The sequence below is a fragment of the Amblyraja radiata genome, chromosome 2 (genome assembly GCF_010909765.2).
Source record: "Amblyraja radiata isolate CabotCenter1 chromosome 2, sAmbRad1.1.pri, whole genome shotgun sequence".
Classification (NCBI taxonomy): Eukaryota; Metazoa; Chordata; class Chondrichthyes; order Rajiformes; family Rajidae; genus Amblyraja; species Amblyraja radiata.
This window is the reverse complement of record NC_045957.1, coordinates 56809817-57052799: the sequence shown is the minus strand read 5'-3', so window position 1 is coordinate 57052799 and position 242983 is coordinate 56809817. Positions and strand designations below refer to the sequence as shown.

At 43.2% G+C, this 242983-nt stretch overlaps 1 protein-coding gene across 1 annotated transcript; it reads left to right on the top strand.

The window, feature by feature from the left end:
• Positions 1-5245: 5245 nt before the first annotated feature.
• Positions 5246-177459, top strand: nek10 (NIMA related kinase 10). The gene is made up of 38 exons (XM_033047147.1): positions 5246-5492; positions 28004-28110; positions 34137-34197; positions 37590-37735; positions 43918-44016; positions 48239-48323; positions 54125-54166; positions 54267-54345; positions 72126-72193; positions 78012-78091; positions 78172-78258; positions 79163-79387; positions 81005-81144; positions 82271-82332; positions 86567-86644; positions 88328-88392; positions 92104-92206; positions 92297-92425; positions 92515-92652; positions 99948-99993; positions 103572-103693; positions 112996-113098; positions 123116-123191; positions 125551-125680; positions 127242-127312; positions 130401-130614; positions 136254-136434; positions 136732-136806; positions 138736-138867; positions 140449-140503; positions 145625-145668; positions 145768-145908; positions 150586-150686; positions 159205-159315; positions 160559-160667; positions 168665-168717; positions 168864-168925; positions 177012-177459. Exons 2-38 carry the CDS (start codon positions 28037-28039, stop codon positions 177061-177063), a joined length of 3639 nt encoding a protein of 1212 aa, XP_032903038.1. The 5' UTR covers positions 5246-5492; positions 28004-28036; the 3' UTR covers positions 177064-177459.
• Positions 177460-242983: the final 65524 nt, after the last annotated feature.

Here is a 242983-nt window from a genome sequence, read left to right as displayed (position 1 = left end):
TTTTAATCTTGACCAAGGTTTCTGCAGTACAGAGTTTATACATTCTCCCTGAGCGTGTGGAATTTCTCCTGGTGTTCCAAAGACGTGCAGGTTTGTAGGTTAATTAGCTTTTGTATATTTTCCCTAGTGTGTAAGATAGAACTAATGTACGGGTGGTTATTGGACGGTGCGGACACGGTGGATCAAAGGGCCTGTTTCCATGCTTTATCACAAAAATAAATTAAGATTGATTTATTGCCTTTCAAAGCCCTTGTGGACAGTTTCCCATAATCAAAGTCAATGTCACATAATACGTTCCAATGTTATTCATCGCTATACAGTACAACAATACTGGCACCGCAGAACAAACTCTGAGAGTCAAGTTATGGCGCACATTAAATCCAGGCAACAAAGCAACCTTGATCCACAACAGTTCACCTACTGCCACAACAGGTCCATGGCTGATGCCATTTCCCTTGCCCTACACTTATCCATGGAACGGCTGGATAAGAAGGAAGCCTACGTCAGACTTCATAGACTACGGCAATACAATTATACCATCCAAGCTTGTCTTCCAACTCGTGGAACTTGGAGTCAGCACTCCCCTCTGCAACTGGATCCTTGACTTCCTGACCAACAGATCACAATCTGTGAGGATAGATGACAAATCAACCGATGATAATCCTCAATACAGGATGTGTTCTCAGCTGCATACTATATTCCTACACTCATGACTGCAGTCAAATACCAATCCAACTCAAATTACAAATTGTGTAGGAAAGAACTGCAGATGCTGGTTTAAGTCAAAGGTAGACACAAAATGCTGATGTAACTCGGGCAGCATCTCTGGAGAGAAGGAATGTGTGTTGTTCACGTCGAGACCCTTCTTCAGACTGATGTTAGGGGAGTGGGAGGTACAGAGATAAAATGGAGTCGGAGACAGTATGACTGGTAGGAGAACTGGGAAGGAGGGGGGGGGGTTGAAGAGAGGGGAAAAGCAGGGGCTACTTTGAAGTTAGGGCAGTCAATGTTCATGCTGCTTTGGTGCAAGCTCCCCAAACGAAATATGAGGTGCTGTTCCTCTAATTAGTGCTGGGCTCCACTGACAATGGAGGAGGCCCAGGACAGAAATGTCAGTATGGGAGGGGGAGTTAAAGTGTTGAATAACCAGGAGATCAGGTAGGTGAACCGAACGGAAGTGTTCAGCGAAACGATCGCCGAGCCTGTGTTCGGTCTCACCGATATACAGGAGTCGACACCTGGAACAGTAGATGAGGTTGGAGGAGGTGCAAGTGAACCTAAAAAGACTGTCTGGGTACTTGGACCGAATTGACGGGGGGGGGGGGGGAGGTATAGGGACAGGTGTTGCATCTCCTGCGATAGCAAGGGAAATTACCTAGGGATGGGGTGGGTGGTTTAGGTGGGAAGGGACGAGTTGACCAGGGAGTTGCGGAGGGAACGTTCTCTGCGGAAAGCAGAAAGTGGTGGAGATGGGAATATGTGGTTTGTAGTGGGATCCCTTTGGTGGTGGCGAAAATGTCGGAGGATTATGTGCCATATGCGACAGCTGATGGGGTGGAAGGTGAGGACAAGGGGGACTCTGTCTTTGTTATGAAAGAGGGGAGGGGGAGCCAGAGCGGAGCTGCGCGATATCGAAGAGACCCTAGTGAGAGCCTCATACATAACGGAAGAGGTAAACCCCCGTTCCCTAAAGAATGGGGACATCTCCGATGACCTGGTATGTGTCTACCTTCAATTTACAAATTTGCAGATACCACCGTAGTGGGCCGGATATCAAATTGTGACAGTGCAACCTCTCCCTCAACGTCAGAAAGACAAAGCAGATTGTGAGTGACTTCAGGAAGTGAAACAGTACAGAAATATGTATGCATTGATGGCGTTGAAGTTGCGATGGTTGAAAGCTTCAAGTTCTTAGGAATAAATAACACCAATTTGTTCTGGACCAGCTACATCGAAGCAATGGCTTCTGTTGTGCTGCTGCAAGTAAGGATTTCATTGTTGTAACTGGGACGTGAGAGAATAAAACACTCTTGACTCTTGACATACGTCGCTAATGTGTGCGATAGAACTAGTGTACGTGTGATCAGTGGTCGGCGTGGACTCAGTGGGCTGAAGGGCCCGTTTCCACGCTGTATCTTTAAATTAAACTAAAACCACTAAAACCAGAGGTAGTCTAAAGAAGGGTCTCTACCCAAACGTCACCCAATTTATTCTATCCAGAGATGCCAGCAGCCAGCTCCATGGAGTTCCCCACACAATTAAAGCATGGAATAGTCTTCACCCTATCATAGTTACCCAAACAGATGCAACTAAATTTAAGGTAGCTCTTTTTCCCCAAGAACCCTTTTTTTGCTTAAGTCCAAGTCAAGAGTCAAGAGTTTTATTGTCATGTGTCCCAGATAGGACAATGAAATTCTTGCTTTCTGCAGCACAACAGAATATGTAAACATAATACAGAACGAGATAAAAGTTCAGTGTGTCTATAATCAATCAATCAATCAATCAGTTTTATTCGTCACATTGCACATAAGTGCAAGTGAAATGAATTTGTCAGCAGCGGTACAATGATAAAGAGCACACAAACACAATAAAAAATTAACACAAACATCCACCACTATATACCATATATATACATAATAAATAAACAGATAAAGTGCAATAGGCTGTTATTGTTCAGAGTTTGGAGTTTGGTGGTGGACCCTCCAACACCTCCAGTTTAAATTCCATTTGGAAAATTTTTGGAGGACCACGAAACCAAGAAGCAAGAGTTACTCCACGGAGTCACTCCAGCTCCAGGAAGTGATTCTGCGTTGGTTTTCAGCGGTTGCGGCGAGGTGGCGACTGGACAGCAATGGCGGCCAAATCTCCCACAATGCAAAGTGGGGGAGAAAGTGCCCAGCGCCGACCAGTTGCCGTGGCAGTGCACATATGCAGGGCGGCCGATGATGTGCTGGCCATGATTGTGCTCATATGCAGGGGGAGGATGTGCAAGCCGGCAGGCCGTGCCAGCGGATGAGGAGCGGGCTGAGAGCGGAGACCCGGTGGCCCGGACACGGATGGCGGGCGGAGACGGAGAGTGACAGAGAGAGAGATTGAGAGGGGGGTCCGCTCAGAGTTGAACGGCAGGTGTCCCGGGTGCTTACCAAGCCAGGCAAAATGGCACGGCTTTTAGGTTGCCCGGAGGGACTTTAGGTTGCCATTGCCACCCGGGCAACCGTTAATTTCGAGCCCTGATCTATCTCTAAATGGAATCTAACCATGTCCCACTTTGACATTTCATGGGATTATTATTGCATTAATTTCTCACCATCAACCACCATTGTTTACAAAAAATGGGCAGGCCACATACATGTGGCTACAAATATGTCACAGCTTTGAAAACCAGTGGCAAGTGTTTCAGCTAATTTCTCAGTGTGTTTACATCTTGCATAAAACACGTTAAGATTGAGAGGGAATCGTCTCCATTTACTCAGAAGATCAGTTTCAAAAACTTTAAAACTTTAACTCATCTAGCATAGACAATCCTGCACGGTTGATATTCCATTCACCCTTAGCACTTGGTGTCTCTGCCACCAATGCACTGTGAATGTTATGTGGACTACTTATTTAATGATTTATTGACCACTGCACCACCTTGTCACCCAGAGTGGCGAGTACCAGGACAACACTTCCTAAGTAATGGAAGTGGGGTTGCTGACAGCATTTGAGAAGTCTCCTTCATGAGTACCTGAATTGTTTCAGCATAAAATGATATAGGCCATGTGCTGAAAGAAGAATCTCCATGACAATAACCTCAAAAAGGCAGATAAATCTGAATGCAACTTTTGGGGAAATTTTGTATGTCATAAGGTCGCAAGTGTTAGGAGCAAAATTAGGCTATTCGGCCCATCAAGTCTACACCATTTAATCATGGCTAATCGATCTCTCCTAACCCAATTCTCCTGCCTTCTCCTCATAAACTCCTGTCACCCTTACTAATCAAAAATCTATCTATCTCTGCCTTAAAAATATCCACAGATCCACCACCCTCTGACTAAAGAAATTCCTCCTCATCTCCTTCCTAAAGGGATGTCCTTTAATTCTGAGGCTATGACCTCTTGTCCTATACTCTCCCACGAGTGGAAACATCCTCTCCACATCCATTCTACCCAAGTCATTCCCTATTCATTACGTTTTAATGAGGTCCCCCCTCATTCTTCTAAACTCCAGCGAGTACAGGCCCTGTGCTGTTAAATGTTCATCATATGTTAACCCACTCATCCCTGGGATCATTCTTGTAAACCTCCTCTGGACCATTGGATATGGTGTCCAAAATTGCTCGCAATACTCCAAATGCAGCCTGACCGGCACCTGAAAGAGCCTCAGCACTACATTCCTGTTTTTGTATTCTAGCCCTCTTAAAATAAATGTTAAATGCATGTGGTCGGGGGAAGGGAGGTTGCAAGAGAGCAGCAGATGTGGCACTTAAAGATTTTATATGACTCAAACTAATTTTGATATTTGGCCTCGCATCCTCTTCTAATAAAGCCCCCAAATAAAATACAATAAAAAATAGTACCTGAGTAGGCACATTACAGATCTCTGGACATCAGCAAATTCAACAATTTCAGATAACCAGCCTTTCCAATTTTTATTGGAGGTAGCCAATTAATCAGATCATCAACCTGTTTTTGTTAACATTTTTTCTCTTTCCAGATGCCACCTGACCTGTTAAGTATTCTGTTTTGTTGTAGGTGTTCAGCATTGCTTTCACTTCTCTTCTCTGCAGATCAGTTGCCACTGTGAAATTTTAATAGCCCTCGCCGCGTGACCACCGCAGGTTTTCTTTGATCTCCACTTTATTCTCTTCGTCCTTAGCTCTATTGTTAGAAATTTGACAAGTTTTATCGGGTGTGATGAAAGAACGTCGACCTTACGTGCTATTCCCTTCCTTTCGCTGTGGCACTGGAATAGCCGGTCCAACGGAACGGAGTGGTTGGGAGGGGATATTGTGCTGCCATATTGTCCTGGCCCAAAGATTATAGAGGAGCTATAAGATCTTTGCCCTGGCCTGCAGTGCCCGGTGCTGCCATACCCCGGCCTGCAGTGCCCGGTGCTGCCATACCCCGGCCTGCAGTGCCCGGTGCTGCCCCCTTCCCTCGCCGCCTGCAGTGCCCGGTGCTGCCCCCTTCCCTTGCCGCCTGCAGTGCCCGGTGCTGCCCCCTTCCCTCGCCGCCCACACCCCGGCCCAGCCTGGCCGCCGCTCTGGCTCCAAGCCCGGACACTGTGGACGGTTCAAAGCCGCTCCCATGGCAACGAGCGCAGCGTCAGTTCTCGCCATGGAGCCGGCAAAGTCGCAGCATCGGCGACGCTGATTGCGACAGGCAGCTCCCTGCCGCAGTATCGGCTATTGTGATTGGTGGAGGAGCCACTGCTTCTGGTGTCCATGGACCGATGAAAACTAAACGGAGCTGCACAGAGGGAGCTGCGCCAGGGGAGAACATGAGAAGCCGGTAAGTGAGTGAGTGAGGGCGCTGGAAGCATTCCAGCTGGTCAGGGCGGAGAAAGGGGCTGCTCTCCACTAAAGAAGGTCGTCACGGATGGTCACAACTTTAAGGAGGGGAGAGACTGAACACGGTGGGGCCTTGACCTGCAGCCCCCCCAAAAAAACATCACGCGTGTAAAAGATTAATTGGCACAATTTGAGGATGAGCAGAGAAGAAACAAATTTAATTAATTCATCCATGTCACATGTTAAAATTGATCATTATCAAGTTCTGACAAAGTGTCATTGACCCACCCGCCCACTAGATTCCACCCATCCCACAGCCAACAGTGGCCTGTTGATTGCCCCACGTTTACTCAATTATCGTTGCTTTTTGCATTAATTTATCCTAAGTATATCGTCTTATTTCCCTTTCCCCTGACTCAGTCTGAAGAAAGATATTGAAACATCACCTATTCCTTTTCTCCAGAGATGCTGCCTCATCGGTTAGTTACTCCAGCGTTTTGTGTCTGTCCCCCTTAAACCTCTCACCCTGAACCTGTACCCTCTAGTTTGTGTATGCTGCTAGTGATTTTATCAGCATCTATCAGCAACAATAATAAAACTAGTTTGACGACCAGGGTGGGGCAAGGACAGAAAGCGAGGGGATGCAAGGGTTAGTTGGTTAGACCAATCAATATTCATACCGTTGAGTTGTAAGCTACCTAGGCAAAATATGAAGTGCTGTTCCTCCAATTTACATTTGACCAAGCGCAGACTCGGCGATCATTTCGCTGAACACCTTCGCTCAGTCCGCTTCGGCCAATGTGGTATCCCCGTTGCCAAACACTTCAACTCCACCTTCCCATTTCCTTACTGACCTGGGTCTCCTCCATTATCAGAAGTGCTCAACTCTGTCCAGGGACCCCGACATTCCTTTCAAATGAGGCAGAGGCTCACTTGCACCTCCTCTAACCTCATCTACTGTATCCACTGTTCCAGATGGGGCCTCCTATATATCGGCGAGACCAAGCGCAGACTTGGCAATCGTTTCACTGAACACTTTCACTCAGTCCGCCTCGGCCTACATGATTGCCCCGAAACTGGCCCGGCGGAGGGGAGCTTCCAGCGCCCTCTGTGAGTCCCAAACGCACCGCCATCGCAACGCCCTGCAGTTCCAGCCCTTCCCCTCTGGTCCCCCTAGCTGGTTCCTGCCCCCTCCCCACATGGCTCTTCTCCCGTCTTTTCTCCGAGCTCTCCCTCCACCCTCCCGCTCACATGCCGGCGCTGCTGGTGCTTCTGGGCCGATCTGAGCCCTGGCTCTGAGGCCGCCGACGGCTGATGCTCCTCTGGGGCATGTAAGAAGGAAGAGGAGTGGCAACCTCGAGATCCTGGGGAGGGAGAGGGGATAGAGGAGGGGGGGGGGGTAGGGTTATGGAGGGAGAGAGGGAGTGACGGAGGGTAGGGGAAAGGGGAGGTGAGGGAGGGATTGGGGAGGGTAGGAGAGGGAAAAGAAGAGAGAGGAGGTTAGGAGAGAGTGGGGAGGAGGGGAATAGAGGGAGAGGAGTGGGGGAAGTAGGGAGTGGGGAATAGAGGGATAGGAGGGCAGTGGGAGAGGTGAGGAGAGATAGGGGAGTGGGGGAGATGGGAGATAGAGGGATAGGAGGGGGTAGGGAGGGTAGTTATGGAGAGAGGGAGGGTGACTGAGGGTAGGGGAAATGAGGGAAAGAGATGAGGGAGGGTTTGGGGGAGGGGAGGAGGAGAGGGGAAAGAAGAGGGAGGGGGAGAGAGTGCTGGGGATGAGGGGAAATGAGCTGCGCCTGTGCAGTTGGGGGCTATTAGTGAGTGGTGGAATATTGTGTTGGGGGACCAAGCCTCCTGTGTGACAGGGACCCAATGGGTCCCACTTAGTCTATCTGCTTTTAAACTTTTCTCCCTTCACCTTAAATCTATGCCCTTGACTCGTTGACATTCCTATCTTGGGAAAAAGGTTATACCTACCCTATCTATGCCTCTCGAATTTTATATTCTTCACACAAGTCTCCCTTCAACCTCTGACCTTCCAGAGAAAACAATCCAAGTGTGCAACATTTTCTTTGTAGCTAACACCCTCTAACCCCTGCAGCATTCGGGTAAATTTCTCAAAAGGTTCCACATCCTTCCTGTAATGAGACAACTAGAACTGCACACAATACTCTGGGTGGGACAGTGGTAGAGTTGCCGCCTTACTGCGCCTGAGACCCAGGTTTGATCCCGACTATGGATGCTCTCTATGTGGAGTTTGTATCTTCTCCCTTTGACTGCGTGAGTTTTCTCTGAGTGGTCCTGTATCCTACCACATTCCAAAGACGTGCAGTTTTGTAGATTACTTGGCTTCTGCAAATTCTCCCTAGTGTGTAGGATAGAACTGGTGTATGGATGATCATTGGTCGGTGCAGACACAGTGGGCCGAAATACTTGTTTCCACGCACTAAACTTCAGATGTGGCCTTACCAAAGTCCTATAAAACTGCAACATGCCTTCCTCGCTTATATTGATTGCCCCACTCAATGAAGGCAAGCAAAGCATATCTCTTGTTTACCACTATAGCTACTTATGTTGTTATTTTCACAGAACCATGGTCTTGGACCCCAAGATTCCTCTTTTTTTCAATCCTGTTAAGAGTTTTGTCTTTAACTGTATACTTTCTCCTTACATTCAACCTCCCAAAGTGCAACACCTTACACTTGGATTTTACTTTGGAGTCACGTGAGTGACTACGTGAAGACCCCGCCAGCACACATGCGCGTCATATCGTCTATCACATTGCTGCTCCACCAGCTCAAACCTGAAGGTAAGTTTTTAAACTTTTCCAGGTCTCTTTTCGATTGCAGGAAGCTTTGCAGAGCTCCTGCTGGAAGCGTTCTGGGGTTGGAATCCCGGCGCCGCCCAGCTCCCTTCTACAGGGACCGCCGGGGGGGGGGGTAATCCCGGCTGCGAATATCGGGGGGATATCCGAAGCCCGACCACAGACATCGCGGGGAAGCCCTTCTTCAGGGACCGCGGGGAAACCCCGTCTGCAAAGCCACGCCGGCTTGGGGGAAGCCCAACCACAAGGGAAGCACCTCATCAGCTACAGGGGGGAAATCCCGGCTCCCGACATCGCAAGGATCCCTTCTACAAGGACCGCGGGGGAATGCCGAACCACGGGGAGAAGCCTGGCTGCGGGGACTGCGGAACCCGACTTCGGTGACCGTGGGAAGACCGCGGGTAAACCCGGCTCGGGGGAAACCTCAGCTATGGGGACCGTGTGGAAGACCGCGGGTAGAACCGTGCTTCGGGGAAACCTCAGCTACGGGGACCGTGTGGAAGACATGGCTACGAACCGCAGAAGTACGGGTAACCGGCGGTGACTTCAGACTCCGGCTGCCGAGGAGGGTAAGAGCTAAAACAGGAGTCTGAAAGGCCTAGACTGAAGTCAGGCCAGGAGGGTTCCCCTCCGACATGGGTACGTCCTCGGACGTTTTTACCCATCCTGATATGGCAAATGGAGGAGCCATATCAGCGCAGGTCTCCTCGAGGGCCTGCGGCAGCACCTTTTTCAGGGCTGCCTACAAAACTCCCTCTCTGTGAAGGCGAGTGCGAGGGGTCAGTTGGTAACTGACTCTGAACTTGGAAGTATGTCCGGGGAACAGGTGCCAGCTGGGAGATACCATGCACCTGAAAATTGTTCCTGAAAGTGCTGGCAGTGAACAGCGCCATCTGGGCTGAGATTGGAGGTGATATGAAAACCCAGGAGATGAAAATCTTCTCTTCACGGGAAAACTGTCCAAACACCGAGATGAGGAAACGAAGCTGTCGGACTAGTCAAGGTGTCTACGACAAAACATCCCACGCATCCATTGGCAGGAAGCGGTTCACTGAAGCTGGTGGCAGCTTGAAAGCTGGGCGCAGGTCTTTTAGGCCAAGGCCCAAAACCGGTCCTCAGGAAAATATGGGGTCCACATACACCAGCAGCCCTACTCTCCAATCAAGGATGGAAATCGAACCCGCATCGGGGGCCTTTGGGCTTACCATAAAACCACCGACAACCATGAAGGAAGGTAGGTCTGGTTCTTTTCCGAAATATAGGGTTGTGGGTAACTCTTGTGGGTAATATTTACACTTTGTTTTTGTACGGATGAGATTAGTTTATACTGCACAGTATACAAGCGAGACAGTCTCGGAAATATGGCTGGAGTTGCCTCTCAAGGCAGGCTCGCTATTATGGCAGATGTGGCCTGTTCATTGTCAACAAGCTCAACTCGCATGTGCAGTATAGACATTTCTGAAAAGGAAACTTTGTGACTATTTAACTTCCATGAGGTCAGTTTTCATTCACAGGGCACCGGAGATATCTGAAATTTAGCTGGATGGGGCAATGATACAGTTAAAAACATTGCAAAACGGGCTAACTTCATGATATTTTAAACGCTGTATTTTGCTAAATTAGCTGTATCAACCACAAAAACTTATTTGAGAAATTGGGGTTCTCATCCGTCCAGTTGGTAACTCTTTAATCCGTCCAGTTAAATTTAAGTTGATACCAATTGAAATGATTGATTATTGGGATTTACCTTTAACTCTATTAATTTGGCAAGAGATGGAATTAATTGAAGCCTGTAACAACCTTGTTATTATCAAGCAGCCTTCTGTTCATCAAGTGTAATTGACAGTATATTGGCTTTCAGCTGTGCTATTTGGCCTTTGCACAGTCAGCACTATACAGCATGCAAATAAATAAGCTCTCAAATACCATGTGGTCATTGTTACCAGCCCTATGCTATTCCCAGCTGAAACTATCATAATCACCAGGGTGGACGAACAGTATTCAGCATTTTTTCACTAATTTTCATCAGTAAATCTTCAGTTAATTACAAACTGAAGCTATTGCTCAAGGATGGGAAATTGCTTATGCCATCTCTAGTTATGGAGGTGGATGGAAGAGTTACCAATTCTTCAGTTATATGGTATCAACTACCTATAGACACTAGGTGCATTCTGTGGATTAAAGACTCTGAGAAGACCGTTCCTGCGGCTCGGGTTGTTAAACCAACCATGAACGTGCTCATTGCAGATCGCAGGGATAGCACCAAAATAACAGTATTTCCTCATAAGGAGATGGGAGGTATTTGTTTTATGCTTATATTACATATAATTCGGCACGGATGACTGACGTCTTGAAGTTCAGCCTCATATGGGGGCTTGACAATCATTAAGTTAAAAGTGCCATCTACTATGCCTAAAGTGCCTTCTCATCATATTGGCTGGGGGGAGAAGAATCCACTCTCTCGGGTCTCACCCTCTGAGATCTAGATTATGAAGGATATCTTCAACTCAAAACCTCCCAGGCCTAGGGACGCAGAGATATGGGGTGTTAATATTGTGCTACGTCGCTTTGCCGGTGGGCTCCAGCTACATCCCTGTCCTTGGTCAAACTCACTTACAAGTGGTTATGCTCATAGCGCTGAGTGCAGCGCAACGGGTCCAGTCATTGCATAAACGGTGATTGGACAGGATGATTATATCTGCAGGCTGAATAACACTTATGTTTATGACTTAGTCAAGCAGAATAGACCAGGGGCACCAGGTCTCAAACTAGATTTGTTCACATATCCCATGGACCTTCGATTGTGTGTGGTCACACATCTACACCAGAATGTTAGGTCACTAAGAGCCTTAGAGACTGAACCAGCAATGTTGTTAGTTACATATAGCCTCATAAGAAGGTATCACTACAGACCATCTCCAGGTGGTTATACGGGTCTGGCTTATACAGGAGTAAACACTGACATTTCAAGTCTCACTCCACCAAGGCTGCAACAACCTCAGCAGCAGGATTATGGAAGTTAGCGGGACCACATCCTAGTGGCTGCAGGATGGTCAAACTAGCGATCTTTCCAAACATTTAGTACTAACCCATTGCCAGATCGAGGGTATTTGCCAACTCTATGTTAGGTTCTGTTCATAGTTCCTCCCGGTTGAGGGAGGTTACTATTATCATTATTTGTTCATTAATAGCATCAACATGTCTATATTGCAAAGATTTGCAAAGGCTACTGGGGAGACTTTAAACTAGTATGGTTGGGGGGAGGGACTCAAATTGGGAAAGCTAGCAGTCAGTGTGTGAGGCAGGAGGCAGAGAATGGTAGCACTCTGACCCAAAATGTTGGGGAGAGAGAAGAAAAAGACAATAAACAGCTAATAAGAGAGGGTGGGTTTCTTAAATGTGTATATTTTAATGCTAGGAGCATTGTAAGAAAAGTGGATGAACTTAGAGCCTGGATTGACACCTGGAAGTATGATGTTGTGGCGATCAGTGAAACATGGTTGCAGGGGGGCTGTGATTGGAAACTAAATATTCCAGGATTTCGTTGCTTCAGGTGTGATAGAATTGATGGGGCAAGAGGTGGAGGTGTTGCATTGCTTATCAGGGAAGATATTACAGCAGTGCTTTTGGCAGGATAGATTAGAGGGCTCGTCTAGGGAGGCTATTTGGGTGGAACTGAGAAATGGGAAAGGGGTAGCAACACTTATAGGGGTGTATTATAGACCGCCAAATGGGGAGCGAGAATTGGAAGAGCAAATATGTAAGGAGATTGCAGATATTAGTAGTAAGCACAAGGTAGTGATTGTGGGAGATTTCAATTTTAGACATAGACTGGGAAACACATTCTGTAAATGGGCTGGATGGGTTGGAGTTTGTAAAATGTGTGCAGGATAGTTTTTTGCAGCAACACATAGAAGTACCTACTAGAGAAGGGGCGGTGCTGGACCTCCTGTTAGGAAATGAGACGGGTCAGGTGGCAGAGGTATGCGTTGGGGAACAGTTCGGGACCAGTGATCACATTACCATTAGTTTCAATATAATTATGGAGAGGGTCAGAACTGGACCTAGGGTTGAGATTTTTGATTGGAGAAAGGCTAACTTTGAGGAGATGCAAAAGGATTTAAAAGGAGTAAATTGGGACAGTTTGTTTTATGGGAAAGATGTGGAAGAGAAATGGAGGACATTTAAAGGTGAAATTTTAAGAGTACAGAATCTTTATGTCCCTGTTCGGTTGAAAGGAAATAGTAAAAATTGGAAAGAGCCATGGTTTTCAACGGAAATTGGACACTTGGTTCGGAAAAAGAGAGAGATCTACAATAATTATAGGCAGAATGGAGTAAGGTGCTTGAGGAGTATAAAGAATGTAAAAAGAATCTTAAGAAATAAATTAGAAAAGCTAAAAGAAGATATGAGGTTGCTTTGGCAAGTAAGGTGAAAGTAAATCCAAAGGGTTTCTACAGCTATATTAATAGAAAAAGGATAACGAGGGATAAAATTGGTCCATTAGAGAGTCAGAGTGGACAGCTATCTGCAGAGCCAAAAGAGATTGGGGAGATATTGAACAATTTCTTTTCTTCGGTATTCACCAAGGAGAAGGATATTGAATTATGTGAGGTAAGGGAAACAAGTAGAGTAGCTATGGAAACTATGAGATTCAAGGAAGAGGAAGTACTGACACTTTTGAGAAATATAAAAGTGGATAAGTCTCCAGGACCGGACAGGATATTCCCTAGGGCATTGAGGGAAGTTAGTGTAGAAATAGCAGGGGCTATGACAGAAATATTTCAAATGTCATTAGAAACGGGAATAGTGCCGGAGGATTGGCGTACTGCGCATGTTGTTCCATTGTTTAAAAAGGGGTCTAAGAGTAAACCTAGCAATTATATACCTGTTAGTTTGATGTCAGTGGTGGGCAAATTAATGGAAAGGATACTTAGAGATAATATATATAAGCATCTGGATAAACAGTGTCTGATTAGGAACAGTCAACATGGATTTGTGCCTGGAAGGTCATGTTTGACTAATCTTCTTGAATTTTTTGAAGAGGTTACTCGGGAAATTGATGAGGGTAAAGCAGTGGATGTTGTATATATGGACTTCAGTAAGGCCTTTGACAAGGTTCCTCACGGAAGGTTGGTTAAGAAGGTTCAATGGTTGGGTATTAATGGTGGAGTAGCAAGATGGATTCAACAGTGGCTGAATGGGAGATGCCAGAGAGTAATGGTGGATGGTTGTTTGTCAGGTTGGAGGCCAGTGACTAGTGGGGTGCCACAGGGATCTGTGTTGGGTCCACTGTTGTTTGTCATGTACATCAATGATCTGGATGATGGTGTGGTAAATTGGATTAGTAAGTATGCAGATGATACTAAGATAGGTGGGGTTGTGGATAATGAAGTAGATTTTCAAAGTCTACAGAAAGATTTATGCCAGTTGGAAGAGTGGGCTGAAAGATGGCAGATGGAGTTTAATGCTGATAAGTGTGAGGTGCATCTTGGCAGGACAAATCAAAATAGGATGTACATGGTAAATGGTAGGGAATTGAAGAATGCAGGTGAACAGAGGGATCTGGGAATAACTGTGCACAGTTTCCTGAAAGTGGAATCTCATGTAGATAGGGTGGTAAAGAAAGCTTTTGGTGTGCTGGCCTTTATAAATCAGAGCATTGAGTATAGAAGTTGGGATGTAATGTTAAAATTGTACAAGGCATTGGTGAGGCCAATTCTGGAGTATGGTGTACAATTTTGGTCGCCTAATTATAGGAAGGATGTCAACAAAATAGAGAGAGTACAGAGGAGATTTATTAGAATGTTGCCTGGGTTTCAGCAACTAAGTTACAGAGAAAGGTTGAACAAGTTTGGGCTTTATTATTTGGAGCGCAGAAGGTTAAGGGGGGACTTAAAGAGGTCTTTAAATTGATGAGAGGGATAGACAGAGTTGACGTGGATAAGCTTTTCCCACTGAGAGTAGGGAAGATTCAAACAAGGGGACATGACTTGACAATTAAGGGACAGAAGTTTAGGGGTAACATGAGGGGGAACTTCTTTACTCAGAGAGTGGTGGCTGTGTGGAATGAGCTTCCAGTGAAGGTGGTGGAGGCAGGTTCGTTTTTATCATTTTAATATAAATTGGATAGTTATATGGACGGGAAAGTAATGGAGGGTTATGGTCTGAGCGCAGGTATATGGGACATGGGGAGAGTACGTGTTCGGCACGGACTAGAAGGGTCGAGATGGCCTGTTTCCGTGCTGTAATTGTTATATGGTTATATCTATGTCATGTCTGAATGCATTATTAATGTTCACTCATCATTGGTCACTGATGCAATGTGTGATGCATGGACTCGATTCCAGGGCATGAAATCACAGAGCTTTGAAATCTTCACGTAGTCACTCGCGTGACTCCGAAGTAAAATAGTAAGATTAAACGAGAACTTACCAGTTTGAAGTTTGATCTTTATTTTATGAGGAGTAACGTTGAGGGATTACGTGCCCTCCACGCCCAACCCTCTATCATAAAGGTCAACTGGTATTCTAGTTCTGTTATCTTACTATGTTTAGTTCAACTGTTATCTGTGATTTCACACCGCTGCTTTGAAGATTGACGCGCATGCTTGCTGGCGGGGTCTTCACGTAATCCCTCAACGTTACTCCTCCTAAAATAAAGATCAAACTGGTAAATTCTCGTTTAATCTTACTATTAAACTCCATCTATCATTTCTCTGCCTATTCTGTATCCATCTGTGTCATGTGTTCTTTGTCAACTTTTCTCACTTTCCACAATTTCACCAATTTTGGTGTCAAGTGCAAACTTACTAACCAACTCATCTACATTTACATTCAAGTTGTTTATATATATCATAAACAACAGTCCCACCACAAATGTACTTTGAAATATAGGAAAACAAACAAAAAGTCTAACTAAACATTCTTTGAATGACGTTCTTTTAGTTTTATTCTATCCCCAACTTCTCTTGTCAGCTACGGTTGCCTCCTACTCCCCTTAGAATCTTTCTTCCTTTTTGGAATGAAATGATCCTGCGTCTCCCGGATAATGCCCAGAAATTCCTGCCATTGCTGTTCCACCGTCATTCCTGCTAGGATCCCTTTTCAGTCTACCTTGGCCAGCTCCTCTCTCATGCCTTCATAGTCCCCTTTGTTCAACTGCTTCACTGACACTTCCGATTTAACCTTCTCCTTCTCAAATTGCAGATTAAAACTAATCATATTATGATCACTACCTCCAAGCGGTTCCTTTACCTCGAGTTCTCTTATCAAATCTGGTTCATTAGACAACACTAAATCCAGAATTGCCTTTTCTCTAGTCGGCTCTATTACAAGCTGCTCTAAGAATCCATCTCGGAGGCATTCTTCAACTCTCTTTCTTGGGGTCCTGAACCAACCTGATTTTCCCAGTCTACCAACATATTTAAAATCCCCCATCACCACAGTGACATTACCTTTGTTACATGCCAGTTTTAACTCCTGCTGCATCTTACACCCTACATCCGTGCTACTATTTGGAGGTCTGTAGATAACACCAATTAGTGTCTTCTTGCCTTTAGAATTCCTCAACTCAATCCACAGTGACTCTACCTCGTCAGTCCCTATGTCTTCCTTCGCAAGGGACTGAATTCCATCCCTCACCAGCAGAGCTACCCCCCCCCCCCTCCTCTGCCCACCTGTCTGTCCTTTTTATAGGATGTATAACCCTGAATATTAAGTTCCCAGGCCCAATCCTCCTGCAGCCACGCCTCAGTAATCCCCACAATGTCATATCTACCATCCTCTAACTGAACCTCATCTACTTTACTTCTTATACTTCGCGCATTCATATACAATACTTCTAATTCCTTACGCATCTCACCTTTCACATCAATCCCTATTACATTTGGCCATACTCTCCTATCCCTTTGTGAGCTTTCTTTCCCGTTAATTCTGGGGTCATTAACTATCCCTTTACCCTCTTTCCTTTTAACTCCGTCCTTGACTATTCCATTTGACACCCCCCCCCCCCCCCCCCCCCCCCATTTAGTTTAAAACCACCCGTGTAGCAGTGGCAAACCTGCCTGCCAGAATGCTGGTCCCCCACCTGTTAAGGTGCAATCCGTCCCTTTTGTACAGTTCCCCCTTACTCCAAAACAGATCCCAGTGGTCTAAGAATCTAAATCCCTTCCCTCTGCACCAGTTCCTCAGCCACACATTCAGGTCCTGTATCTCCCTGTTCCTGATCTCGCCAGCACGAGGAACTGGAAGCAAACCGGAGATAACCACCCTGGAGGTTCTGCTTTTCTGCATTTTTCTGAGCTCTCTAAAGTCACGCTGCAGAATATTCATCCCCTTCTTTCCGACATGGTTTGTGCCGACTTCCGGTTGTTCAACTTCGCCCTTGAGGATTTTCTGCACTCTGTCCGTGACATCCTGGATCCTGGCACCAGGGAGGCAGCACACCATCCTCGAATCCCATCTTTAGCCGCAGAATCCCCTGTCCTTACCTCTCACAATGGAGTCTCCAACTACCGTGGCGTTGCCATGGTAGTGTCCACGGTCACAGTGGACAAACGCATCCGGGTCTACCCCAACCAGAAGCCCTGGATGACCCGGGAGGTCCAGCGGCTGTTAAAAGAGAGGAACATCGCTTTTAGGTCTGGCGATAGGGCTTTATACAGCACGGCCCGAGCTAACCTGAAGAGAGGCATCAGAGAGGCCAAATCAGACTACAGGAGGAAGATAGAGGACCACCTGGACAGTAACAACAGCAGGCAGGTGTGGCAGGGGATCCAGTATCTCACCAACTACAAGACCAACCTTGGAGCTGCTGAAGGTGACGCCTCGTTGGCAGAGGAGCTGAACCTCTTCTTTGCTCGCTTTGAAGTGGAGCCACATGAGTCAGCCACATCACACCACATGGCCCACAGCAGCCTAACCCTCAAGATAGAGGAGCATGAGGTGAGGCGCACGCTGCGGGCCATCAATCCAAGGAAGGCTACTGGACCTGACGGCGTCTCTGGACGCGTGTTGAAGGACTGCGCAGACCAGCTGGCTGGAGTCTGTACGAGGATTTTCAACCAGTCTCTGGCCCAGTCCACTGTTCCACCCTGTCTGAAGTCCTCCACCGTAGTCCCTTTGCCCAAAAAACCCCACATCTCCAGCCTCAACGACTACCGGCCAGTCGCACTCACACCAGTGGTGATGAAGTGTTTTGAAAAACTGGTCCAGGGTCATATCACATCACTCCTGCCCCGAAGCTTTGACCCCCACCAGTTTGCGTACAGAGCGAATAGATCTACAGAGGACGCTGTAGCCACAGCTCTCCATGCTGCACTGTCCCACCTGGAGCAGCGGGGGAGCTACGTGCGGATGCTCTTTGTGGACTACAGCTCTGCTTTTAATACCATCCTTCCCCACAAACTGGGGGACTTGGGACTTCCACACTCCACCTGCATGTGGATAAATAGCTTGTGTCGGGTCGCAGCCAGAGAGTCAGAGTGGGCCATCACACATCCACGGCCCTCAGCCTCAGTACCGGCTCTCCACAGGGCTGCGTACTGAGCCCCCTGCTCTACACCATCTACACACATGACTGCAACCCCACCCACCACAGCAACACCATTGTCAAATTTGCGGATGACACTACGGTGGTGGGACTCATCTCCGGGGGGGACGAGTACGCCTACCGGGATGAGGCGGAGCAGCTGACAGTGTGGTGTGGAGAAAATAACCTGCTCCTCAACACCTTAAAGACAAAGGAAATAACAATAGACTTCAGGAAGAATAAAACGGACATGGTACCATTAATTATCAGAGGGGACTGTGTGGAGAGGGTGGCGGATTTCCGCTTCCTGGGAATCCATATTGAGGAGGACCTGACGTGGAGCGTGAACACCTCTGCGCTGTTGAAAAAGGTCCAGCAGAGACTGCACTTCCTGAGGGTGCTCAGGAAGAATAACATCAATCAGAGACTGCTGCTGTCCTTTTATCGGTGCTCCATTGAGAGCATCCTAACATACTGTGTATGCGTATGGTACACCAGCTGCACAGCGGCTCAGAGGAAAGTGTTGCAGAGGGCCATTGACAACGCCCAGAGGATTGTCGGCTGCCCTCTCCTTACCTTGGAGGACTTACACAGTTCCCGCTGCATCAAAAAATCCCAGAGTATTATAAAGGACATTTCCCACCCCGGACACTCCCTGTTTGAACTGTTGCCGTCAGGCAGACGGTACAGATCTACAAGGACAAGGACAAACAGACATAAAAACAGTTTTTACCCCACTGCTATAAAGGCACTAAATGTAGCCGCCAAGGAATGCAGGGGCGATACATACTAAGGGACTGTGGTACACTGTGAAATCGACAGAAGGATGTAGGGTTTGGTGTTTATGCGTGCTATTTTCATGATATTTATTTTAGTTGTTTATCTTTTTTAACATTTTACCTTGTATGTATCGTTAGCTTTTAGAAATGTTTGAATGGTGCACTGACTGGCTGACATTTTTAAATTTCGTTGTACATGGTTCATGTTACAATGACAATAAAGAAACTATTCTATTCTATTCTATTCTGACGTCGGCCTCTTTGGTTTTGGATCAACAGCACATAATTCGCAAGCCAGTCCGCCGCTCAGGGTGTTAACATCTTCTGTCCCGACAGCTTCTAAGTGGGTGAACCTGTTCTCAAGAGGTACAACACCCGGGGACCTTTGCATTCCATGTTTCCTTTCCTTTCTCACCGTCACCCACCTTCTTTTTTCCAGTACCTTAGGTGTAACAATCTTGCTGTAGGACTTGTCGAGGAACGACTCAGTTTCTCGGACGAACCTGAGGTCATCCACTTGCTTCACCAGTTCCCCAACACGGTCCTTCAGGAGCTGTACCTGGATGCACTTCTCACATTTGTACAGCCAGAGGCACCAGCGGTGTCCTTGACCTCCCTCTTCCTGCAACCATCACACTGAATCAGCTTGCTTGACATTTCCTTCTTTCGTCTCTCCCTCTCCACCATTTGGTGGCGTCCTCCCTCACCCCTCTCGCCGAAGACTCTCAGCCAAAGACTCGCACTTTTCTCACAGCCAAAGACTCGCACTTTTCTCACAGGGGCACTTCCCTCGACAGAGCAAGTCTTGAGCAAGTCTTGCTTATATCAGATGCTAAATTGCCTAATTGTCCAATTTACCAATCTTCCAATCTTATTGTTCAGCCAATCCGCACACTCACTCCTAACCTTCCTTCCTCTGATGAGCTTGGAAGTATGTGCTTTGTCCGACCTGCACTCAAAGACTGCTAAAGTGCTGTTTCCCCTCTTTTTAAACCTGCACTCAAGACTCACCAAGTCCAGGCAACGGTCGTTCTCACTGCTGCTTTGTCCGACCTGCTCTCAATGACTGCTGCTTTGTCTGACCTGCTCTCAAAGTAGGTGAATCGTTGACCAGAGGATATAGGTTTAAGGTGAAGGGGAAAAGATTTCATAGGAATCTGAGGGGACACTTTTTCACACAAAGGGTGGTGAGTGTATGGAACAAGCTGTCTGAGGAGGTAGTTGAGGCTGGGACTATCCCAACATTTATGAAACTGTTGGAAAGGTACATGGATATGACAGGTTTGGAGGGATATGAACCAAACGCAGGCAGTTGAGACTAGTGTAGCTTGGACTGTGTAAAGAGCTGCAATAACGCACTGTTGTCTTTACTACATTTATTGGTAATACACAAACATTACTGCACTAGCTGTACGTGGTCTGTCACAGGAGCTAGAGAGAGATCAATGGGTGGGGAGGTTACATTTATACTTCTGATATGGGGAGTGGTTAGTAGTGGTGAGGTCACTATGTTAAAGGCACATGCATATGTCATCTACAGACTGGTATGTGCAAGTTGGGCCAAAGGGCTTGTTTCCACATTGTGTCACTCTATGACTCAAATAAATATTACCAGCAATTTACCCTGGACCAGCCACATCAAACCTATAGCCAAGAACGCATGCCAATGCCTCTACTTCCTTAGAAGGCTTAGGAAGTTTGGCATGTTCCCAACAACGCTCACTAACTTCTATAGATAGCATTTTATCGGGAGCATCACAGCCTATTTGGGAACAGCTCCATCCAAGACCTCAAGAAATTGCAGAGTTGTGGACGTATCCCAGACCATCACGCATACCAAACTCCCTTCCACTGACTCCATCTACTTTTCGTGCTAAAGGGTCTCAACCTGAAATGTCACCTATTCCTTCTCTCCATAGATGCTGCATCACCCGCTGAGTTCCTCCAGCATTTTTGTTTACTTTCGTGCTGCCTCGGTAAGGCCGCCAGCATAATCAAGGACCATCTCATCCCGGTCATCCCTCTTCCGGACTGTCGTGAGGGGGGAAGGGGAAGAACAATGGAGGTCCCGGCATGAGGGGACCACCATGAGGGAGGTTGGGGGGGAACAATAAACAATAGGGGAGTGTGGGAGAACAAAGGACAATGGGGACCCGGCATGGGGGAACAGCTGTGGGGGGAGTGGGTGGAGAACAAAAGGAGGAGCTGCCGTGCTTAGTAGCTATGTCAGTGCCGTGGGTGGCTGCTATTTGTATACATTTGGTATGCAAGCAAATAATTTTACTGTGCCTATTCACGTGACAATTAAGTATTCCATTCCATTCCCATCCTGCAAGAGGTACAGAAGTTTGAAAACTCATACCTTCAGATTCAGTGACAGTTTCTGTAGTTTGGTTACTCCACACTAACTAATGTGGTGCTATAGTATTAGAAGCACCGCCTACTACACTGTTCATATTATCGTAACCCAGCTTGTGCTGTTAATTTGCCGCTACACAGCTGAAGCAACATGCTGTAGTGTACTGTAAGTGTCTTTTAATAAATTCTGTTGTACCATTTTTGTGAGAATGACTGGGTCATTTACATGGTTTCAATAAGTGGTTAGTAACCTACTCCGTGTTTAAGTATATCGGTTTTTATTTTGTCCGCTGAGTTTTGCTTTGTGTATTCACTATCGCTGCCATGGCCAGCTCACTTGGCTGTCCAGACCCTCTGATCTTTGACTTGGACATCGTTGAACGTTGGCGCATTTTTGAGCGTGACTACAACCATTACATTCGTGCTGCGCATCGCAACGATGCACCAGACATGCGTGCATCTATACTACTCAATGTCGCTAGCCCTGAAGCAATGAAGCGCGCTGAGCATTTCGACTACACGCCTGCAGTTCTGGATCACAACAACCAGATTGTGGTACCTGCTGAAATTATTGATGACCCTGCAGTCCTACTTGCTAAGTTCTGACAGCTGTGTGACTTTCGTGCCAACTCCATACTTGAACGTACTAAGTTTTTTGCTCGCTACCAACGCAACCTGTTGATATTTTTATTAGTGATCTGAAACACATGGCTGCACACTGCCGTTTTGGGGTGCTGTGTGGGGATCTCATCACGACAAACTGGTAGGCGGTCTGCTTAGTGATAAGGTACGAGACGAACTGCTCCGCGATACTGAACTGACCTTGGCCCGGGCTCAGCATGCTTACAGGATTGCTGAACTAACTGTTTTTCACACAAAGTCTTTGGGCTCTGGGCCACATTCCTCGTACAGTGTCAATGCTACCCACACCTATCGTAACCGGCGTTCACAACCCCTCACACCACCTCCACAGCCTCAGAGATCTATCGAACGGTGCTTTAACTGTGACAGCTCCCACGCTCCAGGTCGCGAATTCTGCATTGCTTTTGGAAAAAATTGCCACCACTGTATGAAGATGAATCACTTCATGAAATGCTGTCATTCACGCATAGCTCGTTCGTTCCCAAGGAAGTCTGTGCACCTGTTAAAACATGAACCTACTGATAAAGAATACCAGGAGCTGCAAGCTCCATCTTCTGTTCGGCTACCAGAGCATGAAGATAACAGTCCTAACATCAACTCGCTGATTGCTTCCACGAACAAGCAACTTAACCCTGAAGTTTCCCTGCTCGTTAACAGCAACATCACCGTTGCAAAGATCAACACTGGTGCCAAGTGCAATGTCATGTCTTTATCTGAATTTAAACAAATCCGTAATGCCGAACGTATTGCAAACACCTCGGCCACTTTGCAAGCCCACGAGGGAGGGGAACTGCTCCCACTTGGAAAAACTGAACAGAATTGCTACCTGGAGTCACAAGCTCACAAACTGAAGTTTTTCATTGTCCGTGGGAATTCTGCAACTCTGCTTGGCATTAACACATGCCAGGATCTAGGACTGGTTGCCTTTGGGCCTGCTGTCCATCAAATTTCTCCCACTGAGGGCTCCGCTCAGCAGATACTTTCACAATACAAAGAACTATTTGACGACAAGCTTGGAAAGCTGCCCATCAAGTACAACATCGCCGCTGATCCAAATGTCCTACCTGTGGTCCGAGCACCACAACGTATTCCGCATGCTATGCGCGACAGAGTTTACAATGAGCTCCAGCGGATGGTGTCCCTGGGTGTCATTACTATGGTCACCAACCCATCTGACTGGGTTTCCACCATGGTGGTTGCAACAAAGAAGAACAAGGTAGAATTCCGAATCTGCATCAACCCCAGACACCTAAACACAGTGATCAAACGCCCACACTACCCGATGCGTACAGTAGAGGAAGTTGCTGCTCAGATAGGCAGTGCATCCGTGTTCTCTGTTCTGGATGCCAAAAGTTAGTTTTGGCAAATCCCGCTGGAACCTGACTCGTCCAATCTCACCACGTTCGGCAGCCCCTTTGGCCGCTATAAATTTCTGCGGATGCCCTTTGGCATCAACTTTGCTAGTGCGGTTTTCCAACGCACAATGGAAGAATTATTTGCGGGGTACCCGTGCGCCATCATTGTCGATGATATTCTCGTTGCTGGACGCAACATGACTGAACATGATGCCAATTGGATATAAGTACTAGACTGTGCTAAAGACATCTATCTCAAGCTCAACCCACTAAAATGCAAATTTTGTGTCACCGAGGTCAACTATGTCGGACACGTATTCACCAGTGATGTCCTCAGACTGGACCCCTCCAAGACCACTGCCATCAACGAGATGCCAGCTCCCACTGACATTACGAATTTACAGAGATTCCTGGGAACGGTCAACTGCTTGGGGAAATTCATTTCCAACCTCAGCGATATAGGTGCCCCCCTGCGGGAACAGACTCACAAGGACACTGCCTAGTCTTGGTACCCACACATCAGAGAGATTTTGAAATCCTTAAGTTGCAACTCGTCAGTGTGCCAACACTCACCTACTTTGATTTGGAGTTGCCGGTGACGCCAAAAGAGATGCGTCCCTATATGGACTTGGCGCTGCTTGCCTACAGAATTCCACCAAAGGTGACCTCAGACCTGTTGCTTGGGCCTCCCGCACTCTGTCTGAGACTGAACAACGGTATGCCCAGATCGAAAAGGAATTGCTTGCTGTGGTTTTTGCCTGCACGAAATTCAAAGACTTTATTTTTGGCAAGTCCGTGATTGTGGAAACAGACCACTAGCCGCTGGTCACCATTCTGAACAAACCCATTTATGCCGCTCCGGCTCGCCTGCAATGGATGATGATCAGCTACAGTGTTTCGATTTCACTATAGTCTACAAAAAGGGCAAGGACATACACATAACTGACGCGCTATCAAGAGCCCCACGCAAAACCTGAGAACAACAGCCCTCAGAACAAGACCAGTTCACAGTAATGATGGTGTCGTACGTACCTACTGAATGCCTAAGCAGACTGGCAGAGCACACGGCTGCAGATAAAACTCTACAACTACTGTCCTCAGTCATCCGGCGTGGCTGGCTGGATAAACAACACAGTACACCACTTGCGATTCGCTCATACTACCTGGTTCGCGACGAACTGGTGCTACAGGACGGGGTCATAATCAAGGGTCATAAAGCAGTGCTCCCAGCTGTTCTTCAGGACAAGTTCTTTGATGCAGTCCACAGGGGCCACCCAGGTGTGGAAGCGACCTTACAACGGGCAAAGAGCATGTTTTACTGCCCCGGTATGACTGAGTATATATGCGAAGGAGTCGAAGCCTGCACTGTCTGCAACAGCGTAACGCCACACCAGCAGAAGCAGCCCTTGCTTTCAAACCCTGTTCCTCTGCCATGGTCCAGGGTCGCTACCAACATATTCGAGTGGCGTGGAAAACACTATCTGGTACTCGTTGACTCGTATTCGAGCTGATTTGAAATTGACCTACTCCAACACATCATATCCGACACAGTCATCCAAAAGCTGTCACACCACTTCTCCGTGCACGGCGCCCCTGCATGTCTCCTGTGAGATAATGGCAGTCAGTTCACCAGTCAGTGTATCAAAAACATTACTCAATGGTGGGATTTTTGCCATGTCACCAGCAGTCCCGAATTTCCACAGTCCAATGGACTCGCTGAACGTGCGATCCGTAGCGCCAAACAATTAATGGAGTGCTCACATCTTGCTAAATCTGATGTATTCTTGGAACTGCTAAACTTAAGGAACGTCGCCCGTGACCCAATACTGGGGTCCCCAGCCCAACGCCTGATGTCACGGCAGACCCGAGCTGCCCTGCCCGTGCCCCAGCAGCTGCTGCAGCCGCAGGTCCGTTCACCTCCTGTTGTCCAGAAACAACTCCAACTGAAATGCGATGCACAGAAGCGATCGTTCGACAAGTCCAGCAAACTACTTAAACCTCTCGCTAGTGGACAAGTTTTTCGCCTTCAGACCGACAAGGGCCATGGCCGGTTGGGTCACATCCACAGCCCTGCCAAGGAGCCACGCTCATACCTGGTGAGCGCCGAGGGAGGAATTTCTACGCAACCATCAACATCTCCTTCCAGTGAAGGAACCACGTCCTGCAGTCTCGTATCCAGAAGCCACGTGTCCGATGTACCCTTCTACTGTCATGATCAGCCATAATCATATTTGATGGCGGTGCAGGCTCGAAGGGCCGAATGGCCTACTCCTGCACCTATTTTCTATGTTTCTATGTTTCTGCTGTCGGACTGTCTCTTCCCTCGTGCTCTGCTGCTGCAGATCAGCCACTGGCCATGCCCCCTACGCCCTCACCACAACGTTCGGCGCCCGCTCGCCGGCTTCGCTGTGTTCACCCCCCGGGTCTTCAGTGCTATCCCAGCATGTCCCCGTTACTTCCCTGGTGAAGGGAGGAGACGGGGATCTATACCGTACGCGTGCAGGATGGGTTTGTAGGTTACACCTTAGGTATGGGGATTTTGTTTAAACCATCTATATGTTCCTATATCCGCTATTAGCGTTTCGGGCATTGTATTACTCAGCCATCACATATTAGTGTGTTTATTCTTATAGGCCACCTGCATTTAGATGTGCTTCACTTTTATTTCAACACGGAAAGATGTAGATTGGATACTCCACACTAACCAATGTAGTGCTTTAGTATTAGAAGTTCTGCCTGCTACACTGATCATATTATCGTAACCCGGCTTGTGCTGTTAGTCTGTTTGCCGCTACACAGCTGAAGCAACATGCTGTAGTGTATTGCAAGTGTCTTTAATAAATTCTGTTGTACCATGTTTGTGAGAATGACTGGGTCATTTACAGTTTCTTCCCAGCTGTTATCAGGCAACTAAACGTTCCTTTCATCAGCTAGAATGCAGTCCTGACCTCCCATCTACCTCATTGGAGATCTTTCAACTATCTTTAATTTTACTTTATACAGGTGCACAACCTTTTATCCGAAAGCCTTGGGACCAGACACTTTTCGTAATTCAGAATTTGTCGGTCTTCGGAATGGATTTTTTTTAGCGTAGATTTTAATGGCTGGCTCAGTGGTAGAGTGCTCGGCTCATATCCGCAAGGTTGCGAGTTTGCGCCTTGATCCCGGCAGTAAACTCGGTCGCGAGTTTGAGTCTTCAATGTCGGGTTTCTTGCAGAATAAATGTCTGTATGAAATGCAGTGTAGGAGAGGTGTACTGACTGTGTGGGCAGAACTTTGGAAGTGATTGCCCACCAGTCTAAAAAGCCGCTGTGTCTCCCTGTCCCTGGGATAGCAGGGGGCGATCAAACAACACAATACCCCCCTCCCCCTCCAACTCCAGAGGAATCCGCTCCCCGATGGGTCGCTACGGCGACAAGTGGCAGTTTGCCCACAGCCCGAGCTGCGCCCCCTCATCCGCCACCCCAAGAACAAGACGTACCTTGCACACCATCAGCTTCTGCCCCGACGTGTTCCTCTGGAGTTGGAGCGGGGCTGGGCTGGAGTTGCTAGCTGGCTGTGGGTCTCTGGGATCTCCGTGCTTGCAGTGGGCCTGGGGGTCGGTGTCCCGTTGGTCCTGACGTCTCCGGCCACCCCCCTGGACTGGAGCTGAGACTGGGAACTGTACCGCCCTTGCCCCCTCCCTCTGCAACTGCAAACAACCCCACTCTCCTGCAAGGGCGGTACAATTCCTGGAGGATGGCAGGTGGCCGGAGACGTCAGGACCAACAGGAAACCGCTCCCCGATGGGCCCCTACGACGCCCCGTCATCCGCAACCCAGGTCCCTCTGTAGTTGGAGCGGGTCTGGGCTGGGCTGCTGTTGGCTGTGGGTCTCTGGGATCTCCGTGCTTGCAGTGGGCCTGGGGGTCGGTGTCCCGATGAGGGGGCGCAGCTCGGGGAACGGCTTCTGGTGGTCCGGACGTCTCCGGCCAGTTTGCAGTTTTCCTCTGGAGTTGGAACGGGGCTGGGCTGCTGCTGGCTGTGGGTCTCTGTGCTTGCAGTGGGCCTGGGGGTCGGTGTCCCGTTGGTCCTGACGTCTCCGGTGACTGGCACGTCCGTGCTGCAATCGCCGACTTGAAGACAGTGCAAAGCCCCCGCGCCGGTGCAATGGGCGGGGAGCTGGAGAGGGGAGGGAAGGGGTCACACACATGGCCGGGAAGCAGAGGGGTGTAGGTGGGGTGAAACTGAAGCGAGCCACAATCTGCTGCTGCCTGCCCCGCTGAGTTAAAAAGTTCCCACGCAAGACTCACGAAACACTGTGTATCGTGAGTCTACCGTGGGAACTTTTTAACCCAGCGGGCAGGCAGCAGCAGATTGTCAATTATTAACCCTCCCGCGCAATATACCCTCACCTTCTCTTTTATGAATGGGGATTTAGTTCCCCTTTCTTCGAGGACCGACCGGAGGTTCCGCTGTCACCTCTGCGGGCCGCCCTCGGTGAACGTTTTCAAGGACCTTTCTTCAAGGACCGAAAAAATGGCCGCTATTCGGAGGTTTTCGTTATTTGGATCTTCGGATAAAAGGTTGTGCACCTGTATTACTTTATCTTGCACTAAACATTGTTCCCTTTATCCTTTATTTGTGCACTGTAGATGGTTTGATTGTAATCATGTATAGTATTTTCTTCGACTGGATGGCACACAAACAAAAGCTTTTCATTGAACGTTGGTTCACGTGACAATAATAAACTAAACTAAACTAAACTGATGTAAAAATTGTACCTGGCTCCCCCAAAATTAAAGGTTATAAAGATACGGACAAAGCAGATGCGCAATTTATAAAACCAATAATTTTTCTGCTGTTGTGATCAAGCAAATGTCAATTGTGGGAATTCATTCATTTTGAACCAAACCTAATAATATCCTGAACAATAAGATTGCTCAGAATTCAGCTCTAATACTATGATGTTTCTGTAAAGTTTCTAAACCAGAGTTAAAACAAAATATATTTATATTTAAAAACTTTAATCTATTTTTTTTTCTACAGGAATATTTTTAACTGACTAAGTGAAGCGTCACAATGCTTGAGCAGGATAAAAAGATTAAAGTTGCAGTAAAAACATCAGACACCAAGCTCCAAAGAAATGAAGACAAGTATGCTATTTTGTTACTGACACGATTGATACCTTTTCATGATAAAATATATATCCAGATGAAACTGTAATATTACCTTTTTGCGAATCTGGTTACTGCTATTATTTTTACATTAACAAAGCTCATTAATGTACTGCTCATAGCACTTAGCGAAGGCATATTTATAAAGTAGCATTCAATTTAAAATATATATTTTTAATTACCTCGGAACATTTGCACATAAGCAGCCCAATCTACATAATTGGCTGTTGAGAGACTACATCATCCAAATGTAGAGAATTATGGCTTAGTAATCATGATATGGTTCAATGTTGAGTGCTATTTATGTTGTCTTTCAAATTAATTTACATTTTATAACAATAATAGTTTATGATATTAACAAAACATGACTGTGGAGGGCATTGTCATGATTAAATAGCAAACTATGCTTTGTTATTTATTATTATTATTATTATTTTTTTAATAATATTTTTATTAGAAGCATATACATATCATAATCAAAACACATTTTGTTTATCAATTACATATGGTTAATAGATAGGATTCCAGCTATCAAAGTAATAGGGGTCCTCATTTATCAATTGCATATTAACTCAGCTTCTATTTGTTTATTTATTTTTTATAGATAGGAAGAAAGAAGAAGAAAAAAAACAATAAAAAAGAATAGAATAAATTACCAATAATACAACTTTGGAGATAGGTCCGTAGATTATAAAACATAACTATTCATCTAATCCTAATTCAAGCTTCTGTCAGGCTTCTGTGCTGGACCAATTTACCCTTTCAGAAAATCAATAAATGGAGACCATATTCTAGAAAATAATTCTTGTTTGTCAATTAAGACAAGTCTAGTTCTTTCCAAATGTAAGGTCTCCGACATCTCCATAATCCACATTTTAATTGTGGGGAATGTTGGATTTTTCCAAAATTTTAATATTCATTTTTTCCCAGTTATTATACTATAATGAAGGAAGTTTCTTTGGCTTGTTGTAAGTTTTAGGCTTTGTTCTGATATTCCTAATATTATTAGTTTTGAGTCGGGATCCAATTGGGTATTAACAACTTCAGAAATTATTCTAAAAATATCCATCCAGAAATTTTTGATTTTTATACAATTTACAAAAGTATGAGTTAAATTAGCCTCTGAGTATTGACATTTATCACAGATAGGAGAGATATGTGGGAAAATTATATTTAATTTTGTTTTAGAGTAATGCAGCCTATGTAGCACTTTAAATTGTATTAAAGAATGTCTGGCATTTAACGAGCATTGATTTATATGTTGTAGACTTTCGTCCCAAATATCTTTCATTATAAGTTGGTCTAATTCATTTTCCCGTGCTTGTCTATATAATTCCGTCGACGGGACCTCACCATCTAAAAGAGTATTATAAATGTGAGATATTAATTTATCTGTGTTAGGGTTTTATTCAAACATTCATCAAGAGTCTCTGGCTCTCTAGCTCTATAATCTTGTGTATGTGATTTAACATAATCTCTAAGTTGTAGTTATCTAAAAAAGTTATTTGAGTGTAGTCCATAATTCTGTTGTAACTCCTGAAATGAAAGAAAAATACCTTTCCTATAAAGATGTCCCACCTTTTTAATTCCATAGTTTTTCCATTGTATAAAACCTTTATCCAACACAGAGGGTTTAAATGAAGGGTTATTTACAATGGAAAGATAGAGTGATAAATTATCCAATTTTAAAGTCTTTTTTAATTGTTTTCAAATTCATATACCACTAATAGGGTTTTCAATAAAGGTTTTTTATTTCAGTTTTGTGGGAGCTAACAGAATCGAGCCAATTTCAAAAGGCAAACTCTCTTCCTTTTCCATCTTTAACCAGTCTGGTTGCTGATCCATATCTTCCAACCAAAAGTTCATATTTTTAATATTAACTGCCCTGAAGTAAAACAAAAAATTTGGTAAAGCTAATCCTCCATTCGTCTTGGATTTACATAAATGTTTTTTACTTATTCTATGGCTCTTATAATCCCAAATAAAACTTGTGACAATGGAATCAACTTAAAAAAAAAATTTTGGAAGATATATCTGGATTGATTGAAAGAGGTACAATAATTGCGAGAGAAAGATTATTTTTACAGCATTCATTCTACCAAACATTAAGATAGGAAGTGTTTTCCAGTACTGAATATTTTTATGTAGTTTATTCAGTAAATGTGGGAAATTTAATTTAAATAAAGAAATATATTTCTTAGTCACATAAATTCCTAGATATTTAAATTTTTCGTTGACTATTTTAAAGGGGGATTGTTGCAATGTATGTAAATTGAGTTCCGTTATTGGCATAATTTCACTTTTGTTCCAATTAATTCTGTATCCCGAAAATTAGCCAAATTGAGTTATAAGATTTAACAGGTTTGGGATGCTAGTTTCTGGGTTTGTGATGTATATTAATACATCATCTGCATATAAATAAATTTTATCAACTGTATCTTTAGTATTATACCCATATATTTCTGGGTGGGCTCTAACATTTTCTGCCAATGGTTCATTAGCAAGGGCGAATAATAACGGGGATAGCGGGCATCCTTGTCTGCAACCTCTAAATAAATTAAATTTAGGTGTTAACATTTGGTTTGTCAGTATTCTAGCTGTTGGGTTAAGATATAAAAGCTTAACCCATGTGCAGTGTTTCTCGCCCAGTTGAAAATTTTCCATCACCGAAAATAAATAGGGCCATTCCACCTGATCAAATGCTTTTTCAGTGTCTAGCAAAATTATTGCTAGATCTACATTAGCTATTCTATTTGAATATATAATATTAAATAATCGTCTCAGATTATAAGATGAGTAACGTTTTGGAATAAATCTTGTTTCATCAGGGTGTATTATTTTATGAATCACTAAACTTAATCTATGGGCTAAAATTTTAGTTAATATTTTCTGATCAGTGTTTAAGAGAGCAATTGCTCTATATGAACCTGGATCTTCAAGGTCCTTATCTGTTTTTGGTATAAGTGTTATTGTTGATTCGTTTAAAGTTTCTGGCAGTTTCTGTTGAGTAAAAGCATAATTATACAATGTCTGTAGACGTGGAGAAATCAGATCATAAATTTTTAAATAAAATTCAGAGCTTAGGCCATCTAGGCTGTGGGCCGGGGAGCTTTATTCTGCAATTTTGTGACCCAAGTCACCAAACTACATGAAATTTTCACATATTGTGTAAAGAAAATTATATAAATCACCCCTGAAACTCGATATGAAGAAGACTTGCACATTTTTATTAAATTAGAGAAAAACTGGAAAAATTTAGGGAATTTTTTAGTCCAATCAAAGCACGTTTAACATTGAGTTGTCTGCCAATTGGCCAATCACGCGCTTTGTTTCAGGCTAGCACACAAAATGGTTAGGGGGCTTCACAGATGCCTGTTTTACTGGAGATTCCGATTTGTTGTTCTGTGGAATAAATGTCGTGGAAACTTGCAGCAGGTAATTGTAGATGATTCGCGGCTCGAATCGGCCGCTTATTAATTGAGACCGCGGCTTCACTTTACCGCGAGTACCTAGGCCCCGCGATCGGAGCACTTTTTCCTGGTAAGTTTTCGCAGGCAGCTCTGAGATTAGCTGTTAAAGACTTATTACTCTACTACAAGCTGGCATTAGTGACAATGTTTAATTGACTATGTTATAGTTTAGGCCCTCAATTTCATGAATGAATGAATGAGTAAGTGAGTGAGTGAATGAATGAATAAGGAATGAATGAATTAATTAATGCATTTATTCACATTATAAAAGGGTGCAATTAAATTAATTAAACTCCATACAGATAGATTTTCATAAATTCAGACTTTAGTCTTACCTTTTAGTTAGAGTTCCAGCACATCAGCAGGAACTTTGAAGGCTTTCTTGCACTTTAATCCACTTCGCAGCACTTTCTTCAGCCTTTTTAATGCTTTTCTTACTAAATACAATTAACCTGCTGCAAGTTTCCACGACATTTATTCCACAGAACAACAAATCGGATTCTCCAGTAAAACAGGCATCTGTGAAGCCCCCTTAGCCATTTTGTGTGCTAGCCTGAAACAAAGCGCGTGATTGGCCAACTGGCAGACAACTCAATGTTAAACGTGCTTTGATTGGACTAAAAAATTCCCTAAATTTTTCCGTTTTTTCTCTAATTTAATAAAAATATGCAAGTCTTCTTGATATCACGTTTCAGGGGTGATTTATATAATTTTTTTTACACAATATGTGAAAATTTCATATATCAGATTTTGTGTGTCTTCTTTCAAGTATTGGATCCAGTATCTTATGCTGTTCCAGGGTTTGGTAAGGAGACAATCCTTTTTCCAGGACCCACCTCCCCACATTGCCTTTTACCACTTAATCAATATGTGGAGTCCTAGTTATTGGTACTGAATCAATTGGGTACCAAAGAACCATGGAATTAATGGCTCCCACATACATACAAGGGCAATAGGGAGGTTGCACGGCAGTCAAGGTCACGAGACCCGTACTGTTGCCACGCAACGCCGTCTGGAGTAAATGTGGTGAATGGCAGGTAAGTAACAGCCGGCGTTTCTGTCCCAGCATCCGGACTCCACACTCTGGTTCCACACTAACGGACCCCAGGCCCTCCGTCCCCGCGGTCGGGGGGGGGGGGGGGTTGGATGGTCAGGGGGGTCGTTTCGGGGAGAGGGGTAGGGCCTTGGGGGGGTAAAAAGTCGGGGGGGAGGTAGGGTCGGGGGGGTAGGGTCGGGGGGGTCGTGTGGGGTGCAGGTGGGGGGGGGGGGGGGAGAAATGCCGGTTACAGCACAGTCAGTGACTCTGGGTGGGCGGAGAGACCAGACTGTCCCAAACTCTGCTGCATGCTGACGCGGACGTTGTTGGGTTTTCGTCCTCATGTGTCTGCAGCCCCGCACAACCCAGCCGCGTGGTCCCGCTACACCCAGACCTGCGGCCCCGCACCACCCGGCCGCGTGACCCAGCTCCACCCGGCCCCGCACCACCTGGCCGCGTGCCTAGCTCCACCCGGCCCCGTGTGTGGGCGTTGCCGGCCCCCAGCCCACGACAGTGTGACCGCACAGAGGGAGACGGGGCGGAGGGCGGCCGTGGCCGGACAGCGCTGACCCCCGGGGTGCTGTCCCGAGGGATGCGCTCCTTTGGCCGCTTACACCTTGCTCGGGTTCAGAGCAAAGATGCTAGAGTGCTCAGTCACCCTCCACAATTATGTACATTTCGAGTATTAACAGTGTATGCCGGAAGCTGCCATGTCTTCCAGACGGATTGAGCTGCTCCGTGCGTCATGCCCGTTGACCCGATGACCTTACGTGCAACCCCCCTACACAGGTCCCATCACTTAGGCATTTCATTTTCTTCACCTGTTATCTTTATTTCTATATCTTTGACTGGCATTGAGTACACAAACTGGCAATTTTTCTCTCCTTTGAAATGTTTACAGCAACATGAATTGGCTACTCAACCGCGATATATACTAAAAGTGAGCAAATACATGAGGATTTGTACTTTGAGGAGTAAATGAGATTTTAATGGAAACTGATAATTATTGGTGAATAAGCTCTCACTGAAAAAAATTACGTGTGATATTTCATTCTTTTGGAGGACAATTAGTATTGCCTTATTCATAAAACTTTTTTTTGCATCTGCCTTTTCAATGCATTTCCTTTTATCCAGTTCATAAACTTTATTTCATTTCTTCTATTTCACTTAAATCTAATCCATACTCAAGTCAAGAGTGGTTAATTGTCATTTGTACAGGCAATGAAATTATTAACAGCTGCAATAACACAATGACACACAAATAAATATACAGTGTTCAATAACATAATAAATTAATAATCAGTAATACTTAATTGTCACAACATTGCAAAATCGAAGTTCATAGTGCAACCAAAAATGACGTCCATGGTAGATCATAGTTGCTGATGTGATTAATGTTGTGCAGTGTTCAAGAGCCTGATGATTGCTGGGAAGAAGCTGTTCTTGAACCTCATTGTCATCTTATTCATTTATTTAAATTTAAAATATTTCTATTTTAGAGAACACACAGATCTGAAGCGGCTACTTAATCTCTTGAATGTACCAGCAAGCAAGCAACAGGTACGTTCACGGGTGGGATAAAGGCAACTGTAGGAAGAGGAACTAGAGGAAATGCTGCATTTTATGTATGACAATAGACAATAGGTGCAGGAGTAGGCCATTCGGCCCTTCGAGCCAGCACCGCCATTCGATGTGATCATGGCTGATCGTCCACAATCAGTTCCCCGTTCCTGCCTTCTCCCCATATCCCCTGACTCTGCTATCTTTAAGAGCCCTATCTAGCTCTCTCTTGAAAGTATCCAGAGAACCAGCCTCCACCGCCCTCTGAGCCAGTGAATTCCACAGACTCACCACTCTTTCAAAACTGCCTTTCCTTTCAATAGCCCTTGAAAAGGTAATTTTAAGTCAACTTATGCCTTACCTTCACCAAAATACTATCTTGGAAACTTTCCAATCAGGTTTCAGGGCCCACCACAGCACAGAGTCCGCCTTGTTGAAGGCACATAATGACCTACTGCTCACCGTTGACATCGGCGACTGTGCAATCCTGCTCCTTCTCGACCTCAGCGCAGCATTTGATACTGTCGACCACACCATCCTAATTGATCCGGTATGGGGTTGGTATTGATGGCACAGCCATGAGCTGGTTCATCTCCTACCTCAAATGTAGGAGTTTCTCTACTAACATAGGCAACTTTTTCTCCTCCCCAGCTAGCCTCTGCTGCGGGGTTCCACAAGGTTCCATCCTTGGCCCCATTCTCTTCTTGCTGTATATGCTCCCCTTAGGTCAAGTCATTCAAAGGCACGGCATTTCCTTCCATTACTATGCAGACAATACATAACTCTATCTCCCCCTGAAACCCAAAAACCGATCAAATCTACTTAACCTTATCTACTGCCTCGAGGATTTAAAATGTTGGATGGCCCAGAACTACCTCCAACTAAACGAGAGTAAGTCTGAGGTTATCCTTCTCGGCCCCTCGGACTCAATCAAAATGATAGCAGGCAGCCTTGGAAGCCATACCCCATTACTCAAACCTCACGTCAAAAACCTGCGTGATATTTGACTCAGCATTGAAATTTGACAAACAAGTCAATGCCGTGGTAAAAACTAGCTTCTTCCAGCTTCGGACGATAGCTAAAATAAAACAATTCCTCCAGTTTGATGACCTCGAAAAGATCATCCACATATTTATCTCCTCCTGCCTCGATTACTGCAACTCCCTTTACACTGGCATCAGCCAATCTTCCCTGTCCCGCCTGCAACTGGTCCAAAACGCCGCAGCGAGACTCCTGAAGGGCATCCGAAAAAGGGACCACATCACCCCGATTCTGGCCTCTCTCCACTGGCTCCCTGTGTGGTTCCGAATAAATTTCAAGATCCTTCTTTATGTTTACAAAGCCCTTAACGGGCTTGCCCCCACCTAGTCTGCTTACCCACCACACCACCTCCAGGTCCCTCAGATCGGCCGACTTGGGGTTACTGAACATCCTAGGCGGTCTAGGCATAAGCTCAGGGGTGACCGCGCCTTTGCGGTTGCAGCTCCTAGACTGTGGAACAGCATCCCTCTTCCCATCAGAACTGCCCCCTCCATCGACTCAAAAGAGACTTAAAACTCATCTTTACTCTCAAGCCTTTCTTGGCATCCTCTGAGGGAGGGCTATATGTATGTATTTATGTATGTACTTAATCTATGAACCAATGTTGTATAACGTTAGTACCTCCACCAATGTAAAGCACTTTGGTCAACGAGAGTTGTTTTTTAAATGTGCTATATAAATAAAAGTGACTTGACTTGACGACTCTGAGGAAAAAGTGTTTATTCGTCTTCGTTCTAAATGGCTTACCACTTATTCTTAAATTGTGGCCCCTGGTTCTGGTCTCCCCCAACATCGGGAACATGTTTCCTGCCTCTAGCATGTCCAAACCCTGAATAATCTTATATGTTTTAATCCCTCTCATCCTTCTAAACTCCAGAGTACACAAGCCCAGCCGCTCCATATTCTCAGCATATGACAGTCCCGCCATCCCGGGAATTAACCTTGTAAACCTACGCTGCATTCCCTCAATAGCAAGAATGTCCTTCCTCAAATTGGGGGACCAAAACTGCACACAATACTCCAGGTGTGGTCTCACTAGGGCCCTGTACAACTGCAGAAGGATGGGATTTATGTTACTTCAAATAAAAACATCAATTTACAGTTGAATGGGGTCCTTTGCAGTATCTGTTCATATTCTATATAAGAATATTTTAAAGTACTATATTTCAGCCTCTTAATATTTTAAACCTAGAAATTATTGTTCACAAATATTAGCAGATAAAATCTTATACTTGTTCACTACTTTAAAGCAGATTATTTATTTTACTTAGATTAACAACACTTTTAAGGCTGGTTTTGTGGATCCTTGGCCTTTCTCTTCTAGTCAACAATCAATTCCTTGTTTTTACTGAGGGTGAAAGCAAGATTATTGTTCTGGCAACATTCACTCAATCGATCATTCTCCCTCCTATACTCAATCTTCTATTTTACCTTTATCAGTTTCTCTGTGTAATATAAGCAATCACTGAAAATTCCACCTTTGTTCCAGAATTTGCAGTTGTAATAATATCTGTTGTATATACATAGAAGTATAAATTACTTGATATAGAACATTCTAATGCTGAACACTATTGTATAACCACGATAACAGGGCTTAGCTCAAGGCACCCTAGTCTCTGAACAAGTTTCTTTGCTGAGACCAGAGTGCACAATTTCAGACTGAATCCCCAGAGGAAAAATAAGGAAGTGCTGTTCTGTTGGGGTTGATTAAGTGGTGTGGGAGGAAAGTTGGGCAGCTGGATTACTCAAGATATGCCTTTATTTAGAAAAGATGTTAAACCATGAGCCTCACCTCTCAGAGATTATAATATATTATAATATTATATTATTCTAAAGAAGAATGATCAGTTACGTCCTGTATTCTGGTCGATATTTATCTTTCCAATTATATCACACAAAACCTTACCTAGCCATTATTCATCATTTTAGTGGAAGCTAATCAAGTATAAATTGGCTCCTGCATTTAAACAGCATGCACATTTCAAAATGTACTTCTTTGCTATTCTCCATCTGTGAAAAATGTTGCACAAGTAGAAATCTTTTTTACACAATATGAACATTTTTGTAAATTTTCAGTATATATCCTGTATTTTATTAAATCTAATTATAAATATTGATGTAGAAACAAGGAACTGTTGGTGTTGATTTATAGAATAAGACACAAAGTGCTGGAAGTAACTCAGTGGGTCTGGCAGCATTCCTGGAGAACATGGATAGGTGACCTTTTGGGTTGGGACCCTTCTTTAGATTGATTAAAAATTGGTGGGTTGATTAAAAAGAAAGTATCTAGTAACAGTGTTATAAAATAAATTTACATAATTGATCAAGCTTTGTTTGTGATTTTGTTTTAGTTGCCAGCTCTGAGTTTTGATAAAGGCCGTGGAATTCTAACTAAATCACAACAACAGTCCATTCAGGGAAAGCAAAATGCTGGAAACCGATGTGCGGAGCAGCAGCAGCAGCAGTCAACTGAGGCTGTGGAACTTGAAGCTTTTAGGTGAATAATGTTGTTTGGTCAGAATTGTGCATTTTACTTGTTTACATCACAAATCTACCTCATCTACATTATAAAGGTATGTCCTTTTATTCTGAGGTTGTGTCCTCTGGTCCTAGACTCTCCCACTACTGGAAAAATCCATTCCACATTCACTCTGTCTATGTCTTTCATAATTTGGTAAGTTTCAATGAGATCTCCCCTCATCCTTCTAAACTCCAGTGAGTACAGGGCCAGAGCCTCAAATGCGAGTACAGGGCAGAGCCTCAAATGCTACTCATACATTAACCCAATTATCCCCAGGATCATTCTTGTAAACCTTCTCTGGACCCTCTCCAACACCAGCATATCCTTTCTCGGATATGGATCCCAAAACTGTACACAATACTTCAAATGTGGCCTGGCCAATGGCTCAGAAGGCGTTGTAGGCCAGTTCTCTGGATACTTTCAAGAAAGAGCTAGATAGGGCTCTTAAAGATAGCGGAGTCAGGGGATATGGGGAGAAGGCAGTAACGGGGTACTGATTGTGGATGATCAGCCATGATCACATTGAATGGTTGGCTCGAGGAGCCTGCACCTATTGTCTATTGTCTATTATCAAGCCTTAGCATTCCATCCTTCTAGTCCTCTGCAAATTAACCTTTTGTGGATCCTGCATCACCATACCCAAGTCTCTTTCTACCGATCCCGAATCGTTTTGCCATTTAGAAAATAGTCCACGCCTTTATTCCTTCTACCAAAGTGCATGATCGTACACTTAGCTATGCTGTATTCCATTCGCCACTTTTTTTCCACTCTCCCATCTGTCCCAAGTCCTTCTGCAGACTCCCTGCTTGCTCAACACTACTTGACTGACCTTGTATCACTGATTCTCCTACAATAGAACCTCATTCATTATTGATATTTATTTAATTATAGCAAAAATATTCTCCTAAATCAATCCAAGAATAAAACAAGATTGAACATTTTCATTTCAACAGAGAAGTCTAGGCAGAGATTTTGGAGAAGAGGGGAAAGAATTTGAAGGAATGGGATTTAAGAAAAAACATAATTCTGGAAAAAGAGTAAAAGAAGAATATATAGAAGTAATATATAGAAGAATATATAGAATGTAAAAAGAATCTTAAGAAAGAAATTAGGAAAGCTAAAAGAAGATATGAGGTTGCTTTGGCAAGTAAGGTGAAAGTAAATCCAAAGGGTTTCTACAGCTATATTAATAGCAAAAGGATAACGAGGGATAAAATTGGTCCATTGGAGAGTCAGAGTGGACAGCTATCTGCCAAAAGAGATGGGGGAGATATTGAACAATTTATTTTCTTCGGTATTCACCAAGGAGAAGGATATTGAATTATGTGAGGTAAGGGAAACTAGTAGAGTAGCTATGGATACTATGAGTTTCAAAGTAAAAGAAGTACTGACACTTTTGAAAAATATAAAAGTGGATAAGTCTCCAGGTCCTGACAGGATATTCCCTAGGACATTGAGGGAAGTTAGTGTAGAAATAGCCGGGGCTATGACAGAAATATTTCAAATGTCATTAGAAACGGGAATAGTCCCCGAGGATTGGCGTACTGCGCATGTTGTTCCATTGTTTAAAAAGGGTTCAAAGAGTAAACCTAGCAATTATAGACCTGTTAGTTTGACTTCAGTGGTGGGCAAATTAATGGAAAAGATACTTAGAGATAATATATATAAGCATCTGGATAAACAGGGTCTGATTAGGAACAGTCAACATGGATTTGTGCCTGGAAGGTCATGTTTGACTAATCTTCTTGAATTTTTTGAAGAGGTTACTAGGGAAATTGACGAGGGTAAAGCAGTGGATGTTGTCTATATGGACTTTAGTAAGGCCTTTGACAAGGTTCCTCAAGGAAGGATGGTTAAGAAGGTTCAACTGTTGGGTATAAATGCAGGAGTAGCAAGATGGATTCAACAGTGGCTGAATGGGAGATGCCAGAGGGTAATGGTGGATGGCTGTTTGTCGGGTTGGAGGCAGGTGACTAGTGGGGTGCCTCAGGGATCTGTGTTGGGTCCTTTGTTGTTTGTCATGTACATCAATGATCTGGATGAAGGTGTGGTAAATTGGATTAGTAAGTATGCAGATGATACCAAGATAGGGGGTGTTGTGGATAATGAAGAGGATTCCCAAAGTCTACAGAGTGATTTAGGCCATTTGGAAGAATGGCAGATGGAGTTTAATGCTGATAAATGTGAGGTGCTACACCTTGGCAGGACAAATCAAAATAGGACGTACATGGTAAATGGTAAGGAATTGAAGAATGCAGTTGAACAGAGGGATCTTGGAATAACCGTGCATAGTTCCTTGAAGGTGGAATCTCATATAGATAGGATGGTAAAGAAAGCTTTTGGTATGCTAGCCTTTATAAATCAGAGCATCGAGTATAGAAGCTGGGATGTAATGTTAAAATTGTACAAGGCATTGGTGAGACCAAATCTGGAGTATGGTGTACAATTTTGGTCGCCCAATTATAGGAAGGATGTCAACAAAATAGAGAGAGTACAGAGGAGATTTACTAGAATGTTGCCTGGGTTTCAACAACTAAGTTACAGAGAAAGGTTGAATAAGTTAGGTCTTTATTCTCTGGAGCGCAGAAGGTTAAGGGGGGACTTGATAGAGGTCTTTAAAATGATGAGAGGGATAGACAGAGTTGATGTGGACAAGCTTTTCCCTTTGAGAATAGGGAAGATTCAAACAAGAGGACATGACTTCAGAATTAAGGGACAGAAGTTTAGGGGTAACATGAGGGGGAACTTCTTTACTCAGAGAGTGGTAGCGGTGTGGAATGAGCTTCCAGTGGAAGTGGTGGAGGCAGGTTCGATGGTATCATTTAAAAATAAATTGGATAGGTATATGGATGAGAAGGGAATGGAGGGTTATGGTATGAGTGCAGGCAGGTGGGACTAAGGGAAAATAATTGTTCGGCACGGACTTGTAGGGCTGAGATGGCTTGTTTCCGTGCTGTAATTGTTATATGGTTATATGGTTATAAGTACTTAAAATTAAGAAGAGGAAGAGAAATTGGGTCTTGGAAAGATTTTCTGTGATGTATGGAATTTGAGCACAGTTTGCAAATTAGGAAAGATGAAAAGAAACAGGATAGGTGGAAGTATTTTCTTTACTAAAAGATAGTCACACATCAGTAGTAGTAGTGAAAAATATCTTAATTCATTTCAAAAAGGAAATAGCCAGATTTTTGGTCAATGATCCAAAATCATGATTATTAGAAATATAGTGCACCAAAATACAGACACAAAATGCTGCCATAACTCAGCAGGTTAGCAGCGACATTGGAGAACGTGGATAGATGGTGTTTTGGGTCGGGATCCTTCTTCAGACTAGTGGATCAGTAGGGTAGTGAGACAAACAATCTTTAGCAAAATACTATTCATATCTTTCGAATAACTTTTAAGTAGATCTGTAATTATACTTCATTTCAAGATGAATCCATGCTTTATTCTCTCAATGGTTTTGTTTTCCTCTCTATAGACACATTAACTCTGATCTAACCAATTACTTTTAATTTTGTTTAATGGCATTTCTGACCTCAACTCATACGTTTTGGGAATCATGAATTGAAGTTCTCAATTCCATATCTGTACAAAATAGTTCGTGGATTTGAATGTATCATTTCATTTTCTCTCATCTATCAAAATATATCATCTCACAGTTAATCGTTTTAACATGTTTACTCATTTCATTGAGCTGCCCATGTCTACCTGGTATCGTTTGTCCTCCTCCCCACTTTATTAAGTATTGCCCAAAGTCCAAATCATCTGTAAATACAATATTTCATGCTTAGCCGATAAGAGGCAATACTGGTATATTCTGAATTGATTGAACTGTGACCCAATTTTGTTGCACATTCGTGTACAATGTATAATCCCCACCATTTAACTTGTCCACCATTTAATAATCTGTCTTTCATACTCATCTACTTTTTGCTTCCTTTTCTGCTTGTTGATCTTGTTTCATTTCTCCCTGTTTCCTGTTATTAATTGTCCTTCCAGACCACTTAGCCTTTCCACAAGTTACTGGGCTAGAACTGTGCTTGCCGTGGATTCATTTGGTAAGTACGAAGTTTTGTGATTTCCCCGATTATCAACACGTTTCCTCACGGTGAAGCCCTCTACGGCAGCAACACTTCACAGAAAGTAAGGGAGGCCAGAACAAGCCCCATCAATGAAACAGCTGAAAAACAGTGCCAGAGACATTTCAAATTAATTAATTTATTAAAGAATATATTAATTTTCATACATTAAAATAAACCTGAACACATGGCAATTCAAATAGATAATTAGAAAAATCTAACTGGACTCAATTAATTTAAAAACGTGTATATTACCTTCTCTCTTTGCTGTTCCTCTGCCTTCAAACTGACTACAATTACAACGTTTAAAATATACTTAAACAGATGCATGGACAACAAAGGTTTGTAATGTAATGAATCAGGGGCAGGCAAGTGGCACTAGCTCAGTAAGGCAACTTGGTCAGCATGAATCAGTTGGGCCGGCGGGCCTGTTTCTGTGGTGTATTGTTCTACGACCCTGACTGTATAACGGGATTGCTATCTATCCAGCGATTCTGTTAGATGATTCCCAGAATAAGTGATGGGAAATTCCCATAGTCATGATGTGGAGTCTAACATGACAGTGCAGCGAAAAAAATGGCAATGAAGAACATCCATTGAGTTTGGGACGTGCATCTGTACATGGATTCTGTACTTATCCAGAGACATGATGTAAATTTCACAAGTTGCTGTGGGATTTTTCGGCATAATCTGGTCCACAGATTTATTGTTCTTTATGTCACCACTGATTCATTATTATTGCTATGCCTTCCTTTCCTTTCTTTCATTTTGTAATAGATATTTTGTGCTATTCTTTGGTTTCCCTCTCCCTGCCTCTCTTATTCTGCTCCTTTAATTATATCTTATGTCTAAGATCTGTATCTATTCCAGTTCCTAAATACTATTGTTATTGTCTATTTAACAGCAATATGGGTAAATGTAATTTAACAGAAAGTTTGTTAAGGTTTGACATTTTTTCTCATTTACTTTGCATCACTGAGGGGATTTTGAGCTTGAATTATGTTTTACTGTGTTTTAACATGAAGCAAATCCACACAAGCTGCAGCTTTTTGAGATGTATGCAGAGCTATGTGGGGCAGGCAAGTGGCATAGCAGAGCTATGTGGCCCTGTTTACAAAATACCACTGCTTAGAGTTTCTAATAGACTGATGCAATGGTGGTCAAAGACTTGTCTGGGTATCACAAACTCACTTTTAAATGCTTACAAACTTTAAAAGATACTGAAAAATTCCAGAGCATTCTTGCACTATATAAAAGAGTATCAGGGAAGCAGTTTCATTTGCTATAGTTTAGGATTAGTATTAGCTTGGAAAGATGTGAAGTAAAAATCATCTGGCTGTGTTAGCATGAAAGCTCCCCGACACTTGAATTCCAGTGGGTTACTTCGCAGGTGGTTGGCTAAATGAGGTACCGATGTGACATGACAAAATTATGGAAGAAAATGAAGATGAGGAATTTTGAACATAACAAAATAAAGAATTGGAAGGTAGACAAAAAATGCTGGAGGGTCTCGACCCGAAAAGTCACCCATTCCTTCTCTCCAGGGATGCTGCCTGCCCCGCTGAGTTACTCCAGCATTTTGTGTCTACCTTTCATTTAAACCAGCATCTTCTTACACATTGGAAGGTTGGAGTTGTGCATGATTATTGGTTAGTTCTATTTGGGATCATGCTTTTGATTAATTGAAAAAATAAAACATCTTAAAGTGAACAACAAAAGATAAAATTAAAATTGGGCATCTTGTCAGCCATTGTACTTCGAGGTTATGATTTATATTCAACAAATTTGTATCATAGACAAAAGTAGATTTTAAGGCTGCAATATTACTACAATGAAACAGTGAGCATATTTAACTTTTTAGCAACTCAAATGAAGAAGTTGATGGATTTGCCCAAACCATCATTATCTAATAAACAGAAAAGGATGGTTTTCATGCTACTCCCTCTTTATAACATGCATTAAAAGTGGTAATAGCAAATTAAAGTACAAAAATAGCATATTTATAAGAGCTGGAAAAATGTTGTATATCATAGCATGTTCTTTATCCAACATTTTCCTTTTTCTATTCATTTACAGTGTAAATTATAAGAATGAAAGAAAATTTAGTTGTCATCCCCACCACAAACTGTTTCTGGAAATTTTCACTGCACTGGTGAAGCAGAGACTCACATGCAGGTAAGAATGAATCCGGTGAAATGTTACCTACTATCAAACAAAACCACAGCCAAAGTAAAAGGCTTGGCAATATCAGCAAAAGAAAACTGTTGAGCTTGACTTTAGGCTGGCACTGTGAAGAGACATGATGGGTGTAGAATAAGTGGAGGTCCTCTGGAGCTGCCGGTGAAATACCACTACTCTGATCATTTTTTTTCACTTATCCGGAGAGGCCACCCTGCGTGTGTGGAAACCACGTGGCACTTCATATGCCAGGCAAAATCTAGCATAATCTGACACAGCATTGCAAAGCTTTTTCTTTAAAACAGAATGAGATGTAATCAGCAGTTGAAGGAAGAGTTTTCTTAGCATATACTTAGGCAATGGCCAATACAAGTTGAAGTAAGGTGTCAGAGGAGGTACATTATCCCAAGCAATTGTAGGATGACTTTGAGAAGGACATCTGGCAAAATCTATTCTGGCAAAATATGAATATGGCACATTATGGTTAAAAAAATAATAATTGTAACAATTTATTTACTGATTAATTAAGAGAGCAAGCGTGAATTTTAACTGGTTCTACTCTCACAATTTGATGATTTCAATAGAAAATTACACTATTTAAGTTGTGAGGAGAGGGTTCATAATTTGGCTTCAATCCTGTTGACTAACGATTAATGTTATTATTCCTATTTAACATGTTTAGGTTGATTAAAAGATTTGAATGATCAGATGGGAGGGTCTTCATTTTCTAAATGTGATACCTACTGTGTCATAATGGTCTTTTAATGAATAAGAATCTACTCACTGACTTCTGCTAATTAGCTTTTAAGTGCTACTAGTTCCAACTTCTCTCATGTTATTCATTCACCTATTTTGTTCCAGACATATGAAACAGAAATAATGCTCATGCTCCTATTTTTTTTACTGAAGTGGCTACCTTCATTATTTCCTTATTTCTATCATATGTGAATTGTTCTGTCCATTTCTATTAACTATCTAGTAGCTCACAGTAAAGTCTCCCACAGTGAATTTTGAAAGGTGAATTTTGAAACTTTTCTAATTACAATTATTAAAAAGTTTGCAAAGCACCTGCCCTTTCTTCCCATTATATTTGTTAGCAATTTTTTCAAAATTTAGTTTAACAAAACCTTCAACTCTTCAATATGAAGATAATGTTGGAAATTTGTAGTACATTTGTAAAGCAAAAATGCTTAAAACCTTAAAATCTATTCTTGAAACCTGTGCAGACCAACTGGCTGGAGTTTTTGCAGACATCTTCAACCTCTCATTATGGAAATCTGAGGTGCCCACCTACTTTAAAAGGACATCAATAATACACTTTATTTAGGCCCAAGAAGAGTAAGGTGATGTGCCTCAAGATTACTGACCAGTGGCACTAACGTCCATGGTGATGAAGTGCTTTGACAGTTTAGTTATGGCACATGTCAACTCTTACCTCAACAAGAACCTGGACCTGCTACAATTTGCCTACTGTCACCACAGGTCAAGGGAGGATGAGATAGAACTGGCTCTATTCTACGCTGGACCACTTGGACAATCAAAACATATACGCCAGGCTGTTGTTCACCATCATCCTCTCCGAGTAAGTTACCAAGCTCACAGAACTAGGTCTCTGCCCATCCCTCTGTAACTAGATTCTTTACTTCCTCATCAACAGACCACAATATGTATGAAACATAGAAACATAGAAAATAGGTGCAGGAGTAGGCCATTCGGCCCTTCGAGCCTGCACCGCCATTCAATATGATCAGGGCTGATCATCCAACTCAGTATCCTGCACCTGCCTTCTCTCCATACCCCCTGATCCCTTTAGCCACAAGGGCCACATCTAACTCCCTCTTAAATATAGCCAATGAACTGGCCTCAACTACCTTCTGTGGCAGTGAATTCCAGAGATTCACCACTCTCTGTGTGAAAGATGTTTTCCTCATCTCGGTCCTAAAAGATTTCCCCCTTATTCTTAAACTGTGACCCCTTGTTCTGGACTTCCCCAACATCGGGAACAATCTTCCTGCATCTAGCCTGTCCAACCCCTTAAGAATTTTGTAAGTTTCTATAAGATCCCCCCTCAATCTTCTAAATTCTAGCGAGTACAAGCCGAGTCTATCCAATCTTTCTTCATATGAAAGTCCTGACATCCCAGGAATCAGTCTGGTGAACCTTCTCTGTACTCCCTCTATGGCAAGAATGTCTTTCCTCAGATTAGGAGATCAAAACTGTACGCAATACTCCAGGTGTGGTCTCACCAAGACCCTGTACAACTGCAGTAGAACCTCCCTGCTCCTATACTCAAATCCTTTTGCTATGAATGCTAACATACCATTCGCTTTCTTCACTGCCTGCTACACCTGCATACCTACTTTCAATGACTGGTGTACCATGACACCCAGGTCTCGTTGCATCTCCCCCTTTCCTAATTGGCCACCATTCAGATAATAGTCTACTTTCCTGTTTTTGCCACCAAAGTGGATAACCTCACATTTATCCACATTATACTGCATCTGCCATGCATTTGCCCACTCACCCAGCCTATCCAAGTCACCTTGCAGCCTCCTAGCATCCCCCTCACAGCTAACACTGTTTTTACAAAATGTTAAATGGTCAGCTCAACATAGACTACAAGACCTACACCAAAGCCAAACCAATTAGGAGCAAGCGAGGGCATTCGATCCAATTTGTGATCTCAGCTACAAAGACAGATGTGTACAGCAATTCGTTCTTCCTCCGCACAATTAAAGCATGGAATAATCTCCACCCAACTATAGTTACCCAACCAGATGCAACTAAATTTAAAGTAGCTCTTTCTTCCCAATAACCCTTTCTGGCTTAAGCCCCTTCGCCACCTCCAGTTTAAATTCCATTTGGAATATTTTGGAGGGCCAAGAAACCAAGAACCAAGAACTGCCCCCCAGCTTCGTGTCATCCGCAAACTTGGAGATGTTGCATTCAATTCCCTCGTCCAAATCATTAATATATATTGTAAATAGCTGGGGTCCCAGCACTGAGCCTTGCGGTACCCCACTAGTCACTACCTGCCATTGTGAAAAGGACCCGTTTACTCCTACTCTTTGCTTCCTGTTTGCCAGCCAGTTCTCTATCCACATCAATACTGAACCCCCAATACCGTGTGCTTTAAGTTTGTATACTAATCTCTTATGTGGGACCTTGTCGAAAGCCTTCTGAAATAAGAGATTGGCAGCAACACTACTCCCTCGATAACCATCAGCACAGGAGCACCTCAAGGCTGCAAGCTCAGCCCCCTGCTGAGCTCACTCTATACTCACGATTGTGTAACCGGGCATCGTTCCAACTCCATCTTCACGCTTGCCGACGACACCACTGTTGTTGGACGAATTGTAAATGACGATGAATCGGGGTATAGGCGGCAGATCAATCAACTGACCAAATGGTGTCAGAACAACAAATTGCTCTCGTCAGTAAGAACAAGGAACTAATTGTTTAAGAGGAAGGATGAGGATCCACAAACCTGTCGTCATCAACGGGAAGGTGGTGGGGAAGTTAAAAGCTTCAAATTCCTCGGCATGCATATCTCTGAAGATCTGTCCTGGACCAGCATATTGAAGCAATCATAAAGAAAGCTCAACAATGCCACTACTTCTTGAGAAGATTGAGGAGATTAGGTATGTCAATGAATACTGTCTTGAACTTCTATAGGTGCACAGTAGAGAGCATATTGACTGGTTGCATTACGGCCTGGTTCAGCAACTCGAACGCCCAGGAATGAAGAACATGGCAAAAAGTGGTGAACCACAGGTCAATCACAGGTATTGACCTCCCCGCATTCAAAGGGATCTGCAAGAGTTGCTGCCTCAAAAAGGTAGCCAGCATCATCAGAGACACACACCACCCTGGCCACGCTCTCATTTCACTCTTGCCATTGAGAAGAAGGTATAGGAGCCTGAAACTGTAGTGTCTGGGTTCAGGAGCAGCTTCTTCCCTACAACCAGCAAGTAAGAATTTCATTGTTCTGTTTTGGGACATATGACAATAAAACACTCTTAACTCTAAACTGTGAGAATCTGTTTTGGAATTCCATGTTAGAAATGCCCTTACCAATTCATTGGCAATATTTGGATGCATGCAGACAGATGTATGTTACATTTTCTGAGAAATATATAAATTGACATTGCTTTCAGGGCTATGTTAATGTAAAACCTACAATTGTATTTAAATAAACCATAGTATCTTTTCATTACAGAGAATGGGTAGATCGAGTTCCACCTGCTAATTTTCTCCGTGTGTTAATTTGTCTACGCTTAATAATGAGGGATCCATTTTACCAGGTGTGTAAATAAGTAATGTTACCTTTTGCTAAATCTGAGTATTGTGTAGATAATTTATGTAACTAATAAATATTTTTCATGATCTGTTCCCATTATGTAAGATCATATATAATTTGATGGAAATCATATTTGTTACCTACTCTGTCTGTGGAATGTATTGTTTATTGGGCACTTAATGGCCAATTATTTCATTGACAGGATACCTGTACAATGCTGTATCATGATTTGGCTGCTTGCTTTTTATTGAAAACTGTCCTGTGAATAGATCTTTGCTCTGATTACATTTATTTGATTTATTTCATTCTTAGTGAATATTTAATATTTACTAAATGAGAACTTGCCTATTTTTTTAATGGAAAAGAATCAGAACAGACTCCTTGATAAATCTATATAATTGATGGCAAGCTCAATAAAATATCCTGAGGAAAATTAGTAGAGATGAATTGACTAACTTGTATTGTCTTATGCTGATCCATTGCATTCTGCAAACTAGTCCATTGAATTTCCATATCCGTTTTCAAAGTCTGACCCATTCATAAACTTTTTATTAGGCAATCTGTTGGGATCAAAGATGATTTTTAGGCTGTTTTTGAGGGTTTTGAGATGGCTAATGAGGCCACTGTGCGAGCTGTAGTCTCTTCTATAGAAGGAATAGGAAGGGGGTGCCTGACAGGGCAGATGGCTGGATAGTTTGTGGGGTGGTTCTCTCCTTGCTTTGCTTACAAAGCATTTATTTGTGCTCTATTGCACATACTTTGGTTCCCAATGTGAGATCCAAAATCAATCACAAACTCTTCAGAGACAAAATCAAAGAAACAAGTTTTCCTTTATTACATTTCTGCGCAGAAAAGGGTGTCCCTCCTCTATCATCCTCTAGAGACACACAAAAATGGAGGTTGTATCTATCTTTTTATACCTTTCTTCACTATGGTCACTACCTCATGTCTCCCCATCGAGCTTCGTCCAATCATAACATAAAGCCCACATTCCCACGAGAACGTCCAGAAACGTCTCGGAACATCTCCTGACGTCAAAGGCTTCTGCTGGAGTTTTTATCTGTTACTTCTTTATCTAGAAGTTCCCTCTGTCCTGTATATTGTTACTTTCTTCGACCAGCAGTCTGGCTTCTGCTGACACCTTATTTCTTTCTAAGTTATAATTTTCAGAGTTCTAGTATAAATCAACCATCCCTATTAACCCTTCTCTCACACCAATACCATCTCATGCTCCCTATCCACTTTAAGCAATTTTAGACAATAGGTGCAGGAGTAGGTCATTTGGCCCTTTGAGCCAGCACCGCCATTCAATGTGATCATGGCTGATCATACCCAATCAGTACCCCATTCCTGCCTTCTCCCCATATCACCTGACTGCTATTTTTAAGAGCCCTATCTAGCTCTCTCTTGAAAGCATCCAGAGAACCTGCCTCCACCGCCCTCTGAGGCAGAGAATTCCACAGACTCACCACTGTGAGAAAAAGTGTTTTCTCATCTCCGTTCTAAATGGCTTATTCCTCATTCTTAAACTGTGGCCCATGGTTCTGGACTCCCCCAACATCGGGAATATGTTTCCTGCCTCTAGTGTGTCCAAGCCCTTAACAATCTTATATGTTTCAATGAGATATCCTCTCATCCTTCTAAACTCCAGAGTGTACAAGCCCAGCTGCTCCATTCTCTCAGCATATGACAGTCCCGCCATCCCGGGAATTAACCTTGTAAACCTACGCTGCACTCCCTCAATAGCAAGAATGTCCTTCCTCAAATTAGGGGACCAAAACTGCACACAATACTCCAGGTGTGGTCCAGGCGTGGTCTCTGTACAACTGCAGAATGACCTCTTTGCTCCTATATTCGATTCCTCTTGTTATAAAGGCCAATATGCCATACGCTTTCTTCACTGCCTGCTGTACCTGCATGCTTACTTTCATAGACTGATGTACAAGGACCCCCAGATCCCGTTATACTTCCCCTTTTCCCAACTTGATGCCATTTAGATAGTAATCTGCCTTCATGTTTTTGCTACCAAAGTGGATAACCTCATATTTATCCGCATTAAACTTAATCTGCCATGCATCTGCCCACTCCCCCAACCTGTCCAAGTCACCCTGCATTCTCATAGCATCCTCCTCACAGTTCACACTGCCACCCAGCTTTGTGTCATCTACAAATTTGCTAATGTTACTTTGAATCCCTTTATCCAAATCATTGATGTATATTGTAAATAGCTGCAGTCCCAGCACCGAGCCTTGCGGTACCCCACTAGTCACTGCCTGCCATTCTGAAAGGGACTCGTTAATCCCTACTCTTTGTTTCCTGTCTGCTAACCACTTCTCTATCCATGTCAGCACTCTAACCCCAATACCATGTGCCCTAATTTTGCCCACTAATCTCCTATGTGGGACCTTATCAAATGCTTTCTGAAAGTCCAGGTACACTACATCCACTGACTCTCCCTTGTCCATTTTCCTAGTTACATCTTCAAAAAATGCCAGAAGATTAGTCAAGCATGATTTCCCCTTCGTAAATCCATGCTGACTCGGACCGATCCTGTTACTGCTATCCAAATGTGCGGCTATCTCATCTTTTATAATTGACTCCAGCATCTTCCCCACCACCAATGTCAGGCTAACTGGTCTATAATTCCCTGTTTTCTCTCTCCCGCCTTTCTTAAAAAGTGGGATAACATTAGCTATCCTCCAATCCACAGGAACTGATCCTGAGTCTATAGAACATTGGAAAATTATCACCAATGCATCCACAATATCTATAGCCACTTCCTTAAGTATCCTGGGATGCAGGCCATCAAGCCCTGGTGATTTATCAGCCTTCAGTCCCATCGGTCTATCCAACACCATTTCCTGCCTCATGTGGATTTCCTTCAGTTCCTCTGTCACCCCAGATCCTCTGGCCACTACTATATCAGGAAGATTGTTTGTGTCCTCCTTAGTGAAGACAGATCCAAAGTACCTGTTCAACTCATCTGCTATTTCCTTGTTCCCCATACTTCTCCGGAAGTGGCGGGGCTGTTGAACAGCTGCGGCTCGCCTGCAGTCCGTCTGTTTTTACTTTTTTTTTGTCTTGTTTTAGTTAAATTTTAGTTTATTAGGTTGTGTTATGTGTGGGGGGGTAAAACATGTTTTTTTGTCTCTTCCTTTGGGGGAATGCGACTCTTTTTGTCGTATCCTCCTTCTCTGCCTCCGTCTGCGCTGAGGCCTAATGGCGGAGCTGGCAGCCTCCAACTGACCTCGAGGCTCCGGAAGCAGAGCCAGCCAGGACTTACCAACGCGAGGCTGTGGCGGCGTTCCGGCGGCTACGGCCCGACTCGGGGCTGAGGCGGTGCTCCGGTGGCTGCGGCCTGACTCGGGGCTGAGGCGGTGCTCCGGTGGCTTCGGCCCGACTCGGGGCTGAGGTGGTGCTCCGGTGGCTGCGGCCCGACTCGGGGCTGAAGCGGTGCTCCGGTGGCGGTGGCCCGACTCGGGGCTGAGGCGGTGCTCCGGTGGCGGCGGCCCGACTCGAGGCTGAGGCGGTGCTTCGGTGGCTGCAGCCTGACTCGGAGCTGAGGCGGTGCTCCGGTGGCTGCGGCCCGACTCGGGGCTGAGGCGGCGTTCCGGTGGCTGAGGCGGCGTTCCGGCGGCGGCGATCTGAATCCAGGGCTCGGCCGCGGGCCAGTGGACGACATCGTCGGGAGCTCGCAGGTCACAGGTTGGTGACCTGTTTTTACGGAGCTCTCGCGGCAACAGCTGCGTCCGCTGGACTGGAGGACGGCAGCTTCGACCACCCCGGGCCGCGGAGCTTGAACCGGCCCGTTCGCTGAGCTCGGTTGAGCCGCGGGACTGACTTACCATCGCCCGGTGGGGTAACAACATCGGAGGCCTGGATCGCCTCAGCGCAGAGGGAGAATAAGGAGGGAAGAGACAGAGACTTTAAGACTTTTGCCTCCATCACAGTGAGGAGGTGCCTGGTGAACTCACTATGGTGGATGTTAATTTGTGTTTATTGTGTGTTTTGTTATTATTATTATATGTGTGTATATATTGTGTATATATTATTATAGGTAGTGTCCACATTGTATTCTATGTATTTTCTGTCTGCGTTCATTTTTAATCTGTGGGTTTGTTGGTTGGGGGCTTCTGGTCATCTGAATTTCCCTGAGGGGATCAATAAAGTATTATTATTATTATTATTATTATTATTATTATATTATTATTATTATTATATTATTATTATTATTATTATTATTATTATTATTATTATTATTATTATTATTATGTATGACTGCAGGCAACGAAATTTCGTTCAGACCGAAAGGTCTGAATGACAAATAAAGGAATCTAATCTAATCTAATCTAATAAATTCACCTTTTTCAGTCTTCAAGGGTCCAACTGGTTTTAACTAATTTTTTCCTCTTCACATACCTAAAGAAATGTTACTGTCCTGCTTTATGTTCTTGGCTAGCTTACCTTCGTACCTCATCTTTTCACCCCGTATTGTCTTTTTGGTTATCTTCTGTTGTTCTTTAAACATTACCCAATCCTCTTGCTTCCCGCTCATCTTTGCTACATTGTACTTCTTCGCTTTAATTTGTATACTGTCCTGGTCGTCCCTTTTTCCCCTTGGGCTAGAGATTCCTAGGAATAATTAGAGAAGCTGCACTTCTTCAAGGAGGTTTTGGGTACAGCCTCAAACCTTTTCCACTGTCAACCTTGTAAACCCTTATCACGACAGAGATGGAATAGAGTGTCTGAATTGGGAGTTTGATGTCGGGCATCTGAATGACATGATTGGCCTAACGGCTAACTGAAAGTAAATAAGGCTTCCAGATTGTCGATGTTGGCCTTGGAGAGGATACCGATACATCCATCTCCCACATGTGGACAACGTAGTGGTTTGTGGCTGAAGCTGTTCACTGTTAAGTTTTAGGATTTCAGTGAGAGTACCATCTGTTCCTGAGACCTAGTTCTTTTTAGATTGAATTTGGACTTAATGTCAGTCAGAAGTGGCAGTTACTGTGGGATGGAATCAAAGGTACTCACATCAACATCAGAATCATGGTTGAGGAGGTCTTCAAAGTTTTCCTTCCAGTAGGTGATGGCTATCTCTCTGTTCCTGAAGGGTTCACCCAGGCCTTACAACTCAATGGGATGGGTTCTTTGGCGTTTGAACAGTGTTCAAAAACCAATGCATGTCATGTCTGTCTGAGAGTTTCTGAGTTTCATGTGGCTATCGGTTTTCTGTTGGATTTCTTCCGTCAGGTGGCTGTAAAGCAGTTTATTTTCCCATTAAAAGGTCGAGTTCCAATCTGGGAATGCCTTACCTTTGCAATTAATTAGCTCTTTGAGTTCCTTGTCATTCTCATCAAACCTGCTTCTTGGCTTAAAAATTTATAGTCCCTTTTAATCTCTGGCACCAATTATGACAGATGATACTTTTTGGACCCTGTAAATGAGGAGTGAACAGATTGTCTTTGAGACACTATCTGAGAAGATCTTCCTTTGTGTGGGTCTAAAGAACTTCAGCGTTGATCTTGCAGCAATGTGTTATTGACAATCTTTGTTGACACTGATGTTTTGGGGTCAGGTTTATGGAAATCATATTTCAGATGAGATAGTAGTCAATCCAACAAACTGGATGATATGGCTATGTTTACAATCCAGTACTTAAACTATAACATAATCTAACAGCTATTACTGTTTGGCCAAGGGATGTCATTGTTACACCATGCATGGCATGATTAATCATTGTGTGTTCTGTATCTTTGGTATAATCGCATAAACTTGCAAACTTTGATATTTTTCTTTCAGAAAATTTTCATTGAACTTGGAGGGGTTGAGAGCTTGGCACAGGTATGTCTTCAAAATAAGTGACATTATATTTGAAATTTATGCATGCATTGGTGTTTCTCAAATGTTTTAAATCATTCAATCTCTTTTGGTTTATGTGCAGTACATGGAAACTGTGGCACAAGGCTACCTTGGATATGGAGGTCAACAGTTTGTCATTGACAGATTAGTCTCTGTGACTTGTAAGTTCTATTTAACTATACCTAAATAATAGAACAGTCAATGCCTTAATTAGTCAATTTGTGTGTTTCTTTAACCTGTGTATTCAGAGCATTACTTGGTTTTTGGTGAACTCTCAGGAAAAAAAACTTACCATCTTCAATGAAAAGTGGGGAATTCTCCAAATCTCATGTCTAATCATTATTAACCAAACATAACCAGCACAGGGACATGAAATGCAAAGATCATAGAGCGGAGCAAGATGCTCCAATCCGATGTAAACCAATGCACTGAGGTGTAGTACGTAACGGAACGTCACGGCCCCCTCCTTGCGTAGTTTCCCTTGCATTGTATTGTGCAGTTTCCCATGTATTGCTTTAACACATACTGTGCACAAAATTAAATTTAACTTATATATATATTTATATGAATGTGTGTTTGTGTGTGCCTGTGTGTGAGAGGTAAGTTAGAGATAAATACATTTCCTTCTCATGGATCAGAAGCAACTGATTTAAAGCATCACTATTACTCTCTATCTTATTTGTCAGATGATGTACATAAACCATAAAGGTAATTATATATATAATTATAAACATATAAATATATGCATATATATATATAAATATATATATATTTACAAAGCTGCATACAAAAATATGACATATGGGGTCAAATTTCAAATTCCTTGACAAGAACTTATTTATTGGGTTCATAACTGACATAATATCAACAACAAATATAAGAAAAGATAGCACATTGATGACAAGTTTCCAAAAATGGCATCAGAATGCACAAATACATTTTGTGTAACGGTTGTCGCGTGGTGTCCACCAGTGACCTGGCTGGCACAGTAAGTGCACGTATTTCCTATTCCTATCTATGTTGAATACCACATGGAACAATAAAATTACAAACACCACTTCCACTTCATTCACCTGATCATGTAATAGAATACTGCATCCATCTGAGTCGACACCACATTTGATCTAAACGGTACATTACCTTGTGGATCTGAGTGACATAGATGGCCGATGAGACAGTGTGTTGCCAAATTGAAGTTTGGCTCCGTTTTAGTTTTGATGACCAATTCATGTAACGCACACACAAACGCATATATTTCTCTAGCTTCTTTCGTGTGATTTCCTCTAATTTGTTTAGCAACCTTTTTATTTCAATCTGTGTGTGTGTGTGTGTGTGTGTATATATATATATAGCGCTCCAGAAAGCCCCCCCCCCCCCCAACTGGCCACCAATATTAGAATTGGTGGAGAGGTGGAATATTGCGTTGGATGACCAGCCCTCCTGTGTGATGCTGGGACCCAACGGGTCCCACTTAGTCTAGTTTTATATATATATATATATATATATATATATAAAAAACTAGACTAAGTGGGACCCGTTGGGTCCCAGCATCACACAGGAGGGCTGGTCACCCAACGCAATATTCCACCTCTCCACCAATTCTAATATTGGTGGCCAGTTGGGGGGGGGGGGGGGGGCTTTCTGGAGCGCTAGTATGGGTGTTGTGGGCTGAAGGGACTGGTTTCCAGAGGGCTAGTATGCAAATTGTGCGCCAAATGGATTCTTGGGCTGGCGTCTCAGTCAATCAAGCCTGTTGTGCTGGCAACTCACTCACTCACGGTTGGTAGGCTGGTAGTTGACTCACGGCTAATCCTTGAAATTCTATTTCAAGCAGGGTATAAGGCCACCAAATTCAAGTGCAGTTTCTTACCACTTCTAGCAGGGTGCAAGGCCACCAAATTCAAGTGCAGTTTCATACCATTTGAAGTAGGGTGCAAAGCCACTAAAGACAGCGAGTCTTGACATCTCCCTCCTCCATCTTGCAGAGACTGACCCACACCCACATTTCTGGGTTTTATAACCCCTCTCCCCCCCCCCCCCCCCCCCCCCCACCGGAAAAGGTGTGGCTTTCATGGAGTGATTGACAGGAGAGAGATTCTCAACATTAAAAAAAAACCTAATAACACTTTTATTTTTCATTGATGGGAAGAATTCTCTGCACCTGCTCAGCGGAGGGGGACTGAGTAAGATGGCCAAAATCACAGCCGTAAGTGGTAGCGTTTTATCTAAAATCAATATACAGTGCAAACAGGAAGTAAATGCATTTACAGTAGTGCCTTTTAACTTCAAGCCAAAGCACCCAAGCCACCATTTGCAGTAAGTAGTGCCTTACAACTTCATGCCACCATTTGCAGTAAGTAGTACCTTTCAACTTCATGCCACCATTTGCAGTAAGTGGTGCCTTTCAACTTCAAGCCAATGCACCCAAGCCACCATTTGCAGTAGGTAGTGCCTTTTAACTTCAAGCCATTGCATCCAAGCCACCATTTGCAGTGAGTAGTGGCTATCAACTTCAAACCCCACCCAAGCCACCATTAGCAGTAAGAGGCGCCTTTCAACTTCAAGTCAAAGCTCCCAAGCCACCATTTGCAGTAAGTAGTGCCTGTCAACCTCATGCCACAATTTGCAGTAAGTAGTGCCTTTCAACTTCAAGCCAAAGCTCCCAAGCCACCATTTGCAGTTAGTGCCTTTCAACTTCAAACCAATGCACCCAAGCAACCACTTGCAGTAAGTAGTGACTTCAACTTCATGCCACCATTTGCAGTGCCTTTCAACTTAATGCCAGAGCACCCAAGCTACACTTTGCAGTAAGTAGTGTCTTTCAACTTCAAGCCAAAGCAACCTAGCCACCATTTGCAGTAAGTAGTGCCTTTCAACTTGAAGCCAAAGCACCCAAGCCACCATCTGCAGTAAGTAGTGCCTTTCAACTTCAAGCCACACCCAAGCCACCATTTGCAGTAAGTAGTGCCTTTCAACTTCAAACCAATGCACCCAAGCCATCATTTGCAGTAAGTAGTGCCGTTCAACTTCAAGCCACAATTTGCAGTAAGTAGTGCCTTTCAACTTCAAGCCAATGCACCCACGCCCCCCATTTGCAGTAAGTAGTGCCTTTCAACTTCAAGCCACACCCAAGCCACCATTTGCAGTAAGTAGTGCCTTTCAACTTCAAGTCAAAGCTCCCAAGCCACCATTTGCAGTAAGTAGTGACTTTCAACTTCAAGCCAAAGCAACCAATCCACCATTTGCAGTAAGTAGTGCCTTTCAACTTCATGCCACCATTTGCAATAAGTGGTGTCTTTCAACTTCAAGCCACACCCAAGCCACCATTTGCAGTAAAAAGTGCCTTTCAACTTCAAGCCAAAGCAACCAAGCCACCATTTGTTGTAAGTAGTGCCTTTCAACTTCAAGCCAAAGCAACCAAGCCACGATTTTGCAGTAATAGTGCCTTTCAACTTCAAGCCAAAGTAACCAAGCCACCATTTGCAGTAAGTAGTGCCTTTCAACTTCAAGACAAAGCAACCAATCCACCATTTGCAGTAAGTAGTGCCTTTCAACTGCATGCCACCATTTGCAGTAAGTGGTGTCTTTCAACTTCAAGCCACACCCAAGCCACCATTTGCAGTAAAAGGTGCCTTTCAACTTCAAGCCAAAGCAACCAAGCCACCATTTGTTGTAAGTAGTGCCTTTCAACTTCAAGCCAAAGCAACCAAGCCACGATTTTGCAGTAATAGTGCCTTTCAACTTCAAGCCAAAGCAACCAAGCCACCATTTGCAGTAAGTAGTGCCTTTCAACTTCAAGCCAAAGCAACCAAGCCACCATTTTCAGTAAGTAGTGCCTTTCAACTTCATGCCACCATTTGCAGTAAGTGGTGTCTTTCAACTTCAAGCCACACCCAAGCCATCATTTGCAGGGTAGTGCCTTTCAACTTCAAGCCACAATTTGCAGTAAGTAGTGCCTTTCAATTTCAAGCCAATGCACCCACACCCCCATTTGCAGTAAGTAGTGCCTTTCAACTTCAAGCCACACCCAAGCTACCATTTGCAGTAATAATGCCTTTCAACTTCAAGTCAAAACTCCCAAGCCACCATTTGCAGTGTAGTGACTTTCAACTTCAAGCCAAAGCAACCAATCCACCATTTGCAGTAAGTAGTGCCTTTCAACTTCATGCCACCATTTGCAGTAAGTGGTGTCTTTTAACTTCAAGCCACACCCAAGCCACCATTTGCAGTAAGAAGTGCCTTTCAACTTCAAGCCAAAGCAACCAAGCCACCATTTGCAGTAAGTAGTGCCTTTCAACTTCATGCCACCATTTGCAGTGCCTTTCAACTTAATGCCAAAGCACCCAAGCTACAATTTGCAGTAAGTAGTGTCTTTCAACTTCAAGCCAAAGCAACCAAGCCACCATTTGCAGTAAGTAGTGCCTTTCAACTTCAAGCCACACCCAAGCAACCATTTGCAGTAAGTAGTGCCTTTCAACTTCAAGCCAAAGCTCCCAAGCCACCATTTGCAGTAAGTAGTGCCTTTCAACTTCATGCCACCATTTGCAGTAAGTGGTGCCTTTCAACTTCAAGCCACACCCAAGCCACCATTTGCAGTAAGTAGTGCCTTTCAACTTCAAGTCAAAGCTCCCAAGCCACCATTTGCAGTAATAATGCCTTTCAACTTCAAGTCAAAGCTCCCAAGCCACCATTTGCAGTAAGTAGTGACTTTCAACTTCAAGCCAAAGCAACCAATCCACCATTTGCAGTAAGCAGTGCCTTTCAACTTCATGCCACCATTTGCAGTAAGTGGTGTCTTTCAACTTCAAGCCACACCCAAGCCACCATTTGCAGTAAGAAGTGCCTTTCAACCTCAAGCCAAAGCAACTAAGCCACCATTTGCAGTAAGTAGTGCCTTTCAACTTCAACCAAAGCAACCAAGCCACGGTTTTGCAGTAATAGTGCCTTTCAACTTCAAGCCAAAGCTCCCAAGCCACCATTTGCAGTAAGTAGTGCCTTTCAACTTCAAGCCAAAGCAACCAATCCACCATTTGCAGTAAGTAGTGCCTTTCAACTTCATGCCACCATTTGCAGTAAGTAGTGCCTTTCAATTTCAAGACACACCCATGCCAAGCCAACCAGGGGAGGGGGGGGGTGGCGCTTTCTTGAGCGCTAGTATGAACTATTTTAGAACCAATAGACATTTGCACGTTTTAGAACCAATAGAGACACTTTTTGCAAGCTTTAGAACCAATAGAGACACTTTTTGCTAGCTTTAGAACCAATAGACATTTTTTGCAAGGTTTAGAACCAATAGAAACACATTCTACAAGCATTTTAGAACCACTAAGGGCACTTACATTTGAGTAGACATGTGTTCAGTGTTATTCACAGCTCAGAGAAACGTGACCCTCTGCCTTCCTCCATCTTGAAGAGACTGTGTGGCACACCACTTCCTGGTTTCATAGTCCCGCCCCCCTGCCGCCAGCGGGGGCAGCAGAGAGAATGGGGAATTTTATAAAATCATTAATATCTCTGTCATTTTTAATCGACGGGAAAAATCCTCGGCACACATGCGGCGGAGCGGTGCTCTGAGCAAGGTGGCCAAAAATAACAGCCGTAGTTGGCGGCGTTCTCTCGGAAATCGCAGCACAGATGGCCAAAACCGGTCAAGAACAGACTTTTAGTAATATAGATATTATAATATATATATATATGTGTGTGTGTGTGTGTGTGTGTGTGTGTGTGTGTATGTATATACATATATACACACACACACACACACACATATATATATATACACACACATATATATATATATATATATATACACATACACACACACATATATATATATATACATACACACACACACATATATATAAATATATAATATATATATATATATATATATATATATATATATATGAAATCCTAATATTAATAATATCCATGAACACAATGTCAAAATATTTTTCCATTCTTTCATTCTATATTAGCTTAATACAATGTAGTGCATACATATCTACATTTAAATTCAGTCGTTGGTCAAATAACATGCGGCCCTTCTTGCTTTTTTTTTTAGATGGATTTTAAAAATGTGAATGTCTCATAACGACACATTTGTAGGTCAGCAGCATATTGCACCAACCCCCACAATTTCAATTAACTACAAATTGAACTTCATAAACAAAGAAAACACTTGTTATTTCCGTCATTTATGGTAATATTTACATAATTTACATAATTTTGTGCGCAACATATACAGGGGGTTGCAGTGTTTCGAAAGTTGAATTGATGTAAAATTCAACATATTTCTGACAATGATAGCCCCACCCCTTGCTTACCCCCAAAGGACAAAATTTCCAACATATACAATAATGAAGAAATCGTCATTTGCACAATTTTGTGTGGGTAACGGGTGGTTCTCATTCTTCCTCTTAAGTTACCTGCGTTGGGAAAACAGACGTTTCGGCGTGTTCGGGATGCCAAATCGCGTTGGAACTGCATTCCAATTTAGCCTGTTATTGGTCTGCTTGTTGAAAAACTGGCCAAGTTCAGTGTTCAGAACAAAGACGGCAGTTGGTTAGATAGATAGATAGATAGCCTTTATTGTCATTCAGACCGAAGTCTGAACGAAATTGCAGCAGTCATACATATAATACAATAAAAACAACAATAAACACATATTAACATCCACCACAGTGAGTCCACCCAGCATCTCCTCACTGTGATGGAGGCAAAAGTCTTAGGTCTGCAGTCTCTTCCCTCCTCTTCTCCCTCAAGTACACCGGAGTTCGGTGTAGGAGATCTTGTCGACGAGTATTCTGGACCCACTGTCGACATTTGAAATTACAGAAAATCTCATATAGGATTAACTAAGAAGAAAAAAAATGATTATAACTACATATCTGCAAAATGGATGATATATCACAAGTGCAATTGTTTTCAGTTGTGGGGAGAGACCTGTATATTGAAGATGCATTTTGCCTCTAATATGTCAATTTACCAATTTCTACAATTTATGTAGAAGAATTTAAGTATTTTCTTTCTATCCTCTTTTGGACCTTGGACACTAGCAGGGCTGCCAACTCTCAGGCAGAGAGAGAGAGAGAGGGGAGGAAGAGAGAGAGAGGCAGATGGGGCAGAGAGAGAGAAAGGCACATAGGGCAGAGACAGAGAGAGAGAGAGAGGCAGATATGACAGAGAGAGAGAGAGAGAGAGAGAGAGAGAGAGGCAGATAGGGCAGACAGAGAGAGAGAGAGAGAGGCAGATAGGGTAGAGACGTAGACAGAGACAGGGAGAGAGAGAGAGAGAGATGGGGAGAGTGAGAGAAGGGAGAGAGGAACGATGGCACGTTCTAACGCAAAGCCGTCCCATTCTGACCGCCGCCGAACCACGCACCGCACCATTGCACCCTTGTTCACGGTGGCCCAGTGATGTCTCGGCTCTGACAATTCGAAGGATCTAACTGGTAACAACACTAAGAGCAGCCCTATGCCACTGCGCTCCCCGACTCGAATCTGAGCTTAAAATCTCGTGATGGGCCTGATGTGTCCTACGGACCATATTTTGGAGAGTCTTGCCTTACAAGAACAAAAACAAAAATGTACAGAAGAACAAAAATTGATGACTTTATTATTGTGTTAAGTATAGATCTATTTAAAAAAATCTAGTAACTTTCTAATGTACCAACAAACCTAGTTTCCCAATGAGTGTTGATAGGGGAACAGAAAATAACATTTTCAGGGCAGAATAATATAGACAGAAAACAATAATATTTCCTCACCTTTCTTTGTTGTTGGGGAACTTGAAGAAAGACAGGTCAGTCGACCACATCGGCGATTAGCGCAATTTATACCGAACAGTGAGCTGTAGATGTGGACGCCATGACAGCGTGGGGGCAGCCCGATAAAATGGCGTCAACAATCATACATGTAATTCTACGTTTTTTTCGCTGTGTGGCGCATCTTGCTCCGCTCTATAATCTTTAATGAAATGTGCATTCATCACATTGGTATTTGGGAATTTGCTGCAGTCACTGACTATTCCATTTCCAATTGTAACAAGTGATTGCAATTCAAAATAATATGTTGGTTATGAGCCTGTTGCCGTTCCATGCTTTTTGTACCAAGAAACTCAGATCTCTGATCACCAATGTCAATTAGCCTTACACCACTTCAATATGGCTTTCTATTCTTTCTAACCAAGTGGAATACCTCATCTGTTTGAACACATTTTGTGCTCTTCTCAGAATGTATTTTTCCACTGTCTTTGTACCATCAAACATGAATAATTTATAGTTAGTTCCTTTATTTGTCACTAATATAAATTATAAATAGCTGTATAATTTATTTTGAGGCAGCAAGGAAGATTTAATAAACTAGATTTGGGAGGTTGTTGACTGTCAGGAAAACATTCAATAATGCTTCTTTATAAAAGAAAAGTGGAAGAGATGATGTCATGATCTAAGTCTAGACAAGGTGGATGAGTTGAATGTGCAGATAGTTATTAATGAATATGATATAGTTGGGATCACGGAGACATGGCTCCAGGGTGACCATGGCTGGGAGCTGAACATCCAGGAATATTCAATATTCAGGAGGGATAGACAGAAAGGAAAAGGAGGTGGGGTAGCGTTGCTGGTTAGAGAGGAGATTAACGCAATAGAAAGGAAGGACATTAGCTTGGAGGATGTGGAATCGATATGGGTTGAGCTGAAAACACTAAGGGGCAGAAAACGCTAGTGGGAGCGGTGTACCGGCCACCTAACAGTAGTAGTGGAGTTGGGGATGGCATCAAACAGGAAATTAGAAACGCGTGCAACAAAGGTAAAACAATTATAATGGGTGACTTCAATCTACATATAGATTGGGTGAATCAAATTGGCAGGGGTGCTGCGGAAGCGGATTTCTTGGAATATATGCGGGATAGTTTTCTAAACCAACATGTAGAAGAACCAACGAGAGAGCAGGCTATTCTAGACTGGGTATTGAGTAATGAGGAAGGGTTAGTTAGCAGTCTTGTTGTGCGTGGCCCCTTGGGCAAGAGTGACCATAATATGGTTGAGTTCTTCATTAGGATGGAGAGTGACATTGTTAATTCAGAAATAAGGGTCCTGAACTTAAAGAAAGGTGACTTTGAGGGTATGAGACGTGAATTGGCCAAGATAGACATGGCAAATGATTCTTAAAGGGTTGACGGTGGATATGCAATGGAAGGCATTTAAAAACTGCATGGATGAACTACAACAAGTGTTCATCCCAGTTTGGCAAAAGAATAAATCAGGGAAGGTAGTGCATCCGTGGATAACAAGGGAAATCAGGGATAGTATCAAAACAAAAGATGAAGCGTACAAATTAGCTAGAACAAGCAGCCTACCAGAGGACTGGGAGAAATTCAGAGTCCAGCAGAGGAGGACAAAAGGCTTAATTAGGAAAGGGAAAATAGATTATGAAAGAAAACTGGCAGGGAACATAAAAACTGACTGCAAAAGTTTTTATAGATATGTGAAGAGGAAAAGATTAGTTAAAACAAATGTAGGTCCCTTGCAGTCAGAAACAGGCGAATTGATCATGGGGAACAAGGACATGGCAGACCAATTGAACAACTACTTTGGTTCTGTCTTCACTAAGGAAGACATAAATAATCTGCCGGAAATAGCAAGGGACCGGGGGTTAAATGAGATGGAGGAACTGAGTGAAATCCAGGTTAGCCGGGAAGTGGTGTTAGGTAAATTGAATGGATTAAAGGCCGATAAATCCCCAGGGCCAGATAAATTGCATCCCAGAGTACTTAAGGAAGTAGCCGCAGAAATAGTGGATGCATTAGTGATAATTTTTCAAAACTCTTTAGATTCTGGAGTAGTTCCTGAGGACTGGAGGGTAGCTAACGTAACCCCACTTTTTAAAAAGGGAGGGAGAGAGAAAACGGGGAATTACAGACCAGTTAGTCTAACATCGGTGGTGGGGGAAATTCTGGAGTCAGTTATTAAAGATGGGATAGCAGCACATTTGGAAAGTGGTGAATTCATTGGACAAATTCAGCATGGATTTATGAAAGGTAAATCATGTCTTACGAATCTTATAGAATTTTTCTAGGATGTAACTAGTAGAGTGTATAAGGGAGAACCAGTGGATGTGTTATATCTGGACTTTCAGAAGGCTTTCGACAAGGTCCCACATAAGAGATTAGTATACAATCTTAAAGCACATGGTACTGGGGGTTCAGTATTGATGTGGATAGAGAACTGGCTGGCAGACAGGAAGCAAAGAGTAGGAGTAAACGGGTCCTTTTCAGAATGGCAAGCAGTGACTAGTGGGGTACTGCAAGGCTCAGTGCTGGGACCCCAGCTATTTACAATATATATTAATGAACTGGATGAGGGAATTGAATGCAACATCTCCAAGTTTGCGGATGACACGAAGCTGGGGGGCAGTGTTAGCTGTGAGGAGGATGCTAGGAGGCTGCAAGGTGACTTGGGTAGGTTGGGTGAGTGGGGCAAATGCATGGCAGATGCAGTATAATGTGGATAAATGTGAGGTTATCCACTTTGGTGGCAAAAACAGGAAAGTAGACTATTATCTGAATGGTGGCCGATTAGGAAAAGGGGAGATGCAACGAGACCTGGGTGTCATGGTACACCAGTCATTGAAAGTAGGCATGCAGGTACTGCAGGCAGTGAAGGAAGCAAATGGTATGTCAGCATTCATAGCAAAAGGATTTGAGTATAAGAGCAGGGAGGTTCTACTGCAGTTGTACAGGGTCTTGGTGAGACCACACCTGGAGTATTGCGTACAGTTTTTGTAAAGGAGTGAAGTCTAACACACTGTAACCTTTACTGAGTCTTTTATTATAGCACATGGTACACACGTCCCAGCACTGACTGCATCTAGTCTTCAGGCGTGCTGGAACCAACAGGGGGGAACAAGGGGAGGATATCACAGTTATACTGATATGGGTAGGCGTGGTTAGTGGTATTGAGGTAGCTACGTTATAGGTTGCATGCATAAACCATCTACATCCTTCCCCTTAGAAAATTAAGAAATCAAAGATATAATAGTGGCAGGGAGATTATACAAAACCTGCAAATTTAAACGAAATCACCGTAACGGTCAGGAGGTCTGACAATCTGACCTGAGCGGGTGCGCATGGCACCCTCACCCTCCCCACCCGAAAGAAGAGGAGGAGGAGCAGGAACAGCTGGGAAGGAGAACGCCGGCGGGGACGCAGCCCGGAATGCGGAAGGGGAGCCGACCGGCACAGGAGAGCCGGGGAAGGGGACTGTGCAGGAGAGACCGGAGCAGGCGGTGAGAGAGGAGAGCGTGAAGGGGAGGAGCGGACAGGGGTTGAGAAACCCGGAGGAGCAGGGTGAGGGGACCTCGGCGAACGGGCAGATGGGGGCACACAGCGAGTCGAGGGGTAGTTAGTGGTTGGAGGCTCGAATCGCAACCGAGGAGCATGCGTGGCCGCAGGGGGAGGCTTAGGCTCATTGACAGCCAGCAGGTGCTGGCGGCTGCGGCGATAGATAGTCCCCTCAAAGTCCACCAAGTAGGACCGTGGCGAATTGTCCACCCCGACCACGGTTGCGAGTCGGGAGAAACCGGTGGAAGTCTGCAAGCGAACGACCTGGCCAGGCAGTAGTGGTGAGAGAGGGCGGCAGGACTTGTCGTGGCAGCGGCGCTGAACTTCATGCCGTTGAGCAATCCGTTGCTGGACAGCAGCAGGCTGAAGGACCTTTGGCACCAAGGATTGTTGTGCGATTGGCATCGGTGGGCGAAGAACGTGTGACATCAGACGTTGAGCAGGGGATCGCATGGTATTGTCCCTGGAAATGTTACGGAGGTTTAACAAACCCTGGTAGAAATCACTATTGGAGAGACGAGACTGCTCGAACAAGGTCTTGGCGCTGCGGACAGCACGTACATCCAGGCCATTGCTCTGCGGGTATTCTGGGCTGCTGGTGAAATGAGTGAAGTTCCACTTCGCAGCAAAAGCTTTGAATTCTGCGCTGGTGAACTGACGGCCGTTGTCGGTCTGTAAACGGACCGGGGACCCAAAGGTGGCGAAGTGTTGGCGCAGCTTACTGATGACCATCTCAGAGGTGATGGCAGGGAGAAGGTCCACACGAGGTATCAACCAACACGAGGTATTGCTTACCACGCCAATCAAAAATGTCTGCAGCCAGCGATGACCAGGGCATGTCAGGGGCCGGCTGTTGCAGAAGCGGCTGGCGCTGCTGGTGAGGGGCAAGAGAGTTGCAATCAGGACAGGAGGCTACACGGGCCTTAATGTACTTTGCCATGCCAGGCCAATAGTATTGTTCTTGGGCATGTGAGACTGTGGCATCGGCTCCTGGATGCCCCATGTGGGCAGCGGTGTAGTACGAGTCATACAGGGAAGCAGGGATGACCACCTTGTGACCCTTGATGATGATCCCGTCCTGGAGCACTAGTTCATCGCGAACCAGAAAGAAGGGATGCACACCCGCAGGCAACGAGGTGCGCTTGTCTGGCCACCCGCGCCTGATGACAGCAGCAAGCTGTTGCAGATCGGGGTCGTTGGCAGTGTGCTCAACCAGGCACGGCAGCTGTTTGGAGGGAACGAAATTGACATTGAGAACCTGCAAATCCTCCTGTTCGTAGGGATGTCTGTCACAGGAGGACCGGGGGGCTCTGGACAGCGCGTCAGCCACGTGCATCTCAGTGCCCTTCTTGTACACGATCTTGAAGTCGAACCGCTGGAGCTGCAGCATCATCCGCTGCAGTCTGGCCGGGGCGATGTGGATTGGCTTGTTGAGGATAGTCACCAAGGGTTGATGATCCGTCTCGACAGTGAACCTGGCACCGAAAAGGAAGTCCTTGAATTTGGAGCAGGCAAACACAACCGCCAGAAGCTCCTTCTCTATTTGAGCATAGCGCTGCTCGGTGTCCGTCATAGTCCGCGAGGCATAGGAAATGGGCTGCAGCGAGCCGTCATCATAGAGCTGCAGGCAGGCAGCACCGAGTCCGAAACGGGAAGCGTCGCACGTCACCACAATTGGACGCTGCAGATTGAAGAACCGAAGAGTTGGTGTGCTGATCAGCTTCGTTTTGAGGAGATCGAAAGTCTGCTGGTGTTGGGGAAACCAGGACCAGGCGATGTCCTTCTTCGTCAGTTGCCTCAGAGGCGCGCTCAACTCGCTGAGGTTTGGGATAAACTTGCCCAGATAATTGACCATACCCAGGAAACGCTGCAGGCTGGTAACATCAGTCGGGGCAGGCAGCTCGGAGATAGCGTTTGTCTTCTACGGATCAGGTTTCAGCCCGCGGGACGTGAAAATGTGGCCAACATATGGCACCTCAGCTACACGAAACCTGCATTTGGATGGGTTAAGCTTTAGGTTGATCTGGCGAGCGCGGTCAAGAATCCGTCAGAGGTTGCCATCATGCTCAGCAGCATCTCTCCCATAAACAAGAATGTCATCCACAATAATGGCACACGGCAGACCGGCAAACAGTTACTCCATGGAGCGCTGAAAAACCTCGCTAGCAGAGTTGATGCCGAACGGCATTCGTAAAAACTTGAATCTTCCGAAGGGTGTGCTAAAAGTTGTTAAGTCTGAGGAGCGTTTGTCCAGAGGTATTTGCCAGAACGAGCTCCTGGCATCGAGGACCGAAAACACTGGCCTGACCGACCTGGGCAGCAACATCTTCTACAGTCCGCATAGGGTAGTGGGGACGTTTTATAGCCATATTCAAATCCTTGGGGTTGATGCACACCCGTATTTCGTTCTTACCCTTCTTCATGGTGGCGACCATGGTGGAGACCCACTCGGTGGGATCGCTGACGGCTTCCAACACCCCCATTTTAACCATGTTGTTCAGCATGGCTTCCACCTTGTCCTTCATAGCAAATCATACCCTGTGTGGGGCACGGATCACAGGCGTGACAGAGGGGTCAGTAGCAATCTTGTACACAAGAGGCAGCTTCCCCAATTTGTCATCGAAGAGGTCGGGGAACTCGGAGAGTGGATTCAGCATCACCCGTGCGGTCGAAAGACACTAGACCAAGGTCCTGGCAGGCTTGATTACTCAAAAGAGTCACACAGTCGCAGTCCAGAATGAAGAACGACAGGTCACGGGATGCTTTCTGCAGCACACAATGGAAGGTGGCCCTCCCCACAGGTGTTAGCTCTTCTCCCCCATAAGCACGTAGTATAGAGCGATCAGCAGTCAACAGCTCATTATTCCTTATCTTGTTGAACAGTGATGTTGACATAACATTCACTTTCGCCCCCGTATCTAGCTTCGCAGAGAAGGACTTGTTGTTCACAGTAACGAGCAGAGAAGGATCGGGGAGGCGAGATCGATTATGGAGGAGAGTGTAAATACTGGTGTCTCCCATGGAAACGCTGAGTTCAGAGTCGGGGGCAGTGTCGACAGAAGACTGAGAATCGAGGTCATTATCAACCTGCTGAAGATTGTTTAAGAATTGTCTGGAAGGTTGGGGAGCTTTCCCACGGGAGCGGCATACAGCTGCAAAATGGTTCATTTTCCCACAGAAGTTACAGGCCTTTCCAAATGCCGGGCACTGGGACTGCATGGAGTGGACATAACTGCAGTTGGGGCACTTCTTGGTATTCGGGACCCGAGATGTGCGAGCGGAACGCGGCGGAGGGCGAAAATTGTCCTGCCTGCGACGGGGCACAGCGAAGCCAGTTAGATTTATGGCATGGTTTTCAGACCCCCTCAGCCCATGTGGCGGGACAACCACTTCAGCGATACGGCAGGCATGCATTGCCTGAGTTAGAGTGAGGTCTGGCTTCTGCAGCAGATCTGCACGTAGTTTCTGATCTAGCATGCCGGGGACCAGGATATCCCTGGTGAGTTGATCACGCATGGTATCGAAACGGCAACACTGAGCAAGGTAGCGCAGGTCAGCGATAAAACACTCAACAGGCTCATCAGGCTGCTGCTTACGAGTAAAGAATCTAGCCCGCTCCAATATGCGGTTGGAGGGCAAGTCACAAATCTCCGCAAACTTGCGCAAGAGACATACCGGGTCATTGGCAGATTCCGCCGGCTCGACGACCTGGTCGTTGTCATCCAGGACCGCTGGAGTGTAGACGAAAGCTTGAGCCCGTTTCATGGCGTCTGGACCGGCAAGGTTCAACAGAATGGAGGCTTTGACCGCATCTGGGTCATTTCGGTGCACAATATTAACGAAGTGATTGAAGTCCATCACGAAAGTAGCCCATCGTTCCGCAATGTCAGCGTCAAAGACAAGGGGAGATGGCTTTCGGCATGAAGATGCCATGACAAAATGAAATTAAACACAAGGGAGAAATAAAAAACGATAAACAGGAGGCGCTAGGCTTACTTGCTGACACCATGTAAAGGAACGAAGTCTAACACACTGTAATCTTTACTGAATCTTTTATTATAGCACATGGTACACACGTCCCAGCACTGACTGCATCTAGTCTTCAGGCATGCTGGAACCAACAGGGGGGAACAAGGGGAGGATATCACAGTTATACTGATATGGGTAGGCGTGGTTAGTGGTATTGAGGTAGCGACGTTATAGGTTGCATGCATAAACCATCTACAGTTTTGATCTCCTAATCTGAGGAAAGACATTCTTGCCATAGAGGGAGTACAGAGACGGTTCACCAGACTGATTCCTGGGATGGCAGGACTTTCATATGAAGAAAGACTGGATAGACTCGGCTTGTACACGCTGGAATTCAGAAGATTGAGGGGGGATCTTATAGAAACTTACAAAATTCTTAAGGGGTTGGACAGGCTAGATGCAGGAAGATTATTCCCGATGTTGGGGAAGTCCAGAACTAGGGGTCACAGTTTAAGGATAAGAGGGAAGTCTTTTAGGACCGAGATGAGAAAATCATTTTTTACACAGTAAATCTGTGGAATTCTCTGCCACAGAAGGTAGTTGAGGCCAGTTCATTGGCTATATTTAAGAGGGAGTTAGATTTGGCCCTTGTGGCTTAATGGATCAGGGGGTATGGAGAGAAGGCAGGTACAGAATACTGAGTTGGATGATCAGCCATGATCATATTGAATGGCGGTGCAGGCTCGAAGGGCCGAATGGTCTACTCCTGCACCTATTTTCTATGTTTCTATGTTTCTAAAAACCCAGAAGTATTTGTAGGGCAGTTAACAGGAAAATATTTCCATGTAGGGAGACCTGAGCTTCAATAAGAGATATTATTGAGGTTGGATGTGGCAAAATTGTGTTGAGAAAAGTTTAAATGGCCATTTTCTATGCTATAAATATATTATGATAATGCAATAAACGTTTCAAGGAATTCAACAATTGAAAGGGTTTTAAAAATGCAAGATTTATTTTATTTTCTGGCACTGTATGTCACTAGCAATGGCAGAACTTTGATTCCAAAACTGATTGCTTTGAGACACTGTGATCAGTTGTCAACTACTGCACTCAATGTGATACAGGTAATTTTTTTAGTTTAGTTTAGAGATACAGTACGGAAACAGTCCCTTCGACTCACTGGGTCCGCGCCGACCATCGATCCCTGCATTAACACTATCTTACACCCACTAGGGGTCATTTTTATATTTACCAAGTCAATTAACCTACAAACCTGTACGTCTTTGGAGTGTGGGAGTAACCGAAGATCTCGGAGAAAACCCACGCTGGTCACGGGGGGGAACACACAAACTCCGTACAGACAGCACACGCAGTTGGGATCGAACCCGGATCTCTGGCGCTGCATTTGCTGTAAGCAGCAACTTTACCGCTGCGCCATCGTGCGTGGCCGCCTAACTGATATTTATGCGGGCATGGTGATAGGGTAGGGTATTGATAAGGTATCAGGGATAGGGATAGGGAACTTTGATAGGTTATTTCAAAATTGTAGCCAAAGAATAATAAAGGATCGTGAATATATTTCTAAGTAGGTTTCTTGAAATTAATGATGTCTTTATGTGCTTCTTGCTTTTTTCCTTACAGTGATAAAGACCTCAGGTCTGAGAGATTTGTGAACTTGTGGCTGCTGTGCATGATTTAAAAGGTTCACTCTATACTCCGGCTGTACTAGATGTGCCAGTCAAATGGGCTATTTTGTACTGAATAATATTACAGTTCGTGAAGTACTGTTGGAACTGGACTTAAAAAGTCAAATCATATTCTTGATGCGTACCTTCTAAATGGCAGTAGCGATTGTAACAAATTAGTTGAATCATGCCGAACGGTATCCTAAATTTGATTTGCTCATGTAGCCACATTTATATGGGTAGTCCAGTTGATTTTGTAGTCACTGATGATCCCAGGTTTTTGATTTTGGGGATCTAGTTATTGGAATTCCATTGAAAGTCAAGGGGAGATGATTATACTGCATAGCTATCCCATGTCATATCACAAAGTGGTTAATGAAAATTCATAAATTCAAATGCAGAAAGTATAATTGAAAAAAACCTTGCGAGGAGAAGTTATTTTGCAAGCAAAACACGTACCAGTTGTCCATTTTGTGGTAGAAATTAGTATAAGATGATTTTCATCAGATTACCTTCCAAATTAAATGCTGTTTGGAAAGGGGAGGTTGAGGAAAAACCATCATTGTATCTATTCTAGCAATTTCAAAAACATTGAATGCAATTGCCATCCTGCTAAATCACATCAAATGTTGGTGAATGTATTCCTCACATAGATATTATTTCCCAGTTATTACTATGACCTTTTCCCAGTTATGAATATGTTTTGTATTTTATATCTGTGCATTCGACCATTAAGACGCTTACTTTATCATGACACTTACTGTTTCATGATAAGAGAATTTCACTTATGTATTTGAAATTCACCGTTTTATAACAAATTGTCCTTCTTTGAACCTACAAAACATATTTTGCTTATTATTAAATTATCATTGTAGTACAGAATTTCATCATTATTTCAGTATATATGGATTTTGACATTTTATTTTATTTGACTTTTATTTCAGATATTTTTCAAAAACTGGCAGCTGTTGTGGAACAAAGAGAAAGGATAATATCAAGTGGAGCATACAAGGTATCTGATTTACATTGTTCCTGCAAACTTTATTCAGTAATTTACTGGCCTAAACAATATTTGTGATATGCAACACTAAAATGTATAGTTTTCCTTAATCTGATTTAGTTTAGTTTAGAGATTCAGCATGGAAACAGGTCCTTCGGCCCACCAGGCCCACGCCAACCAGCGATTCACGACGCTAACACTATCCTACGGACAATTTCCAATCTTTACCCAAGCCAATTAACCTACAAACCTGCATGTCTTTAGAGTGTGGGAGTAAACTGGAGCATCGAGTGAAAACCACACAATCACAGGGAGAACGTCTAAACTCCATATAGATAGCACCTGTAGTCAGTATTGAACCTGGGTCTCTGGAGCTGTAAAGCAGCAACTTTCCACTGCGCCACCATGCTGCCCTGTACTGTACCGATTACCAAAGATGATAGAGCAAGATACTCCACTCCTACGTAATCCAATAAACTGAAGTGCAGTAATGGCCGCCATCTTTGAATGCAAAACGCGACTTCTGTTATGCCTCTCGCAGTGTAATCAGCGTTGTAGGGGAACAGTGTGTGATATAACTCATCTATCACTTATTTTTAAATGTTTTCCCCCTGCTTAATCTATCTGGTTCTGCCTATTCCTTCCTCCCTGGCCCCCTCCTTTGTACAGTTTCCCTTGTATTGTATTGTGCAGATTCTCTTGTATTGCTTTAACACACACTGCGCACAAAATTAAATTTAACATATATATATAAATATATATATGAATGCGTGTTTGTGTGTGAGAGGCAAGTTAGAGATAAATAGATCTCAATGTTCCTTCTCATGGATCAGAAGCAACTTTGATTTAAAGCAACACTATTTCTCTCTTTATCTTATTTGTCAGATGATGTACATAAACCATAAAGGCAACTATATTTATAAATATATACTTATAAATATAATCATATATATGAATCCACACAAAAATATGACATATGGGGTTAAATTTCAAATTCCTTAAATAAAGTTGACAAGCACTTTATTGGGTTCATGACTAACATAGTATCAACAACAAATATAAGAAAAGATAACACATTGATGGCAAGTTTCTGAAAATGGCATCAGAATACACCAATACATTTTGTGTAACGGTTGTCGCGTGGTGTCCACCAGTGACCTGGTTGGCACAGTAAGTGCACGTATTTCTTATTCCTTTCTATATTTATGAATACCACATGGAACAATAAAATTGCAAACACCATTTCCACTTCATTCACATGATCATGTAGTAGAATACTGCATCCATCCAAAATATGTGATATAGAAATGTGTATACACACACACATACATATATATTTCTTTAGTTTATTTCTTGTTATTTCCTCTAAATTGTTTCTCCCTCTCTCTCCCTCTCCCTTTCCCTCTTCCCCTCACCCTCACCCTCCCTCTCTCTCCCTCTCTCTCTCTCTCTTTTTTAAATGTGAATGTCTCATAACGACACATTTGTGGGTCAGCAGTATATTGCACCAATCCCCACAATTTCAAATTATTCTAAATTGAACTTCATAAACACGGAATACACTTTATATATCTGTCATTCATGGTAATATTTACACAATTTACATCATTTTTGTGCTCGAGAGATATACAATAATAAATAAATTGTCATTTGCACAATTTTGTGTGGGTAACGGTTCTCATTCTTCCTCTTGAGTAACCTGCGTTGGGAAAACAGACGTTTCGGCGGGTTAGGGATGTCAAAGAGCATTGGAACCGCATTCCAATTTAGCCTGTTATTGGTATGCTTGTTGGAAAACTGGTCAAGTTCAGTGTTCAGAACAAAGACGGTAGTTGGTTGACAAGTACTCCGGAGTTTGGTGGAGGAGCTCTTGTCGACGAGTATTCTGGACCTGTTGTTGACATCTGAAATTACAGAAAATATCATATAGGATTAACTAAGAAGAAAAAAATTGATTATAACTACATACCTGCAGAATGGATGATATATGACGTGCAATTGTTTTCAGTTGTGGGGAGAGACCTTTATATTGAAGATGCATTTTGCCTCTAATGTGTCAATTGACCTTAAATGTACCCTTGTTCACGGCGGCCCGGTTTTGTCTCGGCTTTGACAATTCGAGGGATCTAACCGGTAACTATGCCAAGGGCAGCCCCGGGCCGCCACGCTCCCCGACTCGAATCTGAGCTTGAAAAATCTGGTGGTGGGCCTGATATAACCATATAACAATTACAGCACGGAAACAGGCCATATCGGCCCTTCTAGTCCGTGCCGAACACTTACTCTCACCTAGTCCCATCAATCTGCACTCAGACCGTAACCCTCCATTCCTTTCCCATCCATTAGATTAGATTAGATAGCCTTTATTGTCATTCAGACCGAAGTCTGAACGAAATTGAAGCAGTCATACATACAATACAATACAATAAAAAACAACAATAAACACATATTAACATCCACCACAGTGAGTCCACCCAACATCTCCTCACTGTGATGGAGGCAAAAGTCTTAGGTCTCCAGTCTCCTCCCTCCTCTTCTCCTTCTGCGCTGAGGCGATACCCCCCGGGCGATGTTACAACTGTCCCGCGGCTCAAACACCGCGGCCCGGGGTGGTCGAAGCTGCCGCTCACCAGTCCTGCTGACGCAGCCGCTGGCCCGCGGCCGAACCCCGGACTCAGGCCACCGCCGCCAGAACACCGTGCAAGCCACCGGAGCATCGTTCCAGCCCCGAGCCGGATCGCCCTCACGTGAGTGCCGTTACCGTCTCAGCCTCGGGCTGGGCCGCCCCGACTGGGCGCCGCTCCTCCCTCGGACTGGGCCGCCCCGACTGGGCGCCGCACCTCCCTCGGGCTGCCGCCCCGACCGGGCACCGCTCCTCCCTCGGCTGGGCCGCCCCGACCGGGTCGCCGGCTCCTCCCTCGGGCTGGGCCGCCCCGACTGGGCGCCGCTCCTCCCTCGGCTGGGCCGCCCCGACCGGGCGCCGCTCCTCCCTCTGGCTGGGAACCGCCGTACCTCCCCGAGCTCGGCCACTCCGACGGGAGCACCGTTCCTTCCTCAGGCCGGCCGTCCTCACGGTAGCGTCACAGCCCCTCACGGAAGCCCTGTTCCAGCCCCGAGCCGGGCCGTCCTCACGGGAGCGAGCTCAGTGCGAGTCCTGGCGGGCTCTGCCTCCTGAGCCTCGAGGTCGCCAGCTCCGCCATTAGGCCTCAGCGCAGACGGAGGCAGAGAAGGGGAATACGACATAAAAGTCGCATTCCCCCGCAGGGAGAGACAGCAAGCCCCGTTTCAACCCCCCCCCCCCAAACAGAAACTAAAAACCAAAACTAGACTAACCAAAACGAAAATAAACAACCCAAAAAACACAAAACAAACAGGACTGCCGGAGAGCCGCTGCAGCCAGAGCCGCGCCGCCACTAGTAATCCATATACCTATCCAATTTATTTTTAAATGATAAAATCGAACCTGCCTCCACCACTTCCACTGGAAGCTCATTCCACACCGCTACCACTCTCTGAGTAAAGAAGTTCCCCCTCATGTTACCCCTAAACTTTTGTCCCTTAATTCTCAAATCATGTTCTCTTGTTTGAATCTTCCCTACTCTCAATGGAAAAAGCTTATTCACGTCAACTCTGTCTATCCCTCTCATAATTTTAAAGACCTCTATCAAGTCCCCCCTTAACCTTCTGTGCTCTAAAGAATAAAGACCTATCTTGTTCAACCTTTCTCTGTAACTTAGGTGCTGAAACCCAGGCAACATTCTAGTAAATCTCCTCTGTACTCTCTCTATTTTGTTGACATCTTTCCTATAATTTGGCGACCAGAATTGTACACCATATTCCAGAATTGGCCTCACCAATGCCTTATACAATTTTAACATTATATCCCAACTTCTATACTCAATGCTCTGATTTATAAAGGCCAGCACACCAAAAGCTTTCTTTACCACCCTATCAACATGAGATTCCACCTTCAGGGAACTATGCAGAGTTATTCCTAGATCCCTCTGTTCTACTGCATTCCTCAATTCGCTACCATTTGCCATGTACGTCCTATTTTGATTTGTCCTACCAAGATGTAGCACCTCACACTTATCAGCATTAAACTCCATCTGCCATCTTTCAGCCCACTCTTCCGAATGGCCTAAATCTCTCTGTAGACTTTGAAAATCTACTTCATTATCCACAACACCACCTATCTTAGTATCACCTGCATACTTACTAATCCAATTTACCACACCATCATCCAGATCATTGATGTATATGACAAACAACAGTGGATATGTCCCGCGGGCCATATTTTGGAGACCCCTGCCTTACAAGAACAAAAACAAAAATGTACAGAAGTACAAAAATTGATGACTTTATTATTGTGTAAGTATAGATCTATTAAAAAAAATCTAATAACTTTCTAATGTACCAACAAACCTAGTTTCCCAATGACCGCTGATGGGAGAACAGAAAATAACATTTTCAGGACAGTATAATATCGACAGAAAACAATAATATTTCCTCATCTATCTTTGTTATTGGGGAACCTGAAGAAAGACAGATAGGGTCGTCTACATTGTCGATTACAGCAATTTATAGTAGAACAGTGAGCTGTAGATGTAGATGTGGATGCCATGGCGGTATCGAGGCAGCCCTTCAAAATGGCGCGAACAATCACCCATGACGTACTACGCTTTTTTCTTCGAGTGGCGTATCTTGCTCCGCTCTATCATCTTTGCCGATTACAGTAGAAATATTTCATGCCACAAAATGAATCTTAATCATTACTGTGTTTCAGATTTTTCATATTCTAATTATTATTAGTATTATTGGTTTATTATTATCATGCGTTCTGAGAAACAGTGAAAACTTTGTTTTGCATGCTATGCATGCAAATCAAATCATATCATATATGAGTATGTCGCAAGATGCAAAAGAGAAAATAAACAAAATGCAGAATATTGTGTTACAGCTGCAGAGAAAGGACAGAGAATAAAAATGGGCAAGATAGATTGGAGGTAGATTGGAAGATTGAGAATTTATCCCTAGCATCAAGAGGTCCATTCTTGAGACCTAACACCAGGAAGTAGCTGTTCTTGAATCTGGTGAGACGTGCTTTCAAGCTTTTGTATCTTTTGCCCATCAGGAGAGGAGAGAAGAGAGAATGACGAGAATGTGAGTGGTCCTTGATTATAGTGGCTGCTTTCCTGAAGCAGTGTGACATAAATGTTGATAGGAGGAAGATTATTTGCATAATGGACTGGGCTGCATTCACAACTCTGCAATTTCTTGTGATCTTGGGCAGAGCAGTTGCTGTGTAAAGCTGTGAAAACTGAAAAGTATTGAAGTAATATGCAGAGAAGATTTACAAAGATATTATCAGGACTTGAGATACTGAGCTATCGGGTGAGGTTAGGCAGACTAATACTTTATTCCTGGAGCGCAGGAGGATGAGGGGTAATTTTATAAAGGTGCATATGATCATGAGGGGAATAGATAGGGTAAATGCACAAAGGGCCAATTTCCATGCTGTTTGACTCCAAAGCTTCTGAGATTAAAATCTGATTTTCCAATTAAGATAAAAGAGAGGAAAGACCTGATCACTCGTTAAATATTTGATGGAACTTTTTTCCCCTGACACTGTGACTAATTAACCTGTTGATACCAGTGAAAAAAAACGTGTTTTATGTAATTGTTGAAACGAGGGGGAAAAAGCATCAAATAGCAGTCAGTTTTCAGGCAAATGCACCACAGATTAAGTTGTGATACATGAAATGAAATAAAATGCTTTTATTATGTCAGACACATACACTGACATTTTAATTTGTGATGTTTTCTTCAGACTCTAGTAAAGTTACTGGCTGCCAAGGACAATAATGTATTGTTGGGTGCTCTTCTTGCTCTGACCAGCTTAGCGGAAAGGTAGGTAATTTCAGCAAAAAGTATAGCATTATGTTGTGATTTGTAACTGAACAAGATGCTAAAATTTGCCATTTTCTAAGTCCTGAGTGCAGAGTGAAGATAGGGGAACTTACGATTGTAGAAAACCTTTTGGCAATTTTACAAGAATATGACTTGTTATCCAAAAGGTGAGTTGAGTTTTTATCTAATTCAAACTTAATGGTGATATGAGAAGCAGTTACGTTTTGAAGTACTAAATTACTTACATGCAGGACAAAGCATTGTTTGAATTTTTAACCATGTTCTTGCGAAGTGTCTTTTATCTGAGACATTATTTCTGTTTCTCTTTTCACAGACGACCTGTTGAGTGCTTCCAGCATGTTTTATATTTTATTTCAGATTAGTATTTATTTGGAAATATGCCACTAACATATTAACTATGTTTTAAGTGAGGAAAGTGCAAGCTTACAATAATTACTTTAGAATGTATTAAAACATATTATTATTTTATGATTAAGAAGGAACTGCAGATGCTGGAAAATCGAGGGTAGACAAAAATGCTGGAGAAACTCAGCGGGTGAGGCAGCATCTATGGAGCGAAGGAAATAGGCAAAGTTTTGGGTTGAAACCCTTCTTCAGACTGAAGAAGGGTTTCCTTCGCTCCATAGATGCTGCCTCACCCGCTGAGTTTCTCCAGCATTTTTGTCTACCCTTATTATTTTATGACATAATTTTATAATTTATCATGTTATGTAATTTTCTTATATCAGACTGAATGTGTTATATTAATAACCCAACAACAATTAAAAATTGTAATGCATGATAAAGAATACCAAATTTAATTTGAAACTGTTGCAAACTCATGTCATTCTGGTGATTCGATGGGGAAAAGACTCTGTGTGCTTTCTATTTACAAAATCCAATATTTTCAAATTTGTGATGAAAACAGGATGTGATTTTTGTTTTAGGTATTGAGATTGTCTTTGTGAATACTAAAAAAAAAAGGGATGGTATCAGCTACAGTGGACAGTTTTGCCTCTGTCCTGCTTGTTTTTGATCGATTGCTTTCTTTAACACTAATGGTATTTACAGAATGACTGCTGAGCTGCTTCGTCTACTCTGTGCAGACTCTCAAGTGAGAGAACAGATTAAGATTTACGAAGGAATTCCTATTATGCTCAGCCTGTTGCATTCTGACCACCTCAAATTGCTGTGGAGTGTTGTTTGGATTTTGGTTCAGCTCTGTGAGGATCCAGATACCAGCACTGAGATTCGTTTGTGGGGGGGCATCCAGCAACTCCTGCACATTCTCCAAGGGTGAGCTTAAAATATTGAAAAGCACCATTAATTGTATCTTTTTGCATTGGTTACTTGTCATGAAGACTCGCATATGTTATAATATAAGAATGAATCACCATATTTTAGTAGTAGTTGAAAGAGAAAAGTTTTGTGATCTTTATGCAGGAAAAAAATCTAGCAGTCAAAAATACTTAAAGTATGATATTGGATTTTAATAAAGACGTGCGAGGATATTTAAAAAATATGTAGATTTCAAACTTTAATTTTCATTTTAACTTTTGAAATTAATAGTACATTTCCTGAACTGAAAATACTTATGCAATTAGCTCTCGGGAATTCAAAGAGTTTAATTTGGAATAAATTACCTTCTTCATGTAAAATGGTTGTTGCAAAGTATTTTGTCATTTTAAAGAATGACATGAAAGTCCATTGTGCTACCAGTTTATTAAGATGATTATGATAAGAATGGGATTGGAGGAAATTATTAACTTGACAACTACCATTCAAATGAGGATACAACATGTTCCATTTTGATTTTTATGTAATCTCATTTAAATGGGATTGACCTAGATCGACAAAAAGGTTGGCATGGGCATGGTGGCCGAAGGCCCCGTTTCTGTGCTGTACAATTCCATGACTCTGTAAGGTAAACAATGTGACAGTTATCTAAGCATTCATAGATATAAACACTATGCTATTGCTAAATATGAAACTATTTAATTACTACAATTATATAATTAACTATGATCTTTCCTTTCTTTAAAAATCTTTCTGTACTGTTAAATTGCTCATTTCACCAGTGTCCACTGCAACATCCAAAGTAGCAAATCCTGTATCCATCAATAATCCTTTAATAATGATTAGATTAAGTTATATATACATAGATGTTGTACTGAATTTGCCTATCTGTTTATGAAATACCGTACATATACATTATGGTAGTAACAATTTACAGGCGCTCCAGTGCTCTGTAGTTAATCCAAAGTAATAATTCAGTCTTTTGTGTAGAATTTATTTCTCTGAGATTATCTAAAGACATTTAAAAGTTCCATTGTGTTAAGATGTGTAGTATAATATGCTTTATTCTTTTAAGTTTGAATACTTAAATAAAACAAACAAAATGATAATTATGTTACTTTAAACATGCCACATATCAACATTTCAGAAAATGAAATAAGTTTGGAACAGATTAATGTGTGAGATGATAAGAGTGTAATTTGTGTGTACTGCTGGTTGGTATGTAATATTAAATTAGTTGCAGGCCATCTATTAAAGAAATTCATATATGTTTTATCTTTATTACAAGCTGTTTGTTCAGTCCTATGAAAGTAGAGAAAATAGTATTTGGTAAAACGAAATATGGATTTACTGTAGATCACGGAGTCGATGAGTTGTACGACATAGAAACAGGCCCTTTGGCCCATCACAATAATGATGACCACCATGCCGATCTATTCTAATCCCACAAACCTGCAGAATAATTCCATATTCCTCTATAATTGCTCGGTTCAAATACCTGTACATATATCTAGCATTAATTTAGTAAATTAGATAGATAGAACTGTTTCTGTCAGATTGCATTTGAGCTGCTTTATACAATGCATTTGTAAATGTATTTCTATTTGTGTGCCTTAGAGACAGAAACTTTGTGTCAGATCGTTCTTCAATTGGAAGTTTGTCTAGTGCTAATGCTTCAGGGAGAATTCGGCAGCTTTATTTGTCTGAAAAGCTGAGTACTCATGAAATTCAGGAAAATACACTGTCATTGCAAGAAGGTATTTTATTTTCCATTAAGTGAAATTTACATTTACATTGATGTAAAAATTATGTTTTGGCATACTCTTTGGTAAATAAAGTGATTATACCAATGCATTCTTTGTTAATAATTGTATTAATGTAATTAAATTGACAGAATTACATTGTTAATTATTATTTTTCAATAATATAAACAATGAAATTTATTGAAGAATGGGGTACATTAGTATACCAACCAGGTCACAGTCGAACTAATATATCTTTTTACAGCGCATCCATGAGAATTCTTCCAAATTTCAATGATTCATTAATGATAATAAAATCACATAATTTCTTCAGTTGTTTTATAAAGACCAAGCTAATGATATTTGTAGGTTTAACTTCAGGGGTTGGCCATACATTGCTATGGACCGATACACTTCAGTTAACAAAATGAAAGAGATCATAAATGTGATAAAGAGTTGTAAACAAAATTAATTTGTTTTAAATTATAATTAGCAGCCTGAATTATATTCTAACCTACCTGATGCTTTGATCCTATTTAAATAATTTGTTATCCCAGCAAGATAAAACATTTTATCAGGATGTATCACAGCATGATTTGGAAACAGTTCCTACCAAGACCTCAAGAAATTACCGAGAGTTGTGGATGTAGCCCAGACCATCACACAGACCAACCTCCCTTCCATTGACTTAATCTAAGCCATGCTGCCTTGGCAAGACCACCAGCATAATCAAGAACCAGTCTCACCCTGGTCACTCACTGACTTCCCCTTTCCCATCAGGCAAACGGTACATACATCTGAAAATGCATACCTCCATATTCAGGGACAGTTTCCTCCCAAATGTTATCAGGCAACTGAACCATCCGCTCACCAGCTAGAATGTGGTCCTGACCTCCCATCTACCTCATTGGCGACCATTGAACTATTTTTAATCGGACTTTATCAGACTCTATCTTGAACTAACTGTTGCACCCTTGATGACTTGATTGTAATCATGTATAGTCTTTTCTTTGACTAAATGTATGCAACAAATGTGTTTTCATTGTACCTTGGTACATGTAACAATAATAAACTATACTAAACAAAATTGTGCTATCTTTACAGAGCAATATATTGATTATTGATTAATTTGTTATTTCAGCATGTTGTGCTGCTCTTACTGAGCTGGTGCTTAATGATACAAATGCTCAACAGGTTGTACAGGTGAGTCCATTCAAAGTTACTTGCAAAACATTTTGTTAGAATACATCCACAATTTATGCTTGAGTTAAGAATTCATATTGCCATTAATGTACCCGACCTTGATTTGCAATGCTTTTTTCACCCTAACAAGGAAAATGTAATCTCTGCCCATGACACATTTCATACTTCCTCCAAAGTCATGCTATCTTTGTTGAGGTTGCAGAGCTCTACTTGTTATCAGGATTCATCACAATTTATTCTGCACAGCCATCAAAATGGCTTCATAATCCCTCAGGGGGTTTGAGGATCACATCAACTCTCGTAAATCTAGATACTAGATACAATCTAGTACTAAGGTGCACCTAATTAATAGAAGAGGAGAAGGTAACTGTTTGGTAGATATTGGCCAACAATATTATACCATCAATGGTGCAAACAACCCGTAACAATACAGACAAAATAAATGATAGTTCCCAAAATTTTGACCATTACATTTTATGAAGGCAAAGATGTTAAAATTGAGGGAATAGCATAACAGTCAAATATGAAATAAGGAAAAATGAATTATTGGCATCTGCCACTGAGTTTGTAGGACCTGAAAGAACATGAGCCAGGGAGTAAATATTCTATGAATAGCTTTATGTTCAAAACCAGGCCTGCTGGTTTAAATATTCAATGAAACCATGTGGAAATCTTGATGGCCAAAAAATATTCCAAGAAGATGAAATTAATTGATGAGGAAGATGGTTCCTTTACACAAATTTAATGTAGAAGAGGACATCCTTGCACACATTCATCTCAATAGATGAAAATGACCCAGATTTCATGTAGCGAAAAACCATTCCCTGAGAGACAATGCTGATCTTGACATTTAGGTCTCTCTTAATCTACTAATCAGAAAATATAAGGGCTCTAAATGGAAACTCAAAGGTCAATGATGTGGCAATCGATGTGGCAATCGATTAAAGAAACTAGATACAGATGTTGTTTTTCCGAAATTATATTCTGTCATTTTAACCTCCATTCACCGATGGGTGTTGCGGAAGACATTTCCTGGACAACAAAGCTTTATCATAAACCATGGTAGACAAAAATGCTGGAGAAACTCAGCTGGTGCAGCAGCATCTATGGAGCGAAGGAAATAGGCAACGTTTCGGGCCGAAACCCTTCTTCAGGCTCTGGTTATCTGGATATGGTCAGAACATCAAGGACATGTGTTTTTATCCACATGTTCTGCTTCATTGTTACCACTCGCAGATCAGACTTTTGTTCTTGGGTTGAAAGCTTACTACCTGCTGGGAGTAATGAAGCATGTCATAATATAAGAATTACATATCAGCATTTGCAAATTGGGTTATGTTGATCCTGTTAACAATATGCTAATCACGCAAGATTGAATCTGGCATTAAGTAAGAAAAAAACCTGCGTATATGTTTAACATAGATTTGCTGGTGATTGATGTACTGTGGAATTTGCTGACAAGATTAACTTGAGGGTTTAATTGTGATTGGAGAAAATAAATGAATATATTGCCTGTGAAGAAGTTATGTCCTTTGAGGAGGGGGAAGAGATGACACAAAGAGGGTTGCCAGTCGAAAATAATTAGAGTACACAAAAAAAAAGATTAGCCACTTGTCCCCTTAAGCACTGTCCATCATTCAATAAGATTATAACTAATCCTGTGCCTGAAATCTGCTTAGCCCAGATCACCACATCTTCCCATTCCTTTGATACCCCAAAAAAAAATGATCTCATCTTTGAATGTACTAAATGCTTGAGAATCCTCAGTGTTCGAAAGCAAAGGGCGAGAATATCACATTTATATAGACTGAAATCAAAGCTGCACACATTTCCCATTTCTGTACAATCTTAGGTGAATTTACTTATTTTGAATTCTAAACCCTCACAATAAAAATTGTATACTTTCCAAAATTCTTGGCGACTTTTATTTTATTTTTGTGTGAATCAACACACTAATCCCTTTGCATGCAGCTCATAATCATTTAAAAACCTTTTATTAAAAAAAAAACATGATAGCACGATTTTATGAGGAAGATTTTTGCCTGACCAGTTGAATTAATTTTTTCAGAGGTAATAAAATATGTTGATGAGGGAAGTTTGACTTATGTAGTCTATTTGAACTTCAGTGACACCATTGACATTTTCCTAAAAGGACAGAGCCCATGAGATTCATAGCAGGTTGGCAATTCAGAACCAAAATTAGCTTGGTAATAGGATGCAGAGGGCGATGCAGAGCCTGTGGCAGGTGGTATACGATAGAGATTCATGCCGGGACCCTTACCTATGGTTATATACATAAACAACTTTATACAAATGTAGGAGGTATGATTAATAAGTTTGCAGATGACATGCTAATTGGTGGTGTGTTGATAGTGAAAAGGATAGTTGCAAGCTACAGGATGATATTGATCACTTGGGATTTTCTTCAAGAACTCAAATAAATTGGTCGTGTTCAATATATTGATTCTTAAAATTATTTTATTTATCCATGTGTGGGTTTACAAGCCTGTTGAGAGGACAATTAATTCATTTGTGACATGTGATTTTCCTTTCAAAGAAAGCCATTGACTTTGCCTTTTATCTTGTAATCTTGAGTTTCATATACCTTATTGTAACATCTTTAAATAATTGCTTCTATGATTTCCCCTATGTCAGATGTTAAGCTAACTTGTCTATAGTTTCCTAATTTCCCTATTACATTCAATGTTTTACATATTTACAAGTTTGAAATATTTACCATTGGGGAAAGTTCATTCTGAACATTTGAACAATGACTTAGATAAAAGGACTTGGATAAAGGGACCAAGTTTATTGTGACCCCATTTTCATATAATACAAGTTGTCAGGAGGATACAAAGAGCTTGCAGAGAGATATAGGTAGGTTAAGCGAATTGGCAAAAGTAGCTTATGTATAAAATGGGAAAATGTGAGGTCATCCTCTGGAAGGAAGAAAACCAATTACACGTAGGTAGTGGTAAAGAAGGCCAATGGTATGGTTGCCTTTATCAATCGGGGCAATGAGAATAAGAGTCAGGAAATCATGTTGCAGCTTTATAAAACTTTGGTTAAGCCACATTTGGAATAATGTGTGCATTTCTGAGTGCCCCATTACAGGAAGGAAATAGAGGCTTTGGAGAGGGTGCAAGAGATTTACCAGAATGCTACTTGGATTAGAGGGTATTAGCTAAAAGGTTGGACAAGCTTGGATTGTTTTCTCTGGAACGTCGTTGGCTAAGGAAAGGACCTGTTAGAAGTATGTAACATTATGAGAAGCATAGATAGTGTAGACATCCTCATGGTGGAAATGTCAAAGACTAGAGGGGTATATTTAAGGTGAGAGAGGCAAATTTTAAAAGAGATGTGTGGGGCATGTTTTTTACACTGAGAGGAACGCTCTGCCAGGATGGCTGGTGGATGCAGATACGATAGTGGCAATTAAGAGTCTTTTAGATTGGCACATGCATTTGCAGAGACAGGAGTGATTATGTATCATGCACAGGCAAGAAGATTTGTTAAACCTGACATCATGTTTGCCATGACCATTGTAAACCAAGTAGTCACCTCCTGTGCTGTACTGTTCTATTTTCTATGTACTGAAATTGAGTGTTTCTATAAAATGTACAAAGGGATATGAGGTTCCGGTGCATGAAGCACAAAAGGTTGCCATGTTGCCAGCAAGTAATTAAAAAGACTAATAGATTGTTTTCTTATTGCAAAAGGCATGGAGCATAAAAGTCGGAAACGTTTGATGCAACTTTACAGGAAACTGGCTGAATATCACCAAGAGATTGATTTTGGTCTCTGTGTTTGAGGAGGGATGTACTTGTATTGGGATGGTGGCAGATAAGTTAATCACAGTGATGATAGGGCAGATGTATGAAGAGAAGAGGGTGAGGGTGAGTGTGGTTGACAGGATGGATGCTGGGAGGATGTTTCTCTTAGTAGAGATCTAGAACAGGGTAGTTTCAGATAAGAGGTCACGCATTTAAGATGGACACAAAGGAATGTCATGACTTTTAGGAACACTTTATCCAGAGTGTTGTGGAGGTAGGGGTCATGGGATACATTAATAGACATTTGAATTACAGGGTAGTCAAAGGATAGGTGGAGGCAGTCATGATCTTAGTCAGTGGTGGAACAGGCTTAAGGTGTCATTTGCCCTAATAGCTCAGGAATATACTGTGGAATGTCTGAAGAGAATGTCACACTTTTTTTTAATAAATTGTTTGTGCAGGGGAATGGCATTTATGTGATTGGGAAATTAATTCTACCAAACAAACAAAGAAATGCACCAAAAGCAGATATTTTTCAGGTAATTTTGATTTTTCTTCTTATGTTTATTAGGAAAGCTATTCACAGTAGGGTGACTTTAAACAAGTCATTTAAACAAACATTTCAGATACGTGTGAGGCTGCTAGACAAGATAGGACACCATAGTTTTAGAGGCAAGGTACTAGCATGGATAGAAGATTGGCTGACTGGCAGATGGCAAAGAGTGAGAATAAAGGGGGCCTTTCATTGTTGGCTGCTGGTGCCTAGTGGTGTTCCGCAGAGGTGGGTGTTGGATCCGCTATATCACGTTATATATTAATGGATGAGGAAATTGATGGCATCGTGGCCTAGTTTGTGGACGATACAAAGATAGGTGGAGGTGCAGTTAGTGTTGAGGAAGTGGGGAGGCAGCAGAAGGACTTGGTGAGAGTGAGCAAAGAAATGGCAAATGGAATACAGCGTAGCAAAGTATACAATCTTGCACTTTGGTAGAATAAAAGCGAAGACTACTTTTTAAATGGGGAGCGGATTCAGAAATCGTAGGTGCAAATGGACTTGGGAGTGCTAGTGCAGGATTCCCAAAAAGTTAATTTACCGGTTGAGTCAGCGGTAAGGAAGGCAAACCCAATGCTAGTATTCATTTTGAGGGGACCAGAATAAGAAAGCATGGATATGATACTGAGGCTTTATCAGGCACTGGTGAGGTCACATTGTAATATTGAGTGGAGTTATGGATCAATCCCTGAGGAAGTGGTTGCTCAGAAGAGGGTCCAGAGGTGATTTACGAGAATAATCCCAGGGATGATTGGGTTAACATATGAGGAGCATTTGAAGGCTCTGGGCGTTCTTGCTGGAGTTTAGAAGGATGAGGGGGAATCTTCTTGAAACCTCCTGGATAATAAAAGATGTAGATAGAGTGGACGTGGAAAGGATGTTTTCAGTAATAGGAGAGTCTAGAACCAGAGAGCACAGCCTCAAAATAAAGGGACGAATCTTAAAAATGGAGATGAAGAAGAATTTATTCAGCCAGAGGGTGGTAAAGTTGTGAAATTCTTTGCTGCAGATGGCTGTGGAGGCCAAGTCATTGGGTATTTTTCAAGCAGAGATTGATAGATTCTTGATTTGTAATGGTGTCAAAGGTTTTGGGGAGAAGGAAGGAGAATGAGATTGAGAAGGAAAAATAGATCAGCCATATTTGAATGGTAGAGTAGACCCAATGGGCTGAATGGCCTGATTCTGCTTCTATTTCTTATGGCCTTGTATTGGTAGAGTACTACTTTATGTAATCAGTTTGTTCATTCCATTTACTGGGTATTAAAAGAGTAATTAATTTCTCACAATTACCCAAGGTTTTTGAGCCTCATAGTATCAGTAGGATGATCGCACTTTTGTGATCTGTGTGCTTCACATGTATAAAATTAATTTACCAGATTAACAGAAAAATAAGTTGCTGCAAAACATTCCTAATTACTTTCAATGTTTTAACACATTTGTACGATACATCAGGAATTGGTTTAATTGTGGCTTTAGTAACGTGTAATGACATTTCTTGGAATTTTATTTTAATTTTTCTCCGCATTCAAAATGTTATTCGTTTTTGTTGACTTGTTACAGCAATTTGTATTACATTTAAGTGTGGACCAATGCCATGCACTTCATGAATTATGTCTGATTTTCAATAGTGCATGTATGCTTAACATTTTTAATAACATCTTCATTACAGTGTTATGCATTTAGAGCTTTGCGTTTTCTCTTCAGCATGGAAAGGAATAGACAACTATTTAAAAGGTAGTAATTTAGAATATAATACATTTGTGTACTTTACCTTTTCTTAATAGTAAAAAAAGGTATCTAATATCAATGTAGATAAAATGCCATTTAGATTTAATGTCTAATTTTCAGTTCTGCAACAAAGTTTGCTGTATCTGCTTGATACTTCACTATAATAGTAGAATTCAGACCATAAGCTTGGTAATTATGATAACATTATAAAAAATGTTTAAATCTGTCAATTAAATTAATAAAACAAGATAAGTAAATTGTTATGATTCTTTCTGTCAATCCTATTTTGGGTAATCTGTGAGATCTGCACCAACAGTCCTGTGGGTGATTGTCCCCAATTGAAAAATTAAATCCACTAAAAAATGGTTTTAAAATTATAATTTCTTTTTGAAAATGTGTGGCATCATTATCTGCTGAAGAAATTCAAGATATATATATATTTTTTTTTTTTTTTTTACTTTTTGGGAAAAGAAAGCCCCTTAGAAAAGAAGTTAGAGAAGGAAGTAAAGAAAGGAAATAGACCCTAGAAAAGAAAGAAAAAAAAGGAGAAACAATCGCTCTATTATAACACAAAACTCCGCAAAAAAGGATATACCAACCGTGTTTTTTTTGCCCCCCGTTACCAGATCCTGGTACCATTTATTTTATAAATTACTATTGCACCTTATGCTTGTAATAGTTCCATAAATGCAGACCACGTCTTTTGGAAGTGGTCTGCTTTGCCTGCTAGGAGGAGTCTCATCTCTTCCGGGTGTAATGTTTCGAACATGTTTGAAATCCACATTTTTATTGTTGGTATTGGAGCGTTTTTCCAGAATTTGAGTATAAGCTTTTTTCCCATTATTAGCCCGTAATTAAGTAAGTTCCTTTGAAACACGTTTAGTTCGGGGTTACCTTCCGATATTCCAAAAATGATCTATTCTGCTTTTGGTACCAGTTTTATTTTAATTAATTTTGTGAAGATTTCAAATATTTAGTTCCAGAATTTTTGGATTTTTATACAAAAAACAAAAGAGTGCGCTATGCTAGCTTCTTGAGACTGACATTTATCACAAGTGGGTGAGACATTGGGGAAAAGTTTATTTATTTTGGTTTTTGAATAATATAGTCTATGTAATGTTTTAAATTGAATTGGAGTATGTCGTACATTGATCGAGCATTTATGCACATATAGTAAGTTTATCCCAGCTCTCTTTTGAAATTTTTATAGCTAGTTCTTGTTCCCAGTCTCTTCTAATACCATCAGTTGTAGGTATTTCTATATTTAAAATAATGTTGTATAAGTATGATATTAGATTTGCTGATTCAGCTTTGTCTTCATTGCTTCATCCAGTAAGTCTGGAGGCATGTTATGATGGTCTTTTGTGTATTTTTTCAGATAGTCACGGATTTGAAGATATTTAAAATATTGATTATTTTTCAAATTATATTTCAGTTGTAATTGTTGAAATTATAATAATTTTCCCAATTCATACAAGTCCGAGCGTTTTGATTTCCATTCTTTCCCATTGTGTAAATGATTTATCTATAATTGAAGGTTTAAACGACGGATTATTGACTATTGGCATTAAAAGAGATAGATTTCTTAATTTTAGATTCTGCTTTATTTGTTTCCAAGTTCTAATTGTGCTATGTATCATTGGATTTTTATTGTAATTTTTGTTATTCAGATTCATTGGTGAGAGGAGAGTCGCTCCTGTATTACACGGAGAGCAGTCCTCTCTCTCTATTACAATCCAGTCCACCTGCTGGGCAGAGTTGTCCAGCAGGTGAATCATATTTTTAATATTTACTGCCCAATTATAGTACATAAAGTTAGGGAGCGCTAGACCACCCATCTCTTTTGGTTTACTAAGGTGTGCTCTTTGTATTCTGTGGGATTTATAATCCCATATAAAATTTGTGATGTCTGAGTCCAATTTTTTGAAAAACTTTTTTGGATGATATATAGGTATTGATTGAATTAAATATAGGATTTGTGGTAAAAAGATCATTTTTATAGCATTTATTCGACCTATTAAAGACATCGGGAGCGTTTTCCAGAATTTGATTAGATTAATTCAAGATATTTACATGCACATAATTCATGTTAAATCTTTGGGATATTTTAACACAAATTGATCATTGATCAAAATAAAATCCAAAATACACAGTCCAACCAGTGCTTTTATTGAGTGGCAGGACTGAATTATTCTCAATTCTGTCCCACAACCTCTGCACCATCTCTTGCACCCTTCCTCCAACTCATAAATATGTTTCTTTTTGAAGCTTACTCTTGCAAAGTGGTCATCACTAGCAAGGTAAACATTAATTTCCAATTCCTGATTTCCCTTGGGAAGAATTCTCAATTTGCAAAAGAGGAAATAGTTTTTTTTCTGTGTGTACAATCCTTCTCTTTTGTTGTACACATGGCAGCCGACATTAATTTAGCAAATTTTGAAAAATGTATTAGAAATTTGGGCAGAATTTTTATCAGGGCAGGAGTGGGGTTAATTAGAACAGGAACGTGTAGTTAATGGCAAGACCCTCAGATGCATTGATGCATGGAGGGATCTTGGGTACAAGTCTATGGTTCCATCAAAGTAACAACAGAAGTGGATAGGTGGTAATGAAGATGTACGGCATGCTTGCCTTCAGTGGTGGAGGCATTGAGTATAAAAATTGGTAAATCGCTGGTTAGGCCTCGTTAGTAATATTGTGTGTAGTTTTGATTGCAATGTAACATGAAGGATAGGGAGGCTTTGGAGAGGTTGCAAGAGATTTTCCAGCCTGTTACCTGTATTAGAGAGTTTGAGGTGTGAGGAAATGGAAATGCCAAATACATAGGTTTAAGGTGAGAAGTAGAAAGTCAATCCTTACAAGCCAATTATCGAGACAGGCTGCAAAATACATAGAATGACAACTCTTTGGCCCAATCATACAATAGCACATAACATCGTTTCAACACATAGCACTTAGGGGGAAACACTTCCAATAAGTAAAGAAACATTATCACTAGATAAAGAAACATCTTGGTGAGGCCACCTTCCTGGACCAATCACAATTAATGGTGGGAAGGCACTGCAACATAATTGAAACCCAACATTTCCCCAACCAACCCCAAGCATGCTTTTGCATAGAAACATAGAAAATAGATGCAGGAGTAGGCCATTCGGTCCTTCGAGCCTGCACCGCCATTCAATATGATCATGGCTGATCATCCAACTCAGTATCCTGTACCTGCCTTCTCTCCATACCCCCTGATCCCTTTAGCCACAAGGGCCACATCTAACTCCCTCTTAAATATAGCCAATGAACTGGCCTCAACTACCTTCTAGGGCAGAGAATTCCAGACATTCACCACTCTCTGTGTGAAAAATGTTTTTCTCATCTCGGTCCTAAAAGATTTCCCCCTTATCCTTAAACTGTGACCCCTTGCTCTGGACTTCGCCAACAGCAGCAGTGCAACGCTCCTTTTGCAAAATCCCATACATATTAACAACTTGCAGGCCATCTGGACTGAAACCTCTGTGCAACCCTTTCCCAGGCTTCAGACTCCCTAGAGCCATCTATGTCACATGGTTCTGCAACTTCCTGCAAATGATGCCAAGCAGGTTTCACAGATCTTTTCCCAGACATCTTCCATTTTCCTAAGTACCCACATTTCTAATATTTACATATTGATTGCTGAAACTCTCAAGATTGGTCATTGTTAATGTGATATTCTTTTTATTGCAGATTATTTCCTTCAGATATGTTTGAGATGTTCATTGATGTTGGACATTATGCACGTGATATATGTGCATATGAGAACCTAGTAAATAAGCTGAACTCTTTGCCTGTAAGTGAAGGACTCAAATTACATTTGTGTATTTTCTGAATTGCGTTTGGATTTTATCAAAGTTCCATAAAAATGCTATTTTGTACCTAGGCCAATGAACTAAATCAAATCACTGAGAATATTGAAGGAATTAACCAAAATAAAGCTCCAACAAAATTTATTGGTAATTATGCAATTTTAGATTACCTTGGAAGTGGAGCATTTGGGAATGTTTTTAAGGTAAGTTACACCTTTTATTGTAATATTTTATTAACTTTCTGTAAGAGAAACGTGAACTGTATATTTTAGAGCTCTTGTTTAATTTACAGGTACGGAAATACAGTGGGCAGAACCTGCTCGCTATGAAAGAAGTTAATTTACACAATCCAGCCTTTGGAAAGGACAAAAAAGACCGTGACAGCAGTGTGGAAATAATTGTGTCTGAGTTAACAATAATTAGAGAACAGGTATGTTTGCTTTGTCTACGCCTCAAAAAAATTAAAAACCCTTAAAAACTATTAACTGGAATCATTTTGAAAGAACTGCATTTGCATTAGTTTGAGAAGGAGTGTTAAAGATGCCTTATGAAAGCATGATGTACAGGTAGAATGAGAAAATGTTAGAAATATGGATCAAGATACCAGTCACAAACACTGCTTTGTTCTGGATGTTGTTGAGCCTTACATGTCACAAATATGTTAAATAAGTGGAAAGTTTTCCATTGCATCTCTGAATTACGTTTGTTAGGTGTTCGGAGGCCTTCAAAAAGTCAGAATATCAATCTGTTGCTATAGATTGCCAGAGAATAACATTCTTGGTATTTATATAACCCCTGGAGTTGAACTAATGGCCAGGGTGGCCCCCCATATCATTGGGTGGAGTATCACAGAAGTGCCTCTGCACAATATGGCATAGTCACAATATGTTATGCCTAAAACAAGTATTCCAATATGGTCTTTATTTTTAAAGTATAGTATTGGCAGCTCTAATTTAGGTGCTGATTTGTGGCAGTTTTGACAAATTATTGTCAATTTAAAAATATTTTACTGAGAGCAGAAGCTGTTTCCGAGATGTTGCTGTAGTTGATAAATATACATTTACATTTATGGCTTCAAAATCAAGAGGATAAGAATTAGGAGCAGTGGCAGCAGTGAATATCTGAATAAGCTATAAGAAGAAAATAAGGCAAAGCACAGAAGACTGATGTGACGCCAGAATATATTACAAAGGACCCCCTAGAAGAGCAATGTATAAGAACGAAACATATTAACAAGAGAAGCTTCTGCCTTCTGTTGGCAGCAAGAATTAGAATGTAGTCTTGGGACAAGTATTGAATGGCAGTGAAGATCTTTGCGTCTCTCTCGCTCTTGAGGCCTCTGATTTTTTCTAAGCCATTTCCTTAATACTAGTCAACTAGCTCTGCATGTGTTTAATCAACAAACCATTGATTCCTTTTTTTTAAGGCAATAATAATAGCCTTAAAAAAGTCCTCCAATAATGGATAGAACCCTTGACTGTATCTTATCCACTTCCTGCACCGCTACCCTTATCCTTTCTTCTGGCTAGACCAAGAATTGAGTTCCCCCGGGCCTCATCTTCCACTCTACCAGCCTTCACATTCAACAGATCAGCTTTTGCAGTTTCTGCCAGAGTTACCAGGTTTCTATTAGCAAGCACATACTTCCTTTGAAAACAGGTGAGGGTTTTTTTGATTGGAAGATGGTTGTGCAAAAGCCAGAGATGAAAAAGCAAAGTGGTGAGAGAAGGAGAGAAGAGGTGTGAAATGTGCCACCAGTGGAAGAAAAATAGGTGGAAGGGCACGGGGAGGAAGGGGAAAGAGAGAAATGGGGCACAGGGAAGAGAGGGGGGAAAAAGTTGGGAGAGGAGGATATTGGTAGTTAGATACCTAAAATTGGAGAATTCAATGTTCATACCATTAGGTTGTAAACTACCCAAGCAAATATGAGGTGCTGTTACTCCAGTTAGCGTGATCTCACTCTCATAATAGCTGAGGCCCAGGACAGAAATTTCAGCATGGGAAGGGGAGTTAAAAAGGGGGATGAAAAAGGTTAGCAACCATTCCTTCACCTTTTTTGCATTTTAAAAATATTTCACCTTTCATTGTCTGCTCATCCACTCCACCATCATACAAGACTATCCCATACAACTTATAGAGGTGCAACACCTGTCCTTTCAGTTCTTCACTTCCCACCATCCAGAGATCCAGCCTTTCCAGCTAAAGCATTGATTCACTTACACTTCTTCCAAAGCAGTGTACTGCATTCAGTGTTTACAGTGTGCCTCTTTTGCAATGGAGAAAATCAAATACAGCCTGGGTGATTGCTTGCAGAGTACCTATGCTCAGTCTGCAGTAGTGAGCCCGTTTCCTATTGACAGACATTTTAGTTTACAGGTCTCCTTCTCTGTGGCCTCCTATTCTGAACAATGAGGCCCAAAGTAAGAACAATACCTGATTTTTTTTGTCCATGAACATTGCAGCCAGCAGGTTTAATGTTGACAAAGGAGTTTAACGCTCTATTTCATGGCTACTTTATGTCAGCCAATTACCGATATTCCCTTTGTTCCACCTGTTCTTCCCCCCCCCCCCCTCACACACACACAGACACCACATATTCTTTGCTACCTAGACTAATTTACTTTTTCTCCTCAGTTCTGATGAAGGTTCTTCAAACTGAAATGTTAAGTATGTTTATTCATACAGATACTGCCTGATCTGCTGGAATTTTGTCTAACATTTTGTGTTTGATCTGAAACAACGCCTATCCATGTTTTCTAGGTTTGCTGCTTTACCCGTTGAGTTGCTTCAATGCTTTGTCTTTTTTTTGTAAACCAGAATCTGCAGTTACTCACAAAGGACTCAGAACTGCTGTAGCTTTGGGAGCAACAACAGCAGCAGCAGGAGGAGATTAGCAAGAGATACGACTGATTGGCTCTAGCCCAAGTGGGAGGAGAGAAGTGAAAACAGTTTAAGTACAGGTCAAGGACAGGCAGACTTGACTCAGAACTGCTGTAGGTTTGGGAGCAACAACAGCAGCAGCAGGAGGAGTTTAGCAAGAGATACGACTGATTGGCTCTAGCCCAAGTGGGAGGAGAGAAGTGAGTCAGTGCAGGGAAAACAGCTGAAAACTGAGGAATTTGGTTGTAAATTGGTAAATCAGGCAATTTATCAGTCAATTTAAGTAAGACTGCTCTTAGGGAGCGGCAGTGAGTGAAGTGCCCTGTGAGAAAAGTGTGAGTCTTTGGCTCGAGTGCCCTGTGAGAAAAGTGTGAGTCTTTGGCTCGAGAGTCTTCGGAGAGGAGGCTGAGGAGAGGAGACTACGCAAAACACTGCAGAGGGAGAGACGAAAGAAGGAGATGTCAGGCAAGCTGATTCAGTGTGATGCTTGCAGTATGTGGGAGGTCAAGGACACCGCTGGTGCCTCTGGCTGCTACAAATGCGAGAAGTGCATCCAGGTAGAGCTCCTGAAGTGCCGTGTTGGGGAACTGGAGAAGCAAGTGGATGACCTCCGGTTCGTCCGAGAAACGGAGTCGTTCCTCGACAAGTCCTACAGTACGATTGTTACACCTAAGGTACTGGAAGAGAGAAGGTGGGAGACAGTGAGAACGGGAGGGAAGCATGGAATGCCAACGTCCCTGGGTGTTGTACCTCTTGTGAACAGGTTCACCCACTTAGAAGCTGTCGGGACAGAAGAGGTGTTTACACTGGGCGGCGGACTGGCTTGTGATGCGAATAGGGCTGTTGAGCCAAAACCAAAAAGGCCTAAGGCAGGCAACGCCATTGTAGTGGGAGACTCCATTGTGAGAGGTACGGACAGGGGTTTCTGCGGCAACAGACGGGATGCGAGGATGGTGTGCTGCCTTCCTGGTGCCAGGATCCAGGATGTCACGGACAGAGTGCAGAAAATCCTCAAGGGCGAAGGTGAACATCCGGAAGTGGTAGTGCATGTCGGCACAAACGATGTCGGAAAGAAGGGGATGAATATTCTGCAGCGTGACTTTAGAGAGCTCGGAAAAATGCTGAAAAGCAGGACCTCCAGGGTTGTTATCTCCGGTTTGCTTCCAGTTCCTCGTGCTGGCGAGAGCAGGAACAGGGAGATACGGGACCTGAACGTGTGGCTGAGGAACTGGTGCACGGGGCAGGGATTTAGATTCTTAGATCACTGGGATCTGTTTTGGGGTAAGGGGGAACTGTACAAAAGGGACGGATTGCATCTTAACAGGTGTGGGACCAGCATTCTGGCAGGCAGGTTTGCCACTGCTACACGGGTGGATTTAAACTGAATAAGGGGGGTGGGGTGTCGAATGGGCTAGTGGAGGATGGAGTTGAAGGGAAAGGGTTTCTTAAATGTGTGAGCGTAGAGACAGAGGGGTGTAAAATGAGGGTAGAAGCAATAGGTAGCAAGGTGAAAAGTAAAAGTGGCAGGCCGGAAAATCCAGGGCAAAAATCAAAAAGGGCCACTTTTCAACAAAATTGTATAAGGGGTAAGAGTGTTGTAAAAACAAGCCTGAAGGCTTTGTGTCTCAATGCAAAGAGCATTCGTAATAAGGTGGATGAGTTGAATGTGCAGATAGCTATTAATGACTATGATATAGTTGGGATCACGGAGACATGGCTCCAGGGTGACCAAGGCTGGGAGCTGAACATCCAGGGATATTCAATATTCAGGAGGGATAGAGAGAAAGGAAAAGGAGGTGGGGTAGCGTTGCTGATTAGAGAGGAGATTAACGCAATGGAAAGGAAGGACATTAGTTTGCAGGATGTGGAATCGGTATGGGTAGAGCTGCGAAACACTAAGGGGCAGTAAACGCTGGTGGGTGTTGTGTACAGGCCACCTAACAGTAGTAGTGAAGTTGGAGATGGTATCAAACAGGAAATTAGAAATGCGTGCGACAAAGGCAAAACTGTTATAATGGGTGACTTCAATCTACATATAGATTGGGTGAATCAAATTGGCAGGGGTGCTGAGGAAGAGGATTTTTTGGAATGTATGCGGGATAGTTATCTAAATCAACATGTAGAGGAACCAACGAGAGAGCAGGCTATTTTAGACTGGGTATTGAGTAATGAGGAAGGGTTAGTTAGCAGTCTTGTTGTACGTGCCCCCTTGGGCAAGAGTGACCATAATATGGTTGAGTTCTTCATTAGGATGGAGAGTGACATTGTTAATTCAGAAACAATGGTTCTGAACTTAAAGAAAGGTAACTTTGAGGGTATGAGACGTGAATTGGCCAAGATTGACTGGCAATTAATTCTAAAAGGGTTGACGGTGGATATGCAATGGAAGACATTTAAAGACTGCATGGATGAACTACAAAAATTGTTCATCCCAGTTTGGCAAAAGAATAAATCAGGGAAGGTAGTGCATCCGTGGATAACAAGGGAAATCAGGGATAGTATCAAAGCGAAGGATGATGCGTACAAATTAGCCAGAAAAAGCAGCATACCGGAGGACTGGGAGAAATTCAGAGACCAGCAGAGGAGGACAAAGGGCTTAATTAGGAAAGGAAAAATAGATTATGAAAGAAAACTGGCAGGGAACATAAAAACTGACTGCAAAGGTTTTTATAGATATGTGAAAAGAAAGAGATTAGTTAAAACAAATGTAGGTCCCTTGCAGTCAGAAACGGGTGAGTTGATCATGGGGAACAAGGATATGGCGGACCAATTGAATAACTACTTTGGTTCCGTCTTCACTAAGGAAGACATAAATAATCTACCGGAAATAGCAGGGGACCGTGGGTCAAAGGAGTTGGAGGAATTGAGTGAAATCCAGGTTAGCCGGGAAGTGGTGTTGGGTAAATTAAATGGATTAAAGGCCGATAAATCCCCAGGGCCAGATAGGCTGCATCCCAGAGTACTTAAGGAAGTAGCTCCAGAAATAGTGGATGCATTAGTAATAATCTTTCAAAACTCTTTAGATTCTGGAGTAGTTCCTGAGGATTGGCGGGTAGCAAACGTAACCCCACTTTTTAAGAAGGGAGGGAGAGAGAAAACGGGGAATTACAGACCAGTTAGTCTAACATCGGTAGTGGGGAAACTGCTAGAGTCAGTTATTAAAGATGGGATAGCAGCACATTTGGAAAGTGGTGAAATCATTGGACAAAGTCAGCATGGATTTACAAAAGGTAAATCATGTCTGACGAATCTTATAGAATTTTTCGAGGATGTAACTAGTAGCGTGGATAGGGGAGAACCAGTGGATGTGGTGTATCTGGACTTCCAGAAGGCTTTCGACAAGGTCCCACATAAGAGATTAGTTTACAAACTTAAAGCACACGGCATTGGGGGTTCAGTATTGATGTGGATAGAGAACTGGCTGGCAAACAGGAAGCAAAGAGTAGGAGTAAACGGGTCCTTTTCACAATGGCAGGCAGTGACTAGTGGGGTACCGCAAGGCTCAGTGCTGGGACCCCAGCTATTTACAATATATATTAATGATCTGGATGAGGGAATTGAAGGCAATATCTCCAAGTTTGCGGATGACACTAAGCTGGGGGGCAGTGTTAGCTGTGAGGAGGATGCTAGGAGACTGCAAGGTGACTTGGATAGGCTGGGTGAGTGGGCAAATGTTTGGCAGATGCAGTATAATGTGGATAAATGTGAGGTTATCCATTTTCTTGGCAAAAACATGAAAGCAGACTATTATCTAAATGGTGGCCGACTAGGAAAAGGGGAGATGCAGCGAGACCTGGGTGTCATGGTACACCAGTCATTGAAAGTGGGCATGCAGGTGCAGCAGGCAGTGAAGAAAGCGAATGGTATGTTAGCTTTCATAGCAAAAGGATTTGAGTATAGGAGCAGGGAGGTTCTACTGCAGTTGTACAGGGTCTTGGTGAGACCACACCTGGAGTATTGCGTACAGTTTTGGTCTCCAAATCTGAGGAAGGACATTATTGCCATAGAGGGAGTGCAGAGAAGGTTCACCAGACTGATCCCTGGGATGTCAGGACTGTCTTATGAAGAAAGACTGGATAGACTTGGTTTATACTCTCTAGAATTTAGGAGATTGAGAGGGGATCTTATTGAAACTTACAAAATTCTTAAGGGGTTGGACAGGCTAGATGCAGGAAGATTGCTCCCGATGTTGGGGAAGTCCAGGACAAGGGGTCACAGCTTAAGGATAAGGGGGAAATCCTTTAAAACCGAGATGAGAAGAACTTTTTTCACACAGAGAGTGGTGAATCTCTGGAACTCCCTGCCACAGAGGGTAGTCGAGGCCAGTTCATTGGCTATATTTAAGAGGGAGTTAGATGTGGCCCTTGTGGCTAAGGGGATCAGAGGGTATGGAGAGAAGGCAGGTACGGGATACTGAGTTGGATGATCAGCCATGATCATATTGAATGGCGGTGCAGGCTCGAAGGGCCGAATGGCCTACTCCTGCACCTAATTTCTATGTTTCTATGTTTCTATGTTACTTGTGTTTTCTATTTCTTATGTTCTTTTTTGTGAAAAAGAGGTTTTTGTAACAAAAAATGTTAAGAATGCCCAATAACACAATCAAATCATTGCAAAAAAACAATTTCATAGTAATAAACATTTATTGTCTTTGCACTCAAAAAAAAAAGTTTTTCATTGTACCTTGGTACAGGTGACAATAAAATAAACTAAACTAAACATATTGAAGAGAATAAAATCTTTGCATTGTTTTACAGTAACTGACTGAACAATAATGTACAGCAATGATCATAAATGACTTTTAGAGTGATTTTTTGTCATGAGTAATTTTCTCTCTTTTTGCAGCTTCATCATCCAAATGTAGTTAGATATTACAAGACTTTTGTGGAAAGTAAGTATAATTTTGTGCATAAAAATAAAAAGCAACATTAGAATTTACATAGTTAAAGAAATTGTATATTTATCATAGTTGTTGTTAATGTATATGAATCCCATAAATTCAAGTTTGCATCAACATCTACAATGATAAGTAAATTGTCTTTCATATAGTTCACATTTCTAAAGCTATGATTTTTCACCCATAATGATTGATCTGTAAAACTAAAAAATAACTCAGTGTGATGCCTATTTTGTGCTGTGATGAAACAGCTCTATGACAATGTTACAACGTATTTTTGATTGATCGTTCAGATGATGTAGAAACATAGAAACATAGAAATTAGGTGCAGGAGTAGGCCATTCGGCCCTTCGAGCCTGCACCGCCATTCAATATGATCATGGCTGATCATCCAACTCAGTATCCCGTACCTGCCTTCTCTCCATACCCTCTGATCCCCTTAGCCACAAGGGCCACATCTAACTCCCTCTTAAATATAGCCAATGAACTGGCCTCGACTACCCTCTGTGGCAGAGAGTTCCAGAGATTCACCACTCTCTGTGTGAAAAAAGTTCTTCTCATCTCGGTTTTAAAGGATTTCCCCCTTATCCTTAAGCTGTGACCCCTTGTCCTGGACTTCCCCAACATCGGGAGCAATCTTCCTGCATCTAGCCTGTCCAACCCCTTAAGAATTTTATAAGTTTCTATAAGATCCCCTCTCAATCTCCTAAATTCTAGAGAGTATAAACCAAGTCTATCCAGTCTTTCTTCATAAGACAGTCCTGACATCCCAGGAATCAGTCTGGTGAACCTTCTCTGCACTCCCTCTATGGCAATAATGTCCTTCCTCAGATTTGGAGACCAAAACTGTACGCAATACTCCAGGTGTGGTCTCACCAAGACCCTGTACAACTGCAGTAGAACCTCCCTGCTCCTATACTCAAATCCTTTTGCTATGAAAGCTAACATACCATTCGCTTTCTTCACTGCCTGCTGCACCTGCATGCCTACTTTCAATGACTGATGTACCATGACACCCAGGTCTCGCTGCATCTCCCCTTTTCCTAGTCGGCCACCATTTAGATAATAGTCTGCTTTCCTGTTTTTGCCACCAAAATGGATAACCTCACATTTATCCACATTATACTGCATCTGCCAAACATTTGCCCACTCACCCAGCCTATCCAAGTCACCTTGCAGTCTCCTAGCATCCTCCTCACAGCTAACACTGCCCCCCACCTTAGTGTCATCCGCAAACTTGGAGATATTGCCTTCAATTCCCTCATCCAGATCATTAATATATATTGTAAATAGCTGGGGTCCCAGCACTGAGCCTTGCGGTACCCCACTAGTCACTGCCTGCCATTGTGAAAAGGACCCGTTTACTCCTACTCTTTGCTTCCTGTTTGCCAGCCAGTTCTCTATCCACATCAATACTGAACCCCCAATGCCGTGTGCTTTAAGTTTGTATACTAATCTCTTATGTGGGACCTTGTCGAAAGCCTTCTGGAAGTCCAGATACACCACATCCACTGGTTCTCCCCTATCCACGCTACTAGTTACATCCTCGAAAAATTCTATAAGATTCGTCAGACATGATTTACCTTTCGTAAATCCATGCTGACTTTGTCCAATGATTTCACCACTTTCCAAATGTGCTGCTATCCCATCTTTAATAACTGACTCTAGTAGTTTCCCCACTACCGATGTTAGACTAACTGGTCTGTAATTCCCCGTTTTCTCTCTCCCTCCCTTCTTAAAAAGTGGGGTTACGTTTGCTACCCGCCAATCCTCAGGAACTACTCCAGAATCTAAAGAGTTTTGAAAGATTATTACTAATGCATCCACTATTTCTGGAGCTACTTCCTTAAGTACTCTGGGATGCAGCCTATCTGGCCCTGGGGATTTATCGGCCTTTAATCCATTCAATTTACCCAACACCACTTCCCGGCTAACCTGGATTTCACTCAATTCCTCCAACTCCTTTGACCCGCGGTCCCCTGCTGTTTCCGGCAGATTATTTATGTCTTCCTTAGTGAAGACGGAACCAAAGTAGTTATTCAATTGGTCCGCCATATCCTTGTTCCCCATGATCAACTCACCTGTTTCTGACTGCAAGGGAGCTACATTTGTTTTAACTAATCTCTTTCTTTTCACATATCTATAAAAACTTTTGCAGTCAGTTTTTACGTTCCCTGCCAGTTTTCTTTCATAATCTATTTTTCCTTTCCTAATTAAGCCCTTTGTCCTCTTCTGCTAGTCTCTGAATTTCTCTCAGTCCTCCGGTATGCTGCTTTTTCTGGCTAATTTGTACGCATCATCCTTCGCTTTGATACTATCCCTGATTTCCCTTGTTATCTACGGATGTACTACCTTCCCTGATTTATTCTTTTGCCAAACTGGGATGAACAATTGTTGTAGTTCATCCATGCAGTCTTTAAATGTCTTCCATTGCATATCCACCGTCAACCCTTTTAGAATTAATTGCCAGTCAATCTTGGCCAATTCACGTCTCATACCCTCAAAGTTACCTTTCTTTAAATTCAGAACCATTGTTTCTGAATTAACAATGTCACTCTCCATCCTAATGAAGAACTCAACCATATTATGGTCACTCTTGCCCAAGGGGGCACGTACAACAAGACTGCTAACTAACCCTTCCTCATTACTCAATACCCAGTCTAAAATAGCCTGCTCTCTCGTTGGTTCCTCTACATGTTGATTTAGATAACTATCCTGCATACATTCCAAGAAATCCTCTTCCTCAGCACCCCTGCCAATTTGATTCACCCAATCTATATGTAGATTGGTCACCCATTATAACGGTTTTGCCTTTGTTGCACGCATTTCTAATTTCCTGTTTGATACCATCTCCAACTTCACTACTACTGTTAGGTGGCCTGTACACAACACCCACCAGCGTTTTCTGCCCCTTAGTGTTTCGCAGCTCTACCCATACCGATTCCACATCCTCCAAACTAATGTCCTTCCTTTCCATTACGTTAATCTCCTCTCTAATCAGCAACGCTACCCCACCTCCTTTTCCTTTCTCTCTATCCCTCCTGAATATTGAATATCCCTGGATGTTCAGCTCCCAGCCTTGGTCACCCTGGAACCATGTCTCCGTGATCCCAACTGTAAGCACCATGATGTACGTTTTCACACCAGCATTAAAATAGTTTTTATAACAATGAGCACCAAATATTATCGTGAAATATTACATGCCTCAGGAGAGAATGTGCATGCATTCTGTAGTAGATGACAAGTAGTAGATTAGATTTTATTACTTACTATGCTATTTATGCTGCCAGATCAGTACCTTACAAATGCTGAGGTATATTATGACTATTTATTGACTGCCTTATATATTTCTATCTGGCAAATATATATTAGATAATTTATCATAGGTATAATAACATTATCTTAGGTGGAATTTTTTTAATTACTTTTCTGTTTTGCTAATTTTCTCACTATGCAGAACTATGCAGAAATATTTGATACAAAAATTAAGATATATTTCCAGTCTATGGATGTAGAATAAATAAGGATAGTTGTGTCCTTGTGTTTTATATATACATTGCCCTTCTTTGCAGATGACAGATTGTATATAGTAATGGAATTGATTGAAGGTGCACCCCTAGGTGAGCACTTTAATTCCCTCAAGGAAAAGCAACAGAAGTTTACAGAAGAACGAATATGGAATATATTTATACAAGTAAGAACATTTTATGGTCTTTATAGATTGTAGAAATCTTGAGGGCAGACACAAAATGCTGGAGTAACTCAGCAGGTTAGGCAGCATCTCTGGAGAGAAGGAGTAGGATCTGGAGAGAAGGAGTAGGATCTGGAGAGAAGGAATCTTGACATTGAAATAGAAGATACATTGGAAACTTACTGAGGGAAAGCTGTTTTGTTAATCTGACATGATTGAATTTAATGTATTGTTTCTAATATGCTAATATTTTCAGTATTGGCTACTAGAGATAATGATGGTATGACATTTTGAACATTGAACAGAAAAATACAGCACAAGAGGAACAGGCCCTTCAACCCACAATGTCTGTGCTGAACTTGATACCAAACTAACCTCCTCTGCCTGCATGTGATAAATATTCCTCTATTTCCTCCGTGTCCATGTGCCGATCTAAAAATCTCTTAAATGCCTTTATTGTATTTGCTTCTATCACCAACTCTGGCAGTGCGTTCCAGCCAACCACCACTCTCCATGTAAAGAACTTGCCCCAGACATTCCTTTTAAACGTTGTTACTCTCACCTTAAGCATGCCCTTTAATTTTAGACATTTTTACCCTGAGTAAAAGTCTTTGACTGTCTTTCCTATCTATGCCTATCATAATTTCACATACTTCTATCAGGTATCTCTTCAACCTCTGACGTTCCACAGAAAACAGTTTATGTCTAACCTCTTCTTACAACTCTCTCATCCAGGCAGCATTCTGGTAAACCTATTCTGCACCCTTTCCAAAGCCTCCACACTCTGTAATTGGGTGAATAGAACTGCACATACTAATCCAAATGTGGTCTAGCCAAAGTTTTACAAACTGGAAAATGATTTCCTGACTTAAAACTTTACTGTTTTGTATGTCAATCATATTCATATCACATCAAAATGGAGCTGTTAGTTTCTCAGATTTAAAACATTATATTGTAGGCACCGTTTATTCATCCCAAGATCTGCATTATGTGCTAGTGAATAAAGAAAGGCTAGAAATGCTCAGCAAATCATGTAGCATCTGAGGGAAAAGAAACAGAATCAGATCTGTCATTTTTGACCAAAGTTTATCAACCTTGATGTTAACTCAGAAATTCTGACATTTTTTGGATAGAAGGCATGATGATGGTTTGGTGGAGGTGTTGGTAGTGAAAAAAGTAGGCAGTTTTACTGTATGATATTAGATTTAATGTAAATGTTGTAAATTAGTCTCCTAGTTTGATGAAAATTGTACAGTTTGAGGATCTGCATGACAAAATCTCTTATCGTAGTAATTAAAGGGTCAGTTTAAATCTGCAAAGCCTGGGTTTGGAAGCAACAAAAGATCCACAACTAAGGATGTTTCACTACATGTGCTTCTGCAGTTTGATAAGAAATATTCTTTCCCAGCAAAAGAAGAAATAAATATTTTGCTGACACTCAAACAGCATGGTTGAAAGAAACACAGGAACAGAGAGAATAGGAATAGGCCATTTGACCCTTTGAGCGTGCTCTGCATTTAATATATCATAATCTCAGATGCCTTTTGTGCGTAAAAATCTATCAATCTTCTAAATACAAAATGAAAATCAAAAGCTGCAGTTGGAAACATAAACTGAATAGAGATAAAATGTTTCAGCAGATCAAACAGCATCAATGGAAACAGATTTTGATATTAGTTTTCGCTTATTACTTTTGTGTGTACCAAGATACAGTGAGAAACGTTATTTTGCATTCTACCTAGGAAAATCATATATGAATACAATCAAACCATACACAAGTACAACAGAAAATAAACAAAGAGCAGAAGTTTTATGACTACTGAGACAGTGCAGATATTTTTGTTTAGGTGCAAGATCCACAACAAGTAGCTTGGGAGATTAAGACTACACTTTGGCTTCAGAGGTCCGTTCAATAGTCTGATAACAGCTAGGAAGAAACCATAGCTTCAATGCCATCTATAAATTCCAATGACACCAGGGTGGTTGGCTAAACCACTGATGCCTCGGATGAGTCAGCATACATGAGAGGGGTAGAACACCTGGTTAAGTGGTGCCTCAACAATAAACTCTCCCACTTAAAGCGAAGGAACTAATTATTGACTTCAGAAAGGGGAAGTTGGGTGACACAGCACCAGTTTTCATCAGTGGGTCAGTGGAGAGAGTTAGCAATTTCAAATTCCTGGGTGTTAACAGCTCAGATGACCGGTCCTGAGCCCAAAACATAGATGCACTTGCAAAGAAGGCTCGCCACTGCCTATACTGAATGAGAAGTTTAAAGAGATTCAGTATGTCCCCGAATACTCTGTCAAACTTTTACAAATGTACTTGAAAGTATTCTGATTGGTTGCATCATGGCCTAGTGCAGCCATTCCAATCCATAGGAACGCAAGTGGCTACAGGGAGTAATTGACTCAGGGCATCATGTGCAAAGTTGTACACCACTTAGTTCAGAGACAGCTACTTCCCTATAACTTGCCTTGACTACAGCATCTTGCACCTCTTGCACTACCATGGACTTTTATTAAAATTTAGTTTTTGCCTTAATATCTTGTTTTTGCAGTCTTTTCTTTAGAAATGTTGTGTATATTTTATGCATATTGAGAATAAATTTGTTTTTGTGTGATTGAGTTTTAAGCCTGTTTTGTTGCTGCAATCACGATTTTTCATTGTACCTGTACCTCGCTGTATAACCATATAACCATTACAGCACGGAAACAGGCCATCTCGACCCTTCTAGTCCGTGCCGAACACGTGTTCTCCCCTAGTCCCATATACCTGTGCTCAGACCATAACCCTCCATTCCTTTCCCGTCCATATAACTATCCAATTTATTTTTAAATGATAAAAACGAACCTGCCTCCACCACCTTCACTGGAAGCTCATTCCATACAGCCACCACTCTCTGAGTAAAGAAGTTCCCCCTCATATTACCCCTAAACTTCTGTCCCTTAATTGTCAAGTCATGTCCCCTTGTTTGAATCTTCCGTACTCTCAGTGGGAAAAGCTTATCCACGTCAACTCTGTCTATCCCTCTCATCATTTTAAACACCTCTATCAAGTCCCCCCTTAACCTTCTGCGCTCCAAAGAATAAAGCCCTAACTTGTTCAACCTTTCTCTGTAACTTAGTTGCTGAAACCCAGGCAACATTCTAGTAAATCTCCTCTGTACTCTCTCTATTTTGTTGACATCCTTCCTATAATTAGGCGACCAAAATTGTACACCATACTCCAGAATTGGCCTCACCAATGCCTTGTACAATTTTAACATTACATCCCAACTTCTATACTCAATGCTCTGATTTATAAAGGCCAGCACACCAAAAGCTTTCTTTACCACCCTATCTACATGAGATTCCACTTTCAGGGAACTGTACACAGTTATTCCCAGATCCCTCTGTTCACCTGCATTCTTCAATTCCCTACCATTTACCATGTACGTCCTATTTTGATTTGTCCTGCCAAGATGTAGCACCTCACACTTATCAGCATTAAACTCCATCTGCCATCTTTCAGCCCACTCTTCCAACTGGCATAAATCTCTCTGTAGACTTTGAAAATCTACTTCATTATCCACAACCCCACCTATCTTAGTATCATCTGCATACTTACTAATCCAATTTACCACACCATCATCCAGATCATTGATGTACATGACAAACAACAGTGGACCCAACACAGATCCCTGTGGCACCCCACTAGTCACTGGCCTCCAACCTGACAAACAACCATCCACCATTACTCTCTGGCATCTCCCATTCAGCCACTGTTGAATCCATCTTGCTACTCCACCATTAATACCCAACAATTGAACCTTCTTAACCAACCTTCCGTGAGGAACCTTGTCAAAGGCCTTACTGAAGTCCATATATACAACATCCACTGCTTTACCCTCAACAATTTCCCGAGTAACCTCTTCAAAAAATTCAAGAAGTTTAGTCAAACATGACCTTCCAGGCACAAATCCATGTTGACTGTTCCTAATCAGACCCTGTTTATCCAGATGCTTATATATATTATCTCTAAGTATCCTTTCCATTAATTTGCCCACCACTGACGTCAAACTAACAGGTCTATAATTGCTAGGTTTACTCTTAGACCCCTTTTTAAACAATGGAACAACATGCGCAGTACGCCAATCCTCCGGCACTATTCCCGTTTCTAATGACATTTGAAATATTTCTGTCATAGCCCCTGCTATTTCTACACTAACTTCCCTCAATGTCCTAGGGAATATCCTGTCCGGACCTGGAGACTTATCCACTTTTATATTTCTCAAAAGTGTCAGTACTTCCTCTTCCTTGAATCTCATAGTTTCCATAGCTACTCTACTTGTTTCCCTTACCTCACATAATTCAATATCCTTCTCCTTGGTGAATACCGAAGAAAAGAAATTGTTCAATATCTCCCCCATCTCTTTTGGCTCTGCAGATAGCTGTCCACTCTGACTCTCCAATGGACCAATTTTATCCCTCGTTATCCTTTTGCTATTAATATAGCTGTAGAAACCCTTTGGATTTACTTGCACCTTACTTGCCAAAGCAACCTCATATCTTCTTTTAGTTTTTCTAATTTCTTTCTTAAGATTCTTTTTACATTCTTTATACTCCTCAAGCGCCTCATTTACTCCATGCTGCCTATAATTATTGTAGATCTCTCTCTTTTTCCGAACCAAGTGTCCAATTTCCGTTGAAAACCATGGCTCTTTCCAATTTTTACTATTTCCTTTCAACCGAACAGTGACATAAAGATTCTGTACTTAAAATTTCACCTTTAAATGTCCTCCATTTCTCTTCCACATCTTTCCCATAAAACAAACTGTCCCAATTTACTCCTTTTAAATCCTTTTGCATCTCCTCAAAGTTAGCCTTTCTCCAATCAAAAACCTCAACCCTAGGTCCAGTTCTGACCCTCTCCATAATTATATTGAAACTAATGGTATTGTGATCACTGGTCCCGAACTGTTCCCCAACGCATACCTCTGCCACCTGACCCGTCACATTTCCTAACAGGAGGTCCAGCACCGCCCCTTCTCTAGTAGGTACTTCTATATATTGCTGCAAAAAACTATCCTGCACACATTTTACAAACTCCAACCCATCCAGCCCATTTACAGAATGTTTCCCAGTCTATGTGTGGAAAATTGAAATCTCCCACAATCACTACCTTGTGCTTACTACTAATATCTGCAATCTCCTTACATATTTGCTCTTCCAATTCTCGCTCCCCATTTGGCGGTCTATAATACACCTCTAAGTGTTGCTACCCCTTTCCCATTTCTCAGTTCCACCCAAATAGCCTCCCTAGATGAGCCCTCTAATCTATCCTGCCAAAGCACTGCTGTAATATCTTCCCTGATAAGCAATGCAACACCTCCACCTCTTGCCCCTCCAATTCTATCACACCGGAAGCAACGAAATCCTGGAATATTTAGTTTCCAATCACAGCCCTCCTGCAACCATGTTTCACTGATCGCCACAACATCATACTTCCAGGTGTCAATCCAGGCTCTAAGTTCATCCACCTTTCTTACAATGCTCCTAGCATTAAAATATACACATTTAAGAAACCCACTCTCTCTTATTCTCTGTTTATTGTCTTTTTCTTCTCTCTCCCCTACATTTTGGGTCAGAGTGCTACCATTCTCTGCCTCCTGCCTCACACACTGACTGCTAGCTTTCCCAATTTGAGTCCCTCCCCCCAGCCATACTAGTTTAAAGTCTCCCCAGTAGCCTTTGCAAATCTCCCCGCCAGGATATTGTTCCCCCTCGAGTTCAAGTGCAACCCGTCCTTTCTGTACAGGTCGCACCTTCCCCAAAAGAGGTCCCAATAATCTAGAAACGTGAATCCATACCCACTGCACCAGTCCCTCATCCACTCATTTATCCTCCACCTCGCTCCATTCCTACTCTCACTGTCGCATGGCACAGGCAGTAATCCTGAGATTGTTACCTTTGCAGTCCTTCTCCTTAACTCTCTACCTAACTCCCTAAATTCTTCTTTCAGGACCTCTTCTCTTTTTTTACCTATGTCGTTGGTACCTATATGTACCACAACCTCAGGCTCCTCTCCCTCCCATTTCAGGATTTCTTGGACACGTTCGGACACATCCCTGACCCTGGCACCAGGGAGGCAAACTACCATCCGGGTCTCCTGTCTGCGTCCACAGAATCGCCTATCCGACCCCCTGACTATAGAGTCCCCTATTACAATTGCCCTCCTCTTCTTTTCCTTACCCTTCTGAGCAACAGGACCGGTCTTTGTGCCAGAGGCCCGGCCGCTGTCGCTGCCCCCAGGTAGGCTGTCTCCCCCACCTGTTCTCAAACATGAGTATTTATTTTCAAGGTGTACAGCCACCAATCCCTGCCTCTGCCCATTGCCCTTCCTAACTGTGACCCAGTTTTCTGTCTCCCGTGGTCTTGGAGTGACCACCTCCCTGTAACTCCTTTCTATGACCTCCTCGCTCTCCCTGAGCAGACAGAGGTCATCGAGTTGCTGCTCCAGGTTCCTAACACGGTCCCTTAGGAGCCCCATCTCGACGCACCTGGCGCAGATGTGGACGTCTGGAGAGCACTCAGACTCCATGACCTCCCACATCTGACATCCAGAACAGTAAACTGCCCTGGCCCTCATTCTCCCCCTTATCCGAATACAATAAAGCCTTACCCGGGATACAAGCCAATCAGCTGTTTCCTCTAGTCCGTTCGACCAATCAGAGGCTTCCACCAGCCCCCTTAATTTGAAGTGTGATCTGCGAATGGAACGTTGCAGAATTTGGCTCCTCCATCTGTAACGGCTCCTGGGCCTCTGTTGAAACAAGCCCCGCGATGGGTTTTACACTCAACACACGGACGTCGCTCCTCCCTCACCAACGGCTCCTGGGCCTTAACTCCCAGAATCCTTAACTCCCAGAATCCTTAACCTGAAAGCAGAAATGTAAACCCGGGGTTGCACCCAATCAGCTGCTTCCTCTGGTCCTCTTCCACCAATCAGAGGCTTCCACCAGCCTCCTTCTTTGGAAGTTAGATGGAAAGTTGCAGATTTGGGTAACTCCTCCTCTCACCAACGGCTCCCCGGGCCTCTGTAGAAGCAAGCCCCGCGCTGGATTTTATACTCACAGCTCCAGGTAACTCCTCCTCTCACCAACGGCTCCCCGGGCCTCTGTAGAGGCAAGCCCCGCGCTGTTTTTATACTCACAGCTCCAGGTAACTCCTCCTCGCACCAATGGCTCCCCGGGCCTGACCTGTACTTCTGCATATGACAATAAATTTGACTTGACATGTACTGTGCTTCATACCTGCTGTTTTTGCTGCTGCACTCTCTGCTGTTTAGATTCAGGCCTTTTACCGCACGTTGCTGGTGACACTAATCATATTGTCACGTTTGCAATCTAAACCATCTCAATCTCCACACATGCTTATTTAATTCAAATAATTTCCAGAGTAGAATGTAAATGTACATAAACATATCTATTCATATGGTTAAAGAAAAGAGCAAGTTTGAGTATTAAATGTTTATTGCATTAGTTCTATGAGTTTAAATAATTCTCTCAATGTCCTTGTATTTTTGTCTTTCCTTGCAGGTGAGTTTCAGAAAATCAATGAAACTCATGATGTGTTGTTAAATATAAAAGTCAATATATTAATTAAAATAAAATAGTTACTCAAAAGTTTAAAAACATTTAAAAGCATCTAAGTATGTGAGCAACATAATTTCCTCAAACTCAACAGCGATAAGACAGAATTCCCCCTCATAGGCTCCAAAGCCACACTCAGCAAAATCAAAACACACTCTCACCATCAACGGCACCACTGTCTCCCCATCTCCCCAGGCCCACAACCTTGGCGTGATCTTTGATTCCACCCTCTCCCTTGAGCCTCACATCCGCCATGTAATTAAAACCTCCTTCTTTCATCTCCGCAACATCGCCAAACTCAGACCCTCTCTCACACCTCCCGCTGCTGAAAGACTCATCCATGCCTTCATCTCCTCCCGACTGGACTATTGCAACTCACTTCTCCTTGGCATCAGCTCCACCTACATCAACCGACTCCAACTGGTCCAGAACGCAGCCGCCCGACTCATCACCCACACCAAATCCTGGCATCACATCACTCCAGTCCTCAAACAACTTCACTGGCTTCCCATCTCCCACCGGATCACCTATAAAATCCTTATCCTCGCCTACAAAGCCCTCCACTATCTGGCCCCCCCATATCTCACTGACCTCCTCTCCCCTACCAACCCTCACGGTCCCTCAGATCCACATCAGCCGGTCTCCTCTTCATCCACAAGTCCAACCTCCGCAGTTTTGGGGACAGAGCCTTCTCCAGGGCAGCTCCCAGGCTCTGGAACTCCCTCCCCCAACTGATCCGCAATACCGTGTCCCTCACCATCTTCCAGTCCCGCCTCAAGACCCATCTCTTCACCTCTGCCTATCCTTAGCCCCACGTCCCCCTCCCTTTTCATCTGTGCATTAATTGCCTCATATTGTGTTTTGAATTGAATTCTGTCTTTACTTTGTGTACTAGTCATGTCTCTACTATTTATTTCATTCCCCTTACTTGTTTTTCCTCTAACTGCTAAATTTTTGTAAGGTGTCCTTGAGACTCTTGAAAGGCGCCCATAAATAAAATGTATTATTATTATTAAGTAACTCAGAGTACTGGCCAATGTCCCTAGCAGCCATCCACTCTATTGAAATGAACAGTCTCAATACTTCTGCATTAGATCTAACCTAGTGCATATCCCCCAGCAATTCATAACTGAACTGTAGTGTAAACCACATCAGAAGTCCAATAATAGAATGCAGTTGGGAAACCACCATCAAAGAATAACCAAAATGGGACTTAAATATTTGCATAGGAATTTCAAACTTGAAGACAGAGAAGTACCAATAGTTCCATTTGAAACTCCTGAGAGATCCCAACAAGTACCAACCCGATAAATCTGATAATTACAGATCATGCGTATGCCTTGATAATAATATAATTTTAAATAGTATGTGTTCCAATTCTTTCATTACACACAACTTGCATTATCCCGTTTTGATTAATTGTGCAACAATGTTTCCCAGTTTATGGTATGTCTATTTTTTTTATTTGATTGATAAAACAACATGGTGAAATAAGTGTTGCATTATCATGATGTCCTTTTCTTTACTCACTGTCCAATCAATCATTTTATGTATTTCTAAATCAAGGCCTGTTTAATAATAACATATTCTCGTTATATTGACTTAGGTTTGTATTAAATTTTTTAAATACAATTTTCTGACAAAGTTTTATTCTTATCGCTTTTATATTTAGATATGCCTTGCACTGCGTTATTTGCACAAAGAAAAAAGAATTGTTCACAGAGATCTTACGCCCAACAATATCATGCTGGGTGAGCAAGACAAGGTAACATTAAGTAAGTATGTAATGTAAATGCATTTGTGCAAACCAGGCTTTCAATTGCTCCTTGTGTGTTTTGTGCAGTCAGTGCACTTCAAAGTAATCGTTATAAATGAATGTACCCGCTACCTTTTAAGGCCTACTAAAATAAATAATAACCAATGCAATGATGGCAGATTCTAAGGATTTTACAGCAATTTTTTGTAACTCTGAAAACCTGGTTGCTCGTCACTAATTCTTTCTCATACTCCCTCTTTGGCCTTTTATATTATTCTTAAAAAGCAAAATTATACAACCGCAATTCATTAGTTCACTTGGTACTTTGTAGCTGTCTTGTTATTTTTCCCCATGATATCTGTTTAAGATGGGTATACCATGACCACCGAGAGTATATAAGCTATAGCTTGGGATGTTCTGTTCACGGTTAGTGTGGTGATCAAACCCTGTTGACATTTCCTTCCCTAACCACTAGAACTTGATTAGTTTGTCAAGTCAAGTTTATTGTCATGTGCTCAAATGCAGTGAGGTACAGGTGGAATAAATATTTTCCTTGCAGCAGCATCGCAAGCACAGTGACAAAGACAACACATAAATCATAAATTGTACATACATTACACATACTGTAGCTCTACATCTTGGCTTTCCTTTTCTTGGCTTCCCATCCTGAAATATTCACCCATCTTCTAGGTCATATAAATCTTTAATATTTGATAATACTGTATCTCATGTTATTTTCCGCCAATAGTCTCTTGTTTTATTCCTTTCGTGTTTAATACAATAATTTATTCTTCATCTTGTTTATACTGCTCCATTCTTTCCAACATGCATATCTTTAAGTTCTGATTCTGGTGCAGTATCATATGTATGAATTATTAACCTTTCTCTTATTTCCATGGGTACTAATTTCCCTACTGATAATTCACAGCATTTCTTCATATTTCCAGCCTGCATTATATTTTGCTTTCTGGATTTCTTGATCCTGCCACTAGATGGCACTGTAGTTCTGTATAAAATATAGTGTCTTGCAGTATAGAAATAGGCCCTTCAGTCAAACAATCCATGCCAATCACTATTCCCATCTATTCTAATCTTATTCACAAGCATTTGGTCCATAGTCCACTACATCTTGATAATTCAAGTGCTCATTCTGATATTGATTAATGATGTGAGAGGCTCCTCAAGAAGTGTGTTCCAGTCTGCAAAATTCTCTGGACAAAATAAAAATTCTGTAACTCCAACTCCTCACTGTAAATCTGTCCTCTACTTTATGACAGCTCTGTTGCAGAAAATGGCTTCCTAATTTTTATCCCATGTCCCTATAATTTTGTATACTCTATAAAATCTTACAAGAAGATAGACATAAAAATCTTGTGTCTGCTTTTTCTGCTCTATGGAAAAGAAACCCAGTCTAGTCTCTTAAACTGAAACACTCCACTGTAATGAAATATAAGCAGGATTCAAGAATTTTGATCAATGAATGGAGAAAGCAGTGCAGCGAAGGTTCACAAGGTTAATCCCTGGGATGGCGGGACTGTCATATGAGGAAAGATTGGAAAGACTGGGCTTGTATTCATTGGAATTTAGAAGGATGAGAGCGGATCTTATAGAAACGTTAAAAAATTTATAAAAGGACTGGACAAGCTAGATGCAGGAAAAAGTTTCCCAATGTTGGGGGAGTCCAGAACCAGAGGTCACAGTCTAAGAATAAAGGGGAGGCTATTTAAAAGTGAGATGAGAACAAACGTTTTCACCCAGAGAGTTGTGAATTTGTGGAATTCTCTGCGACAGAAGGCAGTGGAGACCAATTCACTGGATGAATTTAAACGAGAGATAGATGGAGCTCTAGGGGCTAGCGGAATCAAGGGATATGGGGGGAAGGCAGACACAGGTTACTGATTGTGAATGATCAGCCATGATCACAATGAATGGTGGTGCTAGTTCGAATGGCCGCCTCCTGCATCTATTTTCTATGTTTCTATGTTTCCATATCAATGAATACAAATAACTATTTATTAAAGCAAAGTATATGTAAAATACATAAAATTATCAATAAAATAACAATACAAAGTAACAGGTCTCGCTCCCTTCTGCGTATGGAGAGAAGGAATGGGTGACGTTTCGGGTCAAGACCCTTCTTCAGGGTCTCAACCCGAAACATCACCCATTCCTTCTCTCCAGAGATTCTGCCGGTCCCGCTGAGTTACTCCAGCATTTTGTGTCTATCTTCAGTTTAAACCAGCATCTGCAGTTCCACATGTGCTGGTCTAAAACAAGTGCCACGGTCTGATATCCACAGAAGCTGAAAGACAAAGTAATACCTGCTCTTATTTCAAGTAAAATATCTTATTTGAGCTCTGTAGATTTTCCCGAATCTAAACAAACTGGCATTCACTGTCCCTGTGTTATGTTCCAAAATGTATTACCTTGTCCATCCGCAATAATTTTCACCTTTTGCGGAGGGTTATTTAGGTAGTGTACCTTTCCACCCTTTGACATTTTGGAAGCTAGAGCATGAGTCGTAGTAGGCATGAAGTTATTGTTATTAGAATTCATCATCAGGACCTTCTGTCCTGAAAAGTGGGATCCATGTAGTAAAATATAAGCTGCTAAAGGCCACGGAGGGTATTATCCTGATCAGCCATGACGGAAGGAATTACAGGTGCACAACCTTTTATCCGAAGATCCAAATAACGAAAACCTCCGAATAGCGGCCATTTTTTCGGTCCTTGAAGAAAGGTCCTTGAAAACGTTCACCGAGGGCGGCCCGCAGAGGTGACAGCGGAACCTCCGGTCGGTCCTCGAAGAAAGGGGAACTAAATCCCCATTCATAAAAGAGAAGGTGAGGGTATATTGCGCAGGAGGTTTAATAATTGACAATATGCTGCTGCCTGCCCGCTGAGTTAAAAAGTTCCCACGGTAGACTCACGATCAAAGCCCCCGGCGGGCGCTAGCAAGTCCGCGGCAATTTACAGCTGCGCCGGGCGTTGTAAGGCCCCCCTCCAGGTCATTCTCAACCCCGTAATTCGGGCGGGAGAAGTCGCTGCTGCCGGTGCCCCGCAAAGCAGTCTCCCACCGGGGACCCGCGAGCTCCCGGTGTCACCATCCACCGGAGTCGGGTCGCAGCTGCTCGCCCCCGCAGCTCTCCACGCTCCGAAGCTGGCTAGCTCCACGGAGGTAGGTCCGTAGGTCCACAGCTCCCACTGCCGCCCACCGACCCCCAGGCCCACTGCAAGCACGGAGATCCCAGAGACCCACAGCCAGCAGCAACTCCAGCCCAGCCCAGCCCCGCTCCAACTCCAGAGGAACACGTAGGGGCAGAAGCTGATGGTGTGCAAGGTACGTCTTGTTCTTGGGGTGGCGGATGAGGGAGCGCAGCTCGGGCTGTGGGCAAACTGCCACTTGTCGCCGTAGCGGCCCATCGGGGAGCGGATTCCTCTGGAGTTGGAGGGGGAGGGGGGTATTGTGCTGTTTGATCGCCCCCTGCTATCCCAGGGACAGGGAGACACAGCGGCTTTTTAGACTGGTGGGCAATCACTTCCAAAGTTCTGCCCACACAGTCAGTACACCTCTCCTACACTGCATTTCATACAAACATTTATTCTGCAAGAAAAAACGACATTGAAGACTCAAACTCGCGATCGAGTAACTGCCAGGATCAAGGCGCAAACTCGCGACCTTGCGGATATGAGCCGAGCACTCTACCACTGAGCCAGCCATTAAAATCTACGCTAAAAAATTTCCATTCCGAAGACCGACTAATTCTGAATTACGAAAAGTGTCTGGTCCCAAGGCTTTCGGATAAAAGGTTGTGCACCTGTACCATCAAAAGGCCAGAGAAGGTGTGACCATTGTTAAAAGTTATTGGTATTTTTGTTGCAGAGGAAGTGGGCCAACATAGTCGATCTACCAAACCTGCACAGGGCTGCTCCCTCACTTAATGTGTGCCATTGGTTTTTTAAATAATGAGTGTTTTTTCACTCTTTGACAACTTCGCACTGAGACACACTCTCTAACTTTTTTAAAGGAGAGTGACAGACCTCTCTGTTCAGCCCACTATACAGGACAGAAGGTACTAGGAAGGGTGTCCGATAATGGTGTGCATTACCAGGCAATAACGTGGTCACTCCCCTCTGCACCCTCTCAAATGCAGCCATGGGCCTTCTATGGAAAAGTGATCTGAACACCAACCTGTCAAAGTTTTGTAAAATTGTTCTATAATCTCTATTCACTATCATATGCCTTATTCACTATCTTACCTATTGGTGCTGCCACATTTGGGGATCTACAGAATGAACGTACACCAAGATCCCCCTTTTCCTCAATTCTACAGTTCATGGTGGATCTCCTACCTTTGTTGGACCTTCTGAAATGCATCGTCTTTACTAATCAGGATTAAATTTCAAATTATATTGCTCTTCCCAAGTTACATAAAACTAGTTTTCCTTGTTATCAACGTCACTGCCAATCTTCTTGTAATCTGCAAATTTGCCAATAATTCTTCCTATATTTGTATCCAAATTGTTAATATATATGACAAACAGTACCCTTTCCTTTGGTACACTGTTGATCATAAGCTTTAATCACAAAAACAACTCTCCATCATCACTCTCTCCCTCCTGTTACCAAGTCAAATTAGATCCAATTCGCCAACTTGCCTTGGATCCCATAGACGCTAACATTTTGCATCAGCCTTCCATGTGGGAACTTATCAAAGATCTTACCAAAGTCTATCTAGGTTGCATCAACCCAACTGCCCTCCCCCTGCATATTGTTACTTCTTCAGAAACTCAGATCAAATTGGTTCGACTGATCTCTCCCTATTATAACATGAGTAAACATTTTTGCTTATCCCATCCTTTCCTAATGTAGATTAATTCTGAACCTCTGTATTTTTATTCAATAACTTCCCTACTACTCACAACTGGATGGTGAAGTCAATTTTTTAAAAGAAACAAAGAATTTCTCTTAATGCAGCAAATTATCAAATATTTTTTTAGAACAAAAGAGCTCTAGATACATAATGGGAAATGGAAAGAAGGATAAGTTATGAGGGAAGTTTTGAAGAAGTATCAGAAAGGGCAAACACCTCAGTAAAAAAGTATGCCATTCTTTGTTATTAAGTGGCTGCATGAGATTTAGCAGCTCAATCTTTATTAAAGGGAAGGTGATGCTGAAGCACCAGCCAAATTAATGCATGTTTAATCTTGAAGCAACTAATCCTCATTACTACCTAATCCAAATCTAAAAAATAATACTGGCATTCCTTACTTATATGCATTTTGTATTGTCAACATTATCTTTGAATAATTGTAAATCAATCGATTCTGCTTGCAGTTTTCTCACAGCCTCTTGGCTTTCAATAAATTTAATAATATGATATGTAAAATGCCTGATGGAGAAATTGCAAAATATAACTTAATATATGCAATGACGTACAGAACTCCTATCCCTTTCATGTTTAAGTGCGATATAATTCACTGTGACATCATGAAATAAATCAACTAAATTTAGCCTGCATCCTCTGCATTGATATACTAAGAAAAGGGAAAGAAAAGGCTTTTACAGCACACATCCTGCAATTTATTATATCTAGAGAGTGATTATTTATTATTATCCTCTCATCTGCATGTAATACAGTAGAGCACTTTCTGAAATTATAATTTGTTGAGCTGTAAAAATAAAAGGATGCAAGTTGTATTCAGAATTGGTAATGTCGTGCATTGATACTGAAGACGTTACCGAGGAAGTGATATTGCAGTTAGCTGTCCTTTCAAGACATCTTCTAGAGGAAGAGATTAAATAAGTGAACAAATGGTACACAAGCGTAGCAATAGAGCGTAAACGCCACATTAATAATTCTTAAAAAGAAACATTTAGCTAATGCCCAATATTCTTCCTCAATCAATTTAATAATAACATCAAAATGAGATGATTATTACATTGGTAGATGTGGGATCTTGGTCTGCACAAATGTCTGAAAGGTTTGCTCAAAATATAATAGTAACTATCAAAAAAGTCCAATAACTCCACATGTCACCTGGATCCAATCCTCACAACCTTAGTTAAAGCATGCCTGCCTTTTATCATTTCCCTGATAACCTCCATTATTAACTCCTCTCTGTCCACTGGTATAGTTCCCTCTTCACTGAAAGTTGCCATAATCAGACCAACCTTGAAAAAACCTGGTTTGGACTCTAGTGACCAAAACAACTACCGGCCTATTTCCAACTTACCATTCATTTCCAAAATTCTTGAGAGGGTAGTTTCATCTCAACTCCAGACCTACCTTGAAAACAATAATATCTTTGAACAATTTCAATCTGACTTCCATCCCAAACATAGCACCGAAACAGCGCTGGTTAATATCACCAACGACCTCCTCCGTGCAGCTGATTGTTAGCCGGATTCACCATCCTTATCCTCCTTGACCTCACTGCAGCCTTTGATACCATATCCCATCAGATCCTCATGGATCATCAGGCTAGCATTGGAGTATGTGGCACTGTGTATCAGTGGTTTGCCTCCTACCTTGCAGATAGGACACATTTTATACAGATTCAGAATTACCGGTCAGAAAGTTCCATAGTTCACCACGGAGTTCCACAGGGTTCAGTGTTGGGGCCACTCCTGTTCATTATCTATCTCCTCCCACTTGGCAACATTTTCCGGCACCATGGTATTCATTTTCATTGTTATGCTGATGATACACAACTTTGTGTCCACCAAGCCCACTTCGGCTGTCCTCTCCAATACTCTCACTGCCTGTCTCCATGATATACAGATATGGATGACAAACAACTACCTACAGCTCAACAGTAGTAAAACTGAGCTACTCCTTGTTGTGTATTTGGGTGCTTGGAACTGACTTAAAAAAACACTCAGATACGGGAGTAAACTAACAAACTTCTTTATTCCAGGACGCCACCTTGAGTCTCCCCCAGCGCATGCGTCCCCTCGCACAAGACATAACATCTGCTAATTATATTACATACATCACACTCCTCAGTGGCTCTAAATCTACACTCTCAAAAACCAATATCTGTTCACTCCCCATCGCTGAAACCATCATTCCTATAGAAACTTACAAAATTCTTAAGGGGTTGGACAGGCTAGATGCAGGAAGATTGTTCCCGATGTTGGGGAAGTCCAGAACAAGTTTAAGGATAAGGGGGAAATCTTTTAGGATCGAGATGAGAAAAACATTTTTCACACAGAGAGTGGTGAATCTCTGGAATTCTCTGCCACAGAAGGTAGTTGAGGCCAGTTCATTGGCTATATTTAAGAGGGAGTTAGATGTGGCCCTTGTGGCTAAAGGGATCAGGGGGTATGGAGAGAAGGCAGGTACAGGATACTGAGTTGGATGATCAGACATGATCATATTGAATGGCGGTGCAGGCTCGAAGGGCCGAATGGCCTACTCCTACACCTAATTTCTATGTATCTATACCAGTCTCCACACAGGTTAAGAGCCTCGGTGTTATCTTGGACAGTACCCTTTCTTTCTCCAGTCATATAAACAATGTCTCCCGGATTGCCTTTTTCCATCTACGAAAATCTCCAGACTACGCCCTGCTTTAACACGACACTCCACGGAGGTTCTAGTCAATGCTTTGGTCACATTACACATTGATTACTGCAATATGATCCTCGCAGGCATCTCCAACAAACTTATTCATCGACTTGAACTCATCCAGAACTCTGCAGCACGGATTATCACAATCTCAAAGTCCACTGATCATGTCACACTCTGATTGATTGGCTCCCTGTGTCACAAAAGATTTACTTTAAAATTGTATTATTAACATTTAAAGCGCTTCATAACCTTTCTCCAGTTTATTTCACAGACATCCTTCAGACTTAAACCCCCTCCCGCTCCCTGCGGTCTTCATCAGCAGGTCTAATGGCACTACTACCCACAAACCTCAGCACAATGGGTGCCAGGGCCTTCTCCCATGCTGCACCTAAACTTTGGAATTCACTACCCCCTCACATCCACATACTGGACTCCATGTCAGAATTCAAAACCGCTCTTAAAACCCATATTTTTAAACTAGCTTACTCAGTTTAACTGCAACAACTGCATCTTATTTTATATCAATCTTAACTCGTTGTGCTATGCTTTGTTGCTTATTGTATGTTTTATTGTTGATTTTTTAATTACTGGTGCTTTGTTGCTTATTGTATGTTTATTACTGATATTATGTGATATAACGTGACCTTGAGTGTCTTGAAAGGTGCCATTAAATACAATGTATTATTATTATTATTATTAATTCATTTTTGCAAACTATTTCAGTACACTTCAGTGTCATGATGAAGTACTTTAAATGGAAGTTCTTTCTTTTTGATTGTGAAGATTAATCTCAATTTCTTTCTTTGAAGTATGTAAATTAGTTCTCTGTTCCTTTTCTGTTTAGACTAGTTAGGTCATAGTCATAGAGTTAAGCTGATGATTTCTTGCCTGCCAACACTACTAAGCCAATTGAACAGTCAGTTCTATGAGGTGTGCATTTTAACTTGTGCTGATCAATACATGTGTTTCTTTGTGAAGAGAACTATGAACTCTTGGCCTAATCTTAGCATCATGGGAGAAAGAATGGGAGGTATCTTGATCAGGGCTATCTGTGACAGCAGTGACTCGCCCCAATAATAAATTTATCAATACTCAGTGTGTATCCTACTGTGTGCAAAAAGTATACAAAAGTGAATTCCACAGGTGAGTTGAGAGTACTAACCTTGACATGAGATTGACAATAGGCAGATTGTAAGGGAGTGACTACCTGTGATTTCAAATCAGAATTTAATTTGAGTACATTTTTTATTAGTCTATAGACTATTTTTCATTTTTTTTAAAGGTTTGAAGATTGAGAAAATGCTCCCTGGATATCTTTAATTTTTTTTTAGACCTGCAACGCATTAACAAGCCCTTCGACCTACCGCGTCTGCATCGACCAGCGATCACCCCCGTACACTACCACTATCCTACACACTAGGGACAGTTTACAAATGTATCAAAGCCAATTAACTTACAAACCTGCATGTCTTTGGAGTGTGGGAGGAAATCGGAGCACCTGTACAAACTATACACACAGTCAGGATCAAACCCGGGTCTATGGTGTTGTAAGGCAGCAGCTCTGCCATTGCACCATTGTGCTGTCCCTTGTGCTTACAAAAATGTGAAAGAGTGAGAGAGGTTGAAGGCAGATGCTCCTGTTGTTTGTGCAAGCTCCTTTCATGGAGGCAAAAGTCTTAATATCATGTGCAGAGCACACAGATAGCCATCAGTGTTTTCAATCTATTCCAGTGTATTACAGCACAGAAACTGGCCCACTGGCTCACCACATTCTGACTTTTTTGTCTATCTACGCTAATCCCATTTGCTCTGATTAGGATGGAATCCATTCATGCCTTTTCTATTTGTGTATCTAAATGCCACTTAAATTTACAGATTGTATCTGATATTACCACCTCCCCATACTGCACTGTATTAAAAAAAAACATACTCCTCAGATTCTGTCCCACACCGATTTCCTACTAATTCTCACATCTCTTGTTAGCTCCAGATTACCTATTATTGAGTTACATTGCAACTTGCCTAGTTTCCAATGACTAAAGGCCATGGAAGACTGTTAGAAAAACTGGGCATTCCTACTGGTTTAGTTGATAACTCTCTGATGCTGTATAAAGTGCCATGTGTGCTGAATCTCTATATACCTTGATGCATTTCTTGAAACCTCTGTTTCACAGAGGGGTCTCATTTATTTTGGATTGTTCTTTTTTAATTGCTTGTATTTGAACAATTTCAAAATAATTCATCTTACTTACTGTAAACCTACATATTTACACACATTTTTCCAAAGCAAATGATAATAATATAATAGTTTGGCTCAATTTATATTATAAATTTCTGTACTGATTTCCAACATGTACACAACATTTGTGATGGTTCAATGGTTCTTTATTATCATATGTACAGTGACATTTTTTTTGCATACTGTTCATTTATTTCCTAACTGCACATTTTCAATTGTAGCTGATTTTGGCCTTGCAAAACAGAAGCAAGAAAACAGTAAGATGACTTCAGTTGTTGGGACTATCTTATATTCTTGGTAAGCAAAACACATGCATTTTGAAGTTCAGTCACTATTATTGTATGTACAAGAAAAGGGGGACAAATAAACACAGTGAAGTCCTGCAAACAACCTGTGAATATCTAATCAGATCTATTTTGTTGGAGGAATGTTCTTCTGTCCTTCTGTGGAGCATCTTGTCTTGTGGCTCCATGTGATTATTTTCAGGCTGCAGTAAAATGCCTAGATTACATGCTCAAATTGAGTGTTAATGGAATGCATAGTCTTTGAATTGGGTGAAAGTTTAATATTACTTAAAAGGTTTAACCCACTTCATAGCAATCTTAATTAGGCCACAATATTCATCTGGTCTTTAGGGGTGAAAATTCAACGTAGGTTGGTAAATGAGGTAGAAAAGAGAATGCTGATGAAAGCCCCGTCCTCACAAATCTTGCAATGGTTTTAGGTACAATGTAAATGTAAGTTTGAATTTGTTTTTGGCTTCAGACAACCTTTGAAGTCCTGCCACAATGTGAAATCTACTGCAGTTCTGAGTCAAAACGTCATATAAAATCTTGTCAGTAAAAGCTTGTTTCTATAGCTTTTAATTGGCTTCTTTTAGATGTTACATATTATCATAATTAATTTTCCACTACACCACATAAATTTGAAGCGAGAACCGCATCTAGGGATCCGGCAATGGGAAGGGAATGCAGGATCTTGGAGCCTTGGTGAGTGGAAAGGGAGCATAGGATCCAGAGACCCAATGAATCAGAAGGGAATTTAGCAAATAATGTAACATTCTGATGTAAAGTCATTGGGATTTCCAGATTGTTGCATTGCAGATTACTGTAGATCATTTGAGAATGATGATTATAGAGCCATACAGCACAGAAACAGGCTTTTCAGCCCATTATGTTTATGCCGACCATTGAGTACCCATGCCAGGCAACATCTTTGTAAATCATTTGTTTAAGAAGGAACTGCAGATGCTGGAAACTCAAAGGTACACAAAAATGCTGGAGAAACTCAGCGGGTGCAGCAGTATCTATGGAGCGAAGGAAATAGGCAACGTTTCGGACCGAAACCCTTCTTCAGACTTGTAAATCACCTCTCCAGTACAATTACATCTTTCCTATAATGTAGCACAGAAAAATGCCCATGAAATTCCAGTTATGGCCAATCCAAAAAGTTTTACGAAGTTGTAACATAATCCCCATGCTATTAAATTTCATGCCTCGGCTCAAGCATTCCACCTGTCGCCTTCACCATCTTATCGACCTGTAGGGATATATAGACATACACAGTCCCAATTTTCTCTAGGGCCCCAACATTCATAGAAAATATCCTCGCCTTATGAAGACCCCCAAAATACATAATCTTGTATTTAGTAGGATTAGATTCCATCTGCCATTGCTTAACCCAGCAGATTAATGTGTTCTGTAACCTAAGATATTCCTCCTATATGTGACATTTAAATCATAAATACTTAGTAGTAGAACAAATTATATAAGCAACATATATTGGCCAAATTAAATTTTGCTATTAAGTTACCAGCACACATCGCAACCAAATTTGTTGCCCTTTTGTGAACTTTAAACAAACCCAATGAAAAAAAAAGATTTAGGTCAGGGCGGCCACAGTGGCGCAGCGGTAGAGTTGCCGCCTTACAGCGCTGACAGTGGCGGGGACCCGGGTTCGATCTCGACTACGGGTGCTGTCTGTACGGAGTTTGTACGTTCTCCTCGTGACCACTTGGGTTTTCTCTAAGAACTTTGGTTTCCTACCAAACTCTAAAGACGTACATACAGTTATGTAGGTTACTTGGCTCGGTGTATGTGTAAATTGTCCCTAGTGTGTGTAGGATACGTTAATGTGTGGGGATTGCTGGTGGGCGTGGACTCGGTGGGCCGAAGGACCTGTTTTAATGCTGTATCCCTAAACTAAACTAAACTAATGTAAATATAGGTGCTTTGATAGTCGACATGGATTTACTTGATAGTTGGGCAAAACGCCTGCTGCACATATCTATGATTCTAAATCTCAATGACATTGGATGACATTGAATAGTGGAATCTGACTGCCCCTACAAAATACTCGGCGATTCTAGTTCTCAGTTATATGGTGAGTGAATCACCTCACGGTTAAGCTTCTGATGGAAGACAGTTGGCTTAATATTTGGCAAACCACTTCACTAATTGGGCAAAGTTATAGATATAAATGAAAGTGAATACTGGCATTGTGGTTCTGGACATTTTGGACTAATTTTGATTGTGGGACATGCTCATGAAATTTTGATTATCTCTGTAATTCCTTTCAATAAGATCAAGCAGGTCATTAGTTATAATAATACTATTACTTCAATAAGCACTTGTTACTCATCTGTTATTCCATTTAGTCCTGAAGTTGTGAAGAGTGAACCATATGGAGAGAAGGCAGACATTTGGGCTGCAGGATGCATACTATATCAAATGGCAACTTTGAATCCTCCCTTCTATAGCAGTAACATGCTCTCTTTGGCAACAAAGGTAAGAAAATCAAGGAGTGTGTCTTTATTATAAATGAGTGTAATTGAAAACAAAACCAAAGCAGCAAATATAATTAATATTTATCACTGATATAACTGTTAACAGCTCTGAGTTATTCATGAAATTTATAACAAAGAATCTATCCGTGCGGGTAAAATATATCACAGACTTATTGGAGCACATTTATTCAATCAGTGACATGCACTAAATATGAACATTTGGTATGGCTTTGTCTGCGGCAGGTCATAATCTTATGAACGATTTACTTATTTGAGCAGATATAAAGGTGATCATCCACAAATTATGAGTGCAATAGACATAATGGATGGTTTGAAAATTATTTAAGAGGTACTGCAATGGCATGTGCTTTAGGTTGGTGAAGGATGCCTAAAGGGGCTGTCCCACTTGGGCGACCTAATCCGCAAGTTTGACCTCGACTCATAATCGCAGCATGGTCGACACAAGGTCGTAGGAGGTCTTTGTAACTCTCCTTCATGCTCGAGAGTAGTCCCCATGTACTCGAGGCCTCAGCTAGGTCGCGGCATATTTTTCAACATGTTGAAAAATGCCCACGAGTAAAAAAAGGTCGCCATGGAAAAAAATCGGTACTTTTTTTACTCGTAGTTTTAGTCATAGTAAGTCGTAGTAGGTCGGCATGTTAGTCGTAGGTAATCGAGGGTGGTCGAAGGTACTCGAAGGTAGTCATAGTCTTCATCATAGTCGAAGGAGGTCGTCTTCATTCTTCCAATTTTCCCGAAGTTAGTCATAGCTAGTCGAAGCTAGTCTTCAACATAGTCTAAGGAGGTCTTCTACATAGTCAAAGGAGGTCTTCAACATGACATTTTTTTCAAACTCTCCTAAACTCTTCTAAACTCGCCAATTAGGTCACCCAAGTGGAACAGCCCCTTAAGGAAGAAGGTTTCTTGACCTGAACAATTAACTGTTTCTCTTTCCACAGATGCTGCCTGATCTGAGCATTTCAGCTTTTTATTGTCGTTTCAGATTTCAAGCAGGTGTAGTTTTTTATAACTTTCAAGCCCAATGGTTGCCAATTTCCATTGTTTCCGGATACAGGAGAGTTAGAAGACTCGACAATAGCAATTGTAATGCCTTTTCTCAAATAGTAAAATTTTGATCTGGTTTGGATTATGATCAATATTTCATCAGCATGGCTGACAGCAGATTTTCCTCCTTAGTGGCAATCTAATCCGTAATGTCAACTTGTCGGTGATTTAAAATGGTGACTTACATCAGCTTCTTATGGACTGAGTAATAAATTCTACAGCAGGCAAGAATAAATATTAAACAAAATATCAGTCATCTGCAGCTGATGGATTTAGGGCTCATGTCTAAATTTATTAACTCTGTCATGATGATGCTCTCTATTAATTCTATTAAATCTGGTGAACTCAATTTACATTCAATAATTAAATCCTACTTGATCTTTCAAGTGGGATTTGCCCCATTTCTTAACAACAAAGCAAATGTTGACCAATGACAAGGTCATTCCAATGATATCTTAGTTTTTGAATATAAATAATTTTAAAATTATTTCAAACAGATTGTTGAAGCAGCATATGAACCAATACCAAAAGGACTCTACTCTCACAAAGTACACGAGACTATCAAAAGGTAATGTATGCTGTATGTCTTAGTTGTTGAAAAAGCCTTAACTGAATCAAACTGATTAATTCTCAATCAAATTGTATATCTGCAAAGCATCATGTACTAAAAGAACCACAACAAGACAAATGATGTTACTCAAAGCTGTTAAAAACTGTCTAGCTGACAATAGATAATCTCTAAAGGAGAGACAAAGGTAAGTGTTAGTTGTGTAATTAATACAGGGTAGTTACAATGGAAGAAGCTATCACTCACACAGCAAATTAATATCTATTACAGAAAAGCCTCATGGAAATTATTCCTAGAAATCAATTGTAGAATGCTGTATCATATAGCCCCTTAATAAAGAGTAATGTGTGCCAATGGCAGCAAGTGTTCACAAAGTATATAATGCACCATAGATTTTATTTTACATTATATTAATAAGGCTGTAATATTGAAGTTGTTAGAGTAAGGAAAGCTCCATGAGATTAAGAGTACTTTGCATCACTGGTTGCTTAGTTGTTTCTCATATATTCATTTACAACATTTAATCTCCATATTTTTTTACTGCTATTCATTCAAGTGATGTGGGCCATTCTGAGCCAGCATTTAATTGCTCTTCGATAATTGCTTTGAGAAAATGGTGGTGAGCTTTCTCTTTAACTGCTGCTGCCCGTGAAATATAGGTACAGCCATGATACTGTTCGGGAGTGAGTTCCAAGAATATGATCCAACCACAGTGAAGGAACAGTAATATGATGTTAAGTAATAAGTCAGTAATAAGTCAGGCTGGTGTGTGGCTTCGAAGCCAACTTCTATTTGGCGATGTTCCCATGCTTTTACTGTCCTTGTTTCATCTAGCTGGTAGAGGTTGTGGGTCTGGAAGGTGACATCTGAAAGTGAGTTGTTGCAGTGCATCTTATAGATTGGACAAACATCTGTCACTCTGCTTCGGTTGTGGAATGAGTGAATAGTTGTGGAAAGGATGCTGATCAACCAGGCTGTTCTATATAGTGTCAATCTGCTGGAGTGTTGTTGAAGCTGTACTCATCTTGACAAGTGAGGAGCAGTCCATCACACTCCTGACTTCAACCCTGTAGAGAGTGGACAGGCGATGGAAAGTTAGGAGATGAGTGCAGGATTCCTATCCTCTGACCTGCTGAAATAGGCTTATTGTGTATATGACTACTCTTGTTCAGTTTTTGGTCAATGGTAACCTCCACAATATTGATAGTGGGGGAACCTAGTGATGATAATACCATTGAATGTCGGGGGTGAGAGCTGGAGAGCAGATTGGATACTCTCTATTGAAGCTGGATATTGGCTGGCACTTATGTGATATGAATGTTACAGGGCATCCTTTGCTTTAACGTATGCTGCTTTTGATTTTTGATGTGCATGTAACTATGTTGCAACTTAGTCAGGTAAGCAGTTTGTTTTCAGGTAGCTTGGTGGTGCTTTCAGCACAACCTTCTCACTCGTGCCCTGCAGTCAGTACAGACACAGCAGAGATGACGACCATGATGTTATCCCTGTGGCCACGTGGGGTTTGTCCATGTGCTATAGTTTCCTCCCTCATCCCAATGATGTGTAGATTTGTATGTTAATTTTCCTGTGTAGTTTCTAGTGTGTTGGGAGTGGATGTGAAAGTAGGATAACAGAATTAGTGGAAATACGTAATCAATGGTTAGAGTGGACTCAGTGGGCCAAAGGGCCTGCGTGCTGCATCATGCAATCAATTCAATCAAAACCAATGGGGTACAGGCAGGGGAAGGTTTGATTCTGGGAATCCTTAAGAAGAAGTCTCATCAGCGGCTGTATTTCCTGAGGTCTCTACGGAGAGCTAACGTCTCACAGCCGCTGCTGCTGTCCTTCTATCGATGCGCCGTGGAAAGTATCCTCACCTATGGAATCCTGGTGTGGTTTGCCAGCTGTACTGTGGCTGAGAGGAGGGCGCTGCAGGGAATTATAAAAACTGCGCAGCGCATTACAAACGCTAACCTGCCCTCCTCGGATGACATATACAAGGCCCGATGCTTGCGCAGGGCCATAAATATCAAGAAGGACACATCCCACCCTGCCAACCACCTTTTTACTCTGCTACCCTCGGGGAGGCGACTCAGGTCTCTGCAGGCTCGCACCGGTAGACTAAAAAATAGTTTCTACCCATGTGCGGTAAAAGAGCTTAACTCCAACAGTGAACACTGGGAAGCAAGAAGTAACTTCGAGGAATACCGCTAAATTCTTTTAAACTTTAAAAAAAATGTATCTATTATTTTACTATTAACTGTACATATGTGTATTGGTTGTCGTGTTGTATTTCTTTTAACGGAGGAGAAGCAAATGGAATTTTGTTGCTCAGTTTTGTGCAATGACAATAAACATATTCTATTCTATTCTATTCTATTCTTAACATTGATTCCAGACCCTATTGACCTCTCATGGCTTTCGGTGAACCTGAATAACACCTTCTTCAGCTGATGAGTGTAATTCGCAAGGTTGAACAATAATGGAAGAAATAATGAGAATAACAAGGTCTCACAATGCCCTTCATAGGAATTGCTCAGTAGCACTACTATCTGTTCTGGGACAGATCCTGAAGTGTTAATGCAGAGTTATTGAAGCCGATAGACAGGGTCCATGAGGAGTGATTAGTGAATATATGCGTTTTAAGTTACTTGATCTTATTTACATTGTCCATTACAGCATTAGTAAAATGTGACTGTTACATTGCACCATGAGGCACTGTTGAATCTACACACAGGAATCACACAAACATGGTGCAAGAGAGGATGGATTTGGAATAGATGAATACACAGTTAATAAAATACTTTAGTGGTCTGAGAAACGACTACTGGAGTTTTCAACAGATCTTTATTCAAAAGTTCGATATCCAGTATACAGGTTCTCCAGACACGTCTGCCCACAATGGTGGTCAGCGCTGAACTAACGCGCGCAAGTGAAAAACCGCGCGAAACAAGCAGCCCCTCCCGAGTCACGTGACCGCGGCTTCCAAACGCCGGGTTCGATATATGCGTGCGCTAGCAGGCGCCGCTACAATACAACCAGATTTTACTTACTGTATCAAAATACCTTTATTTTTAAATATCTACAGATGTTTGACTCCTGATTCAGAAGCACGGCCAGATGTGGTAGAAGTGAGTGCATTGATTTCAAATATCATGATGATATACATGGATAGCTTATGCACGATGCAGATAACTATGGAGAAGAAGCTTGATCGGGAGAGACGGCGTACACAAAGGTATTTCATGGAAGCTAACAGAAATGTCATGACATATCACCATCAGCTCTCCATGATATCACAGGTAAGTTTTGTTTTATTAAATGTCATTGGATGCTTTCATCTGCTAGATTACATGCAGAATTTTAAAAATGCTCAAGTAGGCACCTCTTTTTTTTGCGTATTGCATTCTGGAAAGGATATGAATATGAAGAACACTGTTACTTTCTGTTGGAAATACTTATCAGGCCAGCATTTTATTTGGAAGGAGAAACAGAGTTAATGTTTCATGTCAATTATATTTTAATCTACAACGATACCATGTGAATGAATATTTCCAGCATCTGCATTATTTTGCTGTCACAATTTTTCCTGGGAGCAACTGCACTTTTGATGTATATTGTTGCTGTGGTGAATTTTGAGAAGCAAAGTCATCTACAGGAATGCTTCTTTCTGAATTGTAGCCTGTGGAAAGCCTATGCAGAACCTTAGGAAATATATTTCATTTGTGTTTCAATGTATTCTAAACCATGCAGTAGCATTCTCATTGACAAGTGCAGCTCCTGAAGCCTACTCTTGAAGATAATCAACCTATTCATTGACAATAGTAAGATTAAACGAGAACTTACCAGTTTGAAGTTTGATCTTGATTTTATGAGGAGTTACGATGAGCAATTACGTGAAGAAGGCCATCACCACGCCTGCGCGTCATTCTTCAAAGCAGCGGTGTGAAATCACAGATAACAGTAGTTGAACTGAACATAGTAAGATTTTGAGAACGGGAACTACCAGATGACCTTGATAATATGAGGGCGGGAGCGGTGGGCACGTAATCGCTCATCGTAACTCATAAAATCAAGATCAAACTTCAAACTGGTGAGTTCTCGTTTAATCTTACTATTTTACTTCAGAGTCACGTGAGTGACTACGTGAAGATTTCGAAGCTCTGTGATTTCATGCCGTAAACGAGTCCATGCGTTACACACTGCATGAAGTGACCATGGATGAGTGAAAAAGATTAATGCATTCAGACATGACTTAGTTTGTTATGCTGATGCTTTAATCATCAAAAGAAAATAATAGTGACCCCTTTCATCCAGGGGAAAACTATAAAACAGAATCTAAAATGGAGTTGGCAAATACCCCCTGTTTGGCAATGGGTTATATAAAATGTTGGTAAAGTATGTTCGTTTGACCATCCTGCAGCTGCTAGGATGTGGTCCAGTGGAAACATACATAATCCTTGGAGCTGATGTGGTAGCAGCCCTGGTGGAGTGAGTGTTGAAAATATTATTATCGACTCATGCATTAGCCAAAACCCCGTTTTAACCACCTGGAGATGGTAGAACTAATACATCTTACAAAGTTTTTTTGTTGTTTTTTTTTGTAACCAACAAACATTGGTTAGTTTGGAGCCTTTGAGGCTCTAGGTGATTGTTGTAAATGTGTGATCACACATTACCGAAGGTCCATAGGGTATGCCATGAAACTTGTTTGAGACCTAACGCCCCTGGTTAGTTCTGGCTGATTAAATCAAAAACATAAAATATTATGTTATTAGCAAATGTAACCATCCTGTCCAGTCGCAATTTATGTAGTGACTGGACCCGTTGCACTGAGGTCAGTGCCATGAGGATTACTACCTTATGAGAGCCGGCTAAAGATAAGGATGTAGTTGGAGTCCCTTGGTGAAGTAATGTTAACATAACGTCAATGTCCCATACTTCCATGTAACTGGGCCTGGGAGAACTTGTGTTAAGATATCCTATATAATTCTGGATTTCAGAGGGTGAGACCCGACAGTGTGGGTCCCACTTGCTGCCGCAAATATGATGAGAAGGCACGTTGGCACAGTTAATGGCACTGTAACTTAATTATTGTCAAAGACTCATTTGAAAATGAACTCTAAGACGTCAGTTATCTGTGCTGTGCAGTATTTAGCATGTGTATTCAAACAAAAATGTTTCCCATCTGCTGAAGTGGAGATGTACTGCCTTTTGGTACTTCCCCTGCACTCTGCAGTGAGCACTACATGGATCGGTCTGACAACCCGAGCCGCAGGAATAGTCGTCTCAGAGTCTGCAAGTCAATGACTTGATGTATCATGCAGAGGCTGGTTTCCCGAGTCACAGGCTGAACCAGCAAAGTTTTATGTTTTGAATAACCATATAAGGTTCTATATTATTCCCAACATTAGCGGGAACCATGGCTGCGTATGCCAGTCAGGCAGTTCAAAAAGGCTGAAGCGGTATCTTGCTGGATTTATTCCAAGACCCGACTGATGAGGCAGAATGGAGGAAGACATGAAAGAACATTCCTCCCCAGTGTGGCGATAATGTATCTCTCGCCACTGTATGCCACATATTTTGCAACTGGTAAATGAGCCTGGATGTAAAGATATCGATATTCGGTGTTCCATCGAGCCAAAATGACATTAAATACTTTGTGATCCAACATCCATTCTTTGTTGTCATTGATTTCACGTGATGATACAATAGCGTCAAATTAGGTTAGGTAAATATCACAGGATATTTAAACTTGATTGCACCCATGTGACTAACATATGCCACCACCATAGTGTATCAACTTGGAGTTGAGCATGCAGATTATGCACATTCTTACAATAACCTTTAACCTATAGAATGTACCTAGTGTTTTATAGGTAGTTGATACCAATAACTGAAAAATTGGTAACTCATGCAACCCGCATCCGCCTCCGTAACTGGAGATGGCATTCGTAACTTCTCATCTTTGAGCACTAGCATCAGTTTGTAATTACTGAAGATTACTGACCAAAATACTGGAGCAATGCTGAATACTGCCACCATTGTGACTTTGGTAGCTTCAGCTGGTAATAGCATAGGTCTATTAATAATGACCTATATGGTACTTGAGAGGATAATTCTTTGCACGTTGTAAGTTCTGGTAATGCAAAGGCCCAATTTGCACCGCTGAAACACAGCTGCTATATTGCCAATTACACTTGATGAATAGAAGGCTGCTTCATAACAACGAGGTTGTTACAGGCTTCTTTTAATTGCATCTCCTGCCCCAGGGCGGAGATGTTGATAGTTAAATGTAAATCCCAATAATCAGTAGTTCTGATTGGTATCAACTTAAATTTAACTGGATGGATGAGGGACCCCAATTTCTCAAATATAGTTTGGGGCTGCAACAGTTAATTTTAGTAAAATACAGCGTTTAAAACATCATCCAGATAGGCGATAACAAATGTTCTTGAGCTCTGAGCAGCCCAAGCACCGGTTTTAGTAATTTGGTAAATAAACCTGCGAACTGAAGTTAGCCTATTTTGCAACGCTTTAACTGTTACCATTGACCCATCCAGATAAATTTCAAATATCTCCGGTGATCCCAGTGAATGGGAACTGAATAGCATGCATCTTTGAGATCGATGCTTGCCGTATAGCTCCTATAGAAATCAATTGTTAGACAGTAACGAAGTTTACTATTCTGAAAGTCTATACTGCACATACGAGTTAAATCTGGATTAAGTGACATCCTCCATCTGTCAACCTGTCCTAAAAGGCAACCCTGCCCATAATACTGGGCCTGCCTCGAAAGACAACTCCGGCCATAATTCTGAGCCTGCCTTGAAAGACAACTCTGGCCATATTTCCGTGCCCACCTTTCAGGCTGCCACCGGCTTCAGTGAACCGCTTACCCCCAATGGAGGCGTGGGGTGTGTCATCGCCTACCGATGAAGCTTTGCTCGTCGTTGGTACCTTGATTAGTCCGACAGCTTTTTGCTTCCACCTCCTGGTCTTACCTGTGGGATAGGTCTTACCTGAAGAGAGAATTCGGCGGCTGGTTTCATTTCCTGGATTTCATGCCCTCCAATGTCACCCTGATAGCGCTGTTCACTTGCCGGCACTTGTAGCGTGAGAACTCTGGCCCCTTACGGGTATTCTGTCAACGGCTGGAGACCAACTCTTCCGGCAGCAAAACCTTTGTTTGCGAGCATCTCGTGAAGCAATATGCATGTGCTCCAGTATGTTCAATGGACATACTTTGAATTTGAAATCAGTTACACACTGACCACTCGCACTCCCCTCCACAGAGAAGGAGATTTGTAGGCAGCCCTGAATACAGGTGCTGCCGCAGGCCCCTGAGGATACCTGCACTGACATGGCCCCTCCAGCGGACCTATATCTGTTTTTTTGCTCTGGGTCAGACTAAAACCTCAGAGCGGGAGACATTGTGCAGCAAGTGCCGCTGCCTGCGGGTTCTCCATAATACCCGGGCTGATAACCCCCTCCTTTGGAGTATATCATTGTGGAGCACCTCTCCATCAGGTGCTCCATTTGGGTTTGAACGTTTAAAGACATTACCCATGAAGGAGGGGATCCTCTCCATCAGGAATCCTCCTAGCCCGACTCGTTTGAGTCAACGACCCTCTTCCTTACTCTCCCCTCCTCAGAGAGGAAGATATAATATCGTGGCTACCCTCCATGTGGAGTTGCCTAGGTACTCCTAGCCCGTCTTGTTTGAATGAACGGGCCTCTTCCCTATGCTCCCCTCCGCAGAGAGGGAGATATAATTTAGTGGCTAACCCTCCAAACGGGGTTGCCTAGGTGCTACCGGCACCAGTCTGACGCCGCTGACTCTACCGCCAGCGACTCGAAAGGCGAATTCGACCGCCGTCCGCTACTCCCACTTCCGCGGTCTCCGTAGCGGGTTCCCCGCGGTCCGTTTCCAGAATTCCCGAGGTCATGACTGGGATTCCCTATGGCCCATGACCGGGGTTCCCCGCGGTCCATAAAGGTTCCCCCGCGGCCCGTCCGGACTTCGCCCCGAATCCAGCAGGCAAACTCTGTAAAGAGCTTCCTGCAATACAAAAACCAACCCTAGAAGTAAGTTTAAAACTTACCTTGTAGGTTTAAACTTACCGCTGGACAGAGCAAACGCTGCCGCCAGTTGGCTCGTTTGCGCAAAGCGAGTCAACGTAATGACGCGCAGGCGTGGTGACAGCCTTCTTCACATAGTCACTCACGTGAATCCGAAGTAAAATGCACCATTCTGCAGGCTAGAATATCTTCAGGACCCAAATGTTGCTGTTCAGGTGCACAGAGGCCTGGCCAATCAATACATGTTAGAAAGTAACAACTGATGACATGGCAGGTCAAGTCCAGGCAGATGTGGAACCATATCTAGCTTATGACAGATATATCTTCATGCCACAAGACCTGTGTACTGTCAGTAGCCAGTAACTGAACAAAAAGTAATTGAAGGTACCTAGGGCTGCATTGGCAGGTACTTTGAGAGATGCTGTAGGATTGTTAAATCCAGGCTTTACATCTGCGTATTTGGAATATACCAAAATAATGCATATTGATGCACAATGCAACTTAGATATCCAGGTCAGAAGTCCGTCAATTGAGAATTTAATCCCTACAAGGAATTCAACAGTAAGTTGAGTTGGTTCACGTTTGCATCGTAATATTTGGTTATTATAAAAATGAACGTCGCTACAATAGGATGGTAGAATCAAAATTAATCCAGGCTTTCAAGGCAGAATTGGATAAACACAAATAAAAATAACCTGCAATGCCTTTAGGGAGAGAATGGGGAAATAGGTGCCATGGATTTGACGGGCTGAATACTCTCCTCTGTGCCATAATAATTGTTTGATTATGTTAATCTGGCTAGATACTAGAGCAATGGTAAGTTATATTTCTTTTTCAAATTTACCTTTGTGCATTAAAGGAGTATTGTGATAAGTCATGCCTTGGAAGCAGTAGTGGAATAGCAAGTGTGAAGAGCAAATCATCAGAAACAACTGACAACCCAGTGGATGACTTGCATAGATTGCATCTTAAAGATGATGAGAGACTGAACGATGCAGTATTGCTTGACAATATTAATCCATCAGAAAACGTAGATAAAGGTACAGATGAGATTTTTAACACCAGGAATACATCAATGCGACGTGCTAAAGTAAATGTTATTAAATATTGAAAATGTAGTGTCAATATATCAGAAAATTTCCATACATCTATTAGCATATCCGATTTAATTTAAGATGGTTATATAGTAATAATCTATAAATCTATATCTTGTTCAGACATGTAAAATGGTTCTTCATATAAAACCTGTGAAACTGTAAAGAAACTGACCTCTTTGCATGTCTTCAGCTTAAAATATGTTAATTTTTCCCTCTGTTGTCTTGTGAATGTTTATCTAGAATTGGAAGATGAGTTGAACATTTCAGATCACTCAAACAACTCAAGTCCGAGCCCCATAAAAGATTCTACTTTGAGTAAGTTAAATGGATTCCAATAAAAGTCTGGCACTTTATACCAGTTTGTTATCTAAAAGTACTTCTGTTCATCTTTAAAATGTAAGTGAATGGATCCATAAAATCTTCATGTATGCTCCTGGCAAACAAAACTCTCCATTCAGATTTTGTAAAACATCCTATAATATTGAAAGAATGGGCAATTTGCTGTTGTATTATTTTGGACACCCTATTTCCAAGCTAATGGCATATTCATTTACAGAACACCATTTCCAGATCAGATTACCAAATTTACTAGTGACTGCATTCTATGGATTCACCAATTTTAACTAACAAAACTGTTCATTTATTAAAATGTTCTTCCGGAAATTAGAATAAGATAAGAGGATGGTGAGTATATTTATTCAGGGGAATTTGAGAGATATCAAGATAATTTGTTTATACAGAAGATGATTAACTGAGAATAGGTATGGAAAGCAAGAAAGAGGAGAGCGGCTGGAGGAACTCTGGGTCAGGCAGCATCTGTGGAACAAAAGGTTCCTCGATGTTTCAGGTCTGGTGCAAAAGTTGGCAAGCAATAGGTGGATACAGGTGGGGTATTAATTGGTAGATAACCATCGGGGGGAGGTGGGGGGAGGGAAGGGTGGAGATAGTGACAGAAGCTGGGAAGTGACAAGTGGAGAATGAAAGGCTACAGAATTATGATCAGAAATGGAGAAGAACAAGAACTGCATGAGGGGTGGCTGCAGTTAGTGTTACCAAGCCTTGGGTCCCAGCACTTGTCCAACTGATAACCAGTTCTTAGCACAAGAACACATCCTTTGGCCCACAATGTTTGTGCTGAACATGATGCCTGGACCAGTTCCTATCCACCTGCATATAATCCATATCCTTCCATATCCTGCATATCTATATGCCTATCCAAACGTTTCTCATATGTCACTATAATATCGGCTCAACCACCACCCCTGGTAACGCATCATCTATGTAAAAAAGAATTGCTCTACATATCTCTTTTAAACTTTGCCCCTCAAAGCCATGCCCTCTAGTATATGATTTATTTCATCCTTGGAAAAGAGTTCAGACTGTTTACCCTATCTATGTCTTTCATAATTTTATACACATCTATCAGGTCTCCCCGCAAAATCCAGCATTCCAAAGAAAACAATCCAAGTCTGCCAATCCTCTCCTTGTCGCTAATACCCCCTAATCCAGGCAGCATTCTGGTAAACCTGTTTTGCACCCTCTCCAAAGTCTTCACATCCTTCCTGTAATGGGGCGACAGGAACTGCACGCAATACTACAAACGTGGCATAACCAATGGGACAGACCAAAGAGCTCTAGTACAGGGCCCGACTTACCGGTTCTTCACTCGCAGCACGTGCCGCAGTCTTCAGCCATGACCTTTGGTGTTCAGTCGAAGGCCAGACCTTTGAAATATAGGGGGAGGAGGGAGGGGTGGGAGGCGACGTGAGTCGCAGCGCGAGCAGACAGCAGGCAGGCAGATTCATTGTCACGTCATCAGCGGGGAAAAAACAGGTGTTTTGAATTCAAAGTTGGATCGAATTTGTGAATACTTTTATTAATAAATCAAGAAATAAAGCACAACATTTTCAGATAAGTCGACTTCGGACTCCCAAGGGATAAAACTGTACAGTAATATGTAAAAATGTTACCGTTAGAGCGTCATTTTTTCAAGCAGATGTGATCACACACAGGCGCTCACACTCTCTCTCACACACACACACACACACATCCTAGATCAGAGTTTTAAGTATATATAGGATATAGGATATATACATAGATAGATTACTCTTGATTATGAATGTGTAACTTTATTAAATTATTTTCCAGTCATTGAAACTGCTGTTCAAATCAGTTAGGTGATTGCACAGAGAATTGTTAACCAAATACACAAACCTGTGTAATAGTTTATTTTTTCATTTGAAGGGCATACTTCTCCCTCTAATGTGTTTGGTCAGGGCAAATTGCTGCAATCACCATCCAAAGCAGAAGCACTACACCTTAACAACAGTCTTCGGGCATATTCCTTTGAAACCTCTGGCTGTCTTGACATAACAGGTACATTGTAATAAATCTTTCATTATTAATCTTGACTGATAATTGACTCACTAAAGTAAGTAGGTAGACACAAAATGCTGGAGTAACAGCGGGTGAGGCAGCATCTATGGAGAGAAGGAATGGGTTATGTTTTGGGTCGAGACCCTTCTTTGGACTAAAATAACTTACATTATTTAAAATCAAGGATTTTTTTTAATGTGTTCATGGAAAAAATGTTTCAATATCCTTTTATCTTGAGTTGGCGTATTGAAACATCCATTTTTACATGTCTAGGGACTGATTTTTGTTTTTCATTCACAGTGAAAAATATAATTTAGGTTATGTAACCATAAAAATACTTTCATATGTTGATATATTGCCCAATCTTTTTAAGGTTAATATTTCCATCGGAGCAATAGCCCTGTCCCATGGTACGAGTTAATTCCACGAGCTCTCCCGAGTTTTAAAAAAATCAAACTCGTAAGCATGGAGATTGAACGTAGCGGGTACATCCGGGCTCGGGGACGTCTCTTAGCGCTAACGGCAGGTACTCGGGAAGACTCGCTAACGGCTGGTAAGCACAGGAAGACGCGTGAAGATTTTTCAACATGTTGAAAAATGTCCACGAGAGCCCTGAGTACCGATGAGTGGCCATTACCGTAAATCTCCGAGTTTGAATCAGGACAAACCCGGGAGAACTCTTGGAATGAACTCGTACCGTGGGACAGGGGTTTTAGATTTAAATCCTATTTGTAGGTGCACTGCTTACACTTTGATCGTTCATTATTAAATACTGTTGGTTGAATTGATGTAGGGTTGTGCAGGGTGGTTCAAAAACATGATGGTAGATAGAAATAAACTGTTCTTGAACCTGGAGCTAACAGTTCTCTGGCTCCTGTACCTTCCTACAACTTTTCCACTATTTTTTAAGCGCTTCTGATGATCACAGATATTAGAGTTGTCGGAGTTTCTAAATGTCAGAAACACTTAAATAGCTAAAACATATGTACATTATTAAATTAAAACCTAAAAAAATATTAATTTAAAACTTCAAATTAATTAAAATTATTAAATGATATAATATTTTAAAATAAAAAAAATAATGCAAACTTCTCAGCTTCACTTACCTTTCACATTTCAATCCAGATCAGTATGTCTGGTTCCTCTGTTTTGCACCTTTCTGAATTACATTTGCACTGAATGCCAGCGTACAGCCATGTAAGTAAAGAACATGTTAACCTACAGATTGGAATTAACTGACACCTCTGCTCTGCTGATAAGGCAGTGGCTTGCCCAATTTGGCTCATGATTCTTATGTAGGTTAAACTGGACATGTTTATCTGTCAGCTGTGTTGTCTTAAGAGCTCCACGCTTTCACAAATTGCAATAAAGATTGTTTTATTGAAAATACAGTCATTTAGATAATTAGTTATGGATTGTTTATTTTTATTATAAAAGGCACTGGTATTAGTAAAATCATTCATGTTCATAAAGATGTTTTGATCATTGTCATTGCTTCTGTTAAACACAAGATAATGTGTAGAAAATATATACCATTTGGATGAAAAAACAGAATTTGTTCTTTTTGTTTAATTCTTGCAGCTACTTTACCAAGAAGTATCAGTTATATTGGCATAGAGAGCCAACATGAGTCACAGTAAGTATTCTGCAAATTATTACTCTCTTTGTACTTTTAAAAGCATTCATAGAATATGAAAAGATAATATTAGGAAATATCACACTTGGTCTCCAGAGCATGATATGCATACGCCACAATCAATTGCATCTCTGAAATTATCTTTAAGATCATGTTGGACACAGTGAAAGCTTCCAGAAAAGCCAGGGTAATATTTCACATTTTATAAGATAAATGAATGCACAATACAATAAAATTAAATTTAACATTTGACCCCAAATTTACGCCCAATCCCAAGCATTCAAAATTCTTGGCCTTTTGGTTGTTACATAATGCCCTCAGTTTTACAACTTTCTACAGTTCTATGATTCATAAAGAACCAATTCTGGAGATAGTCTTCCTCGTGTCCGGCCATCTTCTATATCACGTCTTTCCGGTCGGTCAGTGACGGTTGACGGTTGGTGGTTACAGAATTGGCTACTTCAGTCAGTCACTGTGGTACAGTTCCTGTCATCAGCATTGCCCGGGATGCGCCACGTGGAGGCTTCTGCTTGCAGGAGATACAGTGAAAAGCTATTGTTTGCATGCTATCTATTTAACTTATCAACTATCTAATTAATCATAAACAAGTACAACAGATAGAGCAAAGAGAAAAATACCAGAGTACAGAATTTAGTTTTCAGCATTGTACCGTTACAGTTACAGAGAAAAAGTCCAATGTTTGCAATAAGGTAGGTTGGACGATTGGAACTACACTTGCTTATTGGAGAACTGTTCAGAAGTCTGATAACAGAGGGGAAGTTGCTGCTGCTGAGTCTGGTGATATATGCTTTCAAGCTTTTTTATCTTCTGTCTGATGGAGGTTAGAGAAGAGGGAATAACCAAGGTTAAATGGTCCTTTGCATGGATAGGAAAGGTTTAGAGGGATATGGGCCAATGCAGGCAGATAGGAATAGAATAGATAGGGCATCTTGGTGAGCATGGGCAAGTTGGACATTTTTCTGTGCAGTATGACTCTATAATTAATTTGACTATGTTGGCTGCTCTCTTGAGACAGCAAGAAGTGTAGTTGGAGTCCTTGGTGAGGAGTCTGGTCTGTGTGATGGACTGGGCTACATCCACAAATCCGCAATTTCTTGCCGTGTTGTATAGAGCCGTTTCTAAATCAAGCTGTGTGCAACCAAATAATATACTTTGTACAGTGCATCTGTACAAGTTGGTAAGAATCATTTGAGATAAGCCAAATTTCCTTAGTCTTCTGCAGAAGTAGATGCATTGGTGTGCTTTTTTAGCGGTAGCTTCAATGTGGGTTGACCAGGACATATTTTTGGTAGTATTAATACCTAGGAACCTGAAACTCTCAACCATTTCCACTTCAGCTTCATTGATGTTGATTGCGGCATGTACTGCATCTTGCTTCCCAAAATCAATATCTAGCTCCTTTGTCTTGTCCTTTGTATTGTCGCCCTTCCTTACTGATCGTGGTCCATGAGTCAGAAATCTGAGGACCCAGTTGAGAAGAAGGCTGTTGACTCTTGGGTCCAAGAGCTTGGATGGGATTACTAGGCCACTAATACTTGATCAAAAATGATACAAGTATGATGCTGCAGCGTTTATGATTGGGCAAAATAAAACAGTCTCTGCGTTTCAATGAAGAGTCATTATCTGGACGTTGTTTCCCTGTCCAGTTGAATATCTCTGATTAACATAAATCTATCAATTTGAAACTTAAAAGTAACAAAATATCCAGCAGCAACTGTTACATATCTGTCCTTTTTCAAATAATGCTATGAGATATTAAATAATAATTTAAACTGACATAACAAGTCCCATTCAACACCTTGCGCCTCCAATATGTAAATAATTATAGAAACATAGAAACATAGAAAATAGGTGCAGGAGTAGGCCATTCGGCCCTTCGAGCCTGCACCGCCATTCAATATGATCATGGCTGATCATCCAACTCAGTATCCCATCCCTGCCTTCTCTCCATACCTCCTGATCCCTTTAGCCACAAGGACCACATCTAACTCCCTCTTAAATATAGCCAATGGACTGGCCTCAACTACCTTCTGTGGCAGAGAATTCCACAGATTCACCACTCTCTGTGTAAAAAATGATTTTCTCATCTCGGTCCTAACTTCCCTCTTAACCTTAAACTGTGACCCCTAGTTCTGGACTTCCCCAACATCGGGAATAATCTTCCTGCATCTAGCCTGTCCAACCCCTTAAGAATTTTGTAAGTTTCTATTAGATCCCCCCTCAATCTTCTAAATTCTAGCGTGTACAAGCCGAGTCTATCCAGTCTTTCTTCATATGAAAGTCCTGCCATCCCAGGAATCAGTCTGGTGAACCTTCTCTGTACTCCCTCTATGGCAAGAATGTCTTTCCTCAGATTAGGAGACCAAAACTGTACGCAATACTCCAGGTGTGGTCTCACCAAGACCCTGTACAACTGCAGTAGAACCTCCCTGCTCGTATACTCAAATCCTTTTGCTATGAATGCTGACATACCATTTGCTTTCTTCACTGCCTGCTGCACCTGCATGCCTACTTTCAATGACTGGTGTACCATGACACCCAGGTCTCGTTGCATCTCCCCTTTTCCTAATCGGCCACCATTCAGATAATAGTCTACTTTCCTGTTTTTGCCACCAAAGTGGATAACCTCACATTTATCCACATTATACTGCACCTGACATGCATTTGCCCACTCACCCAGCCTATCCAAGTCACCTTGCAGCCTCCTAGCATCCTCCTCACAACTAACACTGCCCCCCAGCTTCGTGTCATCCGCAAACTTGAAGATGTTTCATTCAATTCCCTCATCCAGATCATTAATATATATTGTAAATAACTGGGGTCCCAGCACTGAGCCTTGCGGTACCCCACTAGTCACTGCCTGCCATTGTGAAAAGGACCCGTTTACTCCTACTCTTTGCTTCCTGTCTGCCAGCCAGTTCTCTATCCACTTCAATACTGAACCCCCAATGCCGTGTGCTTTAAGTTTGCATACTGATCTCTTATGTGGGACCTTGTCGAAAGCCTTCTGAAAGTCCAGATATAACACATCCACTGGTTCTCCCTTATCCACTCTACTAGTTACATCCTCGAAAAATTCTATAAGATCCGTCAGACATGATTTACCTTTCATAAATCCATGCTGACTTTGTCAAATGAATTCACCACTTTCCAAATGTGCTGCTATCCCATCTTTAATAACTGACTCCAGAATTTTCCCCACCACCGATGTTAGACTAACTAGTCTGTAATTCCCCGTTTTCTCTTTCCCTCCCTTTTTAAAAAGTGGGGTTACATTAGCTACCCTCCAGTCCTCAGGAACTACTCCAGAATCTAAAGAGTTTTGAAAAATTATCACTAATGCATCCACTATTTCTGTGGCTACTTCCTTAAGTACTCTGGGATGCAACTTATCTGGCCCTGGGGATTTATCGGCCTTTAATCCATTCAATTTACCTCACACCACTTCCCGGCTAACCTGGATTTTACTCAGTTCCTCCATCTCATTTAACCCCCGGTCCCTTGCTATTTCCAGCAGATTATTTATGTCTTCTTTAGTGAAGACAGAAGCAAAGTAGTTATTCAATTGGTCAATTGATCCTTGTTCCCCATGATCAATTCGCCTGTTTCTGACTGCAAGGGACCTACATTTGTTTTAACTAATCTTTTCCTCTTCACATATCTATAAAAACCTTTGCAGTCATTTTTTATGTTCCCTGCCAGTTTTCTTTCATAATCTATTTTCCCTTTCCTAATTAAGCCTTTTGTCCTCCTCTGCTAAACTCTGAATTTCTCCCAGTCCTCTGCTATTTCTGGCTAATTTGTGCACTTCATCTTTTGTTTTGATACTATCCCTGATTTCCCTTGTTATCCACGGATGCACTACCCTCCCTGATTTATTCTTTTGCCAAACTGGGATGAACAATTGTTGTAGTTCATCCATGCAGTTTTTAAATGCCTTTCATTGCATATCCACCGTCAACCCTTTAAGAATCAATTGCCAGTCTATCTTGGCCAATTCACGTCTCATACCCTCAAAGTCACCTTTCTTTAAGTTCAGGACCCTTGTTTCTGAATTAAATTCTATCAATCAATCAATCAATCAATCAATCAACAATGTCACTCTCCATCCTAATGAAGAACTCAACCATATTATGGTCACTCTTGCCCAAGGGGCCATGCACAACAAGACTGCTAACTAACCCTTCCTCATTATTCAATACCCAGTCTAGAATAGCCTGCTCTCTCGTTGATTCCTCTACATGTTGGTTTAGAAAACTATCCCGCATACATTCCAAGAAATCCTCTTCCTCAGCACCCCTGCCAATTTGATTCACCCAATCTATATGTAGATTGAAGTCACCCATTATAACTGTTTTACCTTTGTTGCACGCATTTCTAATTTCCTGTTTGATGCCATCCACAACTCCACTACTACTGTTAGGTGGCCTGCACACAACTCCCACTAGCGTTTTCTGCCCCTTAGTGTTTCGCAGCTCTACCCAAATCGATTCCACATCCTCCAAGCTAATGTCCTTCCTTTCTATTGCGTTAATCTCCTCTCTAACCAGCCGCGCTACCCCACCTCCTTTTCCTTTCTGTCTATCCCTCCTGAATATTGAATATCCCTGGATGTTCAGCTCCCAGCCTTGGTCACCCTGGAGCCATGTCTCCGTGATCCCAACTATATCATATTCATCTTAATTATATCATATCATCTTAATTCCTACCCCAAGTTTGTGAATCAAGCATTAATGCTATTGTTTGGACATGTGAGACACTTTTAGCTGTACTGGGAGTTCAATACAAAGCTGGAGAGAATTTTCAAAAAGATAGTCCCATTGCTAAATTTGAATGAGTTATTGAATGAGTTATTGATATAGGAAAAATGTGAGAACTGCCTCATGTTGAACTCAATCAAACAAATAGAAAGTTAATTATTATTTCTTCCCTGTAAATTATATTTCCAGGTAAGTAGATCCATTGATATTTTCATTGTCAGGCTAGCTAACTATCTCTAGTTATTGATCAGAAGGACAAAGGATTTTACTAATTCAAACAAACCGCTTATATTTAAGCTACAAAAGTAGACAATGTGTTGACCATGGTTTTATTTTACAGACATGGAAGAGCGTCAAGGCAATCAAATACCAAACCAAGATCAGGTAATCGAGTTTTGTTTGAAGGTATAATTACTATAAAGTGACTAATTAATATTATAATTTTTCAATACTTGTTGAAACTTCTTTGTCTTGCTTGTTTAGATCTCCTTCAACTAGGCTTACTTCTACCATTACCTTCAATGGGCATCAGAGCTTGCTCGAAAAGAACAGGAAATTCCATAAGCTCAGGGTGGCAGTGTCATAGTCTACCAGATGTAGTGCTGCGAAGACTTAAGGATCATGGTAGTTATGTGAAATTAGCCAAGGAGAACTATTGAGGGGAAAATATATAAATACAAGATAACTGGCGGTCAGGTTGGCGCAGCAGTAGAGTTTCTGCCTTACAGCTAATGCAGTGCTGGAGACCCGGGTTCGATCCCGACTATGGGTGCTGTCTGTACGGAGTTTGTACGTTCTCCTCGTGACCTGCGTGGGTTTTCTCCGAGAACTTCGGTTTCCTCCCACACTCCAAAGACGTACAGGATTGTAGGTTAATTGGCTTGGTGAATGTAAAAATTGCTCTAGTTGGGTGTAGGATAGTGTTATTGTGTGGGGATCGCTGGTCAGCGCGTACCCGGTGGGCTGAAGGGCCTGTTTCTGCTATTTCTAAACTAAACTAAAACATTAGAAGGCATTTAATATTTATTAGAACCATACAAATAATGTATTCAGATAGGAATGATTTATGAACTTGTTTGAGTTTGCTGAGGAGGTGACAAAGGTGGTCAATGAGGGTACAGCAGTGGATGTTGTCTACATTGATTTAGTAAGACATTTGAAAAGTCCCTCATGTTAGGTAGGTTGATCCAGGAGATTAAAGATGCATGGGATCCACATTGACTTTGTCGTTTGGATTTAGAACTGGCTTACTGGTAGAAGACAGAGAGTTATAGTGAAAGGATTTTATTCAGGCTGGAGATCTGCGCTGGGATATATATGTAAGTGCCTTGGATGTATACGTAGATAGGTTGGTCAGCACATTTGCAATTTGGAACTGCGGAGAATGAGGAAGGCTGTCAAAGTATACAGTGGGCTGTAGAGTAGCAATGGCAGATGGAGTTTAATCTGAACAAGTGTGAGGTATCGCAGTTTAGGAGGTCAAAAGTAAGGGGAAAGTGTACAGTTAATGGTATGGCTTCTTAATAGCGTTTCAGAGGAATGTCCAGAGGGATTTTATGGTCCAAGCTTACAGGTCCCAGAAAGTGACAAATAGATAGAATGGTAAATAAGGCATACAGTGCCCTCCATAATGTTTGGGACAAACACCCATCATTTATTTATTTGCCTCTGCATTCCACAGTTTGAGATTTGTAGAAAATCACATGTGGTTAAAAAATCACATGTGGTTAAAGTGCACTGACAGATTTTATTAAAGGCCATTTATCTACATTTTGGTTTCACCATGTACAGCTGTATAGATAGTCTCCCCATTTCAGCATCTCGCGGGTGGGGCAGCATCTGGCGGGGGGACGGCATCTCTCGGGGGGGACGGCATCTCGCGGGGGGCGGCGGCGGCAGCAGCTCGCGGGGGGGGGGCGTCAGCTCGCAGCACAGACGCAGCCGGCAGAGCCATTGTGACATCAGCCTCTCGGTTTCATTTTCAAAGACATTTCAGATTTGTGAACGTTTTTATTAGTAACTGAAGAAATAAAGCATAAATATGTTCAAGTAAGCCGATTTTTGACTGCAGTTGGTAAATCTCTACCGGACTATGTAAATAAATTTCCGTTAGCACGTCGCTAACATTTTTTCTGTTAGCGTGCACACACACACACACACACACACACACTGCTGAAGCACGCTGGATGACGTCACAATGCCTCTGCTCCTCGCGACAAGCTACGCAGAATTTTCAATGCGCAGCCCCACTACAACATGGCGGCGGCGGTAATTATTACAGCGCGGGCGCTGACAAGCGCAGTGCAAAAGTGGCTGTGGCGACCGTCACAGGGGACAACCTCCTCTCCGTATCCCCCGCCCGATCGTCTCTCAAGCTGGTGGGTGGGCTTACCCTCACGAAAGCCACGATCGGCCGGCCCTCCGCTGCTTTTCACCCTCAGATCGCTCCGGGCCTCGCTCTGGTCCATGCTAGCCGCAGCCTAGCACTGGCCCGGCGCCTGGTGGGGAGGATTCCTCTCTGCGACCTGGATAGATGCTGCATCTACCCGCTCTCCCTCCCTCTGTACCCCCTTCCCTGGTCAGAGAAAAGAGAGAGAGAGGGGAGTAAGGGGGGGGGGGAGTGAGAGGGGTGGTGGAGGGGGGGATGGAGATGGGTGGAGGAGGGGGGGGGAAGAGAGGGAGGGGAATGGGCCCTCCATCTCTGTCCCCACTCTCTGCCCCCTCTCCCTCTCGTGGGACCTATGGGTGAGTGGTGGAGTATTGTGTTTGGGAAAAAGCCCTCCCCTGTGATGCCGCCCCCCCCCCCACCCCTCAATCTCTACCCCCCTCCCTATCCCTCTCTACCCCCCCTCCCCCCCCCCTCTCTAGCCGCGCCTGCGCAGTTGGGGGTTATGCGTGAGTGGATAGGGCGGGGATGGGGTAAAAGGAGCGAATGAATAATGTTAATATATCAAGGGGGGGTTAGTGTGTGTGGGGGTGGTTAGTTTGTGTGTGTGTGTGATGCCGAAGGCCGCCCCCCCCCCACCGAGCTGCGCGTTGAGGGGACATGACCCAACGGGTCACCCTTGGTCTAGTATATATATATATGGTTTAAATAGGCAGCAGCATTGAACACTAAATGCCGCTTATTTTTTCGATCTCATTTTCTAATTAGCATAATTAATTAATGTGCAACTTTTGGCACTGACGAGTTATGACCAGTTTCCATTAAATTTTATCTAAACTGCAAAATTTCAGGTAAATCTCAGACATAGGTCACAAAAGTTAAATTCTAGACACATTTTGCTCGGCCCACAGCCTAAGTTTTTCAAAGCTAAATAATGGTCAATTCTTGAGTGGGCAAGTCAATTCCCCGATCTGAACCCAATTGAGCATGCTTTTTATATGCTGAAGAGGAAACTGAAGGGTACTAGCCCACAAAACAAGCACAAGCTTAAGATGGCTGCAATACAGGCCTGGCAGAGCATCACCAGAGAAGACACCCAGCAACTGGTGATGTCCATGAATCGCAGAATTCAAGCAGTCATTGCATGCAAAGGATATGCAACAAACTACTAAACATAACCAATTTCATTTACATGACATTGCAATGTCCCAAACATTATGGTGCCCTGAAATGTATAAACACAGCTGTTATATCTACATGGTGAAACCAAAATGTATAAAAATTGGCCTTTATTAAAATCTGACAATGTGCACTTTAACCACATGTGATTTTTTCTATTACAAATCTCAAATTGTGGAGTACAGAGGCAAATAAATAAATGATGGGTCTTGGTCCAAAACATTATGGAGGGCACTGTATGTTCAGGGCAATGAACGTAAGAGTTAGGTAGTCATGTTGCACTTTAAAGAACAGGTTTGGCAACATTTGAAGTCTTGTGTGCAATTCTGGTCACCCCATCACAGGAAGGATGTGGAGGCATTGGAGAGCGTGCAAAACAGATTTACCAGAATGCTGCCTAGATTAGAGTATATTAGCTATGAGAAGAGTTTGGACAAACGGGGATTGCTTTCTCTGGAGTGTCAGAGGCCAAGAAGACACCTGATATAAGCATATACATTTATTGTGTGGCATGGAAATTTAAAGAAAATGTGTGGGACAAGTTTATTTACACCAAGAGTGGTGGTTGCCTGGAACGTGCTGTCTGGGATGGTGATGGGGCCAGATACACTAATGCCATATAGACAGGCATGTGCATATGCAGGGAATGGAGGAATATGGATCACATGTCATCAGAGGAGATTTATTTAATTTAACATTTGTGCAGCATGTACAATGTGGGCTGAAAGGGCAATTTCTGTGCTGGACTGTTCTATATTCAAATAGAGCTGCATCCCATACACTGCAATTTAAGTGTGTAGATTCTGGGCAAAACTTAGGAATGGATGAGAGATTGGCTTCAGGATGAAAAAGGATTGGTACTGGTTAGTAATGCTAGAACTCATTATTGGGACAACTAATGTTTCCCCAATTTGGAAACTCAATGCAAAGTGGTAACATTTTGCAAGCAATATCATAATAATATGGTACTGTGGAAAAAAAGGAGGTAACTCAGAATTTAGTAACTTAATTGTTACTATGTGAATGGGATGTTCATTAGCTACATTAGTTTAATACAGTTATTGTAGGAAAATAAGAAAATCATAGTTTTTGATTGAATATAGATTGAATATAGAACTTGATTGAAATAGTAAAGGATAAACGGTTCATGGGAGTCCCCATATAAACAATGCCTATGTTCAAACAATGTGCAGCAACACAGAATATATTTGGATATGTATGGAATTAAAATAGTTTACTCTGTAGTTAGTTTACTGAAGATAATTCAGAATCAGAATCAGATTTTCTAATTTCTAATAATGCTCCGCTGTAAAATATTTCAACAATGGAACGTATTAAAATATTATTTGTGATTAATTTCTAACATTTTTTAGTTGGCAGAAGGCCGCAGTCACAATCACAAACATGCACGTAACCTTCTAATGGACTGGATTATTTATTTTCAAATTTTCCGTAACAAGCAATCCACGATTAATAATAATTGGAAGATCATTCATAGCTAATTGGCAAGAGTTTATTGTTTTAATGGAATGCTGTCCTATCACTATTTGAAACCTGTCTTCTTCAAAGTGTGAACTTTTTATATTAATTCATATGTCACTATCTAACAAAGTCAGTTATTTTGAACTATTTTCATACATTTACTTATTTATACTACTCTGATAGTGTTCCATCGTAAAACCGTAAACTGTCTACTTGGAATTCCTCTTATCTGATTATGGCATTCTCATTGATAGCATCTGCAGGAATAGCAGTCTCTCAACGGAAAGTACGCCAAATTAGTGACCCAATTCAACAGATTCTCATCCAGTTGCACAAAATCGTATATATTACACAGGTATGCGGTTGATTCATTGTGTTATTTTATTACAACCATTACATTTAAATGCTTTTGGTTTTAATTTTGAACAAATGTTATTCAACCCATGAATTTATTTTCTAAAATGCTTTGCTTCCATGTATTGTGATTATTGATCATGTGGCGGTATCTTTCTGAAGATTATCTTTTTCCCCTTTATCTTCTCTCTACAGCTGCAAAGATCATTTACATTTTTATCTCATAAAAGTTCATAATGATTGTTAAGTATCCAATGTGTTAATTTGTTTGTCAGGGATGAAAAATATACCTTTCATGGACAGACAGTGGCCTGAAATTCTCCTACATTTGAAAAAAACATTTTCTAATAGCATTGTATGTGGCATGCAAACCAATGTTGTGTAAGCCTGTGGGAAAACATTGTTCTGCACAGAATATGCACTGAAGGAAATTTATAGTAGTTCTGAAAGTGATGGTATTCTGGTATTTAAAGTTGTGGGGCTGATTTGACTTTGTGTGGTGTGAAGGGAAATTGGTTTAGGGTTCTCTGGCAACCAATGTGACACTGTACAAAGGGTGAAAGTGCAGAGAATGTTGTAGATACCACCCATCCTTTCATCACCCAAAAAAGTGCTACCTGCAACATCAAGGGCATCACTGATAATCATGGTGATTTTAGATATTACTTGACCCGTTGGGCCCGTCCCCAAGGCAATATTCCACCACTCTCCCATCGCCCCCAACTGCGCAGGCGCGGCTGACGGGTTCTTGTTGTGATGCCAGAGATCACCGTTGTGACACGAGTCATGGCAACCCTCCCCAACTGCGCCTCGCCATCGCTCTTCCTACCCCTATCCTCCTCCATTCCCCCTCATCCCCAGCACTCACTCCCCCTCCTCTTCACCCTCTCTTCTTTGACCTCTCCTCCTCCCCTCCCTCACTCCCCCCTCACCTCTGCCTCCCTCACCTCTGCGTCCCTCGCCCCTCCCTCCCTCACCTCCCTCCCTCTCTTCCCTTACCTTCAGTCACTCCCTCCCTCCATAACCCCTCTCCCCTCCCTACCCCCCTCCTCTCCCTCTGTTTCCCTGATCCCCCACTCCTCACCTCCCCATCCCACTATCCCTCCTCACCTCCCCCACTGCCCTCCTCTCCCTCTATCCCCCATTTCCCCCTTCCTCTACCTCCATCCCACCCTCCTCCCCCACTCTCCCTCCTCACCTCCCCATCCCACTATCCCTCCTCACCTCCCCCACTGCCCTCCTCTCCCTCTATCCCCCATTTCCCCCTTCCTCTACCTCCATCCCACCCTCCTCCCCCACTCTCCCTCCTCACCTCCCCATTTTCCACTCTCTCTACCCTCCCTAACCCCCCTCCTCTCCCTCTATCCCCCTGCTCCCTCACTCCTCACCTCCCTCCTATCCCACCATCCTATCCCACCCCCCACAATGAAAATCGTGATTTGTCTTTAAAATAACCTAAACACAATGTTAGCAGTTACTGAAAACGGAAGAATTTGATTAAAATGGATTTTTTCTTTAATGAGATTCCGGATCCCATTGTGACGTCATTGTGATGTCGAACACGGCTGATGGGCAGGGCATGTGGAAAAGTGGTTTGAAAAGAGGTTTTTGTAAAGTTTAAAATGCCAATAACTTGCAAAATACAACATCAATCCGAACTAAACTTGCCATAGCACGCCCCAGGACAATGGTAAGATGGGCCAAAAATTGTAGCGCTCTTACCTTCTTTCTTACAAATCTTTACTTTGAAAATTGGTGTGGTTTCCTTCATACAATTTTTCTGGAACCAAATATCTTCTGTTTCAACAGAACTCTTTATTGGAAACAAATAACCTGGCCCCTCAATTACATTGTGACCATATTAAATTAATGACCATAAGACAGGAGCAGAAGTAGGCCATTTGGCCATCGAATTTGCTGCACTATTTGATCATGGTTGATCTATTTTTCCCTCTCAACCCCATTCTTCTGCCTTCTCTTCATAACCTTTCACCCTTAGTAATCAAGAACCTCTCAATCTCTGCTTTAAAAATATTTAATAACTTGGCCGCAAAGCATCTGTGGCAATGAATTTCACACTCTCTGGATAAGGACATTCCTCCTCATCTACTATACAAAGGTATACCAGACTAAGTGGGACCCGTTGGGTCCCTGTCACACGAGAGGCCTGGTACCCCAACGCAATATTTCACCACTCACCCGTTCCCCCAACGCAACCCGTTGCCCAACACAATATTCCACCACTCACCCACAACCCCCAACTGCGCAGGCGCGGCTCATTTCCCCTCATCCCCCAGCACTCCCTCCCCCTCCTCTTCACCCTCCCTCTTCTTCCCCTCTCCTCCTCCCCTCTCCAATTCCCTCACTCACCTCTCCCACCCTCTCCTTTTCCCTACCTTCAGTAAGTAAGTACGTTTATTGGCCAAGTATTCACATACAAGGAATTTGCCATGGTGCTCTGCCCACAAGTAACTACATGACATACAGTGACAGTTACAAATGACTCAGAAAACACTAAACATTAATAATAATAAAACATTAATGATAAAGCACCATTGATCAAGCATGTGAACCAACAAAATACCAGATCAAAGGGAGGCTATAGATTATTGGCTGTTGAGTAGAGCAACTACTCGTGGATAAAAACAGTTTTTATGTCTGGCTGTGGCAGCTTTGACAGCCCGGAGTCGCCTTCCAGAGGGAAGTGATTCAAAGAGTTTGTGGCCCGGGTGAGAGGGGTCAGAGATGATCTTACCCGCTTGCTTCTTGGCCCTTGCTGTGTACAATTCATCAATAGAGGGAAGGTTGCAGCCAATGACCTTCTCTGCTGATCAGATGATTCGCTGCAGCCTCCAGGTGTCGTGCTTGGTGGCTGAGCCAAACCAGACCATGATCGAGAAGGTGTGAACAGACTACGATGGCCATGTAGAATTGGACCATCATTACCTGTGGCAGATTGTGCTTCCTCAGCTGCCGCAGGAAGTATATCCTCCGTTGTGCCTTTTTGACTGATGGTAGTCCCCCACTTAAGGTCCTCGGAGATGATGGTTCCCAGGAACTTAAAAGACTCCACAGATGTGACTGTGGTGTTGTTGATGGTGAGTGGGGTTAGGGGAGGGGGAGCTCTCCTAAAGTCTACAATCAATTCCACTGTCTTAAGAGCATTAAGCTCTAGGTTGTTGCGACGGCACCAGGACACCAGCTGAGACACTTCCTGTCTGTAGGCAGATTCCTCCCCATCCTGGATCAGTCCAATTAGGGTTGTGTCGTCCGCAAACTTGAGAAGCTTGACAGAGGTGTCCTTGGAGGTGCAGTCACTCCCTCCCTCCATAACTCCTCTCCCATCCCTACCCCCATCCAATCACTCTATCGCCTCCCCCTATCCCCCCACTATCCCTCCTGACTTCCCCCACTGCCCTCCTCTCCCTCTATTCTCCCTCCTCCCCCACACCCTCCTCACCTCTCCCACTTTCCTCCCTCTCCCTTAATCCCCCCCACCCTCCATCCTCACGTCCCCAGGATCTTGAGGTTGCCGCTTCTCTCCCTCCTTGCTTGCCCAGAGCTGCAGCAGCCAGCCTCAAAGCCAGGCTGAGCGTCCAGGCCCTGGATCGTTGGTTTGGCCACTCACCGCCGCTGCATTCTCAATTCTGGAAAGGCCCCAACTGCACAGGCGTGGCTGAGGACCCGTTGGGTGCCATTTGCGACGCCAGTAAAGATGCGCATGAGAACTCTCCCCCAACTGCGCATGCGCGGTTTTTTAAGTTTTTTAAATCTTAATAACTTTTAAATATACCATTGATCTCAACAAAACTTGTTTATTTGACATACCCTGGATAATGGTAAGTAAGGTGGGCCAAATATTGTAGCGCTATTGTGTACCATTTTGGTGGGGTTTTGGAATATCACGCACACACGCACGCAAACAAACAAGATGAGAGTTTTAGTAATGTATATATACTTGATCAAGTGGGACCCGTTGGGTCCCTGTCACACGGGAGGCCTGGTCCCCCAATGCAACCCGTTCCCCAAAGCTTCAGTTGGGGGCCTGGTTCCCCCAACTGAAGCCATTCCCGAACGTACAATTCCAGCACCCCCCTGCCTCCCTCAGCAGTGGACTTAAAAAAAAATCCAATTGCACTTCCCTGCCTGCCGCAATAGTTCCAATTGCAATACCAATTCACCCTCCCCCTCCTGTTGATGCACTTGCCATGATATTCCATAGAGGTGAAAAGTTCAGTGTTCCTGTCTTGCAACTTTATATTGAAGTGTGTTGGAGGCTGGCAGTAAGGATATTAAGTAAAAATCTTGTTAAAGTTGGCATTTTTAAAGCTTTAATGATCAATAACTTGTGAAATATAGTACCATAACTGGAAGCTGCTGGAAAAAAGACTTTCTGTGAGAAGCTGTTATTACAGTTGGCAATGTTCCATTGTGATGTCAATGTTGCACTCGGCAACTTGAGAGCCCATTGTGATTGGTGCACTGACAGTGGCATTGTGACATTATCACTGGAACCTGCAGGAAACGGCTCTGTGAGAAGTGGTTTTGGGCTTAAAATTGTTTTTATCTTGAATAACGAGAAATATAGGATGAAATATTAAGCTGAGTAGGATGTGGAGGGGAAAAATGCGAGTCAGAATATGTAAATATTTGAGTGTTAGCGCATAGTGTTTTTAGGAAGATACAAAACATACATACAACACACATACAAGATGACTTTTAGAGGTATAATATAGATAGATATTCTATCTATGTTATACCTGTAAAACTCCACAACAGCAACTACAGGGTTTACAGACATTTTCAGTTATGTTAGAGCAAACTTTTATTTAAAAACATGGCAATTGAATTATTGCCTATTAGAGTCATACAGCATGGAAGCAGGCCCTTCAATCCAACTTGCTCATGCCTACCAAGATATCCCATCTGCACTCATCCCACCTGACCATGTTTGGCCCATATCCCTCTAACTTTTCCTTTCCATGTATCTGTCTAAATGTCTTTTAAATGTTGTTATAGTACCTGCCACAACTACCTCCTCTGGCAATGTGTTCCCTATACCCTTCAGTATATGAGTATATACAGAAGGTTGCCCTTCAGATTACTATTCAATATTTCCTCTGACCTTAAACCTATGTCTTTTGGTTCTTGATTCCCTTACTCTGGATGAATAATTATGTGCATCAAACCTATCTGTTCCCCCTCATGATCTTATACCCCTCTATAAGATCACTCTTCACCATCCAGCGCTCCAAGGAAGAAACTTGTTAATTAGGCCTTCTTTTGGGAAAATCACTAAACTTATTTGCTGGGTTTCGCTAAAGATATTTGGCAAATTTAGAGCTTTGTCGCACAATACAGATTTGGTAAGGATAACAGTCTTTAAAATATTATTTTTTCCCCAATGTAAATTGTTCAATGTTTTTGACTGCCTGTTTAGTCGCAAGGGAGCTTTCACAACACTTCAGGATAAGGCTTAAAGCCAGCTTCTTTCCCGAGGCCGTGAGACTTTTAAACTCCCTCCCTCACTACCTCAGTGAACTGTCTGCTGCTACTGCTGCTGCTATCGACATTATTACGCTGCAGTCTTTTAACAATGCTGCTTTGTTGCTTTTTACTATTTATTCATAGGCTCATTATTATTTAGATTTTATTGTGGAAGGTTTTTATATAGTTAGAATTTATTGATGTCTTTACTGCACTTTATTGATATCTTACTGCACTATTACGTTGCTCGGACCCGAGTACAAATTTCGTTCATGATTCATGTGGAAGCATGTTTTTATCGAATGATAATAAAATGAACAATGAACAATGAATGTATGGATGATTCCATTAACCACATGTAGCATTCTTGAGTACGGCATGAACTTGATGGGAAAATGGCATCGTTTGAGCAGTAACAATTCCATAATTCTAGTTATGTACCCGCTTCCAAAATTAACCACAGCTCACACTTTAATTTATCATTGTTGGTCCAAACTGCACAAGTCTCCTGAATGTTAGTGCAATCCCAATTATTTAGCTTATGACTCTTAGTATCACCTTCAATTTTCAACACAGAACTGTTTTAGAATGTATTCACGTAGAAAGTATATGGTGATTTGCATACTCCAACAACTTTTGTTCCTACAGAACAAGAAAACTGCAACTGTTGGAAAACTGAAATAGATTACAGAAAGTCCTATATGTTGTATATGAAGCAGTGGGAGGGAGAGGGCGAGGGTAAAATAGGTAACATTTCAGGTCAATGAGAAACTAGAAACGTGAGAATGCGCATGAGTTTGAAATGAAAGAATGAGGGAGGATTGTTGAGAAAAGAAAGGTCAGTGATAAAATGGAGACCAAAGTTGTCAGGTATGTGAAAGAGAATAGGCTACAGCGATATAAAAGAGGGAATTGGATTAATGGAATTGCTCTGAAAACCAGCATAAATTCTATGGACTGAATACCCTCTTTCCATGCCATAAGAAAATAGCATAAAATATGACACCTGCTCTCAGTGCCATCTGGTTGATGATAGCAATTAGGGAGGAGAAAAAATACTGGCAATATGCAACATGTCAGGCAATGTCAGGAGAGGAAAAGGAGGTCAACTTCGCATCAGAACTGGCTAGTTTTGACACAGACAGGATGGGCTGATTATATGAGATTATTGAATTCAATTTTGTCTCAATGGTTGCCTAGTGCCTCGTATATAGCCTCCAATGCAGGTGGTCAAATGTAGAGGTAACAACGGGAATGGGATAGGGACTTAAAATGAAAGGCAACATGAAGCTCGAGGTAATCCTTGCAGACTGCATGAAGGTGTTCTGCAAGCCAGTTGCCCAACCTGTGTTGGATTTGCTAGAGGAAACCATGAAAAACATATTAAATAACTTGATAGAAAGTAATTGCATATGATTTTTTGCTTCACCTGGAAGGACTCTTTAGGTCCCCAGATAGCGAACAAAGAACAAGGAGTTACACGGTTGGTGGAAAAAGAAAAACAGATCTGCAAGTCATGAAGAGAATCGTCCCTTCGGAATGGCAAAAATGGAGGGGAAGGGAAAATGATGCTGGTGAAATCTCTCATTGAAGCTAGTGGAATTCAATGATCCATTGAATGTAAAGTTTTATTTTGGGGAAGGGAATAGTGTTGCAGGAATGGGATGAAAGGTATGAACTAGAGAAACCATATCTGTTTTGGCTGGGAGGAGTGAGGGTGAAAACAGGTGCGGGACTGGCTGGGAAATAAGTGGTTAAGGGAAAAGGAAGACATTCTCAAGCTCACAGAACTAGGTCTCTGCACATCCATCTGCAACTGGATCCTCAACAAACCTCAATCTGTAGAAATTGGCAGCAACATTTCTTCCTCGATAACCATCAGCATAGGAGCACCTCAAAGCCACATGTTCGGCCCCCTGCTCTACTCTATACTCATGACTGTGTAGCTGGAGACAGTTCAGCTCTATCTTCAAATTTGCCTACAACACCACTGTTGTTGGACAAATTACAGATGCCGATGAGTCAGAGCATAGGAGGAAGATTGATCAACTGACCAGATGATGCCAGAACAACAACCTTGCTTACATCATCAGTAAAACCAAGGAACTGATTGTTGACTCTGGAAGAAGAAGGTCGAGGATCCACAAACCTGTGCACATCGACAGAACAGTTGTGAAGAGAGTCAAAAACTTCAAATTCCTGACCGTGCATATCTCTGAGGATCTGTCCTGGGCCCAGAACATTATTACAACAATAAAGAAAGCCCATCATATCTCAATGAATAGAAAATTATTCGGTGCAATCCCGTCAATCCATTTCCCTCACTTATATTCCTGCAATCTATTCTCTATCACATACCTGACAACTTTGGACTCCATTATATCACTGACCTTACTTTTCTCTCCTATCCTCCCTTTTATCTATATATGTGTATAGTGTGTGTGGGGGTGGTTAGTGTGTGTGACGCTGCAGGCCGCCACCCCCTCCCCCAACCGCGCGTTGAGGGGACGGGACCCAACGGGTCCCACTTGGTCTAGTATATTACTAAAACTCTCATCTTGTTTGGTTATTTGTTAGCGTGTGAGTGAGTCCTGTAATCTCCGTCAAAACGGTACATGATAGCGCTACAATGTTTGGCCCAACTTACTTACCATTGTCTCGGGGTGTGCAATAGCCAAGTTTTGTTCAGATTGATGGTGTTTTTTAAATTATTGACATTTTAAAGTTTACAAATACAACTTTACATAAACAATTTTCCACTTTCCCTGCACATCAGCTGCATTCGACGTCACAATGACATCACAATGGGATCCTGAATTTCCGCGTGGAAAACAGACGCATTCCGTGATCCTCTGTTCAATGCTATTGAAACAATTAGCGAGCCCACAATATGTATTTTGTCTTATGATGTAAAATAATTAAATCTATATCATCAGACCTTTATGTCAAGACATTCTACAGATTTTATCTTATTTAACTGAATTAACGAGAAGCTCTCAAATTCTAAGTACGATTCTCCTCTCTCTACACAGCTTCCACCTACTTTACATCACAACTTTCGAAAAAGTGTAATTGAGAGGTTTAAGAAATCATTATTCAGTCCACAGAGCAATCCTTGCAACTTGAAAGCGGAACTGAAAAAGGTTTGTTGTTATAACACTGATAAAATGATGTGATGCAAATCTTGGAAGTGAAATATTCTGAAATTTCAAACATACTTCTGAGCCATAAATCTTCTAAGCCAAGGGAAAGTATGAACTGCAATTTCACAAAATATAGAAATCAAGGAGCCTCTGGTCATATTACTAATGTGCAAGGTATTGAATTCTGTGCAATGTGTTAATCTGTTCGCAGCGGAATGGTACCATTCGGCGCCACCGTTTCGGCACCGCTGTTTCGGCGCCTCCGTTTGGAGGCGCCGATCTTTTGCTAATTCATGAGAACGTCTCATTAAACACACCCAAAACCACTACAACCAGGTAGAGAGCAGAAGATTGAGGGTAAAAACAAATCATTTTTAAAGTGCAATCATTAACAAAGTAGACAGTAAATTATTACAAAGTCTCGAAAATCATTCTACTGGTTTAGCTTCAGGTTTATTATTGTTATATACTTAATTAAGATGAAAGTTTAGATGAATAAAGATTAGTTACCGGCTGGTTATTTTTTTTTGGGCATAGGAAAATTCATGACACAATTTATAGGGGACAACAGAAACCTACATTTATATTAAACGGGGGAACAATCAGAAACAGCGGTGCCGAAAAGTACCCGACCCGTTCGCAGAGCTATAGGGAGAGGTTGAACAGGCTGGGACCCTATTCCTTTGCAGGACGACGAGGGGTGCTCTTATAGAGGTGTATAAAATCATGAGTCTCTTTGCCGAGTAGGGGAATCAAGAACCATAGGTTTATGGTGAGGGGGAAAAGATTTAATCTGAGGGGTATCTTTTTCAAACAAAGGGTGGTGAGTGTATGGAACAGCTGCTAGAGGAGGTAGTTGAGGCAGGGACTTTCACAATGTTTAAAAAACAATTGAAACTGGATATAAGAAACAATTATCCATTAAACCTGGATAGGACATGTTTAGAGGGATATATGCCAAACGTAGGCAGGTGGGACTAGTGCAGATGGGACATGTTGCTCGGTGTGGGAAGGTTGGGCTGAAGGAACTGTTTCCATGCTGTATGGCACTAAGACTATGACAATTCAGTGAATTTTCAGTGCATTACCAAATGACATTGCCATATTGTAGAAACATAACAAAACAGTAAATTTTTATCTTGTATATTTTCACTTTCACATTACTTCATACCATTTGAGATTCTTAAGAAAAATGTTACTGCCAAAATCACATCATAAACACATTTATTAACTTCAATGACAGCTTCTTCAAGGGTCTCCAGAACTGATTGAACTGAACTTCGTCACTGCGGACTGTAATTTAATGCGTCAGACATCCAGGGAGAATGCAGCATTCCCTGGAGACAGAGCAGGTAACAATCATTTAATCAACATCTACCTTATCCACAACATCTTTTCACAATGGCAGGCAGTGACTAGTGGGGTACCGCAAGGCTCAGTGCTGGGACCCCAGCTATTTACAATATATATTAATGATCTGGATGAGGGAATTGAAGGCAATATCTCCAAGTTTGCGGATGACACTAAGCTGGGGGGCAGTGTTAGCTGTGAGGAGGATGCTAGGAGACTGCAAGGTGACTTGGATAGGCTGGGTGAGTGGGCAAATGTTTGGCAGATGCAGTATAATGTGGATAAATGTGAGGTTATCCATTTTGGTGGCAAAAACAGGAAAGCAGACTATTATCTAAATGGTGGCCGACTAGGAAAAGGGGAGATGCAGCGAGACCTGGGTGTCATGGTACACCAGTCATTGAAAGTGGGCATGCAGGTGCAGCAGGCAGTGAAGAAAGCGAATGGTATGTTAGCTTTCATAGCAAAAGGATTTGAGTATAGGAGCAGGGAGGTTCTACTGTAGTTGTACAGGGTCTTGGTGAGACCACACCTGGAGTATTGCGTACAGTTTTGGTCTCCAAATGTGAGGAAGGACATTATTGCCATAGAGGGAGTGCAGAGAAGGTTCACCAGACTGATTCCTGGGATGTCAGGACTGTCTTATGAAGAAAGACTGGATAGACTTGGTTTATACTCTCTAGAATTTAGGAGATTGAGAGGGGATCTTATAGAAACTTACAAAATTCTTAAGGGGTTGGACAGGCTAGATGCAGGAAGATTGCTCCCGATGTTGGGGAAGTCCAGGACAAGGGGTCACAGCTTAAGGATAAGGGGGAAATCCTTTAAAACCGAGATGAGAAGAACTTTTTTCACACAGAGAGTGGTGAATCTCTGGAACTCTCTGCCACAGAGGGTATTCGAGGCCAGTTCATTGGCTATATTTAAGAGGGAGTTAGATGTGGTCCTTGTGGCTAAAGGGATCAGGGGGTATGGAGAGAAGGCAGGGATGGGATACTGAGTTGGATGATCAGCCATGATCATATTGAATGGCGGTGCAGGCTCGAAGGGCCGAATGGCCTACTCCTGCACCTAATTTCTATGTTTCTATGTTTCTATCTTACCCACAAAATATGTTTACTCCATGAGAAACTATAGTATGTTTAGTAGAAGGCACATACTGCAGCCACTGAGCCAGTTGATATGATGGATAGGAAATCAATCAAGTGGGCTACTTTGTCCTGGAGTGTGAAGCTTTTTATGTCAATGGAGCACCACTCACCTTTGGTACTTCACCAGCAGCAACTGTTAAAGGCCATTCTCACGTTACGAGCTGACACGAGGTAACCCGAGTTAAACCTCGTGGTAATAACGTACGATTAACGTACGGCATTCGTGGACGCAACGTAGTGCATTGTGGCGCTAACGACAGGTTCTCGTGTAACTTGTCTACTCTTGCAAAAAATCAAACATGTTTGAAATTTTCCATGAGTCAATTTTACTCTTGTGGTTAATAATTGAAACATTTAAACTCGATTTAAGAACGTAGTGGCCCGTGCATTTACCTTAGTGTATCGTGAGTCTACCGTGGGAACTCTTTAACTCAGCGGGCAGGCAGCAGCAGATTGTCGCTCCCTTCAGTTTCCCAGTGACAGTCACCTGCCACGCGAGAGAGATCATGCACTGTTGTAGGTCTCCTTTGCACGTCGGTGTTTCTGTCTTTCTCCACTCATTGTTGGCCCCATCTGTCACCACCCCCACCTGCACCCCTCTGCTTCCCGGCCATGTGTGTGACCCCTTCCCTCCCCTCTCCAGCTCCCCGCCCATTGCACCGGCGCGGAGGCTTTGCACTGTCTTCACGTCGGCGATGCCAGCGGGTCCGTGCCAGTCACCGGAGACGTCAGGACCAATGGGACATCGACCCCCAGGCCCACCAGGCCCACTGCTAGCACGGAGAACCCAGAGACCCACAGCAAACAGCAACTCCAGCCCAGCCCCGCTCCAACTCCAGAGGAACCCGGGTAGCGGATGAGGGGGCGCAGCTCGGGCGAACTGCCACTTGTCGCCGTAGCGGCCCATCGGGGAGCGGGTTCCTGTTGGTCCTGACGTCTCCGGCCACCCCCCTGTACAGGAGCTGAGACTGGGAACTGTACCGCCCTTGCAGGTGAGCAGGAGAGTGTGGTTGTTTGCAGTTGCAGAGGGAGGGGGCAAGGGCGGTACAGTTCCCAGTCTCAGCTCCATTCCAGGGGGGTGGCCGGAGACGTCAGGACCAACAGGACACCGACCCCCAGGCCCACTGCAAGCACGGAGATCCCAGAGACCCACAGCCAGCAGCAACTCCAGCCCAGCCCCGCTCCAACTCCAGAGGAACACGCTCCGCGTAGGGGCAGAAGCTGTTGGTGTGCAAGGTACGTCTTGTTCTTGGGGTGGCGGATGAGGGGGCGCAGCTCGGGCTGTGGGCGAACTGCCACTTGTCGCCGTAGCGGCCCATCGGGGAGCGGATTCCTCTGGAGTTGGAGGGGGAGGGGGGTATTGTGCTGTTTGATCGCCCCCTGCTATCCCAGGGACAGGGAGACACAGCGGCTTTTGAGACTGGTGGGCAATCACTTCCAAAGTTCTGCCCACACAGTCAGTACACCTCTCCTACACTTGTCTCCCGCACTAAGATCACCCCGCAGAGAATGATCCCAGCCTAACCCAAGAGCCATGTCACCCCAGACAGATTAATGACGCCCCCCCCCCCCCCCAACCTCTCTCCATCTCAATTCACGGCTGGGCACCAAAGCAACTCAGGAGGCGAACCTTGAGCTCCGTCTCACAACAATCTGATGTGCACTTCCGTCCACATTCAAAGATTTAATCTCCCGTCTCCCCGCAGTGTGTAGACATGGCAGTAAATTCAATTAAAACATATCAAACCTGTGTGTTTCAAACAAATCATAAGTATAACTGCTCTGGCACTGGATGGTGCGCATTTTCCCTTTGTAGGTCACATCAATAGATGCGGCCGCTCTGAATTATATCTTTAAAACAAAGCCACAGGATGGAGAGGTCTTCTTTAACACTGTTGCTTATTAAAACATAACACTGTTGCTTATTAAAACAAAACTTCAATCAGGATTGGCTCAAGAGTAACTCGGGAGACGAACTGGGAACATCGCAGAAATGACAAGTAAACGGGAAACTGCCGTCTATCCGTGGGAACTCGGTTAACCTCTTGATCTTTCACTTGTTATATCGTGCTCAACCACGACCCCTTCACTCGGGTTACCTCTTGCATCAGCTCGTAACGTGAGAATGGCCTATTATACTACCATACTTCAATCTGCTAAAAGTATTTCTCATCCTTTATGAAATGTGCCCATAATGAAAATCAACTATATTAAAAAAGGGTAGGAAAATTGTTCTGGTCGATGCCCAGAGCTTAAGTGGATCTTGAACAAGAAGCAACAAAGAGAAGCAGGGAGAAGAACTGATGGCAGAAGCCCGTGGGCAAGGTGAATAAGTCACAGGGGGAAAACAGTTTAAAACTGAGGAATTTGGTTTGTAAATTGGTAAATTAGGCAATTCATAAGTCAATATAAGCAAGGTTGCTCTATGGGAGCGGCAGTGAGGGAAGTGCCTTGTGAGGGAAGTGTGAGTCTTTGGCTCGAGAGTCTCCGACGAGGAGGCTGATGAGGAGGCTAAGCAAAATGCTGGACAGAGAGAGACAAAAGAAGGAGATGTCAAGCAAGCTGATTCAGTGTGATGCTTGCAGTATGTGGGAGGTCAAGGACACTGCTGGTGCCTCTGGCTGCTACAAATGTGAGAAGTGCATCCAGGTACAGCTCCTGAAGGGCCGTGTTGGGGAACTGGAGAAGCAAGTGGATGACCTCAGGTTCGTCCGAGAAACTGAATCGTTCCTCGATGAGTCCTACAGTAAGATTGTTACACCTAAGGTACTGGAAGAGAGAAGGTGGATGACGGTGAGAAAGGGATGGAAACATGGAATGCAAAGGTCCCCGGGTGTTGTACCTCTTGTGAACAGGTTCACCCACTTAAAAGGGACCAAAGACACTAACACACTGAGCGGCGCACTGGCTTGCGAAGCAAAAAGTGCTGTTGAGCCAAAACCAAAGAGGCCGACGTCAGGAGTTGGAGACTCCATTGTGAGAGGTAAGAACAGGGGTTTCTGCAGGATTCGAGGATGGCGTGCTGCCTCCCTGGTTCCAGGATGTCACGGACAGAGTGCACAAAATCCTCAAGGGCGAAGGTGAACAGCGGGAAGTTGTAGTGCATGTTGGCACAAACTATGTCGGAAAGAAGGGGATTAATATTCTGAAGCGTGACTTTGGAGAGCTCGGAAAAGTGCTGAAAAGCAGGAACTCCAGGGTGGTTATCTCCGGTTTGCTTCCAGTTCCTCGTGCTGGCGAGAGCAGGAACGGAGATACAGGACCTGAATGTGTGACTGAGGAACTGGTGCAGGGGGCAAGGATTTAGATTCTTTGACCACTGGGATCTGTTTTGGAGTAAGGGGGAACTGTACAAAAGGGATGGATTGCACCGTAACAGGGGGGGGACTGGCATTCTGGCAGGCAGGTTTACCACTGCGACACAGGTGGTTTTAAACTAAATAAGGGGGGGGGGGGGTGTCAAATGGGATAGTCAAGGATGGTGTGAAAGGGAAAGGGAAAGGGAGTAAAGGGACAGTTAATGACCCCACAATTAATGGGAAAGAAAGCTCACAAAGGGATAGGAGAGTAAGGCCAAGTGTAATAGGGATCGATGTGAAAGGTGAGATGCGTAAGGAATTAAAAGTATTGTATATGAATGCGCGAAGTATAAGTAGCAAAATAGATGAGCTTGAGGCTCAGTTAGAGGTTGGTAGATATGACATTGTGGGGATTATCGAGACGTGTCTGCAGGAGGATCGGGCCTGGGAACTTAATATTCAGGGTTAAACAACCTATGGAAAGGACAGTCAGGTGGGCAGAGGAGGGGGGGTGGCTCTGCTGGTGAGGGATGGATTTCAGTCCCTTGCGAGGGAAGACATAGGGACTGACGAGGTAGAGTCACTGTGGATTGATTTGAGGAATTGCAAAGGCAAGAAGACACTAATTGGTGTTATGTACAGACCCCCAAACAGTAGCCCGGATGTAGGGTGCAAGTTGCTGCAGGAGTTAAAACTGGCATGTAACAAAGGTAATGCCACTGTGGTGATGAGGGATTTCAATATGCAGGTAGACTGGGAAAATCAGGTTGGTTCAGGACACCAAGAAAGACAGTTTGTAGAGTGTCACCGAGACGGATTCTTAGAGCAGCTTGTAATGGAGCCGACCAGAGAAAAGGCAATTCCGGATTTAGTGTTGTCCAATGAACCAGATATGATAAGAGAACTCGAGGTAAAGGAACCACTTGGAGGTAGTGTTCATAAGATGATTAGTTTTAATCTGCAATTTGAGAAGGAGAAGGTTAAATCGGAAGTGTCAGTGAAGCAGTTGAACAAAGGGGACTATGAAGGCATGAGAGAAGAGCTGGCCAAGGTAGACTGGAAAGGGATCCTAGCAGGAATGACGGTGGAACAGCGATGGCAGGAATTTCTGGGCATAATCCGGAAGACGCAGGATCATTTCATTCCAAAAAGGAAGAAAGATTCCAAGGGGAGTAAAAGGCAACCGTGGCTGACAAGAGAAGTTAGGGATGGAATAAAACTAAAAGAAAAGATGTCTAACAGAGAGTAGCCAGAAGCCAGAGGATTGGGAAACTTTCATTAGACAACAAAAGGAAACAAGACGGGAATGCGGGCTGAAAAGATGAAGTAAGAGGGGAAGCAGGCCAGGAATGTAAAGAAGGACAGTAAAAGCTTCTTTAGATATGTTAAGGGAAAAAGAGTAGCAAAGTCAAATGTGGCTCCCTTGAAGGCAGACACGGGTGAAATTATTATGGGGAACAAGGAAATGGCACAAGAGTTGAACAGGTACTTCGGATCTGTCTTCACTAAGGAAGACACAAACAATCTCCCAAAAGTACTAAATGACAGAGGATCTAAGGGGGTAGTGGAACTGAATTTTTTTTAAATTAGGCGAGAAATAGTATTGGGTAGGCTAATGGGACTGAAGGATGATAAATCCCCTGGGCCTGGTGGTCTGCATCCCAGGGTCCTCAGGGAGGTGGCTCTAGAAATGGTGGATGCATTGGTGATCATTTTCCAATGTTTAATAAATTCAGGGTCAGTTCCTGTGGATTGGAGGATAGCTAATGTTATCCCCCTTTTCAAGAAAGGAGCGAGAGAACAGAGAGTACAGAGAAGGTTCACCAGACTGATTCCTGGGATGGCAGGACTTTCATATGAAGAAAAACTGGATAGACTCGGCTTGTACACACTGGAATTCAGAAGATTGAGAGGGGATCTTATAGAAACTTACAAAATTCTTAAGAGGTTGGACAGGCTAGATGCAGGAAGATTATTCCCGATGTTGGGGAAGTCAAGAACTAGGGGTTACAGTTTAAGGATAAGAGGGAAGTCTTTTAGGACCGAGATGAGAAAATCATTTTTTACACAGAGAGTGGTGAATCTGTGGAATTCTCTGCCACAGAAGGTAGTTGAGGCCAGTTCATTGGCTATATTTAAGAGGGAGTTAGATGTGGCCCTTGTGGCGAAAGGGATCAGGGGGTATGGAGAGAAGGCAGGTACAGGATACTGAGTTGGATGATCAGCCATGATCATATCGAATGGCGGTGCAGGCTCGAAGGGCCGAATGGCCTACTCCTGCACCTATTTTCTATGTTTCTATGAGAGAGAAAACTGGAAATTACAGACCAGTTAGCCTGACTTCGGTGGTGGGAAAGATGCTGGAGTCAATTATTAAAGAGGTAATAATGGGGCATTTGGATAGCAGTAAAAGGATTAGTCCAAGTCAGCATGGATTTATGAAAGGAAAATCATGCTTTACTAATCTTCTGGAATTTTTTGAGGATGTGACAAGTAAAATGGATGAAGGGGAGCCAGTGGATGTAGTGTATCTCGACTTTCAGAAAGCCTTTGATAAGGTCCCAGACTGGTGACTAAAATTAGAGCACATGGTATTGGGGGTAGGGTGTTGACATGGATAGAAAATTGTTTGGCAGACAGGAAGCAAAGAGTAGGAGTGAACGAGTCCTTTTCAGAATGGCAGGCAGTGGCGAGTGGAGTGCCGCAAGGCTCGGTGTTGGGACCGTAACTGTTTACCATATATACTAATGAGTTGGAAGAGGGAATTAGGAGCAACACTAGCAAGTTTGCGGATGACACAAAGCAGGGTGGCAGTGCGAACTGTGAAGAGGATGTTAGGAGGTTGCAGGGTGACCTAGACAGGTTAAGTGAGTGGGCAGATGCGTGGCAGATGCAGTATAATATAGATAAATGTGAGGTTATCCACTTTGGCAGCAAAAACAAGGGGGCAGATTATTATCTCAATGGGGTTAGGTTAGGTAAGGCTTGTATTCACTGGAGTTTAGAAGGATGAGGGGGTTCTTATAGAAACATATAAAATTATAAAAGGACTGGACAAGCTAGATGCAGGAAAAATGTTCCCAATGTTGGGCGAGTCCTGAACCAGGGGCCACAGTCTTAGCATAAAGGGGAGGCCATTTAAGGAGGTGAGAAAACACATTTTCACCCAGAGAGTTGTTAATTTGTGGAATTCCCGGCCACAGAGGGCAGTGGAGGCCAAATCACGGGATGGATTGAAGAGAGAGTTAGATAGAGCTCTAGTGGCTAGTGGAATCAAGGGATATGGGGAGAAGGCAGACACGGGTTATTGATTGGGGACGATCAGACATGATCACAATGAATGGCGGTGCTGGCTCGAAGGGCCGAATGGCCTCCTCCTGCACCTATTTTCTATGTTTCTATGCTGCCCAGATAGTAAAAGCAAAAACTACCAGGTCCCTATTTGTTAATATGCCATTCAGCATGTGCTGATTGTTTTATTATTGTTTATATTTATTTGCTAGTTTGTCATTTTGATTATTATTGTTGTTCCTTCTATCCCAACTGTAGTGAACGTGTACAGTTACGAATATGAGGAAGGAATAACTTACGAACAAATGCAGGTTAGTTTATCTACATGTTTGTATATTCATGACTTACATTTAAGAAAAAAATAAGTGAAAAATATTTTCACTAATATTTGCCTGTATTATTTGAAAGGCAGGATATTTTAAATATTTGCTAACATTTTTGTTTGTTTCATGTATAGATGATGATTGAAGAAGTTCTTATTGAAAGTGGTTATTATGACATCCTAAACACAGTCAACGGGTAAGTTTGCACACACGCAGGAAAATTGTTAATCATAGAAAAGATAGCTTTGGGTCAGCTGGAAAGTAAAAATACTCCACGATGACCTGATCCACTTCAAAATTCCAATTTTCATTGAGATGAATGTCAATAGACAATAGGTGCAGGAGTAGGCCATTCGGCCCTTCGAGCCAGTACCGCCATTCAATGTGATCATGGCTGATCATCCCCAATCAGTTCCTGCCCTCCCCATATCCCCCGACTCAGCAATCTTTAAGAGCTCTCTCTTGAAAGTATCCAGAGAACTGGCCTCCACTGCCCTCTGAGGCAGAGAATACCACAGACTCGCAACTCTCTGTGTGAAAAAGTGTTTCCTCATCTCCGTTCGAAATAGCTTACTCCTTATTCTTAAACTGTGGCCCCTGGTTCTGGACTCCCCCTATGTCCAATCCAATCTGATAAAATAGGTCATTAGATATTTTATGGAAGCAAAATAGTCCAAGCTAGGCTATTTTTCTCGGGCAAAATAGTTCCAAGCTAGGCTTGCCATGTACTGGCAGACAAAGACTACAGCAGGAATGAGACAAATGATGAACCATTTTGCCTGCAAGTTGGGAAAAACAAATCCCCCATCCCATGAAATGAAAGATAACCCTTAACAATTGTTAAAGTTCGATTACTTATCACAGACAAGTCAAACCCAAAGTAATACAAGATCCCAGTGCCAGTCCCCCTAACCCTGGTAACCCCAGTGGCTGTTCCGCTGGGTCTTCCCCATCCCCCTCAAACCATGTGACCCCAGATCTTCCCCACCCACACTACAGTCTTCAGGCCCCCCTCCTCCCTGACAACCCACCACTCCCCCCCCCCCCCCCCCACCAGACATTGCCTCGGCCTCAGTCCACTCACCTGCCTTCCTCCGGCCCCAACCCCAATCCCTGCCGTGTGTTCACCATCCCGCCTGACCTGCCCCTCTCCGACACCGAACGGCCGGTCCTCAGCAGAGGCCTTACCTTTGTCCCCCTCCGTACCCACCTCAATGAGTTCCGCGCCCACCACGACTTGGAGCTCTTCTACCGTCGCCTCCGCCTCACAGCGTTCTTCCATGGGAAGGAGTCCTCGCCCCCTATTGATGATCCCTTTTCCAGTCTCCAACGGATCCCCTCCTCGTGGACACCCCCTCATGGCCTTCCGGCTTTAGACCTTTTTATTCAAAACTTCCGGCGGGGCATCAACCACCTCAACTTCTCCACTCCCCTGTCTCACTCCAATCTCTCCCCCCCTGAACGCACAGCCATCGACTCACTCCGCAACAACCCAGACTGGGTTATCAAACCCGACAATAAGGGAGGTGCCGTGGTAGTCTGGCGCATCGATCTCTACAAAGCTGAGGCCATGCGCCAACTCTCGGACACCTCGTCCTACTTACCCTTGGACCACTATCTCTAGCACCATCACCGACTTCATCCACTCCCACGCCCTGCCCGACCGAGCCTCCAACCTCATTATTCCCCAGCCCCGCACGGCCCGATTTTACCTTCTCCCCAAAATCCACAAACCTGACTGTCCTGGTAGACCCATTGTCTCTGCCTGTTCATGCCCTACCGAACTTATTTCCACATACCTTGACTTCATCCTATCCCCCCCTGGTTAAATCCCTCCCTACCTATGTTCAAGACACCTCAGACACTCTCCGTCATCTCCGGGCATTCCATTCTCTAGGCCCCCATCCCCTCATCTTCACCATGGACGTCCAGTCACTTTAAACCTCCATCCCCCACCAGGAGGGTCTCAAAGCCCTCAGGTTCTTCCTCGACCGGAGAACCAACCAATACCCATCCACTGATACTCTTCTCCGCCTAGCGGAGTTGGTCCTTACCCTCAATAACTTCTCGTTTCACTCCTCCCATTTCCTCCAAATACAAGGTGTAGCTATGGGCACGCGCATTGGCCCCAGCTATGCCTGCCTCTTTGTAGGGTACGTCGAACAATCCTTGTTCGAGGCGTACCAGGGCCCCATCCCCGACCTCTACCTCCGCTACATGGACGATTGCTTCGGTGCTACCACCTGCACCCACACACAACTCACTGACTTCATCCGCTTCACCACTAACTTCCATCCGGCACTCAAATACACCTGGACCATTTCCGACATTTCCCTACCATTTCTTGATCTCACTATCTCCATCGCAGGTGATAGACTTCTGACCGACATCCACTATAAACCCACTGATTCCCATGGCTACCTAAACTACACTTCTTCCCACCCTGCTTCCTGTAAGGACTCCAACCCCTACTCCCAATTCCTCCGTCTACACCGCATCTGCTCCCAGGATGAGGTGTTCCACTCCAGGGCATCGGAAATGTCCTCATTCTTCAGGGAGCGGGGGTTCCCCTCCCCTAGTATAGATAAGGCTCTCACCGGGGTCTCTTCAGTATCCCGTAACACTGCTCTCTCTCTCCATCCACCCACTCGTAACAAGGGCAGAGCCCCCCTAGTCCTCACCCTTCACCCCACTAGCCATCACATACAACAAATAGTCCTCCATCATTTTCTCCACCTCCAACGTGACCCCACCACTCGCCACATCTTCCCATCTCCCCCCCTGTCTGCTTTCCGCAAAGACCGCTCCCTCCGTAACTCCCTGGTCAATTCTTCCCTTCCCTCCCCCTCCCCGGCCACTTTCCCTTGCAACCGCAAGAGATGCTACACTTGTCGCTTTACCTCCCCCATCGACTCCATACAAGGACCCAAGCAATCGTTCCGGGTGCGACAGAGGTTCATCTCCTCCAACCTCATCTATTGCATCTGCTGCTCTAGATGTCCGCATTAACCAATCTGGTCTCCCGGTGGCTCAGCACATCAACTCCCCCTCCCATTCCGAAACCGACCTTTCTGTTCTGGGCCTCCTCCATGGCCAGAGTGAGCACCACCGGAAATTGGAGGAGCAGCACCTCATATTCCGCTTGGGCAGTTTGCACCCTAGCGGCATAAACATTGACTTCTCCAATTTCCGGTAGCCCTTGCTGTCTCCTCCCCTTCTCAGCTCTCCCTCAGCCCTCGGGCTCCTCCTCTTCCTTTCTCCTTTCTTCTCCGCCCCCCCCCCCCCCCCCCCCATCATCAGTCTGAAGAAGGGTTTTGGCCCGAAACATTGCCTATTTCCTTAGCTCTAGATGCTGCTGCACCCGCTGAGTTTCTCCAGCACTTTTGTCTACCTTCTTTTATTCACTAGCAGGAGTGTGCTGTCGCACACTCTCCGAACAAAGAAAAGTTAGTACAGTTATAGTAATTTCATCAATAAACACACCTACCAATATAGCATGATTTAGCATGATTGAAAGATTCTGTAGCCTTCCAGGAAACAAGGAAGGCTAGACCCATATCAAGCTAAACCAATAACAAGTTATTAGTAAACATCAGTCTGAAGAAGGGTCTCGACCCGAAACGTCACCTATTCCTTCGCTCCATAGATGCTGCCTCACCCGCTGAGTTTCTCCAGCATTTGTGTCTACCTTCGATTTTTTCAGCATCTGCAGTTCTTTCTTAAACGGTAAACTTTGCAATGTCAGCAGCATTCTCCAAACTTGTCTCATGCATCTGCAAATGTTTCTACTGTATGCATTCAGTTTAGATTCTGGACCAAGTTTCTGGACAAAGAAAGACAGCCAACTCCATTTTCTGTCAAGGTTGGCACAGAATCATTATTATCAGGAGTTATTCGCCCTATCCTTGATTCTAATGGCGTGTTTCATAAAATTGTCAGTTATAACAGATTTGGCACCCTTCTCTTAAACAATGCTTTCTCATATAAAATATACATTGTAGTTAGTAGAGAATTAGAGACTACCTACAAAGTTTCTACTTCTCAAATTTCTGTTAGAAATTACTGCATTATTTCTTAAAATTCTGTTAAATAAAATGTATTAACTTTTTAACAATAAGCATCCATTACCTGCTCTAATCGATTCTGATGCAAAGAGCCCATATCCACAACCACTCCCAGTTGTTGCCACCCTCGCATCTTTTACTCCAACTCTTGAATCAACACCCCCTTTCATCCCTGTTTCCTTCACAAATGCAGTGATATCTTCAACTCCCAGTATAATTTCCAACTTTTATGTGATCATCCAAGCCCAATGCCACATTACCACACTGACATATACACCCCCGTAATCCATTGTCCAAACTCCCTCAAGTTCACCTACATTTTCTCCCCCATGGTCCAGGCCCATACTTTACCATCACCCTCATCTTCTCATCCACATATCACGGATGGGGTCAGGTGTAAATCTAAAACTTTTCTCCTTACCTTAAAGCTATGCCCTCTACTTTTAGACTCCCTTATCCTGGCAAATGGTCACAATTTACCTTATCTTTCCCATCATGATCTCAAATTGTTCCCTAAGGTCACTCAGCCTACTATACTGCAGGGGGAAAAGACCAAGCCTTCCAGCCTCTTCTTATAACTCAAACCCTCCAGTCATGGTTGCACGGATGTGAATCTTTACTGCATTATTTTCAGCTAAATGACATGTCCTCCTGTTGGCAAGTGTGCCAAAAACTTTTACCACCCTGTCTACCTCTTAACTGTGTTCCACTTTCAGAGAACTAGGTACGTATCTCTAGGTCTCCCTGTTCTTACAATACTCTCAATTTACTGTGCAAGCCCTACTCAGATTTAACTTAACAAAATATAACATTTTGCACTTGTCAGAATTAAATTCCATCCACCATTCCTTAGTCCTCTTTCCCATTTAATCTAGATCTTGTTGTAATCTTAGACTTGTATGCTTATCTGCCCACTGCACTACCAACTTTGATCTCATCTGCAAACTTATTAATCATGGCAATTACGTTCTCAACCAAATTGTTGATATAGATAATAAAAAACAGTGGATCCACACTTCAGCCAATCATCAAACAGCAGGATAACTGCCCTGCAACATTATTTACAATCCCTTTGCAGCAATCCAATCAAATAAATGCAATTATAACACCTTGAAGTTTCTTTGCAGTGTCCTCATACATATTATCAATTTGAAGGACATCTGGATCTTTCCCCATCCTACATATCAATCTAGGACTCAGACTGCCTGGCGCCATTCACAGTCTGTAATTTTCCACAGACAAAGGTTAAGCAAATCTTACAAATGCAGGGATCCAACATTTTATAGTGTCTTCAATTTGGTCAATATTAACAAAATGACAATGACCATTCACAAACTGGAAGGACCAGCACCACATATTCCGCTTCGTTAACTGACAACCCAACAATATGACCACTGAATTTTCCAATTTCAAGTAATATCCCCCCCCCCCCCCCACTCCAATCCACCCACTGAGTTGCTCCAGCATTTTGTTTTATGCTGAAAACGTACAATAATTTTCCATATTTTGTAAGTGCAAAAGATTTATTAATGAAAACTGATTTATCTCATGTACTAATATTTTCTGAAGAATTATTGTGAATTTGAGAAAAGGCTTATTTGCATTACCTCTTTCCCTCTCTCTGACAGTCTCATAGCGTTGAGGATAATTTGGGGAGCAGAGCAGTCAGCAGTTACTACTGCTGTCTTAAAGGGCCTTTTCACGGGGCGAGTTGACGCAAGATGTCACCAGAGTGAAGAGGTCGTGGTCCAGCACGAGTCTCGCACGATATAACGGCAGTAGATAAAGAGTTCCCACGGTACTCGGCATTTATGTTATTCGTGCGAGTGACATGGCCGTTTCCCGAGCTGTCGCGTTAAATCTTGAATGAACATCGTGAACTACACGTGACACAAATGAATAATTTGGGACCTCTGCTGAAGAAGACTGACACTGTAATGAGAAAAGCACTGGAACCAGGGTTGCGCATAGCAATCACCCTCCGCTACTTGGCCTCAGGCGATTCTTATACTGCGACTTTTTTACTTTGCAGCTGCAGGGCAGACAGACAGACTTATAAGAGAAATTTAAGTTAACTGCAAACACAGCACTTTTACATCAATAGCAATGTATGTTTTTAAATCTTGGATAACATTAAATGGTTCTCCTCTTGATGAACTTATATATCGTTATATAAACTCGCATGAGCACTCGGGAAACTCGGCAGCCTTCGTCTCCAGCAGGTTCCTTTTTCTCTCCCTGTTTCTATAATCCTCTCTGGATTTATCGTACAGAATCTCGTTAAATTGGAACCATTCTACAAGTTCCCCCTCTTGTTCCCTGGTGAAGTTATATGACTTTACCTTCTGCCATCTTCCCTTTACGTCTGTAGAGGCTATTCCTACAACGGCTACTGGGGAGGCAATCTGAATTGCACCTTGCTCACCCTCTCCCTGCTCCAAGGAGCCCACAGGCAGTGTTATCTGTGGCATCTCCTGTTGCCTCTCCACCTGTCTCTCTTGCTGCGTCTCCTCCTCATTCTCCTGCATGGCAAAAACATCTCTGACCCGCTTTACCCCCTTCCTTTGAGATTTTCTGGGAGCCATCTCTGCAAGTGTTCCTGTTAAAAAGATTATCCAACAATGACAATTAGGTGGGACGTCCTCGAAGGACACATGTTCCCATGTGTCCTTTTGAGACCACCTTTTTTAGTCACCCTCTGTCCCCTCTGTCCAGCTTCCGGGTTTACCGTTCGCAGGAGTTCCCACGCGCTATATCTCTAAAATCTGAAGTTATGTAATGTCTAAAGGAACTGCAGACGCTGGTTAATGCTGGTTAATATGCACAGAAGGACACAAAATGTTGGTGTAACTCAGCAGGTAAGTCAGATCTGGGAAGAAAAGCATAAAAAGCTGGAGTAAGTCAGCGGGTCAGGCATCATCTCTGGAGAAAAAGAATAGGTGACGATTCGAATCGGAGCCCTTCTTCAGACAGCCTAATCGGAATTGAGTCTGAAGATGTGTCTCGTCCCGAAACATCAGCTTTTTTTCTCCAGAGATGCTGCTTGACTCGCTGAGTTACTCCAGCTTTTTGTGTCTGTCTTCGGTTTAAACCAGCATGTGCAGTTCACTCCTTACACGGGTCTCTGCACAACATTGATTGGTAGCGTTCCGGACCCCTGGACCCGAGGACTCCGACCTGTATCTCTCAAAGAAGTACATATGAAAAATATCTCAAGGACCATAAAAATGCGTAACCTTTCAGTAAAGTCCCTTTTAAAGTCCCTTTTAAAGATTATAGTTATTTTCTTGAATCTCATTAACATAACTCATGAATAAGTTGATGTCCATATGCGGATGTAAATCTTTATTTTTATTTATTTTTTAAATTCAATCCCACTGAAGATAATTTGTAATCACCTTCTGTCCCCTCTGTCCAGCTTCCGGGTTCACCGTTCGCAGGAGTTCCCACGGTACCCGCAAGAGTTATTACGGATATCGCACGGATATCGCACTGGCCACTACGTTCATATAATGTTGCAATACTCAACCACAAGTGTACAAGTCACTCTTGGAGAAATTCAAATTTTCTTTAATTTTCTCCCGAGTGACCAAGTTACACGATGACCTGCCGTTAGCGCTATGGTGGTCCACGGTGGTCCACGAATGCCGCACTGTTATCGCACGAGGTTCCCACGATGTTGAACTCTGGTTAACTCTTGCGTCAAGTCGCCCCGTGTAAAGGTGCCATCACAGCTCTTGAGATCCAGGTGCAATCCTGATCTTTGGTGTTGTCTCTGTAGAGTTTGCACTCCCAATGAAGTACTAGTAGGTTAATTGGCTTCTATAAATTATCCCTTAGTATGAATTAATGGCCAAAAGAATGAAAGTACAGCTAATTGAGAGAGTAAGTTGCAGGGTGGAGGGAAGCAAGGAGAAGAATTGGATTTATGGCTGGAACCTGGACCAAATGGCCTTCTACAGTTTTGTGATAGGTATGTATTTTCCCCATTCCCGCTCCGAGGAGTGATGCTTCCAGATTGTGACAAACCACTACTATATTTAACATTTCCTATTTTTGTTAAATAATTAATGTTCAAGGAAACCTCTGAAACTGATTTCCTTTTAAATTATCCTGTCCAGAGATAAAGCCAGTTTAATTTCCACTTTACAATATTCCATGTTTTGTCACCGTTACACCCACGATACGGTAATATTTTTATTAACATTTCTTTTTCAGAAATCACACTTACCCGTGGATAATCAAGAATCATTTGACTGCACGGAGATAGTCTACATTTGATTTTCATAATACATTGGCGAGAGAAGTAGTATAGAACTGCCGTCACACAGAAGTACGTGTTTAAATTTGACAACTTTTGGAGGGACATAGTAAACACACACACCATAGCAATCCTTGAAATGCTTAATGATTATTGGGATAAATCATTAATTGGGAATGATGATTAAATTAATATTAAGCATATTAAGGACCACCCCTGTCCATTCTGTCCCCACATCTGTTCATGACAGATTTTAGGAAGGATTTATTCTGTACACATTGCTTCAAGTGCACTTAACTTTATATATGTATATAACAGAGTGAAAATTGAACGACTTAAGGTATACAATTCAGTCTATACTGTATTTTTTCTATTTTTCTATTTTTTCTATGCTATCCTGTGTTGTATGGGGAGTATAGATTGGTTTAAAGTCAATTCTTCACTTATTTCTGAAAATGCAAATGAGATTGACTTATGAACCAAGTTCCTTAACCATTTACTATGCCAAATGAACACAATTGATAAGCAAATATAATTATAAATATAAATGTATGGCTCAGATTAGCACAAATGTCACATCTGTGTGCTTTTTGTTTGAATTGGTAGCTTGGACTCCATATAGAAAATGGGATTTACAGGTATGCATTCTGTAAATGGGACTATCCAATAAACTATTAGCTTCAATCTTCCGAGAATGATTATCAATATATTTAGTCATGGAAAGTTTCTGTAAATTTTCTGTTTAATATCTGTAAATTAATGTTTATGCATAAAATTGCCAAAGGAATGGGACTTTTTGGAAGATGACATAATGCAGTTACATTTTCAACTGCATAAAACACACATAAAATGGCTGCTTTCCAGGCAGCAAAATTTAGAAAATAATTACTCTTGATGTAAGAATAATTTATATATTGAGTTTATAAATAATTGCAGTTTCCCATTGCAAACAGCAAAGAATACAATTGCATTTGTTTTACGAGGGAATCTGAGCCATATTGAGGTATTTTCAATGAAAAGACAATAGTTATGAATTATTAGAATTTTTTTCCAGGCAAGATTAGTTACTGAATATAATTGACAAATATTAAATGTCAACATTATTTTAATAATGAAAAAAAAGAAAATATTTATTTTTCCAATTTGGAACATTTATCTCTCAGTTTATTAGGGTGAATCTAGTCTGATTTATGTATTATCAACATTTTATGCTGCAGTTGCCTGTGCATTTGCTGTACAGCATAAATAATAAATGGTTTCAAAATATAGAAGCATCAACCTTTTCTTCAGATGTAAAATTCTATGGATGTTGCAGTCATTTTTGCTGCAAAAATTGCAAGAAATATTGAGCAGTTCAGGCAATATCAATGGAGAGAGAAACAGTTAGTGTTTGAGGTCAGTGACCTTTTATCAGAGCTACTTCCGATAAAAAGGACAATGACCTGAAATATTAACTCCTTTTCTTACCATATTTATTGCCTTACATGCAAACCATTTCTTCAGTACCATTCAGCTCAAGTGTTAGTCTAATCAAATGGAGGTAGATTTGTGAGGGAATGAGGTTGCTTTCATATCTTTACTGTCACGTTCTACTATTCTAGTTGATGTCATTTACTTGGCAAATGCTGATTCAGCACTGGCTGTGCCTTTCCCTGCAGCTACAGGTAGTGATTTTTTCATCATTTTGTGCAACTAATATACTTCAGAACATGGAAGTCAAAGTCTTCAGCTCTAAAATATTTTGCTGCTTCTTTAAGAACCTGAATTATTGAATTCACATAAGATGCACATGTTCCTGAATATTAATTAGCAATGGCTGCTCATAAAAGACTTACTTTAAGCTGAACCTCATTGCAAATGTACCAGTATTATTAGTGCACCGCGGATTCTCATAGCTTACTAAACCTGTGATCTCTGCAACTCCATTATCATTTACAGTTTTTATAAATTCATAAAATTCTTACGTCTCCAAGGTTTTGATAGGACACAGATAAAATTGAGACTCATGCACATAATTTAAAAGGAACAAAAAGAAAGAACACAAAATGTTACACATTTATTAAAATTTTGATTGTTTGTAGAAGAATAATGGTGTGGTATCGCATTTAAATAAATATTTTAAAGAAATAAATTTACATTAACACAATTCAAGATTTCTTGCTTGTACTGCACAAATTGAATGAATAAGTTTTTAAAAATAAATGTCTATTCATGTTTGCAAACTGGACAGCAAAATGTTAAGAAATATTTAGAAATGTTCATGTTTTATTTTTGTAATACTTAATTCTTCATGTTGCATAAAATAGTTAAAATAAAATTTACTGTGAACAATTCTTATTTACCACAGTTTTTACTTTTAAATTAAGAAATTAATCCAAGCTAATACAAATCAGTTGTTATTTTTTAATGTCATATATTAAATGCATTGATACATATTAATCTAGCAACATCAAAGAAACGTTAAATAAATCAACCAAAAAAAAGGTTGACTTTCAACAATTTGGATTAGTCATAAACGGTGTTTTTTCTGCAATGTTGGGATATTAGAAAGGGATTGAGAATGCTTTCACACTTTTGTTGGAAGTGGTGTGCAGGAGACAGCAGGAAATACATGGCAATGTTATTGGTATCATGGGGAACAAGATGGATCTGGAGTGTTTTAATGCAGAGTATAGAAGTAAGAATCTTGTCAGCACAGCAGCATTGAAACCATGCGCTTTAACAGGTGTCCACTGCTGTAAATAACAACTTCACCCATGAATGTCCTGTCAGGGTCATGGGGATGAAAGGAAATATCTGATTCAGTTTTCCAAATGATACAAAATAACGCATAACTCATTATTGTGCTAAATTCATCGTTGGTCGTTATAAGTGTTGGTTTTCAACTGCTGAATGCTGAAAACAATATTATATTATGATGTTTCCAGATATAGCTATGGCAAAAGCTAATTCAATTCAAAACAAGTACATCCTGTTTGGGACATATTCAGTGAATGAATAGGATAGAAGCCTTTGCATCCCATCAGGATGAACCAATCTCTTTTAAAGTCCTTTACAATTATTTTAATCCCTTTCCCCATAACCCTGTCGCTTTAAGCTCCTTATTTCAAGTCAAGTCAAGAGAGTTTATTGTCATGTATCCCAGATAGAACAATGACATTCTTGATGAATGAAATTAAAAGTTAACAAATGAAATGTCCAGCTCTCTTTTGGACCATATCCCAAATAGTAATAAAGGAATATTAATAATATTATTGCAGCCAATAAATGAGTTCGGTATTGCAACTGCGCATGCTCAGGTCATGGGTCGCTGTTTATTGGCTGTGCTGCAGCATGGGTGCAGACCTGCGTTTCATCCGTGGTCAGGGTCTGGCCCGGGTCTCCAGTGCTGAAGACGCTTTTGAGTTGCTGTTGGGCCGTCCCCGTCCCCTTCCCCTCCCGAATGTCTGGGGGTGTCCGGGGTGGCCCTGGGCTGGCGGGAGTCGAACGTGAGTGGCGGCCCAGGCCTGCAGCCAGCGCGGAGGGGGGGGGAGGAGGGGCGCTGGTTCCAGCTGGAGTTAACTGGCGGGACGCTGGTCCGTTGCAGTGGCGGCCCAGGCTTGCGGACGACGCAGAGGGGAGGCGCTGGCTCCGGCTCGTCTCTTCCTGTCCCGCCGGATTGACCAGTGGCCCTGGACTGGCTGGCAGCCGGCCCGTTGCAGTGGCAAGCCCAGGCTTGCAACCGGCGCTAACCCCAGCTAACTATGCATGTCCCGCCGGGTTAACCGACAGCCCTGGATTGACGGGACACCGGGCCAGAGCAGTGGAGTTGGTGCTTCATCTCCGTGCTGGCTGTGGGCCTGGGTCGCCGCTGCGGCTGGTCGGTGTCTCATCGGTCCAGGGCTGTCGGTTGGCTCGGCAGGACAGGCAGAGTTGAGCTGTGGTTGGCGCTTCTTCTCCGCGCGGGCTGTGGGCATGGGCCGCTACTCCCGTCTAACTCCCGTTTGACTCTCATCGGTCCAGGGTCCCCCAGGACATCTTGACCGCCCTCGGACGGGGGCGGGGCACTCTGGAGGGGACAGGGATGGTCCAGTGGCGGTTCGGCACACTTGCTGCGCCGAAGACCTGGGTTCAATCCTGGCTGCGGATGAGGCGCAGGTCTGTGTGCCTGCGGCGGCACGGTTGCCGAGAGTGTTTATCGCGAGTGACCTTTGATAAATCCCATGATTCCTTGCGTTTTTTGGAAGACAAACTCGCTTATTAGAGTCAGAGTTATACAGCATGGAAACAGGCCTTTGGCCCATCATAGCCATAGCAACCAAGATGCCCTATCAAAGCTGGTCTCATTTACCCATATTTGACTCAAGTCAAATCAAGTCAAGTCGTCACTTTTATTTCTATAACACATTTAAAAAACAACTCTCGTTGGCCAAAGTGCTTTACATTGGTGGAGGTACTAACGTTATGCAACAGTGGTTCATAGATTAAATACAAACATCACTACATACATATCGCCCTCGCTCAGAGAACGTCAAGAAAGGCTTGGGAGTAAAGATGAGTTTTAAGTCTCTTTTGAGTCGATGGAGGGGGCAATTCTGATGGGAAGAGGGATGCTGTTCCACAGTCTAGGAGCTGCAACCGCAAAGGCGCGGTCGCCCCTGAGCTTATGCCTAGACCGCGGGATGTTCAGTAACCCCAAGTCAGCCGATCTGAGGGACCTGGAGGTGGTGTGGTGGGTAAGCAGACTAGGTGGGGGCAAGCCCATTAAGGGCTTTGTAGACATAAAGGAGGATCTTGAAATTTATTCGGAACCACACAGGGAGCCAGTGGAGAGAGGCCAGGATCGGGGTGATGTGGTCCCTTTTTCGGGTGCCCGTCAGGAGTCTCGCTGTGACGTTTTGGATCAGTTGCAGGTGGGACAGGGAAGATTGGCTGATGCCAGTGTAAAGGGAGTTGCAGTAATCGAGGCGGGAGGAGATAAATGTGTGGATGATCTTTTCAAGGTCATCAAACTGGAGGAATTGTTTTATTTTAGCTATCGTCCGAAGCTCAAAGAAGCTAGCTTTTACCACGGCATTGACTTGTTTGTCAAATTTCAATGCCGAGTCAAATATCACTCCAAGGTTTTTGATGTGAGGTTTGAGTAGTGGGGAAGGCTTCCAAGGCTGCCTGCTATCATTTTGATGGAGTCCGAGGGGCCAAGAAGGATGACCTCAGACTTACTCTCGTTTAGTTGGAGGAAGTTCTGGGCCATCCAACACTTTATATCTTCGAGGCAGCGGAGAAGGTTAAGCAGATTTGATTGGTTTTTGGGCTTCAGGGGGAGATAGAGTTGTGTATCGTCTGCATAGCAGTGGAAGGAAATGCCGTGCCTTTGAATGACTTGGCCTAAGGGGAGCATATACAGGGAGATGAGATTGGGGCCAAGGATGGAACCTTGTGGAACCCCGCAGCAGAGACTGGCTGGAGAGGAGAAAGAGTTGCCTATGTTAGTGGTGAAACTCCTACCTTTGAGGTAGGAGATGAACCAGCTCAGGGCAGTGCCATTAATACCAACCCCGTACAGGAGACGGTCAATTAGGATGGTGTGGTCGACAGTATCAAATACTGCGCTGAGGTCGAGAAGGAGCAGGATTGCACAGTCGCCGGAGTCAATGGTGAGCAGCAGGTTGTTATGTACCTTCAACAAGGCAGACTCTGTGCTGTGGTGGGCCCTGAAACCTGATTGGAAAGTTTCCAAGATAGTATTTTGGTGAAGGTAAGGCATAAGTTGACAAAATTACATTTTCAAGGGCTTTTGAAAGGAAAGGCAGTTTAGAAATGGGTCTGTAGTTGCTTGGCAAGGTGGGGTCGAGACCCATATCCTTCTAAATCTTTCCCATTTAAATACCTGTCCAAATGTTTTTTAAATGTTATTATAACCTGCCTCAACTGCTTTCTCTGGAGGCCCATTCCATATACCCCTACCCACTGTGTGAAAAAGTTGCCCCTCGGGTTCCTGTTAATCTTTCCCATCGCACCTTAAACCATTGCTCCTTGGCTTTTGATTCCCCCATCCTTTGTATTTCCTGCATGATTTTATACACCTCTAAAAGATTGACACCTCAGTCTCCTGCACTCCAAGGAATAAAGTTCTAGCCTGCACAACCTCTCCCTATCACTCAGACCATTGAGTCCTGGCAACATCATAAATCTTCTCTGCATTGTTTCCAGCTTAATAGTATCTTTCCAGAATTGAACACAATAGTCCAAATGTGGCCTCTCCAACATCTTGTACAGCAGTTACATAACATCCCAACTTCTATACTCAATTCCCTGACTGATAAAAGCCAATGTGCCATAAGCCTTCTTCACCATCCTATGTACGTGTGACGTCACTCACAGAAAACTATGTGCTTGTACTAGATCTCTCTGCTCTACAGTTATTTTAAATCTAATTTCTCTGATTATGAACCATAATGGCAGTTATTTTCCAGTCTGGAAGACAAGGTCAAGAATTGTTATTATTATTAAATCGTTGAAAATATTAGTGATGCATTCCTGCTGGTTTCCAACGGTCAAGAAACTTGATATCGTCGAGAACAAAACATACCATTTAATTGGCACCCAGTCCATATGGGTGAATATTTACTCCCTTCAGCACCAGCACACCGTGGCTGCACCATGTACCTATTTATGGTACTGAATGTGCTCCAAGGTTGTGTGTCTTTTAAATAAAATATTGTACACAATTTTCTTACTCACACACCTAAGTTATTGGCGAGGGTAGAGGCATGGACTTCTTCTGGACAACAACAAAAATGGATACCACTAAGGCTGCTGGTGGTGACTACTCCATGAAATTAAAAGTATACAAGTTTGCACTTGTCCAAACATCTGGCCTACCCTCCAGACCCCAGCTCCAGCTATATGCCCAGCCTACACTTCTGATTAACCTTGAGTACAGTTTTGTTCATTTATTGCCATGTGTACAGAGATACATGCTATCTGCATGCTATCCAGTCAAATCATACTATGCACGTGAACAGTAGTTTTAGTTTAGTTTAGAGATTAGAGATACAGCGTGGAAACAGGCCCTTCGGCCCAACGAGAATCCCTCGTATTAACACAAGCCTACACACACTACGGACACTTATACTAAGTATACAAACCCAAGCCAATTAACCTTGAGTACAGCAGGGCAACCGTGGCTGACAAGAGAAGTTAGGGAGAGAATAAAACTAAAAGAAAAGATGTATAACACAGCAAAGAGTAGCCGGAAGCCAGAGGCTTGGGAAACTTTCATAGGACAACAGAAGGAAACAATACGGGCTGAAAAGATGAAGTATGAAGGGAAGTTGCCCAAAGATATAAAGAAGGACAGTAAAAGCTTCTTTAGATATGTTAAGGGAAAAAGAGTAGCAAAGTCAAATGTGGGTCCCTTGAAGGCAGACACGGGTGAAATTATTATGGGCAACAAGGAAATGGCAGAAGAGTTGAATAGGTTCTTCGGATCTGTCTTCACTAAGGAAGACACAAACAATATCCCAGATGTACTGGAGGACAGAGGATCTAAAGGGGTAGAGGAACTAAAATAAATGTTCATTAGGCGAGAAATAGTATTGGGTAGGCTAATGGGACTGAAGGATGATCAATCTCCTGGATCTGATGGTCTGCAACCCATAGCAGTAAAAGGATTAGACCAAGTCAAAATGGATTTATGAAAGGGAAATCATGCTTGACTAATCTTCTGGAATTTTTTGAGGATGTGACAAGTAAAATGGATGAAGGGGTGCCAGTGGATGTAGTGTATCTAGACTTTCAGAAAGCCTTTGATAAGGTCCCGCACGGGAGACTGGTGACTAAAATTAGAGCACATGGTATTGGGGTAGGGTGTTGACATGGTTAAAAAATTGGTTGGCAGAAGCAAAGAGTAGGAGTGAACAGGTCCTTTTCAGAATGGCAGGCAGTGGCGAGTGGTGTGCCGCAAGGCTCGGTGTTGAGGCCGCAACTGTTTACCATATATATTAATGATTTGGAAGAGGGAATTAGGAGCAACACTAGCAAGTTTGCAGATGACACAAAGCTGGGTGGCAGTGTGAACTGTGAAGAGGATGTTAGCAGGTTGCAGGGTGACCTGGACAGGTTGAGTGAGTGGGCAGATGTGTGGCAGATGCAGTATAATATAAATAAATGTGAGGTTATCAACTTTGGCGGCAAAAACAAGGGGGCAGATTATTATCTCAAAGGGGTTAGGTAAGGGGGAGGTGTTTCCTTGTACACCGGTCACTGAAAGTTGGCTTACAGGTACAGCAGGCAGTGAAGAAAGCTAATCGAATGTTGGCCTTCATAACAAGAGGATTTCAGTATAGGAATAAAGAGGAACTTCTGCAGTTGTATAGGGCTCTGGTGAGACCACATCTGGAGTATTGTGTACAGTTTTGGTCTCCTAATTTGAGGAAGGACATCCTTGTGATTGAGGCAGTGCAGCGTAGGTTTACGAGATTGATCCATGGGATGGCGGGACTGTCATATGAGGAAAGATTGAAAAGACTAGGCTTGTATTCACTGGAGTTTAGGAGGATGAGGGGATATCTTATAGAAACATAAATTATAAAAGGACTGGACAAGCTAGATGTAGGAAAAATGTTCCCAATGTTGGGCGAGTCCAGAACCAGAGGCCACAGTCTTAGAATAAAGGGGAGGTCATTTAAGACTGAGATGAGAAAAAACTTTTTCACCCAGAGAATTGTGAATTTATGGAATTCCTTGCCACAGTGGAGGCCAAATCACTGGATGGATTTAAGAGAGAGTTAGATAGAGCTCTAGGGGCTAGTGGAGTCAAGGGATATGGGAAGAAGGCAGGCACGGGTTATTGATTGGGGACGATCAGCCATGATCACAATGAATGGTGGTGCTGGCTCAAATGGTCGAATGGCCTCCTCCTGCACCTATTTTCTATGTTTCTAACCGACAACCTGTACGTTTTTGGAGTGTGGGAGGAAACCGAAGATCTAGGAGATAACCCACGGGAAAAATGTACAAACTCCGTACAGACAGCACTTGTAGTTGGGATCGAACCAAGATCTCTGGCGCTGAAAGTGCGGTAAGGCAGTAACTCTACCGCTGTGCCACCCTAGTAGATCCTCTACTGAAACAGAACAGATTTGCTCCAGTCATTCATCCTGGTCTCTACTCCTGACCTGCAGAGTTTTGAATATAGACACCCCTCCCACTCCCCTCCTCCACAAGACTTCCAATATAAGTATGGTAGACAAAAATGCTGGAGAAACTCAGCGGGTGAGGCAGCATCTATGGAGCGAAGGAATGGGTGACGTTTCGGGTCGAGACCCTTCTTCAGACTGTATCCAATATAAGTATGATTCATTTCATGCGATTACCATGCTGAGATCCTGTCCCTCCACAAACTGTTTAGTTGCCTGATATCAGATGATTAATTCACAATTTAGCTTTCAGCATTCATACTAGATAAGCTCCAGTTACACATTGTCCAAAAATGTAATAGACTATACAATTGACTAATCTATCCACTTTAGTAATAATAATTAAGAATCATTTAATTTGTTTTTGCTGACTTAAATCAATTTACTCATAGAGAAAATTGAACTTGTTCCTGAAAATGGTTTAATAATGAATCGATTTTAATCCACATATTAATAAAATGGGTCCAGTTTAAAAAAGCTTTATTCCATTGCACTGACTGCATTAGCAACATTTTATGTTTGCAGTCATGCAGATAAATATGACCACAAAGTGAGAACCAGCAATTTGAAAAAGCAGTACAATTTTAAATACAATTTGTGGCCACTTTTCCACCAAACCATGATGTCCAGTCAGACTTCCACCTCTCAAGATTACTGAAAGTATCTAGCATGACTATACTGTAAGTGGAACATCAGTTGTTTGCAGAGTATCACAATGGCGCATTAAAATATTTTGCACAGAATCATTGTCAGACCGAAGACACAAGCAACAGCATTTACATACCTGCCAACGAGTCTGATTTTATCGTATTTGTTCCGATTTTTAAGTTTAAAAAGTGTGAAAAAGCGGAACAGTACAATTTTGAAATGAGGGAAAAAAACGGCCAATCAACCGCTGTCTCTAAGGGGATTGCGTCCAATCACCGACCAACTTCCCTTAAAATTCCCAAGGATTGTGTCCAATCACATAATGCACTGGTCACTCGGCGGTCAATCAGACAATGTCTCCGAGGGGCGTTGCGGCCAATCACCGACCAGCTTCAGAGAGAGAGAGAGAGGGAGAGAGAGAGAGTGAGGGAGGGATAGAGGGAAGTGTCATGACGATGAGATGCAAATATCTTGACCTTTGTATCAGATAACTTGGAGGTCAGATCGCATGTGCACTGTGTAAGCCTAGGCAGGAGGCCATGGCTGAGTGAGATAATAAACACGGAGACCAAGGAATGTAACCTGTAAATATTGTGTCAGTATCATTATTATTCCACATCTGAGGCCAGGATGTGACATTGGCGTCGAGGATATTTAAGATATTTTGGATATTTTGGATTCTGAATCCGTGGCTTCGAGCTGGAAATTTTTTTTTTTTAAATGGCAGTCGCAGGAGCTGATTTCTTAGCACTTTGTTCCACACTTTGATCCGACGAGTGATGCGAGTACCGTCAGCGTGAAGTGGAATGCTTGGTTGGAGGAATTTGAAGCTTATGCCAACAGTTAAGGGTTCTTTCTTGAGGAGAGTGCGCTGGGGCAGAATGTGCAGCGCAGAGCATTGCTTCTTTTCACCGTGGGGCCAGCAGTTCGAGAAATGTTTAAAACACTCCCTGATATCAGCATGAAGGAAGACTATAAGAAAGCCGTTGATGCTTTGAACAGTCATTATGTGGTGGTGCCAAATGCTACATTTCAACGCCATTTATTCCGTAAATCAATGCAGGAAAAGGGCGAGACTGTTGCTCAATTTGTGATGAGACTCAGACAGGTATCTGTAGGATGCAAATATGTGGCTGCTGATGTTTAAAACCAGATATTGGATAGGGTTGTCCAGCATTGAAGGTCAGACAAGCTCAGGAGAAGGCTGCTAGAAAAAGGGGGTGAGTTAAACCTTAATGATGCTTTGTCAATTGCAGCAGCACTGGAAGCTGTTGGGGGACAATTTCACAGCATGAAATTGAATGAGTCCAAGATTGGTCAAGTTAACCAGCTGTCCTACGGTAGACCAAGAAGTATGCCTGAACGTGAGATCGAGTGTTACAGGTGTGGCAACAAGGGTCACATAGGGAAAGATGCATGTTGTCCTGCAAGAGGTTGAACATGTAGGAAATGTGGAGATCAAGATAATTTTGCAAAGAAATGTAAAAGTCAGGCCAGGGACAAGACCAGTGATTACAACAAGAAAGTGAAGTCCAGTGAAAAGAAAGACAGACCTTGGCAGAAAAAGAAGGGTCATGTCCGTCACGTAGAAGGTGATTTCGGAAGTGATGAAGACAGTGATGAAGCTGGTGAGCATGCTGTTAAAGGGAATTATCAGTTTGCATTGAATGATAGCTATCACGAGAAAGTTGCAGTGACCATCAGAGGTGTTACAGTGCCAGTGATTGTGGATTCTGGTAGCGACAGCAACGTAATTGACAGATCACTTTGGGAATGCTTGAAACAGCAGAAAATCAAGTGCACCTCAAGGAGGTGTAGTAGGAAGTCACCGTAACTAACATTGCAGACCATTGGATGTTTCACGACTAATGTAGAAGTCGGAGATAGAGAAACTGAAGCAGAATTTGTGGTGATGGAGGAGAAGGGAGAACCTCTGCTGAGTAGAAATACAGCTCGAGAGCTGGGAGTGCTTCACATCGGAGTGCATGTCAATTCAGTGCAGTCATATGATGACGAGAGGCAAGAATTTCATTCAGTATTCCAAGGGATTGGAAAATTGAAGGCCAGCAAGTGAAGTTAGCCATTGATAACAATGTCAAACCGATAGCTCAACCGGTGCAGAGAACGCCATTTGGTCTTCGTGGAAAAGTAGAAGCTAAAATCAAGGAGTTGATTGATCAGGACATTATTGAACCAGTTGAAAGTTCAACACCATGGGTGAGTCCAGTTGTGATTGCGCCGAAACCCAATGATGACATTAGACTGTGCGTGGGGTCGAGAACATAGTTAAAGAAAGGTGTCTAATTACTTTGGTAATTTTGTACCCAAGCAGCCACTTTTGCTTTAATCCCAACATCAATTTTGCTGCTTTTAATTATGTCGTTTTCTATCAATTTCTCTTATTCAGTCCATACATAAGCAAATGTATTTTTAGTTTAGTTTAGAGATACAGCGTGGAAACAGGCCCTTCAGTTCACCGTGTCCACGGCAACCAGCGATCCTCACATTTTAACACTATCCTACACACACTAGGGACAATTTTTACATTTACCAAACTAATGTACCTACATACCTGTACGTCTTGAGTGTGGAAGGAAACCAAAGATCTCGGAGAAAACTAATGCGGTCACAGGGAGAATGTACAAGAACAGTACAGACGGCACCCGTAGTCAAGGATCAAACCCAGTCTCCTGCTCTGCAAGCACTGTAAGGCAGCAACTCGACCACTGCACCACCGTGCCAACCTAATATTGTCATTAACTATACTCATTACTTATCATACTGGTGGTAACATCACAATTTGGAAATACTGTGGTGCGTGGGTCTCAAAAGGAAGCACGAAGTCCAGTGTTTTGAGAGGCACCTTTTATTATGTTCCTCCCGGTTGTAGGGAAGACCAAACAAGAGAAAGATGGCACCCAAACCCCTGCCTTTAAACCCTCTGGCTAAGGGCCGCCTCCGGACTGCACCACTCCCGTGCCGAGGGGTTCGACAGTATGATGGCACGACCCTTGGGAGCCGCCACAGGAACCCCCCCCCCCCCCAGAACCAGAGGCACGAAACGCACCGGCGGGAGCACGACCCGGCCGGCCCGCGTGCGTGCGGAAGTCAGCCGATCGTGGAGCTTGCGGAGGCATAGGTGGAGGGACAGGTCGAGGGAATGGTCGAGGGACCGGCGGGAGGACAGGTGGAGTGACAGGCGGAGGGAGCCGTGAAGGGGGGCGCCCTCGAGGCCAAGGTTGGGCAACCAGCACCGGCTGGTCAATGTCCAGGTGTGCCGGCTTCAAACGGTCAATCGACACTACCTCCGGCCGGCCCCCCATGTCCAGGACAAAAGTCGACTGCCCGTGTTCCAGCACCCGGAACGGGCCCTCGTACGGCCTCTGGAGTGGCTTCCGGTGGGCATCACGGCGCAGGAAGATGTATGGGCAGTCCCTGAGGGCTGATGGCACGTATGGGCGAAATGTCCCATGGCGGGACGTCGGGACGGGTGCGAGCCTGCCAACTTTAGGGTGGATGAGGGCGTTCCCTGCTGCCCCGGCGCCGACGGCACGAACTCCCCGGGCACCGTGAGTGGCGACCCGTACACGAGCTCCGCCGATGATGAGGCCAAGTCCTCTTTGGGAGCAGTCCGGATGCCCTGCATGACCCACGGCAACTCGTCCATCCAGTCCGGGCCGGAGAGTCGTGCCTTCAGCGCTGCCTTTAGCTGCCGGTGGAACCTCTCCACCAGACCGTTAGCTTGCGGGTGGTAAGCCGTGGTGTGGTGTAGCCGCACCCCCAGCAAGCGAGCCATGGCTCACCACAGCTCGGAGGTGAACTGTGGCCCCCGGTCTGAGGAGATGTGCGCCGGCACCCCGAAGCGAGCAATCCAGTGCGCGGACAACGCACGAGCACACGTAGCCGTTGAAGTATCGGCCAACAGAATGGCCTCCGGCCACCGCGTGAAGCGGTCCACCATTGTAAGAAGGTGGGTGATGCCCCGGAAATGCGGGAGAGGCCCTACAATGTCTACGTGGAGATGGTCGAATTGCCGGTGAGGTAGACCAAACTCCTGGAGAGGCGCACGGACATGGCGCTGGATTTTTGCCGTCTGGCACGGAATGCAGGTGCGAGCCCAAAGACCAACCTGCTTGCGCAGACCGTGCCACATGAAACGAGCGGCCACTAGTGCCGTTGTCGCCCGGATTGATGGGTGAGCCAGTCCGTGGATCACCTCGAACACCCTCCGGCGCCAGGTGGCAGGGACGATGGGGCGCGGCTGACCGGACGACACATCGCACAGGATTATCACTCCCCCAGGACCGAGAGGGACATCCTCAAGGCGGAGGCCGGAGATGGCAGTCCGCTAGGCGGGCACCTCATTGTCCGTGAGCTGTGCCTCTGCCAGAGCAGAATAGTCAATTCCGGGCGCCACCTCGAACACGGCGTTGATAGCGGGGCGGGACAATGCGTCGGCCACCCGGTTCTCTTTCCCCTCGATGTAGCGGATAGATGTTGTATACTCGGAATTAGAAACATAGAAACATAGAAACATAGAAATTAGCTGCAGGAGTAGGCCATTCGGCCCTTCGAGCCTGCACCGCCATTCAATATGATCATGGCTGATCATCCAACTCAGTATCCCGTACCTGCCTTCTCTCCATACCCTCTGACCCCCTTAGCCACAAGGGCCACATCTAACTCCCTCTTAAATATAGCCAATGAACTGGCCTCGACTACCCTCTGTGGCAGAGAGTTCCAGAGATTCACCACTCTCTGTGTGAAAAAAGTTATTCTCATCTCGGTTTTAAAGGATTTCCCCCTTATCCTTAAGCTGTGACCCCTTGTCCTGCACTTCCCCAACATCGGGAGCAATCTTCCTGCATCTAGCCTGTCCAACCCCTTAAGAATTTCTATAAGATCCCCTCTCAATCTCCTAAATTCTAGAGAGTATAAACCAAGTCTATCCAGTCTTTCTTCATAAGACAGTCCTGACATCCCAGGAATCAGTCTGGTGAACCTTCTCTGCACTCCCTCTATGGCAATAATGTCCTTCCTCAGATTTGGAGACCAAAACTGTACGCAATACTCCAGGTGTGGTCTCACCAAGACCCTGTATAACTGCAGTAGAACCTCCCTGCTCCTATACTCAAATCCTTTTGCTATGAAAGCTAACATACAATTCGCTTTCTTCACTGCCTGCTGCACCTGCATGCCTACTTTCAATGACTGGTGTACCATGACACCCAGGTCTCGCTGCATCTCCCCTTTTCCTAGTCGGCCACCATTTAGATAATAGTCTGCTTTCCTGTTTTTGCCACCAAAATGGATAACCTCACATTTATCCACGTTATACTGCATCTGCCAAACATTTGCCCACTCACCCAGCCTATCCAAGTCACCTTGCAGTCTCCTAGCATCCTCCTCACAGCTAACACTGCCCCCCAGCTTAGTGTCATCCGCAAACTTGGAGATATTGCCTTCAATTCCCTCATCCAGATCATTAATATATATTGTAAATAGATGGGGTCCCAGCACTGAGCCTTGCGGTACCCCACTAGTCACTGCCTGCCATTGTGAAAAGGACCCGTTTACTCCTACTCTTTGCTTCCTGTTTGCCAGCCAGTTCTCTATCCACATCAATACTGAACCCCCAATGCCGTGTGCTTAAATGTAGGCCAATTGCCGCTGCTGTCGTGCGGACCACGGGTCGGAAACCTTCGCCAGGGCGAAAGTGAGCGGCTTGTGGTCCGTGTAGGCGGTGAACGGGCGGCCCTCCAGGAAGTAGCGAAAATGGCGCACTGCCAGGTACAGAGCCAGGAGCTCGCGATCGAACGCGCTGTATTTCGTCTGCGCACGGTTGAGGTGCCGGCTGAAGAAGGCCAGGGGCCGCCAACCTCCACCCGTCAGTTGCTCCAGCACAGCACCAACCGCCGACTCCGAGGCATCCACCGTGAGAGCAGTCGGGGCATCTTCCCGCGGGTGCACCAGCAGTACGGCCCGAGCAAGGGCCTCCTTCGCGCCGTCAAAAGCTGCCCCTGCCTCGTGGGTCCATTCAACGTTCTTGTTCGACAGAGCTGCCGAAGGTGGGCGCAGTGCTCCTGCTGTGAGCGGCTGGCCACCAGGATGTCGTCCAGGTACACAAACACGAAATCGAGGTCGCGACAAACCCCATCCATTAGGCGTTGAAAGGCCTGCACAGCGTTCTTGAGGCCGAACGGCATCCGCGTGAACTCGTAAAGTCCGAATGGCGTGATGATCGCCGTCTTGGGTACGTCATCCGGATGAACCGGGATCTGGTTATAACCCCGTACCAGATCCACTTTTGAAAATATTGTGGCCCCAGCCAAATGGGCGGTGAAGTCCTGGATGTGGGGTACGGGGTATCGATCCGCTGTTGTTGCGGCGTTCAGCCATCGGTAATCCCCGCAAGGTCGCCAGCCCCCGCTCGACTTAGGGACCATGTGGAGTGGGGACGCCCAAGGACTGCTCGAAGGGCGGACGATCCCCAAGGTCTCCATTGTGCGGAATTCCCGCCGTGCCAGACGCAGTTTATCCGGCGGCAGTCGGCGTGCTCGTGCATGGAGAGGTGGGCCGGTAGTCTGGATAAAATGTACCACTCCGTGGCTGGGGGTCGATGATCGAAAATGTGGGGTCAGAATGTCTGGGAACGCGGCCAAGATCCGTGCGAAGCGGGAGTCCACAGACGCCAGGGGCCGTCCCACCGGCTGATACAAACGCAACGTGATTGGCTCCATCGTAGCGGCGTTGACCAAACGCTGACGCCTGACGTCCACCATGAGGGAATGCGCCCGGAGGAAATCGGCCCCGAGCAATGGCTGGGAGACGTCGGCAATGGTGAACCGCCACGAGAAATGGCAGGAGCCGAACACGATCGGAACCATGCGCACTCCATATGTGCGGATGGGGCTGCCATTTGCCGCGGTGAGGACGGGCCCCCGCTTACCGGAACGAATGTCGGCCAGCGAAGGAGGCAGGACGCTGAGCTCCGCTCCAGTATCAACGAGGAAGCGGGTCCCGGAGCGCCGATCCCAGGCGAAGAGGTGGTGAATTTGGCCTGCCGCCGCGGGGACTATTGGCAGCCGGCCCAGGCGTTTCCCGGGAACCTGCACGGCTGGCGGCATTGTCGTGCTGCAGCACCCCAGCGCTGATGGAAATAGCACCAGCGCCTCGTGTTGGTGTTACTTGGAGCTTGCCTGCTCCCGCTGGTGGTGCCTGCAGCTTGCTGGCGCTGGACTGCAGGTGCAGTACCCCTCACTGCCGCTGGGGGCGATCGTGCGGGCCGTCGGGCTGGAGCTGTCACTCCTTCCACAGCTCCCCCGCCCCACCAGAGGAAATCGGGAGCTGCCGGGGTGACGTCATCGGCGCGCCTGCCGACGGCCAGCGCGTTGACGTCATCAGGGCGCGCCATACACAGCGCGTCGACGCGCCTCCCGAGGGCCCTGAGGTCGGCAAAGGAGACGTCTGTGAGCTGCAGACGAATGTAGGCCGGCAGCAGATGCAGGTAGGTGTACTCGAACAACAGGCACGGCGTGTGCCCGTCTAGTAGAGCCACCATCTCCTTGAGGAGGCTAGATGGCCTACGGTCGCCTAGGCCCCCCATATGCAGGATCCTACCAGCACGCTCCATCCTGCTTAGGCCATAAATCTGGAGCAGGAGCTCCTTAAGGCCGAGATATTTATCAGTGTCCGGGGGGGCTGCGAGGAAGTCCGTGACCTCTTCAACCGTGTCCTGGTCGAGGGCCCCCACCAGGTAATAGAAGCGGGTGGCATCGACCGTGATGCCCCGCAGGTTGAACTGGGCCTCCGCCTGCTGGAACCAGATGAGCTGCCGGGTGGTCCAGAAGTTGGGCAGTTTCACGGAGACCGCGTCCAGAGACAGGGCCGGGCCGGGCTGTGAGGAGGTAGGGCTTTCTCTTCTCTCCATCATGACGCCAATGGAGCGTTGGGGTCACCAATGTGGTGCGTGGGTCTCAAAAGGAAGCACGAAGTCCAGTGTTTTGAGAGGCACCTTTTATTATGTTCCTCCCGGTTGTAGGGAAGACCAAACAAGAGAAAGATGGCACCCAAACCCCTGCCTTTAAACTCTTTGGCTAAGGGCCGCCTCCGGACTGAACCACTCCCGTGCCGAGGGGTTCGACAGTATGATGGCACGACCCTTGGGAGCCGCCACAATACAACATTAAAAAAACAATATTTTTATTATATCTTAATTGCTTTCATGGTGTGCGCAAACTTACTAAAGAACCTCAAGGGAAATACATGGAGTGCAAGAGCAAAGTCCCTCTGAAGAGGCTGTAAAGGACTTTTGAACAGGTCCTGATGTACCCTACTGCAGGATGTTATAGTCCTGTGTTGATGACAAGATGATGGATGAGCAACTAAACCCAGCCGTGTGCATCAATCCAGAACAATGAAGTTCGTAACACTGGCAAGCAACACATGTCCAATATTTGAAGGGAAATCCCATCACCCACTTTACCACCCATTTCTCTGCAAAACCATTGCACAAATCCATCATAAAATGGAAAACATGCCATTCTGCGCTCAAATTAAGGAAACTCAATGGGAGAGACAGCAGTGATACACCTCATTTAATAATGAGGAACAATCAAAGATCTCCAGAACAATTTTGGAGATTAGTTTAAGGCGAAAAAGGTAGTTTAAAATTTGACTTTTTTTTCTAATGGACTGAATGAGAGCAATTTTTTTAAATTATATGCATCTTTCGATAGAACGCTAGTTTATTACTGGGCACTTCATGTTCCTGCATGTTGAGAGTTATATTAAAACTGTTCATGAATTTACATTTGCAGTTTATTTTTAGTTTCTAATACACATTATTTCTAATAATCAATGTCAAAAACAAATGCTGTGAATTTAAATCTTAGAAGATTTTTTCCTCATGTAAATCTCATGTATTCTCTATATTCTAGTTTCAAAACTACTTATTTTTCTGTAACTAAACCGAGATGAGCTTCAGCCATTATAGACTATAGAAGGACAACGATCAGATTATAAGAGACGGCTTGTCAGAAACATTTGCAAAAATTGCATTCTTTGAAGGCAGCTGAATTACTAGTTTAAAAGCACTGTATAACACTACATCAATCAGAAACACTGCCTTCAAAAAGAGGGAATGACTAAAGCATGTTATTTATAATATTTGATTACTATCTAGGGCAATGGTCTTGTAGGACTCCTATTTGACCTTGAAACAAAAGTTTATATTGTCACTTGTAAATTCCTTTAAGAAACAAAACAAAAACATTACCTTTTTAACGATGCCGATGTGGGTAAAAGCAGTCGTACTGGAAATGGCTTTAGTGCTAGTTTACTATATGAACTCGAGCATATATTCCAGCAACGTGCTTTGCTAAACTGGATTCCAGGCCTTTAAATCTAAACTACTGAAAACTGGCACCATGATGTAAAATAATTATTTATCTTTCAGGGTTTCATTCAAAATGCGAGTCTCTTCTGCCACCAGCAAGTTTATATGATTTATTTTATTTACTATCTTTACTATATTATTTACTATATATTATCTATTGTATTTACCCTGGCTTTATGTAAAACCTGTAATCTTTTCCACCTCTTTACCTGTATTGTGAAGTTGATCTGGACAAGCCAAAACGCTGGAATTTCTCTTCACTGATTGGAAACATTAATGCAGAGGGAAAATGCAAGTATGCCTCATTGTGGAGTGATCCCAGATGCTTAGAAATGTACAACTTGGTGTTTGAAGAGACTTGCTTTCTGACAAGGAATATAGTTACTGCATCCTCTTGAGCCCAATCTAAAATTAGCCTAATATGATTATGCACTGGTGTCCACCAATGTAATTTGTTCTACGTGTCTTCACGATTAAAATAAAACAAAACAGAAGCAAAAGCACCACCACCACTTTCTCTGCATCTATATTGGGAACTAGAAACTTACTCGGCATGCCTTTCTCTATAACCTGATATGGAAACCCTTAAAAAGAGTGCTACTTTTCTGTAAGTTTCCGATAGCAAGCTGACAATTTAATAAGGTGCTTTAAAATTCCAGCATCTCCGGCTCCACATCATTTCAGTCAATTTGTTAATTTCCTTTGCATTCTTTCACTTTTCGAGTTTTCTGAAATGCAAAGTCAATGTCTGACATTCTGTGGAATTTCCAGATTGCGGAAATGACTGGGCTAGCTTGTGTCTTTGACCTGCATTGAGTGCAGGTCTGAAGAAGGGTCTTCACCCGAAACACCACCAATCCATGTTCTCCAGAAATGCTGCCTGGCCTGCTGAGTTACTCCAGCGCTTTGTGCCCTTCTGTAGCATTAATTCATATGCTACATACTAGTTTGTGATGTGAGCATTTTGATTAATGGATGCATGCAAGTGATTAAAATAACCTGAGCAGGTTGCTGAGATGATATTTTTGGTGTAGAAATAAACAAAATGACTAAGGTTAGAGAATAAATCAATGTATTACAAAATGACAAATAGTTTTATTTATTTACTAGACTAAATGGGACCCGTTGGGTTCCTGTCACACGGGAGGCCTGGTCCCCCCGTTCCCCAATGCAATATTCCACCACTCACCCGTTCCCCCAATGCAACCCGTTATCCCAACACAATATTCCACCACTCACCCATAGCCCCCAACAGCACAGGAGCGCCTGACGTTTTCAGTTTAAACTGACAATAACTTGTAAAATATAAGATCAATGTGAACGCATCTCACTCTCCCTCTTCAGTCCCCTATTCCCCTCCTCCATTATCTTCCGTTCCCCACCCTCCTCTGCTTCCTCCCCTCACCCTCTTCCTCCCCTCCTCCATTACTTCACCATCCCTCTTCCTACCCCTATCCTCCTCCATTCTCCATCATCCCCCAGCGCTCTCTCTCTCTCTCTCTTTTTTTCCTTTTCAAAACTTTATTCGACAGTCATATGATACACCACATCAAAAATAATCAGAAATTACACTATAACAAATAATCATTATAGTACAACAGTGCATTCATTGTTTACAATACTCTCAACCCCATGCAGTGACCAGCGCCCACGGAAGGCCTCCAAAGTCCCCGTGGACACCGCGTGTTCCCTCTCCAGGGACACACGTGCACGGACGTAGGCCCGAAAGAGGGGCAGGCAGCCGACTCTAGCCTGACCATCGACCGCCTGCTGCCTGGACCCGCGAATGGCCATCTTGGCCAGGCCCAGCAGCAAACCGACAGGGAAGTTCCACCCCCCCCGATCGGCTCTCCTCACTCCGTGCCTTATGTCCAAACACTAGAATCGTGGGACTAAAATGCAACCAGAACTTGAGGAACAACCCCTTCAGATATTGGTACAGGGGCAGTAACCTCTCACACTCCATATACGTGTGGAACACTGTCTCCTCCTCGCCGCAGAAAATACATGCGGCGGACGAGCCTGTGAACCGACTCAAAAGTTTATTACACGCCACCACTCTGTGCAGCACTCTCCACCCCAGGTCCCCAATGTAAAGGGGACAACTCCCTTGTAGTGGGACCCCCACTGGGGACCTCCCCCACCTTCGGGTGGTAACACCGTCCACCATGGTGTGTCAGGACGGGAAACAAAGGCAAGGAGGTGCAAAATGTGCAGGAACATTCTGAACAGTGCGCGTCTCTTCGCATCATGAAACGGCATACTGGTCATCACAGAAATGCGGCTCAGATTATGTGGAGCCGGTCCCAAAGAAATATCCCGGCGCCTAGGTCCGATGAGCAGATCTGACGGAGCGGGGGTAAACTCAGTCAGAACCACTCTAGGCGCGCGCATCTCCTCGACACCCGCCATGACAGGGTGAGAACCGGCCACTCCCACAGCCGCAACATCCCCCTCCCCTCGTGGAGCAACACGCTGGCTGAAAACAGCCAAATTCCTCACTCTTAGCACATCCTGATAGAAACTAGGCAAGCCCCTTAGGGCGGGTCGACTGATGCCTGCCACTGGGAGCCGCGAGACCCCCCCTTAGGCAATGACCCCGACGGAAAAAATACGTGGCCAGAGCGTGCCATCTGGGGGGGTTCTCTACATACATATACCTCCGCAGAATCCTGAGGCGGAGAGCCGCCACCTGGGTACGCACGCATACCAAAGGCTGGCCGCCCTCCTCTAACGGGAGACTCAGGACCGCTGCAGAAACCCAGTGCTTCCTATTTCCCCAAAAGAAATCCAGCAGCTTCTTCTGTAAAGCAGTTACAAATATGGAAGGAGGGACAAGAGTAGCCAGCCGATACCATAACATGGAGGCCACCAGCTGGTTTATGACCAACACCCTCCCCTGAAAGGAAAGAACTCCAAGCAGGCCTGACCAGCGCCCCAGCTGGCTAACCACTTTCGTCTCCAACTCCTGCCAGTTTGCCGGCCAAGCATCGTCAGTGGGACTCAGGTACACCCCCAGATAGAGGAGGTGCGTGGTGCTCCACGCATACATTGTCATTTCCAGCAGGAAGTCTACCTGCCACTGACCCACTAAAAATCCAGAGCACTTACTACAGTTACCCCTTGCAGAAGATGAAGCCGAGAAAATCCTCTGGCAGTCACGCATCCTCCGCAGGTCACCAGGATCAGTGAACATATGGAGTACATCATCGGCATACGCCAAAAGAACCACCTCCACCCCTGGGCCTGGTAGAGCCAGGCCTGTCAACCTTCTCCAAGGAAAACACAGGAATGGCTCCACACAGACCGAATACAACTGACCAGACATGGGACACCCCAGACGGACCCCCCTTCCAAAATGAAAGGGAGCCAACAACACACCATTAACCTTCACAAGGCACTCCACTGCAGCATACAAAAGCCGGACCCGGGCCACAAAATGCGGTCCAAATCCAAACACTTGCAACGTCCCGAAGAGGTATTCATGCTCTACCCTATCAAAAGCCTTCTCCTGATCAAGAGACAGAAAAGCAGCTGACTGACCTGTACCCTGGGCTAGATGAATCAGGCCCCTAACCAGGTGGATGTTATCCTGAATGGACCGGCCAGGGACTGTATAGGACTGGTCAGGATGAATCAGTTGAGACAGCACGGAGCCCAGGCGATTTGCCATCGCCCGTGCAAAAACTTTATACTCTGTGCATAGGAGAGAGACCGGGCGCCAGTTCTTCAACAGGCGGAGTTCACCCTTCTTGGGCAGCAGGACAACGACTGCTCTACGCCACGAGAGGGGCATCTCCCCGGTCGCCAGGCTCTCCCCCAGAACCAACATGTAATTTAACCCCAGGATATCCCAGAAAGCTCTAACAAATTCAACCGTCAACCCATCCAGCCCGGGGATCTTACCCCTCCTGAGCTGGTGCAGGGCACGAGTCAACTCCTCCAAAGTTAAGGGGCCATCAAGAAGATCGGCCACCTTCTTATCTACAGTCGGTAGACCTTCCCGCAGGTCCTGCTGAGCTTCCCCGCTGAATCCACCTGCGGAGAACAGGGACCCATAAAAGGACCTGACCAAGGCACTAATCTTCTCCGGATCAGTGACAGAGTAGCCATCGTCTGCGAGCAGCTCTACGAGCTGCTTGCGGGCTCCTGCCCTTTCTCCAGAGAGAAAAAGAAAGGCAAAGCTCGGTCCAGATCGTGCAGCATCTGGACCCGCAACCTCACATAAGCACCTCGAGACCGCTCAAGCAGCAGGCTCCTCAAGGCTTCCTTCTTCTCCTGAAACTCTCCCCATTCGGAGGAGTCATCACCAACCCGGCCCAGGCGAGTCTCTGCGTCCAGTAGCTCCCTCTCGAGCCACTCGACCGCTGAGTCCCGCCGTCTGGTCGACCCCCACGTGTATTCCTTACAAAAGAGATGGATGTGAGCTTTCCCCACATCCCACCACTGCCGAAGGGAAGAGAAGCACCTCTGCCTCTCTCTCCACTTGACCCAAAACCGGCTGAAAGACTCCCGGAAACACCGATCCTCCAGCAGCCTGTTGTTAAAGTGCCAGGACGCGGACCCGGCCCGAGCGCGCGCTGGATTAAAATCCACACGCACCAGACAGTGGTCCGAGCACGGCACCAGCCGCATTGAGGCCGCAGAGACACGGGAAACATACGCTCTGGAAATATATATTCGATCAATGCGGGAACCACCACCCTCAGACCTCCGCGAAAAAAGCATTGGAATCAGGGTGGAGGTTCCGCCATGCATCAACCAACTCAAAGGAGTCTATCAACCCTCTCAGCTTCTTCGCTACAGCAGGGGCACACTGAGTACCAGAATGGTCTCGCGCCTCAAGTGTGCAATTAATGTCCCCCCCCAAGGAAGACACACTCTCCCCTATCAATAGTGTATTTATCTGTCTTCAGTCCCAACAGTTTACCTAACACAATTTTCTGACTAATGTGGATTCCTTTCAGTTCCTTCCTCCCACTAGATCCTCGGTCCCATAGTATATCCGGGAAATTGTTTGAGTCTTCCTTAGTGAAGACAGAACCAAAGTACTAATTTAACTGGTCTGCCATTTCCTTGTTTCCCAATATAAATTCACCTGTCTCTGATTGTAAGTGACCTACATTCGTCTTCACTAATCTTTTCCTTCTTACATACCTAAAGAAAGATTTACAGTTTTTATTTTCCTCACAAGCTTTCTTTCATGCTCTTTTCCCCCCCTTAATTAACCACCTTGTCCTCCTCTGTTCTAAATTTCTCCCAGTCCTCTGGTCTGCCGCTTCTTCGGGCCAATTTATATGCCTCTTCCTTGGCTTTAACACTATCCTTGACTTCCCTCGTCAGCCATGGTTGAACCACCTTCCCAGTTTTATTTTTTCGCCAGACAGGGATGAACAATTTCTGGAGTTCATCCATGCGGTCTTTAAATCTTCGCCATTGCATCTCCACTGTCAACCCTTTAAGTATAATTTGCCAGTCTATCCTAGCCAATTCCCATCTCATACCTTCAAAGTCTCCTTTATTCAAGTTCAGGACCCTAGTCTCTGAATTAACCATGTCATTCTCCAGTCTAATGCAGAATTCCACCATATTATGATCACTGTTGCCCAAGGGGCCTTGCACAACAAGATCGCTAACTAATCCTCCCTCATTACACAATATCCAGTCTAGGATGGCCTGCCACCTAGTCGGTTCCTCTACATATTGGTTTAAAAACCCATCCCGTATACATTGGAGGAAATCCTACTCCTCAGCACCGTTACCAATTTTGTTGGCCCAAACTATATGTAGATTAAAGTCACCCATGATATTCACTGTACCTTTGCTGCACGCATCACTAATTTCCTGCTTGATGCTACCCCCAACCTCCCTATTGCTGTTTGGAGGTCTGTATACCACTCCAACAAGCGTTTTTGGCCCTTGGATATTTCGCAGTTCTACCCATACTGATTCTACAGCATCCAAGCTAATGTCTCTCTTTGCTATTGCATTAATCTCCTCTTAAACTAGCAAAGTCACCCCACCTCTTCCTTTCTATTCTTCCTGAATATCGAATACCCCTGTATGTTTAGCTGCCAGCCTTGGTCATTCTAGAGCCATGTCTCCGTAATTCCAACTATATCATATCCCTTAACTACTAACTGCGCATTCAATTCATCCACCTTAGCACAAATTTTCCTTTCATTAAGGCACAAAGCTTTCAGGTTTGTTTTTCTTATCTCCCTTCTACCTTTTGCTTCTGTCCTCCTTTTATGACCCTCTGTCTCCTTGCATTGGGTCCCATCCCCCTGCCCTGTTAGTTTAAATGTGACCTTTCCTACACTCTTTCCCGTTAACTGCACGGATACGCTTCCACATTGTTGACTCCACCCCCCACTTTTTAGTTTAAACCCACCCATATAGCACTCGCAAACCTGCCTGCCAGAATGTCAATCCCCTTCCAATTAAGGTGCAACCCCTCCCTTTTGTACAGGTCACCTCTGCCCCAGAAGAGATCCCAGTGATCTAGAAATCTAAATCCCTGCCCACTGCACGAACTTCTCATCCACACATTCAGATCCCCTATCTCCCTGTTCCTACCCTCACTAGCACGAGGTACTGGAAGCAACCCAGTGATAACCACCTGCTTTTCAGCCTCCTACCTAGTTCTCTATACTTAAGGGTGGTTGGTAAGATTCTCAGTAGAGGGCAATCGTTATTGTCTGGCACTTCTGTGCGAAGAATGTTATCACCCTTTGCCTAAATGTTGCCATGGTCTTTCCGCATGCAGACCTGGACTGCTTCCTTTATTGAAAAGTAGCAAATTGAGTTGGATTAATTGCTACCTTCATCATGATTAATTTTGTGAATTAGAGCAAAAGGTTTCTCATCAAAGGTTCCATGGAAAGTCAAAGATATTAATTCCAGTTCCCAACATACACTTCCACTAGATGGACCTCTACTTAGAGAACACAAGCTTGGAAAATTACACCTGTTGTTACATGATTGCCATATTATGCACTTACGTTATCTCAATATACTCTGATAATTTCCTTTCAGTAATATTTTAACATAGATATTAATATGTTAAATATTAATATCGAGTCTTTGGCTTGCGAATCTTCGGCAAGGAGGCTGAAGGAGGAAACTATGCCAAAAGATGTAGAGGATGAGACGCAGTGAAGAAATGACAGGTAAGCTGATTCAGTGTGATGCTTGCAGGATGTGGGAGATCAGAGACACTGATGGTGCCTCTGGCTGCTACAATTGTGGAAAGTGTGTCCAGGTTCAGCTCCTGAACGACCATGTTGGGGCATTGGAGAGGCTACTGGATGACCGCAGGATCATCCGGGAAAATGAGAGTTTCCTGGACTGGACCGACAGCGAGATTGTTACACCGAAGATACCGGAAGAGAAATGATGAAGGGAAGGATGCTTGGAGTACAGGTGACCCGGGGGATGTACCTCTTGAAAACAGGTTCACCCTCTTGGTAGCTGTCGGGACAGAAGACACTGCCATTCTGAGTGGCAGACAGGTCTGTGAGTCAAAACGTGGCGCTGAAGCAAAGCCCAAGAGACAGACGTCAGGCAGAGCCATGGTAGTCGGGGACTCCATCGTGAGAGGTACAGACAGAGATTTCTGCGGCAACAGGCGGGATTCAAGGATGGTGTGTTGCCTCCCTGGTGCCAGGATCCAGGACGTCGCGGACCGATTGCAGAGCATCCTCAACATGAAGGTGAACGGCCGGAAGTGGTAGTGCATGTCGCCAGAAATGACGTCGGGAAGAAGAGGAAAGAGATTCTGCAGTGGGACTTTGGAGAAGGCTGAAAAGCAGGACCTCCAGAATGGTTTCTCTGGTTTGCTTCCAATTCTTTGTGCTGGTGTGGGCAGGAACAGGGGATAGGGGATCTGAATGTGTGGTTGAGGATCCGGGAGGGCAGGGAGCAGAGATTTAGATTCTTAGACCACTGGGATCTGTTTTGGGGCAAGGGGGAATTGTACAAAAGGGACAGGTTGCACCTTAACCTTAATAACCGGAAGCGGCGGCGCTGCCCTGGAAGCAGCGGCTCGCCTGCAGTCCGTTTGTTTTTACTTTTTTGTGTTGTTTTTTTTCGTTTTGTCTAGTTAAGTTTTTGGTTTTTAGGTTGTGTTTATGTGGGGGGGGGGGGGGGAGGGGGCTTGCTGTCTCTCCCTTCGGGGGAATGCGACTTTTTTGTCGTATCCCCCTTCTCTGCCTCCGTCTGCGCTGAGGCCTAATGGCGGAGCTGGCGACCTCAAGACTCCGGAGGCAGAGCCAGTCAGGACTTGCCCTGGGCTCGTTCCCGTGAGGGTGGCCCGGCTCGGGGCTGGAACGGCGCTCCCATGAGGGGCTGTGACGCTCCCGTGAGGGCGGCCTGGCGCGGGGCTGAGACTCTCCCGTGAGGGGCTGTGGCGCACCCGTTGGGGCGGCCCAGCCTGAGGGTGGAACGGCGCTCCCGTCGGAGCGGCCCAGCTCGAGGGTGGAATGGCGCTCCCTGTCGGAGCGGCCCAGCTCGAGGGAGGTACGGCGCTCCCGTCGGAGCGGCCCAGCTTGAGGGAGGAACGGCACTCATGTGAGGGCGATCCGGTTCGGGGCTGGAACGGTGCTCCGGTGGCTGGGACGGCGTTCTGGTGGCGGTGACCTGAGTCCGGGGTTCAGCCGCGGGCCAGAGGCTGCGTCCGCTGGACTGGAGGGCGGCAGCTTCGACCACCCCGGGCCGCGGTATTTGAGCCGGCCCATTTGCGGGGTTCGGTGAGCCGCGGGACTGTTTGTACCATCGCCCGGTGGGGTATCGCCTCAGCGCAGAGGGAGAAGAGGAGGGAAGAGACTGCAGCCCTAAGATTTTTGCCTCCACCACAGTGAGGAGGTGCTTGGAGGACTCACTGTGGTGGATGTTAATTTGTGTTTATTGTTGTTTATTATTGTATTATTGTATGTATGACTGCAGGCACGAAATTTCGTTCAGACCGTAAGGTCTGAATGACAATAAAGGTAATTCTTCTAATTCTTAACAGACAGGGGACCAGCATTCTGGCAGGCAGGTTTACCACTGCTACACGGGTGGGTTTAAACTAAATAGTGGGGGGGGGGGGATACAAATTGAAAATACAAAGATGAAAATACAAAGATTGGATATACAAAGAACGAAAAGAGAGCATAGGAAAAGTTAAGAAAGACACCAGAATTAACAGGGCAGAAAGCTCACAAAGGGATAGGAGAGTATGGCCAAGTAAAATAGGAATCAATGTGGAAGTTGAGGTGAGTAATGAATTAAAAGCATTATATATAACCATATAACCATATAACAATTACAGCACGGAAACAGGCCATCTCGACCCTTCTAGTCCGTGCCGAACACGTATTCTCCCCTAGTCCCATATACCTGCGCTCAGACCATAACCCTCCATTCCTTTCCCGTCCATATAACTATCTAATTTATTTTTAAATGATAAAAACGAACCTGCCTCCACCACCTTCACTGGAAGCTCATTCCACACAGCCACCACTCTCTGAGTAAAGAAGTTCCCCCTCATGTTACCCCTAAACTTCTGTCCCTTAATTCTCAAGTCATGTCCCCTTGTTTGAATCTTCCCTACTCTCAGTGGGAAAAGCTTATCCATGTCAACTCTGTCTATCCCTCTCATCATTTTAAAGACCTCTATCAAGTCCCCCCTTAACCTTCTGCGCTCCAAAGAATAAAGCCATAACTAGTTCAACCTTTCTCTGTGTAATGTATTCATGCATATTCATTATATGCTAATGAGTTGGTCTTGTATATAAGTAGGGAATGTTGGGTAATAAATCTCTCTTGTGATCCAGCTAGCCTGCGTGTAAGTTATTGTTTATTCTACTGTCCGGAATATAACAAAATTGGCGACGAGGATGGGATAGAGTTTGTGAACTCATCCTTTAAATACAGTGCAGGACTGTTTTACAACACGCAGGATTGTTTAACAGTTTAAACAGTCAACACGGAGTTGTGTCGCAGTTGTTTGCGAGCTGGACACGAGAGGCCTGCAGATCCTTCTAGGCAGGGGGCTGTAGTAAAACAGCAGCTGGATAAATTGGCAAGAGTTGTCAGGCTATCTCTATGTTGAGTCTACGTGGCAAGATTTCGTCCTTGGGAGTGTACAAGATTATTGACGGAGATTTCTTTTTCGAATTCCTCAAGCTGAATAGTCTTTGCACAGCTAAGTTTCAGGTGAATAGTTACACCAGAACAGACAGGAATTTGGGGTTTTGAACGGACCTTTTATTTAATTTTTAAAAAAAAGAGAACGACATGATGGCAGCGTCCACAGGCTACATTGGGAACCTTGGAACCTTTGAGAAGAGTAGAGAGCCATTCAGCTCCTACATGGAGAGAGCAAACATGTTTTTCACGGCAAACAATATATTAGAGATTAGTGGTGAAGGAGAGATAGTGGCTGAAACAAATAAGGCTGTTTGCGAACGCATGAAAGCAATTCTGCTCACGGAGATCGGTCTTGAAGTGTACGGCACACTCGTGAATCTCCTTGCTCCCTTAAAGGCAAAAGACGTGCCATTCAATGACATTATAAATAGGTTGGAGGAGCACTTCAACCCAAAGCCTCTGGAAATTGCAAAAAGCTATAAATTTGGCACTAGAAACCAGAAGCAGAAGGAGTCAATCAATGATTACATTGTTGCCTTGAAAAACTTAAGTCTACACTGTAACTTTGGAACATTTCTTGGACGAGCACTACGAGACAGATTTGTTTGTGGTCTAGTGGATGAACGAATTCAGTCCAAACTGATGAACACTCCAGATCTCACATTCGAGAAAGCATGCAAGATTGCTACCACAATAGAGATGGCATCAAAGAATGCTCGGGAGTTTCGTCCACCACGGACTGCAGTGGCCATTTACAGTCACAAGGCAGTGCCTATGGCCAAACCAAGAGGCACTAAACCAAAACCAAAGTATGGCGGGGAGCCAAGTTTAGCCAGTTGTTATCGTTGCAACGGTAATCACTCATCCCAATTTTGTCAGTTCAAAATGGCCAAGTGCTATAACTGCCAGAAGAAAGGCCATTTCGGGCCAAGCATAAAACAGGAAACCAACAATCTGTGGGAATCAATCAACAACACCAGAGAGGAGTTCACAACTTGGAGGTGAACCCAGATGGACATGAACTTGGGTTGTACACCATTTATGCAACCAACATCGATAAGCCCACAACCAGCCAAGGCAAGGACTTTCGAACTAAACTATTGATTAATAAACAGTTAATCGATATGTGTATTGACACGGCAGCAGATTGTTCGGTCATGAGCAAAGACCTGTACGAAACAAAGTTCCCAGAGATACCATTGTTTGAGAGTAAGGTCAAGCTGAGAACCTACTCGGGCGAAGTTTTGGAGACTTGTAGACAAAGAACTGTAAAGTTCAGCATAATGGTCAGTCTGTAACACTGCCCATCATAGTGGCCAGCTACAGAAATAAACCAACCCTCCTTGGAAAGGATTGGCTGAGTAGAATAGAATTAGACTGGAAGAACATTTTCAGCGTCAATTTGTCCAAATCACGTCTTGAAAAAGTCATAAGCAAACATGCAAACATTTTTGCTGACAGTGACACGGGAATAACAGGGTACTCTACACACATTCGACTTAAGGAAGATGTGAGGCCTGTGTATTGTCGACCAAGACCTGTACCATATGCACTAAAGCAACAAGTGGAGGTAGAACTTGACAGATTAGAGCGTAATGGAGTACTCGTGAAGACAGACCAAAGTAACTGGGCAACGCCAATTGTGGCCGTACCCAAGGCTGATAAAACTGTTTGACTATGTGGTGATTACAAAGTCACAATCAACCAAGCCGTTGATGACGAACAATATCCGTTACCAACCTCACAAGATCTATACGCAGAACTTAGCGGAGCAAGAGTCTTCACTAAACTGGATTTGTCTCACGCTTACGCCCAACTCAATGTTGACAAGGAAAGTCAGCAGTACTTGACTATCAACACACATAAGGGCTTGTATTCATATACAAAGCTGCCCTATGGTGTGAAATCATCCCCAAAAATGTTTCAGTCTGTCATGGACCAAATATTACAAGGCATTCCGCACTGTGTGTGTAACCAGGATGACCTATTGATATTCACTGAAGGCATGGTAGAACATCTGGAAATCCTCGAGCAAGTTCTCACACGACTAAACTGCCACAATGTCAAACTGCGTCAAAGTAAATGTGCATTTGCACAGTCAGAGGTGGTCTACCTTGCACTCAAAGTAGACGCCAACGGACTTCGCCCAGTGAAAGCGAAAGTTGAAGCAATAGCGAATGCTCCAAAACCCAACAATGTGTCAGAGCTACGATCATTCCTTGGGATGGTGCAGTTCTATGCACGATTCCTTCCAGATTTAGCAACTGTGCTAAAGCCACTACATCATCTGCTACAAAAAGACGTGAAATGGACGTGGGGAAAGGAACAGCAACGTGCATTTGACATCTGCAAGAAAAACTTGACAAGTGACAAACTTCTTGTTCACTATGATACGACACGTGAGATGAAACTTGCTTGTGATGCTTCAAGTTATGGTGTAGGTGCAGTGATCTCCCACGTAATGAATGACGGACAGGAAAAGCCTATTGCTTTTGCATCCCGCACCCTGTCATCGAGTGAACGCAACTATGCGCAGATAGAAAAGGAAGCACTCAGCATCGTGTTCGGAATCAAGAAATTCCATCAGTTTCTTCTCGGCAGACCATTCACACTAGTGACTGATCACAAGCTACTATTAGTGATACTGGGTCCCAAGTCAGCTATACCTTCCATGGCGGCATCAAGGATGCAGCGCTGGGCAATTTTGCTGTCCCAGTATGACTACAAGGTGGAGTATAGAAGCTCCAAGTGCAACGCAGTTGCAGATGCGTTGTCCCGGTTGCCCCATGAGAACTCTGACGTGGGAAGCGAGAACTCAATCTACACAATGCAAGTGGTAGATGAAGACTTTCCAGTGACTGCAACAGAAATTGCAGCAGAAACAAAGAAAGACATTGTGCTGAAGTGGGTCTATGAGCAGACATTGAATGGTTGGACTGAAATCGATAGTGGATTGAACTCAGTTCTGAACTCAGAGCTGAAGCCTTTCCATAATCGTCGCCATGAATTATCATGTGAGCAGGGATGCATTAAATGGGGTTACAGAGTGGTTGTACCAGAGTCTTGGAGAAACAAAATTATGAACGAACTTCATGCCGAACATCCTGGCATAGTAAGCATGAAGTCAATCGCCAGAAGTTTTGTGTATTGGCCTGGTATTGACAGTGACAGTGAGTCACTGGTGAGCAAATGTAGCGTCTGCCAAAATTGCCGGAGTAAACCACCAAAAACACCACTGCAACCCTGGTCATGGCCAAGTAGACCTTTTCAGAGAGTTCATGTAGATTTTTGCGAAAAGGGTAATGATCACTTTCTGGTGCTGGTAGATAGTCATTCCAAATGGATTGAGGTTAAACATATGGGGTCAAGCACTACTACTGAGCGTACCATAGATGAGTTGAGATCAATTTTTGCATGCCATGGTTTACCTGAAGAACTTGTTTCTCACAACAGGCCTCAGTTTCGTTCAGAACAGTTCAAAGAGTTCATGCAGCGGAATGGTGTAAAACACACACTTGTTCCCCCATACCATCCAGCCTCTAATGGGGCAGCGGAAAGGTCTGTTAGAGTTGTCAAAGATGCTCTCAAGAAACAGGTTTTGCAGGGTAGTTCAAAGCTCAGCATGAAACATCGTTTGGCTAGTTTCTTGCTGAAGTACAGAACCACACCACACACAACAACAGGTTACTCACCTGCAAAACTGTTGATGAAGAGAAGGCTAAGAATACGCCCAAGTCTAGTTCAACCCAATTTGGCCTTGAGAGTTGAACAAAAACAATTAAGTCAAAAACGTCACTTCGACTCCCACAAAAAGGAGAGGTACTTCAAGCCAGATGAGCAGGTTTGTGTTCTCAGTCCTCCCAACAAGTCCAGTAGAGACAAAAGGGACGTTGGGAAAATAGTGGAAGTGTGTGGAACAAAAAGATACTTAGTTGAAGTTGGAGATAGGATCAAAAGTGTTCATGTTGATCAAATGATTCCAGCCAAAGATGAACCAAAAACTGAACATGAAGTCCTAATCCCTGAGTCTTTATCAGAAAGTGAGTTGGAAGAGCCAACTGTGATTGAAACACAAAGTTCAGTTAGTACAGACAAAGAAACAGATTCCTCTGGTCAAAGTCAGAGTACTAAAACAGAGCCAAACAAGTCTACAGTTGAGTCAACACCTAAACCTGTTACACCTGTTACTGTTAGATGATCAGGCAGGATTTGTAAACCAATAGTCAGATTAGGTTTTTAAGTTAAGTAACTCACTGTCTAGGTAGAATGAAAATGTGTAAATATGTAAAATAAATATATTGTGTTATCATTTAAAATTGAATGAAAACTGGTTTAAATCAAGTATCATAACAAGAAAATTGTAACTGTGTACTTAGATTTAATACTTAAAAAAGGAGAGCAGTGTAATGTATTCATGCATATTCATTATATGCTAATGAGTTGGTCTTGTATATAAGTAGGGAATGTTGGGTAATAAATCTCTCTTGTGATCCAGCCAGCCTGCGTGTAAGTTATTGTTTATTCTACTGTCCGGAATATAACATAGTCTGTAACTTAGTTGCTGAAACCCAGGCAACATTCTAGTAAATCTCCTCTGTACTCTCTCTATTTTGTTGACATCCTTCCTATAATTAGGCGACCAAAATTGTACACCATTGTTACGACTCCCGAATGCAGGCACTTCAGAGCCGCGTAACATAATTCAAAAACCAGATTCAAGTTCAAAAATAGTTTTAATTATTCAATGGAACACAAAACCCAAACCTGATTCAAACAACCCAGTCAGGGATATGGATGGACTAACAAACAATTAAACAGTGCTCCAGCCAGCCACGTAATGGACCGTCGAACCAGAGACTCTAAAACCTGCCTAAAGAGATATAACCCTGAAACAAAATACCCGAAAACACTAAGGTCAGCCCTTATCCATCCCAATTCAATATTTGTTAACAAGTAATGGTGAAAGTACACAAAGTTCTATGCCATGTGGCCAGGCCTTCCTCAGCTCACACCAGCAGGCTGCTCATAAGTCAGGGTCTACGAAGAAGAGAGAGAATCCTGGGAAACTCTGGTATTTAAGCTTCAGATGAGTCACCCGTCACCTGACGCAGCTTGGCCAATCGGGTACAGGAGCCTTTAACCCCTTGATTCCAGACTCACAGCCACGAGGCCTGTACTCGGGAGAGAAACAGAGAAAGGTAAGTACATAGCATTCACCAGGGGGGGGAGCGCCTAACACCCCCACCCAAAGATACTGAATAAGTTTCGGAAGAAGAGAGAAAAAAACACCACCAAATCCCAGAAACTATTCAGGAGCTAAAACACTACTGGCGCGACAAGGCGTCAGCGAAGACATTATCCTTGCCACGGATATGCCTGACCTCCAGGTTGTAGTCTTGCAGCTGCAAACTCCAGCTCATTAACCGCCGGTTCTTATTCTTCATACTCTGCAAAAATACCAAAGGATTATGATCCGTGAGTACGATGACAAGGACATTCGAGGAGCCAACATAAACCTCGAAATGATTCAGAGACATTAAAATAGCAAGGGCTTCTTTCTCAATGGTGGAGTACCACTTCTGATGACGATTAAACTTCTTAGAGAAGTACGAAACTGGATGCTCCACCCCATCTGAATCATCCTGTAGAAGAACTCCACCAACCCCACGATCACTAGCATCCACTGCCAGCTTAAATGGACGCTCAAAATCAGGTGCCGCAAGCACAGGTGCGCGCACCAGAAGATTTTTAGTATGATCAAAGGCTTGTTGACACTCTGCGGACCACACAAAAGCTACCTTCGGATTCAGCAAATCCGTCAAAGGGGCAGCCACCGCAGAGAAGTTTGGACAGAATCCTCTATAGTACCCAACCATAGCCAGATACCTACGGAGTTCAGTCCTAGAGGTTGGAGCAGGAAATGCGACAATATGCCCCACCTTTTCCTCGAGAGTGCGAACCTGACCCCGGACCACCACCTTACCCAGATACGTTACCGTGGCCTGGCCAAATACACACTTCCCCAGATTGATAGTTAGGTTTGCCTCCGCTAGACGATGAAATACCTCCTTCAGATGACCGATTTGTTCGATCCACGACCTGGAGCACACAACCAAATCATCAAGGTATGCCTCACAGAAGGACAAACCAGACAATACAATGTTCACCAACCGTTGGAAGGTTGCCGGCGCATTGCGCATCCCAAATGCCATTACCGTGTACTGAAGAAAGTCATCAGGCGTAACGAACGCAGAGATCTCCCTCGCCCGCCTAGTAAAAGGAACTTGCCAATACCCTTTTAACAAGTCCAACTTAGACACAAAAGATGCACTTCCCACACGATCCACGCAATCCTCCATCTGTGGGAGAGGATAGCAATCCGGCTTAGTTACGCCATTCACTTTCCGAAAGTCCATGCAAAACCTGTCCTCCCCATTAGCCTTCGTAGCCAGTAGACACGGAGAACTCCATGGACTACAACTAGGTTCGGCAATGCCATGCCGCCGCATATAGTCAACCTGACTCCTTAGACGATGACGCTTGTCAGGGTTGACCCGATACGGATGCTGTTTAATTGGCGCAGCACCGGCCACGTCAATGTCATGCTGCAGCACAAACGTCTGAGAAGGCACATCCGAGAACAGTGACCCATTTGACTCTACCAAAGCAAGCAGATCACCCCGCTGACTTTCAGTCAAATGAGACATCCGCAAGGGAAGCGACTCCAAAGCCTCAGAGTTACTCAGCTTTCCCTGCGTCACTGCCACAGACAACCGTGCCTCACCCACATCACCACCCGTGTCAGGGGGCAGCACCACTGCAGCCAAAACAGGCTTAGACGAAACCGAAGGACACAGCTCCTCCCCATCAACCTCCACAGGCTCCTGCTCATGGTACTGCTTCATCATGTTGAAATGACAGAGCTGAGTCTTGCGCCTCCGATCAGGGGTACCAATAACGTAATCCCTCTCACCAACCTTCTTAACAACCTGATAGGGACTGCTATACCGAGCCTGCAGACTGGAACCAGGAATAGGCAACAACACCAGGACCTTGTCACCTGGAGAAAAATTCCTACTAGAAGCCTTCCTGTCAAACCAGTCCTTCATCCTAGACTGAGCAGAAGCAAGATTACCCATTGCCAGTTCGCATGCCCTCCTCAGTCTAGAGCAAAAAGTACAGACGTGGTCTAAAATACTACGTTTTGTATCCTCCTGCAACCATTTCTCCTTCAGGACCCTCAACGGACCACGTACGGTATGCGTGAACACCAGGTCAGCAGGACTGAACCCTAAAGACTCCTGCACGACCTCACGCACCGCAAACATAACTAGATGAACCCCCTCATCCCAGTATTTTTCAAACTCTAGGCAGTAAGTCCTCAACATAGATTTCAGAGTCTGGTGAAACCTCTCGAGAGCCCCTTGGCTCTCAGGATGATACACACTGGAGTAACAATGCTTAATATCTAACAACTTCATTACCCGACCAAAAACCTTCGACATGAAGTTGGAACCATGGTCACTCTGCACAACCTTGGGCAAACCGAACAACGAAAAAAACTTAGTGAGAGACTTCCAATGGTTGGGGCAGTAATTCTACGCAAAGGGACCACCTCCGGAAAGCGGGTAGACGCACACATAATTGTCAATAAAAACTTGTTGCCCACCCTTGTCCGAGGTAGAGGACCCACACAATCAACTAGAATCCGCTCAAACGGCTCACCGACCACAGGGATTGGATATAAAGGCGCAGGAACAATCGATTGGTTCGGCTTTCCTGCCACCTGGCAAATGTGACAACACCTGCACTGCTGTTTCACGTCCTTTTTCAACCCTGGCCAAAAAAAATTCCATAAGATACGGACATACGTCTTATTGACCCCCAAATGTCCACCCAGAGGACCATCATGAGCCAAACAGAGTATCTCGTCCCTATACCGACGAGGCATCACAATCTGATCAACCACGCTCCAATCATCATGCCCAGATATATCCAAGGGAGACCTCTTTCGCATCATTAAGCCCTCCCTTAGAAAATACCCCTTTGCTGTGGAATCCATATCCCCCTCAGGCACCGTGTAGTCGAACAGATCATATAAACCTGGATCACTCTTTTGCTCCTCAACCAGCCGGTCACGTGACAGCGACACCGGCCCATTTCCAGACACTATCCCATCTTGAGATGCAGAAACACCCTTCACAACACAGGATCTATCATCCTGATCCCCAAAAATGCTCTCACTCAGGTCCGCTACATCCTCAAATTTCGCCTGGCTCTTAGCCATAGCCCTCGTGACAGCACAAGCTGCGAAGACCCTCGGATGCTGCATAGCCAATCTATCAGGACTCTGCACCATCGGAACAGCCGTCACCTCAGGGGTAACTAAAACTCTACCTCCTGCCAAGTCATTCCCCAAAATCACAGAAACTCCCCCAACGGGAAAACATGGCCGTAACCCAACAGTTACCCGGCCTGAAACCAACTCGGACTCGAGACTCACGGTATGCAAAGGCACTACCATGTCATCCATCCCGAATCCTACCACTGGGACACTTGACCCAACTGATGATTCCCCAGAAAACGGCAGTACACTATCCAATATAAAGGACTGAGTAGCACCAGTATCATGCAAGATGGATACTGGAACTCTATCACCCCCATCCTCCAGAGAAACAAAACCATTCATGATGAACGCAGAATAATTCCTACACTCATCAGACTCAGGCACCTCAGGTACCACAGGTGCCTTCTGTGTACCCACCAAAGCCACAGGCTTTGCATTTTTCTGCTTCAGAACGGGACACGACTTTAACATGTGCCCTCTCCCTCTACAATAGTAGCACACAGTACCTTCCTTAGTCCTCAAATTTCCGTCAACCTTATCAGCTCGGACCTCCCCCTGTATCAACGTGCTGCCACTTGCAGGCACAGAAACACCTTTGACACTGCCACCGGCGACACCACCACGATCAACCGGCCGTGCACCAAAACTATAGGATCGCCCAACAAAATCAGTTTTATGAGTCAATACATACTCATCTGCCAACACCGCGGCCTTAGACACCTCATTCACCTTCTGTTCATTAAGGTAAGTAGTAACCCTCTCAGGGAGACAGTTCTTAAAGTCTTCCATAATCATCAAGGCCCGCAGTTGCCCAATATCCTTCACTCCTTGAGAAGCGCACCACCTGTCAAAAAGTGCCTCCTTCTCCCTAGCAAACTCCACATAAGTCTGACTTTCAAACTTCCTAAAACGCCGGAATTTCTGCCGGTACGCCTCTGAAACTAATTCATAAGCCCTTAATACTGTAGACTTCACACACTCATAGTCCAGACTGCTTTCAACAGACAAAGACGAGTACACCTCCCGTGCTTTACCCACAAGGACACACTGCAATAGCAAGGTCCACACGTCCCTAGGCCACTTCAAGGACAAAGCCACCCATTCAAACACTGTGAAAAACTTGTCCACATCCTTCTCACTAAACGGGGGAACCAGGCGGATGTTCTTGCTCATATCAAACTCCCGTTCCCTAGAAGAAACCCGGGAGGCATCCAATTCCTTCTCCCGCAGCCTAATCTCTGCCATTGCCAGCTCTAACTCCTTCAACCTAATGACTGCCTCCATGTCCTGACCAGGCTGAACAGAAGGTGGGGGACTGTGCACAGCCAGGCAACACCCCACCCTCCACCAACGCAGCCCACAACACCGATTTAATGGACTGTTTCTTCGAATGCTTGTCAATAGGCACGTCATAGTTCTCTGCCAGCAAAATCAAATGCTCCTTCGTACATTTATCAAACAACTCCCGACTAGGAGCCTCAATAAAGTCCTTCCCTTTAAACTCCATATCAAATGTAGCACCAAACCACCAGCTAAACCCTGGGCACCAATGCTACCACAAACAGGGAAGAAAAAATTCCCTCACAACACACAGACTTCCTCATTGCAGGGAAGAAAAACTTCCCTCACACTCACAGACTTCCTCAGTCACCAGAAGCTTACCAAAAAACCCCCCAAAAAACGTCTAGGGTCCTCAAAACTTAGGACGAGCCCCCATTTTGTTACGACTCCCGAATGCAGGTACTTCAGAGCCGCGTAACATAATTCAAAAACCAGGTTTAAGTTCAAAAATTGTTTTAATTATTCAATGGAACACAAAACCCAAACCTGATTCAAACAACCCAGTCAGGGATATGGATGGACTAACAAACAATTAAACAGTGCTCCAGCCTGCCACGTAATGGACCGTCGAACCAGAGACTCTAAAACCTGCCTAAAGAGATATAACCCTGAAACAAAATACCCGAAAAAACTAAGGTCAGCCCTTATCCGTCCCAATTCAATATTTGTTAACAAGTAATGGTGAAAGTACACAAAGTTCTATGCCATGTGGCCAGGCCTTCCTCAGCTCACACCAGCAGGCTGTTCACAAGTTAGGGTCTACGAAGGAGAGAGAGAATCCTGGGAAACTCTGGTATTTAAGCTTCAGATGAGTCACCCGTCACCTGGCGCAGCTTGGCCAATCGGGTACAGGAGCCTTTAACCCCTTGATTCCAGACTCACAGCCACGAGGCCTGTACTCGGGAGAGAAACAGAGAAAGGTAAGTACATAGCATTCACCAGGGGGGGGAGCGCCTAACAACCATACTCCAGAATTGGCCTCACCAATGCCTTGTACAATTTTAACATTACATCCCAACTTCTATACTCAATGCTCTGATTTATAAAGGCCAGCACACCAAAAGCTTTCTTTACCACCCTATCTACATGAGATTCCACTTTCAGGGAACTGTGCACAGTTATTCCTAGATCCCTCTGTTCACCTGCATTCTTCAATTCCCTACCATTTACCATGTACATCCTATTTTGATTTGTCCTGCCAAGATGTAGCACCTCACACTTATCAGCATTAAACTCCATCTGCCATCTTTCAGCCCACTCTTCCAACTGGCATAAATCTCTCTGTAGACTTTGAAAATCTACTTCATTATCCACAACCCCACCTATCTTAGTATCATCTGCATACTTACTAATCCAATTTACCACACCATCATCCAGATCATTGATGTACATGACAAACAACAGTGGACCCAACACAGATCCCTGTGGCACCCCACTAGTCACTGGCCTCCAACCTGACAAACAACCATCCACCATTACTCTCTGGCATCTCCCATTCAGCCACTGTTGAATCCATCTTGCTACTCCACCATTAATACCCAACAATTGAACCTTCTTAACCAACCTTCCGTGAGGAACCTTGTCAAAGGCCTTTCTGAAGTCCATATATACAACAACTTTACACTCATCAATTTACCGAGTAACCTCTTCAAAAAATTCAAGAAGATTAGTCAAACAGGACCTTCCAGGCACAAATCCATGTTGACTGTTCCTAATCAGACCCTGTTTATCCAGATGCTTATATATATTATCTCTAAGTATCCTTTCCATTAATTTGCCCACCACTGACGTCAAACTAACAGGTCTATAATTGCTAGGTTTACTCTAAGACCACTTTTTAAACAATGGAACAACATGCGCAGTACACCAATCCTCCGGCACTATTCCCGTTTCTAATGACATTTGAAATATTTCTGTCATAGCCCCTGCTATTTCTACACTAACTTCCCTCAATGTCCTAGGGAATATCCTGTCCGGACCTGGAGACTTATCCACTTTTATATTTATCAAAAGTGTCAGTACTTCCTCTTCTTTGAATCTCATAGTTTCCATAGCTACTCTACTTGTTTCCCTTACCTCACATAATTCAATATCCTTCTCCTTGGTGAATACCGAAGAAAATAAATTGTTCAATATCTCCCCCATCTCTTTTGGCTCTGCAGATAGCTGTCCACTCTGACTCTCTAATGGACCAATTTTATCCCTCGTTATCCTTTTGCTATTAATATATCTGTAAAAACCCTTTGGATTTACTTTCACCTTACTTGCCAAAGCAACCTCATATCTTCTTTTAGCTTTTCTAATTTCTTTCTTAAGATTCTTTTTACATTCTTTATACTCCTCAAGCACCTCATTTACTCCATGCTGTCTATAATTATTGTAGATCTCTCTCTTTTTCCGAACCAAGTGTCCAATTTCCCTTGAAAACCATGGCTCTTTCCAATTTTTACTATTTCCTTTCAACCGAACAGGGATATAAAGATTCTGTACTCTTAAAATTTCACCTTGAAATGTCCTCCATTTCTCTTCCACACCTTTCCCATAAAACAAACTGTCCCAATTTACTCCTTTTAAATCCTTTCACATCTCCTCAAAGTTAGCCTTTCTCCAATCAAAAATCTCAACCCTAGGTCCAGTTCTGACCCTCTCCATAATTATATTGAAACTAATGGTATTGTGATCACTGGTCCCGAACTGTTCCTCAACGCATACCTCTGCCACCTGACCCGTCTCATTTCCTAACAGGAGGTCCAGCACCGCCCCTTCTCTAGTAGGTACTTCTATGTATTGCTGCAAAAAACTATCCTGCACACATTTTACAAACTCCAACCCATCCAGCCCATTTACAGAATGTGTTTCCCAGTCTATGTGTGGAAAATTGAAATCTCCCACAATCACTACCTTGTGCTTACTACTAATATCTGCAATCTCCTTACATATTTGCTCTACCAATTCTCCCTCCCCATTTGGCGGTCTATAATACACCCCTATAAGTGTTGCTACCCCTTTCCCATTTCTCAGTTCCACCCAAATAGCCTCCCTAGATGAGCCCTCTAATCTATCCTGCCAAAGCACTGCTGTAATATCTTCCCTGATAAGCAATGCAACACCTCCACCTCTTGCCCCTCCAATTCTATCACACCTGAAGCAACAAAATCCTGGAATATTTAGTTTCCAATCACAGCCCTCCTGCAACCATGTTTCACTGATCGCCACAACATCATACTTCCAGGTGTCAATCCAGGCTCTAAGTTCATCCACCTTTCTTACAATGCTCCTAGCATTAAAATATACACATTTAAGAAACCCACCCTCTCTTATTCTCTGTTTATTGTCTTTTTCTTCTCTCTCCCCTACATTTTGGGTCAGAGTGCTACCATTCTCTGCCTCCTGCCTCACACACTGACTGCTAGCTTTCCCAATTTGAGTCCCTCCCCCCAGCCATACTAGTTTTTTTTTAGTTTTTTTATTTATTTATTAGAAGTAGACATATTATACAATGTAATTACATATTATAGTAGAAAAAAAACTTTCCATATACATCAGTCATACATTATTAAAATTTTCCATTATCAATTACTTCTGCTTCTAGTATTTTTATTTTTTATAGAAAGCGAGAAAAAGAGAGGGTAGAAAGTTACAAATAAAAAAGAAAGCAAAAAAAAAAATACAACAGAAAAACAAGGGAGATGGAATGGGTTACCTGTGATACATCAATGGAGATAGGTTCGTAGGTTATAAAGTATAGAGTATAGTTTTTCATCTGTTCCTGAGTTCAAGTTTCAGCTGGGTCCTCGTGCTGTGCCAGTCTATCCCTTCAGATAGTTAATGAATGGAGCCCAAATTTTATGGAAAAGATCTTGTTTGTCCATTAAGACAAGTCTAATTCTTTCTAAGTATAGGGTCTCCGACATTTCCGTAATCCACATTTTGATTGTGGGGGTTGTAGGGCCTTTCCAAAATTTTAATATTAATTTTTTTCCGGTTATTATACTGTAATTGAGGAAGTTTCTTTGGTTTGTTGTGAGTGTTAAGCTTTGTTCTGATATTCCAAGTATTATTAATTTTGTGTCTGGGTCCAGTTTTGTATTAATAACTTCTGAAGTTATTTCAAAAATATCTGTCCAGAAATGTTTAAGTTTTATACAGTTTGCAAAAGTATGTGTTAAATTAGCCTCTAAGTGTAGACATTTATCACAAATAGGAGAGATTTGTGGGAAAATTCTATTTAGTTTTATTTTAGAGAAGTGTAGTCTATGTAAGACCTTGAATTGTATTAAAATATGTCTGGCATTTAATGAACATTGATGTATTTGTTGTAAACTTTCGTCCCACATATCTTTCGTGATAGGATGACCTATTTCAATTTCCCATTTGTATCTATGTAGTTCGGTCGGTGGTACCTCGTTATTTAGTAGGGTGTTATAAATATAAGCTATTAGTTTTTCAGTATTAGGATGCTTGTTCAGACACTCATCAAGAATTTCTGATTCCCTATTCTTGTAAACTTGTGTATTAGATTTAACATAATCTCTAATTTGTAGATATCTGAAAAAATTATTTGAGTGCAGTCCATAATTCAGTTGTAACTCTTGAAATGAAAGAAAAGTACCTTTCCCATAAAGATGTCCTATATTTTTGATTCCATGATTTTTCCATTGTGTGAAACCTTTGTCCATAAAGGATGATTTGAACAAAGGATTATTTACAATGGGAAGGCAGAGTGGTATATTATTTAATTTTAAATCTTTTTTTATTTGTTTCCAAATTCGTATTCCACTATGTATTATGGGGTTTTCTTTATAGGTTTTTTTGTGCTGTTTTGTGGGGGCAAATATGATCGGTCCAATTTCAAAAGGTAGACAGTCTTCCTTTTCCATCATTAGCCAATCTGGTTGTTGGTCCATTTCTTCCAGCCAAAAATTCATGTTTTTAATATGGACTGCCCAAAAATAAAATAAGAAATTTGGCAAAGCCAGACCTCCATTTATCTTTGATTTACATAAGTGTTTTTTACTTATTCTATGATTCTTATAATCCCAGACAAAACTTGTAACAATGGAGTCGACTTTTTTGAAAAAAGCTTTTGGGATATATATCGGAATTAATTGAAGTAGGTACAGTAGTTGCGGTAAAAAAATCATTTTTATAGCATTAATTCTCCCAAGCATTGAAATGGGGAGTGTTTTCCAGTATTGAATATTCTTATGTAGTTTATTCAGTAAGGGTGGGAAATTTAGTTTAAATAAAGAGGTATATGTCTTAGTTACCCAGATTCCTAAGTATTTAAATTTATCTTTAACTATTTTAAAAGGGGATTGTTGTATTGTATGTAAATTAAATTTTGTTATTGGCATGATTTCGCTTTTATTCCAATTGATTCTATATCCCGAAAACTGACCAAATTGAGTTATTAGATTTAATAGGTTTGGAATACTAGTTTCTAATTTTGTAATATATATTAGTATATCATCTGCATATAAGGAGATTTTATTCCTTGTGTCTCTAGTATTGTATCCAAATATTCCTGGATGGTTTCTAACGCTTTCTGCTAGGGGTTCAATTGCAAGAGCAAATAATAGTGGGGATAGTGAACATCCTTGTCTACAGCCTCTAGAGAGATTAAATTTAGTTGATAACATTTTGTTTGTTAATATTCTAGCTGTTGGGTTAGAATATAACAATTTAACCCATGTACAGTACTTCTCTCCTAGTTGAAATTTTTCCATCACCGAAAATAAATATGGCCATTCTACCTGGTCAAATGCTTTTTCAGCATCTAACGAGATAATTGCTAGCTCTGCGTTGGGGATTCTATTGGAGTATATAATATTAAATAATCTTCTCAGATTAAAAAATGAATACCGTTTGGGGATAAACCCTGTTTGGTCAGGATGTATTAATTTACTGATCACTAAGCTCAATCTATTAGATAGAATCTTAGTTAATATTTTCTGATCAGTATTTAAGAGGGCTATAGCTCTGTATGAACCTGGGTCTTCAAGATCCTTGTCCGTTTTTGGTATAAGTATGATTGTTGATTCATTTAGAGTTTCTGGGAGTTTCTGTTGAGTATAAGCATATTTGTACATTGTCTGTAGGCGTGGGGAGAGCAAGTCATAATTTTTTTATAAAATTCCGAATTTAGTCCATCGGGTCCTGCCGACTTTCCATTTTTTAAGGACTTTATTGATTCTTCAATGTCTTTTATCGTAATTTCAGCCCCTAGCAATTCTCTCTCTTTCTGATCTAGACCCGCAACCTTACAATTCTGTAAAAATGTTTCCATTCCCGTTGATTGTTCTGTTATTTTAGATGAATACAATTTTTGATAGTATTGTAGAAATCTATCATTAATATCTTTAGGCAATGTTAATGTTTCTCCCTTATCTGTTCTTATTTTGTATATTGTTTTTTCCCCGTCCAATTTGCGAAGTTGACGCGCTAATAGTTTTTGTGGTTTGTCACCAAATTCAAAATGTAATTGTTTTGTATGTTGATAAAGTTTTATAACTTGGTCTGAATAAATCTTGTTTAATTTATATTTCAATACTGCAATTTTATTGTGTTTTATCGTGGATGGTGCTGCTGCATTTTCTGTGTCTAATTGCTTTATTTCCATTTCCAGTTTCTTTTGTTTGGCCCTATTCTCTTTATTAAAAAATGATTGGGAAGAAATTAATGCTCCTCGTACAAATGCTTTAAATGTTTCCCAAAGAAGCGAGGCAGAGATTTCAGGGCTATCGTTAGCCTCAAAAAACATTTAAATCTGTTTTACTAGATATTCATTACATGACTTATCTTTTAAGTTTAAAGTCTCCCCAGTAGCCTTTGCAAATCTCCCCGCCAGGATATTGGTCCCCCTCGAGTTCAAGTGCAAACCGTCCTTTCTGTACAGGTCGCACCTTCCCCAAAAGAGGTCCCAATGATCCAGAAACTTGAATCCATACCCACTGCACCAGTCCCTCATCCACTCATTTATCCTCCACCTCGCTCCATTCCTACTCTCACTGTCGTGTGGCACAGGCAGTAATCCTGAGATTGTTACCGTTGCAGTCCTTCTCCTTAACTCTCTACCTAACTCCCTAAATTCTTCTTTCAGGACCTCTTCTCTTTTTTTACCTATGTCGTTGGTACCTATATATACCACAACCTCAAAGGGCTTTCTCACGGTGCGACCTGAAGCAAGACTTAACAAGAGTTTAACATCGTGGGAACCTCTGCGATAGCAGTACGGCATTCGTGGACCACCGAGGACCTCCGTGGCGCTAACAGCAGGTAGTCGTGTAACTTTGTAAGGTCGGGAGAAAATTCAAACATTTTTGAATTTCTCCAAGAGTGACTTGAGCAGCGTTGCAACATTGTATGAACGCAGATGCCAGTGCGATATCCGTGCGATATCCGTAATGACACTTGCGGGTACCGTGGGAACTCCTGCGAACGGTAAACCCGGAAGCTTGACAGAAGGGACATAAGGTGAGTAAAAAAGGTGGTCTCAATATCGCCAATGGACCATGTGTCCATCGAGGACGTCCCACCTAATTGTCATTGTTTGAGAATCTTTTTCACAGTAAAAAGACTTGCAGAGATGCCTCTCAGAAAAGCGCAAAGAAAGGGGTCAAAGAAAGTCAGAAAGTTTTTAGCCATGCAGGTAAATGAGGAGGAGACTCAGCAAGAGAGACAAGTGGAGAGGCAAGAGGAGATGCCAGAGATACCACTGCCTGTGGGCTCCTTGGAGCAGGGAGAGGGTGATCAAGGTGGATTTGAGATTGCCTCCCCAGTAGTGAGTATCTATAACAATATATTAGTTTATGTACAGGAGAACAATTTAATGTTATCCATGATTTAAAAACATACAATGCTACAGATGTAAAAGTGCTGTTTTTGCAGTTTCCTTTAATTTATCTTATAAAAGTCTGTCTGTTCCCTGCAAAAACAGCACTTTTACATCTGTAGCATTGTATGTTTTTAAATCATGGATAACATTAAATTGTTCTCCTGAGCTACCCCACCTCCTCTGCCCATCTGCCTGTCCTTTCTATAGGAAGTATAACCCTGAATAGGCAGCAGGAGTTAAAATTGCCATGTAACAAAGGTAATGTCAATGTGGTTATGGGAGATTTCAATATGCAGGTCATGGCCGTCCGAAGGGGATGTGCGATGGGTGCGGTCGCACCCGCCTTTTTTTCCCACAGAGTAAAAAAAATTGAAAAATTGGGGCACAATATTTTTTTATTCTACAGCAGGACAGAGGGAGCCTTGCCTTTGGGCTCCTTGGCCCCCTTGCAGCCGTACAGCCATTGGATGACCCTGGCATTGCGCTCGATGGCAGAGGGCAGAGGCTTGTTCTTCCCTCAGAGCGGCTCGTTGCCGCTATCGCTGCTCGCTCTCCGAGTCTGGACAGCTCATGCTGCGAAACTTGAGGGCAAGGCTTCTCGAAAGCGGCATCGGCGGCAAACTTCTCCCTTTAGCAGCTTTAGCACTTTCAAACCAACGGCAACTCAGCTTTAGCACTTTCAAACCAAAGGCATCACAGCTTTAGCACTTTCAAACCAAAAGCAACATAGCTTTAGCACTTTTACACCAAAGGCAACACAACTTAAGCACTTTCAAACCAAAGGCACACAGCTTTAGCACTTTCAAACCAAAACACACGTTTGCATTTTCAAACTACATTTTCAAACCACATTAAGCACACTGACAGGTCAGTAAAACCACTCACAGTTTAGTAGACATGTGTTCAGTGTTATTCACAGCTCAGACTGAGAATTGCGACCTCTCGCTCCCCCATCTTTCAGAGAACTGAGGCACCTCCACACTTCTGGGTTTTATAGTCCCTCTGGAAGGGGCGTGGCCTTCAGGAGAGAGAATCTCAACATTTTTTAAACACTAATAACTCTTTTATTTTTAATCGATGGGAAGTGCAGCAGAGGGGAACTCTGAGTAAGATGGCCAAAAATCACAGCCGTAAGTGGCAGCATTTTTTCTAAAATCAATATAGAGTGCAACAGGGTCAAAATGAGACTTTTAGTAATATAGACTAGACCACGTGGGACGTTGGGGGGGAGGGTGGCCTGCGGCATCACACACACATTAACCACCCCTCCCACACACTGTAACCACCCACACACACACACCCTCCCCCACACACACTCTCCTCAGCCACACCCCCCCCCCCCCCTCAGCCACACACCCCCTCCTCCACACCCCTCCCTCCCTCCCCCACAAAACGCCTCACCCCCTCCTCCCCCACTCCCCCTCCCACACACCCCCCACCCCACACCCCCCCCCCTCCCACACGCCCCCCACCAGCCCTCGACAGGCCCTGCCTGAAGCCACCCCCCTCCCCTGGCTGCAGGACGCTTCCCTCCTGAAGCCGTCCCCATCCCCCGGCTACAGAACCCTCCCGCCATTGCGTTGGGGGAACAGGTGAGTGGTGGAATATTGCATTGGGGAATGGGTTGCGTTGGGGGACCAGGCCTCCCCAGTGACAGGAACCAATGGGTCCCACTAGGTCTAGTATAAACTAATTGTAACAATCAATTCTGTGAATAGGCTTTTAAAAGAAAAAAAGAACCTCGATATTTCCCCAGAAGACACTATATAATTCTGCAAAAGGTTATACTAATAAACGTGTTTACAGAAAAGTGACATTTCTATTGGAACAGCAGTTTATCTCAAATGATTCTCAAATGCCCTGAGGATCCATTTTAAATTAGTTTTCATATTAATCTTATTTAACAATGACATGCACAATTGCATGATTTAATTCAGTCATTAGGAATCATAGTTTATTGTATACTGGTAATGATTTCACTGGGATTAAACCTGCTTGCAGGAGTTTAATGGGAAGCATTAAATACAGTTGAAGAATTGTGAACAGAGTCATAAACAGCAACATCATTCTACTGAATGACCTTGACAGTTCAGGTTTGTGGATCTACCTCGAGAAAGTTCTTGGGTTCATTTCATCCCAGTTTAAGCATTATGCCATGCCTTCAAAAATAATTATTCTTATTATGTTCTCCAGTCAGATGGTGAAACTTCATCACAAGAATAATGTCAAGATCTTTTTGTTCCATTTCATGTTCTGCAGCCAATAATCTATGTTTTTCATTACTGATCTAAATTTAACACAGGTTGATATTAGCAATCAAGAATATGTCAGGATAAGCAAATATACTGAAAGATGGGCCCTTTCCTCACTTGCAACATATTTTGTTTACCTCAGGCTCAGGAAGAACATAAAGGGATACTCTTTTTTTACAACCTACATTTCATTTTGAAAGGGGCAGCGCAAAACTACTGCAAAATTAAGAAATTCAAATTCAAATCAAATTAATGTATTGGTGAATATAAAATTGCTTTGTGTACATGCAAAATCTCTTGTTGTAAATAGATCTATGGGTCGTTAGTTACAAGAAACAGTTTGGTCAATCATAAAATATATACAAAAGTGAAATATCTGAAAATCTGTACTGTTTAGTTTTAATCAGTACTAGACAAAATGGGACCCGTTGGGCCGCGTTTCCCCAACGCAATATTCCACCAAACTGCGCAGTGCAGCTGACGGGTTCCCGTTGTAACGCCACAGATCAACGTTGTGATGCAAGTCACGGTAACCCTCACCCAACTGCGCAGACGCGGCCGGCAAGTTGGAGCATGACTGCGACATTTTTAAAGTTTAAAATGGCAATAATGTAAAATTTAAGATCAATGAGAATGCATCTCACTCTCCCTCTTCAGTCCCCTATTCCCCTCCTCCATCTCCCCACCCTCCACAAACCCTCCTCTGCTTTCCCCGCTTACCCCCTCCCTCCCCTCCTCTCTCTTCCCCCTCGCCTCCTCCATTACCTCGCATGCTCCCTCCCCCTCATCTTCATCCTCTTCTTTCCCCTCTCCTCCTCCCCTCCCAACTCTCTCCTTCACCTCTCCCTCCCTCTCCTTTCCCCTACCGTCAGTCATTCCCTCCCTCCCCCAGAACCCGTCTCCACTCCCTACCCCCCCCCCCCTCCTCTCCCTCTATCCCCATCCTCACCTCCCCATGCCACTCCTCACCTCCTCCACTGCTTTCCATCCACAACACCCTACCTCCCCCACCCCACCTCCTCTCCCTCTATCCCCCTACTTCCCCCACCCTCCCTCCTCACCTCCCCCAATTTCCCCTCCTTCTCCCTCCCTACCCCTCCTCACCCTCCATCCCCCCCACTCTCTCTCCTCACCTCCCCAGAATCTCGATGTAAACCACCGCCGGCCCTGTTTTCTCCACAACCTTGGTGATGATGTTGTACTTGAGGCTGATGTTGTCAGGGGGGATGGGCCGAGGCTATGGCCAAATCCGTGCTCCGGGTCCCGATCCTTGCCCTCCCCACGGGCCCGGAGTATCAGCGCCACCACCCCCAGACCTCGGCCCAGCCTCAGCGCCGCGGTCATTTCAAATTCCACACTCGTGGGGAGACTTTCAGTTATTTTTAAATCGGCAAACGCGGATACTCTCAGTCAGTCACTCTCCCCCTCCCTCCATAACCCCTCTCCCCTCCCTACCCCCCTCCTCTCCCTCTATCCCCCTGCTCCCCCACACCTCACCTCACCCCTATCCCATCCCCCCCAATGAAAATCGCAATGTTTTTTTTTAAATGAAAGCTCCCTCCTTTCTCTCCCCCCCCCCCCCCCCCCCCCCCCCCCCCCCAGTGAAGAACAAGATTTTTTTTTTAAATGAAATTCTCAATGAAAACACAATGTTAGCTGTTAATGAAAACAAGAATTTGATTAAAACAGTTTTTTTGAAAATCGCGATTTTTGATGTAAATGAAATTCGGGATCTCATTGTGACACGGCTAACGGGCAGGGCAAGTGGAAACGTGTAGAAAATGTTTTTTTGTAAAGTTTAAAATGTCAATAACGTAAAATATAACATAAATCCGAACAAAACTTGTCTCTTACATCCCAGGACAATGGTGAGTAAGGTGGGCCAAAAAGTGGGACCCATTGGGTCCCAGCATCACACGGGAAGGCTGGTCATCCAACGCAATATTCCACCTCTCCACCAATTCCAATATTGCTGGCCAGTGGGGGGGGGGGGGGGGGGGGGCTTTCTGTTGCACTAGTTTGTACTATTTGTTATTTGTTGATCACACACAAAGCCACTCACACAGCCACTCACACACAGATTCTCCCACACACACACACACACACTCAGACTCATTCACACAGACACACACACACACACACGCACTCATTCACACACACACACACAAACAGACTCATTCACACACATACACACACACACAGACTAATTCACTCACACACACTCACCCAATACTATAATGCCAAGTAACTTCAGAACGTGTTGAATATACAGTGTGTAAAACGAATGTTTAAAGCCTCCTGTAGAGGCTGCCGGTGCTGAAGCAAAAACGTGCTTTAAATAACATCCAACAAACACACTCACCATAGACAGAGCAGTCAGCTCTCTTGAATTATTCAACGGCGCCTGCACTCGGCACCATCTTGACGTCATCCTCTCGCTTCTTGCCACGAACCGGAAATGACACACTCAGCGCCAGCATGCCGCTAACCAGAAATTACGTCATCAGCGCCATCTTGCAACTAAGCGAAAATCACAGAATGAGCGCCAATTTTGAACTTAAACACAGTCCTGATCTAATAAAATGTTTATTCACGCTTTATCCATCCGAAAACTGTTGCAAGCAAGCCCTTTAAAAGCCAAGCCAATTGGACAAAAATACTTTGCAAGCCAACAAAACACGTTTGCTGAAAGCCCTTTAAAAAGCCAACCCAATTGGGCAAAAACACTTTGCAAGCCAACAAAACACATTTGCTGAAAGCCCTTTAAAAAGCCAACCCACTGGGCAAAAACACTTTGCAAGCCAACAAAACACATTTGTTGAAAGCCCTTTAAAAAGCCAACCCAATTGGGCAAACACTTTGCAAACAACAAACATATTTGCTGAAAACCACATCCCGGGGACTCACCGTGGAGTAGACGTGTGTTCAGTGTTATTCGCAGCTATAAGAATGCCTCTCCCCACACACCCCACTTTACCCTGCTGCACAAAAAGGAAGCAAGGCAGAATAGTGAGAACTATAGGCTGGTTAGACTGACCGGTGGTTGGTAAGATTTTCGAGTCCATTATAAAGGATGAGATTACAGAGTACTTAGAAGTTCAAAATAAAATAGGCCGAAGTCAGCATGGCTTTGTGATGGGGAGGTCTTGCTTGACAAATTTTCTGGAATTCTTTGAAGTAAATAGCAGGACAGACCAAGGAGAGTCAGTAGATGTAAATTTTGAGAAAGCCTTTGATAAGGTGCCACACGTTAGGCTGCTTAGAAAGATGAGAGCACCATGGTATCAAAGGGCAGATAATAACATGGATAGTAGGTTGGCTGGACAGCAGAAGACAAAGAGTGGCAATAAAGGGGGCTTTTTCTGGTTGGCTGCCTGTGACAAGTGGAGTTCTGCAATGGTCAGTGCTGGGGTGCTACTCTTCACGTTGTATATTAATGATTTGGACGAGGGGATTGAAGGCTTTGTGGCAAAGTTTGTGGATGATACGAAAATAAGTGGAGGGGCAGGTAGTGTAGAGAAAGTTGGGACTCTGCAGAAGGATTTGGACATGGGAGAGTCGGCAGAGATGTGACAGATAGAATATAGTGTAGCAAAGTGTGGAGTCGTGCATTTTGGTAGTAGGAATAAAGGCATAGACTATTTTCTAAATGGGGTGAGAATCCAGAAATCAGAGGTGCAAAGGGACTTGGGAGTGCTGGTGTAGGAATCCCAAAAAGTTAATCTGCACGTCAAATTGGCAGTAAAGAAAACAAACTCAATGCTAGCATTCATTTCAAGAGGGCTTTCATACAGAAACAGGTATGTAATGTTGAGGCTCTATAAGGCGTCGGCAAGGCCACATTTGGAAAATTGTGAGCAAATTTGGGCACCATATCTGAGGAAGGATGTGCTGGCTCTGGAGAAGGTCCAGAAGAGGTTTACAATAATGCTCCCAGGAATGAATAAGTTAACCTATGATGAGCGTTTGTCGCACTGGGCCTGTACTCGCTGGAGTTTAGAAGAATGAGGGGGGGTCTCATTGAAACATACAGAATAGTGAAAGGCTTGGATAGAGTGGGTGGAGAGGATGTTTCCACTAGTAGAATTGTCTAGGACTAGAGGTCATAGCCTCAGAATTAAAGGACGTTCTTTTAGGAAGGAAATTAGGAGAAATTACTTTAGTCAGAGGGTGGTGAATCTGTGGAATTCTTTGCCACAGAAGGCTGTGCGGGGCAAATCAATGGATATTTTTAAGGTAGAGATCGATAGATTCTTGATTAGTACAGGGGTCGGAGGTTATGGGAGAAGACAGGAGAATGGGGTTAGGATAGAGAGATAGATCAGCCATGATTGAATGGCGGAGTAGACATGATGGGCCGAATGGCCTAATTCTACTATTCCTTATGACCTTATTTATTAGATACACCTGATTGGAGGTTTTTTGTGACATATGATGAGCGTGTGGATAGACTGAATTTGTCTCCCAGGGACTTGTGGAATCTGAAGGAGGATCCTGATAGAGGTATACAAAATTATAAGGGACAAGGGTAGATAGTTAGAAACACTTCCCACTGGCATCTAAGACTAGAGGGAATGGGTTATGGATAAGAGGCAAGAGGTTTGGAAGGATTTGAAGAAGCACTTTCTCATTCAGGTTGATAGACACAAAATGCTGGAGTAATTCAGCAGGACCTGCAACATCACCAGATAGAAGGAACAGGTGACCTTTCGGGTCGAGACCCTTCTTCAGACTGAAGTCAGGGGAGAAGGAAATATAGAGATAAGGAAGTGTAAGGTGCAAAAACAAGACAAATGGAATACAGATCAAGGAAAATGTAAAATAGATTATTGTTAGCCGGGAGAAGTTAACAACATAGCAAACAGAGAGATGTAATCGGAGACAGTCAGACTGGTCAGAGAACTGGAAAGGGGGAGTGATGGAGAGCGAGGGAAAGCAAGATTTACTTGAAGTTAGAGAAGTCAATATTCATACCGCTGGGGTGTAAGCTGCCCAAGCGAAATATGAGGTGCTGTTCCTACAATTTGCGCTGGGCTTCACTCTGACAATGAAGAAGGCCCAGGGCAGAAAGGTCAGTGTGAGAATGGGAGGGGGAGTTAAAGTGTTTAGCAAATGGGAGAAGTTGCTTTTCTCATTCAGGTGGTGGTTGGAATCTGCGAGATACTACCTGACAAGGTGGTTGAGGCAGAAACAATACATTTAACAAAAACATCTGGATGATCACTTGAATTGTGAACCATGGTAAGCTACTGGCCAAGTTTTGGAAAAGGGGATTATTCTTGATGGGTATTCGTTAGTCGGCATGAACATGATAGGCCAAAGAGTCAGTTTCCATACCATAGACTCTATATCTCTCAATACAAAAGCAAAGTGAAATTGCAGACTATAACTAGAATTATAATCTAAGAAAATATCAAATGAGAAAGTATTAAGATTTTAGTGTTGAACTTTAGGAAAGATAGTCAGGCACTATGAAGATAACACAGAATAAAGAAAGACTTCAAATAGATCAAAGAAGGAAAAGTCAGATTGAATAAAAATGTTCAGGTTGTGATAATAAGGACAAAAACGATTTCCTTTGGACGTTGAGCCAGCTATTACAAACGACTTATCAAAAGAATGAAAAGAAGAATGAGGATTGTTAGAACATAGAATTTTCACCAGAAATACCATAAGGAAAATATACAAAATGGATTTCAAAGGCAGGGGCATAAATATTTGAAAATTAATATTGTAAAATGTAGGAAAATAGGAGCAAAGGAGGATTTTTGAGGCTCATCACAAACAGATTTGAACGAAGAGCCTATTGCCATGCATTAAGATGTTATGTCAGTCAGCCATTATGTTTGATCTAACTCATAAATGGTAAGAATAAATACAGACAAAGGCAATACTTTCCATTGTCGCATCACTGTTCAAAAAGTTAAGTGCAGAATACCACTGGTTTCAGATTAATACCCCAGACTGGAGCATTTAAACTGCTAACCTATTTTTTAAAATTACTGTGCAGTTTCCAAGCGCAGGTTCGTTGGTCAGTGTTGGTGCTACTGACCTCAAGTCCTTGTCCAAACAATTGAGCACAAAATGGAATGTTTCCAATGGAATATTAAACTGAAGCTCCTTGACAAACTGAAGGAAAGTCCCCAATGTCCCAGCCAATGTTTATTCCTCAAATAATACAAAGAAGACAGATTATTTATTATTACATTACTGCATGAGAATATTTGCTTCGTGCTAAACTGGTCAATTCCTGCCTGGAATCGACAATACTTCAAGCATGCTGATGATCGTAAATCATGTTGGGATGCTCTGAGGGAATGAATGGTGTACATAAATTAAGAAACTGCTTGAAGGCAGCAAGCTCATGGGAAAGCCTCCCAAGTTACATATGGTACTGACTTGGAAATTATTCTTGTTTGTTTTTTGCCATTTGGACAAAATGCTGGAATCTCCAACAACAACATCACCTCCTTCAATCTTTGGATTGCTACACTAAATCAATTAATGTGTGAGTGTAATGGATTGTTCTTAACGATCAATTTTGCTGCTCAGTAGTAGTAGCATCAAACCATTAAATGGATTTTGGGCTGCAGTTGAACTGCACATCAGGGATGCCTTTACTAAAGAGATTAAAACTTTCTCTTGTTGGCATATAGGCCTTTCTCATGGGGCGACTTGACGCAAGAGGTAACCAGACTTGAACATCGTGGGAACCTCGTACGATAACCGTACGGCATTCGTGGACCACCGTGGACCACCGTGGCGCTAACGGAAGGTACTCGTGTAACTTGTTGACTCGGGAGAAAATTCAAGCAAGCTTGAATTTCTCCAAGAGTGACTTGTACACTTGTGGTTGAACATTGAAACATTATATGGACGTAGTGGCCAGTGCGATATCCGTAATAACTCTTGCGTTTACCGTGGGAACTCCTGCGAACGGTGAACCCGGAAGCTGGACAGAGGGGACAGAAGGTGAGTAATCTGGAATGAACATGCTGGTCGTTCTCTGCCCACACGATCTCTACGGAGCTTCCAGGCTGTTTATATATAAAAGAGCATTCCAAAAGTGTCTCACCAGCAATCTGCAGCCTTCAAGAGGTCTTTTTAAATGAAGTGTTTATTTCCAACGTCTGGTAAGTTTCGGTAGAATTGGCACCAGCGTTTAGAGAATATGTGCCTGTGATTTTGTCCTATTTTTTTCTAATACTCATTAAATCAATGGGAGACTAAAAGTGGCATTTAGATAAACAAAGTTGCTGCCTTGGCGAATATCGATGCTATTATCTTTATGTAAACTGTGAGGGTTCGTAGCTGCCACAATGCGTCTGACGAGTTATGCCAATGTAATTTGGCACAAGCTGGTTTAATTGTGGGAAAAACTCTTCAAAGTCCTTCCAAGACGGAGGAATTCCCCAGAAAGTAGCTCGTTTTCTTTTGTAGAACTTTCCTCTGTCAACGCACAGATCTACAGTTAGGGAACCAACTGCCAGTACTGATGTATTTGAGTGTTTCAGGGAATTTCCTCTGATTATTTTCAAGCTTTGTCCATCTCTTTTGAACTCATTTGATTCGATACTATTTGATTTTGGAATGGTGGTTACTTATTATATAAATTATGTGACCTATTTTCTGTTCCTATGATTCTCTAAGTACTTTGTTTATAAATTCTGAACTCGTGAATTCGAGATTTCAGTGGTTTTCTGTATGCGGCTCACTCAGATACACTTGGCACAAACCGGCTTTTCCCATTTGGACCGTATAAGCCGTTTACAATCGCGTTGGACTCACTACATTTCTATGATCTGTAATCGTTTAACATTGAGTATAAACGATTATATTTAATACTTGGAATGCATATTGATTTTAGCGATGCCATATAATTTTCTCTGTATGTGAGGGGAACGATCGCTTCTAGTATGTTTACACCTCTCTGTAAAACATCCATTCTTAAAAAGGTGGTCTCAATATCGCCAATGGAACATGTGTCGATGTGTCAAAGCACTTGTAATGCTTGTCTAAAAAAAAGTGACATCATTTGGGCCACGTGATGATTTAACAACACTTCACAGTTCACAATGTTCATTCAAGATTTAACGGGAAAGCTCGGGAGACGGACAAGTCACTCGCACAAATAACAGAAATGCCGAGTACCCGTGGGAACTCTTTATCTACCCCCCGTTATATCATGTGATATCGTGCTAGACCACGACCACTTCACTCTGGTTACATCTTGCGTCAAGTCGCCCCATGAGAAAGGCCTATAAAAGACACAGAACAAACATGCTCAAGGTCAGATGACATTTCATGAATGATCTTCGATAGTCACTTTGGGCCTCACTGCAATAAAGTCAGGAATAGCTACTTCCCCCTCTGTTATCTGGCTTCAGAATGGTCCTTCCATAAGCTAGGGTTCTGTCTGATTGCAGACATTGGAATTTGCCTGTGGAACAGCCACATTATAATGCTGAGAACTATATATCTTTGCTTTATCTATTCTACTTGGTTGTGGATAAATGTGAGGCTATCCACTTTGGATGTGGATAAATATGAGGTTATCCGCTTTGGTGGCAAAAACAGGAAAGTAGACTATTAACTGATTGGTGGCTGATTAGGAAAAGGGGAGATGCAACGAGACCTGGGTGTCATGGTACACCAGTCATTGAAAGTAGGCATGCAGGTGCAGCAGGCAGTGACGAAAGCGAATGGTATGTTAGCATTCATAGCAAAAAGATTTGAGTATAGGAGCAGGGATGTTCTACTGCAGTTGTACAGGGTCTTGGTGAGACCACACCTGCAGTATTGCGTACAGTTTTGGTCTCCTAATCTGAGGAAAGACATTCTTGCCATAGAGAAGGTTCACCAGACTGATTCCTGGGATGGCAGGACTTTCATATGAAGAAAGACTGGATAGACTCGGCTTGTACTCGCTAGAATTTAGAAGATTGAGGGAGGATCTTATAGAAACTTACAAACTTCTTAAGGGGTTGGACAGGTTACGAACAAGGGGTCATAGTTTAAAGATAAGGGGGAAATCTTTTAGGACCGAGGTGAGAAAAAACATTTTCACACAGAGAGTGGTGAATCTCTGGAATTCTAGATAAGATAAGATAGAATTTATTTGCCACACAACCAGGGTCGGTGGAATTTGGGTTGTCAGCAGCGATACAATAATAAAGAACACACAACCACAATAAAAATGTAACACAAACATCCACCACAGCATTCATCACTGTGGTGGAAGGCACAAAATTTGGCCAGTCCTCCTCCATTCCCCCCCCCCCCCCGTGGACAGGACCAGAGTCCAGAGTCAGTCCAGGATCGGCTCTTCCTCACCGGAGACCGCGGCTTTAGATTGTTGTAGGCCGCAGGCCGGCGGTCGAGATTTAAAGTCCCCGCCGCAGCCAGGCGCACCGTAGACTGCAGGGCCGGCGGTCGAAGCTCCCCTCCAGGGGTGATGGTAAGTCCATGCCGGCCCCGCGGTAGAAGTTGGCCGCAGGCCGGCAGTGATGGCTTCTTCTTCCCCCGGGTTCCCCACGAGGGATCCCGGGCTGTAGACGCCGCACCAGCTGGAGCTCTGCAGACCGCGGCTTCAGGCTGCAACTTCAGGCTGCCGGCTGCCCCGGGCCAGCGAAACGGAGCGCTCCCCTCCAGCGAGCCCCAGCGAGGGCTCACCCGCTCCACATCGAGAGTCCACGCTGCGCCCGCCGCTGAAGCCCCGGGCGCGTCTCCGGGAAAGGCCGCGCCGATCCTTGATGTTAGGCCACGGGGGAGGCGACCTGGAAAAAGTCGCCTCTCCATGGAGGAGGCGACCGAAGCGATTTCCCCCTCACCCCCCCCCCACACCACCCCCCACACAAGACACGAGAAACACAAAATACATACTTTAAACTAACTAATAAATAAAAAAAGTTGAAAAAACTGACGCACTGCTGACATGGCTGCACACAGAGGAGCGCCCCCTACAATACAGAATTCTCTGCTACAGAAGGTAGTTGAGGCCAGTTCATTGGCTATAATTAAGAGGGAGTTAGATGTGGCCCTTGTGGCTAAAGGTATCAGGGGGTATGGAGAGAAGGCAGGTACAGGATACTGAGTTGGATGATCAGCGATGATCATATTGGATGGTGGTGCAGGTTCGAAGGGCCGAATGGCCTACTCCTGCACCTATTTTCTATGTTTCTAATTATGTACAGTATAATCTGACCTGATTGGATAGCATGCAAAACAAAGCTTTTCACGTGATCTCGGTACACATAATAATAATAATAATAATAATAATAATAATAATAATAATAATAATAATAATAGTAATAATAATAATAATAATAATAATAAGAGTAATAATAATAATAATAATAATAATAATAATAATAATAATAATAATAATAATAATAATAATAATAATAAACATTAAGCTAAAACATTGGGTGCCTGTGTTTGTTCACTCCATGGAGAGGACAGGGCTTCTTCTGGACATACCATTGCAAGTCACAGACCTCCCAACAGTGCAGTGCATTCTTAACACTAAACTGTAAATAAACAAAAACTGTGTTCTGTACCCTAGAGGTTGAAAACCATAAGAAATGGATTATTGATGATCTCAAACGGGGATATTTTACACCAAAACCTTGTTTCCTCCATGAGCAAAAAATCTGCTGACAAACCAAGGGCTAATATTCCAGCTGACCGTTAGGTTCAGAAAGCAGTGTATTTTAGCCCATGTTTAACTGCACAGAACTGTTCTTTTCAGCATTGTTGACAAGGAATGTCTGGCCTGTAGACAATAACAGTGTACCATTTATTGGTGAGGTGAGAAGGTAACTCATTACTTGGTGAATTATATTTCAACATGAGAGGCTGTGAATGCTCTGCTGAATATATCTTAGGTCCCGATTAAGAGGGCTTTGGACACCACATAAAATAAAGGAATATTTACGGGAAAGGTATAGGATTAGTCACCATCTCTGTAATTAGAGCAGCTGTTTTGCAGGGCCACAAAGTCTATTTCCACTAGATAATAGGAAGACACCGAGCCTGAAGTATAAAATTATACAATGATGATATAATTTCTAAATACTTGAATTACAAAATCACTGGTTTCTTAGAACATTGTTGTTTTACTTTTTTTACTCAGAATATTTCAAAGAGCCTGAATTGATAATCTTCTTCCTCTGTTTCCTGAAAGCAATTTATTGATTACTAGAAAAAGTGGGACCCGTTGGCTCCCTGTCACACGGGAGGCCTGGTCCCCCAATGCAACCCGTTCCCCCAACGCAATATTCCAGCACTCACCCATAGCCCCCAACTGTGCTGGGGCGGCTCATTTCCCTTTATTCACCCTCCCTCATTAAACTTTTTTTTTAAATCCAAATTGCTTGCTGCTTGCTGCCACTGCTGTGATCAAAGATGATAGAGCGGAGCTCTATCATCTTTGGCTGTGATTGCACTTGCTTGCTACCACTGCTGTGGTTTGCAACATTGTAGCTGGTGAGAAGTTAAGTGAAAAGTAAATTGCCAGGACTTGGTGTCCTGGGATTTGCAACCTTGTAGCCAGCAGGGCCAGTAATTGGATTTGGAATTGTCAGTGAGAAGTAAAATTTTTTAAAGATTTAAATATGAATAATTTGTAAAACATACCATCAATCTGAACGAAACTTGGTACACCATACCACAGGACAATTGCGAGTAAGGTGCTCCAAATATTGTAGCGCTATCATGTACCATTTCAGTTTAGTTCCGGGATCGCGCACGATGCAGAATCACAAACAAGATGAGAGTTTTAGTAATATATACAAGACCAACTGGGACATGTTGGGTTCCTGTCACATGGGAGGCCTGGTCCCCCAATGCAATATTCCACCACTCACCGATAGCCCCCACGGGAGGCCTGGTCCCAGCATGCAACCCGTTCACCAACGCAATATTCCACCAAGCACCCATTCCCCCAATGGACCCCGTTCCCTAACGCAATATTCCACCACTCACCCATTCCCCAAACGCAACCCGTTTCCACCACTCATCTGTTCCCCCAACGCAACCCATCCCCCCAACACAATATTCCACCACTCACCCATAGCCCCCAACTGCGCAGGCACGGCTCATTTCTCCTTACTCACCCTCCATCATTAAACTTTTAAAAAATTCCTTGCTGCCAGGAATATTTAAAAAAAGTGCACCCTAAACTTTTTTTTAAATTCATGCTACCAGGAATATACTAGCTGCCTGGAATATTAATAAAAAAGGGATTGCAACATTGTAGCTTGCAATTGCTCTTGCTAATGCTGGCAGGACTGAGAGTCCCAGGATTGCAACATTGTAGCAGATAGGGTTACAATCCCATTATGAAGTCATAGCTGCGGAGGGAAGAATTTTTTCTCAATTTTGGATTTTTAAAATTTACAAATGTGAATGACTTGTGAAATATAACATCAATCTGAACGAAGCTTTGACACACCACAGGTCAATTAGACAATAGACAATAGGTGCAGGAGTAGGCCATTTGGCCCTTTGAGCCAGGACCACCATTCAATGTGATCCTGGCTGATCATCCCAAATCAGTACCCCGTTCCTGCCTTCTCCCCATATCCCCTGACTCCGCTATTTTTAAGAGCCCTATCTAGCTCTCTCTTGAAACCATCCAGAGAACCTGCCTCCACCACCCTCTGAGGCAGAGAATTCCACACTCACCACTCTCTGTGAGAAAAAGTGTTTCCTCGTCTCTGTTCTAAAGGGCTTACTCCTTACTCTTAAACCGTGGCCCCTGGTTCTGGACTCCCCCAACATCGGGAACATGTTTCCTGCCTCTAGCGTGTCCAAGCCCTTAACAATCTTATATGTTTCAATGAGATATCCTCTCATCCTTCTGAACTCCAGAGTGTACAAGCCCAGCTGCTCCATTCTCTCAGCATATGACAGTCCCGCCATCCCGGGAATTAACCTTGTAAACCTACGCTGCACTCCTTCAATAGCAAGAATGTCCTTCCTCAAATTAGGGGACCAAAACTGCACACAATACTCCAGGTGTGGTCTCACTAGGGCTCTGTACAACTGCAGAAGGACCTCTTTGCTCCTATATCCGATTCCTCGTTATAAACTATTTTGGTGTAGTTCCAGGATCACATGGGCATGCACGCAGAGAAACAAACAAGATGAGAGTTTTAGTAATATATACTAGACCAAGTGGGACCCGTTGGGCCCCGTTCCCCCAATGCAATATTCCACCACTCACACTTAGCCCCCAACTGCACAGATGCAGCTCATTTCCCCTCATCCCCAACACTCCCTCCCCTCCTCTTCACCCTCCCTCTTCTCTCCCTTCCACTCCCTCACCTCTCCATTCCTCTCCTTTCCCCTACCCCCAGTCACACCCTACAGTCGGTCACTCCCTCCCATCCTCCATAACCCTTCTCCCCTCCCTATGCCCCTGCCCCATTCCCCCAACACAATATTCCATCACTCACCTGTTTCCCCAACGCAACCCGTTTCCACCACTCACCCATTCCCGCAATGCAGCACGTCCCCCAACGCAATATTCCACCACTCACCCATAGCCCCCACCTGTGCAGACGTGGCTCATACACTCCCTCCTCCTCACACTCCCTCTTCCCTCCCCTCTCCTCCTCCCCATCTCCACACCATCTGTCACCTCTCCCTCTCACTCCTTTCACTACCCTCAGTCACTCCCTCCCTCACCTCTCCCCTATCACACTTCCCCACAAAACACAATGTTTAAATCACATTTTGTCTCCTCCCCTCCCTCCCTCTCCTTACAACAATGTAACAAATCTCTCATTGCATTGGGTGGAACACTGTTGATTGGCAGCTTATGTAAATGAGATCCTATTGTGACATCATAGCTGCAAACTGACAAAATCTGCCACCATCTGCCACGGCAGTGTTCACGTCATTCTTTCTCAAACAGGATTTTGTAAAGTTGAAAATGTGAAAAACTTGTAAAATATAACATAAATCTGAACAATGATACAAACCACCACAGGACAATTGTGAGTGAGGTGGTGCTATTTTAGCGTTATCGTGTACCATTTTGGCATAGTTCTGGGAGCACATTTACAGACACGCTCACACACATGCATAGAAACAAACTGGATAGATGGATGGATGGATAGATAGATAGATAGATAGATAGACAGATAGACAGATAGACAGATAGACAGATAGACAGAGACAGAGACAGAGACAGAGACAGAGACAGAGACAGAGACAGAGACAGAGACAGAGACAGAGACAGAGATAGAGAGATGCAGTGTCTAAAATTCCTCAGATGCCTCTGTCTGAGCAGGTTCAATGTAGAGACTTTCTCCAACATGCATTGGTATGATTTGATTGGTGCAAAAAGCTGGAAGAATGCTGCAGTGTTGAAATTCGCTTTTCCAAATGATTTCAGGTTGAGTTGAACCATGAATGTTTGGGCACATTTAATGATATCCTTTAATTGAACTTGAAACTTTTCAGACTAAGCCCCAGATATCAAAATGTTTTACACTCACTAAGTGTAGTTTCCAAGAACCTTTCTAAAATCCTTTACTTCATTGTAGTTCTGCATATTTCTTTGAAATTATTACGCTGTGCTATTTTTGCATAATCAAAATATAACTGAATGTGGCCGCCTGTCCAAGGTCAGAATCAAAGCTCCACTATAAATATTAATTCCCTTCAGCATGACAAATCCAGTGCAACAAACAAGTCATATTTCAACTAAACAGATCTTGATGCAAATGTTGCATACCCCAATTTATATTTTATCATGTAGATGTTAAGATGTAATATGTGCTTAATATTGAAAATCTGCTACATAATGACATCAATAGTGATTGCACCAGGTTTTCAAAAGAAAGCAAAATGACTTTGATCATTTTTCTGGCCTTGGTTCCTTGGGGATTTCATTTATTTTGATTGTTACCACGAAAAAGGAATGCAAATCAGCACTCCACATCTGCATCAACAAAACAGGAAAATGGGCCAAGTAAAAACAGGGCTCAGCTGGGTGTTCTCACCAAAGGCAAACCACTCTTTTTGCTTGAATTAATTACCATGGGCAAGTTAATATCTCTGGAAGCATGGATCTTTGAAAAAAATCATGTTATCTTTTTAATCTATCCAATATAATTACTGTTTATTTAATACAAAACGAAAGGATCCAACAGCACAGTGCTGAATTATTCATGGTTTGGAGTTTCCTATCATGTCCTAATTACTGCTGCTGCTCTGGTTACTCCCTTGATCTCTTGCTTGCATTCTTAAGATGACCACTTTCAGGTCAATGGAGCAGTGACGATAATCCTTTCACTGGAACAGAACATGAATAACCTATTCAAAGTTGTTATTACTCTGAGAAATATGACCTAGAACACTACAACATATCGCACAAGTCATGGAAGTTGAGACAAATGCACGATGAGTGAAATATGCCTGAGGCGGAAGAATATATAAAACACATGAAGAGAAATGTTTCTCCACAGTGAGTGTTAATGATCTGAATCGATGATGGAAACAGATTTGGTTATATCTCTGAAAATTTCAAGGCCATGTGGAAAGAGCACAGACAGTAGGACAAATTGAATACATTCTAAAATGATAAAGCATAAAAAGATGCTCATATTTAAGAACATAATGGGCAAAAATAAGGTAACAAACCCTTTGACCTTGCCCTCACATCATAAGATTGCATCAATTATCTCCCATAACATTTACTACTCTATCCCAGTATCACTAGGTCCCCTTCCTGTTAAAAAATAATCTATTGATCTCCTCAGGCCCGGTACGAAGCTTTTCAAAAAGGGGGGTGGCATGGCAGGATTACAAAAAATTTATGCAGCGCATATCACAAACGCAAAGCTCAAAGACCTTTGCGGCCGTGGTCCAGGGCCCGCTTAAGGGCCCTAGAAGCTCTGGGGGTTTAGATGCTCTCTGGTGCATTCCAAGCCATATTTTGGAGCATTTGTGCACCAGATTTATGACCAAAATATCTGAAATAATTTTGGTTGAGTCAAGAGTAATGAGTGGTTGGAATGGGATGATTGGGATCATTGTTGTATACAAGAATTGAAGCTGTCCTTGTTTTAATAATCAAGTTGAACTGTAAAATGTTATGTAAAATGTTATAAAGGAGCATGCAAACACTGCAAATAAAATACTGTAAGTTTTTGCTGTAAATAAAACCTTTTTTTAGAAAATATTTTGTGTGTTGATTTGATTGCCTGTTACTGTTAGACTGTGTTAGTGTGTGCACATTAAAATTCTGTGTTAGTGTGTGCACATTAGTGTGATGCAAAATGAAAGTTGCAAACTATGGAATACATATTTTTCAGTATTGTTATCAAGGAATAGAGAGCAGTTCCAATTGTTTGATATTATTCATATGGAGGAGAAAATATAATTGCTCTAAAACCTACCTTAATTTTGCAATCTCACTAAAGATAATCCCCCTTTCCCTCTCCCCCCTCCTCCTTCCCCCTCCATCTCTCTCTCCCTCCCCATCTCTTTCTACCCCCTTCCCCTTAACTCCTCTCTCTCTCTTTCTCTCTCTCTCCCCCTCACCTCCCTCTCTCTCTCCACCCTCTGTCTCAACCCCCTCCTTTCCTCCTCTCACATTCCCCCCTCTCTCTCCCTCCCACGCAGCGGGGCTCCGACTCCGCGCCGCAGACACCGCCGCCGCACCCCCCCCCCCCCCGCCCCCGCCCGGAGAAACGGGTACTCCCGCAACGCAATATTCCACTACTTACCTGGAGTAGACACCTCGGATCTTTGGTAGACACGAGGCATCAAGTGATT

Excerpts from the sequence above, each read along its gene's own strand:
- nek10 (XM_033047147.1), top strand. The coding sequence starts at position 28,037 with ATGCTTGAGCAGGATAAAAAGATTAAAGTTGCAGTAAAAACATCAGAC. Across the intron at positions 28,111-34,136 it reads CTCCAAAGAAATGAAGACAA|AGAACACACAGATCTGAAGC; the intron begins GTATGCTATTTT and ends TTTCTATTTTAG. Across the intron at positions 140,504-145,624 it reads GAGAGCCAACATGAGTCACA|ACATGGAAGAGCGTCAAGGC; the intron begins GTAAGTATTCTG and ends TTTATTTTACAG.